The sequence below is a fragment of the Pelobates fuscus genome, chromosome 5 (genome assembly GCF_036172605.1).
Source record: "Pelobates fuscus isolate aPelFus1 chromosome 5, aPelFus1.pri, whole genome shotgun sequence".
NCBI lineage: Eukaryota > Metazoa > Chordata > Amphibia > Anura > Pelobatidae > Pelobates > Pelobates fuscus.
The window spans coordinates 17,736,139-18,024,496 of NC_086321.1; the positions used below are offsets into that span (position 1 = coordinate 17,736,139).

General features: G+C 44.6%; 1 protein-coding gene and 1 pseudogene across 7 annotated transcripts; one reads left to right on the plus strand and one right to left on the minus strand.

Annotated features, from left to right (window-relative positions):
* Positions 1-14,857: 14,857 nt before the first annotated feature.
* APC (APC regulator of WNT signaling pathway) lies at positions 14,858-150,077 on the minus strand. 7 transcript variants are annotated; one of them, XM_063453622.1, is made up of 17 exons: positions 149,997-150,077; positions 126,463-126,595; positions 72,388-72,540; positions 60,110-60,194; positions 58,591-58,786; positions 56,057-56,165; positions 55,384-55,497; positions 50,475-50,558; positions 38,414-38,515; positions 30,755-30,853; positions 27,299-27,677; positions 26,465-26,560; positions 25,780-25,919; positions 25,584-25,661; positions 25,084-25,200; positions 24,321-24,535; positions 14,858-22,282 (listed from the first exon to the last, which is right to left on the minus strand). In XM_063453622.1, exons 3-17 carry the CDS (start codon positions 72,520-72,522, stop codon positions 15,751-15,753), a joined length of 8,481 nt encoding a protein of 2,826 aa, XP_063309692.1. In that variant the 5' UTR covers positions 72,523-72,540; positions 126,463-126,595; positions 149,997-150,077; the 3' UTR covers positions 14,858-15,750. The 7 variants fall into 7 exon arrangements, with proteins under 7 accessions (XP_063309692.1, XP_063309690.1, XP_063309691.1 ...); XM_063453620.1 differs by having other exon boundaries at positions 38,402-38,515; XM_063453621.1 differs by having other exon boundaries at positions 38,414-38,518.
* A 126,840-nt stretch (positions 150,078-276,917) lies between these two features.
* On the plus strand, positions 276,918-280,269 carry LOC134611991 (homeodomain-interacting protein kinase 2-like; annotated as a pseudogene).
* The last annotated feature ends 8,089 nt before the right edge of the window (positions 280,270-288,358 follow it).

Here is a 288,358-nt window from a genome sequence, read left to right on the forward strand (position 1 = left end):
ACCCCAAACCCCTTTTCACTGTTATAGATTGAATAGCAGTTAGTTGTCTTCAAGCGGGTGTGTCAGGCCTACAGCGTGTACTCTGCCAACCTCTGCCAGTGCACAGTGCCACTCATATCTGGTGTCACAATAGCGTGCATTTAAAAACCCAAAAACCTTTTTCACTGTTATAGATTGAATAGCAGTTAGTTGTCTTCAAGCGGGTGTGTCAGGCCTACAGCGTGTACTCTGCCAACCTCTGCCACTGCACAGTGCCACTCATATCTGGTCTCACAGTAGCTTGCACGCATAGTACCACTAATCAAAAAAAAAATGACAGGCAGAGGCAGGCCACCCCGTAGGGGCCATCGTGGTCGTGGTGCTGTGATTCCCTTTTGCCCTAGAATAATGCCCAGTTTTCAGAGGCCACGTACCCTGAACTTGAAAAGTTCTGAGGACATAGTTGACTGGCTAACCCAGGACACCCAATCTTCGACAGCTTCCGCTCGGAACCTTGACGCACCATCCTCCTCGAGCTTAGCTTCGGGCACCTCTCAAGATACCACTCACCCGCCTGCCGCCACCACCAACACTAGCACCACAGCCGCTTCACTTTATCTGGCAGAGGAGTTATTTACACATCCGTTTGAAGAAATGAGTGATGCGCAACCATTATTGCCAGAGGATGTAGATAACAGGGATAGATCTCAGTCAGCCAGCATTACACACATGGACGTACGGTGTGATGATGATGATGATGATGTTGTACCTGCAGTGGAAGGTACCCGGACGAAATTTCTTTTCACAAAAGGCAATCCCCAACCTGTGCTCGATTGTGCAAAAGGAAGTCATGGCATGTCTGGCACACAGTGTTGGGGCAAGGGTCCATCTGACCACTGATACCTGGTCTGCAAGCATGGTCAGGGCAGGTATATCACCTACACTGCGCATTGGGTAAACCTGCTGACGGCTGCCAAGCATGGAATGCGTGGCTCTGCAGAGGAGTTAGTGACACCGCCACGACTTGCATGCAGGCCTGCTGCCACCTCCTCTACTCCTCCTACTCCATCCTCTTCCATAATCTCCTCGGCTGAGTCCTCTTCTGCTGCTGCGTCTTGCTCCACATCAACGGCACCCCCCCAGCTACTATTCCACATCCCGGATACGGCAGTGTCATGCCGTCTTGGGTTTGACTTGCTTGAAAGCAGAGAGTCACACCGGACAAGCACTCCTGTCCGCCCTGAACGCGCAGGTAGAAAAGTGTCTGACTCCGCAGCAACTGGATATCGGCAAAGTGGTTTGTGACAACGGAACAAATTTGTTGGCGGCATTGAAGTTGGGCAAGTTGACACATGTGCCGTGCATGGCACATGTGTGTAATCTGATCGTACAACGCTTTGTGCATAAGTACACAGGCTTACAGGATGTCCTGAAGAAGGCCAGGAAGGTGTGTGGCCATTTCAGGCATTCTTACACGGCCATGGCGCACTTTGCAGATATCCAGCGGCGAAACATGCCAGCGAAGCGCTTGATTTGCGACAGCCCGACACGTTGGAATTCAACACTCCTAATGTTCGACCACCTGCTCCAACAAGAAAAAGCCGTTAATGAATATTTGTATGACCGGTGTGCTAGGACAGCCTCTGGGGAGCTGGGAATTTTTTTGCCACATTACTGGACGCTCATGCGCAATGATCATGCGTCCTTTTGAGGAGGTGACAAACCTAGTCAGTCGCACCGAAGGCACCATCAGCGACATCATACCATTTGTTTTCTTCCTGGAGCGTGCCCTGCGAAGAGTGCTGGATCAGGCCGTAGATGAGCGTGAAGAGGAAGAGTTGTGGTCACCATCACCACCAGAAACAGCCTTATCAGCATTGCTTGCTGGACCTGCGGCAACGCTGGAAGAGGATTGTGAGGAAGAGGAGTCAGAGGAGGAATGTGGCTTTGAGGAGGAGGAGGAAGACCAACCACAACAGGCATCCCAGGGTGCTCGTTGTCACCTATCTGGTACCCGTGGTGTTGTACGTGGCTTCATTGAGATCACAGAGGAGGAACGGGAAATGAGTAGCTCGGCATCCAACCTTGTGTAAATGGGGTCTTGCATGCTGTCGTGCCTCTTGAGGGACCCTCGTATAAAAAGGCTGAAGGAGAACGACCTGTACTGGGTGTCCACGCTACTAGACCCCCGGTATAAGCAGAAAGTGGCTGAAATTTTACCAAATTACAACAAGTCGGAAAGGATGCAGCATTTGCAAAATAAATTAAAAAGTATACTTTACACAGCGTATAAGGGTGATGTCACAGCACAACGAGAATCTAACAGGGGAAGAGGTGAAAGTAATCCTCCTCCTCCCACGACCACGCCGGCAAGGACAGGACGCTTTAAAGATGTGTTGTTGATGGAGGACATGCGGAACTTTTTAAGTCCTACGCATCGCCACAGCCCTTCGGGATCCACCCTCAGAGAACGACTCGACCGACAGGTAGCAGACTACCTCGCCTTAAATGCAGATATCAACACTCTGAGGAGCGATGAACCCCTTGACTACTGGGTGTGCAGGCTTGACCTGTGGCCTGAGCTATCCCAGTTTGCGATAGAACTTCTGGCCTGCCCCGCTTCAAGTGTCCTGTCAGAAAGGACCTTCAGTGCAGCAGGAGGTATTGTCACTGAGAAGAGAAGTCGCCTAGGTCAAAAAAGTCTAGATTACCTCACCTTTATTAAGATGAATGAGGGATGGATCCCGAAGGGACTGACAGTGGTCGATACATTCGACTAAAAAAGGCCTGATGAGATGAGCTGCCTTGGGCTAAAAATGGTGACCCTATGCAGGAGGAACAGTCCCTATTCTGCTCTGTGTCAGTGTGTATCAGGGTCCCTGAGGACAGGTGTCAATCCATATCTGCCAAGTGACCCTATGTAGGGGGAACAGTCCCTATTCTGCTCTGTGTCAGTGTGTATCAGGGTCTCTCGCCTGCCCATTCAAGTCTATGGCGGTTCGTCCGGTTCACGAACGTTTGCGTTCGCGAACCGAAAATTTTATGTTCGTGACATCACTAGTGCTGACCAGGTACCACATAATTAACCCTTGTTTGCAGCGCTAGTAGCCAACGGGCATATAGAACTTAATATTATTCTTCTCTTAACCCCTTAAGGACCAAACTTCTGGAATAAAAGGGAATCATGACATGTCACACATGTCACACATGTCGTGTCCTTAAGGGGTTAAAAGCAAGTGAACGATAATTTTCGAATGTCCATCCTACTGGATGCATTCGGGTCTGAATGTTTTTAAAATCGGTGCTTTGTGATTCTTTCATATGCTACACTTTGTATAGTATTTCAATGTGGCAGCACTGATTTTTAATCCGATTTTTTTTCTGCAGATTTGCTCGGGCCAACTGAATTGCAGCCATTTTTGGCTTTAGTAAATAAGAGAATTGCCATTGCAGTCATTTTCACTTTGTTTTGTCAGTCCAGACAAAGTCCAGTGCTTAGTTAATATCCCTGTAAAGTGTGATTTTAAATTTAATTTGGAATTGGATTTTTCGTTGTAATTTTGGCTATATTGGACCAATAATTTTAAAATTAATTATAATTCTCACTTTACTGAATACTTGTGTATGTGTAAGTTATTTGTTTTAAAGTCAGGCTGACTGAATAGGCAGCCTCCCAGGTGTTTCGCGATAAAACTCCAGTACTGGCAAAGTATCATGGGAGATGTAGTACGGCTGGGGCAGGGCTACCTTTTGACTGCCCGTGTTCTAACATTTACCTTTTACATTCCCAAATACTTAAAGGGACACTATAAACACTTTTACCACTTCATCTCAGTGTCCCTGTCCCCCTTAGTAGTGCAATGTAAATCAGTGCAGGTTTAGAGTAACTGTAATGTTTAAATTGCAGAATTAAGACGGTCTCTAGAGGCGATTCCTGCACTTTCAATGAGTTTGACTCAGTGAAACCACTCTGGATATCCTCACACTCTGCAGCCAGCATCAGGGCATCCATCAGCAATCCTTTCCTACCGGGAATGCCTAATACACTCTCCACTTGCGCATTATGTCTCCCCAATCGGACAACATCCGAGGAGGACTGTGACCCAGTACTGAGGGATCTCGGCGCTGTAATAAGTGAATAAACATTTATTTAATTCTTTCATCGCTGGGATGGGGCAGAGGAACATTGTTAGTGTTAACAGTGTTCCTCTAACGTTGGGAATACTACTCCACTAACCCACAAACGTAAAGGATATAAATGAGTGTTGTTGTTTTTTTTTTTTGTTAAATCAGAAATTCTTACTGTTCTTTACAGACTTAATTATGCAGAAAAGGAAGATAAGTTGGAGCACTTGAGAAAAGTAGGATTCACTTACTAAACCAACAAAATGTAGGGAATTTATCATAGAATTGCAAAATTGACAGTGAACAAGACAACGCTGTTACTAGAATAAGACCTGGCTTTAATATCATGGAGCCCACATTTTGCAGTTTGGGGTTTAGTGAATATACCCCTAACCTCACTGACTTACATCAAGGCTTGCATTTCCAAAAAAAGTTGTTTTCAGTTTAGGGGTCCAACAGTGAAATGTGAGTGTGAAGCTTAAGATAGCACTCACCAGAAAATGTCTGCTAGGACAGATTTGAAACAAATATCACAATACCAACCTAATTTTATAACATGACAGGAGGCTTCCTATTTTGCATTAATTCTCTTTACTAAACTCCACAGCAGTAAAGAAAAACGTAAAGAGTAATATTAAATCACTGAGAAGCATAGTATATAAGGGTCATGCTGCCTGTACACTTCCTCTTTCTTTACTGCTCCATCGCAGACAGGTCAGACTATTTGGCTCCTCCAGAGCCCTCTTTTCATTCATTATTATTAGTCTGTTTAGTTTTATTTCTACCATTATTTAAATACATTTATATATATCCATGTATTGTTTCTAGTTGTATTCTTGTACTACTATTTCTATTTCTCGGCTGTGGGAAAGGGTTAGCCCTTTGGGGTTCTTTCCTCCCCTTCCTTGCCCCTCTACCGGCCCTGGGACTCCCTGGGACTCCCTGGGCTTCCCCTTGGGCTCCCCTCAGGTCCCCCCTGGTCTTTCTACCTTGGAGTGCCCTCCTGGGCTTCCTCCTCGCGACCGGAATCGATCGCAATCATTTCCGCGCCGGCCTGCTCCCGCCCGCGGCCGGCCTCAAATTTAGTCCCCGCCTTGCGGCCTACACTCGCAGCCGCCGTGAGATTCACGCGGCCATCTTGTTTTACCGCGTGGATCTCTCTGGGGACTCAGTGCTTGCAGTCTTAGCTGCCTACCACCTGCTTTGTGCTGGATTTATGCCCTAGTGTGAATTTCATCTCTGTGAGTGACAAGGATTATCTACACTGCATTCCTGTACTCCTATACTCCTATACTCTGTGGCTGGGTCAGTCAGGTCAGTGCTGCTGCCTGTTTAATATTGTGACCTGCACTTAAGGGTACCAACCCTGTGCAACCGGGGTGAGCCCCCACTATAAGTACTTTTGTACCACGCTGCTTATTGGGAGACTAGCTGTTGCAGTTCTCTCTAACTGGGTGAGCCCCAGTTTTATAAGGTCACCAACTATACCCTGCTGGGGTTTAAAACTGGGTGGTGTTGTTACCCACCGCAAATACCACATCAACTGACCCTACGCCTATATTTAAGACCTGAGTGCCCCCATTTATACTGTGCCTATTAGTGACGTATATCACAGCCTACCCTTGTCATGGAAGACTCATAGAACGTCCCTGTGGACTTCCAAGCCATGATCAATGCAGCTGCCGCTGCTTCTGTGGAGAAGGCACTCTCCAAGGTACGGACTACAGCTTCGGATGTACCCAAGCCTACCCGCAGGCGACCACGCCACGAGTCGGATTCGGATATGTTCGACTATCAGACCAGGGATGACTCCCGCCCTAAGAAACACCACGAGAAAGGCGAAAATCATGCACCCAAGCAGAAACAGGATGAGTGCCCTGCGTTATTAATACGTAACCTTTAATGATATATATTAAAAAGATAGGTGAAAAACCACCAAAAAATGTGAACCAATAAAATCTGTTATAATTCCGATAGAATACAGTATCCCACACTAAAAATGAGTACTAAATATATGGGTCTTAACGGATAATATAACAGATTTTCCAACGTGTGAGGGGTTAAAACCCAATTCTGTAGACCCCCACCATGTTGGAAATACAAACTGCTTCAAAATTCAGAAAAGAGAGGACATGGACAAAGGTAACCATTTCCCCACGGATATGCCACTGCACGCTAGGGTGAAAGTGGTGTTAGCACTGATAACAGGTACACTGAGTCGTTTGTATTTCCAACATGGTGGGGGTCTACAGAATTGGGTTTTAACCCCTCACACGTTGGAAAATCTGTTATATTATCCGTTAAGACCCATATATTTAGTACTCATTTTTAGTGTGGGATACTGTATTCTATCGGAATTATAACAGATTTTATTGGTTCACATTTTTTGGTGGTTTTTCACCTATCTTTGTACCTATCTTTTTTGTCCATGTCCTCTCTTTTCTGAATTTTGAAGCAGTTTGTATTTCCAACATGGTGGGGGTCTACAGAATTGGGTTTTAACCCCTCACACGTTGGAAAATCTGTTATATTATCCGTTAAGACCCATATATTTAGTACTCATTTTTAGTGTGGGATACTGTATTCTATCGGAATTATAACAGATTTTATTGGTTCACATTTTTTGGTGGTTTTTCACCTATCTTTTTAATATATATCATTAAAGGTTACGTATTAATAACGCAGGGCACTCATCCTGTTTCTGCTTTTTTTGCCACTACCCTGGTAGGTTTTGAGGATTACCCCCTGCCCATTGAGTGCTCGTTCAAGTCTTCCTTTTCCTCTTTTTGTCATGCACCCAAGCCACTCAAGGGTAAGGCACCTGCCAAGCACAAATCTGCCAAAGCGAGTACCCCGGCCCCGCGTCAGGATTACTCTTCGGATGAAGAGCAAGGTCCTTCCCATTCCATGTCAGTGCTAGACGAATGGCAAGCTGACGTTTCTGACTCAGACTATGACGCTTGGGGTTCGGACGAGAAATCTGTCTCCGCTCTCATGCGGGAGATTCTTCTGGGTGCGGCCCAGACAGGGAGTACTGAGGACACTGCGGATGCAGAGCCTCCTCTTGATTCGGACACCATTTTAGACCCTTCGGGCCAGGCAATGTTTGATCCCCGCAACATACGGCACCCCAGATCGGGAGACTGCTCACCCCCAGAACACCTCTCCAGGTTCATGCACCTCTGGCTCCGCAAGCCCCTAGAGAAAGAGGTACGCAACCGGCTCAGATCAGAATGCCCACGCCCTTCCCTGCCGGATAAAGTGGCTCACACTCCCGAGTTTGACAAGGTTATGACAACCTTCATGATGCGCAGTGGGAGAGACCCTCGACGAGGGGTAGAGAAAGGCCTATTTGGGGCTCAGGATAACCTGCTGGACTCCATTGGCCCCCCTGGCTCGTATTATGTACTTGGCAGATGACGCCTTTGCCAAAGCCGATTCCTTCTCTGCCAAAGACATCAGGGAATGGGCACACGATGTTCGCGAGTGGGCACAACGGTGCTTTTCATTGGAAACACTAATGTTACGCTCTCTTCGGAGAGACGGAAAGCAGCGTTATACCGTATTAACGGTAAATTGGCAGAGCTTGGCACAAAGGAGATTGTGCCCCAGGCACAAGGAAAATTATTTGGTGAACCGTTCCTCAAGGAACTTAAACACGTGAACGTGTTCACTTCACTTAAAGCACAGTCCTCTATGCGCAAGGTCTTCCGGAGCAATCCCACCAGAGGAGTTTTTGGAAGGGCTGGCCGGCAACGGGGCCGTGCCGCCAGACGATTCTGGCCTTCAGGCCCCCGCACCCAACCAACACTATCTTTTACCCAACAAGAGATTACAGGCAACAGCCTTTCTCCAGAGGCTCGGACAGAGGCCGTGGACCACGCGGACGTTCCCGCTTTGCTACAGGTAAGCACCCGTATTCCTCCATTGTTACCTTGCACCCGCCCTGCGGGCTGTATTTCCCATTCTTTCCAGAATTGGGCCGCTCTGTACTCAGACAAGTGGATCCTACAAACGGTACATGGTTATATCATAGACCTAGTGGGGACCCCCATTCAGACACAACCTCCTCGCCCCATCCACGTCATCTTCCGACCAGTAACTCGTCAACGCGGAACTACACAAACTTGGGGACAAAGGGGCTATCCAACCAACCCACGACTGGGGAGGTTACTTCAGCAATATTTTCCTGGTCCGGAAAAAGACGGGATAATACCGTCCTGTACCGCCACTTCAAGATGGAGGGCATCCACCTTCTGCGAGACCTCCTGCGAAACAACGACTGGTTCACCAGGCTCGATCGAAAAGATGCGTACCTGTTGGTCCCAGTGCATCCGGACTGTCGAACCCTCCTACGTTTTCTCTGGCACGACCGTCCTTGGCAATTCACCTGCCTCCCTTTCGGGCTCAGCTTGGCCCCTTGGTGTTTCACCAAACTCCTGAAACCGATAGTGGCCCACCTGAGATCCAGGGGCATCCGATGCATCATCTACCTGGACGACCTGCTTCTCTTTTGCTCCGACGAACGCAGACTGCGTCAACACACTCATCGCGCAGTGACACTGCTGGAATCTCTGGGCTTCGTGGTGAACCACCAGAAATCGGAATTGACCCCGTCCCAGACGATACAATTCCTGGGCTTCGAGATCGACTCGACAACATGCACTCTGAGGCTACCAGCCTCGAAGATCTCGTCTATTCGCAAGGAGATTCGCAGAGTTCTCCATCGCGACTCCATCCCTCTCCGCAACCTGGCCAGGATCGTAGGACTCCTCTCCGCCTCCATTCAAGCCATATTTCTGGGCCCCCTCCACAACAGAGCCATGCAACGCCTCAAGGCAAAATACCTATGCCACAGGCCCACGTACGATCAACCCGTCCCGGTGACGACGGAAGTTCGCGAGGAACTATCATGGTGGCTGGACAGCATGCAAGCCTGGAACGGCAGGGACATATTCGGAGACACCCCAGACTTCATACTGGAGTCAGACGCCAGCTTGTGGGACTGGGATGCCACCAACGGAACCATCTCCACGGGGGGGAACATGGTCAGCACAGGAGCTCTCCATGCACATAAATTGCCTAGAACTCCTGGCGGGGTCTTTTGCGATCCACAGCCTGGCCCGGGACAGATCCATTTGCTGCATCCTCCTACGCATGGACAATGTCTCCGCGGTCCGGTATATCAATCGCCTGGGGGACGCACGCTCACGCCTGCTGTCGGACATCACGAGAGACCTTTTCGACTATTGCCTACCCTGCAATATAGCACTTCAGGCCAAATACCTACCTGGAGAGGTCAACCTCACGGCTGGAGGGACGTCAGCGACTGGAGGCTGAACACGAGGATCTTCAAGGCCCTGGAGACCCGGAGGGGTCCCTTTCACCTGGATCTTTTCGCGTCCCGCACCAGTGACCAGACCCCGGAGTTCTTCAGCTGGCTCCTGGACCCGGAGAGCAAGCTGACGGACGCATTTCTCAAACAATGGCCGACAACCGGAGCTCACGCTTTTCCCCCCATTCGCCATGATTGCGAAAACATTACACCAGATACTGACGCAACAGGTCACACTGGTTCTCATAACGCCCTTGTGGCAGAGCCAACCATGGTTCCTGGCCACCTCTTGCGAGGACCCTCTACTCCTACCATCCTTTCCGGAACTGACACGGATCCCAAAGGGAATCTTCACCCACTTCTCTTGGAAGACCGCCTACCCCTGGTGGCTTGGACTCTTTCCGGGGTTCCTGGCAAGTCAGCGGACTATCGCAGGCTACTAGGGACTTCTTATGGGATTCCTGGGCACCAGAAACTAGACGCTGCTACCTTTCAGCTTGGGCCTCCTGGTCTACTTGGTGAGTGGAACGGGACTCCGATCCATTTACAGCACCTATTCCCATTATTCTCAATTTCCTTTCATCCTTGTTTTCGTCGGGTCGCTCCTACCGTTCAGTTAACGTCGTTCGCTCCGCGATTTCGGCGGCCCACACCCCCGTCAGGGACCTCCCGGTCGCCAAAGACCCTCTCGTCTGCCGCCTGCTCTGTGGTATGCGGCCCCCAGGTACTCTCACCTATGGGATGTTGGACTGGTTCTCAGTTTTTTTCAGGGATTGGCTCCCTAACGACCGTCTCTCCCTACGCCAATTGTCAGCTAAGTGCGCTTTTCTGCTTTGTCTCGTGTCCTTTCGACGGGTAACCGACGTTCGAGCGTGCAACGAGATTGCCTCTGAGGGGGTCACATTCCACATTTCCCGTCGGGTTCGACTTCGGTGTTCTACCCTTTTTTCCCCGACGACCCGCAGCTCTGTGTCGTGTCCACCCTTCGCAGATACGTATCGGTTACCTCCTCACTCTGTAACTCGGCGTCGGGCCAACTCTTAGTCTCCTATGTTCGCCCCCACGCGCCGGTCTCGGCCACCACACTGGCCCGATGGATTCGCTGGATCCTCTCGCTCGCCGGTATAGACCCCACTTTCGGCACCCACTCCATTCGCGGGGCGGCGGCTTCCTCAGCCTTCCTAGCAGGGGCGTCCCTGTCAGACATTCTCCGTGCGGCGGACTGGTCTAGGGAAACTGGTCTTTTATTTTCGCACTCCCCTTCTGCTGGGACCTTCAGCGTTAAAATTGCAAAATAGGAAGCCTCCTGTCATGTTATAAAATTGAAGATTATGCTAGCTTTAGTGTACTAATAATCTTAATAAGGACAGAAGGGGGAGTATTTTCCCTCCCTTTTGTCCCTCTGGGGAGTGGATCTCAAGGTGACGGATGTTTTCGTTTTGCTGGTTAGTGGTTTCTCCTTTCTTTGGGGTGTATGCCGTTTCTTCCCGTCTCTCATTCCAGAAACTATGTCTTATGTAGTCAGGTTACGTTGCATCACTTACTTACACGTTTTGTTGTTTTTTCTGGTCGTTTCGAGCTCAGTCTAGACTTGGATGTCGCTTCTAGAAAGAGGAAGTGTACAGGCAGCATGACCCTGTTATATACTATGCTGCTCAGTGATTTAATATTACTCTTTACGTTTTTCTTTACTGTTGTGGAGTTTAGTAAAGAGAGTTAATGCAAAATACTCGCCTCCTGTCCTTAATACAATTAAGATTATTAGTACCCTAAAGCTAGCATAATCTTCAATTTTCTGCTGGCAAGTCACTGACAGATGCCCCCATATGCACAATCCATTGTCTACAGTTCATGCAGCATACTGTGAATCAATGAATTGTTCACCGTTCTAACAGTCCGGCCATGTGTTAAATCATTTTACTTCACAAAAGGGAGAGAAAGGCAGCAGGCAGAGTGACATTCAGGGGATGAGAGTCCAAGGGAGACCATAGCAGATGGGGCCAGTGGGGAAGGTTGAAGAAGAAAAGGGGGTAGATTTAAGAAAAATTTACAGACCATGTATGCACATTAAAATGATGAACAAGAGCCGCTATTCCATAATGATGATGAAGTGATACATTTGCAATGCTAAAGAGGGTAGCTGCAAGATTTTTACTCTTTGAAGTTGTGCAGTAGACAGAGACACAGGAAAATCCATGGCAGAAGGGCACAGCGTGATTTACTTGCCTTATCCTTTTGGCAAGTAGTTTACACTGCACGCTACTGTGTACAGGTTTTGTGTAACTGTTCATATAGTTAGGCTCCAGTTTCCTCATGGACGATGCTGGCAAGAGGGTTATTAAACAAAGTAAGGAAATAGGACAGATAGCAGTGATCGTTCAAGCACAAAAATCAGTACTTAATTTTGCTTATATTAATATTTTTTGTAAACTGGGCTGTTATGTCACATGGTACGGGAGCTAAGGGGTTATTCATATCACATGGTGTATAAGTCACATGAAGATTCAGATAATCACATGGATGATAAAATATTTAGTTTTAAATAAATTTAGAAAGAAGCCTTGGGGTGTAATACTAGAGGTCTAAACTTGGTGGGTCAATGTGTTGAATTCAATGGATGTTCCATTAATATGTCTCTAAAGTACAAGCTTGACAAATACATTGTTTTACTGGACAAATATTTTATATATTGCAGTAAAGCCCTACAGTGTGTACAATTCATTAATTGGTATAGGAAATTCGTTACGGCTATTCCCTTTCAGATGCAGGCATAACTGTAATAGTCTCAGCGAATACTACAATCTGAGAGGCAGCTTGTGTACTGGCCTATTGTTTGATGTCTCACAAAGTCCTGACATAACCACAAATCGACTTACTGGCGTTGTAAATGGCATGGAACAAATCACGACGATTTAACACAGCCAAGACAAAGTTGCAGGCTTGGCATAGAGTTCGTAAAATGTTAGGGTTAGAATTGGGGCTTAGACTTCGAATTAGAGGGAGAAAAATATTTAAAATCAGATTTTATTTTAGTTTGATCACATTTAGGGAAAATTGGCTTGTAGGTATTGGAGATTTAAAAGTTATATTACATAATTTGTTTTCTTCACGGATATATATTAGAATTTAATGTTGGTCAGCACGTTATGATTGAAAAAAAAAAATATTAGCATAACATTTAATTTAAGCAAGGTATCCATAACTAGAATATAAACACAACTGCAATTTAGTGTATAGATTAATTTGCAGACAAACGTTTAAGTACATTCATACCATTTTTATTTTTCACTTATTTGTTCATCCTTAATCAAAAAATATTTGGGAAATTAACAGTTTTAGACAATACACAGTCTACTTTTATCTTGCAAAATGTCACATGTCTGAAATGTAGATGTTACAAAAAAAATATATAAAAAAAAATAGTGAAATACCTCAGTTATACGTATTTGTAAGGACCCTGAAGTCATCACTATCACTACAGCTTGCTATATATAAATGGCAACAGAACGTAAAAATGTCTTTCTGCTTTTGAACATAAGGCCCACATACAATTATATCATAAATATCTTAAATAAAGGTTTTTGAATGTGCTATACCATCTGCCATATCAATTTCTAAACTGCTAATGTAATGCTAGCAGTGAAATGGTAGAGTCCATTCCCTCGGTTCTCTCCATGAAAGTAGAAATGATATGACCTAATTAAACTTCTTGCACTGTTTGGAAGCAGGGACTGAGCATTTTCAGCATGTTTGCATTCATTACATCAGTAACTAGTGGCTTCTTGCAGAGAAATTTGTTCTTCTACAGGCTGGTAATCAGAACTACAGTACAAATGAGGGTGAGCAAGGCTTTATGAACAAGATTTTATACTGCAAAATACACAAAAAGAAAAATGACTATAATCTGATAACTATGAGTTATGTCAAAATTACAGCCTGTCTAATTCAGAGAAAGCCTGTTTTAAGTGAACAAGGAGGAGATATAGCTGGGAGTTTAAGTAGTTTTAGAGGTTAGCAGTAATAAAATATACCATGGTTAGGGTAATTTGATTCTAGGTCCGGATATTATGCTCGATATAAAATATTGGCTCAGTTAACCAGTCTGTCAAAATGACGAGTTTAATTTCACAAATAGGCATGTCTCTAAACTGTTCTGTGCAATGATACAATGTGTTTTTTTGTGGGGAGGGCTACTTGCTAAATGCGACAAAGAATGGTAATAAAAAGTACCAAAAAAAAAGTTTTACATTTTTTTAAACAGCCCAGGTGGAAGGTACGTGAGATGTAGAGGAACCTACAAGTGTGTGTGTGTGTGTGTGTGTGTGTGTTTCACAGTGGAAATCCAAAAGTCTGCACTTATAAGTGAAAGTCCTCAAAGAATTTTACTAGAAGCTTTAGCAGAATTTGGTTAAACTTTTTTTTTTTTTAATGAATATATATTTTTGCATTGCAGTTTTAGATTTGGTGACTATTAAACTCACAGTCCTAACATACCCTATTTTGCTGGCTTTTAGCTTTCAAAACATTTTCCTAGTTGACCTATAACTAGGCATGTCAAACAAGAGAAAAGAAATTATGATTTTTAGTTTTAGCCCCACTACGTATTTTCGTGTGTGTACACACATATACACACAAACAAAAAAAGCATGAAATGACAGTGTATTCAATGGTGCAGAAACTGGGGAAACTTTAATCGCTAAGGGGTTTAAAGGGTAACAGAAAAACACACCACAAAACACAATATGAATTATTTGACATTTTTATTGCAAAACTCGTAAAATTATTCTTGCCAGTCTCAGGTAAAACTGCACTGTCAGAAAAAAAAAAGTTAGTATTTAAATTAAATATGTCCAAAACCATTCATTTGTATGGATAATAGTAATTGTTTTCTTTGAATCCCATTTTGCTTTTACAAATTCTTGATACTTTTACCCTTGTTGTTAATACTACACATGACTTCGTATTATTGTAACCCATTGTTTAATATCAGAAATAGTTGTTTTACAGGACTGGGTTACTGTGGCCGGAAACTAGAATCACACACGTATGTCAAGTCTCAGAGTTCTAGCAATTTCAGACGGAAACAAATACATTGACTTGTGTTGACCACACAGTGAAATATTGGGACTGCCTTGTAATTGCAGCACAATAATATCACCACCAGAGGCTCTGCTACAGCACAAAAGAAAGCTATAATATTGTACAAAGGATGAGTAATTCTGTTTTAAAAGTGCTCTCCCAGCTAGGTCACAGGAAAATATTTCCCAATTTTAAGATCTACACTTTGTTGAAGTGGATTGCAAGTTACAGTGTCAGACGCATCCTGCCAAAAGAAAAAAACAAAAAACATTCAAATAAATAAAATCCAACTCTCCTAATCCCACGTTTATCCCTCTGACCAACCCACAGGGGAAAAAAAAAATTAAAAGAATAAAAAAAAAAAAAAAATGCATGCCATATTAAATTTTTACAATTCACAATAAAAACACATGAATTTACATACAGTAATAATTTACTAAGAAATGTTCATTTCGGTCATGTTCAGACGTGGTCTAATTCATAAAAGAGCAGCCATCTTACCTCAAATACCAGAATATACAACAACAAACAGCATAGCCGGAAAATAAAATAAAAGAATCTCCCATTTCCTGATGAAACCAAGCCCAGAGTAATGAATATTGGACAGGGTATAACCGTTATACTGATTTCCATTTCTTTTAGAACACAATATTGTGTGAACACAACTGCCACCATAACTATGCACATCATGGGATCAACATCACTTCAGAAAATGAACTGTCCTTTGTCATGCAGAGAGGTAGACCAGGGTTAGGGGACGGTACTGGTTTCAGTAGGTGCCACATTGCTGTGAATTTCACAGCTACGTGATTACTTACACAGCTAAATGATTCTACAATGATTGAAACAATACGGTTTTCTGTATAAATACAAGTTTTTTTCCCTGATATGACTAGGTCATTGTTTCCTAAACCATATCAGAGAAACTGAATTAAAATAGGGAGAGATCTTTGTATCTCCAGTAACGGTATAGGAGATATAATCTGGGAGTGGGAACAAGATCAGATATTCCCCATCACTGTCAAACAGGATTCCCATTGCTGTGTTTCATAATGCTGGGTGTGTATCTTACAGTAAATCAGTGACAAACTGTTTTTTGAATTATGGCTTCCTGAAAAACCTTCAGAGAAATCAGCTATTTACATACTTTTTTATATTTATGTCTTTAACAATGTACATCACAATTAAAAATAATACATCCGATAAATTTATTTTAAATTCATCAATTCCTTTCAAACTGACGTCACCAGGTAAGATCCAGAATGTCTTTTAGGGCTTTGCGAACCGCTAGAGTCTGGAGAGTCAGCTTTGGAGTCTTTTTTCTTTGAGCCTGCAGAGACTGGTGTTGGGATTTGGGATGGTCGCGACGTGCTGCCCTCTGCATTACTCTTCCTAGGGCTAGGGTTATAATTAAAGGGAGTGACTCGTGCTGCTACAGTCCCACTTGGTGAGCTGTGTTTGCTTGAACTGCTCGAGCTAAATGGTGTTCGTTCAGCAATACAGTTTTCATTTGTCTCAGTCTCTGCAGGCTTATTTATAATTACAGGCTTTTGGTCAGCTCCCTTCAAATCTAAGCCTTCTACTTTAATGAAAGATTTTTGTCGGTTTTCCAGTGTAGGAGCATTGCCATTGCCTGAATTATGCCTTCCATGGCACTCTCTGACTGGTTCATCCTTCTCCCCTTGCTCCATGACATGGTCTATAACTGGGGGAGAATTTCCAGTTGGAGATCTTCCCGACCTTGGGTTATTGATTGGACAGTCCTCAATCCTTACCCATACATCTTCTGTCTTAGACACAGCAGGTGCCATCTGGAATATTAAGCTTTTAGATTCTACACTGCTGTTGGATTCTGCTATTGTGTTCGAGGATCCATTACTTACTGTTTCAGGAATTTCGCTCTCCCTTATTTTTCTCCATGTTCCTTTTGTAAATGGTTGACTGTCTGTGTGGGATTTTGCTCCTGAGGATGAACAAGGCTGTGGTTTTTCATCTTCACTTTTTGCTTTTTCACTGGATTCAGATGACGCAGACAAAATGGATGATGAGCTCCCAGTTCTTCTCCACGTACTAACACGAGGAAGTGATGAAGAATGCTTACTGTGCTCGCGTTTCCACGTACCAGATCTTGTGATTGGAAGTCTAGATGGAGACTCTGAGTGGGATCGAGTTATGTCATGGCGCTTTTTTCCATCACTGTGTTCTACGGGTGCATTCAGATTAGGAGGCGTTTTTCGCCAGCCACCAGCTTGGAGAGAATGAGTTGATAAAGACATATCAGGAAGAGAAGGGCTTAAAACGGGTGTTCGGGTTTGTGACTGTGTGGGGGAATCTGCTCTAGAAGAGGAAGACAATGACTCAAATGATGCAGATTCTTCCAATTTCCTTCTCAGCGTAGGACTAGGTGCTTCCTTGATAAAGGTAGACTGGCGTACTAAAGCAGGTCTCTCTGATTTGTCAGATTCACTTCCACTGGATTTTGTTGAAGACATTCTTGAGAGCTCTGCTTTTTTGCTTGCTGTATTACTGTTCCCATTTTGGTTTAAACCCTTTGATGCAGATTCACTTCTTGGAATACTACTTGGTGTTTTGGGAAGGCCACTTTGCTTGTTCAGGTTTTGCTGGCTCATCTGTCGCCCTGGAGAGGTATAGGACATTCTACTTGAACCAGATGACTTTGTAGATGTTGTGCTAGGGGATGATGTTCTTGGTAACTGAGAAAATTTGCTTGGAGGGCTTATACCATTTCTGCCGGGTGAAATTGAGTTCCGACCTGGAGATTGCATAGGTCTACTTAAAGGTTGTGATGACGGTCTTGAAGGAGTGGAGTCCCTTGAACCTGATCTGGAAGGCACTTTGGAGCCTCCTTGGGTAGATACTTGTCTATTACTGTAAAGTGGTTCAGATTTTATGGGCTTTGGTCCTCTAGGTGAGCTGGCAGATGTCTGGTTTTCATTAAGACTTTTTGAAGGTGTACCTTTCAGAACAGGCCCTTTTTTGGAAACTGGACTTGTGCTTGGGGAACTAGCACGCACTCCAGGAATATGTATCATTGTTCTGCCACGAGAAATTGATGGCATATTATTTGTTTGCAATGATTGCTTAGATTGACTAGAAAAGTCTGAGCTGGAACGAGATTTCCCTGTAATCATACTTTTGTATAATTTCTTCCCTCCTTTGATGCCTTTAGTTTCTTCATCATTCTTCTTACTTTCCAGTGAACTTTTCTCTCCGGGCTTCAAAATTTTAGGACCTTTGTTAGTCGCTACAGGTTTTTCTTCTTTGTCTGGATTAAGATGGAATGGAGATCCTAGTGATATTCCTGATTTTAGTGAGAGAATAGAGTCTGAATCAGATGATCCCTGTCGAGACAGAGATACAGCAGCAGCTGCTTGATGTAAACGACTAACAATTGAATTGGCTCCTTCTTGAATTGCTTTCCAATCAAAGTTTTCAGAGTCAGGGGAAAAGGCATTTTCAGAGTCAGGGCTCTGCAGTTCTCTTATATCCAAAGACAGATCCGGCTCTTCAGCAAGAATGCCACCAATGCTGTTTGAACGGCTCTTTTCACTTCCACTCTTATTTTTTGAAGGCTTTTTCTTTTTTGGCATTGCAGAACTTATACACTCCTGCAACAGATCATCCTCGGAGTCAATGCTCAAAGAACTTAGAGAGCTGTTCCGAGAAAAACACACTGGAGTATCTTCAACGTGGAAAGACTTGGGTGCATACCCTGAAGTCTGGGGTCTCCTTAATGACATTTGCGGCTCAGAAGATTCGGATTCTTTTGTAGACTTTGTTTCTTTATTATTATTTTCTTGATCAATGTCACTTAGCGAACTCAAAGATGAGTTGCGAGAAAAACAAACAGGCGTGTTTTCAATTGCAAAGTTCTGCATCTTCTCATCCTGAGCTCCTCCTCTCTCTTGAACCTCTTTTGAAGCAGTTGGAAAGGAAGTTTGTTTCTGCAACATGGGTTTATTAGAACCCATGCCTGCTACATTATTTTTGCCAGGCAGAGCTTGAGCAGCAGTTTGCTTTGATGAGGCTTGCTCGCTATTCTTATGGCCAATTCTTGTATTTGTGTTCTTGTTTTCTTTTTCTTTTCTCAACTCTGCCTTCTCTTTTGAAAGGTCAACATCGTCATCCTCCTCAAAATCTAGTGAACTTAGTGAATCATTCCTTGAAAAACAGTATGGAGTTCCCTCAATGGGTGTGTAATGGTGAGGGGAATCAAATGCAAAGCTTCCTTTAGCACGTTCCTCATTATTAGGAAGTTTATCACTGCCAGGTTGGTTTTTCACATTTTGTTTTCTTGGATCGCAGACTGGTTTCTCATTGCTGTGACTGAGTTTTGCCTCTCCATTTTTCTTTGAACGCCCTTTGTATTCAATGGCTTGTGGCATAGGTTTAACAGGAGACGTTGGCTTCTTATCGGATTCCTGTGGACCTCTGTTAATTGCAGTGGATGAGCTAGATGTATGATGGATCTGATCCATAATCTTTTTGACTCTGTATGGTTTGTGGCTTTTACCTTTGGGCATTGCAGAATGTATGCACTCTGCGAGAATATCGCCTTCCTCGGTTTTATCTTCATCCAGTCTGGCTGCTGCTGGGGCACTTAAGGTTTTACCTGCTCCCGAATCATCGGTACTCCTACCCTCTGTAGGAATGGTGTCTCTTTTTTCAAAGTCAGCAGAAATGTTAGCATTAGTTGGTTGATCATTATTTTCTAGTTCATTAGGTGGGGATTCAATTGTTAGGTCACTTAGAGATGTAGCTGTAGAAAAATTTATTGGTGTGCCTTCAACACAGTAGATTCTAGGCATATCATCAGAATGTGTAAAATTGGCATGTTTCGGGGCCTGAAGTCTGTTTTGTGGGGGAAGAAGTTTGTAAACAGGAAGCTGGCTGGGTTTCCGTGCTACAGGTGGGGCAGGCTTGGAAGCACTTGGTTGGGCAGCCTTTTTGTTTTTTCTTGATGATTTTGTAGGCATGGCAGATATGATACATTCCTCTAATATATCAATATCGTCATCAGTATCGTCGAGAATATCTTTTTCTGGCTCTGTGTTTTTCGCTTCCTTATTCTCCTGATGCTCAGCAGAGTCCCTTGACTTATCAGATTCTGCTTCATTTCCTTGGTCATTTTCAAACACAGGTGGCATAATTTTCAGTTCAACATCTTTCTGAATATATGGTTCATCCAAGCTTAGGGCACTGAGACTCGAGGCACAGGAGAAACCATCTGGAGTACTCTCTGTAGCAAAATGCAAAAAACTATCAGCTTCCTGTAGTACTTGGACTCTCTGAACTGCTGAATGCACCGCTGTTTTCTTAGTAGCTGAATCCGGTTCCTCGACATTACCAGATGCCTTTGGCGTATTCATTTCTCTCTTATTTTGCACAGTTTGAGGAGGTGGAGGTGTTTTATTTCTGCTTGGTGGCATTGTTTGCCCTGGGCTGTCCGGAAGTTCACTTGGACTGATTATACCACTTACTAGACCACTGCATGGTTCACTCTGCACAGAGCTAGCTATTGAACGACTCTCAAAACTATCTAATGAGCTGACGGACGTACATCTGCTGAACATTAAAGGTGTTTCTTGAAGATAATGTTCTGGAGGACTTTTAGGGGTTTGGGCGCCACTCTTGGATGGTGATTTAGCACCTGAAGAAAATTCAACAGACTTATGTCTTGCCGAATCTGAAGGAGACAAATTAGAAGCTTGAAGTCTACTTGGTTTTGTTCGCATATGCTGTGAAGCTGCCCTTGTTTCAGTGGATGTGCATTCTTTAGATGCGACATTTCTGCTGTCTTTTAGCTCAGTTATCTGAAGAGTATTATTAGCATCTGTAACTCGAGTGCCTCTTTCACGTCCTTCTATTTCATCTTCAGCAGATGACAACGATGACAAAGAACTACATCTTGAAAAGCATATTGGTGTGTCTTCAACGCAATAGGTCTGTATAGTTTCCTGATTAATAGATGGGGTCTTGCTTGATGATTTTTGCCTATTCTGTCCACTTCTATTTTCGGCAGAACTAGGATGGAGCTGATTTTGTCTGTTTGTGTTTGGTGAAGGAGTAGGCGTGTTGCTGCTGGATGAGGCATGGTCTTTTTTAGCTCGTGCTTTGGAAAGATTTTTTGAAAAAGAAAGAGGCTGTTTCTGTTTTGTTGGAGCAACATCTGCAGGGTACTTCCTGCTATAATCAATTGGCTGCTCTGCATGGTGCTCCTCTTGGTTGTAAGTTGTAATATTGAAGTCAGTTTGCCTTTCATCTTCATCGTGCTCCTCTTCAGAATATCTCTCACTGAAATTAGTTGTTTTATCATCATCATAGTCATCGACCTGACAATGAGGTTTGACAGCTTTTTGACTGGAGCTTGTTCTGGACTGGTCTTCTTTATTGTTTGATGGGCGTGATCTATAAGGAGACGTATTTTCTGGCTGCGTATAATGAGGTGAGAATTTTTTATGCTTCTCATCTTTGTTTTCAGCAAACTGGGCAAATTGCATTTTAGAATTTCGAGTCTGCCTCTGCTCATTTTGTTTAATATCACTTTCTATCAGGTGCTTGGGTCGTGCCCATCTTTCATTCTGCGATGGGCTTTGTCTGCCCGAGTTGAGCTGTTCATCTGAATATTTTAGACTATAGTTTATTGGGGTGTCAAACTCTGTATCATTGTCATCCATGTGGTTAGCACTGTGGATTTTGTGTGCTAACCCCGCAGGATACTGTCCATAACTGCACACTTTACTTTCATCTTCCGAGTAGGACTCCACAGATGGTTTGACCTGTCCACGTTTTCCATAACCATCGGTGCTACCCACACTGTTTAAACTGTCGTTGGAAGCTATTTTGTAATCAATTTTCATAAAAGACATGGGGCAACCCCTGCTGGAATTATCGCTTTTAGAGAAATTGTAAGATGAATGTGGATGGTTAGTAGAAGCCTTTCTCTGAGAAGTTCTTTCATCAGAACCACAATGCATTTCTGGAGCTGATGCTGTATTTCTCTCTTCTTGGGACTGGTGATTATTTGATACCTCATCCATAACTTTAGCTATCTGGGCAGAAGTGCTTAACTGTAATCCAATACGTTTTGAGGAGTTTCCAGTAGTATCCGATGTACAGTGGTAACTGTTTAGTCCTGTTGACCGCTCTCTGTCCTTTTCAGGTTTGTTGCCATCTGCAGTGGATCTAGCCGAGGACCCAGGCAACACAGTTGTGTTCATATATGGGGAAAGAACAGTTAAATTTCCAGGGTTAAAATTGTCTGATCGGCATACAGATTCATCGTGCCTAGTGGAGTCCAACATATAGTCACCGTACAGGTTTTGCTTATGTCTTTGCTTATTGCGGTGGGAAGTTTTAGGGCTCAAATTATCAATGTTGTCAAAAGTCTCAGATAAATGTTGTGCATCTAGCTCGGCTTCCAGTGCCTTCTGCTTTCGGACATGAAGCGACGGGACGCTCGAGCCAGGAGACATGATATTGGCGTCTTTATACTTAGCAGGTCTATTTGCCATTAAATTTCTTAAAGCTGCCGCACTACCCATTGCTATCATTTTGTGTTTCGAATGGATCAGATTCTTCAGCATGCTGACAGCTCCCATGTCCCACAGAGCCTCCTGATCTTTCGCATTCCGTGCAGACAGATTCCACAGCGTCCCGCAGGCATTGCTGACGATGGTCAAGCTGTGTGATTTCAAGTGTTGTAACAATGTCTGCAAGCAGTTGTTTTCCCTCAAGATTTGCCTGTAAGTAAAAACATAAAATAATTAGACAAATTCTAAAAGCAGTGCAATATGTTAAACATAACTACATACACGCTGTTATTATGTGATAATCTCTGCACTAAAACATTGGAATATATAAATTATTTACATATAGCCATACAATAAAAAATATTAAACACAAACGTGTCATTTTTATTAAAAAAAAAACTTACAAAAATTGCTCTGCTCTCCTTATGTTTAAAATATTGCCAAAACATTCTAATATACTTGGTGATGTGTAAAATGAATTGTTTTGGGTCAAATTATCTTCAGCTTATCAACAGCTTATCAACAGCTTATCAACAGCTTATCAACAGCTTATCAACAGCTTGACAAAAATACGGATGCACGCACAAACTTTTTTTTTTGTCCATGATACTCTATTTTCTTTTCACTTTATAAATTAAACATAATATTAAAAATCTTGAGTTATGATTTAAGCAAAGTCAAGACTCTTGACATCTGTATTACTCTAATTGCTTTACAGTAATTCAGAAATGGCACATTTTTTAAATAAGATTGTATTACATGGTAATGTTCTTTTAAGGAAATATTTTACCAAATTATATATTTGTTTCAAGATGAACAGATTATTTGGGGTTTGGCAGCAGTTAGAAGGAAACATACTGGTAAGAATGATGAATATGTATCATGCATATTTGCAGAATGTTAAATTACCATATTTACCGTTTAAACAAAATATTACTGTGGCCAGCATTTTAGCGTTTTCCACTAGTAAGCTCTGTCCAGTAAATTAATTAGGTTCCCTAAGAAGTGGTTGTTTTGGGAGCCCCTGGGAAAAAGATTTACTTTTAAAAGGTGTTCAGTTAAAGTGATACTCCAGACTCCTTAGGCACTTTAGCAGAAATTGACACTTTAATTATATTGGTTACACCAATAATTTAATGATTCGGCATTAAATAAGGCTTTCAAGTAGACAACTGTTCCTGTTACTATCTGGTTGTTTAGCATAGTGGAGCTAAACTCAAGACATAGCTATTGCTGAGAGCACCTGCCTTGCAAAGACTTCTCATCAAGCTACACTGGAAAGTCTGTGATTGGACAGTCTGAGAAAGTCTGGGCAGGACTTGCAAAGGCAGCAGATGAGATCTGCAGATTGTGCAAGCTGTTTTTAGATATTACTCTAATGAAAAAAATGCATTATGAAAGGGACACTGTAGGCACCCAGACCACTTCAGCTCATTGAAGTGGTCTGGGTGTAATGTCCCATATCACTTAGCCCTACAGTGGTAATTATTGCAGTTTCTGAGAAAATTACCTTGCAGGGTTAAGTCCTCCTTTAGTGGCTGTCTTGTAGAGAGGAACTTCCAGGGGCTTGGACAACTTTTGGTCGTCTAAACGACGCCGGACGTCCTCACGCTCCGCATCCAGTGTCACCGGAATCCCCATAGGAAAGCAATGAATAATACTTTCCTATGAGGAAATCCTAATACGAGCGAGGCCATTGAAGGAGTCTGACCCAGCGCCCAGGGACATCAGCGCTGGATTCAGGTGAGTGAATGAATGGGTTTTAACCCCTTCAGGGCTGTGGGGCGGGAGGGAGATGGGCACCACAGGATTCTACAGTGCCAAGAAAACGGGTTTGTTTTCCTGGTACTAGAGAATTCCTTGAAATTCCTGCATTTTGTCATTGGGGGTATATCTACTAAACCGTGATTTTTAATTTCTGTATTTGGGCAGTGGATTGTCCCTTTACCAGGACAATATTGTACTGATAAAGTCTTGAACTGGGCACATGCAGATATGCCAATGTCATGTGGGGCCCAATTTTACTGTTACTATAACGTTCTTTACCATTTTGTTTTAAACACGGGGTAATCTTTAACTTTTTTTTTTTTTTTTTTTTTTACAAGTAAACTAGACAGGGGACAGGGTTTGTAGTCCTTACACTGTCGTTTTTCTTTAATGTTTAACTATACAAATACAAATTGACTTTGTTTTTCTTATTAAACCCAAACCATTACACATTCTCTCTCTATATTGAAATATATACAAACCTGTGATCTTCATTAGTGGCAATTAAACTGGACACATTGCGCAGTATTCCACCACCGCTCTCAATGATGGCCAGGGTATTGGTTTGACTTCGGTAAGTTAAAGTGCCAACTAAGAATGCCAATGCCCCGTCCACAGAACATATATCAGCTTTGTTTTCTGTGCAGTGAGCGGATAGGTTCCACAATGCACTTAGAACACTCTTCAACGTCGATTCCTAGCAGGATAAGAAAGAAGACACAATGCCGTCAGTCCCACAAATGTTGCGCACCTGGATAACATTCTGCAAGATATCATTACTCAGAGATAGATCTGGTGCATGTCAGACAGACAGATATATAACTTTACCTTCAAATAAAGAAGGATTACAATTTATTACATTATTGAATTAAACTGGAATGGGCCTTTTTAACAATTTCAGGATGAATCAATGGCCTGAATAATTTCACCTTTAGCTCTAATTACAGATAAAATGAATTTCTTTCACCGGGTGAGGTTTTATGCGAATGCTATTATGAAGTAGAAAGTGCTCAATCTCAGTTAGTATAGTTGTGCAGAGATGTGCAAGATAAACAATATTTAACTCTGCAGCAGCACTTAGGGCCCGAATGGGCAAACAATGGTGGTGTGCACTCTGTTACTGGTTTACACCTGGAGTGGTTGTCTGTTTCAATACCCAGGTCCACAATTAAGTTACAATGCCTTCTAACCAGCCCTATATAGATCCTGTAATGTCCAGACTGGCCAAACCGTGGACGCACTTACCTTCTTCACTTCTAGTGCACATTCCATCAACGCTTTCACGCTACCAACTTCACGCAGAGTTTTTTTGCTATTTACATCTGCTCGCCAAGACAAATTTCGAAGTACGCTTGCAATAACCTGCAAGAACAAAATGCATATCAATATTATAGTGGAGTACTGTACACAGCTTCAGTGATTGCAAGCTAAAAAATTGATATTTAAAACTGCAATGAAAAAAAAAACAATAACTGAAGAATTCGCTTTTTAAAAAAGTGATTCGGCATTAAATACTTGGTCACTACGTACAGAGAGGTAGGGGGTAACCAAAAATTTTTGTGTAAAGAGAAATTAAAACCTGTTAGGATAATCAACAGCTCAAAAACAATTGTATTCCATGTAAAACAGAAACGAATAGACTGTATGATATCAAAGGGCTGACATAGCCTAGACAGAAAGCTATCTGAGGCACTTTTAATGAACATGTTTTAATATAAGAAGATGTAAGAATGGCAATTAATTACCTGTTGTAAGTCTTCGCTTTCTGATTTCAGCTGGGCTACAAGGGCCCGCATACAACTCTTCATTGAGCACAAAGTGGCCTGAAACAAAAACGAAACCAAGAAAACAGTCATTATTTGTTCACACAAGACTGTTACCGGTTTGTACATGTCTGCAGAGCGTGCAGGAAATAATTAAATGAGTAAACGCTGCCTCTACCTTGTTGGCTACGTCCCCAAAGGTCAGGTTTGTCAGAGCCATGCCTGCATAGCGGCGTAGTGTAACGCTGTAGTGGTCATTAATAAGTCCGTACATCTCACAATCTACTTGTAGAAGCTCAGCAATAGCCTGCAATCCACCTGTGGGTTAGAAACCACAATGCAATGTACGATCATTCGTTCACAGAATCCAATACCTCATATAATAAACTGGTCACATTTAGGACATTTCTACAAATACAACGTGTGAAAGAAGATGGTGAGCCGTAGAGTTTATAAAAGTAAAGATCCTCAGACAGACACAATTATGTATTGCCTTGTACAGTAACTCTGGCTGCCTCATTATGGAGGAGTGATGATCAGTGTTGTCACACAAATCTAGATTTTTAATGATCATTAAAATTTGTAGACAACCGGGAAAGATACAGTCAACATGTCCAATAAGCAAAATCATTTAGGAATCAATTCATGTTGCAACAAATAATCTGTAGCATTTCTTGCATATTTACTTCTTATTCTCTGTATTGACATATCTTTAGTATAATGATCGACTTGCTATGTACCACACACTCCCCAACGTGTTTTCACATTGCTCTGGATTCAGTAAAACCTGAATAATAATTATTTATGATAATTTCTCTTTGTCCAATGCTGGCAGCAAAAAGTGGTGACCGCTTCTCACTTACCAAGTTCATTCATTGCGTGTCTGTGTTCTTCGTCAAATGACAGTTTCATCAGGACACACACGGCGGGGCAGATCTGATGATCCACTGGAGCCGGCACTGCAGCAATAAACACACATTAGGAGATATTTCAATGATCGGAATATGTCCTGCAAAAGTTATTCACGGGAATACAAGAAACACATTGCAGAAGTCTCTGCAGTATCGCTCCATGAAAAAAAAAACACAAACAAAAAAAAAAACATGCTTTCTGCAACATATATTGTAGCCTTTGTTACTTTCTGGAGGAATATTCCTGTGTGGAACAAGAAGAATCATAGAAGTGCCTATATATATATATATATATATATATATATATATATATATATATATTTCCTGCTTAAAGAAGATAACCATTGATATAAAACACAGATTTTGACATGTGGAGCAGGAAAATTTAATCATTCTGTTTTTTTTGTTTTTTTTTTTACAATAAAATGTTATGATACAACAAGGGTGGCTTCATGACTGGACTTCTTCCATCAGAAAGGCAATGGTCAAGGACACTCATAATTGTTTAATTGACACTCTAAACTTTTATAAAGCATGGGATACTTGGCTGGAGTTTACTTCTAGTTGATTTTAGCCTGCTCACTACGATGGCTCTCCTATTTATCCCTTTGCTGCAGGTAGATATTCATTTTTCTCCCTTATCGCTTCTTTTTTATTTATCTTTCTCACTTTTTCTCTATTTGCTATTCTTGAAATTGTGAAAACAGAGTCAGATTCTCCTGCTCTCGCTTAAAAAAAAAATCCAACTAGTTCTGATTATTTAACTTTCTTCTGATTCTCACATACTTGGATTTTTGTCTCTGTCCATTCCTTGCTCATGTGCCTCCTGCCATTCCCAGCAAGTTTCGCAGTAGGCACGGATCTGTTCCAGGAGGTGCAGGACGCGGATCTCTCTCCTCCCACGTTTGTCGTCTGGCTGAGAGTGGATGATGTTGTGCAGGGCTGCGCTGGCTCTGGCGCGTGCCTCTTTACTTCCTCTAGAGTTTCCAAGAAGCACAGAATCTTTATCATTGCCATGCAAGAGCTGGATGAGCAGGGGAAGACACCCAGACTGGCGCATGGCAATGCAACTATCTTGAGAGCTGGACATGGCTAGTAAGGTTCGGGACATGTCGTCCTTGTCATGAGTGCCAAGCATGGACAGAAGTGAATATACCATTTCCACCTGTTGATTAAAAAAAACAAAGAGGACAATAAAAAACACTTATAAGCATCTTCTCTAGTCAAATCCCCCCTAGACTGAGATACATACAATACATTCCAGAAATGGAGAACATTAAAGAGACACTTGCAATTCTATCCAATATGTCACATAAAAAAATACACTGGTAGACAGAGGATCCAGGCACTCCAAATATCTTTAAATGTGTTAAAATGTCACGCGTCGGCTGGGGCGTGGCTAGCTGGGAAGTTAACAAGACGTGCGGGTGAGGAGCTCCGGCTGAACACACCGTTTAAAAAGACAAATTGCCACGAAGTTGCAGCAAAAAGAGCAGAAAACCGGCTTAATATTGACCCGGACACCCTCAGCTAAGTGATGGGACGAAAACACAAGAAACTAACCGGCCAGGAGGGCTCATATACGTCAGACATCAGGCGGTCCTTCAATATGCCGCAAAAGCCGATACAGACCAAGATGGCGCAGGACAGTAACCAAAGCTCCAGCGAATCAGAGGCATTGACCCACGAAGGGGACCCCTCGTCCACACAGACCGCCAAAGCAGTCTACCGGAGAGAAGAGTCCGACTCTGAGGACTCGCCATCTACAAAAGGTGATATTAAAAAGCTACTGCTCGACTTACGAAAATTATGGAAGTCGGATCTGGACGAGGTACGGTATGAGATAACTGGAGTTACAACGCGACTGGGAGCAGTATAGAATAGAGAAGGGGACAGAGACGCTCTCATCGCAGAGACCCAGACCAAAGTGACCTCCCTGGCCCAACAACTTTCACGTCTTACCCGCACGGTGACCGCGATAGAGACCAGGTATCGCAAGATAAATATCTGCATCTGCGGAGCACCAGAAACCATAGGCCCTGAGGCCTTGCTGGAGTTTACAAACAAACTGGCGATCACGATGGGTGCAAAGAAAAACGGCAAAACATGGCCCATAGTGGCGGCATTCAGGATGCGGAAGGCCGCGACCGCCCCCGCAGACGCACCCAGGGACATTATCGCAATCACCCGAGACACCTTGGTAAAAGCAGCAATCATGGCCCACGCAAGGAAGATGCCCACCATCACGGTGGATAACCTCCACATCAAGGTATTTGACGACCTACCATTTGCAACTCTGCTGGAGAGGAGAAGGTTCATGCCAATTACCCGGCAGCTGAGAGACCTGGGCATCAGATACAGATGGGGAGCATCCGGCACGCTGGTGGTGCCACGCGGGGACAAAATCTTTCCGTTGTCAGCAGAGGAAGACCCCACAAACTTTATAATGGAGCTCCAACTCCCCAAGCATGTACCCCCAGAACAGGGGAGAAGCGAGACCCCAAACACCACCGGCGACAACGCAGCATGGGAAAGAGGCCCTGAGGGGTCAGGGGTGCAAAGAAGGCCACGTCTACCTGACCACACACCTGCCTCCCTGGCTGGCTGGAGACACTTGGGTGAACTAGGCACTTTACAGCCTCTCAAATACCTATCTTGTCAATTATTGTTGTATTTAGTTTGTTTTTGGTATACATCCCCTTTCGTTTGTTACTTCCCTCTTAACTCCTCTACTCAGAGACGCACCCCCTGACATCGTATAGACAGCCCCACGGACCCGGACTCCTCAAGTCCAACACTTTAACCACATAGCCCCCGCCAGAAATATGAGGGGTGACAAGGAGGTACGAGTGACCCAGCGAGAGGGGAAGGAGGAGGGACACAACTCGTGCGGGGAGGAGAAGCAGTAGACACCATACTGTAAGGTACACTACACAGCAAGTCGGGTTACAAGACACCCCCTAAGCAGCTTAAAATACATCCCAGATGAGTATATAAATGAGGTAGAGCTGGAACAAGGAGAGCAAAGCGAGACATATAATACGAACAGACGTGACATACCTACAGACGGCTAGGCGACAACTAGGATTACAACAGTAGTGTTCATCTACGCGCAAATACCAGAATAGCCACTAGCAGCGACAGAATATAAGGTACCGAAAACTGACAGCCTAAAGCAGCCACACTATGACTAAAGAAAAAGCTGACAGTTTTACCCGCTCACCCGCAAACATGTGTCAACTCCCAAACCGACCTTAAGACGCTCACACCTAAGAAATTATTGTTATTATTTTCGCATGTTTAAACTATTACTTTAATATTCTGACCTATTATTTACAAACGCAGCAGCCTGCACAACAAAGACAACTGTTAACAAAACCATGAGTAACCGTTTCTTATTACTAACCAATATCTGTAATACAGTATGAGTTGTATCGACTAGTTAACATACTAAAATGTGCAACTTAAGCCTATGACATGATATTGTATGCCTTGAATAGCCAGCAGCTGCTGTTGCGGCACTGCGGGCATGTATGTTAACCTTATTGCACTTTCAAAACAAAGAATAAAAAAAAAATTAAAAAGTCACGCGTCATGTTACATGTTGACGCCACTCCCACATTCATGCGTCATGACGTCACGCGCCCGACGGGAGGGGTGTGTTTTTGAAGTCCTACCTTATCTGGGAAGTAATTGTTTAGACTTATATTATCAGGCGCTTCTGTGGTGCTTTATTAGTTCACTTCTTTCCCTCTGATGATTTAAATTAGCTTTTGAGTCGACCAAGGTGGGAACTTTATGTGGAGCAAATGTGAGAACCAACTTATACCTAATTGATTATATCAAGGTTTAATTACAAATTGATAATTGATCACTTAATGAGTTTGTTTTACACTCTTTCACTATGCTATTGCAAAGTGAAAGTGTGCTGTGATGTGGCACATTTGAAGAAACTTGGGAGTGCCTGGATCCTCTGTCTACCATTGATATCTACTTCTTTGGTCTGGTGCTGGCCATGGTCCAGTTTAGGACCTGCTTCTTCATGTGATTGGAGTGTGGTTTGTATATATATATATATATATATAAAAGAAATACACAGCCGACCCCTGCCACAAAACACAGATGCACACACAATTTATTTTCCTATAAAATATATTGTGAGTTCTGTATGTAAATAATGGAGAGAGAATATCTGATTTTACTCGTAATATGAGTAAAGAGCAAGATGCAGCCTTCATTTACCTTGGCACCCAGGTGACTTGTTAGCCTTCGCGGAACGGAGTAGGTGGTGTTGGAGCTCATAACACCGGCTGTGTCATGGTCCACTCGAGTGGATGAACCCTGCGAAAATAAAAAAAATAGTGGACATAAATATCAGCTGCACATGGATTGCTTTCTAATAAGTGGGTATGTTAAACAGTGATGCAATAACAAAACTAGTATGCAATGGACATTGACATAAATTCCCAATTATGGCTGAAACCTCCTACAGCGTGCTGGTCACACTGGGATCTGGGCACCATCCTTGACTGCAGATTATTTATAAACTGAAATCTAAAATACGGTTTATACTGCTGGCACACACAATCAGGGGAAATCAGCCATTCCATGTATAGCTCACAGTTCTGGTGAACATTTAAGGAGATTTGTTTATTAGTTTTCTTGGGCAGAGATTTTTGGATGGCAGTGAGGATAGATGGTGATACAAAGTGGGTGATCTGTGACAGGGGAGATGGAAGAATTGCAAGACATTCAGTATAAATCTGAGTACTGGTCACTCCTTTAACCTAACAGGCAGTAGAAGAAAGCATGAACCTGAAGAGATTTTAGTCAACTGCTGTAGTTTAAAGCATGTATGTGCATGGAATCAAGGACTATAACCTCTGCAGGTAGCATAAGGAGCCATGGTGCCCGGAGTGTCCCTCTAAAGCCACTCAGCTTTCAAGACAACCATTTCCACGAATAATGATGAGAATAGTTGTAGTGAAACAGAGTAGATGTTCAGTTAAAATTCAGCATTGAGAAACCTCATGTGACCTAGAGAAATCAATTGTACACGGACAGCAGTAAGGTACAAATTGGAAGAATTTGCCATATGGCTTTTCCCGGTGGTGCTAGACCTATTGACTGAAAGCGGACCTTACAGCTAATACAATGGCCCAAAACACACAGCTAGAATAATGACAATGCATGTCAAATGGGGAAACATGGGGTAATCCACAAAGCTACGGTCCTGAGATCACTGCAGGGTTTATTGGGTTAACTGGCAATGTCGTATATGTATCCATGCAGACTTTATATAGCAAAAAAAACAAACAGACAGAAGCTCTTGTCAGACATCAAGAAGTGCTGCTTTAAAGCAAACAAATTATCTTGGGGGGAGGGGGATACTTATAAATGGCTACAGATTATAATAGACTGCCAATACTGCAAAGTACCCTGTTTTTGGAAGGTACATTACGGGACCCAGAGAGGACCATGCAAGATAATTTCCAACCAAAGGCAATGATTTACGTTTTGGCCATCCACGAGTCTGGGAAGAATCATTAGTGCAGATACTCTATTTCTTCATCCGGGTCATACATCCATACAGCCACCCATCAAAGCCTGGCGCACGGAATGCTACGCACGACCTTTATTGAAATTGAATATTTCTGCCATCATATGATGGGAGCTACACAAACTTTACTTTCCATAACCCGCACTTTCAAAACATGTATTCACTGATGGCTGAATACATTCTTCAGACTTAGCCCCATAGAACTCCTTGTTGCACGGAATATTCTATAGCAAGCAGAAGCTCGGTAGGTGTGCTACAGTAAAGCAGCAACAAACAAAACAGACTATGGAATAGGAATCTGCTCAACTGGCAATGCTGCTTGTCACGGCACCATAAAATATTCACTACTCTAGAATAAACGAGCATACGGGTTTAGTCTCTCGGGTAGGAAAGGATTACAGCTTGATCCATTAACTCAGCCACTGATTAACCTTCTCTACCCCTGCCGCATACACAGAATAAGATACTCCCCAGATGTCCCATGAAAGACCCCAGGGACCATCCAGAAGCCATCTGGCTCAAAAAGCATTTTTTTTGTAAAATGACAAAGAACTTGCTTTGCACATTAGTTTCACAGAACCAAACAAACTGCGGACAAGATGGGACAGTATGAAAAAATGGAAAGGAAATACAGTAATACACAACATTATTTCTTTAAGAAAGAAGTGAAATAATTATTGTTGTGATTACTACGCTAAACGAAAAAAATAAAACAATGAATAATTTTGAGAATGTTTAAAGATACATGAAGTAAATAAGCCACATATATAGTTGCATTTTTACACTAACCCATCAAATCATTATGATTTAGCCAATTTCATGGTGGGTAGAATAGACTTAGTACAGAGGTATGTAAGAATATAGATACAAAGTCCCAAATCAGACGCTAAGACTGTTAATACATTAAAAATATACTACTTTATTGGGGAACAGAGCCAGTGCCCACTCAATACAGCCGCACTGCTTTGATTCGAGCCTTAGATTGCATTTGCCAGTTCTGTTTGTAGCATACAACTAGCCGCTGACTATGTAGCAATGTTAAAAAAAAAAAACCACAAAAACAAACAGTGTGGAACCCACTACTTCGGAGGCTGACAGTTTACAGGAGGAGGACCTCTCATGCAGGTATCACTGCTTTGAGGCATGGAGGATAATGCTCCCTCAACCATTTTATTTGCCCTGCTACAGGACATTAATGTAATGCTTCAGGCTCGCAGTGCTGTGTGAGGGAGGAGGTTGCTGTGATGACAGGCCGCATAATAGCTATGGAAGAAGGTAGATCCCTCTGTCTGAAACTGTCCGAACTTACTTTTGTTTTACCTTATATAATGGTTTTTTCCTTTTTACATGCATCTTCCATCTTTTGATTCCTCTGGCCCGGTAAGCTAAATTATATAGCACCTGTTCTTCTGTCCACTATCTACTTATTAGTGTGTTTCCCTGTAAATGTTATAACTCTACTTGGGACAGCCCATTGTACATGTTCACAACTTGGGTCCTCACATTCTTGTCTGTTAAAAAAAAATTGCTGTTAAGGTATTGAGACCCGCGTAGGTTATAGACACTAAAATAACTATAGCTTAATGAAGCAGTTTTGGTGTATAGATCCTCCTGCAGACTCACTGCTCAATCTCTGCCATTTAGGAGTTAAAGCACTTTTGTTTCTGTCCAAGCCTCCATTGGCTGTGACTGACACAGCTTGCATTGAGAGGGGAAAAAAAAGAAAAAAAAAAAGGTTTCATTTTAAATCTGAAGTTAACTTGCTTTAGATGTTTTTATCTGTAACGAACTTTAATAACAGACATGAGGCTCCTGGAAAGTTTTGCAAGCTATTTACAGGGCAGAAGATACATTCTAATTAATTCTAAATAGACTGTGCAATAAAAGGGGTTTAAGCATTAGATCTCTTTAGAGGAAGTGTTTAGGAAGGCTCTGGAAGTCACATGCAGGAAGGTGTTCTAGGGCTGTATAAACAAAGTGATTTAACTCCTAAATGGCAGAGAACTGAAACTAGTTTTATACACCAAAACTGCTTCATTAAGCTAAAGTATTTTGGTGCCTATAGTATCCATTTAAGACAGAGGGCCTCAATACCATAACAGCAATTATTTTAACAGACAACAATGTCAAGACCCCTAAGTCTTAAGTTTCCACATTTTTCAGCTTGCATGTCATTATAGCTAAGCTAGCAATTATGCACCATTTTATTTCAGTTTTGGCTCAAAGTAAAAATTTTAAATTCTTTGCTGCAAAGCACTATATTGGCACATAGGCTACACACACAATTATGAAGGAATCTGTACACTGCAAATCAATGGAAAGCCCCTCTCCCCAGCAGTGGAAAGGTTAATAAACCCTTACTGTATTTAGATGATTGACAACCCCTAGGGACAGTCTTAGTCCCGCAATGTAATTATTGCAATTTCTCAGAAACTACAATAACACTGCAGGGTTAAGGGGACAGGGACACTGCATCCAGAACACTTCAATGTGCTGAAGCGGTCTGCGTGCTTATGGTATCCCTTTAAGTCCTGCAGGAGGATGAAGATGTGTTATATATAGTCCGGTAGTAGTTGTGACATTCATTGGAAATACACAAAAGAAAACTATAGGGTCAGGAACACAAACATGTATTCCTCACCCTATAGTGTTAAAAACACTATCTAACCCCCCCCCCCCCCCCCTTAGTACCCTAAATATAGTAAAATCTTACCTTTATTCCAGTCTGCTGGTGCTGGCTCTGCCCCTGATTTGCCTCCTTGGCTGACATAATCAGAAGTGATGATCTTAGCCAAACACAATGCTTTCCCATAGGAAAGCTTTGGATTGGCTGAGATGGTCAATTCGTATGATCCCAGCCAAGGAGGCGGGCCGGGATGGTGAGGAATATGCCACCCTGGCCAATCAGCATTTCCTAGAGATTAATTGAATCAATGCATCTCTAAGAGGAAAGTTCAGTGTCTCCATGCAGAGGGTGGAGACACTGAATGTCAGTCACATTGTAGAGCACTGCCCCAGGAAGCACCTCTTTTCTCTGAAAAGACAGTGTTTACTGCAAAAGGCCTGCAGGGACTGACTATACGCATCAGAACAAATGCAACTACCTGAAGATGTTCTGGTGATTATAGTGTCCCTTTAATTTCAAATAATACAGGTTTGATTTTCCTTCCACATTAGTATATTTTTGCTTTTGGCATAACTTTGAAAAGGAGTAGGCAAACATCGGCATTACAGATGCTGTGCGGCTACATCTCTCCTGATACTTTGTCAGCATTATGACTGTAAGTATAGATGTAGTCTACAACATTTGGAGTGCACAAGGTTGCCAATCCTGCCTTAGAACTTACCATTATAAAGTCGAACACTGTAAATAACCCTCCCCAAATATCTACAAATTAGTGTAACCAATACATGAACCAATAACAACGTCATAAAATACAGGAAATGTAGAAGGCTGTTTCTATTCAGTACACAATCTGAGAAGATAAAGCAACGGGTCTGCTGAGACATGCTTTATTAAAGGGACAATTGAAGCTCCATAAATACTTGTAGTGGTTATGGTGTAAGGAGTCTCTGTGTGCCTTCCGCTATTTTCTCTTTAACATTTCAGCAATTTGATAAAACCAGGGGTTCGGTCTGCATCCAAGCCCTGGTTCTTCTGTTAATAGTCAGATAATGAAGACTTTTGAAAACAATGGGTGATGGGGGAGCAGGTCAGAGTTTGCATCCCACCATCGCCGCACGAGGTAGGACAGTTTTGGATGAATAACGCAGAAGAAGTTAAACTCCCAAATTTTGACGGGCAAGCAATAGTCTGTGCTGTTTGAGCTGTTTTATGTTTGGCATGTCCCTGTCACAGTTTGACAGAAAATGGTGGGAATGGCGAATAAAGACTCCCGTCACCATGACTGCTACACGATTTTTGGGTCTTTCATGGTTTCCTGTCCACCTGGCACAGTTAATATATATATATATATATATATATATATATATATTTTTTTTTTTACTGCCAAGGAAACGGAGAGACAGTCACAATCACTGCTGTCCACATTTAGGAGAGGGGGAGGGAGAGGGAGAGTGTGTGTGTGTGTGTGTGTGTGTGAAAAACCAGTGTAAGATAAAATGTAAACAACCTTGTACATTGCGTAGAAACATAATGTCAGTCAGTGTATTGGTGTGTGTACAATGGTGAATATCTATGGTAATCTGAATATGCAGCTAGAAGGGTGGGTAACCAGTGGAAGATTGTAAGCACAGTGAATGCAAAAACATGGAAATCAGCCTTTACTATAATGACTAGTAACCATTAAATATCTTAATAAATACACAACTGTTTATTTGCTGTGTTGAACATGTCATTTCAAATGAGTTTGGGACACAGTAAAACAAAAAACACAACTCTCTTCCCCTCCCCAAATCCAAAACAACAAAAAACAACCCCAAACAACCCCTCAAAACAACCTGACGTTTATTTTCTTTTTGAAAAATACATGAAAAACCAATCGATTTTTACTGGTGTCAATGACCGTGACATTTATTTCAACATTAACTAAATCTGCTCCAATAAACACAAGCTCTGCAATCAATTTGGTAATATAAGAATCTTTCTGTACATTCTCATGCACTAAACTAGGTTGTGACGAGCAGATTTAAATGCTATTCATAAAAACATTATTAGAGGATTGCAGAGACTGTTGGACAGACTAGTTCTTTTACACTCCAGCAGAGTTTACTGCATTATGAACTACAGACAATAAGTGCATTTTCTAGAGATACTGCCAAAATGTGTGGCATGTCAGGAAGCAAGACTATCACACAATGCATTTTCAGGCATTTATCAAAGAATAATGCACCTTGTTTTAGTCTTTTAAATAAAAAACAGTTTCACACATCTTTTTTAAACATCTCCTTTAAAGGGACACTATAGTCACCAAAACAACTTTATCCTAATGAAGCAGTTTTGGTGTATAGATCATGCCCCTGCAGTCTCACTGCTTAATTTATTGCACTTTGTTTATGCAGTCCTAGTCACACCCCCCTGAATGTGATTTGCACAGCCTTCCTAAACACTTCCTGTACAGAAAGATCTGTTAATACTTCCTTAATTGCACAGTCTGTTTAAGTTAGAATGTCTTATCTCCTGCTGTTCGTAGCCTTCTAGACCCGGCAGGAGCCTGAGTGTGATTAAAGTTTAATTTACAGAGCAGGAGATATAAACTTTTTATACAATAAAGACTGTCAGAAATACCAACTCTCCATTTATGCCGATTAAATTAATCTTCACAATCAATGGGTTAAAAATGGCTATAAACCTGTAGGCAATGCGGTCATTTTTAGTAACCGGCATTTAAAGCAGTTGCAGATGCTTTGTTAAAGGGACAGTGTAGGCAGTGGTTGTGGTGCCCTGACACTGTCCTTCCATTCATCAAACTATTTGCACAGTTTAACACTAAATAACTGTTTCTGGCCACCACTGGATGTATGGATAAGACCGGGATTACACACGCTCTTCTAGTCCTACCAAGTCATACCGGTAATGGGCATTGTCACAGACTCAAAGTTTTCTTTAACCCAGTTTGTTTCAATGTAGCTGTTGACTTTAAGTGAAAATACCATAAAGGGGTTAACAACCCATGACTGCCCTGTTACATCAATGCTTGCTAGGGCACTGTGCAATCAGAACCCTTCAAATCACACTTAATACCGCATGCAAGATTATATTAACCATTTGCATGCCAGGGAAGTGCCCAACAGATTGCTTTGAGGAGGTGATAGAACATCATTAACTAGTGTCAAATCATGAAAGGGAAAGTATGTACCCTTGGAATAAACTCACAGCTGTAATCCAGCAATTATATCTCAGCAGGTAAAAAAAACTGTCATGCTAATCACCTATAGCATTTACAAATCAAAGCTGCTTCCAAAAAAAAAAAAAAAAAAAAGATAATTTCTGCAGCCACCAAAACAAAGAAAATAAACGCCAACAATCCTGCGCCAGCCATTTAAAGAAAGCCCACCTAACTGGCACTGCAGCATTTTACTACAGGCACAACCAGCTCACATGCCACGCTGTCCTATTATGTAAGTTACATTCAATCATTAAATCCCACTTTATTTCTGCTGCAATTAACATTTTCAACCCAATTATTATAGTTAGTGAGCATATTTCAACCTTTACCAGTCCATTAACAAAAACAGAATACAAGACAACACTAATGACCTTCAAATCAAAGTAAAAACAAAATACCCTCCCACCTCCCCCCCCAAAAAATTAAATATTTAAAATGCCCCTTTACACTCTCAAATAAACAAAGAAAATTATACTGTACATTTTCTTTCACCTGTCCGCCTCCAACGGTGCTGCCCTGGGAGATTTCCGAAGTGCTGACAGCCTGCTTCTCTGCATCCTTACTGCCAGAATCACGCTTGCTCTGCGGAGTCCTCTGCTAGTGACAAAGCAGAGAACGAAAATAAGACAAAGCACGTTCAAGGCTCGACGAGATCTCACAGGCAGCTCAACGTGTTTTATAAAGCCACTGGGCTGTGTAACCTGCTGTAGGTCTATCAGGAATTAGCAGCACTGGCTGCGAGATGGGGAGAGATGTGGGATAAAAAGGAAGTGTTTCAGCTGGGGATTAGGGCCCTGGCAAACAAAGGATGTGCTGCGAGACATGGGAAAACCTCCCTCCACCAGCTGAGCTCCGTTAAGACAGCACCAAAGATATTGAGCTAGCAGTGAGGAGCTGCCTTGCCTGCAGTCACATGACCTCATGCATCTTTCAAGCCCCGGGCAATGGCTGTCTTAATTCACCATCAGGACTGCAGTAAATAAAATGACTTCTGTCATTTCATTTTAACCCAGTTAGTTTATACTTGGAATAGAGGTTTTAACAATGTAACATCATGTAATCCATTCTGTTTTGGCTGTACTTGCCCCTCCTCTACATATCTTAATTTAGATACACTGTGATAAGACAATAAGAAGCAGTCATGGTGGCAATTTAATTTGCACTTATGATAATGACTTGTTCTATTGATCTATGACAGAAAATAGCATTAAGAACAGATAGAAATGTGCCCATTTGCCCCACATGGTGTGTGTTTAGGAAATTGAGTCACAAACAACTTTTACAGCCATGAAACGGGGCCCCTACTTATTGTTTTTAAATTAAATGAATTACACAGACATGAATAACTGCTATATTCATGGATTGCAATGCAATAGCACACATTTAAAATGCGCATACACATTTTTATATTTATTAACCATTATAACAACGGAAACGTTTATTTAATAAAACACACTTGATCAATTAATTGGGGAGCTCTAGCGTTAGACATATCAGCATTATTATGTAAATCATGATATCTATTATGAGAACAGATAGTTATGAATGCATGCATGTGTGACTGCCTGGCTAGTTATGTGTGGCTGACTAGCCATGAATGCATGCATGACAGATTGGCTAGTTATAATTATAGTTGTGTATGTGTTTTTTTTTGTTTTCTACATGTGTGATAATAATTGGAGATCACTAACTGCCCTAAATTCAGTCAATGCTACAGAAAATCACAATATTGTAAATCCATTTGTATAAGTAGGTTGGGCTGAACAGTGACTTGAGAACCATCACATTTTCAAGAGAAATTGCAAAATATAATGCAGCGCTTCAGAACATAGCATAATCAATTAAAACCAAACAAAACCCATACATTTTATTACACATGTCATTGTGATCAAAACAGTATTTACATGAAATTTATGCCATGGACTCTTAGGAGAGGGGGGCAGAGAACCAAGATAAAAGTTGAGCATACTATCATTCATACAATTTATAAACTGAGCAATAAAACAGTATATTCTAGTTAGTATATTAGTAAAGATCACATCCTCTGCTGGCCAGCAGAAAACCACTGTGTAACATGTTGACAATAAATATTTGACTAACCGGTTTTATTTTAGGAACAAATGTAGTCTATTCCTAAACATCTACAGTGATTGAAGGAAGAATTAACAGGGCTAATTTTCACAAACTAAATGAGAATGGCAAAACGGAGGTCTCCAACTAAGCTATAGTCTCAGTTTGGCTATTTTTGCCTCAGCTTTGCCATTCGGAGAAAAAAAAAAAAATCATGAAAAATTAACAAATCAAGCATTATTAAAAAAAACACAAACAAACAATATTGCTGGAATTGTTGATGCCCCATGAAAACAGTTTAAAAAAAGCAAAGCATCCACTTGGCACAAGCCATTTAATTCCACACAGCTGGTAGCATTCAGGGTTTTCAGAAATATACATATGTTCCCGTCCGGCTGCCTGATTTGGTGCGTGATTTAATAAAGCACTCATTAAAGATCTTAATTTAGAAACACAATTACTATCATTCAGATAGTCAGGGGCACTCAGCAGATACAATCGAAGCACTTAAATTGTACAGCACCAGGAAGACATCAGCTCTCTAATCTAGAATTTATTCGACCATAAAAAAACACCACCAGAAACCGCTCTCTGAATCCCAGCCTGGATTCCTTACAGGATCTGCTAATCTGACAGGCAAACCAGGATAAAAGAACTGATCTGATTGGTTAGATTATAGGGAAGAGACAAATATTGTAAAAATATGCATTAGGACAGGTAGAGGCAACTTAGTCTGCTCCAGGGTAATTCGTTATAACATTTAAATACTGTATTGTATTCACACACTACTACTGATAGTTTCCAAATATCTGTAGTGGCGGCTGGTGAAGTTTAAATATAGTGGGTTGCTGCCCACCTTGCTTTTTGGGCTTTACCAATTTAACCCAATGTAATCGACCCCTGAACCAATGAGACATCGTGCACGGTTCAAAACCATACAAATATAGATTCACATATTAGGGACACAACAACCCCTTTACAAAGGTTTCCAGATTGGAATGTAATTCAAAACAGGGCTCGACAAAATTGCTTGAAATCTAGGAGCCAGCAAAACAAGTAAGGAGACAGATATTTCAACGTCAAAAATACTATTCTTAAAGGGACACTATAGCCTATATACTGTCCCTGCACGTTTTTCAATGTAAACACTGACTTTTCAGACTAAAGGTAATTGCTCTGGTAACTCCTTTAGTGACAGTCACTCAGACGGCCTCCAGTGTACAGCACCTACGTTAATGCTCCCCATAGGGATGCATTGTTTGAATACATCTCTATGAGGAGAAGTTGATTGCGTAGCATGACGTTTTGCCGCGCTTGCACAATAGTCTCCCAATATTTTTCTATGGGGAAGCATTGGATTGGCGGAGATTGTCAAGACTGATGATCTCAGTCATGCAGGTGGGGCCAGCCGCGGGATCACCAGCACGGCGTGGGAAAAAGGCGAGTAAAAACACCTTTCCCTGTGATTGGAGGGGGGCAGGTCACCTAAACATACACACTCACAGACACACAGACAGACACTAACTCACAGACACACAATTTAACTGATTTCACACACAAACACTGCAACACTCACTCAGAAATCCTTACTTTTTATTTTAAATCAGCTTTCCCTGGGGTCCAGTCGGGCTGCTGAAATCTTCCTGCTCTGCTCCCTAGAGCGCTGTTAAGTGATGCAGGGCCAGAATGACGTCATATTCTGGCTCTCGGCATCACGGAAAGGTGCACGAGGGCGCTCATTCAGCTGCCTGCCTTTCCTACACAGCCGCCCGCCTCAATCCAACAGTACTCAATGAGCTGGATATCCGCTTGCCTGCCCGCCTCAGCCCTGCGTGAGCTGACTGCCCACCTACAATCTCAGGCAGCCGGTCACCTCAAAGGCTGAACAGTGTCACAAATACTAGGCGCCGCGCCATGTCGACAAGGAAATTTGTCCTGGCGCCTGGGATTAGTTGAGACCTGATTCAAAACACTGCATTAGAGGAGAGAATAAAAAAATACAAGCAATATTACATAACAGAGGGAAGATCTCTGAATAGTAATATATTATCCCACAGAGAACAACTAAGAACAATAAAATAATAAACATACAAATATCACGCTATTAGATATTAAACTCACCAAGGTGTACATCTAATATCTGCAATGTTTTTATTAGAGCAGAGTTAGCGATGGTCACAGAACTTCTATTACTATAATAATAACCTGACCGCTGTGAGAAGACTACATTGGATGGAGGGGCATTTCTTTCAAATAAGTGGCATTTTGATTGGTTTATAAGGTAAGTGGGTGATTGGGCCTCCGTAGGGTTTCTAGTCCACCATATACCCCATCTACCAGCTGGGTAGATATAAGTCAACTCATGTGAAAGATGAGAATCACCACCACCTCCCCCCCAAGTACAGGATTTCATGCAGCAAACAGCATAACTCCTAAAAATAAATTTAGATCTAAATGTCTCTCACCAAGTTGAAACTGAACGATGGTACAGCCTGAACCAAACTCTTTCCTACAATCGCACTCATTTAGTAACTACAGCCTAACTTATGGACGTAAGGGCAAAGGCAAGTGATTGCTGTGGGCTTTGCCAGTTCAAGGTGACCTTGTCATTTTAATTCTTACTCTGGGCAATGAATTCGGAGACATGCATGGAGTAGTATTCCAATAATGTATGAACAAAACGCAGTTGTATTCCTTAATAGCAATGCTGTTATTCGATACAAGAAACTATTAGAATGGCTCCAGTTAAACAATTCAATAACTGACAATATCCCAAACATGCTGCGTCTGCGGGGACAGAGAGGGAGAACTGCTAGTCAGGTTTAACCTTTCATTACATTGCAATAATAAAATTGCTGGTTTGCAAAGTGTGAATGCATCATCTCATTGCAGGCAGGTGGGTTCCGAAGATAGGACAAATAACAGTAACCCATGTGGAATAAAAAGCATTGCTCAGCAAAGATATTTAAAACTAGGTTCTACTAGGCTGAATAGTAGACAATCTAGATCAAATGAAAAACAAAAATGTTTACTTACCGTAAATTTCTTTTTCCAGAAGATTAGAGGCAGTGCTTTACAACTGGGATTTTATCTGGAGGGATAAAACAGGCAGGCAATCTCAAAATTTTTCAAGGACCTCCCCCAATTAACCTTTGGCCTTATAAATTGCTTCCTATCCAAGACATCCCCAGAAATTACAAAAGCCGAATAACCGTAACACTCAGACTATGAACAAATTTGGGGGGGGGGGGGGAGGGGGGAGGGGGAAGTAAGCTCTGCCTCTAATCTTCTGGAAAAAGAAATTTACGGTAAGTAAACATTTGTGTTTTTCCCTTCAGATTAGAGGCAGTGCTTTACGACTGGGATCTCCAAAAGCAATCCCTTAGGGCGGGACTCAAGTCTCACTGCAAAAAATCTTCCAAGATCAACAGACCAAAGTGAGTGAAGAGATCACCTCGTGGCTGTTATGAAATCAAGAGAATGTATAGCAGAAGCCCTCAAGCAACCGATCGAAGGAGCTTCAATGGAGATAGGTGTTAGATGAGAAAACTCTAACGAATGCAGACCTTTAAGGTAATGTAGACGAAAACTAAATGCCCAGGCAGTGGAATTAGAATTCCAAGACCCTAGAACGCTGTTGGGAAAAGTTAGAAAAATAGTGTTAGATGGATGATTGAGAATAATTAAAGAATCCAACTTAACTCCACTTTCTCCTGCTGAAAACAGAAACTTGAAGTCCTTTCCAAAAATATTTTGGGCGACTACACCCAAAGACCTGGACTGAAGACTCAAATCAGCAGAGTAAAAAACCCCAAAAAGAAGATCCCCTGCGGAAAAGATTCCGTGAAGATAGGAACTAACCACGAAAGAGCCTAGCAGATACTGGTGATTTGGAGACCAACCTCTGAAAATCAACTGATAACCGAAATTTGACCTTGAGGATCTCTGGCTTTAAACCATCCGCAAAGCCCATCCGAAGAAAAAAAGAAGAGGTTAAAACTTTGAAGCGGATGCCTGTTTTTCTAAGAACCAATATCTTAAAAAACAACACCTTCCATACTTGGAATAAATCTTGGAACAAGATCCATTTATAGTAAAATAAATTGTCAATAATTTCCTGAGACAAAACCTTATCCTTCAGTATCTGATATACATAAACCAGGTCTTCAGCTTGAATTACAACAATTTTGAGAAGCGGTACCCTTGAGAATTCCAGGATGCCTATTTACAGTTAAGGCCCCCAAAGATTCCTGCGGAACATTTTTGATGAATGGTGAAACAGCTACTTGCCACCAAGGGAGGAAGACTATCATTCTCACCTTTCCCATCCTATAGGATCTTGGGGTACAGGGAACCAGGAGGAAACTATAGGTTAGAATGGAATTCCCAAGAAAGAAAAGGAAACCAAAGCTTACGGCTCTGTCCAAGCTTGTCCAATGAAACACTTCATGCGGTTTGATCTAGAAGTCCCAGTTCCATAACTGGAAAATCAAATTCTTACTATCGTTTGAGTGAAGATCAAGGAGCATGAAACAATCTGCTTTGTATTAAATGTTGACTACTCAATGCTACAGCTACACAGAGGAATATTAAGTTCTATGCATAAGTGAAAAAATCTAAGAAAAACTAACCCAAGCAAATCCTGGAACAAGATTTTTCAAACAAGATGACCTTGTTTGTACATAATTGCTACCGATGTAGAACTATCTGACCAGATCTGGATAAGCTAATACCTGGTCTTTATCTGAAAGGCAAAGAGCTATCCAGATAGCCTTCGGTCCTATGTAGTCGGATAAGTTTTTACAAATTATCTCAGCTAATTTCCCATCATCCCTATGAGAACCTAGCTGAGACCTGAAGCATCAGTCGTATAATTCTGAACGATCGATTTGAGAACTAGAACAAAAGTAAGAACCGTCTGGCATCCTTTATTTCTGCCTGGTTCAGAAAGGAATGACCCAAGTATAGGATTTTACTGCAAACTCTTATTAGTAACTGTATCTGGCCACTGAAGGACCTGTAAACAGTGCTATACCTAAAGAAGCTGAAGAGAACAAGCAGGTTCTTACAAGACGGGAACCAATATTATTTCCCAAGTATCTGTCTACTGAAGTAGCAGAGAGATTTCAGGTGATAATGACAGAGAGAACCACAATTTTTTTCTTCAGGGAATTACCATTCTCTGAGAGTCAAAAACCCTTGTCAAAATATTTACACCTGAACTGTTCCTTGACAAACACCATAACTGCACACTTCCTGAAAAGGGAATTATTTATCAGAAGATTGATTAGCATCCACCTGTATGCTGTAGAAACACCCTAACCTTTAGGGGCTGGTGTACAAAAATTAATTAGATGCCCCTGAGGAAGCAGAATTGTAGAGATTCAACAAATTTATGGATGGCAATATTTTGCATAGTGAGAGAATCTCAAGCGGCAATTGCCATAAGCATTTTCTTAAAAGAAAATTGCAGACAAACCTTGGCAGAAAACCATCTCAGTCATATTGTATCTATTTGCAGGGAACAAATTGAACCTGGTGGAACTACACCATGATCCATAGGTTTGCAGCTGTACTAGAATTTGCTTCAAGCCCAGTAACATGAGAAAGAAATAATTTTCCATGAAGACTAGTTCATACAGGTTACCATCTTTATTGGCGGAAGCGAGACTGATTACATAGATATACAGTCAGAATAAGACAATACCCATGATCCAGGCTTTCCTTAGCCGTAATTGGGAAGCAGAGGCTAGAGCCGAAAGAATATCTGCAAACTGTACTTCAAAACCTGTTTGATGCAGGCTCTGCAGGAATCAATAGCAGAAGTAATTCCTTAAAATTGGAATACCAAACAACAGCCTTACCTGCTATAGGCTTTCATTAGCCGTATTTGGGAAGCAGAGGCTAGAGCAGACAGAATATCTGCAACTGCATTACAAAACCTGTTTGATGCAGACTCCGCTGGAATCAATAGCAGAAGTAATTCTTAAAATTGCAATTCCAACCAACAGCCTTACCTGATAGAGGCTTTCCTTAGCCGTAATTGGGAAACAGAGGCTAGAGCAGACAGAATAGCTGCAACTGCATTTAAGACCGGTTTGATGCAAACCCTGCAGTAACCAAAATTAGGAAGCATTTTCTTGAATTTTCCATTCCAACAGTCAGTTAGCTGAAACCTATCTGACTTGGAATTTAAGATAAAACATAAAATGTGCAACCATGGAGTGAATGAAGCACAGGAAAGTTCTGCCTCAGCTGAAAAACAGACTGCCTTTTTAGAAACTGATATCAGGTGAAACTAGTTGAGGTGGTGAGAATGCTAATTGCAACAAAGCTTTGTCTACAGCAATTGCTAAAAGCCTACTGCATGTTTTAGCAAATAAACACTGCAGCTAGGATCCTGGCATTTAACCCCTTAAGGACCGGACTGTTTTTGCGATGTTGTACATTTGCGACCAGGCATCTTTTTACACTTTTGTGGTGTTTGTGTTTAGCTGTAATTTTCCGCTCTCTCATTTACTGTTCCTATACAAATTATATATTGTTTTTTTCAGGACAAAAGGGTCTTTCTTTACATAACATTATTTATATAATCTCATGTAATTTAATTTTTAAAAAAATGAAAAAATATGATGAAAAATTGAAAGAAATACATGTTTTTTGACTTTTATGTGAAAAATCTTTTACTCATCTACAAAAGCGAATAAAAAAAAACTGCTAAATAGATTCAAAATGTTGTCCTGAGTTTAAAAATACCCAGTGTTTACATGCTTTTTGCTATTTTTTTGCATGTTATAGGGCTATAAGTACAAGTAGGATATTGCGGTTTCAAAACATAAATTTTTAAAATGTATCAATAGTGACATTGTAACACTATTATCTGTCATAAATCTCGGAATAACACCCCACATGTACACATTTTTTTAAAAGTAGACAACCCAGGGTATTCAATATGGAGTATGTCCAGACTTTTTTAGTAGCCACTTAGTCGCAAACACTGGCCAAAGTTAGCGTTCATATTTGTTTGTGTGTGAAAAAAGTAAAAAACTAAATTGAACGCTAATTTTGGCCAGTGTTTGTGACTAAGTGGTTACTAAAAAAAGACTGGACATACCCCATTTGCAATACCTTGGGTTGTCTTTTGCAAATGGTATGCCATCATAGGGGTAATTCTCATTCCTGGGCTACCATACGCTCTCAAAGGCAACGTAACCATCCTGGCCATTTTCAATGTAAAAATATTTGACCCATATATTTGACCCTGTAACTTTCAAAAACGCTATAAAACCTGTACATGGGGGGTACTGTTATACTCGGGAGACTTTGCTGAACACAAATATTAGTGTTTCAAAACTGGAAAATGTATCACAACAATTATATCATCAGTAAAAGTGCTGTTTGTGTGTGAAAAATGCAAAAAAAAGTCACTTTCACTGACAATATCATCGCTGTGATATGTTTTACTGTTTTGAATCACTAATATTTGTATTCAGCAAAGTCTCCCGAGTAAAACAGTACCCCCAATGAACAGGTTTTAGGGTGTCGTAGAACGTTACCAGGTAAAATACAGTGCTAGCAAATTAAATTCTCTGGACTTTCGACCTGGGTTTGCAGGCAGGTACCTCAAATTGCAATCAATAAAATTACTTAATTATGTAAAAATATTACATAAATATGCACATAGAATTTAAATATATATGCATATTTATATATTTGAAGTCTACGTATATATTTATATAATTATTTATGTAATTTTGTATATGGACATATATATATATTTAGTATTCTTTTTATTTATTTATATATACATAGATATATATACAATTTCATTCTAATTGTATTTTGATATAAATATATATATATTAATATCAAAATACAGTTAGAATAAAATTTCATATAGATATATAATTTTTTTTACATTTTTATTATTTTTACATTTTTTAATTTAATTTAAATTACTTATTATTTGTATTTTATAATAATATATATATATACAATATATATAGTTATTATATATATATATGATATATATACGTGTGTAATTTAATTATAAGTGTATTTTTATATTAATATATGTACATATTTATATAAAAATACACTTAGCATGACTTTATATACATGATATATAGACATATTATATAGGTATAATATATGTCTATATATATATATATATATATATATATATATATATACACACACATATAAATTTTTTCTTTTTATTATTAACTTTATTTTTTTAATGATTTTACACTAGCAGGGAGACTGCCTGTCAGCACAGACAGTCCCCCTGCAGGCAGACACATGGACACCTATTGTGGCCCCAGGGGTCCAAATCCGCCATGGGGAGACTGTCTGGGCTGCAGGCAGTCTCCCCACACCGGGAGCACCGCCGATCGCCGCCGGGGGAACGAAGGCGATCGGGTAAGTAACTAAGACCGTTAGCGGTCGGCAATGCAAAAATGCCGATGACAGTCCTGAACTGTCTTCGGTCCTTAAGGGGTTAAAGAATCCATCTGCTACAACAGTATATTAACTTAACCAAAACCAGATTTTAAATATCCGCCTCCTAAGCATAACCTAGCGAGGATAATCCTCCAATAGTCATACGGGTCCTGCTCTTGTGAATATATACCACTTCACTTTAATTGCTGACCCTGTTGCAGCAATTAGTGATTATTGAAACCCATATTAACTAATCACCGAGCAGCAGCTAATTTGAGCCAGAAAGGAAACTTAAAGTTTCCCAATAGAATTATGTAAAAGTATATGCTAATACCCTTTATAGGCTTTACTCAAAGAATAATCTATTTTGGACACGATCTACTAAGTGCTTACCCCTGCAAAGCGCTATATGATTGAAGACTTTAGTAATAATCCTTAACGACAAAATCGTGAACTTTAACCTGTTCACCACCAGAACGAAGTCATGCACAATCTTGGAGCAGCGTGCGCCCATGACACTGGTTTGAAAATAATATTATTAAACAAGTGCAAAAGCAAACAGACCCACCATACAGGTAATCAACCTCTAAACACTAGACTTTAAGATTGGGTTCAGACTGTCTTGTAATTTGGATAAATGTCGGCTGATTTGTTTCCCTTCTGAAATTCCAAAACAAATCTCAACCTAACAGCACGACAATTCATTTCAGTTGATTTGGAGTTGCTGTGCCTCCTGCAAGTGGCCACTGTCTCTTAACACCAACTCTGTATTACTAAATTACAGTTTGATACTTGTTCTTTTGTAAAAGTGACACTACAGGGAACCTTTCGTTCTTTAGGGTTTTCCTTCCTTATATCTGGAACAGTCTGGAATTTTTCAAACAAACAGAATTTGTTTAAAGGGACACTATAGTTACCAGAACAACTACAGCTTATTGGATTTGTTCTGGTGAATAGAATAATTACCTTCAGGCTTTTTGCTGTAAACACAGTATTTTCAGAGAAAATGCAGTGTTTACATTACAGCCTAGGGATAACTTCACTGGCCACTCCTCAGATGGCTGTTAGAGCTCCTTCCTGGGTCATGGCTGCCTAAAATGCAACCAAACATTCAGTGTCTCCTCCCTCTGCATGCAGACACTGAACTTTATTCATAGAGATTCATTGATTCAATTCATCTCTATGAGGAGATGCTGATTGGCCAGGGCTGTGTTTGAATTGTGCTGGCTCTGCCCCTGATCTGCTTCCTTGTCAGTCTCAGCAAATCCTATGGGGAAGCATTGTGATTGGATTAGGCCACCACTAATGATTATGTCAGCAGACTGCTTGTTTTTCTGAGGCAAATAGCATGCAGAGTTACAGCTTCAGGCTTGAATACAAGTACGATTTTGCTATATTTAGGGAGCCATGAGGGGCCCAGGGGGGCTAGATGGTGGTGTTAACACTATAGGGTCAGGAATAGATGTTTGTGTTCCTGACCCTATAGTGATGCTTTAAGTTTCTTCTGGATACATTTTTGGAAATCCGAACAAATTCAGAAGAATCAAGATGTTTCATATTGCACAAGTCTACTAAACACCAAGACATGGAGAGATGACCATCGACTTAAGCATAAGCTACAACAGTATAAGTAGTAAACTTATTTCCAACCCTGATATATTCTGGTTTTGACCTTACAAACTAGATATCAACTAATCCCAATTCACCAATCAATCAAAAGCAATTTATAACATCTGGGGCAAAAAAGGATGGCATTTAAAACACAGATTACAAATACAATGTTCTGCTGCAGCAAACAGATATTTGTGGGTCAAAATTCACGCTAAAATAGCCCAGCTGGAGCATTTTTCTACAAAAGCTATTTTATTGTGAATTCTGCCTTTTGCTTTTCAATCTGCTACAATATGGAGTTAAGGTAACAAATCCCAATGAGAAGTTGTTAACATAAGTATAAAAATCACCCCAGTCGCACTGTGGTAGCAGACCAATAAATTTCACGGTATCAAACAAGCAGACGAATTAATGATTAAGATGAACTAACCTCTGTTTCTGCAGCTTGGGACTGTAAAAGCTGCCGAATGCGGAAGATATCCTTTTCGATCTGCTGAATTTTAGACACCCGTGCCTGCAAGAAGCATTAAGAAAATTGTTGGTGATTGGCAGAGAGATTTTCAGAGTTCACAGCAACTCGTGGTGTTAAGGGTAAATGGGATGCATTTTAATTGCACTGTAAAGGTTTATCCTATAAGATTTATGATATCTAGCCAGTGAAAATATGTCCTGCCAAAGAGCCGCAAGGAAAAAGATTGTAAATGAAAGTACCCTAACTATTCTGCATCATGCTTATATTCCACTAGATTACCATCTGTACATCCTATTAAGTGGCAGAGGTTTCCGAGGTCATTCCATAGAGTGAGAATGGTAGGAAATTCTAAGAGAATTTAAAATTTAAAGGACCACTATAGGCACCCAGACCACTTCAGCTGAATGTGAGGACATCCAGCGTCAAAAAAGTGCGATTTACTCAGTGTCCCTAGGGGACGGCAGTGTCTCCGGGAGACAGCACCCAGAGGCTGGATTAACCCTGCAGCTGAAAACATCGTTTCAGAGAAACTGCTATGTTTACACTGCAGGGTTAATCCAGCCTCTGGATTCTGTCTCCCGGAGACACTGCCGTCCCCTAGGGACACTGAGTCCTCCAGCATCAAAAAAGATTCCCACACGAAAGCATTGAGTAATGCTTTAAAATGGGCGTTTTTTAATTCGCACGCGCCTCTGACAGCTCATGCGCATTCGGCTCCACTAGGAAGCGGACGTCGGCGGGGGAGGAGAGGTCACCAGCGCCGAGGGAGCCCGGCACTGGATTAAGGCAAGCAAATAAATGGTTAACCATTTATTCGCTGCGAAATGGGGATTTAGTAACCGTTTGGGTGACTAGGCATAGCATTAGGAATACATATTTGTTTTCCTAATGCTATAGTGTTCCTTTAAGGCACAGAATTTCCAAACTGGCTTGGAAAATGTTTACAGTTTGGATATTTTGGCAGTAAAGTGGCTCTATCATCTATAGCTTTTCATAAAGATGCAATCTTTCTAAAAGTTTCGTAGAGATGGTGTTGAAATTTAACTAAAATTCCAACTCAGTCAAAAGATATAAGACAAATCTGGGAACATTTATGAAAAATCCTCTGCTTAACAAAACCTGACAAATAGTGGAGCTACCGCCTTCAAGTTTTGTCACTTTCCAGAGCAGTCGCTAGGGACGGCTGTGAGAATCAGGCCTTTTGCTCCTCTATGGAAGTACTCACGGGATCTTTCAAAGACAGATTTGTACTCTTGTGCATGCGCGAGAGTACAGCACTGACGTGGATTCCTGATAGATAAAGTGCAAGGGGCTAGAGAAATAAGATGTCAACATCCAGAGGGGACAGCATCAGGTAAGCATAACTCACCCGCACTGCACCCCTGGCCACCGCACATAAAAAAAAAAAAAAACATTATATGCAAAGATCCCAGAAGGTGACAGAGCACTTTAAAATTCTGATAATTCTCACTTTAATGAATAATCCTGAGAGATTCTTCTATTTGATAAGACGTACATTTTCCATGACGGCAATCCAGTGGAATATGAGCTTGATCGGAGGTGTAACAAAACAACGTTTCCCCCCAGAATACACAATACATGCTTTTCTTTAGATCATCTTAAAGTGAATCAGCAGTCTAAAAACAGTAATGACAAAGTATCATGTAACCTTAACATGTAATTTAAATTGAAACACGATCTCATTCAAGATGCATGCTAAACAAATGGCGCTCCACAGAAAGCAGATGTACAGGTTACACTACCACCCCTTTTTAGGTAAAGGTAAATCAAAGTACTTTTCATAGAAAGCTGGCGAACAAACTGTATTGAAATGAATATTTAATTTTACTCCCAAGTCTATCAATTGATAGATGGATGGAAATAAACAGATTTAAAGATATTATATATGGTAAAAGGGTAGCCTCCAAACTAGAGCTATCCACCTTTCATGTATTATGGAGATAATGCACTAAAAACTGCAAATGAAAACATTTAACAATAAAATTTGAAAACCTTTGAAACCAGGATGTGATTAGAAATTCTCAGGTAATTTCAGGTTTTCCCTTTGTTCTCAACAGGAATGGGTGAGCAAATCTCAAATTCCTGCCCAGGTTATGAATTTTAGTAGGTTTAATTAATGAAAAAACAAAAAATCATTGTGAAAGCTAACAGAAGGCCACTATAGGTTCCAATAGTAGAGAATGTGCTCTGCACAGCTGTCCCTCTTCCTTCATAAAAACATGACGGGTAACGAACAAACAACCAACAAATCCAAGAGACTTGGAAGTAGATTATCAGACGCTACCCTTACCCAACTTGATGGAATTCGTTTTATTTGGCATTGGCAACTTGGTGTGTTTTACAGTTTGGTGCATTAATCAACATAGCTTCAAGCATTATGCAGTATCTTATGGATATTATTCTGCGTTAAACTATCTAACCATTCCCTGGTTACAAACTTGTGTCGAATAGAAACCACCAAATTATTTGATCTCTCCCTAACCTACACCAATATTTGCTGTTCTGCTAGCACAATCTATAAACTGTTGAAGGGACACTATAGACATACAGACCACTTCATCTCATTGAGTGGTCTGGGTGCAATGTCTCCTGTTTTAGAGAAACTGCAATGATTAACTTGCAGGACTAATACAGTCAATCCTACACGACTTTTGGTCACCTGACGCGGGAAGTCCTCACGCTCCGCATGAGTACATCTAGCGTCAGAGAAAACCCCATAGGTAAGCATTGCAGCAATGCTTTCTTGTGGGGTGGCCTAATGCACTCACCGCGAATGCGCATTAAGCCCCCCTCAAGTGATGTCGGAGAAGGTAAAGCGCCGACGCAGATAATGCTGAAATTGGGGGCGAGAGGGCGCAAGAGGAATACAGCATTTTATTCCTTACATTATAGTATCCTTTAAAAAAATGTATACTTTATCTTCTGCAAATATATAATTTGTAATTTTTGCTAGGATAATTATTGTACGTCAGTGCAATGGTAGAATTTAAAAAAACCTGTCACAAGGTTTGCTATAAAAACTGATCTCCTGCTGTTTTTAAAAGGACACTTTAAAATTCCTGAAAAAATTACATGTAGATTAAAATTTCAAGAGGAATTGTCCCTTTCCTGTATTTTTTTATGTTTATTCATCTCCTATATTTAAAGTGTCTCTCTAACACCCAAAACGGAGTATCATGAATATAAAATTTTCCCTTTGACTGGCATTTCCTCCATAGACAGTGTGCATAGCAGTGCTGTGGGCTCCTAGCAGAAGAAGCGCAAAGAACTGGACTGGGTCCCCTGGATGCAGATGGCGACTACTGCGAGGGACAGCTTCAGGTAATTAAAACCTACCTTCCCCTGCACCTCCAGGCCACCACACACCAAGCAGCAATGTCCTTATTGGAGGTCTTTGCTAAATATGCCAAGACCCTAGAAGGTGGCAGAGTTCATTTAACAATAATGTGTTTATGAATTCTGAAAATTACACAACTCTTTTAACACTACCGTGGAACTGGGGGCCTTTATTTTGGCTTATGTCAATCATTGTTACAAGCTCTGTTCTTTGCACCTGTCAGTCACCATGAGAGAGCATGGAGAGAGGATGAGAAACAGATACAATGTGACAGATTCTACTCCTCCAATGCAAAGTGTGCCAGGACTGGACGTGATGTTAAATGATAAATCTTTAAAATACATAAAATTAAATAAAAACAGAGCATCACAACTGGTAATCTTAATACCGGTTATAGGAAAATTGCAGGATTTTATTTGGTAGTGTCATTTCCAGAGAAGAGAAGTTTCCCAGTTAAGGTAAGGCAGCTTGCTTTGAATATTATAAAAATTGAACGATGACCAGTTTCTGAAAAACAACCCCCCCCCCCCCCCAAAAAAAATAAATCTGTACACAAAACCTGCCAAATTTAAATACATAATCCCTAAAAATGTACAGCTCTCACTCCAGATTATGGCACCCCTCACACAATTGTATGAGAGAAAATGGATTGTCTGATTATTGTTCAGATACTTCTTTCTGGGTGATGAGTAAAATGGAAGAAAGTCTTAAAATTGTATATTTTTTGGGGGGTGATCTCTCCTCACCACACTGCGTCATATACCTTACCTTAAGTAGAATTTTATTCATTAACACCGATAAAGAAGTTAATAATAATTTAAAGAAACAGAGAAACGGCACCACACAGGATATGATAAGGGATACCAGCGTAGAAATGCGTATTGTTCATATTTGTAACCCCCCCTCCCCATTTTTTCTAGTTCTCGTGCCCTCCATACCCCATACGTGACACTTATTGGTGCAAGCATACTATGATCTTTTTGTTCAAAAGTGATGTTAGAAACGTTAAACAAGTATAAACCAATGAACAGTACATTATTGCAAATATAAATACAATGTTTAAATCTCATTGCTGCATACGACTGTCAATGATAGTGCTTTTTGCGTCTCAAACCATGTAATGTCCCTTGTATGTTAACTTTTTTGAAAAAACAATTTACATTTTTACATTTTCTTTACTGCATTTTCGACATAACTCATTAACAGGGTGTTGATTTCAGTCTTGACAGTCTCTTTAAACGTTAAAAAGATATAAAGAGTCTTCTTTTACGACTGTGTGATCATCACTTATCTTAAGCAGGAAATTGTTTAATGCGACTTAACACTATTACGAGGTTGTAGGTTTAGAAGACTCGATAGTAATTACTGTTTGAGAAATTACCGGTTTTCAGATGTTACAATTTGATGCCCTTCAGTTTAACCCGTTAAGCACTGCAATGGCTTCACACTGACCCAGAGAGAATAAAAGAGAACCCACTATTTTCTCATGTTCTTAACACTATGGTATACCTGTGCTCGCTTCTCCATGTCCTGACATGTTCCCAGTTGCTCTTCCATTGCAGCTCTAATTTGCCTGGCCTCAAACTCTAACTGTCTTCTGGTCATGTCAGTCTGGAGGGAAAACTAAAAACCACAAAAAAGAACTCTACTTGTAGGCTTATCTTAGAGAAAGAGCTCTTTTCACGAAGATGACAGAGAGTGATGTGTGGATAAAGAGGGACTGGACCAGAACATTTCCGAGTGAAGACAATACAGCATGGATAATGGGTAACATTTACATGATCGATGATTAAGGATGGATGAGGGTTGAGAGCAGAGTGACAGTGAAAGATACAGCAGGATGGAAAGCAGAGATACAGATGCATGAATGAAATCACAAGACCCGGCCAGGTGAAGTTGGAGCATTGTGAGTGGAATGTTAGTGTAGCTTTATGGATATTTAAAGCACCAGAGGAGCAGAAAACACACTGCGGTACTGAACAAGGAATTGTCATAAACTAACAAAGCAAATGATAGGCCAAAAAAAGCCTATCTGGAAAAATAACTGCCGGAAATGGTCTCATTTTCTTTCCCAACAGCACTTTGGGTCTAACATGTGCAAGTCCCGTGTTAGTTTCTCACAATTCCCCATTAGTTTTGCAATGCTCAGCAGTCTCATCTGGGACCCACAGGGGTTACTTACATTTTCAGTAAGAGGCAGGCTATCGATCCTCTTGGTAAGATTCTGCAACTGGGCATAGTACCAGTCCTTTTGTTTTTCTTCTTTCTCAAGCTCAGCAATAAGTAAAGCTCTAAAACAGAACAGATGTAAATAATTAATGACACAGACTTAAATGTAAAATATAAGAAGGAAATAAAAATCTATCCTGGGCAACAAGGAAATTAATTCTGTCAGTGTGCGGCTGGATATCAGTGGGATTCTGTCAGTGTGCGGCTGGATATCAGTGGGATTCTGTCAGTGTGCGGCTGGATATCAGTGGGATTCTGTCAGTGTGCGGCTGGATATCAGTGGGATTCTGTCAGTGTGCGGCTGGATATCAGTGGGATTCTGTCAGTGTGCGGCTGGATATCAGTGGGATTCGGTCAGTGTGCGGCTGGATATCAGGGGGATTCTGTCAGTGTGCAGCTGGATATCAGTGGGATTCTGTCAATGTGCGGCTGGATATCAGTGGAATTCTGTCAGTGTGCGGCTGGATATCAGTGGGATTCTGTCAGTGTGCGGCTGGATATCAGTGGGATTCTGTCAGTGTGCGGCTGGATATCAGTGGGATTCTGTCAGTGTGCGGCTGGATATCGGTGGGATTCTGTCAGTGTGCGGCTGGATATCAGTGGGATTCTGTCAGTGTGCGGCTGGATATCAGTGGGATTCTGTCAGTGTGCGGCTGGATATCAGTGGGATTCGGTCAGTGTGCGGCTGGATATCAGGGGGATTCTGTCAGTGTGCAGCTGGATATCAGTGGGATTCTGTCAATGTGCGGCTGGATATCAGTGGAATTCTGTCAGTGTGCGGCTGGATATCAGTGGGATTCTGTCAGTGTGCGGCTGGATATCAGTGGGATTCTGTCAGTGTGCGGCTGGATATCAGTGGGATTCTGTCAGTGTGCGGCTGGATATCGGTGGGATTCTGTCAGTGTGCGGCTGGATATCGGTGGGATTCTGTCCGTGTGCGGCTGGATATCAGTGGGATTCTGTCAGTGTGCGGCTGGATATCAGTGGGATTCTGTCAGTGTGCGGCTGGATATCAGTGGGATTCTGTCAGTGTGCGGCTGGATATCAGTGGGATTCTGTCAGTGTGCGGCTGGATATCAGTGGGATTCTGTCAGTGTGCGGCTGGATATCAGTGGGATTCTGTCAGTGTGCGGCTGGATATCAGTGGGATTCTGTCAGTGTGCGGCTGGATATCAGTGGGATTCTGTCAGTGTGCGGCTGGATATCAGTGGGATTCTGTCAGTGTGCGGCTGGATATCAGTGGGATTCTGTCAGTGTGCGGCTGGATATCAGTGGGATTCTGTCAGTGTGCGGCTGGATATCAGTGGGATTCTGTCAGTGTGCGGCTGGATATCAGTGGGATTCTGTCAGTGTGCGGCTGGATATCAGTGGGATTCTGTCAGTGTGCGGCTGGATATCAGTGGGATTCTGTCAGTGTGCGGCTGGATATCAGTGGGATTCTGTCAGTGTGCGGCTGGATATCAGTGGGATTCTGTCAGTGTGCGGCTGGATATCAGTGGAATTCTGTCAGTGTGGGGCTGGATATCAGTGGAATTCTGTCAGTGTGGGGCTGGATATCAGTGGGATTCTGTCAGTGTGCGGCTGGATATCAGTGGGATTCTGTCAGTGTGCGGCTGGATATCAGTGGGATTCTGTCAGTGTGCGGCTGGATATCAGTGGGATTCTGTCAGTGTGCGGCTGGATATCAGTGGGATTCTGTCAGTGTGCGGCTGGATATCAGTGGGATTCTGTCAGTGTGCGGCTGGATATCAGTGGGATTCTGTCAGTGTGCGGCTGGATATCAGTGGGATTCTGTCAGTGTGCGGCTGGATATCAGTGGGATTCTGTCAGTGTGCGGCTGGATATCAGTGGGATTCTGTCAGTGTGCGGCTGGATATCAGTGGGATTCTGTCAGTGTGCGGCTGGATATCAGTGGGATTCTGTCAGTGTGCGGCTGGATATCAGTGGGATTCTGTCAGTGTGCGGCTGGATATCAGTGGGATTCTGTCAGTGTGCGGCTGGATATCAGTGGGATTCTGTCAGTGTGCGGCTTTATAGGACTATCAGTAAGATTTTATTGTTCGAACACAGTCAGAAATAGGCAATAGATAAAAATAGAATATTTACTACTTTTCACGGACACTACTATAGAAGCAAATGTTAAGTTATGCTGTCACACATCAAACCTATATCTTTGACCCTGAACACACTATGCCAAGATAGAACGTTCCACCTCCAGTTCTGGCACCTCTTTTCAGTAAATACTCAATGGGTAATTCCATTTTGGAATAGGATCCTTAACGACATATTGATGGTCACTGCTGACAGAGATGACTGTCATTCAGTCTTAGAGGGTTAATGTGGGTGGTACACAAAAGAGTAATTTAAAAGTTATAAAAGCACTTTAAAGTAATATAGAATATACCTAAAGTGTATTGGAATTAAGATTTCCAGGAAAATGCTGTTTAGGAAACATTTATTGCAATTTAAGCACTTAGATTTATTTACCGCTCTTTTTCCAATTCTTCCATGTAACCTGCACTCTCTCTGCTCCCATTGACGAAGCCTCGTCTTTGAAATGACCCCATGGGGCTGCATTCTCCTGAATGACCAGAGAGGGAGCCATCTCTGCTTCCATAGGATCGTAAGGACATCTTTGGCCTTATTTTGACTCCAGGAAAAGTATTGCCATCTAAATTTAATTCTGTAAAGACAGGGGGTGGTTTATCAAACATCTGACCGGTGAAATTAAGCTCTAATGCACATTAAGAAAGAAAAAAAAAAATCAGAACAACAATCATAACACACAAAAATACAGCAGTCACAAAAAGGTACAGTTTCATTAATTTCCATTATAGGCAGATAACCATAGCAAATAGTCTTTGATTGAGGAATTGCTATTCACAGAGCAAAGCCACCCATGGCTAGGCCCCCTGTTCCCCACCATAGTACAGTTTAAAAGGGTCACTAAGAACCAAAACATTTTAACTTAATTAGGCATTTTTAGGCATTTTTAGCTCATTCCCCTGACGTCTTACCGATCAGTTCTATGCAGTTGTGTTGGTATTTTAAAGTGCTTCTTGGAACGGAAATTATATTGTCAAATTACCCCCTATTTTTTTCTTCTTCTTCAACGTTTAAGGAAAGGTAACATGAGGAAGTGAAAGATGCAGCTGAGAGAATGATCCCATATATTTAATGCATTATATCAGTAAAGAATTAAATCACAAGCAAAGATACTTACCAACTTACCATAAAAGGAGAGACCCTCCAATCAGAAGCATCTGATTCTGATCCATGGGGTCTGAGCTTATACCATACACTCCTGTCCAGCAGAGGTTCATGTGATAAGCAGTAACTCATATCACATACAGCGAGTGGAATAATTCTACATACGGTTCTATAAAACGGATAGCAGCCATACTGTGACTGCAATGAGTTTAGACACATCACAGCTCTCATTATTTTGTAAGATAATGATCTGTGCCAGGTAAGACTGTCTCAGAGTGCTGTTCAGACAGCCTTACCATATCGTGTGTTAACATCTGTCAGGATGGCAGATTTGATTCTTGGCAGGGGAGATGCATACTTCCAAGGTCAATAAAGGGAGAACCATTGACTTGTGTAACCATAGCCACATGCCAGGACTTATTTGCAAATGAGAGACAATGACAAATATTATGATTACAAACTGAGCTTTCTAAGATAAAATAGGATTTAAAATAAATCCTCCGTTACGTACGAAGCAGTAGTGCTGAAAACACATCTAGAATTTAAAACCCATTCCATAGCTTTTTGTTTCAGCAGATAGAATGTTTATACACTGTGCTAGGAATTGTGGGTAATCATGCAGGGAATGCACATTTTAGGTCACAGCAGCTCAGCTGTGTTTGCAGTTTCCTTCTAATTCTCCACAATTCCAGGTTTAGGGGGAACAAAAAATATCCAAAAATTCTAATGCTTTCACTACAAGTCCCTTGATCAGATAAAATGCTGTAACATCAGTAATTGTCTCTAGCGAGGTTACCTTTTAGCCGTTCCAGCAGATCAATCTGGCTGGAGGACGCCATCGCCTCATCCTCGATGCTTCCTTGCAGCTGCTTTAGAACTTCCTGCAATAGGTAGTGAAGCACAATAAGTTTACCGACCACCACCATACTGTACACCTCAGAAAGAATGAGCTGGAGCGCCGGCGCAGGATACCAGGCTGCCATAGTACAGTAAATGTCATAATGTACTAAAAGACTGGCACTCAGCCACCAATCATTTTACCGGAGCAGTGGGGATGGGATTTATACTGCAGTACTAAATGCAACCCTTACTCGAAGAGGCTTAAGATATATAGTATTGAACGAGTATCTCCATTTAAAAAAAATATATATATCTTGAGTGCTGAAATATCTTTCCTCTTTTAAACTGAATTTTTTAATAAATGCAGTGTTGTAGCAACAGATCGTTTGGCATTAAATTATACGTTCACAGTCATCGCTCTCCATTTCTCCACAAGCAATTTTATATATACACACACACACTAAACCGTTTATATATACACACACACACTAAACCGTTTTATAACTCCCTTACCTGTACCAGTTCTTCAACAGTTGGAACATTCAACCAAGGAAATCCATCTTACCCTCTCTCACACTACAATGACTTCACTATTCATAATATGGGATAATAGAGGGCATCTCCACAACTAGCCTTTTATGAATCTCACAGATCTATTATTATTTATATAGCGCTAACAAATTCAGCAGCTCTGTATAATTGATCCAAATATTAAAGCACCAACCACCACCCCTCACTTATTTCCAAAGTAGGCAATATACTCTGATTTTTATTATTTATCTAATTTGTATTGCTTAATGTGTCAAGTTACAGACCCTGCTAAGGGGCAAAATTATATGGTCCACACATCTCTCCCACCTTGAGATAGCGACACTCCTAGATGCACGTTGCACCTTATAGGGATATTCCAAGCATTCAAAAACAAACTTTAGCTTAATGAAGCAGTTGTAGTGTATAGCTCTTGCCTCTGCAGTCTCACTGCTCAATTCTCTCCAATTAACCCCTTAAGGACACATGCCATGTGTGACATGTCATGATTCCCTTTTATTCCAGATGTTTGGTCCTTAAGGGGTTAATATATAAAATCCCTTTGATTGTGAAGCCCCAAGTTACAACTCCCGTGGCTGTGACTCACACAGACAACATGATTTAATTTTTAATCAGATCTTACAGCACAGTGTGTTTATTTTACAAGTTCGTACCTTGTGCTCTGTTAATTGATTTTTAAATCACATAGAAGAGGCTGTTGCAAGCTCTGTAAGGCTACTAACAGAAAAATAGATAACTTCTAAATTAAACACATGCAGAGAGGGAGAAAAAGTAGTCATGGAGGTGTAACTAGGGCTGCACGAACAAAGTGTTTTAACTCCTAAATGGCAAAGAATTGAGCAGCGTCACTGCAGGGGCATGATCTGTACACCAAAACTACTTCATTCAGAAAGTTGTTTCAATGTTTTTAGAGAGTACCTTCAATGAAAACTTCACCAACAGCCATCTACCAAGACAGTCAAAAGTATTACATTGCACATATTTCTCTCCCCGAAAACTATTCCTCATGGGTAAAGTAACCTCTAATTTCTGTTTTAAATGTAACCAACCCTCTGTAGACTTATTTCATTGTTTATGGTCATGGCTCCGAAATCAAGGTATCTGCTTGAGCTCTTACCTTATCACTTCCATATTAAACAAAGATAAAAAACTACTCATACCTTGCAAGCATTATTTCACTCTTAACAGGCATAGGCAACCTTTGGCACTCCAGATGTTTTGGACTACACCTCCCATAATGCTTTGCCAGCATTATGAGTGTAAGAGCATTATGGGAGATGTAGTCCACAACATCTGCAGTGCCGAAGGTTGCCTACCCCATCTCTAACATATACTGAAAATCCAAATGGCGGGAGCACCTAAAACAATCCTAAACATACTACCTCTTTGTTAACTACTGGAAACCATACATGCTCTCAATCAAACAAACAAACAAAAAACAATGGCATATAATTAAGATTCTTCTTCTAAAACCTTCTATGCCACAAAATATCCTTCTACTGAATTAGTGGCTCCCTGGGCTCTGATATCTATTACACTGCCCCCCAGTGGTATGCAGCAATAACATTTTTCCACGGTCTGCACATTCCCCCTTATTATTGTATTTATATTCACATTTTTAAATACCACATGTGTCAAATTCACCGTTAAACTGTACTCTGATGCAAATATTCAGCATTGTAATACAATATATATTTAATATTTCTGTCTTTGCTATAAAAATAACTGGACTTAATGATTACTATTAAACAGCATGGTAAATTGAAGGAATATTTTTATAGCAAAGAAGAACTGAGTGCATTCAGCAATCTCCACACACATACTTCAAAGAATTCTATATCAAATAAATTAGATTGTTCAATATCTATCTATCTATATATTCATTCTCATGATTCATACTGGATATGAAAAGTATTTCCTTTCTAATGGACTGCCAACGTACATACTTAGAGAGTGCTTGTTAAAATAGTCCATACTGATGAATAATATTTGTATATCTTACATAAGACACTATTTGAGTTCATGAGGGAACTTGCAAGACAGTAAGTTATTTACAAGCTCCCAATCTGTTTTATGCACATTTTGGATTTCTTAAAGCAAAGCATTTTTTTTTTATTTAGGTATGTCCAGAGGAAGACACATACAGCATTGAAAGGAGTACCACTGTGTGTACAGAATATAAAACATAAAATGTCTAGAGACTAACCTTTCCAGAAATAGTGAGGGCCTAAAAATGACAGAAGCTTTTCTGTGTTCAATTCCCACTAGTGCACGTTTTTCCAGTGCAAGGAATCACGTGACGCTAGGAGCACAGTATGTGATGTCTCAGTCGGGAGCTGAGACACAGCTTATATATGCCTGCTGCCCTGTGTTTATCTGGGCTGTATGGATCCCCAAACACAAGCAAAGCTCCGAAGATGACCACACCTTGCCAGGACTGAATGCATCTAACCAAAGAATGGTTTTATATTCGGACAATGTGATGCCAGTCACCAAATCTACCACCAGCCTCTCTACAGCTCAAAACAGAAAGCACCTGTAATCATGGCTCATTACAATTCGTACCTGTTCTGTGTTAAATTTATATATGTGTATTTTAATATTATTGTAACCTATTGTAACGATGCAGGGTTAGTGGGCCCAGGACATGTTTGAAAACAATGCATTCTTCCTGGTAAAATATTAAATTCAGCAAATTAAAATTCACATTATATTATGACTATGCAATGTCACATACTCTCACAGAAAGATGGAAAACAGGGACCAGAAAAACGAATAATAATAAAAAAAAAAGCTTCTTGCCCCCTAACCTATACAAGGAGCCCTGATAGTTCATGGGGTGTGGAGTAAATAAACACAGCGATCCCTTTAACCCCTTAAGGACACATGACATGTGTGACATGTCATGATTCCCTTTTATTCCAGAAGTTTGGTCCTTAAGGGGTTAAAGCATGTCCTTCCTAAATTCCTACATGTTGTGGCTAGCAGGAAGTGTTGGGGATTTTTAATCTATTATTCTTAACTTTGGCAATCACCTCCATTTGATACATTAATATTTATGTATTTTTCTCAACCAGCACTTCATTTAAAAAAAAAAAAAAAGGAAATATAACCTGCCACCGAGCACAAATTTTCAATATTGAATACAGCAAATGTAAGCTTAGCAGGGAGATCAATAACCTATTACACAATGCTGAACACGGGAGAGACCGGCCTGGCCAGCAATAAAAGTCAATTCTTCTCATAGATTTTGAAATGTTTCATTTTAAAACACACACACAAAAAAAAACCATTGAAAAGCAGTGTAATATTGTCCGCTAAAACTCCAATCCTTTTGAGGTTTTAGCCTCGTCAACATGCTGCATTTTTTGCATGCTCAATTACGGATAGCTTTCGCAAAAATAAAGTCAAAGTTGTGTTGTTTTCTGCATTATGAAAACCTGCCTAGCCCCACTCACCCATCATACAAATATATGTCCTGCCATAGCTCCGCACGTAAGCAGTCCACACATCCATAGCTCCGCACATACGCAGTCCACACATCCTTAACATCCGCTCGTACGCAGTCCACACATCCTTAACATCCGCTCGTACGCAGTCCACACATCCTTAACATGCACTCGTACGCAGTCCACACATCCTTAACATGCACTCGTACGCAGTCCACACATCCTTAGCTCCGCACGTCCGCAGTCCACACATCCTTAGCTCCGCACGTCCGCAGTCCACACATCCTTAGCTCCGCACGTCCGCAGTCCACACATCCTTAGCTCCGCACGTCCGCAGTCCACACATCCTTAGCTCCGCACGTCCGCAGTCCACACATCCTTAGCTCCGCACGTCCGCAGTCCACACATCCTTAGCTCCGCACGTCCGCAGTCCACACATCCTTAGCTCCGCACGTCCGCAGTCCACACATCCTTAGCTCCGCACGTCCGCAGTCCACACATCCTTAGCTCCGCACGTCCGCAGTCCACACATCCTTAGCTCCGCACGTCCGCAGTCCACACATCCTTAGCTCCGCACGTCCGCAGTCCACACATCCTTAGCTCCGCACGTCCGCAGTCCACACATCCTTAGCTCCGCACGTCCGCAGTCCACACATCCTTAGCTCCGCACGTCCGCAGTCCACACATCCTTAGCTCCGCACGTCCGCAGTCCACACATCCTTAGCTCCGCACGTCCGCAGTCCACACATCCTTAGATCCGCACGTACACAGTCCACACATCCTTAGATCCGCACGTACACAGTCCACACATCCTTAGATCCGCACGTACACAGTCCACACATCCTTAGATCCGCACGTACGCAGTCCACACATCCTTAGATCCGCACGTACGCAGTCCACACATCCTTAGATCCGCACGTACGCAGTCCACACATCCTTAGATCCGCACGTACGCAGTCCACACATCCTTAGATCCGCACGTACGCAGTCCACACATCCTTAGCTCCGCACATACACAGTTCATACATCCTTAGTGCTGTACATACGCAGCCCATACATCCTTGGAGCTGTACAAACGCAGTCCATACATCCATAGTGCTGTACATACGCAGTCCATACATCCATAGTGCTGTACATACGCAGTCCATACATCCTTAGTGCTGTACATATGCAGTCCATACACCCATAGCTTTTATCTTCGCTCTGCAAGTACGGCAAAACGACTGCAATATTTATTGATGGGCAGACTTACTTTGGCATTTACTAATGGGCAAAATTACTGTTTTTTTTATTTTTTTTTAAATGTGTACCTGGCTTGGCATATATTTAATGGGCAAACTGACTGTGGGGGAGACCTAATGGCCGCGCGCACTTTAGACCTCCCCATAGGAAAGCATTATTCAATTCCAGCAACGCTGAAGGTACTCATACATAGCATGAGGATGTCCAGCGTCGTTTAGACGACCAAAAGAACCCGGAAGTCCCTCTAGTGGCTGTCTGGTAGAGTTTATAAAAACTGCAATAATTACACTTGCTGGGTTAAGGGTGATGGGAGTTGGCACCCTGACCACTTCAATGGGCTGAAGTGGTCTGGGGGCCTACAGTGTCCCTTTAAATCAGGGGTGGGGAATGTCCGGCCCGTAGTCTGTTAAAATCATTTGGAGCTGCCTGTGGACAGCCGGCCCTGCTATCTGCCTTTTTTGGGCCGGTGGAGAGATCAATGATCTCCGGGCTGTTTGTTAACCCCTTAAGGACCAAACTTCTGGAATAATAAAAGGGAATCATGACATGTCACACATGTAATGTGTCCTTAGGGAGTTAAAGGGACACTATAGTCACCCAGAAGTCACCTCAGCTCAATGAAGTGGTCTGGGTGCCAGGTCCCTCAGGTTTTAACCCTTCACATGTAAACATAGCAGTTTCAGAGAAACTGCTACATTTACATAGCAGGGTTAATCCAACCTCTAGTGGCCGTCTTCCGAACAGCCGCTAGAGGCGCTTCTTCGACACTGGAAGCAAAATTCGCATCCAGTGTGCAGAACGTCCATAGGAATGCGTGCGCGGGTCTTGAATGCGTGCGCGGCTCGGGAGCGGATGTCGGCGGGGGAGGAGAGGTCACCAGCGCGGAGGGAGCCCGGCGCTGGATTAAGGTAAGCTGCTGAAGGGGTTTTAAACCCTTCAGCGCCACGGGAGGGGGTTGGTGAAGGTCCCCCCCAAGGATGACAGTGTGGTTTGTTTTCCTGACACTGTAGTGATCCTTTAAAGGAGAGTGAGGGATGGAGGGAACTAGGACCCGGAGGAGCTGCAGGCTAAGGTGCACTTGAAAGCACTGGACCACCAGGGATTGCAGTGATGTGTCCTCACCCCCACACACACACACACACACACTACACTCCCTCATCAACACAGAACCCCTCACACAAATACACAGAACCCCCCGCGCACAGCACCCCTCACACAAACTGCACCCATCACACACAGACAGCACCCCTTGCACAAACACACTGCACCCATCACACACAGAACTCACACAAACACACTGCACCCTCTCACACACTGTACCCTTCACCCTTCCCTCCCACACACACACTGTACCCTTCACCCTACCCTCCCACACACACACTGTACCCTTCACCCTACCCTCCCACACACACACTGTACCCTTCACCCTACCCTCCCACACACACACTGTACCCTTCACCCTACCCTCCCACACACACACTGCACCCTTCACACACACACACACACACACACACACACTGCACCCTTCACACACACACACACACACTGCACCCTTCACACACACACACTGCACACTGCACCCTTCACGCACACTGCACCCTTCACACACACTGCACCCTTCACACACACTGCACCCTTCACACACACTGCACCCTTCACACACACTGCACCCTTCACACACACTGCACTCTTCACACACACTGCACCCTTCACACACACTGCACCCTTCACACACACACTGCACCCTTCACACACACACTGCACCCTTCACACACACACACAGCGCACCCTTCACACACACACACAGCGCACCCTTCACACACACAGCGCACCCTTCACACACACACACACACTTCACACACAGCGCACCTGCAGTCCACACACACACTGCAGTCCACACACACACACACACACACACTGCAGTCCACACACACACACACACTGCAGTCCACACACTGCAGTCCACACACACTGCAGTCCACACACACACACTGCAGTCCACACACACACACTGCAGTCCACACACACACACTGCAGTCCACACACACACACTGCAGTCCACACACACACACACTGCAGTCCCCCCACACACACACACACTGCAGTCCCCCCACACACACACACTGCAGTCCCCCCCACACACACACTGCAGTCCCCCCCACACACACACTGCAGTTCCCCCCCACACACACACTGCAGTCCCCCCCCACACACACACTGCAGTCCACACACACTGCAGTGTCCACACACACACACTGCAGTGTCCACACACACACACTGCAGTGTCCACACACACACACTGCAGTGTCCACACACACACACTGCAGTGTCCACACACACACACTGCAGTGTCCACACACACTGCAGTGTCCACACACACTGCAGTGTCCACACACACACTGCAGTGTCCACACACACACTGCAGTGTCCACACACACACTGCAGTGTCCACACACACACACTGCAGTCCACACACACTGCAGTCCACACACAATGCAGTCCACACACAATGCAGTCCACACACAATGCAGTCCACACACACACACACGCAGTCCACACACACACACTGCAGTCCACACACACACACACTGCAGTCCACACACACACACACACTGCAGTCCACACACACACACACACTGCAGTCCACACACACACACACACTGCAGTCCACACACACACACACACTGCAGTCCACACACACACACACACTGCAGTCCACACACACACACACTGCAGTCCACACACACACACTGCAGTCCACACACACACACTGCAGTCCACACACACACACACTGCAGTCCACACACACACACACTGCAGTCCACACACACACACACACTGCAGTCCACACACACACACACACACTGCAGTCCACACACACACACACACACTGCAGTCCACACACACACACACTGCAGTCCACACACACACACACACTGCAGTCCACACACACACACACTGCAGTCCACACACACACACACTGCAGTCCACACACACACACACTGCAGTCCACACACACTGCAGTCCACACACACACACACTGCAGTCCACACACATACACTGCAGTCCACACACATACACTGCAGTCCACACACATACACTGCAGTCCACACACATACACTGCAGTCCACACACACACACACACACACACACACACACACATACATACACTGCAGTCCACACACACACACTGCAGTCCCCACACACACACACACACTGCAGTCCCCACACACACACACTGCGAGTAGCAACATCATCAATACCAGCTAACATCACACCAAAGAGAATCAGTTCCAGCCTTCACATTAGTCCAATGAGACAGAATCTCTGTTCTCAGATTGAAAAACTTCCTCTTTAGAACTATGTATTTAGAGGCTGACATTTCAGTTTGTAATGGAATGCTGCTAACGTATTCACTGAAATGTTGGTTAGCATTAATAAACATGTTTGGATGTGCCGGTACCTCTAATAAAAGGGACTATCAGGCGGTACACTCAACACCAGGCCATTGAAGGGCTATTTAGTAGAGATGCTGTGTGCAAAGGCAAACAATTTCTAAAACCAATCAAAATTTAGTTTGCCGTTAATACCAGAGCACTGCAAACTGAAATGCCAGTTAAAATGTAGTTGCGGGGAGATGTACTGTCATTTTAGCCACAAATCTTTTTGTCAGAAAGAGAAAAAAAAAACTGTGATTATGGTGGTTATGGTGCTTGGATTGATACTTTCAGAATACAAGAAGGAAACAAAATAATAGATTTTAATATGATGAACTAAAATGTGCTACAAAGCCATGTAAAACAATCCTTATCGTCTAACTGTGCCTTCTTTGAATGGGTTCACGCATGCTCAGGCATCTGCTGAGCAATTATGCTTATGCCAACAGCATGGTATGCTCTGTCCTAAGCCAAAATAGCCAGGCACGCACTAAACTATGACACAATATGCAAATGTTGATTTAAAGGAACAGTATAGTGTTAGGGATTCAAAACGGTTTTCCTAACACCAGAATGTCCCTCTATCTCTGTGCCTCCCCCAGCCATGAAACACTTTAAACACTTATCGGATCCAGCGAAGTCCCCAACATAAGCCCGATCTGGGATCTTAATGCACATGCTTTCCTATGGGGTATTGCAATGTCCAGTGTTGTTTCATTGAGATAAACTCTGTGAAACTGAAGGAAACGCCTTGAGTGGTTGTCTGAACCCTTCAATTTAAACTGCATTTTCTCTAAAACTACAATGTTATTTTACTTGCAGGGTTAAGGGAACAGGGATATTAATGAGATGAAGTGGTCTGGGTGCCTATAGTGTCCTTGTAAAGAAGCAAGTACCATCCGTAGCTACACGCTCACAAGCAATAAACTTTCTAAGCTTTTCAATCTAGTGTTTTTTGTGTATTTGTCTTAGTCTTGTATATAGAAATGATGAGTCATTATATCACCACTCTGCATTGCAGTTTGTAGCACAAGCTGACAGTGGATTATAGCAGCAGCCTTATTCAGGTTGCCTTATATCACATTTGGCCAGGAAGCATGTGCACAACAGGGAAGGCTCTGTCTCTTCCAAACTCTGAATCGAGCTGTGAATAAACTGCTAGCAGTTGCTATTAATTACAAAGCAGTTCCAATCATTCGATGTGATGAGTGGAAATGCAATTAGGGGATAAACGACTTATTCCATATATTTCTACTGGACATAGGTTTATAGGATAAGATGAGTACCCACAGACTAGAATGAAATGCTAATGGCTGTCTCCTAAACATCTCGTTCTGTAAGTTAGTGGTGTGATAGTAACTGCGTTCTGTGCATCTTTCAAGGGGAGTTGTTTCATCTCAATTCATGTATTATCTTGTCATAATAATAATGATTTAAACATATGGGCTATTTTAACATAATACATTCAACAATATGTAACATAACAGCAACAAGCACCAATTAACATATCTGGAGGTCAGAAATTTCTGCAGTGCAAATAAACACAAACCAGGGTGGATGGAAATTGATAATTAAAAAAAAATTAAAGTAATTTACATTTTATTTTTTTATAAAATGCTTTTGAATGATAAATCTATCTAAAGATAGCCTTCTATTTAGGGTATATTATAGTTCAAAGGTTATTTAGAATGAAATATGGATTTGTTGTGTAGCATGAGGGTATATGATCATTCAATATTTACATTATTGATACATTAATTCAGTTAATCTATTAAAGGACCACTCTAGGCACCCAGACCACTTCAGCTTAATGAAGTGGTCTGGGTGCCAGGTCCCTCTAGGATTAACCCTTTTTTTAATAAACATAGCAGTTTCAGCCTCCAAATCCTCTAGTGGCTGTCTCACTGACAGCCGCTAGAGGCGCTTGCGTGATTCTCACTGTGAAAATCACAGTGAGAGCACGCAAGCGTCCATAGGAAAGCATTGTAAATTCATTGTAAATGCTTTCCTATGAGACCGGCTGAATGCGCGCGCAGCTCTTGCCGCGCATGCGCATTCAGCCAAAAGGGAGGATTGGAGGCGGAGAGGAGGAGGAGAGCTCCCCGCCCGGCGCTGGAATAAAGGTAAGTTTTAACCCTTTACTCTCCCCAGAGTCCGGCGGGAGGGGGTCCCTGAGGGTGGGGGCACCCTCAGGGCACTATAGTGCCAGGAAAACGAGTATGTTTTCCTGGCACTATAGTGGTCCTTTAAGTTAAATGAATATGTGTCTGCAGAGATATTTTTCTCCTGTGTTTTGAGGGTTATTACTTTTTTTTAACTATACCCATTAAATGTAACATTTTATATTTGTCCTTATTATACTAGTGATAATATTAAGACAGATCACGCTTTCCCGTTTTCTTATTTGCAGAGATAACATTCACGTTTCACAGTGAAATGTTATATAATAAACATACAAAGTTCTGAAAACCCCCCACTAATGAACACCGTTCCTTAAAGGGTTACTGCAAAATTCAAGACCACCTCAGTGATTAGAAGTGATCATGGTGCTTGGAGTCTGTATGCACAGCTTTTCAAAATGAAACTCTTTATATATGGAGATATTTTATATTGCCGTCAGAGGTATAACTCCACCTCCAGCAGAGTCATTAGAACATCAACAGCAAGACCGGAAACTACAGTTCCAGGCTGGCTAATTTCAATGCTGTGTGTATTCGTTGCAGAAGACGGTGCCCGAGGGGGACCTGGCTAGAAGGGAATACCATTGTAGTTGAAGTTTTTTTTTTTTTTTTAGATAATTTGTTTAACAACTTCATTTAAAACAAACATTGATGTTTAACAAAAGTCAAGAATATGTATGCTGTATAATATTATTTTAATTAAATAAAACCGTTTAAATTGTTCTAGAAATGTGGGTGATTAAAGGGAAACTCCAGTGCCAGGAAAACGATCCGTTTTCCTGGCACTGGAGGGTCCCTCTCCCTCCCACCCCCCCACCAGGTCCCCCAGGTTTTAACCCTTCACATGTAAACAGAGAAACTGCTATGTTTACATTTGGGGTTAATCCAGCTTCTAGTGGCTGTCTTCCGGACAGCCACTAGAGGCGCATCTGCGACGCTGGAGGCGAATTTTGCCTCCATCGCGCAGAGCGTCCATAGGAAAGCATTGAGAAATGCGCATTCGGCTCCAGTGACGTCGGACAGGGGAGCAGACGTCAGACGGGGAGGAGAGGTCACCAGTGCCGAGGGAGCCCGGCGGTGGAATAAAGTAAGTAACTGAAGGCCACGGGGTGGGGGCACTATAGTGTCAGGAAAACCGCTTTGTTTTCCTGACACTATAGTGATCCTTTAAAAATCATGAGTTCCAACTGTGTCTCGGTATATGTTTTGACTGTGTTGGAATTTCATTAAAATCCCAACACAGTCAATATGATAAAGATTTTTTTATGAAAAACTAATTTTGCAGGGAGTGAGAGAGGGGAAGACCAGGGCACTTTAAATCAAACCCACTGTGCCATAATCGAATGCTCGTATTAAATATGCAGCACAGAAACACACCTTCATGTTTGATGCTTCAGACTCCAGTTTTGTAAGATGATTTGAATTATCCTCTAGTTCTTGCCGAAGATTAGTATTCTCCATTTTCAGTGCCTCCACTTGCTTTAACAACTGGTCATATGAAGCTGCAGCCATGCTGGGCTAACCCCAGGCCTGAAACAAAAGACAACTTGATATTACATATTGATCTTCCCAGAGCATAGTTTTACAGTAACACATTTCAGTACTAGCAGTTCCAAGGCTGAAGATGGCATGGGTTGAATTGAAGAAACAAACATAACTTTAAACAAATAGGTATCAGCAATAATATGTGCATGTACAGGACTTATACATGTTCATCAGTAAAACAAAGGAGGAAAATAAATAAATTGAAGATTACGCTAGCTTTAGGGTATTTATAATCTTAATCTAACACCTTAAGTACCTCCTCTTTCTTGATGCGAAACGAGAACAGTGCAGAGTAAAATTACAGTGCGCAAAAACAATATAACATTCTGCAAAATGAAAAGGGCAATGCAGAACAGGCAAGTTCATCAGACTATTGGTTTTCAGGAACATGAAGTACTGTAAACCGCAGTAAATCAAACTGAAAAGAGAGAAAATCCGTGAAAGAAGACGGAATTGATGGCAGGTTACACTAACATTGTCATAATAAGTATCAATGAATTAAATATATAATACTACATGGATCTATGCAATATACCGTATTTTTCGCTCCATAAGACGCACTTTTTTTCCCCTCAAAAGTGAGGGGAAATGTCTGTGCGTCTTATGGAGCGAATATGAAGCTTTACTTACCTGTCTTGCAGCGTTGGCCGCAGCACAGGGCGCACCGCGGTAGTGGAACTTGAATTTCATGTTCCGGTTTCCGGCGGGACTGAAAGGAAGTGTGCACAAGCTGAGTGCGCACTTCCTTTCAGTCCTGCCGGAAACCGGAACATGAAATTCAAGTTCCACTACCGCGGTGCGCCCTGTGCTGCCGGCCAACGCTGCAAGACAGGTAAGTAATTAATTATGGGACAAGGGGAGGGGGACAGTATGGGAGATAAGTCTATGGGGAGGGGGGGGAGGAGATGAAGTCTATGGGGAGGGGGGGAGGAGGAGATGAAGTCTATGGGGAGGGGGGGGAGGAGGAGATGAAGTCTATGGGGAGGGGGGGAGGAGGAGATGAAGTCTATGGGGAGGGGGGGGAGGAGGAGATGAAGTCTATGGGGAGGGGGGGGAGGAGGAGATGAAGTCTATGGGGAGGGGGGGGAGGAGGAGATGAAGTCTATGGGGAGGGGGGGAGGAGGAGATGAAGTCTATGGGGAGGGGGGGAGGAGGAGATGAAGTCTATGGGGAGGGGGGGAGGAGGAGATGAAGTCTATGGGGAGGGGGGGAGGAGGAGATGAAGTCTATGGGGAGGGGGGGAGGAGGAGATGAAGTCTATGGGGAGGGGGGGAGGAGGAGATGAAGTCTATGGGGAGGGGGGGAGGAGGAGATGAAGTCTATGGGGAGGGGGGAGGAGGAGATGAAGTCTATGGGGAGGGGGGAGGAGGAGATGAAGTCTATGGGGAGGGGGGGGAGGAGGAGATGAAGTCTATGGGGAGGGGGGGAGGAGGAGATGAAGTCTATGGGGAGGGGGGAGGAGATGAAGTCTATGGGGAGGGGGGAGGAGATGAAGTCTATGGGGAGGGGGGAGGAGATGAAGTCTATGGGGAGGGGGGAGGAGATGAAGTCTATGGGGAGGGGGGGGAGATGAAGTCTATGGGGAGGGGGGGAGATGAAGTCTATGGGGAGGGGGTGGATGAAGTCTATGGGGAGGGGGTGGATGAAGTCTATGGGGAGGGGGTGGATGAAGACAATGGGAGAGAGGAGAGGAGAGGGAGGGGGGGACACTATGGGACAGGGGAGAAAAAAAATATTCTGTACAAATTGTCCCATAGTAAGAAACACTATGGGACAGTTTGTTCAGAATATTTTTTTTCTGGGTTTCTTCCTCTAAAAACTAGGTGCGTCTTATGGTGAGGTGCGTCTTATGGAGCGAAAAATACGGTAAATATAAAAGGGTATCAGAACTACTAATTAAATAAGTAATAAACAATTACCATAATCATAAATGACATCAAACAGACCACTAGTAGAAGGCAAAATAACAAAGAGAACCTGAAAATGAGCGAGGAAGGGTGGGAAATATTCACCTCCTGTCATAATTAAAATTCAGATTATCAAAACATCAAAGCTAGAATCTTTATTACATGACAGGAGGCTTCATATTCGCTATTTTCATGCTACGATAGAAAGAAAGAAGCGTGAGAAGAGGGATGAAAGTAGAAAGCCCGAAACGTATCTTCTCTGGACCAAACCACGGAACGCATGATATCCACGAGAGAAGCACCCAAAGAGAAAGGTGAAGTAGCCGCCGCACCCATAACAGAATGAGCCCTTAATGCAGGATCAATGCCCTCTAAAGAAAGAAGCCAACAGGCTATCTGGCTAGTGTGGTGAGCGACACCAGTCGAAGGGGTTGTAAATCAAGAGAAGAAAAGGCAGTGTTTTCATTGAAAGGTCTGCAGGTGCAGGCTATAGACACCAGAACAACTACATTAAGCTGTAGTGGTTCTGATGTCTATAGTGTCTCTTAAGAATTGCATTTTTCTCGTTGGAAATTAAACTTAAAATTTGTTTTAATAGCTGGCTCCTAACTTTTTTTAGCTGGCTCCTAGATTCTAAACAAATTTGTCAAGTCCTGATAAAATCCCAATGAACGATACATAAAGTTTATACGCTGATCAGCCACATTAAAACCAGCAAATAACATTGATTATATTGTTACAATGTCACCTGTCAAGGGATAGGATAGGCAGCAAGTGAACAGTCAGTTCTTAAATTTCTTGAGTTGTAAGCAGAAAAATGGGCACAAAAAAAGTTCTGAGTGACTCTGACCAGGGCCAAACAGTGATAGCTAGACGAATGGGTCAGAGCATCTCCAAAATGGCAAGTCTTGAGCGGTGTTCCCAGTATGTAGTGGTCAGTACCTACCAAACGTGGTGCAAGGAAGGAAAACCAGTGTCATAGTCATGGGTACCCAATGCTCATTGATGCATGTGGGGAGCAAAGGCTACCCTGCCTGGTCCGATCACAAAGAAGAGATACCGTAAAAGGACACAAGTCACCAGAAACACTTAATGTAGTGGTTCTGGTGTCTATGGTCTGTTCCTGCAGGCTTCTGAATGCATAGGCTGCCTTTTCAGAGACACTGTTGTCTAGTTACATATCTAGTTGGAATCATTCAGATGGCCACTAGAGGTGCTTCCATTGTCAGCGTGCAGAACCTCAGCTAAACATTCCCCATGGGGATGCACAGATTCAATACATCTCTAAGAGGAGATGCTAATTGGTACAGCGTTTTGACACGCATGCGCAACAGCCTCCTAATGCTTTCCCATGGGAAAGCATAAGATTGACTGAGATCACCAAAATTGAGAGGCAGTGTTAAGCTCTGGGCAATGTTTGACCTACAACCTATCTACAGATTGTTACAGACTACGTACACTCCTTAATGGCAATGGTGTTTCCTGATAGCAGTGGTCCCTTTGCCACACTGCAAAACTTGTTCAGGAATGGTTTGAGGGACATGACCGAGTTCATTGTGTTGTCATAGCCTCTAAATTCTACAGAAATCAATATGGTTGAGCATCTGTGGGATGTGCTGGAACAAATCCAATCGATGGAGGCCCCTTTCGCAACTTGCAGGACTTAAAGGATCTGCTGCTAATGTCTTGGTGCCAGATACCACAGGACACGTTCAGAGGTCTTGTGGAGACCATGCCTCGATGCATCAGAGCTGTTTTTGGTAGCATGAAGGGACCTACACGATATAAGTTGTGGCTGATCAGTGTACTGTGCAATTTGATAACAATTTTCATAAAACTTGTACAGCATTTGTATAACCTGAAGGTGCTCTACCACATATGCAGTAGGTAGTGCACTGTCTAGGTACATTTCAGTTTTTACTCAAATTTTATTTTTAAATGGACACTGTAGGCATCAGAGCCACTACAACTTAATGTATTGGTTCTGGGGGAAAAGACTATCCTTGCAGACTAAGCAGACCCCTACTTTCATTTTTCCTTTCCTTATGCCCTTTGTACTTTAATACTTACACTCCCCCATTGCCAGTTCCCATAATTTATATCTATTATATTTTATTTCATGTACCAGATGTCAATAGTTGGGTGCCTCCATTTTGTTACCTCTGTCCTTGATGACTCTGGTATGCCTTCAATGGGACAATCTTGACTGATGGATTGAGGGTAAAATAGCACTTTGCTTACACTTGGTTTGAACGGTTTGACTTCTTAACAGAGGTCCACCGGGAGACCCTTCCTCCACTACCATCACAAGAGGGCTAACTCAAGTTCCATCTCTCATGATGTGGTAGTGGAGGCTGGCAGAATCAAACCCAGATGACAACATTATAAATACTTACAATTGGGTGAGGGGGCAATCCTGACACCATAACTACTACAGTGTGCTTACAGTGTTTCTTTGAAACTGAAATAAATGAAAAATAATTTGAGGCAGGTATTTTTTTTTTTTTAAATAGAAGGCAGGATATTAGGTAGAGGTTTTGTAATCCGCTATTAATGTGGTTACAGAAACCTTAAATCTTGGGCAACAAAAAGGCTTTATATTTCAATACCTGTTATATTGTTGGAGTTAAACATGTGCACTGTGACCTTTCAATTTTCCACAAGTAGGGCAGCACTGACACATCATGCAAATTACCTGCTTCAGAGCGCAGATTAAATAGTATAATTTGAAAGGCACAGTGCAAAATAATCCTCAAATCCTAGCTTTATCTGCGACAGACAATCCTCTCAAATTTAGGGCAGAGTGAAGTACAAGATTGCTGGGGATTTAGCAAATTATATTTAGTATTTCAGCGGTGGTATAACCATTCTCGCTATATCTGTCGGCTCTTACCAGAAACGTTCCAAGCTTACAAAGGCACATCAGACATTCATTGCCGTATCTCACCAACATCAAAAGACGGCGCTGACAACATAATGTCACACACTTCGAGGGTAGAACAGCTCACTGCAGCTTTCTACAAAGCAACATCTTGCTCATAAAACGGGTATACACTAAATGGAATTTAAACAGACACTACCACTGTTTTATTTTTTATAACATACCATACTTTTATCAGTAGATGGCATTTTAATAGAAGACACGTTTTTAAAGAAACGCAGACTACTGAAGATGCTCAACTGTATGAGCCACCAATTTCTATGTGGTCCAGTTAAAATATGCCTGATAGTTTGTTTTGGTTTTTTTTAACCACAGAATTGGCTGGTCCAGCTATTTTTTATAATAAAAAACATTTTAGATTTAAAGTGAAACTGTCATGTCTGTGGAAATAAGGAAACAAAAATCACGTCCCTCAACTGCACTCCTGTATTCTCGTTGGTGATTAACAGTTTGGTATTATTAATGTATATTTCATCCTACCATAACACACTAGGCCAAATCCACTGGAGAAAATGAGTACTGATAGTGCGGAAGTGTATTGACCAATTATTAAGTTAGATATAGAGGGGGGAGTCTTTATGTGCTAATGAGAGCCCTATTTTTTTTTTTTTTTAGCAAACTGCACTCAAATGGTTTGCCAAAAATTGACAGAGTGCTCATAGACTCCAGAGCTGCAAATTGTATTTTGCTTAGCCAACCCCATCAGTCAGAAATGTCCTCCATGCTTAGTGTCATGAATGAAGTTATAGACTGCACCAAAACAAATGGGGCTACTGGCAAAGGAGAGACTTGCACGGTATGAGCTTGCTTAACTATCGTAAGTTACATATATACACAATGATCAGCTACAATATTAAAAACACATGGCAAGTATTGTGTAGGCCCCCTCATGCTGCCAAGGTTTCCCAGCAAAACAATGTCCAGAGCATAACACTGTTTCCGCCGACATGTCTTCTTCCCATAGTGCACCCAGCTGCCATCTCTTCCACAGGTAAACGACGCACACGAACCAGTCATCCAAAAGAAAATGTGATTCAGACAAGGCAACCTTCTCCATGGTCAAGTTCTGACACTCATGTCATTGAAGGCGCTTTCGCCGGTGGACTGGGGTCATCATGGGCACTCAGACCGGTCTGCGTACACATCCCCATATGCAGCAAACTGTGATGCACTATGTGTTCTGACACCTTTCTATTATGGCCAGCATCACATTCTTCAACAATTAGGTAACATCCCCAGGACGTACTTGAAAACCAGAGTAATTTGAATGTGCCCTTTCTGGTTAAATACTTTGTTAGCGTTATTATTAATTTGAGCTGCAGTAGCTCTTGTGTGTGATTGGAGCAGATGGGCTTGTCTTTGCTCCCGACGTGCATCAATGAGCCTTGGGTGACTGTTCACTTGCTGTCTAATATATCCCACCCATTGACAGGAGTCACTGTAACGATATAATCAAGATTATTCACTTCACCTGTCAGTGGTTTTAATGTTGTGGCGGATCAGTGTATACCTGTATAGGAGCTGGGGTAGGCTTATTGCGGCAGTGATTTTTGCAAAAGGCAAGTCATAAACAACTAGGAAAAGGAGGACAGTGACGGAGGACCTCAGTGCACCATAACCTATGCAAGGAGCACAATCTTATGATACTCGGAGATTCCCTTTAAATAAATAATTAGCGTTTTCTGCCACAATTTATATCACTGTCCACAGCAATAAAACCTCAATAAAACGGATCAGCTTATTGATACAATACATTTCTGGTCATAAACAAAGTGAATGAATAATTTAACATCAGACATTATAAAGTTGATCATTGCCAAATACTTTGTTAATCTTATTTTATTATGTCTGATGTTAAATTATTCACTTTGTTTATGACCAGAAATGTATTGTATCAATAAGCTGATCCGGTTTACGGAGGTTATATTGCTGTGTACAGTCATAACAATGGTGGCAGAAATGACTAATTATTTCTGAAATCAGCACTTTAGATATTTTCTTTAGATTTTAAAACAGTTTTACCCCCGCCAACTTCCAGTCTGTGCACCAGGGTAGGTACTGCTTTGCTGCAAAACCTGGTGCATACAATGCTATAGTGACTGTGAGAAACATTCTATTTCTATGCTGTAATACCCATTAACAACACTGCGCCCTGCGTCCAGTATTTGACACTCATGCTTTGGGTAATTCTTGATCACTAGTCAACCAACTGCCAGGGGAATGAGTCACACCAGAAATAAAGCAGGCTGAACACATGAATAATCAGAAAGCAATGGCCATCTGATTCACGCTCATTCTTACACTTCCAGACTGTATCAATTACAGCTTTAGTTATACTCACTGCAACTGGCATTTAAAACACAATGCCCAAAAAATAATCACATTTAACCCCTTAAGGACCAAACTTCTGGAATAAAAGGGAATCAAGACATATCACACATGCCATGTGTCCTTAAGGGGTTAAAGAGACTACAAGTCCTAATAAGTGTACTTTTTCATTGGCTATAGTGGTAGGAGGTTCCCTTCACGTGTCTCCCAGCACACAGTCGCTTGTAACCAATTAGAACATTTCCTTTCACCAAGCACACAGTTACCCTTTCCTTTCCAGAATACTCCTAGTGTAAGCGAACATGCAATTCAAATGCCAACCAGCTCTGAGAGAGAGAGCCTAAACCTATAAAATGAGTAGAAGTGGTATCGCAACATATCCCATAAACACCTGCTACACAACATCTTAGGGGACAAGACAAGAGTGGATTATTTAAAAAATGCTGTTGCTTGTTTGTAATACATTACCTAAATAGTGCAATGAAAAAGTGGGATCACATTTAATCTGATGTTCATTTAAAACCCAACTATCTAGCTATCATTGTTCTAATTTTGATTAATACAAAACTACTTTTATTTTTACCTTCAATGAAAGATATAATGGGGAATTACGTGCTACTGAAAGAAAAACTAAGAGAAAAACATGTCCCAACTCCCAAATGATGCTTCCAATATCCCACTATACCGAATGGCTTCACACAGACAATATGACATTATCATCATTAGCACCTTTCTACAACATTTATACGGTGTCACCCAGGCCACTTTCTCATGACAGTATTATATGGAAACTAATGATAAGGCTTGCATTCATCGCTTACAATACAGTTCTGCTGTCAGTACCTGAGTTGAAGGCATGTGGTCTCACAGCAAATGTGGCATGTACCGCTTAATACCAGCCCACGTTCCAGCTGTTTGGCAAAATGCGTTGGCATGTGGACTGACCGCATTGGCATAAGGCTCTCGCTCATAAGTGCTGTGGATGCTAGAACTGCCAGTATGTGAGTATCTTTCTCTGTGACAGAAGTTCAGTTTTTACATTTAAAACAGCAGAGGATAGCAGGTTAGGGCTCTCTCTAATCCAATGTTAAAGGATCACTATAGTGTCAGAAAAACAAAGCGGTTTTCCTGACACTATAGTGCCCTGAGGGTGCTCCCACCCTCAGTGTCCCCCTCCCGTGGCGCTAAAGGGGTTAAAACCCCTTCGGCCACTTACCTTAATCCAGCGCTGGGCTCCCTTGGCGCTGGTGACCTCTCCTCCCCGTCCGACGTCACTGGAGCCGAATGCGCATGCGCGGCAAGTGCCGTGCACGCATTCAAAGTGTCTCAATGCTTTCCTATGGACACTTTGCGCGATGGAGGCGTAATTCGCTTCCAGCGTCGCAGATGCGCCTCTAGTGGCTGTTTGGAAGACAGCCCCTAGAGGCAGAGAAAGCAGTTTCTCTGTTTACATGTGAAGGGTTAAAACCTGAGGGACCTGACACCCAGACTACTTCATTGAGCTGAAGTGGTCTGGGTGACTATAGTGTCCCTTTAAAGCACACTGGACTATGGGTCTCCTAGTATTCTTTGTATGGAGTTCTGTAGACCCACTGCACAGAATAAATATCAAATTTAAAGTTCATACATCCTTACTGCAGGTGTACTATTAAAATAATGATTGCTTCCATTCATCATCTGAGAAGAAAAAAAAAACTGTGCCCAATTGCCATGGGTAATCAAAGGGTTAACATGTGTGAAATGCTTTGAGATAGTTACTGCATGGCAATAAATAAGATGCTTTCCGAACCACAGACGAATATAATTTGAAACATTTTAAGTATTTTAAAACAAGCTAAAAGACATTATCCATGCACATGCCAAAATCAGAATTGATGCTCTTCATGTATTTGAAGCTCTCCAACAATGCCAGCTCGACGTGGACAATGTGGTATGACGTGGTGACAAGGGAGTGCTGTGCATAATCCAGAACCCTTAAATTCTATTTCTTTTTTTCACTATTTAATAGTGCGAGTATCCTGTCCAGCTGAGCAGCACAGCTATGACTGACAGACAGCTCCCGGTACCTTGGGGCTAAAATAGAATGCATGACTGCCAGAAATCATTACTCATGTCTTTACGCAAGGCTTCCTCTGCCTGATTTATTTCTTGGATGTACATTTTCCCCAGACTGGGAGTACAGTCAGCAAAGTGCTATAACTCATCCTTGTAGATTCATACGAGGGTCTCCTATTCGCATACAAAACAAAGCACGGTTTAGTGGTTAAAAGCATGTGTCATGTAGGTTTAAAAATAAAAACAAAAAGAATAAGAGAGGCATGTGGACAGATGCTGATCAGGAAACTTGAGTTCCTCAAACTAAATGAGTCATGTAATGTTTTTCTTGGAAAAGACTGAAAGATTGATAGGCTTGTGCTCTAAAGACAAAACAGCATTTTAAAGAAACCTAAAGGCCACTGTTCGGTACAGTAACCTAGCGGCAGAGTGTTGCCGATAAATAAGGCAGAGCAGGTAAAAAAATAAATTAAAAAAAAAGAGCAAGCTGTAATGTCTGAAGTAAAGCGTCCCCCAAAAGGATGAGGACAATTGAAGAGGGATAGAAACAGGGGGGGTGCAGACTTTGCGCAAGCCGGTGGAGGCTTTGACATTGAACAAGCCAGGGGAACGCCAGTGGGATGCAGACATTGCGCACGGCAGTGCAGTTGGAGGAGGAGACCTACAGTGAGGAGAAAATGGGCGCAAGCGGACATGGGTGGTGGAAGACATCAAGTGAGGTAGAAGGGGAGAGGGTCAAGTAAAGACCAATAAAAAAAGCAAGTGAGCTGGGGTGGAAGAGTGAGAAAGCACACAAGGAGATAGTTTGAAAGGCTGGCATTGAGCTTTGATAAAAGCAATTTGACATTGTCTGAATAACATTTTTCATTTTTACATCAGATTAATTCACTTTACACAGCCCGCATCCGCCCCTTTCTTACGCAAGATGCTACCAAGGAGCTTGTCCATGCTCTAGTAATTTCCCGCATGGATTACTGTAACCCTCTCCTGATTGGTCTCCCCAAAAGCCGTACTGCCCCGCTACAGTCTGTAATGAATGCTGCAGCTAGACTGATTTTCCTATCCAGTCGGTCCTCTCACACCTCGCCCCTCTGCCAGTCCTTACATTGGCTCCCTGTATCCTATAGGAGTCAATTCAAAGTGCTAACCCATACATTTAAAGCACTGAACAATTCCAGCCCCTCTTATATCTCTTCACTGATCCAGAGGTATGCCCCTCCTCGTACCCTCCGCTCTGCCCGCGACCTCCTGACCGCTGCTCGCACCCGTACGGCCAACTCACGCTTGCAGGACCTCTCACGGGTGGCTCCTCTCCTATGGAATAACTTGCCTACTGCCATCAGACTCTCCCCTAGTCTTCAATCATTTAAGAAGGGCCTTAAAACCCATCTCTTCAGGAAAGCGTATGGCCTCCCAGAGTAATCTCTCCCTTACATACCTGTCTCTTGCTCTCCTATGGGATAGTGCTTTGCTCTCTCCTCCAGCTCTGCTTCACTCCTACTTGATATTTCCTATCCTAATGTTTCTAATACCCCACCTCCTATAGACTGTAAGCTCATTTGAGCAGGGTCCTCTTCAACCTATTATTCCTGTAAGTTTTCTTGTAATTGTCTTATTTATTGTTACATCCCCCCCTCTCAAAATATTGTAAAGCGCTACGGAATCTGTTGGCGCTATATAAATGGCAATAATAATAATAATAATAACACGGAGGCCCATTTAAATACTAGCAGCAAACCATTTCAATGATGCCATAGAAGATGAAAATCAGCACAGGGCAAGTATTTATGACCCCCTAATGAAATTTGAAATACAGATGTGTGCTCATAAGCCAAACAGCGGAGAGAAATCTGCTACATTAATGGCATGCTATGTTGTACAGCATAATACTGGCATTTTAGCAGAGGAGCCAAGGGAATTTGTTTCCCCAAACAGAAAAAGTCTTAAGATGGAAAGGTCACAGTTTTATTATATCCCAAAGCCCACTAAATGACAAAGCATACTGCTGCCCACATTTACTCAAACAGCGCTGGCACTGTGTCCCTGTAATCTGCTCGGCTATTTTTGTAGTGATTGGAACAAGCGCTTTTTCCTGTGTCTGACATCCCAAGCGTCTTCTGTGTCACTTACAAGCTGTGTACGTTAACAGGAAATTCCTGTGTTACAGTGTGAAAAACAAGGAAAAGGGGAAACCATTCGTTACAAGCAACCGTGTGACTCATGAATTAAAACAAATACAATAAAAAATGGGCTCTATTATTGGATCACAGGGGCAAGTAGTTATCCTACATTATCCTAAATATGGGATTAAGGTAATTCACTACTGGAAGATTTATACAACCTGCAATCTAAACTTGAGGTTTGGTAAACTGCTAAGAGCTAGTTATAAAAAGGCCAAAAACCATATTCCAAGAACAACACAGTTTGGCAAGTAACTCATGCACCTAAGCCAACATAAACAAAATAAATGCAAACAAAGTTACTGCAATTACCCAAATACCAGACACATCCCTTGTTCAATCTTTCACCTGGTGCCTTTCCTGCTACCTAAAGACATGCCACCATAACTCCAATCCTAAAAAAGCCCAACCTCAACTCAAAAGTCAAACCTCCCCATCCAACTTCCGTTTGCGTCGATGGATTGTTGAGTGAAGAGTGACTGAGCGACGAGTGACTTCCTAGAATCTAACTTGACTTCACCCACTTTACTCTGGTTTCTGCATGCTAAATGATGTTTAAACAGCTTTTACCAAAGCAACCAATTACTTAATTGCTGCAAAATCCAAGAGTCACTACCCCCTTCTAATTCTTCGTGACCTCAGTACGTGTTTCTGCTCTCGCCGAGTTCTCCTCCTGCCTTTCCCAGAACTCTTTTACTGCCTACTTTTCTGAGGCTACTTCCCTTCCAAAACCCCTCTCAAGGGTTTCCTCACAGTACTGTTCTCAATCTATACTGCCTCTCTTCATAAACGAATCTCTTCCATTGGTTTCCAATATAACTTTACTGCCGATGACAATCTCATTGACCTATTTTCTCTTGCTCTTTCTCCATACCTCTTGAATAAGGTCTTCAGCTGCCTCACAGTCATTTCAGAATGTATGACCACTTACTCATGCAATCTCTCCAACACAGAATTTTTCATTCAATTACTACTCCCACTTTGCCTCCCTCCATACCCCACTACAGAACAAGATTACTATCAACTCAACCACACAGACTTGCTGCCTTGACATTCTCTTTAATTCCAAACTCTTTCTCCTCTCACATCCAGTCAAACTCCATGCATTTAATCTTATCTCCACCCATTCAACAAAATTCACCAAAACACATTACTCATAAAAGGCATATTAAGTGGTAGTTATGTTCAGTATCACTGGATCAAGCACATAACCCTCAGTGTCAATGTATAGGGCACTTTATATTATTATACTTCACTTATAAAGTGCCAACACAATCCATAGTGCTGTACATGGGTATAATTAGTAAAAATACAAAGGTATAATATACAATCTGAGACAATGCAAAAGTATTCCTGTGGGAACTTACATTCTGTGTAGGTGGAAGATTCCCTTAAAGACACATTGGACTATGATCTACCATGTCCCACCAAATGTTTTGGTGGTAAAATGCTGTTGGACAAGTGGCATCTAGTGCCTTCAAGGTGTGTAACAGGAATTATAGGCATCAAGAAAATCAAACTAAAAGAATGGTTGTTGCATAAGAGTGTATATATACACGGGACATGAAACATAAGAAATTAAAGAACTATTTAAGAACCCCATTCCCTCTAGCATGTAAGCTAATTGAGCAGGGGCCTCAACCATTCTGTTCCTGTGCATTCATTGGTCTGGTTACAAATACGTGTCTGTTAGTCTACCCATTGTACAGCGCTATGGAATTTGCTGGCGCTATATAAATAATAATAATCAAGCTCAAATCCCTTAGCATAGACATCGCCATTTCGAATTGGAAGGGATCCATCTCTTAAGAGATCGGATCCAAAAGGGGGTCTGGCTTGCCTGACTGGACCTCAACGACGCATACTTGTCCTTGCTATTAGATTCAGTCAGACGTCTATTCCTAAGGTTCCTGAGGCAAGAATGTTTATGGAAAATCACGTCTCTTATTGAGACTGAGCTCAATTCCTTGGTGTTTTACCAGAATACTCAAATTTGCCATGACACATATCCAAGTTCAAGAAACATAAAGTATAATTTACATGGACGACAGTCTGCTGTTTTCCATGACAGCCCCTGGATTATGCTCCAAAATGATATGTGGTGCACTTACTGAAATCCATGGGCTTTGTGGTAAATCAAGACAAGTAGGCATTAATGCCTTCTCGACAAATACTAAGGTTTTGAGATAGACTAAATACACCCAAAGTCAAGATCGCAAAGATTCTAAAAGAAATTAGCAGAATCCTGTGATAAGACACTGTCACTATGACTTCTGTCTCCTTTCATCATGCTCCTTTCCTCATCTTTACAGGCAATTTTTCCAGGACCACTCCATTACAGAGTCACAGTGTCCTCAGATGATTCCATTGACATACAATGTACTCATAGAACTAGAATCTGGCCTTCTGGGTTGGGGTGCTATATGCGAGATTGGGTCGACATGAGTACTGTGGTCGACTAAAGAATCATAATTACAGATTAACTGTTTGGAGTGGATTACGTAATTTTGTCAAATTTGTCGAATTGCTGCATCCTCTTTTTTTCAATCAATTGTCAAGTAGGAACACACTTACACGTGTTGGCTGGCTCGAATCATTCATTACCTATAGGTATATTGAGCATTGGATGCATTAATAGCCCCACTCTGGCAAGGACAACCATGGTTTCTAGACTTTCTGAAGATGTGTGCGGGTCCCTTGCTCCTAGCAGGATTTTCTCTTCCTCTCACGGACCCTGTTGGGAAAACTTATACACTAGTTCTACAAGGCCATCTTCCACTAGTGGCTTGGACACTTTCAGGGGTTCCTGGAACATCCGAGGCTTATCGCAGACTGCTCTCTCCTATGGGACTCTTGGACCACGGGACACCAGCTCTCCATATGAAAGGCTTGGTGTGGCTGGTGTGTGGAATAGGGTTACAATCCTTTTACAGCATCTGTTTTTGTTTTCTTTAATTACACTTCTGGCATTTTGAAAAAAAAAGCCAGATCATTTTGTTCTATAGACACCTTCCAGTTGGCCATTTCGGCTGGTTATTTCCAGTACAGTGCATCCCTATCGGCAAGTACCATCTGGTATGTTGGCTACTGTGTGGTATCCTTCTCACCATACCTTCAGGTACTAAATACTGTACACTCAGGGACGTTTACTTAATGATTTGGTTTTTATATGATTGGCCTGATAATGTGAATCGTTCACTCCGTCAGCTTTCGGTGAAATTGTGCATTTTATCTACTCAGGTGGTCTTGGATGCCGATGCTTGTGGCATGAACGCTTTACTTTTTCTAGCACGGTCGTCACTTTTAACATGTCTTGGCATACTAAATCTGATTCCTCAACAGAATCTATGCGTCATCAATTGACTACCTCGGTATAAAAAGGCAACTTATGATTTTCTAAGTTAAACTTCATGCCATTGACTGTTACAAAGTTGGCGCGCTTGGCCGGATGAATCCTTTTTCCAGCAGGGGTAGAAGCCTCAAAACACTTGATGATGAGCGCCATCTTACACGTTGTCTGCAGTTGATTCTCTGATAAATATTTTACGCTAGGTGGATTGGTCATGTGAATCAACATTTCGTACCTTCTATTTTCATCCTTCTTAGAGGAGTCTTTTTCACTGTTGACTTAGCATTAAGTAGCAAATATGAAGCCTCCTGTTCATGTTGTAGCAGCATTTCCTAGCTTTAGTGCAGACATAATTAACATAATGGCAGGAGGCGAATATTTCCCTCCCTTCCTCAACGGTTCTTGTTCTTCCATCTTTTATAGGGTTTATTTATGTGTTTCAACAATTATGGAATTCTGCTTATATGTTGGCATATTTATGCATAATAGTATTATGATTATATTCTATACTACTGGTTATGTGTATGATGCAGTTTGTTTTGATTGTTTACGATAGATGAGAGTTTATTTTTCTTTCAAGTTCGCTCTCTTTTCCAGTTTAACATTTTCTCAAGGCGCTATTACCAATTCTTGCTTGCTGCATTGAAGACACTTTTTGCACTTCAACAACTAAATGGTTCCAGTTTTTTTTTTTTGTCTGACATTGTTATTGTTATATTCATCACAGTAAAGGATATCCTTCCTGTGACAAGGCATTTTCTCGTTTCTGATTGGTTAAGACGGTTTGCTGCTATGGAGATGCAGAAAGGGAGTAAAGCAAATATTCGCCTCCTGTCATTAAAATTAAGATTTTTCTCTTCACTAAAGCTAGGATAATCTGCAATTATTATTTTGTACGCTGCTTCCTTCCATCAGGGAACTTGCTGGTCTCCTAGGAGTTACCTACTTGCACGCTAGGTCTGTGTTGCTGCAAATACCGTATTTTTCGCTCCATAAGACGCACTTTTTTCCCCTCAAAAGTGAGGGGAAATGTCTGTGCGTCTTATGGAGCGAATATGAAGTTTTACTTACCTGTCTTGTAGCGTTTCTCGGCAGCACAGGGCACACCGCGGTACTGGAACTTGAATTTCATGTTCCGGTTTCCGGCGGGACTGAAAGGAAGTGCGCACTCAGCTCAGTGTGCGCACTTCCTTTCAGTCCCGCCGGAAACCGGAACATGAAATTCAAGTTCCAGTACCGCGGTGCGCCCTGTGCTGCCGAGAAACGCTACAAGACAGGTAAGTAATTATGGGACAAGGGGAGGGGACAGTATGGGAGAGAAGAGAAGACTATGGGGAGGGGAGGGGAGGGGGGATGAAGACTATGGGGAGGGGAGGGGAGGGGGGATGAAGACTATGGGGAGGGGAGGGGAGGGGGGATGAAGACTATGGGGAGGGGAGGGGGGATGAAGACTATGGGGAGGGGAGGGGGGATGAAGACTATGGGGAGGGGAGGGGGGATGAAGACTATGGGGAGGGGAGGGGGGATGAAGACTATGGGGAGGGGAGAGGGGAAGAAGACTATGGGGAGGGGAGGGGAGATGAAGACTATGGGATGGGGAGGGGAGGGGGGATGAAGACTATGGGGAGGGGAGGGGGGATGAAGACTATGGGGAGGGGAGGGGGGATGAAGACTATGGGGAGGGGAGGAGAGGGGGGATGAAGACTATGGGGAGGGGAGGGGGGATGAAGACTATGGGGAGGGGAGGGGGGATGAAGACTATGGGGAGGGGAGGGGAGGGGGGATGAAGACTATGGGGAGGGGAGGGGGGATGAAGACTATGGGGAGGGGTGATGAAGACTATGGGGAGGGGAGGGGGGATGAAGACTATGGGGAGGGGAGGGGAGGAGGGATGAAGACTATGGGGAGGGGAGGGGGGATGAAGACTATGGGGAGGGGAGGGGGGATGAAGACTATGGGGAGGGGAGGGGGCATGAAGACTATGGGGAGGGGAGGGGGCATGAAGACTATGGGGAGGGGAGGGGGGATGAAGACTATGGGGGGGGGATGAAGACTATGGGGAGGGGAGGGGAGGAGAGGAGAGGGGGGATGAAGACTATGGGGAGGGGAGGGGGGATGAAGACTATGGGGAGGGGAGGAGAGGGGGGATGAAGACTATGGGGAGGGGAGGGGAGGGGGGATGAAGACTATGGGGAGGAGAGGAGAGGGGGGATGAAGACTATGGGGAGGGGAGGGGGGATGAAGACTATGGGGAGGGGAGGGGGGATGAAGACTATGGGGAGGGGAGGGGGGATGAAGACTATGGGGAGGGGAGGAGAGGGGAGGGGGGATGAAGACTATGGGGAGGGGAGGAGAGGGGAGGGGGGATGAAGACTATGGGGAGGGGAGGGGAGGGGGATGAAGACTATGGGAGGGGGGACACTATGGGACAGGGGAGAAAAAAAATATTCTGAACAAACTGTCCCATAGTAAGAAACACTATGGGACAGTTTGTTCAGAATATATTGTTTTCTGGGTTTCTTCCTCTAAAAACTAGGTGCGTCTTATGGTGAGGTGCGTCTTATGGAGCAAAAAATACAGTACATCAGCTTTAAAGTTTGCCTGCCTGCACAGATTGTTATTGTTAGTGTTTATACAGCGCCAACATATTCCGCAGCAATGTACAATTACAAATGACTCCTACATAACCAAATATACAAATCACATTTAATTTTCTCTTTCGTTTATTGTTTGAGGTAAAAGCTACGACTGACTGCAAAACAAATGCTCGTTCTGTTCTATTTCCATGATCCCACAAGGTATGCCATGCTGCCACATGTGGGACATTGGCCAAAATTCCTGAAATACACACTTTGGTGAATAACCCTGTATAATTAATGGTAATATTGTCATTGATTAACTGCCTGCGCACTGGCACAAGTCATTCTGTTAATATGATCCTCCAGGAGGCCTTGCCACATTCAGTATAGAGAGGAGGAAGTTCACTTACAGGGAGACTGTTTGATGGTTCTTTGGCACTAAAATGCTTTCATAAATCTCTATGCCGAAAACGAATTTACAGGTGAGAGAAGGGACCATACTAATATATGATACATATTATTTATTATTTTAAACACAGTGTAGAGATTAAATACTATGTACTTTTCATTTAAAAGAATGTGTATCAAGACATGCACACTTTATTTATTAAGTTACTTTAATAATATGTTTTTAGCCAATTCTAAGTACATTTTCTCCCCTAATCTAATGATACCATGGTCAGGGTTATGTGAGGAGTGAGCAGCAGAGAAATCTATACAAAGGACAAGTTGAAGGGTAAAATGTCTATCAATATCCAATAACACCCACTATACAAAATGAATCATCAATTCCCAATGACCGAGTCACAATTTAGGGACACACCAGCTGTAAATAAAACTCTCAGACCCAGAAGAATACAGTGACTACTATTAAGGTGACTGCTACACTAGAAAGTCATTTTAAATTGGTGGATAAAGAGCATTATCCAAAGTGACTTCTTAGAAGATCTTAAGCTTGTTCCCAGTGTCTTTGTAGTCTACAAAGACACACTAATTTCATGTGTAACCAAAACACATTGAACTTCAAAGTGTACAGAGAAGAAACAAGATTTAAAATACTTTGTTGGGTAAAAAACAATGCATCTAGATTTCAAAACAAAATCAATGTTAAAAGAATGGAAAAGTCCTTTTTACAGAAAGAGATGAAAAACAATCGGCATTGTATAAGCAAAGATTAAAGGCAAATGACCTGTGTGGTTACAAAGGGGGGCAATTAAAATATCCGGGCATGTTTTAAGAGATAAAGGGGTTACCAAGATAGATAGACCATTTCCTTATGTTAAATTCAACATATCGTGACCAGCTTGAACTTTACATTTTGCAGATTTGTACACTATTTACAGAGCTTTAAGCAGTATGTACCCAGCTCTATGATATAAAGCATCTCTTGCTGGTGCAGTTAACAGCCATTCACATAGCATTGAGGTACCCACTGCTATATAGCCACTCGCCAATGGCAACCGAGTGGATGAAAAGTCTAAGCCCACTATATTTCATACATAACAATGATGCACATATGGAAAAATAATGTCATTCAAATAGCACAAAAAAAAAATTTGAATTTTTTTTCTTGTATTACGTCTGCAAATCTGCAATATATAGCTTTGGGGAGGACACGCAATTTATTAAATTTCTGATGTGCATTTTCAGTTCAGTGAGCAGACGTTAAACATAGCTGTATTACAACTTACCCAAAAGCCAAGGAAAATGTAGTTTTAAAATAAGTCAGACCTTCTGTCTTAATGCTCCTACATTTCTAACTGCTTTCTTAACATGCAATGAACCTTCCCACAGGCAAATCTCAAAAATGTTTTTTTAATTCAGATGTAAAAATTCTGGCCCTCTAGCTGCTAGTAAGCACTCCAAATGGATGCTTCAATGTTTCTGCCAAGATGAGTACAGAGCAGATATGAAGTATGGAAAAGGAAAGATGGGAAACTCCACACTGTGTCAGCCATAACATTCAAACTTCAGGGACAATTAAATGTAGGAACAGAAGCATTGACTGTCATCATTACAATCTGATGATATAAAAGCACAAATACAGAAAATCAAAGAATCTGAAGACAGTAAAGCTATGGTTTTGAGATTACATTTAAAGTCATGTATCACTATCTGAATATGTTGTAACAAAGCCATCTTGGTTTTCTACACATCAGAGCACATTTTGGGAAGAGTCATTTGGAGACAAAAATGGAACTCTTTCACACAAATGATACAAAGAACACAGTCACACTACAAACTGGTACCCACATGCATGATCTTACATTAGGATTGCATACAATGAGGATTCCTTTACACGGTTTTCGGAGATATGGAGGGAGCAGAGCCTGTCAGTCCAAAAAAATTCTGCCACTATAATCTACAGAGATACTCCAAGCACCATAACAACCCATGCTCCTTGACTAGTTTAAGTTGCAAGGGGAGCTAGAAACATTTTTCAAAAAATTGCAGCTGCTATAGGCCCATGCTTCCCTCTGCTGCCCAAGTGCATGTGTGCCTGCTTTTTGGGCAAACATCTAGGAAAGAAGGAACTAGACTTGGAGATCGGGTCCAGAATATGAAATCATGAATGCAGCTATCACAAACCAGAAAGTAACAAGACTGACTGCCAGTCACTTGGGAAGCTGGTTTGGTAACATTTTGTAATGAACAAATGTGCTGCCAAGTGCTGAAATATCACAAACACCTTCTCACCAGTGATTTATGTCTTATGTCCAGCACTTCCATTGAAAACAATGGGAGTTAGAGGACTGGCTAACATTTAGACAGAAGATGGAATGCCTCGTACCCCCCGCTCTATTTATAGCAAAAGCAAAGACTTGGACAAGAGAAATACCCATATCATTTTTTTTTTTTTTTTTACCTATTTTACTCTTTTTAGATGTTATCAATTTGGGTGGGATCCATAAAATAAAATGGGGGTCAGCCGAGCCCATTTCTACATGGGAAGGACACAAAATTTCACGTCAACATAGGAATAATAACTTGCAAGCACACAAATCAAGTCTATACCACCGCTGACTGAATGAATGGGGCCACTGAAACTGCAAGGAGGCAACGTGTAGCATTCAGTGACTCTGCCAGTCTTACTTTCACCGTACAAGCCTGGCACAATGTATTCAAGGCATTCAGTATTCCCTGGCAGGGAGCTCACTGGCTGCAGACTGAGAGGACAGTAAGGATGATTGTGACTCTTAAAGGCTTTTAATCCTTGAGTGTTTAACTGGACACATGTGGCCATTAACCACAGCTTACTTGATCGACTAAGGACACAATTCCACAAGTAAATAATAAACTATCATTAACTGTGCTAAACGGTTAAATATATATTTTTTAAAATGATAACAAAGCTACAAATATCTGTTTAATGTCTTCCAATCTCACTGCGTAGGAATTGCCCTAGTAACCTTGATGTACATGGCTCGATGCTGCACAGAGCCCCACTGCAGGTACAACTAATGCATGTAGTTGCAATATATTAAACATCTACAAATCCAGATACAGAATACACCAATTACTGGGACACAACATTTTTGTTCCTTTAAAATGAAAACCATTTACTGTCTTGACACATTTACATTGTAAACAAAATATTCCATAAACACTTCCACCCATAGAATGCTTTACACAGCCATTACAGAATGCTGACAGAAACATGCTGCAATTTATACACTGCACACCATTAAGGCAGCAGAGCTAACAGAATTAATTCCAGCTTTATCTTTGAATATATACAGCGATCTTAGCCACAATATTCTACTGAGATCACGCTCAGCCAGACATGGCATCAACTGATATGTGGTTCACAATAGTCACAGAGCCGAAATGCTAGCCCTCATTGGACTAGACACAGGGGTAGGCAAACTTCAGCACTCAAGATGTGGACTACATCTCCCATAATGCTTTGACAGCCATAATGCTGGCAAAGCATCAAGGGAGATGTAATCCAAAACATCTGGAGTGTGAAGGTTGCCTATCCCTGGTAGAGATAACCTTAGCTTGCATTCCATTGCAGAGAATGGATTCTGCAGGCGCAATGCTCTGCTATCCTGGGTGTTCCCACTGCCGTCATCAATTCTATACACAATGTATCAGCAAGGTGGAAAAATCTAACAGCTCTGTCCTCCACCATGACAAACAAAGAGGAACATCACAGACAGGCTGTTATGTGCACAAATAAGCCATTATTAACAGGGCTATGTTATCTTTTAGCAATCACCAGAGTCTGATTCACATGACAGAAACATAATGGATCCCTCTGCAGTGAATGGAGGCTGACACACAGCAATTTCATGCTCAATCCAAGACATGTCAGATTGCTTGTTTTCAAGGTTTACTGTGAACAGCCTTTAAAGCATAGAAGCCTGTAAAATGGGTTACACTGCACAATCTGCAGGGGGCACGCCTCGAGCTGAAAGGGTTAATGAAGGAGTCAATGGACAGCATGGATTTATTTTAATGGTATCTTCTGTCCTTCTATCCCTCATATACAACCAATCTCCCCTTTTGTTCTGACAGCAGCATTAAAGCTAGAGCTACATTGCCCTCTCTGCTGCCTATATCAGGATTTCATTCTATCCATCCCCCACCCTGACCCCTTCCACTCCCAGTATTGGGGAGCCCAGTGACCCCTTCCACTCCCAGTATTGGGGAGCCCAGTGACCCCTTCCACTCCCAGTATTGGGGAGCCCAGTGACCCCTTCCACTCCCAGTAGTGGGGAGTCCAGTGACGCCTTCACTCCCAGTAGTGGGGAGTCCAGTAACGCCTTCACTCCCAGTAGTGGGGAGCCCATTGATCCCCTGAATCCCCCATTACAACGAGCCCCTGTCAGTGTCATGGCAATCTCCTCCATCCCAGCTGCACTCCGACTGGGGCAGCGCTATTTAAAGGGCCCCTGTGTGGCAGTGAGTGACTGCACCTACCCCATCCTCACCCCCATGTTCTGCGGGATCTCCATCCTCCAGCTCTCAGACTGCTGCACAGCATGCGCGCTCCCGCGGCTGGCTGCCTGTCACATGACCGCTCACACACCCAGCTGCTCCGGCACGGGGGGAAGAAAGGAGGGAGAGGCGCGGGGACGCGTGCGCGTCCATAAACAAAGTTACACGGTGACTGCAACTCTCCTTAGGGCTGCGCTAGGGCGACACCAACGTTTAGACAGGGGTACTACAGGTAGGTTACAGCAATGTTGGTTATTGATGGCAAAGGAGAGCCAGGGGATATAAATGGAATAGCAAATCCCCACCTAACTGGGCACACAGAGCTTCCTACCCTAAAAAAGTCGTAACATAACTCCCTATCTGTGCAGTGTGTATTGAGGGCTGTACTGATTAGATAAGCATGGCTAGATTATTTAATACTCTGCTTCCAGACAGAGATCTATATTTATTTGGTAATTAAACACCTGCAAATTAAGGCAATTGTCTAATGGAATAACCAAAAAACTAAAAATTAGAATTTCGATAGCTGTTTGCCCAACTGCACATTTCCCCTTTCATTTTAAATGCATCCACATGTATCATACATACTTATTATTCTTTATCATCAGACAGTGAATGATTTCAGCTTATAACATTAACAAACATAGAATGTGACGGCAGAAAAGAACCATTCGGCCCATCTAGTCTGACCAGGTGTTCACATCTGTACACTCCCATCTGACATTTTCTGTTATGATAGAAAGACCCAAAAAGATAAGAAAATCGCAGAGGAAAGAAATTCCTGACACAACAAGTGTGAAATGTCTTTGATGAAGTGCCCCTTGATATCCCAACTGTATGGTTGTTTTATTTAATTAAAGGTGACTTTATCCTTTCCCCATAGATTATTTTCTTCCTGACGGGAGGCGACTTGGCAACACTGCAGTATCCGCCCAATATTTCTTCATGCCAATGGATTATTTTACTTGTAAATCAATTAACTACCTATATTAGTTCCGATTAACAAACCTTCACACCTTACTGTATCCCTAAGGTTCACATCACTGCAAAGTGTTCACAATACATTACACAAACTCAAAAGTAGAGTGTTATTCAAATATATATATATATATATATATATATATACACACACACGTCTCCATAAACCTCCATAAAGTGCTTACACACTAAACACTAGTGTTATCAATGTGGTACACAAACAAAAAGTTTTTTATGTCGTGCACTCTTTAGTAGATAATCACAATAATAGACCTGCCTCTACCTCTTACAAAGTGGGCTGTTCCCTGCAGCTCGATACAAAAAATAAAATAGAATAAAAAGTATAATACTGTTTATTGCAAATAAAATACAACACAAGGTATAAAAAGGCTTACACTAGAGAGTGAGACCCTATTAAAATTTTAAACCCACTAATGCGCTTGATAAATGTCACCCACTGAGCCGTTGATCGCCTCCTATGGAATATGCAGAAACAAGACCGGATCTGTATTGCCTGCATTCGGTTCCGACTTAGGACCACCTCTGTGTCAAGTCCCAGAGGAAGGGCGAAACACATTAGTGTACCCTGTCATTGGTTAGTCACCACAATGTGGATATGCCCCACTCGATAGGGGAAGTCTTTGGAGACACTGAGTTATTTCCAAACCATCTGGAACGATATTGAGGCGGCGATTGGTGGCTCTAATTCGGAAACAATGCAGGTGATACAGATCCAGTCTTGCATTGTTCCTACATATTTCTTAAGAGGTGATCAGCGGCTCAGTGGGTGACATATCAAGCGCATTAGTGAGTTTAAAATCTTAAAAGGGTCCCACATAGTCTAGTGTAAGACTTTTTTTTATACTTCATGATGCATTTTATCTGTAATAAACGTTATTACACTATGGTATTTTTGTTGTTGTGGTATGGAGCTGCAAGGAACAACCCATTTTATAAAAAGCAGCTCTTTTTTGTGACTATTTACTAAACTGTGTATTATATAAAAATGTGTATCACATTGATTACACTAGTATTTATTGATAGGTTTGAGAGGCTATTTAATTTCTATTGGTTGTATTAATAACTTTTATGATTTCTTTCACTGGTGTTGGATGTATATTTATATCCTCACGTACAGAATGTCAAATCTGCAGGAGCACTCTGTGTCCCTCATCACACATAGGTCACGTGTTCTATCCAGTCATCTTGAGGCCACTAATACTGGCTTCTTCTAACACAAGGGAGTACCAGTTATCAGTTGATACCTGGATTTCCCCACCGTGAGCAGAGCTTTGATCCTGCTTGCAACAAAATTACAGAATATACCATGCTGACTTAAGGGTGTTAAAGCCCACTACTTCCGGAAAGAGATGGAATGACCTAAAGATGGTAAGCCACACATAAGTCTATATTTATTTCTTGGACTGTATAGACTACTGGCCCAGTACTATTGGAAGTTTCATCCAAGTCCAAAGGATGTTTGTTGCAGTATAGAACAGTTTCAGTAGCATTTTTCTGTTTCTGCTAAGCATCATGGGAATGTAGTTCACAGACATTTGGAGTGCCAAAACACCAATTTTTGCCAACTATAGATAACTTCTATTACCTACCTCAGCAGCGAGGCTACTTCCTAAAATAAGTTATTCCCAAATCCTACAGATGGGAATCCATCCACTAACATGTCAACATCCCAGCTGTCACTGCTTCCTTCGTAACAGAGGCGCATATAACTATAAGTAGATAATACGGTCATCACTATGGAGTCACATTTTACCACATAATAGACATTTTCTATTGTTCACTGTGAATCGAAATAATCAGATCTTCATGTTTATATTAACTGTGCCATCAGAAAACTAATTTGGGAGATATAACTCACTGATGTATTAAGACAGCTAATGTTGCATTACCGCAAAATGAATGCAAGTTACCACCTTTAATCGTCATCAGAAAAATACCCTTGAGGACCGGTGACTGTCCTGAAAAGTCATAACCGAAAACGAGGGGCGCCGATATCCCACGGTTACTATCCGCCAGGTATACCAGGCAGATAGTAACAGCCAATTACGCAGTGTGAGCGACACGCGATCGCTCACAATTGGCTGCTGTCAAAGTGGGTGTTACAAACACTAACTTTGACAGTGATCTCTGCCCCCCTCTCCTCTTTAGCGTTTGGTGAGGGAGAGAGACAGAGATCATGATAGGTTGTTGCCAGAAGTGTCCCGGAGACTTTAAAATGTATCAAAACTTAATAAAAATTCCCTTTAAACCCCTTCCCTGCCAAATCTTTTACAGCAGTGCATTTAGTCTGTTTTAATCGTTTTTGTCTATTTTAGTATAAAAAATTTTTTTTGAAAAATTGTGTGTTAGTAATTAGTTCGTTTAGTCAGTTAGTGTGTTAGTGAAACATGCAACGCATGTACAGCTTGGAGGAGGCATATGCCTTCTTGGCGTGACACTCTGACGTCACTGACACTGCGTCCGATTTTGACCCAAGTCAGTTTTGTGACATGTCATCTGTGTGTGAGCCGACAAAAAGAAGCTGTGCTTTACATGGTACGCCGAATGTTGAGGAGGACTGGGTACCTCCACAGTTAGCTAAGCCCAACATCCCCCCTTTTAGTGCCAACGCAGGCATTAATGTCAATGTGGATGACTTCTCCCCTATGCAATATATGGAGCGATTTTTAAGGAATACCATCTGGGAGGAGATTGCGTCCCAGACTAATTTATATACTACCCAATTTATTGATACCAATCCAGGTAGCTATGTGGTAAGGGAGCATGCTTGGCATCCCACAGATGTCGCTGAACTTAAACAATTCTGGGCTCTTACAATGCTCATGGGGATAATAAAGAAGCCATCAATTTGCTCTTACTGGAGCACCAACCCTATCTGTTCTAGTCCAGTGTACGCCCAAACCATGTCTAGAGCAAGATATGAGTTGCTGCTGAGATTTTTATATTTTAATGACAATACCCTCTATCACCCCCAATATGATAGGCTTCAAAAAAATACACCCACTTGTAGACCATTTTCAGCACAAATTTTCAGAAGTTTATAATCCCCAACCAAATTTATCTATTGATGAATTCTTAATGAAATATAAAGGGAGATTAGGATTCAAACAATATATCACCGTAAAGCGCTCTAGGTATGGCGTAAAATTCTACAAACTGTGCGAGAGCGAAAGTGGCTATACATTTGCCTTTCGTGTATTTGAGGGGAAAGATGGAAACTTGTTTGGGACCTACTGATCCCCTTGTTCAATAAAGGTTACCACCTATTTTTTATTGCAGATACTGGACTGCAGCACTGTGAGACAAAATGCCAAGGTTTTCCACAGACCTCTCATAGAGGCCAAATTAAAAAAAGGTGAATGTAAAGCTATGCGCAAATCTGAAGTGCTTGCAATAAAATTTAAGGACAGGAAGGATGTTAATATACTAACCACCATCCATGACGAAAGCATGTCAGACATCACTGTCCGAGACAGAGTACAGACCAAACCTGTTTTCATCAAGGCTTATAACAGGCACATGAGGGGTGTTGTTTTGGCTGATCAGCTGATGCAGCCATATCTTATCTTAAGAAAGACAGAATCCTGGTATAAAAAGGTGGCTATCTGATGCAAGTAGCAACCCACAATTCGTTTTTTCTTTTTTTAAAAAAATGAATCCAGGAAAAACCACCTTTCTCCAATTTCAGCTCAAGCTGATTTCCACAATCATTTATAGAGATGGTCAAGTTCCAACAACGGTGCCAGGCAGGGCCGGATTAAGAGCCCAGTGGGCCTGGTGCTGATAATTATGATGGGCCTAATTACAAAATCTTATTGACCAAAAACACTAAAACAGTCCTACCTCCTAAGCGTCATGTATCTGATGGAGATGATGCTGTAGGGAAACTCATAGGATGCAACTATGAGAAAACACATACCCTTTGCTAATCTCATGCTTTCATCTTTCAAGTAAACCCATACCCCCTAACAGCAGTGTCCAGTAAAGCAGGAAGTCTATGGATGCGGTAAAAGGGTGGGCTACTGACACAAATCACATAACCAGAACGTCCGAGAGGGCGAACATACACAAAAAGGGGGAATGTCTGTGTCCCTATGTCTCCCAGTCCCTTAGTGTTTGTGTCCTCATGTCTCCCAGTGTCCCCATGTCACTAGGGGACATTGAGAGACATTGGGACACTGGGAGACATGGGGACACAGATACTAGGGAACACTGGGAGACCTGGGAAATCTGAGACTCTTGGGGACACTGGGTGACAGACACGAGGGGACACAGGGAGACATGGGGCACTGAAATACTGTGATATATAGGGGACACTGGAGACTTGATAAAAACCTGGGTACAGGTCAAAATGTTGTGGTGTCCAATAAACCTGCTTAAAGCTATCACAGTGAGTGCCTGAGATTTTTTTCTTTTATACTAGGGGACACTGAGACACTACGGGCACAGAGACACTACGGGCACAGAGACACTACGGGCACAGAGACACTACGGGCACAGAGACACTACGGGCACAGAGACACTACGGGCACAGAGACACTACGGGCACAGAGACACTACGGGCACAGAGACACTACGGGCACAGAGACACTACGGGCACAGAGACACTACGGGCACAGAGACACTACGGGCACAGAGACACTACGGGCACAGAGACACTACGGGCACAGAGACACTACGGGCACAGAGACACTACGGGCACAGAGACACTACGGGCACAGAGACACTACGGGCACAGAGACACTACGGGCACAGAGACACTACGGGCACAGAGACACTACGGGCACAGAGACACTACGGGCACAGAGACACTACGGGCACAGAGACACTACGGGCACAGAGACACTACGGGCACAGAGACACTACGGGCACAGAGACACTACGGGCACAGAGACACTACGGGCACAGAGACATGGGGCACTGAGACACTGATACATAGGGGACACTGATACATAGGGGACATTGGAGACTTGATAAAGACCTGGGTACAGGTCGAAACGTTGCGGTGTCCAATAAACCTGCCTAAATCTATCACATTGAGTGCCTGAGATTTTTTCTTTTATACTAGGGGACACTGAGACACTAGGAGACATGGGGACACAGAGACATTGGGAGACTAGGGGACTTTGGGAGTCTAGGGAACACAGACACTAGGGACACTGGCACACTACAGACACTGAGAGACACCAGGGACACATGGCGATACTGAGATACTAGGGACACTGGCTGGGAGACATGGGAACACTGCCATGTCTCCTATGTCTCAGTCGCCCAGTGTCCCCATGTCTCCCTGTGTCTCCATGCCTCTCAGTGTCCCCATGTCGCCCAGTGTCCCCTAGTGTTTGTATCCCCATGTCTCCCAGTGTCCCTTAGAGTCTGTGTCCTCATGTCTCCATGTGTCCTGATGTCACTAGGACACTAGGGGACACTTAGAGACATGGGGACACTGGGAGACATAGGGACACTGAGACACTAGGGACAGTGGCTGGGAGACATGGGGACACAGACTAGGGGCCACTGGGAGACATGGTGCCACTGTGTCCCTAGTGTCTCAGGGTCATGGGCATCCGAATGGGGGGGTAAAGGGGGTACTTGGCCCCCCCGGATTTTTCAGCTTGTGCTGCTATTTTTCGTTTTAGTGTGAGAATACAGTGCAATACCAGCGCTGGCCAGTAGGTGGCGCTGTGAATGGAGAAAGGCAGGAAGCTACAGCTTATCCCTGCCTCTCTCTCATGACTGAAACCGCAGGTGAGCAGCACAGAGGCAGCCTACAGAGCAGGTAAGTGAGGGATGGGGGGTGGGGGAGACCGCATAGAGGAAGGTAAAGTAGAAGGAGCAGAAAGGTTCTGCAAGGGGCAGGAGGGGCCAGCAAGGAATAGAAAGGGGCAGCAAGAAGCAGGAAGGGGTCGAAAGGTTTTAAAGGAACAGGAGGGTAATGTAGAAGGAGCAGCAAGGAGCAGGAGGGGTCAGCAAGGAGCAGAAAGGGTCTGCAAGAGGCAGGAGGGGTCAGCAAGGAATAGGAAGGGGCAGCAGGAAGGGGTAGGAAGAGGCAGCAAGGAGCAGGAAGGGGCAGCAAGGAGCAGGAAGGGGCAGCAAGGAGCAGGAAGGGGCAGCAAGGAGCAGGAAGGGGCAGCAAGGAGCAGGAAGGGGCAGCAAGGAGTAGGAAGGGGCAGGAAGAATCAGAAAGGATCAGCAAGGGGCTGCAAGAAGCTGGAAGGGGCAGAAAGAAGCAGGAAGGGCAGTAAGAAGCAGGAAGGGTATGCAAGAAGCAGGAAGGGCCATCAAGAAGCAGGAAGGGCCATCAAGAAGCAGGAAGGGCCATCAAGGAGCAGAAAGGGATCAGAAAGAGAGCAGAAGGGCGCAAAATAAGCAGAAAGTAGCAGAAAGGTAAAGGAGCAGAAGGAGCCTCAGAAGGCAAAGAAGACTGTGTCAAATGAAGGAGAAGAAAATGAGATTGGAGCACTTCATTCTGGACACCACATCATTAGGCGTTGGTACCTGGGCCTGGCAGGGAAACTTTGGATCTTCTCATCTCCCCAGGTAAAAACAAACAATATCAGTGTTAATGTGTTCACTTTTATTTACTGAGTGTCAGGAAACACAGAGGGCCGCTGGGTAGGGGTGCCGCTGATTGGCTAGATGGGTCAGCTAGCACTCTACGCCAATCAGTAGCTCCCCATTCATAAAAACGTATCGGGAATCGGGAACTAGCGATTGGCTTAGAGGGTCAGCTGACCACTCTAGCCAATCTGCAGCACCCATGCCTGACGTCAATCTGCACTTCCTGACACTCTGTTTCAGAAGTTGAATACCACTGAGCGACCTGGAGATCTGGAGCTGAAGGAAGCCTTTGGGGGTAAACCATTTGAGAGCGGTTTAACCCCTTCAAAGAAAGAGCACCCAGGGGCCTCCTTGCATCACATCATTTTCATTTAGATAAAGTTGTTATGGTGACCAGAATGTTCCTGTAATTTGATGAAAGGAACACTATAGTGTAAGGAATACAAACATATATTCCTGACACCATAGTTGTGAAAACGCTATTCACCCTGGCTTTATGTGAAAATGACTATGCTCCTTCCCTTTCATGACACTGTCAAAAAGGGGCCAAGCATGGATGTCATTACAATTATGTCCCCCCTCCCCCCCGGAAAAATTCCTGCGGACGTCCATGCTCAGGGTCCCCATGTTACCCAGTGTCCCAATGTCTCAGCGTCCCCATGCCTCGGAGCTGCTGTCTGGACTCTCTGTGCAGAACTGGTCCCCGCGGATCAGTGAGTAGAGAGATGCAGGGAGGGAGATGCCGTAACTTCTTATCACTGCCTCTCTCCACACAAACAGCGACCCCTACTGGCCGGCGCTGGTATTGCAGAATAAACTATGTTTATACTGAGACAGACATTTGTATTGCCGGTATTACTGCAATACCGGCACCGGCTAGGCAGCCTCAAATACCTGAGAAATACTTCTGAGAAATACCTGGCAACCCTAAGAAATACATGAGAAATACCTGGCAACCCTAAGAGTAGTGTGTAAACCAATGGGCCTATTCCATGGGCCTGGGCCTGGAGCTGCAGCTCCATCAGCCCCTATGTTAATCCGGCCCTGGTGCCAGGAGTCTTATTTTTCAGACACCGCCAACTGCAAAAAATACAAATACCCAGAAAGGTTGCCGGGTCTGTTAAAAAAAAAAAAAAGGAAAGGACAAACACCCCTTTTCACTGCCCAGACTTCTCTTCAAAATCTGGACTGTGTATTGGAACATGTTTTAAGTTCTACCACACAGAACATACCTTTTTATAATATTTGTTCCTGAAGGTTTTTTTTTTTTGTTTCTTATGAAAGCGGCACATTTTTGCTAGTCAGTTTCCTTCCCCCAAATCTCCAGTTCGATTCTTTTTGCAGGAGTTAGTTTAGGGATTGCTGCTAACGGTGCATTTGATACCTGCATATTTGGTTAAAAAAGTTTTCTGGCAGTAACATAACCGGCTGGCCAAAACCAGATGACGTGTGCATAAAAAAAAAAAACTGAATTAAAAAATTACCACTACACACTTTCTCTGAATTGTTCAATAACATTGGATGTCTAGTTTATAAAAACATATACTTTTAAACCATAAAAGTTAACTTGGGGGATGTAAAAATACACCACACTCAACATGTGCCTAGGAAAGCAAGCAAACTATATTCAGCCAAAGTGGGCAATTAAAAAATTTGTTGCTGTAAAATCGTGGCAAACCAATGCATGGGGGCATTGGTGTACTCAGGGGACTTTGCAAAAAACAAACTGGGGTGTTTTCTGGCAGTAACATATAACCAGCTGGCTAAAATCAAGTTAGCGTTAATATTTGTTTTTGTGTGAAAAATGCAAAAAAACTCATTTGAACGCCAATTTTGGCCAGTGTTTGTGACTAAGTGGCTACTAAAAAAGACTGAAAACACCCCATTTGCAATACCTTGGGTTATCTACTTTTGAAAATGGTATGCCATCATGGTATGCCTTATATTTGACTAACTTTTGAAAACACCATAAAACCTGTACATCATGGGTACTGTTATTCTCAGGAGACTTCGCTGAACACAAATATTAGTGTTTCAAAACCGTAAAACGTATCAAAAGAATTATATCATCAGTGTAAGTGCCGTTTGTGTGTGAAAAATGCAAAAAACTTCACTTTCACTGATGATAGCATTGTTGCAATACATTTTACGGTTTTGAAACACTAATATTTGTGTTCTGCAAAGTCAGATTAAGTTAAATATAGTGCTAGCAAATTAAAATCTCTGGACTTTCTGCCTGGGTTGTCAGGCCCCGCAAATTGTAATTAATAAAATGACTTAATTATGTAAAATTATTACATAAATATATATGTAGAACAAAAGAAATAAAAAAAAATATATATATATATATTATATATACGCACCCCTCTAATTTTTTTAATTATTTTTATTTATATATAGTGATATATACATATAGATTTATGTATATATATATATATATATATATATATATATTTTATTTAGTTCTACGTGTATTTTGATATCAATATATTAATATCAAAACAAAGTTAGAACGAAATTACACATTTTTAATTTATTTTTAAATTTTCAACGGATTTATATATTTATTTTATATTAAATTGTGTATATATATATATATATATATATATATATATTTAATATAAAATAAATATATAAATCCGTTGAAAATTAAAAAATAAATTAAAAATATGTGTAATTTCGTTCTAACTTTGTTTTGATATTAATATATTGATATCAAAATACACGTAGAACGAAATAAAATATATATATATATATTATATAGACGCACCCCTCTAATTTTTTAAATTATTTTTATTTATATATAGTGATATATACATATAGATTTATGTATATATATATATATATATATTTTATTTCGTTCTACGTGTATTTTGATATCAATATATTAATATCAAAACAAAGTTAGAACGAAATTACACATATTTTTAATTTATTTTTTAATTTTCAACGGATTTATATATTTATTTTATATTAAATATATATATATATATATATATATATATATATATACACACACATACATAATTATAAATGTAATTATCATTCCACATGTATTTTGATTATATATATATATATTAATATTAAAATACACTTAGTCCTTAAAGGAACACTATAGTCACCTAAATTACTTTAGCTAAATAAAGCAGTTTTAGTGTATAGATCATTCCCCTGCAATTACACTGCTCAATTCACTGTAATTTAGGAGTTAAATCACTTTGTTTCTGTTTATGCAGCCCTAGCAACATCTCCCCTGGCTATGATCGACAGAGCCTGCATGAAAAAAAAAAAACAGATGTAATTTACCTTAAGCAACTGTATCTCAATCTCTAAATTGAACTTTAATCACATACAGGAGGCTCTTGCAGGGTCTAGCAAGCTATTAACATAGCAGGGGATAAGAAAATCTTAATTAAACAGAACTTGCAATAAAGAAAGCCTAAATAGGGCTCTCTTTACAGGAAGTGTTTATGGAAGGTTGTGCAAGTTACATGCAGGGAGGTTTGACTAGGGTTCATAAACAAAGAGATTTAACTCCTAAATGGCAGAGGGTTGAGCAGTGAGGCTGCAGGGGCATGTTCTATACACCAAAACTGCTTCATTAAGCTAAAGTTGTTCAGGTGACTGTAGTGTCCCTTTAAGGGGGTTAAAGACACGCCCCCTCCCCACCTTCTGTCATTATCACACACATAATAGCAACCAAATAAGGCTGTACCAGCATCCACCACAGCATAGGGAAGGTCTGGTGTCAAGGTTTGGCCTGGGGTAGCATTTACAATTACACGGTCCCAACTGACTTTCATTTCAAATGTATAAATTATCTAGTGGGTCAAATAAACAACATAAAATGTACAAAGAATACAAATATAAAAACCTGGAGGGAGCAGCGAGGACAATAAATATATTCATGATGAAAAATAAATACATAAAGAGATAAAGCATTCACCAATAGCAGTGCTTCTAGCACAAAGTGTTCTATTGTCCATGTCGTAATAGATTTATAGTGAGCGAGTTATCTTGCGTGTTTGCGTGTGAACGCCAAGTTTCTAATTTCGGCATTGTAACACTTGCAGTGCTGGGTCAAGCAGATGGCACCCAGCTTCCATTAACCACAATGAGACGTGATTTGGCAAAGCTACTTCATAGTGATGGTAAAACCCAAGGTGGATGATAGAACAAGAGATTAGCATGGAAGAAAATAACTAAGAGCATTTTTAAATATTTTATTATTTTTGGATTACTTTCGTTTGCATTTTTTTTTCTACATTATCCATACAATGCAGTAAAGTGAATCAGTCATGACATGTTAACTAAAATCATTCCCATAGGCACTGTATGCATTATTTATCACGGAGACTGTCCATACATTATTTACCATCAGTCGAATGCTATCCTGTCTGGAGCGCAGTGGGTGTTACATTATTATTGTAACACCCACTTCTGGGTTCTCCTTCATCCTGCCTGCTGTGTAAAGCAATAGGACCTACTTGGGAGGATTACACAGGCAGTGCAATTCTCAAAGCCCGACACAATGGCTTCATTGCCAGCACATCTTATACACTTCCAGCCAACGCTATAAGAGCTGGGTAAGGAGTAATCATAGCAACTACAGCTCACGAGCTGTAGTTGTCATTCTGTATAACAGGAGAACTACGTGTAGAAGGTCTCTCCTGCTCTCCCTACCAGTCAAATCTTCGGCATAGGAGAAAAGTTAAAAACCTGGGGGAACTGGTCACTGAGTGCCCTATTAAATAATAATCTTAGTTCTTCTCAACTGGAAAAGCAAAAACACACACAAAACTTTGCTTATTTACTTGGCAAGCTACCTAGTGTTAACCACCATTTCACCCTTACCTCACACACATCCCCAGTTAAATATGCAGACAATTAGAGGTAAATATGCAATAAGTAAGGCATATAACGTAATGAATAGGCAGCACTGCCCTAAAAAAAAAAAAAAATCAGAGAATCGTGGGTCAAGACCTTTGTAAGTATAAATCTTATTTTTATTTCTCGAGATGCTTCATCATCAAGTTCTTTACTCAAGATCAAGAAGAAAACCACAAAGCATCTGGCCTGGTTAAGAATTTGGCAGTCAGATTAACATGTGAGAGTCTGCACCAAAACAAATCCACAAGCTGTAGAAGCAGTTGTTTTTTTTTAATGTTTTTTTTTAAGCGTAGAACAGGACTCGACAAATGGCAGGCGCCAGGTCGCTGTGGCGACTAGAAATTTCGTCCTGGCAAACGCCAGCTCTGCGACCATCTGACAGAAGTAGAGTTTACTGTGCTATTTCCTCAGAAGTGCCTCTAGTGTCTAAGTGGCAGCAGGAGGAATTCATTTTACAGGTATCCGATAGGGTTACAAAGCAAAGTCTATATACATGTAACAATTCCTACGGGTTGAGCGGGGGGAAAAAAACACCATGTTTTGTTGGGCAATATTTCTCAGAGAAATACTCAAATTTGATTTGAATTTAAAAAAGGGGGGGGGGGGGGGGGAAATGCTTCACATATTTATGATTTTCAAATGCGAAGCAGACAGTTAATAATCCTCATGGGTTGTTAAAAGGGTGATTCAGGTAATCTACTGTAAATGTTATGTAATAATTCTTTATTTACATAAAAGCATATTCAAAGGTCTGTGTGGCGAACAGAACCTTGCCACGGGTTCCTGGAGGAGCCTGCTGCCTCAGGACTATGGGCCCTGCAATATACCTTGCCCAATGCACTTTAAAAGGCTCCATTCATGTGATTTACCGTATTTTTTCGCTCCATGAGACGCACTTTTCCCCCCCTCAAAAGTGAGGGGAAATGTCTGTGTGTCTTATGGAGCGAATAGGAAGCTTTACTTACCTGTCTTTTAGCGTTGGCCGGCAGCACAGGGCGCACCGCGGTACTGGAACTTCAATTTCATGTTCCGGTTTCCGGCGGGACTGAAAGGAAGTGCGCCCTCAGCTCAGTGTGCACACTTCCTTTCAGTCCCGCCAGAAACCGGAACCTGAAATTTAAGTTCCAGTACCGCGGTGCGCCCTGTGCTGCCGAGAAACGCTACAAGACAGGTAAGTAATTATGGGACAAGGGGAGGGGGGCAGTATGGGAGAGGAGAATATGGGAGAGAAGAGAAGACTATGGGGAAGGGAGGGGGGATGAAGACTATGGGGAAGGGAGGGGGGATGAAGACTATGGGGAGGGGAGAGGAGGGAGGATGAAGACTACGGGGAGTGGAGGGAGGATGAAGACTATGGGGAGGGGAGGGAGGATGAAGACTATGGGATGGGGAGGGGAGGGGAGGGGAGGGAGGATGAAGACTATGGGGAGGGGAGGGGAGGGGGGATGAAGACTATGGGGAGGGGGGATTAAGACTATTTTGTATCTTTGCTAAAAAATCTTTTAACTTATATGAATATATGATGACTTTTTTTTTTTCACCAGTCTCAATGAAGGAAAAAAAAAAAGTATAGAGGTGAGTTGCCGAGCTAATAATGTTCCTTGTGATGGAAGGCTAAGAATACTGCATTCGTTTACCTTAGAAAATTAGTTCTCAGATGAGATATGATAACACTATATATATATATATATATATATATATATATAGGGTCTGTTCAAATAGCTCTCTGGCAGTCTGTACTTTAATATGATGTAGACTATAGGGATGGGGGGATGAAGACTATGGGGAGGGGGGGGTGAAGACTATGGGGAGGGGGGGGATGAAGACTATGGGGAGGGGAGGGGTGGATGAAGACTATGGGGAGCGGGGCGTGGCCTGGACACTGATGAAGTAGGTCGCACTAAATCCTAGCTCCTAGGCCTCAACCTGCCAAGCCTCTAAAAAACAGCGTTTAAACCACACGATTGCTCGATAAATGGGGAAAACGAAGCGCCAAGTGAGCATTGGCCAACCGGGCGCTGCTGCAGCAAGACACCCTCCCGGTCCGATGGATGGGTACCTCTCGACACCGCATGGCCTCCGTGGCACCGACGACACGAGCATGCCCGGGCCGGCCTCTCCGGGCTCAAGTATCGCAGACCCGATCAGGGACACACCCGAAGCGACCTCCCTGTCCCAAATGGCTGCGGAACTAGCTGCAATCTCGGCAAGCATGCTCACCCGGCAAGACAAAACGGACATGGTATCCGAGCTGCGGTCCGCTATAAAAGAAGAGATCGCAGCGGTGCGGAGTGACCTCACCTCCCTGGAGCAACGGGTGGACGGGCTGGAAGCCGACCGGCTGCAAACTGACCAACGCCAACAAGCCACGGACCTGGCGACCACGAGGCAAGGTAACATCCTCCTTGACCTGCGACGGCAGATTGAAGACCTTGATAACCGAGGCCGTCGCAATAATATCAGGGTCAGGGGCCTACCAGAAGCGGAGGGAGAATCGCCACAGGAAATACTCACAGGCCTGTTCACCCACCTCCTAAGAGATAATGCACCGGGTGACTTCGGGCTGGAAAGAGCGCACAGGGCACTGAGAGCCCCCAGGAGAGATGGCCTGCCAAGAGACATGATCTGTGCACTTGCCTCCTTCCAACTAAAGGAAACCATAATGCAAGAGGCCAGAGCTCAACAATACATAACTTTTATGGGTGCCCAGATATCCCTATATCAAGATCTATCCACAATCACTCTTGATGCACGCAGAGCTCTGAGGCCCCTCACACGAATGCTGCAGGAAAGACGGATCCCTTATAAGTGGGGATTTCCCTTTAGCCTTCAGGCCAGAGTGAACAACATCTGGCATATCATTAGATGGCCGAACGATATACCCCGCTTCCTCCGGGCTGCCAACCTACCTACAGTGCCGGTGCCGAATTGGATCCTAGAAGGCCCGCCAGCCCGAGCAACGGGCCCGACCGAGGCTGCTCATAACCTCCACGTGCCACCTGGTTCGCAACGTCGCAGAGGAGGCCCAGAGGGCCCAGAAGAATAACTGACTAAGGGATGGCGCCCCCGCGCTAGGCACCGCTCCCGGACACACATCCGCACCTTTACTGATCGGTTCATCGACCTTGAACCTGCCATCCCTAAAGATTCTGCTCCTAGACCTGGAATGTCGAACCACTGAGATGCGGTATGTACATTGGCAGACAATTTGGGGGGTCACGTAGGTAGTGGGGCTCCCGCAGGGTATTAACAGGTTGGTGGGGGGGAAGGGGGGCCCTATTGCAGTTACACTAGTCCCGGAGTATTGTGCTAAGGAAGGGAAATTACACCGGGATCCAGAGAGGTTGGGAGGCGGGTAATTGCGCTGGTTTCAGGCATTGGGATGCCATGGTTCTCTGCGGGAGACTACGTGTTGGGAGCCCCCAAACACTGCCCCTAACGAACGCTCTGCAGTACTGGGCATACTGGACTGGGATCAGAACTCTATAACCGCTCATGCAGGAGGGGGGTGATGGGGGATGTAGGGTGTGGGGGACGGAATATGCTGGGCGGGAGGAGGGGATTAATGTACACAGTTTATGGCTCTGTCGCGGCATCACAGCTCCTAACGAACGCACCGCGGAGTGGGTTATGCCAGACCGAGGTTGGAAATCTAAAGCTATACCTGCTGGGGGGGTGGTGGGGGGTGGTGGGTGAGGGTGCCGGGATATATCAGGCGGGAGGCGGTGGGTAATGTACGTAGTTCATGGCTTCTCTTAGTTCCTGGTTCCATAACTCTTAATAAACACGGAACAGGGTGCGCAGGGTGGGGGATGGCACTTTTAAACGCTATGCCTAGCGGTAGTGATAGTGGGCAAGAGAGAAGGGGAATGCCAGGCGAGTAGGCACTGTTCATAGTTTATATCCTTATTGTGGTCGCACAAACATAGAGCACCCAACGACCAACACTAGCTATATGTACCCCAAGACACCCACACTCATGACACCATAGGCAATAGAGACCCCACAATGATTACAAGTAGGGCGTAGGAGCTAGTACACACGGCCGCGTCACTGACCGCACCCAGGGACTCCTACGGGACCGACGCCTGGCCTGGGATGGCCGTTACCCCTGTAGAAGCCCACCCCCCCTCCGGTGTCGGTAGCCGCACCGCTAATGGACAGGGCCCCGGGCGGAGGGGAGGACCCACACACATGCTAGGGGATACTTGGCCGCTTAAGTGGGACACACAACGACCACCTCACAGAGACTCGAATACCGCCGGCAGCGGTTAGGCATACCCCTTTCTGTGGAAACTACTGGGAGAACGCACCGAGGCACATGTAGCTAAGAAAGGAGTAACTCTGGGATAAGAATGAGACAGATACAACTACGATATTCATAGGGACCCCCAGAAGAGTAGAGCAGGAACAACACGGTCACGGGGGCTGGGCACGGAGGCGGGAGACGGGAGACGGGCCACCACGGACTGTGTTGGGGCAGCGGTGACCGGGGGACTACAGGTGACTCGCTAACTACACTCTCCCAAGAACATTATCCCCCGAAAAAGACTAGATCAAGACTTCAAACGCCCACTGCAGGTTGAGTGCTGACGGAAGGGACAGGTTACACACCACAAACCAACCAAACGATTGCACTCACACGGTGACGTCACGTACCTCACTGTAACAGACCCACATTGTAGATAATACCGGGGTTCACAGGGACGGACAGGAGACGCAACCCTTGAACGACAAAACTCGGTACAGGGTCAGAGTTACACCACTAACTGACGCTACTTAATACCCGTATTACTAGCTTGACGGATACATTATACGTGACTTTTACCTACCCAAACTTACCTCTCCCCCCCACCTACTTTTCTCTTACTATCTCATCCAGCGCCTGGGTCATGACGAGCCGGGACCCCCCCCACCCGGGACGAAGGAGCTTTGCCCCGGCACGGCTAACATACTGGTCCAACAATGTCCGAGGCCTTAACATTCCAGAACGGCGAACACAACTAATGAAGAGGCTCTGGACAGTGAGAGCATCCGTGGCTTTTCTACAAGAGACGCACTTCAGGAATAGAGACGCACCGAAACTAGAAAACCGCCGCTTCCCGGTAGGGTACTACGCCAACCACCCAGAAGCCAAACGAGCAGGGGTGGCGATCCCGTTTGCTCAAACAACGCAGTTCCAATGCACGGCGACACAAGCAGACCCGAATGGACGGTACCTGTTCCTTAAGGGCGTCATCGCGGACCGCACCTATACCTTCGCTTGCTTGTACGGCCCAAACAGAAAGCAGCATATCTTTCTTAACCGAACACTGGCCAAATTGGAGCGCTTCAGAGAGGGCCTTTTAGTGGTCGCAGGTGACCTAAACTTACCGCTCGATCCCCGCACAGATACCTCCAGGGGCCACAGCACGGTTCCCTCACACTGCCTGCGGGCGGCGTCACGAGCCATACACAAGTTGGGATTGGTGTACTGTTGGAGAGCGAGCCATCCAGAGGGGCGAGACTACACTTACTACTCTGCAGTACATGCACATTATAGCCGAATAGATTACATATTCCTTGCACAGGAATATCTGACACTGCTGCATGGCGCAGAGATAGGCATGATGGAACAATCAGACCACGCACCGATGCTGGCACACACGAGCTCCCCACTTTTCAAACCCATAGAACGACAATGGAAGCATAATGAGACCCTTCTGGATGACCCCGAACTCACTACCACAGCAGCCCAAACACTGACCCAATATTTCACGAATATTGATTGATTGATATTTCCCGAACGAATGCCACCCCAGATATCACACCACTCACGCTCTGGGAGGCACATAAATGCGTCATTCGGGGACACCTCATAGCAGTTAGTACTCAATGCAAGAAAGACCGGACTGCACGCACACTCCAACTAACCACACGGGTCGCCGATCTGGAACAGGATCACAAACGCACCCTAGATGACGGAACTTATATTCTCCTCACTGAAGCCCGTAGAGAACTGCGAACCATACTATCCCAGGGCCTACTGAACACCGCGCGAAAATCTGCTAGGTTCTTCTATGAACACTCCAATAAATGTGGCAAATTACTCGCAAAGATGCTGCAAGAAAAACGGAAGATGCAGCACATACATAAGATCTGCCCGAAGGGACAAAAAAAAATCACACATCTCCCTGAAGGTATTCTGAACGCATTTCACTCCTACTATGCGGCACTTTATGACCAGACGCAATCCCGGACGGATGAGGCGGCGCGGCACCACCAGGAACGCATTACCACCTACCTGAGCGACCACATCTCCCGTAAGCTTACCCAAGAACAGGAAACTGACCTGGACCAACCCCTGACAATCAAAGAGCTAGCTAGCGCACTTAAAACAGCTAAGTCACACAGAGCCCCCGGACCAGACGGGCTACCCGTTTCGTATCTGCGCACTTTCAAAGAGGTCCTGCTACCGAGACTTCTGGAAGGATTCAACTCGATTAGGGAGGGGGGTCAGTTCCCAGCTGACACACTGAGGGCAACGGTCACAATCATCCCGAAAGAAGGAAAAGACCCCACAAACTGTGCCAGCTACAGACCAATTTCGCTACTGAATGCTGACCTGAAGATCTTCGCCAAGGCGCTGGCGCTTAGGGTCGCCCAGGTGTTACCGGAACTCATACACCCGGACCAGGTTGGGTTTATACCCGTGAGAGAGGTGCGAGACAACACAATCCGGGCCCTCAATGTGATCCATGCGGCCACAGTCAACAAACGCGAATTAGTGCTTTTATCCACTGACGCCGAGAAGGCGTTCGACCGCGTTGACTGGACGTTCCTCGCTGAATCCCTACGGCACATGGGCTTTGGACCACATCTACGCACCTGGGTGGCAGCACTGTACACAATACCAACAGCGCGTATACGGGTCAATGGCGCACTCACTAGACCATTTAACATCCGCAATGGCACACGGCAAGGATGCCCCCTGTCCCCCCTCACCCTAGAACCCTTTCTGGAGGCGGTCAGACGGGACGGGGGCATCACGGGTTCCATGTGGGCCGGGGATAACACCGAGTAGCGGCCTACGCGGATGATATGCTTTTCTTCTTAGACCAACCTAGGATCTCACTCCCGAACCTGCTGAAAGCTTTCGACGAATACAAGGCAGTCTCCAACCTCACATTCAACCTAGATGCATTTGATACAGTTCCACACAAAAGATTAGTGTTCAAACTCAAGGAAATCGGTCTCGATGAAAATGCTTGTTCTTGGGTAGAACATTGGCTTAAAAACAGAATACAAAGAGTTGTCGTTAATGGTAAATTTTCAAGCTGGACAGAGGTGGCAAGTGGTGTCCCTCAGGGGTCTGTTCTGGGACCCCTTCTATTTAACATTTTTATAAATGATCTTGAAAACAGCATTGAAAGTCATGTTTCAGTGTTTGCAGATGACACAAAACTTTGTAAAATAATACAATGTGAGCAAGATATTACTTTGCTGCAGAAGGATTTAGATAGACTGGAGGACTGGGCACTCAAATGGCAGATGAAATTTAATGTTGAAAAATGCAAAGTTATGCACTTCGGCGTAAAGAATACACAAGCAACGTATACCCTTAATGGAAGCGAATTAGGGATAACAACACACGAAAAGGACTTGGGAATTGTTATAGACAACAAACTATGCAACAATGTGCAATGTCAATCAGCAGTGGCCAAGGCCAGTAAGGTATTGTCATGCATGAAAAAGGGCATTCATTCTCGGGACGAGAATATCATTTTGCCGCTCTATAAATCACTGGTAAGACCACATATTGAATATGCTGTGCAATTTTGGGCACCTGTTCTAAAGAAGGATATCATGGCACTAGAAAAAGTGCAGAGGCGGGCTACAAAATTAATAAAAGGAGAGGGGATATGATAACATTATACAAATATATTCGGGGCCAATACAAACCATTGTGTGGAAATCTATTCACAAACCGGACTTTACATAGGACACGAGGCCATGCGTTTAGACTGGAAGAAAGAAGATTTCGTCTAAGGCAAAGGAAAGGTTTTTTTACTGTAAGAACAATCAGGATGTGGAATTCTCTGCCTGAAGAAGTGGTTTTATCAGAGTCCATACAGATGTTCAAACAGCTACTAGATGCATACTTGCAAAGACAGAATATTCAAGGATATAATCTTTCAATGTAGGGTAATATGTGCTTGATTCAAGGATAAATCTGACTGCCATTCTGGGGTCAAGAAGGAATTTTTTGTCCTAGCTTGTTGCAAAATTGTGCTTCAAACTGGGTTTTTTTTGTTTTTTTTTTCTTTTGGATCAACAGCAAAAAACAGGTGTGAGGAAGGCTGAACTTGATGGACGCAAGTCTCTTTTCAGCTATCTAACTATGTAACTATAAATCGGAAGCCATGCCACTGACACGGGATACCACCCTAGCACAACACCTCCGAACGCATTTCCCGTTCAGGATCTGCACAACGAAACTCGGGTACCTAGGCATCTGGCTACCGACAGACCTGAAGCTTATATACCAATTAAACTTTACACCTCTCCTCACGACCCTGCAGCGGGACCTTAAAAAATGGACTGCCTTGTACATCTCGTGGTTCGGACGGATCAACGCGATAAAGATGAACGTTATGCCCCGGATCTTATACCTGTTCCAGACACTGCCCACGACCATCCCGCGACTATTCTTCCAGAACCTAACAACCATCATACGACAGTTCGTCTGGAACCAGCAACCCACGCGCGTCCGCAGAACGATACTGGAAAGACCAAAGAGAGCAGGAGGTGCGGGACTACCATCGGTACTCGCCTACTACCAGGCGACCCACCTACACCGACTGGTTGAATGGCACGCTAACCCGTCCGCCAAGTAATGGGTCGGAATGGAGACGCAGCAAGCGCGGGGTAAGATCCCCTCCCTACTGTGGCTAGGAGGAGCCACCCTGGGAGACATGAGCACTGGCAACCCAATGATCGACTCCACATTGAGGGTCTGGTGCAGGATAAGGTATACCAAACGACTCACCACATCACCTAACCCCCTCACCCCAATCACCAACAACCCAAGACTGGCGGATGGACTCAACCCTGCAGCCCTTAAGAACTTCCAGGCGTCGGACTGGACTTATCTACGCCAATGGTGCTCTAACTCGCACCTTAAAACCCTGGTAGAACTAATCCCAGAGCGCAGGCCGACGGGTTTGGACGAATACCATTACCACCTGACGAGAACCTACTACTCGAGTCTGACAGGAAAAGATCATATCCACCGATCATTACTACCACTGGAACAACTATGTACAGAACGACGACATCTCACGCAAGGGGTATCAACGCTATACGCCCTACTACAGCAAGGCGGAGATGGGAAACCATTGGGCTTCACCGGACGCTGGGAGAGGGAGCCCGGAACGACACTCACGGACCCTGAATGGGACAAGATCTTCCAGCTGACTCATAGAGGTAGTATCAGTTCTAAATACCAGGAGTGTAATTACAAAATACTGACACACTGGTATAGGACCCCAGACGTACTCCAGCACATACACGAAACCATACCTGGGGAATGCTGGAGATGCGGCACTGAGACGGGCACGAGTCTACACATATGGTGGTCATGTTCACTCATCACACCATACTGGCAGATGATCCACCAAACAATCAAAGAAATTACCGACACAGACCTCCCACTGCAACCCTTACCGATGCTGCTCAATCACACGCAAATACCACTGACAAAGTACAAAAGGGGACTCGTCATACACTTGCTTACAGTGGCAAAAACGCTCATCCGACACACTGGAAAAGTACAACGGTACCCTCTTTCCAACAATGGATCGACAGGGTGGAACACATCTATGGGATGAAAAGGATGACTGCATCCCTACAGGGCCGTTCGGATAAATGTGCTACGACATGGTTCCCGTGGATGGACTACATGGCCAAGAGGACGGCTCGAGCCGACACCCGGGGCGGGGAGGCCGGGCTCGACGGGGGGCACGCCGCACCAATCGATGCCCACAGCTACGACGGCCCAGGCGAATCCTCCACCTCTTCCCCTAACCCTCCTGCCCTATCCCCCTCTATGTAAGACAGTAGACTACCTCGGTCCGCTCTATTGACGGGCGAGCCAACCCCACTATGGGGACATTTCCTTCTGAACTCTCAAGACACCGACAGTAAGATGGGACTGGGGAGAAACATGGAATACACACGATAACGATGATACAAGTCATCCACAACACACACACCCCAACTCAAAACAACGAGACAGACAGACATAACTGACAGACGATACAATGACGATGCGAATACCCTTTCAGAATCGACAGAGACATCAAACCCCGGGTACAGACTAGACCATACGACGTGAGAAATAGACAGGGGAACACGGGACAAGAGGCTGTCCCCTGGGCAGCCACGGTAAGCATGTTGTACCCCCAAAGGAGACTGAACCCGCAGCAGTGGTGAACACAGAACAGGACAAGGTCTGACAGCGAAAGCCAACAGCTCCCCCGGTGACATCCCCATCTTGATAATTCTGACAACTAAAACACGGACGCTGCTATCAGGGAATACATAGGCCACCCGACCGCGCTTCAACGGGTACTGGGGGACGGAAATGTACTCCGTGACGACTCACCACACTTCAGTTGGATAACGGCCCAGCGCAGCCTAGAGCATACACCACGTAGCAATACACTTCTACACCCCGCAGAATCTGACACCACAACCAAGGGCGCAACTAAGCTCACCATACTGCGAATACATCATGGAGAGCCAAGCCGGCCTCCTTGCTAATTGACGACACAACAACTGAGGGGAGCAGTAAGAAATTATAGTTGACACAGGTCAGTAACCTGATGAAACGCCTCCCACATGCAGGGCATGTCATAAGATATAAAACGACAAAACTGCAACGCAACACTCCAACATACACACACCCAGACACTCACACTTACCAACCTGAAGTTCTCTACGTATGATTGGTCTGTTCTTCTAAACTGAAACCGTCATGTATAGCCAAGTTCTTGGGTACTTGATAGATACATGTCTAAATCTATAACGTATCCTAACACTGCCCGAGATAGTAAACAACATCGATTAGCATGAATCTTGTATCAAATAATATAGAAATGCCAGTTGTATTACTGCTATACGTACTTTACCACTGTTATCACATGTAATATGCCTAACGCTTCAATAATATATGATTGATAAAAAAAGAGAATTATAAAGAAAGGATAAGGTCGTAGGTTAACGAGCGATCGGCCGTACTCATCGTTAAGACAGGATATTGCGTTTTAGTTCCAAGTGTTTATTGCGTTAAATGATCTAGAAGAGACTGGGGTTGATATGCAATGTACTAGACTACACCTGCTATGTAAAATCTGTACTGTACCCCAATTTTCTTTCTGTACCCCATACGATTCTGTACTTCAATAAAAAGTGATTGACAAAAAAAAAAAAAAAAGACTATGGGGAGGGGGTGGACGAAGACCATGGGGAGGGGGTGGACGAAGACCATGGGGAGGGGGTGGACGAAGACCATGGGGAGGGGGTGGACGAAGACCATGGGGAGGGGGTGGACGAAGACCATGGGGAGGGGGTGGACGAAGACCATGGGGAGGGGGTGGACGAAGACCATGGGGAGGGGGTGGACGAAGACCATGGGGAGGGGGTGGACGAAGACCATGGGGAGGGGGTGGACGAAGACCATGGGGAGGGGGTGGACGAAGACCATGGGGAGGGGGTGGACGAAGACCATGGGGAGGGGGTGGACGAAGACCATGGGGAGGGGGTGGACGAAGACCATGGGGAGGGGGTGGACGAAGACCATGGGGAGGGGGTGGACGAAGACCATGGGGAGGGGGTGGACGAAGACCATGGGGAGGGGGTGGACGAAGACCATGGGGAGGGGGTGGACGAAGACCATGGGGAGGGGGTGGACGAAGACCATGGGGAGGGGGTGGACGAAGACCATGGGGAGGGGGTGGACGAAGACCATGGGGAGGGGGTGGACGAAGACCATGGGGAGGGGGTGGACGAAGACCATGGGGAGGGGGTGGACGAAGACCATGGGGAGGGGGTGGACGAAGACCATGGGGAGGGGGTGGACGAAGACCATGGGGAGGGGGTGGACGAAGACCATGGGGAGGGGGTGGACGAAGACCATGGGGAGGGGGTGGACGAAGACCATGGGGAGGGGGTGGACGAAGACCATGGGGAGGGGGTGGACGAAGACCATGGGGAGGGGGTGGACGAAGACTATGGGGAGGGGGTGGACGAAGACTATGGGGAGGGGGTGGACGAAGACTATGGGGAGGGGGTGGACGAAGACTATGGGGAGGGGGTGGACGAAGACTATGGGGAGGGGGTGGACGAAGACTATGGGGAGGGGGTGGACGAAGACTATGGGGAGGGGGTGGACGAAGACTATGGGGAGGGGGTGGACGAAGACTATGGGGAGGGGGTGGACGAAGACTATGGGGAGGGGGTGGACGAAGACTATGGGGAGGGGGTGGACGAAGACTATGGGGAGGGGGTGGACGAAGACTATGGGGAGGCGGTGGACGAAGACTATGGGGAGGCGGTGGACGAAGACTATGGGGAGGCGGTGGATGAAGACTATGGGGAGGCGGTGGATGAAGACTATGGGGAGGCGGGGATGAAGACTATGGGGAGGGGGTGGACGAAGACTATGGGGAGGGGGTGGACGAAGACTATGGGGAGGGGGTGGACGAAGACTATGGGGAGGCGGTGGATGAAGACTATGGGGAGGCGGTGGATGAAGACTATGGGGAGGCGGTGGATGAAGACTATGGGGAGGCGGGGATGAAGACTATGGGGAGGGGGATGAAGACTATGGGGAGGGGGGGATGAAGACTATGGGGAGGGGGGGATGAAGACTATGGGGGGGGATGAAGACTATGGGGAGGGGGGGATGAAGACTATGGGGAGGGGGGGATGAAGACTATGGGGAGGGGGTGGATGAAGACTATGGGGAGGAGGGGTGGATGAAGACTATGGGGAGGAGGGGTGGATGAAGACTATGGGGAGGGAGGGTGGATGAAGACTATGGGGAGGGAGGGTGGATGAAGACTATGGGGAGGGAGGGTGGATGAAGACTATGGGGAGGGAGGGTGGATGAAGACTATGGGGAGGGGGGGAGACACTATGGGACAGGGGAGAAAAAAAAATATTCTGAACAAACTGTCCCATAGTAAGAAACACTATGGGACAGTTTGTTCAGAATATATTGTTTTCTGGGTTTCTTCCTCTAAAAACTAGGTGCGTCTTATGGTGAGGTGCGTCTTATGGAGCTAAAAATACGGTATGTACTTTTGTACTCCAGAAAGAGAGACCGACCGTTAGCCCTGATGGCATGGAACTGTTTTGGGCATAGGACCATGTGCATGATCGATCAAATAATTGACTTCCGTGAAAATCCTGAACTGATCTGGGTGATTTTTGGATATGTTGGTCACCTAGATCGGGGCTATCAGGGGATGTGACTTTTGTGGGTTTTGTTGTATTCCATGTTTCTGTACTGGGAGATAATTCAATTATGTTTGTGTGCTCGGGTAATTCTCTCTCATGCACAGAGGAGGAATATGTTAAATGTTTGCTTATAACCAGTCTCCTCTCAAATCCAGTGGGGAATGCCCCTGGAATATGTATCAGGAAACTCCCTGCATGGGGACTCACATAAAAGGCTGTGTGTATCTCCAATTAACTCAGTTATCCTTCACATTCAACATAGAGCCTGGTCTCATGCTCGGAGGGAACAGCTATATTCACTACCCTGGGGATTGCTATAATCACTATACTCCCTTGGATTATAATCACTTGCTCTTTTTTTTTTTTTTAGTGCATAAGCTTTGAACAGATGCATGTGAGGTACCCCAAAGGCAATCCTCCAGCTGATAATTAAGAGTTGAAAATAGAGGTACATGGTAGATCTAGCACATTTTTTTTTATATAGGGATAGGATGGGTGCTAAACAATATATGTTTTCGTCGCTTAGGTAATCTAATAGCACAATGCAACAGCGCTTTACTATCTAGTTATGATATTATGCTGTGTCAAGAGCTAATATGTGCATATAAGCTAAGTGTAGAATTAAGGATGAGTTTACAACATTTTCAGGTACATGCATATAGACTATGTGCTGCAGGATTGAGACAAGTAGTGCTGTATGCTTGCTAATTCCATGCTAATGGCAGGTAAGTGCCAATATCCAATTATACATTGCAGCTTTATAGTTTTTACCGAGCTTACTATTTGCCACACTATGCTTAAAGGACCATGCTTACATAGCTTGAGTTGCGAATGTATTATAAGCCTGCAAAGTTAAGGCAAAGACAGGGAAAAACATAGTGAAGCAGGAACACATCGCTAGCTATATTAACAGGCTAGTGCTTTGAAATTATAACGCTATATTCAGGCTGTGTCTAGGTCACTTTAGTGGGATTTCACCATGGTTAATCGGCCCAGTGGAGAGGGCTGCCATCATGGTGGTCCCGAGACCTCACAGACAGGGGGAGTCCCGCCACTACCAGATACCTGCTCTGCTGTTTCTGAGTAGCTGGGAGTGAGTGTCCATCCGAGCAGGCATCAGGGCACAGTCCCTCCATGTTGTGCATTGGGTTGCTTGCTGGGTTCTCCTGGGTTTCCGCTGTAGCTTGTTGCGCTTGCCTCTCTTGTTCATCCGGGAGCTGGTGACCGCCATTGTAGATGGTTTGGTGACGGCTGTTCGGGTATGCTGGTTTCTGTGTCGCCTCAGTGCAAGCTGGTTGGGAGTAAGAGGTCGGGTGGTGTGCTGGGGTTTCTCGCTTGGCGGTAGGCTCAGTCCTTCCAGGCGAGAATGTTGATGTTCGGTGTAGTAGCGCCATCCCCTCGGTGCAGCCGCTGTCGCCGCTGGTTTGGATGGCTGCGGGGGTAGGCGAGACCATACGACGTGAGAAATAGACAGGGGAACACGGGACAAGAGGGGACAGAGGGCAGCCACGGTAAGCATGTTGTACCCCCAAAGGAGACTGAACCCGCAGCAGTGGTGAACACAGAACAGGACAAGGTCTGACAGCGAAAGCCAACAGCTCCCCCGGTGACATCCCCATCTTGATAATTCTGACAACTAAAACACGGACGCTGCTATCAGGTAAGTGCCAATATCCAATTATACATTGCAGCTTTATAGTTTTTACCGAGCTTACTATTTGCCACACTATGCTTAAAGGACCATGCTTACATAGCTTGAGTTGCGAATGTATGATAAGCCTGCAAAGTTAAGGCAAAGACAGGGAAAAACATAGTGAAGCAGGAACACATCGCTAGCTATATTAACAGGCTAGTGCTTTGAAATTATAACGCTATATTCAGGCTCAGTCCTTCCAGGCGAGAATGTTGATGTTCGGTGTAGTAGCGCCATCCCCTCGGTGCAGCCGCTGTCGCCGCTGGTTTGGATGGCTGCGGGGGTAGGCGAGAGTTGTCCCGCCTCCCTGTATGGCAGGGTCGGAAGGCAGGAGCTGCGATGGTAATTGTGAGCGCGGGGAGAGAGCTGATCTTCCCCTTGCCTCCCACGCACATGATGCCCGCCATCTTGGGCGCAGCTTTCGGGCTCTCCGACAGTCTGCGGCAGCTCGGTCAGGGCCACAGGGTCCAAAGGGGGGGGGGGGGGGGGGGGGGGGAACAGGGCCGGGTCCGCTCAGGTTCATGCCTCTGGCTGGGTGCTGTGTTGCCGGATAGTGGGGCTGCGTCCGTCAGCCCCACTCACTGCCGGAGAAGGCCTCTGTTGGGGTAACAAAAATGTCTCCTCCAGGGGACTGAAGCTCGGTGAGCCAGCCTCTCCCTGGATCCAGTATTCCCCTTGCTTTGGGCACCATTGCGGTTGGTCTGCTTTGAAGTTAGAAGGCATGGTGGATTAGCGTTTTGTGGCTATGTGTTGCAGGAGCTTCCCTAGCTTGCGACCGTCCAGCTCGGCGGTCCGGCCCCGCCCCCCACCACTTGCTCTTTTGAAAGCATACTGCTACACTCTCTTGGAGGAGGGGTCGTCTCACTGGAAGCTGGATCCCTGATTTGGATCCAGGGTGGGCGGAGGACAGCGAGAGCCCAGCCAAGCTGTACCGCTGGCCATGGGGACTGCAGTGGTTATGGTTTTGGATGGAGTGTTTGGAAGTACTAAGAAGCAGTGATTGGTGGAGGCACCCAGTCGGGGTGCCAGGCACTCCACCACAGTCTGCAAATAGAATTACAAAGGATTGGATGAAAAAAATATACAGAAGTACCTCTAAAAAGTATACCAGAAGTAGGTATTTATATTTATTTTCAAAACAAAGTACACAAAGAATAACTTTGTCAAAACAAAAGAGAAGGGAAAATTAAAACCAAAAATGACCCTCACGTGGAGTGTAAATTAAAGGAATACTCCAAGCTCCTTAACCACGACCGTGCTCAGTGGTGGTTATGGTGCCTGCTGCCTACCTATTGTAAGTAGTCAAATTGTTAAAAGAAGGTTTTGATTTCTTACCTGTGGTCCGAAGGGCGCTGCTCCCCAATCCCATACAGATTTCAGAGAGACAGAAGCTCTTTGTACGAGCTAAGCCACGTGGTGCATCTCATTGGCAGAGAGCAATAAGCTGACACTCTTAGCCAATGAGCTAGCCCTGCACTACAGAGTGAACGAAAGCTACTAGCCAGGAACTTCCAGCTCTCTGAAAGTTGTAGTGGAGGCGGGGAGCAGCGCTTTTAGGACCAAAAGGTAAGAAGTCAAATTGTTCTAAAGAAGAAGAAAAAAAAGAAGAGGGGAAGAAATCCAAAAGAGATGTGATTGCAAGCTTGTAATGTTTCAAATGTAACTAGATGGTGATTCATTTTTCCACTATGCCCAACTCACTGTCTTTTTGCCTTAAGTTTTGTCTTCGGCAAGTGAAATGCATGCTCGAGGGGGTTGAGATCTGGTGATTGACTCAGGCCATTGCAGATTATTCTACTTCTTTGCCTTAAAACACTCCTGGGTTGCTTTTGCAGTATTTTTTTGGCTCATTGTCCAACTATAAAGTGATGCGCCGTCCAATCAACTTGTCCGAATTTTAGCAAACAATATATCCCTAAACACTTCAGAATTAATCCGACTGCTTCTGACACATCACCAATAAACACTAGTGACTCCGAACCATTGGAAGCCATGCATTTCCATGCCATCACACTGCCCCCTCCGTGTTTTACAGATGATGTGGTATGCTTTGGATCATGAGTGGTTACAAGACTTCTCCATACTTTTCTTCCCATCAATCTCATACAGGTTGATCTTCGTGTCATCTATCCAAATAATGCTGTTCCAGAACTGGGCTGGCTTTTTTTCGATTTTTTTTGGCAAAGTCCAATCTGGCCTTTCTATTCGAGGCATACGAATGGATTGCTCCTTGTGGTGAACACTCCATATTTGCTCATGTGAAGTCTTCTTTTTATGGTAGACTTGGATAATGACATTCCTACCTCCTGAAGAGTGTTCAATTGGCTGGGTATTGTGAAGGTGTTTTCTTGACCATGGAAAGGGAGGGTAGTGGATGCCTGGAATAGCCTTCCAGCTGAAGTGGTAGAGGTTAACACAGTAAAGGAGTTTAAGCATGCGTGGGATAGGCATAAGGCTATCCTAACTACAAGATAAGGCCAGGGACTAATGAAAGTATTTAGAAAATTGGGCAGACTAGATGGGCAGAATGGTTCTTATCTGCCGTCACATTCTATGTTTCTATGATTCTAAGATCATACACCACTGTTGTTTTTCGTGGACTTACAAAACTTTTTGTGTTGCAGAGCTCACCAGCGCATTTTGTTCTCTTCTCAGAATGTACCAAACTGTTGATTTGACCACTCCTAATGTTTCTGCTCTCTCTCTGATGGAACTTTTTTTTGCAGCCTAAGTCTGGCCTGGTTCACTTACACTGAGAGCTTTTTTTGACTGCATTTGGTGGGTTCACAGTAACAGCTTCTAAATGCAAATGCCACGCCTGGAATCAACTCCAGACCTTTTACCTTCTTAATTGATGAAGAAATAACGAATTAACAACCCACACCTGTCCACGAAATAGCTTTTGAGTCAATTGTCCAATTACTTTTAATCCTTTGGAAAAGAGGGGGCTACATATGAAAGCTATATTATTTAACTATTTAACTGTAACTTGAATTTACTTTGCTAAACAGCTGGGGAAAAAAACGCCCCCAGTGCCCCTGGCGGCAAACGCCAGAAATTTCCAGAAACCGCCAAATTTGGAGTGATGTAAAAGTGAGAAGCAAAACAGAACACTTCTGTGTATGTATAATTATTGAAGCAGATGCACTGCTGAACAAAAGCTGTAAAAAAAAAATGACTGGGTGCAGAAGAAATAACAGACATGACAATAAACATTTAATAAATTGCTTGTGTTCTCTAATGCGGTTTGCTAGGGTGCATTACATTGCTGATGACATGTTTTATGGCAGTGATTGGCTGGCAGCTTTATGGTGAATTTAAGACCTAAATTTAGGAGAGTAAAGATTAGAGAGTCTAAGCAATGACACCCACAGAAAAATAAGCTTTTTTTAAAAAATATTCAAGGTTTCTATCTTTATTCCTTCAAGAGTCCTTAGAACAGATGGAAAGGAGCTGCTTGTACTTTGAGGATTCATGTGTGGATTCTGCATCAGATGAAGGAATCTTTAATATGCGCTAACATTTGAATCGCTCGCAATACGAATGTCCTAAATGTAATATTTGCTGAAGCACTGGGTTTGGAAATAGGGAGAGCACGCCAGGCAAGCTCACTGACAGTATTGAAGAGAATAAAATTAATCAAAACATTGTTCTGGCCAAATGCCTGGAACATTTATATCTTCTCAGTCTTTACTACTACATTGTCAGCTGAGGTGTGCATCTTCACACGCATAGCGTGTACAGCTAGGAATTGTAGGATGGGAGCTCAGTTACCCCATCCACTCCGGGAACCAGTGCTGTGTGCAGAGAGAGCGAGTTGCATGTATATCTTGCTGATGATTTTACCAGCACGGTGCATTACCCCAAATCCAGAATATAACTGTCATCAGGACGATTGAGTGGCCCTCTTTAAAAATGTGGCTTCTGACAGCTTTACAACAGAAAATAATTCAATATCCTTTAAAAACATGTACTCACTGGAAATGTCCCCCTCTGACTCTCTCTACACAAATCCCGAGCAAGGTGTTCATCACACCGTGGACCGGCACTGTTCCACACACGGCAACTTGCAATAGTTAGAGCGGGATCACCATAGTATTAGCTCAGAGATCTAAATAAAACAGAAACAAGGCAATACAAAAGGTTATACTTCGTTTTAGGTTTTTATTATTCTACATTTTAGTGGACACAGCTACACCACACCAGTCACATAACAATAGTGCTTTCAAACGTTATGTGTCATTTAATCCCATTGTTTTACTTTGGTATTTGTTTACTTGGGATTATGCAGACTTTGTTAAATGCTCAGAAAACAGACATCTTTTCTCTTTTTAGAGATGGTTACATACAGTTACCATGGTTCGCAAACCAACATAAGATTATTCTGGCTGTGCCCAATTTGAAATTATTATTAATAATTCATGGGAGTTCATGGGAGTTACTTCATGTTACAAACAATATTGTGCAATGTAAAACCAAACTCAGAGAGCCAAAACCAGTTAAAATTGTATGTGATGTCTTCTTTTGCCAATTAAATGCTTTTTCCCCCCTCCATAATAAATTAGAAAATATAGGATACATTAGCATGACCATTATTTGGTTCTAACTGAAAAAGCACAGCAGCATTTTAACAGCCATTGGACTTTGTTAACCCCTTTAGGACCGGCCTGTTTTTGCGATGTTGTGTTTAGCTGTAATTTCCCGCTCTCTCATTTACTGTTCCCATACAAATTATATATTGTTTTTTTCAGGACAAAAATGGCTTTCTTTACATACCATTATTTGTATCATGTCATATAATTTACTTCAAAAAAAAAAAAAAATATGTTTTTCTACTTTTGCATGAAAAATATTTTACTTACCTATGAAAGCTAATGAAAAAAAAACTGATAAATAGAATCAAAATGTTGTCCTGAGTTTAAAAACACCCAGTGTTTACGTGCTTTTTTTCAAGTTGTAGGGCTCTAAGTACAAATAGGAAATTGCTGTTTCAAAATATATATTTTTTTAAATGTATCAATAGTGACATTGTAACACTATTATCTGTCATAAATCTCTGAATCACACCCCATTGTACATATTTTTTTTAATGTAGACAACCCAGGCTATTCAATATGGGGTATGTCCAGTCTTTTTTAGTAGCCACTTAGTCACAAACACTGGCCAAAGTTAGCGTTCATATTTGTTTGTGTGGGAAAAAAGTAAAAAACTAAACTGAACGCTAAGTTTGGCCAGTGTTTGTGACTAAATAGCTACTAAAAAAAGACTGGACATGCCCCATTTGCAATACCTTGGGTTGTCTTCTTTTGCAAATGGTATGCCATCATGGGGCTAATTCTCATTCCTGGGCTACCATACGCTCTCAAAGGCAACATAACCAACCTGGCAATTTTCAGTGTAAAAATATTTGACCCTGTAACTTTCAAAAATGCTATAAAACCTGTACATGTACTCCTGTTATACTCAGGAGACTTTGCAGAACACAAAAATTAGTGTTTCAAAACAGTAAAACGTATCAGCACTTTTACTGATGATATAATTGTTGTGATACGGTTTACTGTTTTGAAACACTAATATTTGTGTTCAGCGAAGTCTCTTGGGTAAAACAGTACAGGTTTTAGGGTGTCATAGAAAGTTACAGGGTAAAATACAGTGCTAGCCAAATAAATTCTCCAGGCTTTCAGCCTGGGTTGTCAGGCAGTCCCTCAAATTGCAATCAATAAAATTACTTATGTAAAAATATTACATAACTACGCACGTAGAATTTAAAGGGACTCTATAGTCACCATATAAAAGCAAGAAAGACAGGTCCCCCAGCCTTCCTTCTTGCTTTTATATGAACTTTCATTCATTAAAAAAAAAAAAATCGGTGGTTTTATATTAAAAACTTACCTCCGTTCCAGCGCCGAGCTCCCCGCTAGGCCGCGCCCCCTTTTTCGTCAAAATGACGAAATCGCGGGGCCCAATGGGACGGCTTCGCGCTGGACCAATCGCGTTCTTCATAGAGCGGCATTGAATGCCGCCCTATGAAGAACCTGAGCGCTTTACCGCGCATGTGCGCGGAATGCGCGTTCGCGAGCTGAGCTGTCTGACTGACAGCTCAGCTCGCTTTCTAAAATTATCAATAATAATTTAGGGCCCCCACCCGCCCTGTGCGGCGGGTGGGGGCCCTAAAATTATCAATGAGGGGGGGGGACCTACTGTCCCCCCCCCCTGTGCGGCGGGTGGGGGCCCTAAAATTATCAATGAGGGGGGGACCTACTGTCCCCCCCCGGCCCCCACCCCTGTGCGGCGGGTGGGGGCCCTAAAATTATCATTGAGGGGGGGGACCTACTGTCCCCCCCCCGGCCCCCACCCCTGTGCGGCGGGTGGGGGCCCTAAAATGATCAGTAAGGGGGGGGGACCTACTGTCCCCCCCCCCCGGCCCCCACCCCTGAGCGGCGGGTGGGGGCCCTAAAATTATCAATGAGGGGGGGGACCTACTGTCCCCCCCCCCGGCCCCCACCCCTGAGCGGCGGGTGGGGGCCCTACAATTATCAATAAGGGGGGGGACCTACTGTCCCCCCCCCGGCCCCCACCCCTGAGCGGCGGGTGGGGGCCCTACAATTATCAATAAGGGGGGGGACCTACTGTCCCCCCCCGGCCCCCACCCCTGTGCGGCGGGTGGGGGCCCTAAAATTATCAATGAGGGGGGGACCTACTGCCCCCCCCGGCCCCCACCCCTGAGCGGCGGGTGGGGGCCCTAAAATGATCAGTAAGGGGGGGGGGACCTACTGTCCCCCCCCGGCCCCCACCCCTGTGCGGCGGGTGGGGGCCCTAAAATGATCAATAAGGGGGGGGACCTACTGTCCCCCCCCCCCCGGCCCCCACCCCTGAGCGGCGGGTGGGGGCCCTAAAATGATCAATAAGGGGGGGGACCTACTGTCCCCCCCCCGGCCCCCACCCCTGAGCGGCGGGTGGGGGCCCTAAAATTATCAATAAGGGGGGGGACCTATTGTCCCCCCCCGCCCCCACCCCTGAGCGGTGGGTGGGGGCCCTAAATACAAAGGGGGGGGGACCCTAGTTAACCCTCCCCCCCCCAAAAAAAAATATCTCCCTACCTACCCCCCTCACCCTAAAAATAATGAGGGGGGACCATTAACTAAAAACCTGTAAAAAAATGAGATAAAATCAACTTACCATTCGATGTTTTCTTTCTTCTAAAATCTTCTTTCTTCAGCCCCAAAAAAGGCCAAATAAAAATCCATAATAACCGACGCAATTAAAAAAAAAAAAAAAAAAACCGAGCGCAAAAAAAAATAATCCATCTTCACCCATGGAGGGCTCCGCGCAGACTGAGCTCCGCAGGGCGGGGGAAGGCTTATAAAGCCTTGCCCCGCCCTGCAATTAGGCTAAGAACACTCTGATTGGTGGGTTTAAGCCAATCAGAGTGCTCTTTGTCATTTTACAAGCGTGGGAAAGTTCTTTGGAATTTTCCCACGCTTGTAAAATGACACAGAGCACTGTGATTGGATGGATTTCAAGCCATCCAATCACAGTGCTCTGTGTCATTTTACAAGCGTGGGAAAGTTCTTTGGAATTTTCACACGCTTGTAAAATGACAAAGAGCACTGTGATTGGATGGATTTCAAGCCATCCAATCACAGTGCTCTTTGTCATTTTACAAGCGTGGGAAAGTTCTTTGGAATTTTCCCACGCTTGTAAAATGACACAGAGCAATGTGATTGGATGGCTTGAAATCCATCCAATCACAGTGCTCTGTGTCATTTTACAAGCGTGGGAAAATTCCAAAGAACTTTCCCACGCTTGCAAAATGACAAAGAGCACTGTGATTGGATGGATTTCAAGCCATCCAATCACATTGCTCTGTGTCATTTTACAAGCGTGGGAAAATTCCAAAGAACTTTCCCACGCTTGTAAAATGACAAAGAGCACTCTGATTGGCTTAAACCCACCAATCAGAGTGTTCTTAGCCTAATTGCAGGGCGGGGCAAGGCTTTATAAGCCTTCCCCCGCCCTGCGGAGCTCAGTCTGCGCGGAGCCCTCCATGGGTGAAGATGGATTATTTTTTTTGCGCTCGGGTTTTTTTTTTTTTTTTTTTTATTGCGTCGGTTATTATGGATTTTTATTTGGCCTTTTTTGGGGCTGAAGAAAGAAGATTTTAGAAGAAAGAAAACATCGAATGGTAAGTTGTTTTTATCTTATTTTTTTTTTCTTTACAGGTTTTTAGTTAAAGGGTCCCCCCTCATTATTTTTAGGGTGAGGGGGGTAGGTAGGGAGATAAGTTTTTTTTTTTTTGGGGGGGGGGGGGGGGGGGGAGAGGGTTAACTAGGGTCCCCACCCCCTTTGTATTTAGGGCCCCCACCCACCGCTCAGGGGTGGGGGCCGGGGGGGGACAATAGGTCCCCCCCTATTGATAATTTTAGGGCCCCCACCCACCGCTCAGGGGTAGGGGCCGGGGGGGGGCAGTAGGTCCCCCCCCTTATTGTGAATTTTAGGGCCCCCACCCGCCGCACAGGGGTGGGGGCCGGGGGGGGACAGTAGGTCCCCCCCCTATTGTGAATTATAGGGCCCCCACCCACCGCTCAGGGGTGGGGGCCGGGGGGGGCAGTAGGTCCCCCCCCTTATTGTGAATTTTAGGGCCCCCACCCGCCGCACAGGGGTGGGGGCCGGGGGGGGGACAGTAGGTCCCCCCCCTATTGTGAATTTTAGGGCCCCCACCCACCGCTCAGGGGTGGGGGCCGGGGGGGGGGCAGTAGGTCCCCCCCCCTTATTGTGAATTTTAGGGCCCCCACCCACCGCTCAGGGGTGGGGGCCGGGGGGGGGGCAGTAGGTCCCCCCCCTATTGTGAATTTTAGGGCCCCCACCCACCGCTCAGGGGTAGGGGCCGGGGGGGGGCAGTAGGCCCCCCCCCCCTTATTGTGAATTTTAGGGCCCCCACCCGCCGCACAGGGGTGGGGGCCGGGGGGGACAGTAGGTCCCCCCCCTATTGTGAATTTTAGGGCCCCCACCCACCGCTCAGGGGTGGGGGCCGGGGGGGGCAGTAGGCCCCCCCCCCCCCTTATTGTGAATTTTAGGGCCCCCACCCGCCGCACAGGGGTGGGGGCCGGGGGGGGGCAGTATGTCCCCCCCTTATTTTTTATTTTAAGGCCCCCACCCACCGCACAGGGGTGGGGGCCGGGGGGGGACAATAGGTCCCCCCTTATTGATAATTTTAGTGCCCCCACCCGCCGCACAGGGGTGGGGGCCGGGGGGGCAGTATGTGCCACCCTTATTTTTAGGGCCCCCACTCACCGCTCAGGGGTGGGGGCCGGGGGGGGGGGGGGGGGGAGGAGAGTAGGTCCGTGTCCCCCCCCCCCCCCCCCCCGTTCAACCACTATTGTGGCCGGACAGCATCCCTGTGGGTTCGGGCTTCAGCTATCAGCTGAAGCCACGCCCACAGCAGTGCTGACAGGCTGTCAGCACACAAAGCGCGTTCACAGTGCTTTGTGTGCTGATAGCCCGTCTGATGCATTCACCCAGAATGCATCGGACGAGAGGCCTTTTTAGGGCCTCTGAACTCGGAAGTCCCTCTGGTGGCCGTCTGATTGACTGCAACAAGAGGTGTTCCAAGCTTCCAATGTAAACACTGCATTTTCTCAGAAAATACAGTGCTTACAAGAAAAAGGCTCCGGGTAGCTGTAGCACTCACCTAAACAACCTCATTAAGCTGAAGTTGTTCAGGTGACTATAGTGTCCCTTTAAATATATATACATATTTATAAATTTGAAGTCTATGTGTATATTTCTGAAATTATTTATGTAATTTTGTATATGGACATATGTATATTTTGCATTATTTTTATTTATATATACATAGATATATATACAATTTCGTTCTAAGTGTATTGTGATATATATATATATATATATGTATATATATATATATATATATATATATATATAAATATATTATTATCAAAATACAGTTAGAATAAAATTCCATATAGATATAATTTTTTTACATTTTTATTATTTGTTTTAAAAAAAATATTTAATTTAATTTACTTATTATTTGTATTTTATAATATATACAATATATATATAATTATATATATTATAAGTGTGTATTTTTATATTAATATATGTATTTATTAATATAAAAATACACTTAGTATGACATTATATATAGACATATATTATATAGACACGCACACACATATATATATATCATTTTATTTTTTATTAACATTAACATGTATTTTTTTTATTTTATTTTACACTTGCAGGGAGACTGCCTGTCAGCACAGTCTCTCCCTGCAGGCAGACACTAGGACACCTATTGTGACCGCTCTGTTGAGTGATACATGGCCCCGGGGTCCTAATTCGCCGCGGGGAGACTGTCTGGGCTGTAGGCAGTCTCCCCACACCGGGAGCACCGCCGAGGGAACGACGGCAACCGGGTGAGTAGCGGTTACCGTTATGACGGTTCAGGAGCGGTTTTCCTGACACTATAGTGCCCTGAGGGTGCCCCCACCCTCAGGGTCCCCCTCCTGTGGGGCTGAAAACCCCTTCAGCAGCTTACCTTATTTCAGAGCCGGGCTCCCTCGGCGCTGGTGACCTCTCCTCCCCCGCCGACCTCAGCGGAGCCGAATGCGCATGCGCGGCAAGTGCCACGCGCCTTCAAACTGCCAATAGGAAAGCATTTTTCAATGCTTTCCTATGGACGCACTGCGCAATGGAGGCATAATATGCCTCCAGCGTCGCAGATGCGCTTCTAGTGGCTGTCCAGAAGACAGCCACTGGAGGCTGGCTTAACCCCAAATGTAAACATAGCAGTTGCATCTGAAGGGCTAAAACCTGAGGGACATTGCACCCAGACCACTTCATTGAGTCCCTATAGTGTCCCTTTAAGCCTAATTTTTTTGATTGGGTAACTAAAATTATAGATCAGGGTGGTGCTGTAGACATTATAGATCAGGGTGGTGCAGTAGACATTGCTTACCTAGATTTCAGTAAGGCTTTTGACACTGTTGCACATAGAAGGCTTATCAATAAACTACAATCTTTGAGTTTGGATTCCAATATTGTTGAATGGGTAAGGCAGTGGCTGAGTGACAGGCAACAGAGGGTTGTAGTCAATGGAGTATATTCGAAGCTTGGGCTTGTCACCAGTGGGGTACCTCAGGGATCTGTACTTGGACCCATTCTCTTTAATAATTTTATTAGTGATATTGCAGAAGGTCTTGATGGTAAGGCGTGTCTTTTTGCGGATGATACTAAGATATGTAACAGGGTTGATGTTCCAGGAGGGATAAGCCAAATGGAAAATGATTTAGGTAAACTAGAAAAATGGTCAGAGTTGTGGCAACTGACATTTAATGTGGATAAGTGCAAGATAATGCATCTTGGACGTAAAAACCCAAGGACAGAGTACAGAATATTTGATAGAGTCCTAACCTCAACATCTGAGGAAAGGGATTTAGGGGTGATTATTTCTGATGACTTAAAGGTAGGCAGACAATGTAATAGAGCAGCAGGAAATGCTAGCAGAATGCTTGGTTGTATAGGGAGAGGTATTAGCAGTAGAAAGAGGGAAGTGCTCATGCCATTGTACAGAACACTGGTGAGACCTCACTTGGAGTACTGTACACAGTACTGGAGACCCTATCTTCAGAAGGATATTGATACCTTAGAGAGAGTTCAAAGAAGGGCTACTAAACTGGTTCATGGATTGCAGGATAAAACTTACCAGGAAAGGTTAAAGGATCTTAACATGTATAGCTTGGAGGAAAGACGAGACAGGGGGGATATGATAGAAACATTTAAATACATAAAGGGAATCAACACAGTAAAGGAGGAGACTATATTTAAAAGAAGAAAAACTACCACAACAAGAGGACATAGTCTTAAATTAGAGGGACAAAGGTTTAAAAATAATATCAGGAAGTATTACTTTACTGAGAGGGTAGTGGATGCATGGAATAGCCTTCCAGCTGAAGTGGTAGAGGTTAACACAGTAAAGGAGTTTAAGCATGCGTGGGATAGGCATAAGGCTATCCTAACTATAAGATAAGGCCAGGGACTAATGAAAGTATTTAGAAAACTGGGCAGACTAGATGGGCCGAATGGTTCCTATCTGCCGTCACATTCTATGTTTCTATGTTTCTAATCTCACAGCTTAAAATGTCAAGTCCTACTCCACTAGCAGGCCTTAAATGTTTCTTCTCATTGCAAACTTAAAGGGTCCAGGAAATACTCACTAGGGGTGAATTTCTACTCGCCAAGGCTATTTTTTTCACTTGACAATAGCTAGTGTTATTGAGGCATATATTGCTTCAAATAAAAAGCCCTATCAGTCTGTGGCAACCTCGCCACTGGCTTTTGGAGGAGCCCTTTTGCCAGCTTTCTGCCCTGTGACTATGGCCCCTGTAATAGACTTTGGTTAAAGACACTGTTGGTGCAATTTATGGTTACACTTTGAACTCCCGAAGCGGTTCGAAGTAGTCTTCGAACACGTGGCGGCAGCCATCTTAAGTCGCGAGCACAATGAGCGGTGTTTGGTCGTTGAGTACATGAGCTCAAATCGGACACTCAGCTAACACCGCTAACTACTTACCTTCCACGGATGTTCGGCTACTCGAATGGGAATTGAACAGCGTTCGACAAGAATAAACTCCCGAACGAGAGACATAAACGGAGACTACTCCCGAAGCTATACGTTCGGTATTTTATATTTTACTTTGAATCCTCAAATTAGACCGACTGCACAGCCTGATTCTCTGGAACTGGTTTGGGCATGGGATCATGCGTGCGGTCGGTCAAAAAGTGACTTCCAGGAAATTCCTGAACCCCTGGACTGACATGGGTGATTTTTGGACATGTTGGTCACCCAGATCAAGGGATGTAACATTTGTGGGTACTTTTGGGGTTTTATAAAAATTTTTGTTTTTTTCTGCCTGGAGATAATTGGGTTAATACAGTATCTGACTCAATTATCTCCCAGGCCAAGGGGAGGGATTGTATGCTATGTGTGGGAGTGTCATGCATTGTAACACCGTTACTGTCATTGGTCTGTGACTTTGTACCGCAGTTCCCCACAAGGTCCATGAGGGAGTGCTCCTTGCATGGGGATTGTCATAAAAGGCCAAGTGTGGCACCATTAAAGTCGGTTCACTTCACCCTCAACACGCAGCCTTGTCTCATGATTGTAGAGAACAGCTATACAGGCTATAACCACTAGCTCTTATAAGAGCTTCACAGCTATACTCTCTTGGAGGAGAGGCTTTCCCACTGGGAGCTGGATCCAAGAGGTTGGTCCAGGGTGGGAAGGGACGGCGAGACCCCAGCCAAGCTACGGCAGCTAAGAGGCTTGCTGTGTCCGGTGCGGTGCTTATGATCCTCAGCGTCCGCTAGGAAGCATCAATTGGTGGAGGTACCCAGTCGGGGGGCCAGGCAGTCCGTCACACAGTCGTTTGAAAAACAATATATAACATGAATGGATGCAGATGAGAAAGAAACACAAAGCAAAAATGCTACAATAAACACATATCAACAATGAAAAGCTATGAACCTCAAGAGATTAAAGATAGTGCAATCACATCCCTTTAACACAGAAGCATATAGACCAACCTATCATTCGGCTTGGATTTAATAACTTTAGTTCAATCTCAGATATCCATTCCATACATCAAATGTTTCAAAAGTTAAGATTCAATTTTTTTGTAGTAGGGCGAAGTTAACAAAACTAAACTCACATCTTTCCAAAAAAAGAGTCCAGCACTCGCCAAGTCAAAATTTATTTATAAAATATTTTACCAGGAAAGATACATTGAGATTTCTCTCGTTTTCAAGTATGTCCTGGGAACAAATGAGTATGGCCACCAACATAAGTGATGACATTTCAATCAGGTAGCGATAATCCACATTGCAGCACACACAGGCATGACAAACCCATCAGACCAAGTGTGTGTGTACATATACACGGTAGATAAATACACACATTCACGTTCAGTTTAATGACCCCAGCTCAATAAAAATAATGTATTATTATGGCACACAAACCATCAATTTATTTTTTTAGATGTTTTAGTAATGATCCCCAATAGGTTTCTGATCCAAGCTCTTGCTATCTGGAAGCTACCTGAAGATTTGAAAATAGCATCTTAGCTAAGATACCCCGAGGGTTCATTATGCGTGACCTTGTAACATAACTCAAACTTCACTGCCTCAGTTACATGTAACATTCAAACAGCACCCAGAAACACCGAAATTATCATGGTTTGCACTACTCTTTTTAGATGCTGCAAATATGCAAGTAGCCTTACAGAATTGTACACATAAATACATAATTCCCATCTTTAATAAAAATTACATAATATTAATCGCCCATGTTAGAACACCTATATGTGCAAGCCGGACAGAGCCTATATAAAATCCAGTATGCAGGCAGGTAAACGTCCACGTTATCTGGGCAGCAATTGAGGGGATGGGATTTGGTTGCTGTGAGAATATGTTTTTTAGTCAAAATACTTGAAAATGGTTTGACAGAAAACACTAAGAGTCCAATACATTGAGCTTTAGTGGTTATGGTGCTTTGAATGACCCTGTAAGGGTGAATCTTTTGGTTTTAGTTCTGCTTTATCTGTTGAATAAAGTCTGAGAGTTACACCATTATCACTTTGCTCCTTTTAGCTGAATACAGGTCACCTGAAAATCCTTCAGGGAATCAGTGGTGTCCTAACTACTAATGAATTATTTAGAATCAAAATCAAAGCGTTTGTCTGACTCCTAAGAACACCGGCTTCAGAGATTGAATGCTATGCGTTACTTTTCTTATAAATGTGATACTCAGTCCGAAGAAAATGTCACAAAGAAACAGGAAAGTGAAGGATATACATCGGGGAAAAAAAGCTTAGTAAGCGATTCTGTTTAAGTTGTTTTAGATTGCAGTAGGCATTTTTACCAATAATTTGCCTCTTTCAGGTCTCTGAAATGCCGCTAATCTATTCAGATGAACTCAACTTCCTTTATTCTCACAGAAAAACATTCAATGATCTCAGCTAATCAGAGTCTTTCCTGACAAGGAGATGCTAAAATTCTCTAACAGGAAAAAACAACTATGCAACTATGATCGATCTTCAAACATTTAAACAAAAGTAAACAAATAAAAGTGGATAAAACTCACCTGACATGAACAAAAACGAATTTCACTGACTGCAGTGAATCAAAAACGTGATTTAAAAATTTCAGCAAAAGTGGATTTGGAAACAAAAAATAAAATCATCTCCACTCCTCTCAAGCTTGCCTATTTTAGTCTAAATTTGGAAATGTAGTATTCAATTCACTGCAGTTTGTTATTTTTTTAGTAAATAAACCTGAATCTGTGTTTTGTTTTTAATTTGAATGTGAGAATAAGCCCCCCCCCCTTTTTTTTTTTAGCTCCGATCATACATCAGATATTGCACTAGACTGATTGGCAAGCTGTAACTCTGTGGCGCAATTCACAGTTGCATAAAATTCTAATCATCCTGCCGTATTATATATATATATATAACCCTGCAGAGATTGATTGAGTCTGGTGTAAAACACAGCCAAGTACAGGAATACTTTTTAATGCAAATAACCGAGAACACAAGCTTGTTACTTCAAGGAGAACACAAGAGGCCCTTTTCTCCTCTTTCAGGTCTTTTCATTTTCTGGCTCTTGTAATATATTTAGAAGGCTTCGTGAACCCAGTCCAGTTCTCAAGGTCTAACAATGCAGTTTGGACATGTAATTAGTAAACTGTCACTTGAGCTATTTTCAAAAGCATTTCCTAAAGTGGCTAGCTGGATGCTAATCCAGAAAAAAAAAGTAACAAAATGCCTATAAGCAAAGGATGTGGCTTCAAAACGAACAGTTACAGTTTAAACCAGTCACACGAATGGTGCCAGTATATCTCAGTCTGTATATTGGTAATGACACTTAACTATGCATTAGTTCACCGTTGTCTTCTATAGCAATACTGCATCTTTCCTACAGGGCCACAGACAGCAGGGCTTGACAAATGTGCTTTGAATATGGGAGCCAGGCTTTTTTTTTTTTTTTAAACTAACAAAGCTTTGTTTTTAGCAACAAAAACTAAAATTCTTAAACAGACACTACAGTCGCCATCGCGACCTGGCATTTGTCGAGCCCTGACTTAATGTAGTGGTGGTTCTGGTGTCTATAGAATCTCCTTGCAGGCATTTCAATGTAAACACTACTATTTGCAGAGAAAAGGCAGTGTTTCACATTACTGCCTAGTAACACCTCCAGTGGCAGTCACTCAGACGGTGTGCAGCACCTACATTCAGCATCTCCACACTCTGCATGGAGGCACTGAATGTTCCCATAGAGAAGCACTGATTCAATGCATCTCTTCAACGAGACACTGATCAACTCCATAATCCTGCAACATGCTCCATAAGAATTGCAACACACAGGGATGCCACAAAAGCTGCCTTTTCCAGTTATACTTAGCAAGTGCTACCTGGGGAACGAAACACCAATGCATGCAATGTGAGCCTAAAATGTACTATTTAAGGTACATGTCATTTCACCCCAGCTATGGCACTTTTACTGTATTGTGCAATGTACACATATCTACGTGTCGATTTACAAATTTGCACGGGAAGAGTATAACAGATTACATTTTATTCCACCCACCAATGCAAATTTAATCTGGAAACCCTATAATTTCCTTGGCTTTTCTAGGACACAGATGCAGTTTCTCAGTTTTATCTGGGTCACTAGGAATGTGTAAATGTGTGATGTGTACTTGTGGTACATCACACTACACTATAATCATAAATGTACAATGCACCAGTTCAGTTTTATTAGGGTTATGTTTTACAATGATAGCGATTTAAATGGCACTGCTGCTCTTCTGAGTATTTTCTTTGATGATTACCAACCATCCAATACAATCAAAATTATTTAATACAAAAAACAGTCTTAAAGTTGACCCATTTCCTGCAAATCTGCAAAATCGGCAGAAATGTAAGGCTCAAAGGCATGTCGCCTGGCTGTAATACAACTGTCAGTATTGGTTGCACCAGCGCCACATAGAGCATCCCACAATTGTAAACGCAAGGCACTGTGGGATACTACTGTGTGTATGCCATTATCTGTGACCTTCACTGCTACAGCAAAAAGATAAGAATATCATAAAAACAGCAATAACAATCAAACTATAAACGTGCTGGCAATCTGACATCATGGTGTATATCGCCTACAAAGTCTCCACATCGTGTTACAATGACTTGTGCAGGTCTTTTTACAATTCTGGGTGTGTAAAGTAGGGGAAATAAAATATCAGAATGAAATGCAAATACAATAAGTTAGCAAAAGCACAGTGATGCCAGTTTGGAGCTGTATTGTCATTGTATGTGAGTAAGGGACTGGTTTGTGTATCTAAATAGTTCTATGTTAGTAGCATGCTGTGCTAACAGATATGCCAATTATGCATGAACGTGTGCCTTATTAGGTGTTATCTGGTACAACTGAAAGTGGTTAATTAGTAATGTGTGAGAGAGGAAAAGGTGTGTTAATGTATGCATAAATGTGTGTCATTTCATACAAGTAATTATTTAATGTATGCATAAATGTGTGTCATTTCATACAAGTAATTATTTATCTTATTCTTCCCTAATTAAAGTTTTTACTACAACCGCCTCCTGCTACTTTAAATGTAATGTCTTTCTTTTCCACAGGCATGTCTAGTAGAACACAAATTCTACCCAAACAATTTCCTATTTTAAAGGAACACTTTAGTATTAGGAATACAAAACTGTATTCCTAACACTGGTGTCCCTCAACCCAACCCCAGGCAATTAAAGGGTTAAAAAATAAATTAAAAAAAAATATAAAAAAAAACACATTTTACACTTACCTGATTACAGGGCCTCCTCTGACACCAGTCGATTTTGTGGGTAACCTATTGTGCATGCAGGGCAAGCTTGAGACCTTCTCCATAGGAAAGCATTGAATCAATTATTTTCTATGGGGATTTAGAGGACGCTGGACGTCCTCAAGCAAAGCACACTCTGTGAAAGGCCAGGGAGCACCTCTAGCAGGCTTAACCCTGCAATGTAAACATTGCAGTTTCTCTAGTTTAGGGAACAGTGACACTGCACCCAGATCACTTCAATGAGACGAAGTGGTCTGAGTTCTTATAGCATCCCTTTATTTAGAAAGTTAATCCGTGCACCATGACCATTTCAGTGAATTGCAGTAGTCATGGTGACTAGAGTCTGTGCAGCATTTCTGCTTCCAATAGCAGCATGCTCCCTCTCCATGCCCCTCAACCTGCCCTCCCTGACACCCATCACACTCCAGGAAAGAGAAGTGATGTCAGCCGAGGAGAATTGGACCACAGGGAGAACTTAGGCTTGGTGCTGCAATGAAAGTATTAGCTTTATTATTATTATTATTATTATTTTTTTTTTCAAGGAGAAGGGGGTGAACTAGCACATCAACAGTCACTCTAATCAAAAACACTTTTTTGATTGGAGTAACCCTTTAAGCAGACACTATTTTATACCTCCTGTTTCAGCCTCAAAACAGCAAGAGTTATTGCACATATGCATTGCTATATCGCACTCAATCTGGCATGAAACAAAGTCTAAAACAAGCAGCAAACATCTGCTGCACTGGAAAAAAATGGCTGTTTGAAAAGATGTAGACATTTTTATTGCACATCGAGACTAACAATTCCAAATCCCGAGCTACTAGCCAGAGCCAAGTTACATGTGCATAGGTTTTGACTGTATGGAGTGCCCCGTTCTATGAACGCAGGGTAGGTTAAATGCAGAAGATATATTCTCACCCTTCCCACGTTAGGATTTTTATTTGATGGTTTTACACAGGTAGTTAGCAGTCGTGCTCTGAAAACAAATGTACCCCTTTAACTCCAGCCTATTGGGGGCCCCATACACCGCCTAAATACCAATACACACAAACGCACCATGGTTCAAGGCACCGGACAGATTAGAAAAGTACACTGAGAAATGTTATTAACACACTACACACACATGTTTTTACAGGTGTTCGAAACCAGAATAAAATATCACAGTATTTAAGCACACTGCCCAATTCTAGCAAGTTTCTAAGTCTGTGTTCCCCAGAGAATGAAGCAAGCTGCAGCAATTCCAACAATGTACTGATCACAGGTGACTTAAGAAGGCTTTCCATTTGTGGCTTCCTTATATAAATAAATACAATTCTTGTACATACAAACTAGGAGAAATGTGTAGGTGTGTATCTAATAACCTGATCGTTTAGAATTAGAAATATGAATAGTATATATTCATCACAAGCCTATTGCTGTATTATTCACTATGCCAACATGTCCTGGAATGTAAATACATTGCCCGTCACTGATCATCATGATATGATCGTGGCCAACAGTTGAATCCAGATACAGATTACACGTTTCTTGCCCTTTTCATATAAGCCCTCGCATACCTTAGTAACACGCTTAGCCCTGCTGCCACCAGCGCCTATAACCCAATGGTGCCTATAGTTCAATATCTTAGTATCACTCCCTGTTTTCAGACAGTGGTTTTGGAGCGTCCTCATACAGGGCTCGGCAATGGCGGAATAGCCTCCCAGAAGATATTAGATCTTCTTCAAGCCATACAAACTAAAAATAAATGCAAATCAGTCACTTGACTACAGTGTTGCCACAAATACTTCCATTTGTGTCTGTGGACACCTTCATGATATGAAGAATAAATAACGGTTTAGGCACTCCGGGATAACAAAAAGAGCAGCTTTATTGGGGCAAAAGCAGCAACGTTTCGACCCTACCGGATCTCAATCAAGGGTCGAAACATTGCTGCTTTTGCCCCATTTAAGCCGCTATTTTTGTTATCCTAGAGTACCTGAACTATTATTTATTATGCATATCTTGGAAGGGAGGCCTGGCCGGCCCTGGCTTCGGAGCACCTGGGTTATTCGGTGAGTGCGGTATCCAGTACGTCTCTACTGTAGATGTCTTCATGTCCACATGCAACCAGCTCCCAATCATTCATATGTGGTAGATTTTGCACACAAACAAACATATTTATAAGGACACTAAAGTCACCAGAACAACTACAGCTTAATGCAGTTGTTCTGGTGAATATAATAGCTCCCTTCAGGCATTTTCATGTAAACACGGTCTCTTCAGAGAAAAGGCAGTGTTTACATTGCCCCTATGGACACCTCCAAGTGGCCACAGTGCACAGTAAGCAGCCCTGCATGGAGACGTTGAATTTTTCTCAGGAAGGTTGTCCATGGTATCTTCTTAAAATAAAATAGCCATGATAAATGTTATTTACTAAAACTTATTTCCATCACATTTCAAGGAACACGAAGTACCAAAACAACTTAATTAAGATAAAGTACTTAAAGGGCAACGATAGTGCCAGGAAAACAAAGTTGTTTTCCTGGCACTATAACTTCCTATAATGCCCCCCGCTGCACCTCTCTCCCCCCAGTGGTGCACTTATTCAATTCCAGCTCCGAATTCCCTCGGCACTGGTTCAGGCTCTGCCTCCACTCCTCCCCTGCTGCTGTCAGCCGCATGGGAAACACCAATGGCCTCACTCGTATTAAGACTTCTCCCATAGGAAAGCATTATACCATGCATTCCTATGGGGGTTCAGGTGATGCAGGATGTCCTCATGTATAGCGTGAGGACGTCTGGCGTCAGTTAGGTGACCAAAAGTCCCCTAACAATCCAAAAGTCCCTCTAGTGGCTGTCTGGTAGAACGCCACAAGAGGTGGAGTTAATCTTTAAAGATAATTATTGCATTTTATTATTACAGGGTTAAGTGAGTGAATCCTATTTGTCTCAAGTGCTCCAACTTCTCTCCATGTTCTGCATAATTGGGTCTGTACAAATATTTTCTGGATTAACAATAAAACACCCTAGTTTATATTCTTTACATTTGTGGGTTAGTGGAGTAGTAACCTTTGATTACATAGTATTCACAAAGTTAGAGGAACACTGTTAACACCAACAATGTTCCTCTGCCCGCTCCCAGAGTTGAAAGGATTAAATAACCGTTTATTCAATTATTACACCGCCGAGATCCCTCAGCACTGGGAAATAGGAAAGGATGCGGACATCCAGCATGGTTTCAGAGTCAACCCTGTGAAACTGCAGGAAGTACCTCTAGAGACCGTCTTAGTACTGCAATTTAAACATTACAGTAACTATAAACCTGCACTGATTTACATTGCAGGACTAAGGGAGACAGGGACACTGCACCCAGACCACTTGAATGAGCTGAAGTGGTTTGGGTTCCTGTGGCGAAAGTAACCTCGCCACGGGCTCTTCGAGGGGCCTGCTGGCACGCCTCTTGCCAAAAGACTATGGCCGCCTGCAATAAACCTGAATAAAATACTTTAAAAAGGCTCCGTTTGTGCAATTGGGATTATGTGGTTCGGTTCCCGAACAGACGCACAACCAGAGATCACCCGGGAGCATGCTAAACCCTATTAACACTGAGTAAAGATTCTAACCGCAGTGTTCTAATTGTCTATTTGGGTGGCTGTTGTTCGCATGAACGACCACGAGATGGCAGCCATCTTGTTCGCATGAACGCAGTCTGCGGTGTTTGGTCGTCGAGATCATGGAACTAAAATTGGACACACAAACTCCCGAACACCGCTGGATTTCTATCATCGCCTTCTCAATTTAGAAGGACACTGTTCGGTGGAATTGTTCGTCTGGATGAGGGGAACAAGCTCCAGGGTAAGAATATTGACTATGTTTGGTAGTTTGTTCGTTTTTTAACCCCTTAAGGACCAAACTTCTGGAACAAAAGGGAATCATGACATGTCACACATCATGTGTCCTTAAGGGGTTAAACTACCAAACTAGACCGACCGCAAGCCTTGATTCTCTGGAATTGTTTTGGGCATGGGACGGTCGGTCAAATTATGACTTCCATGAAATCCTTAACTACTAAACCAATCTGAATGATTTTTGGATATGTTTGTCACCCAGATCTGGGCTATCAGGGGATATAACTTTCTGTGGGGGTTTTGTGTGTTTAAAGGTATTTATGGGGGTTTGTAAAAATTGATGTTTTCTGTGGCTGGAGATAATGGCGTTTAATACAGTGGCTGACTCAATTATCTCCCAGGCACAGATTATGTTGTTTTATGTGGGAGTGTCCTGGACCTGAGAGCCAATGTAATCGTGTGTATGTTTTTACTGTAGTCTACTCTCAGGTCCAGTGGGGAAGTGCCCCTTGCATGGGGACCTGCATATAAGGCCATTTGTGGCTACCAATAAAAGAGTTCCTACTTACCCTCAACATAGAGTCATCTCATGTGTGGGGGAAACAGCTGTATCTACTCTGGGGATTGCTATATCACTATACTACCCTGGGATTACAATCACTTGCTCTTTTAAGAGCATATTGCTACACTCTCTTGGAGGAGAGGTCGTCTCACTGGAAGCTGGATCCTGGTCTTGGGTCCATGGTGGGTGGAGGACAGCGAGACCCGAACCAAGCTGTACTGCTGGAAGTGGGGACTACAGTGCTGATGGTGTCTGGTACAGTGCATGTGGTACTCGGTAAGCACTAGGAAGCGATTGGTGGAAGCACCCAGTCAGGGTGCTAGGCGGTCCACCACAGTGCCTATAGTGTCCCTTTAATGTGTGAAAAGTAGGTTTTCTTTTGTTTAAATATCTGCAGCTCTTGCAAGCTGTTTTTAGATGCACCCTAATGAAAAAAAATGCATTAATAAAGGCATGCATGTTTTCATTGGGGTGTATCTACTACACATCGTTTTTTTCTTTCTTTTGGATTTGGGCAGTGGAGTGTTCTGTTAATGAATAGCCTATCCCAGGGCTCGACAAATCCCAGGCGCCAGATCGCCATGGCAACTAGGGATTCTCTACTGGAATTTGTCAGCCCGTTCCCTCAGAGGCAGGCAGCTAAGGGAGAATGCAGGCAGCCAGCTCGGCGAGTGTGGAGGAGTGCAACGAGGAAGCTGTAATCTTCTTGCTCTGCTCCCATACAGGTCCTGCAGTGATGCCGGGAGCCTGAATATGATGCCACTCCAGCCCCTGGCATCAATAAACAGTGTATGAGGGAGCAAAGCAGCCACAAGGAACCCAACGGAAAGGATCCACTCCAGCTCTCCCAAAGTTACGGAGGCTGGATTGACATAAATTAAAACATTTGTGAGTGTATGAGGAAATGTATGTGAGTGTGTCTGTTACCAGTCTCTCCGCGGCTGAGATAATCTTGATGATTTCAGCCAATTTAATGCTTTCCCATGAAAAAACATTGGGAGGCGTATTGCGCATGCGTGGCAAATCAACATCTCTATGGGAAACATTCACGCCTCCAAGCATAGTATAAATATTTACAATGCGTGTCACCACACATGGCTTTAGCATATTTATTTTAGTACTATGGATAAAATATTTTTTAATGATACTTTCACTTTTTTTTTTTTTTTTTTTTTTTTAAATAAAGCTATCGCTATGTACTGTTCTATTTTGCTGTGTTCGGTTTCCCTTTAAGTGTATTTATTTTATACCTCATATAAATTATTGGACTTTATTTAATGTACAGATTTATGTTCTTATTTCACATTTCAAAGTATCATAACTACTTTTTATCTGTGCTTAATATTATATTTCCGGACGCATTGTTTTACTTTTTGCTCTTTATCATTTGAATTTTTGAGGGACTCTCCTATTTTCAGGTGTGCTGCCTCCCCACTTTTTTGTTTGGTTATTAAGCGTTCCTCCATGGTCTCTTTTTTTGTGCTTTAACCCCTTAAGGACACATGACATGTGTGACATGTCATGATTCCCTTTTATTCCAGAAGTTTGGTCCTTAAGGGGTTAAAGACACCAGAACCACTACATTATGCTGCAGTGGTTCTCGTGACTACAGTGTCTCTTTAAAAATGCAATTTTTTTTGTTGCTGAAAACAAAGCCTTGTTAGTTTAAATTATTTAAAAAATAAAAAAAATTAACTTTGTATATTTAGAAATGCAGAAATTAAAAAAATAAAAACCAAAAAAAACACACACACACACACACACACACACACAACTTGAGAAATTGTATTGAAAGCACTCTCGAAAATTTAAAAACATATTACAAAAAAAATATAGAAAAATGTACACAAAATATACCCTAATTAGCTTTATGGCAGTCAATGTGGTCATTCAGTTCATATATACTCATTGATATATGGTTGGTTCACAAGCTCGTATTTAGCATGCATATTGAAAACCTATCCTCCAAACTTTAATGTAAACTTTGAACCCACTATTTAGAAAGAAATCCTGTTGAGAACCCCTAACATAAAGGGATATGCGAACAAGGGATGGTCTATTTCAGATAAGTAGTTATTACCACAAAAATTAAACAGAACATTCCCTGGGGGTGCACAGAAGTCTGGTCTCACCCAAACACCAGTCCAATAGTAAAATCAATAAATATTCTAGCAATTTGTCAGTGTCCCCTTTAAAGCCCATAACAGAGGCAGATCAATGTTTCAAGCCTTGACAAAGACCGGTAACAGTTGAACTAGGTTTGTCATTTACCTGACAGTCGGACAAAAGTAGAGTATTACATTTTAGCATAAGTAATATAAATTTGACATTATTCAATGGCTGCGTCAATACCATTTTCTAATACAATGCTAGAGTTAGTGAAACATTTAATGGCTAATCCAGCAAGCAATGCTTATTGAGGATTGTCAGGCAATGCTACTTTAACATTGTCAGCCCACTTGTCAGATAAAGTACAGTTACAGTCTGGAGGCTTGCTCATCAAATGCACCGAAGTGTTAGCTGCATAGTATAGCCACTACTTCAACCATGGAGCAAAATCTATGGCATTCCTGCCGATGAGCAATATTGCTGCCTATCAGCCTCTAATACTCTCAATTGTGTCTCAGCTTTTGGTATTTCTTCAACACAAGTCTGGCGAAGCCAACCCTGCTTACCAGCCTTTGGCACCACTCCTTTCTCACCAGCCAGCAGCACCCACCGACACACTGCTTGGTAGCCTGCAGTGCTCAATACTGACTGTATCATTATTCCCTGGTTTCTAGTCTGAGGTCCCATGCCCTGTGTCTGTGGTGATACCACCTTCATGAAAGCCTGCGGTACCAAGCTCAGCTTGACAGTTTGTAGCAATGCCATCTGGCTTTCAGTCTGCTGCATTACCCCTGATTACCCATTACACCAAGTTCTGCCAGCCAATCTGCGGTATCAAACTCTGCCACTCTGTGATACCTAGCCAGGCCAGCCAGTGTGCGGCAATTAGCCATGCAAGCCAGTCTGGGGCACCTAGCTCCGTCAGTCTGTGTATCTGGGCACCTGATACACAGCCCTGCCAGTCTGTGGCACCAATGTCTGCCAGCCTGTGGTTCCAATGTCTGCCAGCCTGTGGTTCCAATGTCTGCCAGCCTGTGGCTCCTAGCCCTGCCAGTCTGTGTATCTGGGCTCCTGGTACAGTCTGTGATACCAAGCACTGCCAGTCTGTTTATACGTGCTCCTGGTACAGTGTGTGATACCAAGCACAGCCAGTCTGTGTATCTGGGCTCCTGGTACAGTGCGTGATACCAAGCACTGCCAATCTGTCTGTGGGCTCCTGGTACAGTCTGTGTATCTGTCCGTGGGCTCCTGGTACAGTCTGTGTATCTGTCTGTGGGCTCCTGGTACAGTCTGTGTATCTGTCTGTGGGCTCCTGGTACAGTCTGTGTATCTGTCTGTGGGCTCCTGGTACAGTCTGTGTATCTGTCTGTGGGCTCCTGGTACAGTCTGTATATCTGTATGTGGGCTCCTGGTACAGTCTGTATATCTGTATGTGGGCTCCTGGTACAGTCTGTATATCTGTATGTGGGCTCCTGGTACAGTCTGTGTATCTGTATGTGGGCTCCTGGTACAGTCTGTGTATCTGTGTATGTGGGCTCCTGGTACAGTCTGTGGGCTCCTGGTACAGTCTGTGTATCTGTGTATGTGGGCTCCTGGTACAGTCTGTGTATCTGTGTATGTGGGCTCCTGGTACAGTCTGTGTATCTGTGTATGTGGGCTCCTGGTACAGTCTGTGTATCTGTGTATGTGGGCTCCTGGTACAGTCTGTGTATCTGTCTGTGGGCTCCTGGTACAGTCTGTGTATCTGTCTGTGGGCTCCTGGTACAGTCTGTGTATCTGTGTATGTGGGCTCCTGGTACAGTCTGTGTGTCTGTATGTGGGCTCCTGGTACAGTCTGTGTGTCTGTATGTGGGCTCCTGGTACAGTCTGTGTGTCTGTCTGTGGGCTCCTGGTACAGTCTGTGTGTCTGTCTGTGGGCTCCTGGTACAGTCTGTGTATCTGTATGTGGGCTCCTGGTACAGTCTGTGTATCTGTGTATGTGGGCTCCTGGTACAGTCTGTGTATCTGTCTGTGGGCTCCTGGTACAGTCTGTGTATCTGTGTATGTGGGCTCCTGGTACAGTCTGTGTGTCTGTATGTGGGCTCCTGGTACAGTCTGTGTGTCTGTATGTGGGCTCCTGGTACAGTCTGTGTGTCTGTATGTGGGCTCCTGGTACAGTCTGTGTGTCTGTATGTGGGCTCCTGGTACAGTCTGTGTATCTGTCTGTGGGCTCCTGGTACAGTCTGTGTATCTGTCTGTGGGCTCCTGGTACAGTCTGTGTATCTGTCTGTGGGCTCCTGGTACAGTCTGTGTGTCTGTATGTGGGCTCCTGGTACAGTCTGTGTATCTGTATGTGGGCTTCTGGTACAGTCTGTGTATCTGTCTGTGGGCTCCTGGTACAGTCTGTGTATCTGTATGTGGGCTCCTGGTACAGTCTGTGTATCTGTATGTGGGCTCCTGGTACAGTCTGTGTATCTGTCTGTGGGCTCCTGGTACAGTCTGTGTATCTGTCTGTGGGCTCCTGGTACAGTCTGTGTATCTGTCTGTGGGCTCCTGGTACAGTCTGTGTGTCTGTATGTGGGCTCCTGGTACAGTCTGTGTGTCTGTATGTGGGCTCCTGGTACAGTCTGTGTATCTGTGTATGTGGGCTCCTGGTACAGTCTGTGTATCTGTCTGTGGGCTCCTGGTACAGTCTGTGTATCTGTCTGTGGGCTCCTGGTACAGTCTGTGTGTCTGTATGTGGGCTCCTGGTACAGTCTGTGTATCTGTATGTGGGCTCCTGGTACAGTCTGTGTATCTGTATGTGGGCTCCTGGTACAGTCTGTGTATCTGTCTGTGGGCTCCTGGTACAGTCTGTGTGTCTGTATGTGGGCTCCTGGTACAGTCTGTGTGTCTGTATGTGGGCTCCTGGTACAGTCTGTGTATCTGTATGTGGGCTCCTGGTACAGTGTGTGGCCCCGGCTATACCTGGTGTATAATAATAGGTTAATAATAACACTCCATGTTGTGCCAGTAATGAGCTGGCTGGAGTCCCTGGAAGTAAAGCCCTCTCCCCTCCCCTGGAGTTCAGTCACACAGACGGCGGACAGTACAGGTTATGTCCCACCATGTAAAGATCACTTACCGTCTCCGAGCTGGTTATCAGGACTGCACCGCAACCGCCATCTTGTCTGGACGGCACAACGGCGCCCATTGCGCATGCGCAAAGCTCAGCCGCCCTCCAGAGCCCGCCCCCCGGCGTGACGTCATCCCAGGCAACCCGCAGACGGGACTGTCACCGCCCCCAGCAGGCAGACACTATGTCTACAGTGAGCTACACCGGGGATAGGACACGCCCACTCAGCACAGTAGTGCCAGTCAGTGAGGATAGGACATGCCCACTCACCGACAGATGATAGGACACGCCCACTCAGCATGGCAGTGCCAATCAGTGAGGATAGGACATGCCCAATCAGCACAGCAGTGCCAGTCAATGAGGATAGGATACGCCCACTCAGCATGGCAGTGCCAGTCAGTGAGGATAGGACATGCCCACTCACCGACAGATGATAGGACATGCCCACTCAGCATTTCAGTGCCAGTCAGTGAGGATAGGACATGCCCACTCACCGACAGCTGATAGGACATGCCCACTCAGCATTGCAGTGCCAGTCAGTGAGGATAGGACATGCCCACTCACCGACAGATGATAGGACATGCCCACTCAGCATTGCAGTGCCAGTCAATGAGGATAGGACACGCCCAATCAGCATAGCAGTGCCAGTCAATGAGGATAGGACACGCCCACTCAGCATGGCAGTGCCAGTCAGTGAGGATAGGACATGCCCACTCACCGACAGATAATAGGACATGCCCACTCAGCATTGCAGTGCCAGTCAATGAGGATAGGATACGCCCACTCAGCATGGCAGTGCCAGTCAGTGAGGATAGGACATGCCCACTCACCGACAGATGATAGGACATGCCCACTCAGCATTTCAGTGCCAGTCAGTGAGGATAGGACATGCCCACTCACCGACAGATGATAGGACATGCCCACTCAGCATTGCAGTGCCAGTCAGTGAGGATAGGACATGCCCACTCACCGACAGATGATAGGACATGCCCACTCAGCATTGCAGTGCCAGTCAATGAGGATAGGACACGCCCAATCAGCATAGCAGTGCCAGTCAATGAGGATAGGACACGCCCACTCAGCATGGCAGTGCCAGTCAGTGAGGATAGGACATGCCCACTCACCGACAGATAATAGGACATACTCACTCAGCATACAGTGCCAGTCAATGAGGATAAGCCATGCCCACTCAGCATGGCAGTGCCAGTCAATGAGGATAGGACACGCCCACTCACCATGGCAGTGCCAGTCAGTGAGGATAGGACATGCCCACTCACCGACAGATGATAGGACATGCCCACTCAGCATTGCAGTGCCAGTCAGTGAGGATAGGACATGCCCACTCACCGACATATGATAGGACATGCCCAATCAGCACAGCAGTGCCAGTCAATGAGGATAGGACACGCCCACTCAGCATGGCAGTGCCAGTCAGTGAGGATAGGACATGCCCAATCAGCATTGTAGTGCCAGTCAATGAGGATAGAACATGCCATCTCAGCACAGCAGTGCCAGTCAATGAGGATAGGACATGCCCACTCAGCATGGCAGTGCCAGTCAGTGAGTATAGACATGCCCACTCAGCATTGCAGTGCCAGTCAATGAGGATAGGACATGCCCACTCAGCATGGCAGTGCCAGTCAGTGAGGATAGGACATGCCCACTCACCGACAGATGATAGGACATGCCCACTCAGCATTGCAGTGCCAGTCAATGAGGATAGGACATGCCCAATCAGCACAGCAGTGCCAGTCAATAAGGATAGGACACGCCCACTCAGCATGGCAGTGCCAGTCAGTGAGGATAGGACATGCCCACTCACCGACAGAAAATAGGACATGCCCACTCAGCATACAGTGCCAGTCAATGAGGATAGGCCATGCCCACCCAGCATGGCAGTGCCAGTCAGTGAGGATAGGACATGCCCACTCAGCATGGCAGTGCCAGTCAGTGAGTATAGACATGCCCACTCAGCATTGCAGTGCCAGTCAATGAGGATAGGACATGCCCACTCAGCATGGCAGTGCCAGTCAGTGATGATAGGACATGCCCACTCACCGACAGATGATAGGACATGCCCACTCAGCATTGCAGTGCCAGTCAATGAGGATAGGACATGCCCAATCAGCACAGCAGTGCCAGTCAATGAGGATAGGACACGCCCACTCAGCATGGCAGTGCCAGTCAGTGAGGATAGGACATGCCCACTCACCGACAGAAAATAGGACATGCCCACTCAGCATACAGTGCCAGTCAATGAGGATAGGCCATGTCCACTCAGCATGGCAGTGCCAGTCAGTGATGATAGGACATGCCCAATCAGCATTGTAGTGCCAGTCAATGAGGATAGAACATGCCATCTCAGCACAGCAGTGCCAGTCAATGAGGATAGGATATGCTCACTCACCGTCAGATGATAGGACATGCCCACTCAGCATGGCAGTGCCAGTCAGTGAGGATAGACATGCCCACTCAGCATTGCAGTGCCAGTCAATGAGGATAGGATATGCCCACTCAGCATTGCAGTACCAGTAAATGAGGATATGACATGCCCACTCAGCATGGCAGTGCCAGTCAATGAGGATAGGACATGACCACTCAGCATTGCAGTGCCAGTCAATGAGGATAGAACATGCCCAATCAGCACAGCAGTGCCAGTCAATGATGATAGGACATGCCCACTCAGCATGGCAGTGCCATTCAATGAGGATAGGACATGCCCATTCAGCATTGCAGTGCCAGTCAATGAGGATAGGACATGCCCAATCAGCACAGCAGTGCCAGTCAATGAGGATAGGACATGCCCACTCAGCATGGCAGTGCCAGTCAGTAAGGATAGGACATGCCCACTCACCGACAGATGATAGGACATGCCCCCTCAGCATTGCAGTGCCAGTCAGTGAGGATAGGACATGCCCACTCACCAACAGATGATAGGACATGCCCACTCAGCATTGCAGTGCCAGTCAGTGAGGATAGAACATGCCCACTCACCGACAGATGATAGGACATGCCCACTCAGCATTACAGTGCCAGTCAATGAGGATAGGACATGCCCAATCAGCACAGCAGTGCCAGTCAATGAGGATAGGACACGCCCACTCAGCATGGCAGTGCCAGTCAGTGAGGATAGGACATGCCCACTCACCGACAGATAATAGGACATGCCCACTCAGCATTGCAGTGCCAGTCAATGAGGATAGGCAGGGCCGTCTATAATATGATTAGGACCCTGGGCAATGCATTTTCTTGGGCCCCCTGGGCCCTGCCCCTCCTATCCCTCCCCCCAATTACGCCCAATGCGCAATCACACTGACAGACGTACTGGCACATACAGACACAGACAGACATTAAAAATTCACAGATACACACTGACACACAAATATATACTGGCAGACATACTGACACACACACACAGACATACATACACACACAGACACATACACTGGCAGACATACTGACAGATATACTGACACACACATACACTGACAGACGTATTGACACACACACAGGCATACTGACACACACACACAGACATACTGACACACACACACAGGCATACTGACATACACATGGACAGACGTACTGGCACATACACACAGACAGACATTAAAACATTCACAGATACATACTGACACACACATACACTGACACACAAATATATACTGGCAGACATACTGACACACACACAGACATACATACATACACACACAGGCACATACACTGACAGATATACTGACACACACAGACACATACACTGACAGACGTATTGACACACACACACACACAGACACATACAGTGACAGATATACTGACGGACACAGACACATACACAGACATACATACACACACACAGACACGTACACTGACACACAGACACATACACTGACAGACGTATTGACACACACAGACATACATACACACACAGACACATACACTGACAGATATACTGACACACACAGACACATACACTGACAGAAGTATTGACACACACACACAGGCATACTGACATACACATAGACAGACATACTGACACACACAGGCCTACTGACATAAACACACACATACATACACAGACAGACATACTGACACACACAGACATACTTACACACAAGAATACATTTAGCCACCCTCCAGGTTCTTACCTTTTCCTGGAGGGTGGTTTCCCTGGGGTACAGTGGCAGGCTGAGGCAGATGGGAGTTCTCCTCTGGAACTCCCCTCCCTGCCATTCTCCTCCCGCGCGGCTGTGCTCTCCGTCGGAGGACGTCACTTCCTCCCAGCCGGTACAGGAAGGGGCCCGGTCGCGCTGTTTAAGCGTCACAGCGCCAGACCGGGCCCCTGCTCACACATGCTCCCCGGGTGCCCTTAGTGCATGAGCCACCCGGGGAGCCTCCTCAGCGTGTGGGCCGGTGCGGCTCTGTGCAGCCGCACGGCCGGGTCCAAGGGGGGCTGCGCAAATCGCGGGGCCCACGGGGCAGCTGCTCTGGCCCCCCCAGGAGCAACTGGGCCCGGGGCAGCTGCCCCGTTTGCCCCGCGTTAAAGACGGCCCTGAGGATAGGCCATGCCCACTCAGCATGGCAGTGCCAGTCCATGAGGATAGGACATGCCCACTCACCATCAGATGATAGGACATGCCCACTCAGCATGGCAGTGCCAGTCAGTGAGGATAGACATGCCCACTCAGCATTGCAGTGCCAGTCAATGAGGATAGGACATGCCCACTCAGCATTGCAGTACCAGTCAATGAGGATAGGACATGCCCACTCAGCATGGCAGTGCCAGTCAAGGAGGATAGGACATGCCCACTCAGCATTGCAGTGCCAGTCAATGAGGATAGAACATGCCATCTCAGCACAGCAGTGCCAGTCAATGAGGATAGGCCATGCCCACTCAGCATGGCAGTGCCAGTCCATGAGGATAGGACATGCCCACTCACCATCAGATGATAGGACATGCCCACTCAGCATGGCAGTGCCAGTCAGTGAGGATAGAAATGCCCACTCAGCATTGCAGTGCCAGTCAATGAGGATAGGACATGCCCACTCAGCATTGCAGTACCAGTCAATGAGGATAGGACATGCCCACTCAGCATGGCAGTGTCAGTCAATGAGGATAGGGCATGCCCACTCAGCATTGCAGTGCCAGTCAATGAGGATAGAACATGCCATCTCAGCACAGCAGTGCCAGTCAATGAGGATAGGACATGCTCACTCAGCATTGCAGTGCTAGTCAGAGTATAAGACTCGCCAACTCAGCATTTCCAAAGGTAAGGAGGCTGGGAGGGGTTACATAAAGAAAAAAAAAGGGAGTGTGTTAATGTGAGTGAGTGTCTGTGTGTGTCTGTTAGTGTGTGTGTCTGTTAGTGTGTGTGTTAGTGAGTGAGTGTGTGTGTGTCTGTTAGTGTGTGTATATGTAACTTTTATGGAAATTGTATGTATAGTTTTGAAGTTATGAATATTGGGTAAAATTGTATATTTTCCTGCCTGTGATAATTAAGTTAGGCCATTGTGTTTAGTAATTATATCACAGGCAGAGGGGAGGGTTTGTGTGCCTTGGCTAGGAGTGTCTGACTGTACTGTAATGTGTTTGATTGGTTGCTGTAACCTTGTGGGAAAATGTGTATATAAGAAACAATAAAGCCTCAGTTCATTCTGTTCCTGTTTGACCCTCAACACGTAGTCTTGTCTCCTGATTGGAGGGGAACTGCTATAAGCTATGGCAGTTAAGCTACGGCGGTTGTGGAGTCTATGGCGGTTGTGTAATCTGTAGTGGTTGTGGTGTCCGGTGCGGTGCTTGTGGTCCTCGGCGCAAGCTAGGAAGCGTCCATCAACGGAAGGTACTCGGTCGGAGTACAGAGGATCCGTTACATATACCTTCTATTATAAAATTTGAGTGTTGGAAATTCTCCCTGCCTTAATTAAAATGTCTTTAATAGCTCTACACCCTATTTCGTGAGGTATGATGGTGTAGAGTGACTGGACGTTGTGACGAAGTGCCCTTCGCCACTTGGGCCTGGAGAGGACTAATTGCCAGCCTCCTGCCATGTGACTATGGCCCCTGTTCTGATAGCTGTATTTTACCCTGCAGAAAGGTTTAGTCGTGTATTTCTGCCGGGGCATTCAGGACTTTCAGTATGTGAGTAGTGCTACCCCAGATAGCTATACCATGGAGCCTATTTGTGTAACGAAAGACTATGGGAAAGAATTTGGCTCCATGGCGATTGAACTGTATGTATGTGATCTGAGCACCATTCGGTAATAATGTATGCTCAGATCTGAGCTATCTGGTGATATTGTTATGGTACTTTTTAAAAGTAAACCAAAATGTTTAAATGTCTATCTGTTCCTGTCCAAATCAATAAAACTGAATTGCGTATATACGCTGAAGTAATTAAGTCTGACACACAAGGTTCAGGTTAAAATAACTTCGAGAAAGTTTATTGGCAAGTGAAGTAAAAGCGGGCGCGCAGGCCCTTTTAAGAGGCATTTTGCGTCATCATTGATTATTAGAATATCAGCAAATAAACATCATCAATTGGATTAATTGTTAGGTGTCGGGGTTAGTGTCTTACCTATTGGTTCGAAAAATTAAGAGGTTAGTCCCGTGCCCACCCACCAGAGGTGGGATTATTCTGGACACGGGTGGGGATAAGGGGGTCTTGAGCGTCATTTTACACGGTCAATGGTATCAGGCTTCATGTCCAGGTGCAAGGTCTCTTATGAATAGAACATTTCATTACTACTGTGTTCTCGTGGCCTTCAAACTATACTATCTTACAAGTTTTAAGGAGTAGCCAGCAAGTTTTAAGGAGTAGCCAGCAACTCCTGGTGCTTGTCCTTGCAGGGAACACAGTCTTTGTCTACTATACTAATTGGGTTGAGAAGTTCAGTCACGTAAGGTAGTTTTAAAATGAACAAGTTAAGTCATGAGGACAAAGTGGAGGATTGAAGAAGTCAGGTTAGGAGGACAAAATGGAGGATCATCACAGTATAAGGTTAAAATGGAGTTAGTACAATAATTCAATACAAGTACAATAAAGATTTTTAATAATCCCACATCAGTCCCCCCTATGAAATGTTAGATTCTAAGAGATAAAACTTTATTTGTTAGTATCAGAAGACGTGTTAACCCAAAGGCACAGAAACCCCGTGGCCGCTAGCTAGGTGTTAATGCAAAGTGCAAGTCTGTCCCTAGAGCTGACCCTAATAGGCTAACTCATCCGTCAGTATGGCTCTCGAACACTTCACACCCATGGGTGTCCCATGGCAGCTAACCCACCACTTCTCCACACGGGGCCTTTACCATTCACTGACAGATGCTGTCCCTAAGCTAGTCCCTTCCTAGAATTCCTGCACTTTATCAACAAAAGGGATTGTTTGCAGCGGCAGACAGGGTGAGTTGACGTCTTGGAAATCTTGGTCATCAACTTCGAGATGGGTGAAAGTGGGTGCCGCTTGGTCAACAGTCTTCACGAGGGATTTTCTCAGACATGGGAGGATACAACAAAAGAGAAGAGCAAAAATAAAAAGGAAAATTAGTATAGCCATACCAATCTGCATTAAAGCCTTTTGCCATCCTGTCATCCAACCAAACCATCTTTCCCAGGGATCTTTTATCCCAGAATTCCTTTTTAACTCTTCAGACAGGTCATTTAATTTCTCTATGGCTAATGTAACTTTACCATTAGGGCCTGTGTTTTCTGGGATATAGGTACAACATGTCATGGTGTCGGGCAAAATTTTACAAACCCCTCCTTTTTCGGCTAAGATCATATCTAGGGCCATTCTATTCTGGAAAGCCATTTGGGATGTGGCCTGCAGCTGTTCGGCCAACCCCTGGAGGGCGTCTCTGGTGTAATTAACAAAACGCTGTTGATTATAATAAATGTAATTTATCCAATTAAAATTCTTGTTTGCGGTAACTATGGTAAAAATTGATTCGAATCCTGCAGCAACTTCATCCCTTGCTTTAAACTCATTGGGCACCCCCCTAGGCACTCCAATGGCATCAATATACACATGAGGATCAAAACTTCCTTTCACTGGGGCGTCACGCTTAACCTTAGTGTGTTTGGACCCATGGGTGACGAGGTGCGTGTCAGAGATGAAATGTATAGGCATAATAGCTTTAGCCAGAGTACACTCCCCCCACCACTGCTTGTCCATTCTGGATCTTAGCTGTAAATCCCCACACAACCAGTAAATATCCCCTAATGACCTGGTGTGGAACTGCAACAAGTCCATAGAGACATTTCTGTAGGTAGCACAATACCCCTTAGAGAAGTTACCCAAGAATTTACCTATTCCATCGTAATTAGCATAACAAGTGTAATTACCTTTATACACGGTAATACCATCTGGGGGTTTGACATCCTGGGTTAGGAGAGGATACTCTTTTGTCCATGCAATACATATGGACCTGTTAAAATTATATTGATAGGCAAAAAGGCTTAAAACACATTCTTCTATATCTACTGGTAGGATTAAAGGCACGGTACCCAGGTGAGGCCGGGCACCGCCACACACATAGCATGCAGTTCTATTATGCTTATTAGCATTATATTTCATCCATTCTAACCATAGATTTACATCATTAAAACCTGTTTCAGCGGCCATGGTATCTTCAAAGGTGGGGTTAGCAATGGCCATCATGTCTTGAAAGGTCTGGATATGAGGTTTTAATGGGTTAGGGACCATATGGGTGGCCCCTTGCCACCAGAAGAGTTGCACATATCTTTGAGGTAGAAATGCCCTAATTTTCGGTAGGAACCCTTTTTCCAATACATTCCCATCACATACTGGTCTGCATCTGTTGGGCTTGGATGCTCAATGTTAAGGATTAATTTCATTGGTGTACTCCCCCCAGGCTTTCTCAAAGTCATTCTCTGGAGAAGAGATCTACCATGATCATCTACTTTAGCTACGGCACTTTTTGGTTTGTAACCCCAGGCAGGCCCGGCATTCCATCCCGCCGCCCCCCAATGGTCACAATTGTGCCCCCATTGCTTGTCAACTACACAAACATATGGGTCTTTCGAATGAGGGATATCTCTATAGATGCTCTGGATTTGTGGTGTGGGAAATGGGCATTCTACAATATCACAGTAGTCAAAGGTATAAGTAGCCACCTGGGTGCACGATGAATTATACCAGAAGGTGTACCCACTAATATCTTTGGTAATGGCTACTTGCTGGGCCTTTATAAGGCTAATTAGGGAGAAGGTGTACCAGAGATACATGTTTGTGCGGTATTCGCTTCCTCTGGGGCAGGAGATTTCTTGCAGTGGGAAGCGTGGATCCAATTTGGCCTACCGGCCAGTTTGACGGAGACGGAAATCTTGGTTCCAGGGTATTTTTCCGCACAAACTTCTTGACCAGGACCCAATCTCCGGGAAGCAGGTTATGGGAACCTGTATCCAATTCGGGATCTGGAATTGAAGAGAAAACTTGGGCATGTATCTTGTTTAAAACACTTGCAAGTTCAGTTACATAGTCTACTAAAACATCTGATTGGAGCTGCAACTGCTGTGGATAATAACAACCTAGTCTGGGTGCTGTCCCGAATAGAACCTCATATGGGGACAGTGAATGCTTCCCTCTAGGTGTGTGCCTAACACTAAATAGAGCTATTGGCAGGCTTTCTGGCCAGGGCATCTTTGTTTCTTGTGACATTTTTAACATTCTGGTTTTTAGAGTGCCATTCATACGCTCCACTTTACCACTACTTTGTGGGTGGTAAGGGGTGTGGAAGGCTAGAGTCACCCCTAGAGCAGTCCAAATTTCTTTAGTCACTGTTGCTGTAAAGGCTGGGCCTTGATCACTCTCAATGACTTCTGGGAGTCCAAATCTACATACAATATCTGTAAGTAGGCGCTTTGCGGTTGTTTTTGCAGTGATATTGGCCACTGGGTAGGCTTCTGGCCAGCCTGAGAACATGTCCACTATGACTAGTGCATATTCATGGGGCCCACTCTTGGGCATTTGAATGTGGTCAATTTGAATTCGCTGGAAGGGGTACATGGGCTTCGCCAGGTGTTTTGCAGGCACCTTGATTGGTTTTCCTGGATTACATTTTGCACAAATGACACAGGCCTTGCAGAAGCTATTGATCAATGTTGTGATTCCAGGTGCTTCATAATACTTCTGTATGAGGGCGGCCATCAATTCTTTTGACAGGTGTGCAGGCCCATGTGCCCATTGGACAACTGCTGGATACAAATTTCTGGGAAGACAAAATTTGAAGTTGTTGTAATATATTCCGTCCTTTTGGACAGCTCCTTTCTTTTTCCATTTCTGGATTTCTTCAGGAGTGACTGCAGCTTGCTGTTCTCGCAAAATTCGCAAATCAGTAGGAAGAGTTTGCAGAGCAAAAATAGGAACTTCTTCTTCTTCTTGTCCGGACACTTCTTCGTCCACTTCCTGCAGATCCCTGGCCGCTAGCTTAGCAGCCTGATCAGCGAAGTGGTTGCCCTTTGCTTCATCTGTATCCAATTTCCCATGGGCCTTGACTTTCAAAACGGCCACTTCTTTGGGGAGTAGGAGGGCATCCATTAGCTCCTTGATTGCAGTGCTGTGTTTGACTGGTGTACCGGCGGTGGTAAGGAATCCTCTTGTCTTCCAAATTAGGCCGAAGTCATGTGCCACACCCAGAGCATATCTTGAATCTGTATAGATGTTGGCACGTTTTCCTTCGGAGATTTTGCATGCTGAAGTCAGAGCCTGTAATTCAGCTTCTTGCGCAGACATTGCTGGCGGTAAGGATGATGATTTGATAACTTCATCTGTTGTGGTTACGGCATATCCTGTATGGTATCTTCCTTCTTCATCAGCATATCTTGAACCGTCCACAAACAGGGTAAAATCCGGATCTGATATTGGATTCTCATGTACAGTTGGTAAGTGCACTGTTTCCATTTTCATCTGTTCGAAACAGTCATGAGGTGTTTCTGGGTCATAATCATTCTTTATGACCAGATCTTGAAATTCCTTTTCTAGGAAATGGCGTGGCCATGCTTCTAGAAGGTCAGTTGTTGGGTATTTGGCAATACCATTTTCCTGTAGCTGTTCTTCATTCATGGTGGCCCATAGTTTTGCCATGGGCCCAAGATCATTCCATGACCTTGTCTTTAACTTGGTAACAGGAATATGTGGGATAGCAGTATCCCAATGGCGGTAGAGGTAGTTGAGTTGTTGAGGTAGCTGGACCAAGACCATGCTATTGCCTTCAGAATCACAATAGAAGTCTTGAGCAGTGAGCTTCACATCAGTCCAGTGGTAAAGCTCATCTTCATAGCAAGGTTCGGGAGAAATGTTTGGTTTGTACCACATGGTACAGAAGGCGTAATCTGGGCCTTCACAGAGAGGATTCCCATTTTCTTGAAATGTCAAATGTGGGTGCATGATCTTCTTGATACACCCGCAGAGCAGGTAAATGTAGGTCTCATCCGTGATGAATCCATAGTAGATACCCCCCTCAGGGAGTGGAAGAAGAGTGGATGGATTAAGCACTTGACATCTCTGGATGGAAATGTTGTCAGGCAAAAGAAGATGACACTGTAGGCGCAGGTGTCTTGCTGGAGACACGTGCTTGAGCTGGACTTGGTTGATGATGGCAGAAATGTCATGAGGGGCCAAAACAACCAGAGGGTGGCCAAGGACCAGGTCTGAGGTTTTTTCTATGAGCTCTCTTGCAGCAAAAACGAGGCAGGAAGGGGTCCCTCTGGCCACAATGTCCAGTTGACATGAGAAATATCCAATAGGCCTCTGGCGGCCTCTTAAGTCGTTAGTTTGGGTGAGAACTCCTGTTGCATGGCCTTGTCTTTCAGAGACAAATAACTTGAAAGGTTTGGTGTAGTCAGGTAGGCCCAAAGCAGGAGCAGAAGCAATGGCACGTTTGAGAGCATTGAAATTGTCCAGAGCTTCATTGGTCAGACAGAATGGGTCAGACTTAAGTGCATCATAGAGAGGTTGCATAAGCAGAGAGGCTTCTGGGATCCATGCTCTGCAGTAGGAAATGAGGCCTAGGAAGGCATGAAGAGACTTTGAAGTCCTTGGAGGTGGAATGTCCAGAACAGCTCTTACCCGGTCCCGAGTAAGATGTCTGGTACCTTGAGATAGGCAATGTCCAAGGGAAATCACTGAAGATTGGCAGAATTGCAGCTTGGTGAGTGAAGCTTTGCATCCCTGTTCTGCCAAATAGGAAAGAAGACTAATTGAACACCTTTCAGTAGTGGGTATATCATCTCCACAGAGCAGTAGATCATCCACATACTGAAGTAAGACAACTTCTGGGTGCTCAGCTTGCCATGGGTCAAGGATGGTACCCATGGCCTTTGCAAATTGACTTGGAGAATTTTGTGCCCCTTGGGGCATGACAGTCCAGGTATACTGTTGCATCTCATGAGTGAAAGCAAACAGGTATTGACAGGATGGGTCCAGTGGGACACTGAAAAAGGCATTGGCTAGGTCAATGACTGTGAAGAATTTTGCAGATGGTGGGACTCCAGAGAGCAGAGTATGGGGATTTGGTACAAGAGGGGTGTCCAGGATGGTAGCTTCATTGACAGCACGGAGATCCTGGACCATCCTGTACTTCTCTGGCTCACCTTTTGGAGTTTTCTTTTTCACAGGAAATAATGGGGTGTTGCATTCAGATTTACATTTCACCAGGGCACCCTTCTCTAAGAGTGCCTTGATGTGGATAGAAATGGCAGCAGACTGTGCTGGTTTTAATGGATATTGTGGCTTTCTTGGTAACTTAGCTCCTGGGATAAGCTTTACCACCACAGGGGGAACATTTAGGTGACCTATGTCCTCTGGGCCTGAGGACCATAACTTGGTGGGCACCTGTGTTTTTAATTCCTCTGGGAAATTGGACTTTAATTCTGCTGCTTCCTCACGGGGCTTTTCTAAATGCAGCATCAGAGGCAAGGAGCACAGGGCTGAGGTGTCTGATACAGATAGAGGTGTGAACATTTCTACCTGCCCGTCTGGGGTGAAGGTGATGGATGCTTGCAGGCGTGAGAGGACATCAGCACCTAACAGGTTAATTGGGCATGTGGAGGATACCACAAAGCGAGCAAGCAGGCTAGAGCCAACTCGTAGTGGAGTTGTTAAAGGGCTATGTCTTGGTTGGCCATCCACTCCAACACAAGAGACATCAATATTGGACAGGAAGGATGGATCTGGCAGGTCTTGTTCTCGTAGAACACTACGGGCTGCACCTGTGTCAACTAGAAATGTGGTAGGGTGGCCTTCAATGGGTAAAGTCACTGTGGCAAGTGGCCCCCCCTTATCCCCTGTAGACACTGCCATGACAGGGGTTACGGACACAGGCTTGCCAATCTCCTAGTCATCGGGTTCCTCAACTATTGGAACCTGTTTGGTGGCTTTGGGAGCCGGGGCAGGCTTGGGTGGTTTTCTGGATTCCCTCTGCTCCCTTTTTGGTTCTGGACAGTCATTTCTAAAGTGCCCCTTTGCTCCACAATTAAAGCAATGTCCCCCCTCCTCCGGTCTGGGACCTCTTGGGACTGGAGTGGAGCGGGATACCATGAGAGGAGCTGAAGTGGGTCTTCTTGGGGTCTGAACAGATTCCAAACCTCTAGCAACTAAAATCAGGGTATCCAGGGGAACAACCTTATATTCAGGGCGTGCAGCAATGATTCCCTTACGTATAGAGTCTTTAACACCTTGGACAAACGCACCTGACAGCATTTGTGAATGAATTTTGTCAGTAAGATCAAATCCCAAATCTGTAAACATTTGATACAGTCTTGCATGGAACCTTTCCACTGATTCTCCTTTATCTTGAATAACATCAGTAAGGCCAGCAGCCTGATCTGCAAGTTTGTCTTTAGCCCATTCTCTTAATTGGGTGCAAAAGGTTACCCCAGAGGGGTAATCAACATCACTGGAAAGCAGATCTGTACTGAGGTGACGGGCCATGCTCGGCCAATATGCATCCCCTGCTTTAATAGCACAAATGCTCAGTAAATCACGCCATGCGGCGGAATAGGTCTTTTGAATTTGAACTATCCCTCGGTAAAAAGGCATAGGCTGTTTTTCTGGGTCAGGGAGCGATTTCATTAATGCACTAGCTTGAGTGGGGTTAAAAGCAACATATTTAGGAGGGGTCCGTTCTCCCCGACCCTTGTGTCCAAAGGGATCATCGATAGAACGATGAGTTGAGGCTCCTGCAGCGGCTCCTGCAGCCTCCAACGAGTCCTGGGATAACCTATCCTCTTCTCCCTCATCTAATTCTATGATCTGAGCTCTCTTACGTGCAGGGCCCGAGTAAGGTGACAGGACCGGAGGATGAGCGGGGGTCCCAGATGCGGGGGTGGCTAGCGAGTCATAACCTGGGGATAGGTAGTCACCGGGAATTACCGGCATCAGGGCTGTACTGGGGGCCGCCATATTGGTGGCCGGAAAAGGTACTGTATTAGGGTTAAGGGAAGAAGTGGCGGCCATGTTGGATGTGGGCACATCCGAAGCGGACTGTGCCGGACTGGGCATAACCGGAACCTGGGGAGTGGCTTGGGGAAGGGGTAGTGGATACCCGGGATAGGGCAGGGCCATGGGATATGGGAAGGGGTAGGGCCAGGTTGGGGAGGGGAAGGAGGTGGGGTATTGGACTGGGGTGGAGATGGGAGGGGACGGAGAGGGATTGGTAGAGGTGGGTGTAGAGGGAGGAGCCGGGGCAAGGGTGGAAGAGGTGGTTAGCTGGGCGGATGACGAGGGGAGGGGATCATTAACGGAGAGAGAGTGTAGGGAAGGAATGGCAGATGAAATGTTAGGGGGAGGTATAGCAGGTAGCGTAGGGATGGATGAGGATGATGGGAATGTTAGAGACGGGGAAGGGGAAAAGAAAGATCCATCAGAATTCAGGACCGGGCAGACAGGGGAGGTGACGGGATGGGTGTTAGGAGGATTGGGAGTGGGGAACATAGTCAGCTGGCTATCACCTACGGCTGACTGAACCTTGGGGATAGATATCCCCTGGGCGCCATTTTGGGGCGCTGGCTGAGGATAAACCCCAGCAACACAGTTATTATGATACACAAACAATTTCACACCTTTGTGATTTATCTCTTCCTCAACCCAACCTTCTAGCTGAATAGCCTTCGCTACTCTGTACCATGCTTCAGCAGTTTTTAATAAACCATTATCTGTAAGCTTGCCTTTCATTTCTGCCAGTAACTTGCGCCAACTTTCTGGTTGCAATCTTCCACATGTCGGTACAGCAATTTTACATACTTTTGCAATCTTTTCAACACCTTTAACCATCTCCTCACCCTCTCTGTTTTCTACCAAATCACATGCTAACCAGCCCTTACTGGGCTTGCTTAAATCCTGCCCCATAATCCCTTTCCCCCTATACCAGCGTCCTAGATATAGGGAGAGAGAAGGAAAACTGAACAAGAACGTCTACAATGCTCGACTGCCACCCGAGAACCGTGGGACTTTCTCTGGTGCGTCTTCCCAAAACGTAGACTAGTCACTGAATCCGCCTACCCGGGGTGGTAGACACGGATTGGAGCGAGGTGAGAAGTGTGTGACCAATCACTTCTCTTATCAGAGAAATAGGAGTGGATAGTATAATAATATAGGAAGTGTAGAAAAGATGAAAGGCAAGGAAAATCCTTAGAGACAGACACAGGAGTTCATGAGACTCCTAATTAGACAAACAAGACAACAATACAATTGAAATACAGTGCATGCATCACAGTTCAAATGAAATCAACAATAATCCCTTTCCTTTACTCGTGTGCTTACTCCAAAGTCACCTCCCTCAACCCCGTAGTGTCTCCGCTCGGAGAACGACTTTCGTAAGTCTCACTACCAGCGGCCACGGAAAACAACTGACACCGGTCCGAGTTCCGTCAGCCTCCCTCTACACAGCAGTCCACAAGAATGTGGCCACCTCTATCCTCACTCCCGTAGTGCCCCTATAAAACCCACTTATAAGTCTCACTACCTCGTGATGCGGAAAACAAGCAATGCCTACTTGAATCCCCCCAGGAAACAGAGTCCCCTGCCACAAGACTAAGTCCCCTACCACAAATAAACAGAAAACTGGAATTCCACCAGCCCCAGCGCTCGGGGTTGTGGTTACCAAAAGAAAATTGGAATTCCCTCAGCCTCCACACTTGAAGCTGCGGGTTACCACGTGCACAAAGAAGCTAGCTAGGCTCTCAAAGTGACACCAGAAGGATCACAGGAAATTATGAGTCTACACAAAATCCACAGTTCCAACAATCCTCTTTTTCCTTACAGCTACAGCCACGAGGCTCCTAAAAGAGGTAAACAGGCAAAGAAGACCCCCAGGAACGCGTCCGCAGGTCAACCCCCCTTTTTCCTTACAACCACAGCACCGTGGTTCCTAAAAGAGGTAAACAAGCAACAGAAGACCCCCAGGAACGCATCCGCAGGTCAACCCCCCTTTTTCCTTACAACCACAGGACCGTGGTTCCTAAAAGAGGTAAACAGGCAACAGAAGACCCCCAGGAACGCATCCGCAGGTCCACCCCCCTTTATCCCAAAAGGGGTAAAATACAAACAGATAGACAGACACACTGAAGACCCAGGCAAATCCCCTGCAGGTCCACCCCCCTTTATCTCAAAATGGGGAAACAGGCAAACAATTCAAACACACCCAGGCAACAGATAGACTAAAATGCAGGTAAACAAGTGAGTAACGAGACACCGGGCAAGATATTACCTGTCTTTGATGTCCTCCCGGGAAGCAGTCACAGACACGTGGACGGGTCAATCAAAGGGGCCGGAACATACCGGTGGCTCTGCAGAAGTCTCTACAGTGTACCTGGAGGTGATCAATCTCCTTTCCTTCCCCCCGGATTCCTCCGTCCACCCTTGTCTTCCTTAGGACGGCTCACCGGCCGGACATAGCCCGATGCCCCACGTTGGGCGCCAAGTTGTTATGGTACTTTTTAAAAGTAAACCAAAATGTTTAAATGTCTATCTGTTCCTGTCCAAATCAATAAAACTGAATTGCGTATATACGCTGAAGTAATTAAGTCTGACACACAAGGTTCAGGATAAAATAACTTCGAGAAAGTTTATTGGCAAGTGAAGTAAAAGCGGGCGCGCAGGCCCTTTTAAGAGGCATTTTGCGTCATCATTGATTATTAGAATATCAGCAAATAAACATCATCAATTGGATTAATTGTTAGGTGTCGGGGTTAGTGTCTTACCTATTGGTTCGAAAAATTAAGAGGTTAGTCCCTGTAATGCCTTAACTATGGTATCCTCTTACTTCTGGTTCCACGGAGCCTAGCCACACCCCTGTATGACACGGTCTGCCTATTTAATCTGACTGCACCAGCTGATGAAGGCTGGATTATTGAACTACGTTCCTTACTCACAACCCGGCTACAACTTCGTTGTGAAAGCCTCTGCTACCAGACCGGACTGAAAGACTCTGCAAAGTTCCCTTCACCTCTCCTCATCCACGACTAAAGATTAAACACTCTTCATACGCCTCTGAGGAGATCTCGGGAACCAGTGTTCTATATGCCGGAAGCTAAGTAAAACCAATGTGATAAGAGTTGCATCTAAAAGCTGTTATTACCTGTCTCCAAAAGTCCTTCGGTAAAAACAATCCCGTTACAGCTAACTTCAACTCATACTTCATATCAGTTATCTGCATCTGTCTTGCTTCAGTTAAAGTATGGAACAGCTATTGTAATTACTTATCACCTAAACCGTTAACTCTACTAAGAGACTCCTTATTGATACAGTGCCTGTAACTGTGGACTTCAGTTATCATTTACTACTTAAAGCTACAGTGCCTGTAATTGTGGACTTCAGTTATCGTTTACTACTTAAAGCTACAGTGCCTGTAACTGTGGACTTCAGTTATCATTTACTACTTAAAGCTACAGTGCCTGTAATTGTGGACTTCAGTTATCGTTTACTACTTAAAGCTACAGTACCTGTAAATTGGAATTAAAGTCTTTACCTTTTACTTTCTTTAATAAATAGTCAAACTATACGAAATCTGCAGTTGTGTTCCTTCATAACAAATGTTTAGACGTGACAGTCCCGTGCCCACCCACCAGAGGTGGGATTATTCTGGACACGGGTGGGGATAAGGGGGTCTTGAGCGTCATTTTACACGGTCAATGGTATCAGGCTTCATGTGCAAGGTCTCTTATGAATAGAACATTTCATTACTACTGTGTTCTCGTGGCCTTCAAACTATACTATCTTACAAGTTTTAAGGAGTAGCCAGCAAGTTTTAAGGAGTAGCCAGCAACTCCTGGTGCTTGTCCTTGCAGGGAACACAGTCTTTGTCTACTATACTAATTGGGTTGAGAAGTTCAGTCACGTAAGGTAGTTTTAAAATGAACAAGTTAAGTCATGAGGACAAAATGGAGGATTGAAGAAGTCAGGTTAGGAGGACAAAATGGAGGATCATCACAGTATAAGGTTAAAATGGAGTTAGTACAATAATTCAATACAAGTACAATAAAGATTTTTAATAATCCCACATCAATATGTTGCATGTATATGTTTTATGTAGTAATTGTAACATTGTGTAATTTTATGTCTTTTTGTAACCATGTGGTTAATGGAGTCTTGCCTCTGTCCTGGGAGATAATTTGATTACTTCCCAATTATCTCCAGGAGAGAGAGGAGGGATTGTGATGTCTATGTAACCTATTGTATGTAAATGAGGCTGTTGGTGGGTTTAAATGTTTGTATAAATTGCTGACTTGCATTAAACAGTTCTGCTTGACCTCAAAACGAAGTGTCGTCTCGTTATTGGGTGAATTGGATTGTTTGCTGATTGCCAGGAGTGTAAGCTGATTGTATGCTTTTCCTGTTCAGCTGTTTACAGCATTCATATGCTTTAGAGCATTCGTATGCTTCTCTGGTTCGGTGGTTGTGGTGTCTGCTGCTGTGCTTGGAGTCCTCAGGAAGCGCTAGGAGCATCCTTCAACGGAGGTACCCAGTCGGGGTGCCCGTCGATCCGTTACATTGGTGGCAGCGGTGGGATGGCGTCCTAGTGCGAGGTAAGGAAGCTCAGAGACACCGTTCGTGGAGTTACAAATTGATGGCAATGCTAGCACTCGTGCAGCGCCCCTAGGAGCAGAGGTATCCAGCAACTTGGAGCAGACAGGTATGGAAGGCTCTGGCTCTGAAGATGATTGGCTGGCCGAGGTGAGGCAGCAAGTGGCCCAGTATGGGGATGTACCCATGAAGATACGCCGGGTGATCTGGAACCAGGTCACGGCCGAGCGAAACATAAGGCTGGACCGAGAATTCCAGCTGGCGAAAGAGAGAGAGTATGCTCAGCGGAAGGAGTGTCACAGCAGCCGAGTAGAGGCTACATCCGAGGAGGTTAGCCGTCTTCCCCTGAGGCAGCCGGAGGAACCCGAAGTAGGGGTCCTCATAGACTGGTCCTGTGAGGAACCACAACAGGCAGGTGGAGATGGGACCAAGGTCTGTCCACAGGGCCCACCGGGATGCTGGGCAGCCGGCCCAGATCCCCAGCAGCAGCCAGAGTTGTGAGGTGCGGATGCAGGTGGTCCTTACTCGCAAATCTTGAGAGACCTCACAGACTGGTCCTGGGAAGACCCACAGATGGCAGGTGGAGATGGGACGGCGGTCTCTCTACTGGCCCTACAGGGATGCTGGGCAGTCGGCTCAGACCTCCAGCGGCAGTGTGAAGTGCAGGGAGTGGAGAGCATCGTCTCCCCTCCCCAGCGGCAGTGTACCTTGCAGGGAGAGGAGAGTAGCGTCCTTCCTCCCCAGCGGCAGGGTGAGCTACAGGGATGCTGGGCGGTCAGCCCAGATCCCCAGCGGCAGATTGATTTGCAGGAAATAGAGAGCTGTGTCTCCTTTCCCCAGCGGCAGTGTGAAGTGCAGGGAGTGGAGAGCATCGTCTCCCCTCCCCAGCGGCAGTGTATCTTGCAGGGAGAAGAGAGCAGCGTCCTCCCTCCCCAGCGGCAGGGTGAGCTACAGGGATGCTGGGCGGTTGGCTCAGATCCCCAGCGGCAGTATACTTTACAGGGAGAGGAGATAACCGGTCTCCCTCCCCAACGGCGGCCTGAGTTCCAGGAGGAGGTGATGCCCGATCCCTCCATCTTACAGCAACCAGCGTCCTGGGGAGTGGAGGCAACCGGCCTCCCGCTCCAACAGCAGCCGGAGATACCGGGAGAGGGGGAAAACAACCTTAACCACACTGGCGCAGATGGGACCGCGGTCTCTGTGCCAGTCCTACAGGGATGCTGGACGGTCCAGATCCCCAACCTTCCCCGCAGGAGGAGGAGGTAAGCGAGCCTTCCCCTCCCCAGCTACATCCCGACCGGGCCCTGGGGGCAGTGGATGAGCCTTCGATACCCACTGACCCCCTTCCAGCAGAAGAGCTGGCATCCGGGCAGACTGCTGGTATCCTCTGCCCTCCCTTTTCCCCTTGTCCAGAGCCTGATTTACCGCAGGCTGCCCCAGCGGAAGAGCTGGCAGCAGGGCAGAGCGCCACTGGCCTCTGCCCCCCAAGTAACCCCAGCTGTCTGTCTAGCTGCGCCAGGGAGACCGAGGAGGCTGAACTGTCCCGCTTCAACCTGGGACCTACAGGCCAGTACCGTTTATTGTGGGGGGGTTACTCTGTGAACTGTTTACTGTGGGTGGGATGCCCGACTAACCTAGGTATTGACCGGCAGAAGGTCAGGTACCTGTTTAGTCTTCCCCCAAAGGGAAGATGTGTGACAAAGTGCCCTTCGCCACTTGGGCCTGGAGAGGACTAATTGCCAGCCTCCTGCCATGTGACTATGGCCCCTGTGCTGATAGCTGTATTTTACCCTGCAGAAAGGTTTAGTCGTGTATTTCTGCCGGGGCATTCGGGACTTTTAGTATGTGAGTAGTGCTACCCCAGATAGCTATGCCATGGAGCCTATTTGTGTAACGAAAGACTATGGGAAAGAATTTGGCTCCATGGCGATTGAACTGTATGTATGTGATCTGAGCACCATTCAGTAATAATGTATGCTCAGATCTGAGCTATCTGGGGATATGTTGCATGTATATGTTTTATGTAGTAATTGTAACATTGTGTAATTTTATGTCTTTTTGTAACCATGTGGTTAATGGAGTCTTGCCTCTGTCCTGGGAGATAATTTGATTACTTCCCAATTATCTCCAGGAGAGAGAGGAGGGATTGTGATGTCACTGTGGGAGTGTTTTGTTTGTATTGTCTGACCCCACCCTTCCTTGTACTATAGTAATCTATGTAACCTATTGTATGTAAATGAGGCTGTTGGTGGGTTTTAAATGTTTGTATAATATGTAAGTGCTGACTTGCATTAAACAGTTCTGCTTGACCTCAAAACGAAGTGTCGTCTCGTTATTGGGGGAAATAGATTGTATGCTGATTGCCAGGAGTGTAAGCTGATTGTATGCTTTTCCTGTTCAGCTGTTTGCAGCATTCATATGCTTGAGAGCATTCGTATGCTTCTCTGGTTCGGTGGTTGTGGTGTCTGCTGCAGTGCTTGGAGTCCTCAGGAAGCGCTAGGAGCATCCTTCAACGGAGATACCCAGTCGGGGTGCCCGTCGATCAGTTACAGACGTCACGGTGACCAGTATAAAATTAGGATTCCATTTAAAATTGTTTAAGAATTTTAAAAGTGACATTGAATCTTGCAGATAGTATTTCATTTGTTTGACAGCAGGTTGAAGGAGGGTAACTATGTATTGGGAAAGATTACAGAGGAGGGAGCCTATACCTGACACTATTGGTCTCCCAGGGGGTTTGTTTTAATTTCTATGTATTTTGGGAGGAAATAAATTACAGGGATGATGGGGAATTTCTTTTAAAAAAATTAAATTCATGTTTGTTTAAAATTCCTAAATCAGAACCTTTTTTAAAAAACAAACAAACATAATAAAGTAGCTTGTATGTTGGTGGTGGGGTCTGATAAAAAGTTTTTCATAAACGTCAGTGTCATTGAGTTGTCTGTGGGCTTCCTCTATATACATTGTGCTAGATAAAATGACCAACCCTCCCCCTTTATCAGCTGGTTTTATCAATATGTCAGTATAGTCTTGAAGTTCTTTAAGTGTGTGAGATTATGTGGATCATATCTGTTAGTTTGTATTTTTTCTAGATCTTTCCTGACTAATTTTTCAAACATTGTAAGTGGAGCTGATTTCATGTAGGAGGGATAAAACTTAAATTTTTCTTTCAAGTGTGTGTTAATAACATCATGGTTGTCTGGAGTCGAGAGGGGGTAAGGTGGGAGTTCCTTCATTTTTTTTCCATAAAAAATCGTTTAAGAGTGGCCTTACGCACACATTTGTTAATATCTATAAAAGCTTTAAAAGGGTTAAAAGGATTGGTTGGTGCAAATTTAAGACCTTTCTTTAAAACTGATAATTGTGCAATTGTTAATGTTTTCTGTAAAAGGTTAAAAATGCCGCTACGTTGGTCATTTTGGGTGGCTATTTTCTTTCTAGTCTTTCTATCTTGTTTACGTCTGCCACTTCTTCTTACTCTAAACTTAAAATTTGTTATTGTGATCATGACGGTGGTGGTGTTTGGACTAGTGTGTTTTGGTGAGTGCGAATCTGTGAATTCGGAATCAATTGATAATAATTGGTATTGTGGTGGAAGCTCGGTAGAAATTAAATTTAGTAGGCCGAGATTTCCACGTGGCATATGTGTAAATGTTGGTGTATCAGTTAGTCAGTTACACGTAGCTAAGATAGAATCAACACTGTACTGAGCAAGTGCAGGAATGCAGAAACTGAAAACACTTCCCCTCCTCCATTGTTCTGGGTGAGCCATGTGGTCTAACAGGTAAGGGAAGTTAGGCTTTGTTCAGCTGATTGGGTAAAGAGTATATGTGGGTAGAGTTAACTATAGGAGGAGCTATAGGTCTATATCATGCATTTACACAGTCAGTTCTGGGCTCAGATCTTGTTGTATTTTGGTGACATTAGTCCCTCTGAGCCCCGGTCGGTGAATCGAATAAAGAATCTCTTCCTTCCTGAAGAAACCTGTGTCCACTTCTCTGTGTTTGGCTTCCGTCAGTTTCTCCGGTATCAGTATCTATTTTGGTGATGGGGAATAGTGGGTGATTATGGGTATTCTTTACGATCGTTGATATAGCGAGATCTTTGGGGTTTAGGTTTAAATGTCTTTTGTTGGAACCAAATGTGTTGTGGTATTTAGCAGGCTGTGGGGAATATGATGTGTATATCTGCGGTAGTTGTGTGGTGGTGCATGGTATTGATGTGTGTTGGATGAATGGGACTTGAGTGGGAAATCATGATATGAATTGGCCTGGGCCCTATGTGGTCGTATGGTTGGGGGTGAGTGATAACAAGCTATATATATATATATATATATATATATATATATAAAAAAATTTATTAAAGAGGCTTTAATTTAAATGAATTAGAATAAAAACAGGCTATATACAGACCCTCAGTCTGTAAACCTGGTATTCTTTGCTTTTTACCTGGGACATTTTGATGCATTAGTCTTTTATATACAGTTGCAAGAAAAAGTATGTGAACCCTTTGGAATGATATGGATTTCTTCACAAATTGGTCATAAAATGTGATCTGATCATCATCTAAGTCACAACAACAGACAATCACAGTCTGCTTAAACTAATAACACACAAAGAATGAAATGTTGCCATGTTTTTATTGAACACACTGTAACGGACCGTTTCAGCAGACAAGGGGTTAAAATCCGTTTAGGCGATATGCCCCTTTCTGAGAGACAGGCACAGCTACTGCAGAACACCAAACTCCCGAACTGGATACAAAATAGAACTCCAAACTGGAACCTCACGAATAGCTGCTAAAAGACGAACCGGAAAAGCATACATCAGCTTACACTCCTGGCAATCAGTCTCCAACAGCATACAGTGAATCCCCCCAATAACGAGACAAGGCTATGTGTTGAGGGTTAAGCAGTGGTCCTGCTGGCGTGTGACCACGGGGTGAGACTCCCCAACTGCTGGCGTTTGAGGCTCATATGCTGAAGTCAGTTTCCCCAAATCATTCCCCAACAAAACTTCCACTGGGAGTTGTGGCATTAATCCTACTTCCACGTTCCCATGCCCCGCTCCCCAATTTAAATGCACCCGAGCTGTGGGTAGCCGGTACACTGCCCCCTCGGCTACCCGGACAGCTACAGTCCTGCTGGTTCTTGCTCCGGTGGGTATTAGATGGCTTTTCACCAACGTGATGGTGGCTCCCGAATCTCGGAGCCCTTGTACAGCTTTTCCCTCTAGGTAAACCGTCTACCGATGGTGTTGGCGGTTGTCTGCGTTTGCCTGTATGGGGTCTGCCTCATGGAGTACTTCCCACGGTTCCACTGTGGTTGTGGGGACTCCGGCGTCGTAGGGCATTGCAGCCTCTGCTTGATAATAATGTGCTGCTGCTCTGGGGGGTGGTGGTGGACCCGGCCGGATCCATGTGGAGCGATCTCTTGCTTGAGGGCAGTCCTTTTTATAGTGTCCTCATCGCTGGCATTGATGGCACTTAACGTTGTTAGGTTGTGGGAACCGTGGCGGACCAGTGGTAGGTGCTGGAAACTGTCTTGGTGGAACTGTTGTGCTGGTAGGGTAAGTGGTAGCGACATTTGAGCATGTGATGATTTTACCTGGTGCCGGTTTCTGTTGTCTCCGGGCATCCAGGTAGTCATCTGCCTTTCGTGCTGCTTCGGTGAGGTTTACAGGATTGCGGTCTCTCACCCACTCCTGTATCTCTGGTGTCAGTCCGTCAAAGAATTGCTCTAAAAGTACCAGCTGTAATAAGTCCTCCATGGATTGTGCTTTACTGGCTTGTATCCAGTTTAGTGCCGCTCTTTGCAATCGACATGCCCACTCCGCATGTGAATCCTTCCCAGTCTTTTTAAGGTCCCTGAACCGTCTCCGGTAAGACTCTGGTGTCATGGCATACCTGGCTAGGATTACTTCTTTGACCCAGTGGTAATCCCTTAGCTCCTCATTTGGTACCGTGCGGTACGCTTCTGCTGCCCTTCCTGTTAGCCGCTGTAGCGTTGCTTACCTTATCCGAGGGCCGGCCGCAGTCCTCTCTTCAAGCCGCCAGCGGTCCTGCGGCTGCACGAGCCGCACGCGGCTCATCCGACTCTCCTAACAGGAAGGCGGGCAGTGACCGCGAGATGCGGTCACGTGTCCCGCCTGAATCTAAGAGCGCGCCGCGAGTCTCGGGCGCGCTCTTAAAGAGACAGTGGGAGCCTAAATTGCAAAAAGGCTCCATTGGCTCCTGTCATGCCACTCACCCCATACACTTACCTTTTGGGGGTGTGGAAGTGACAGGAGCCAATCTCATTAGTTTGGAAGCTACTTATACTTACCCTTTTCCCTTAGTTCCTTGCCATATCGTGGTTTCTGTTTCAGTTCCCTTTAGCGCTTGTTGTGTTCAGTTGTGTTCCTCCGTATTTGACCTTGGCTTTGTATTCTGACTTTGTTTTCGCTTTATCCTTGTCTGTTCTGTTTGCCGGCTTGCTGATTCCTGTGTACCAGACCCCGGCTAGTTCTCGTTTACGCTGTCTGTTTGTGCCCTTGACCTCGAATCGTTCCTGACTCTGTACTTCTCCTATATACGTCGAGTCCGGCCACTCTAAGGTCCGGTAGACGTATCTCTCCTCTGTGCTGTCTTCTGTTTAGCTGGATCCTGCGTGTAGGGGTATATTCTCGTTACATTACGATAGGGCCATGGACCCCGCAGATTTAGCTCAACAGATGGCGTCCCATGAGGCTAGATTTGTAGAGCAGGATCACCGAATGGATCAGATAGCCCAGGCTCTCCAGACGCTCTTAGCTAGAACCATTCCAGCAACCACACCTAACCCTCCTACACCCCTTCTTCCTGAAGTATCTACTTTGCCTAATACTTCGGCCCATTTAACACCTCCTCCTAGGTATGGAGGGGACTCTAAGACATGCAGAGGGTTCATTAACCAAATAGAATTCCACTTTGAGATGTATCCACGTTCATTTCCCACAGAGAGGAAGTTGGGTTCTTTATGCACCAACTTACCGATAAAGCACTTGAGTGGGCAAACCCTATTTGGGAAGCTAATGGACCTATGGTACATGATTTTCACAGTTTTCTTACAGCTTTTCGCAGAACTTTTGATACAATGAAAAGGTCTAAGAATGCCGCAAGAGCATTAATGAGAGTTAAACAGGGTTCTAGGTCTGTGGCCGATTACGCTATTCAGTTTTGTACCCTTGCCTCACAGGTAGATTGGACCAACAATGGGTTAACTACGGCCTTCATGGAAGGTTTATCAGACTCTATATTGGATGAGGTAGCAGCTAAGGAGCTTCCTATTGCCTTAGAGGACCTTATTGACTACCTCATCGATATAGATAATAGGATTCGTGACAGGCTCTATACTAAGAACAGGAATAGACGTTTTGTTACACCTATTCACCCCAGAGTTAATATACCGGAGAGTGTTAAAGTATCTGAAGAGGAACCTATGCAATTAGGGGTTGCCAAGCTCTCAGATACTGAAAAATTACATAGGAGAAGGGAGGGACTCTGCCTATATTGTGGTAAAAGAGACCATATGGTAAAGGAATGTCCTTTGCTCCCGGAAAACTCTCGCACCTAAGACCTTATAGGGGACTGGCCTTGGGTGTGATTTCTAAGTCTCCTACATTGCCTCCTAACCGACTGCTTCTCCCTGTTTCTTTACATATGGGAGAGAGTTGTATAGTTGAAAACATATACGCTCTGGTTGACTCCGGGGCAGCTGAAAATTTTATAGACTCTGGTTTTGTAAAGAAAAACAACATTCCCATCAGAGAGAAGGAGATACCCTTGGCCGTTGAGGCCATAGATGGTAGACCATTAATTTCTCCAGTTGTTACCCATGAGACTGCACCGTTACACATGTACACAGGGGTTTTACACTATGAAACCATTCGGTTCCAGGTCATCACCTCTCCCTCTTCACAATTAGTGTTAGGGTATCCATGGTTACGTGCCCACAATCCCATTTTTGACTGGGAGACAGGGCAGATAAAATCATGGAGTGAAGCCTGCCACGAGTCTTGTACTACTGAAGTCACGCCTGTGAATACTATTAATGTTCCTACCATTCCTCCTTTGTCTACGGTTATACCCTCAGAGTATTTATCTCTAAAGACTGTCTTTGATAAAAGAGAGGCTGACAAATTACCGCCTCACAGACCCTACGATTGTTCTATTGACTTGTTGCCTGGCACTATACCTCCTAAGGTCAGGGTGTACCCTCTATCAGTTCAAGAAAACCGTGTCATGGAGGAATACATTAAAGAATCATTAGACAAGGGATTTATTAGGAGATCCTCTTCTCCGGCTGGAGCGGGGTTCTTCTTTGTATCAAAAAAAGAAGGTGATTTAAGACAGTGTATCGATTATAGAGGTCTAAATAAAATCACCATCAAAAATGCATACCCTATACCGTTAATCACAGAATTATTTGACAGGCTCAAACATGCCACGGTATTCACCAAACTGGATCTTAGAGGAGCATACAATTTAATACGTATAAAGAAGGACCACGAATGGAAGACAGCATTCAACACTAGATCAGGCCATTATGAGTATACTGTTATTCCATTTGGGCTTTGCAATGCCCCATCAGTATTTCAAGAATTTATTAATGATGTCTTAAGAGACTTTATTCACGGGGGCGGGGCCTGACTGCCGACTGAACAGGACGCAGGGTGAGGGAGCTCCTCAACCCTAATGTCTTCTAACGCCAAAACAGGGACAATCCGCCTCAAAATTTTGACTACCACGGGCGTACCTCAAAGTGAAAGCACACAGACAACAAAGCGGAGTGAAAATCCGATGGCGGAATGCACACGTGGTGAAGAGGGCTCCTTGCGGCCTGTAAATAGCTACCAGGCGGGAGACGCGGCCGGTCTCCCGTCCACTACTCGACTCGCAAGCAGCCTGGGTCTTGCTTTCCCCCCCTCTGGGCCGGTGGGGGTTATCCCGGTCCCCACTGGGCTGAACGCTAAGGTCCTCCCGGATCGATGTGAGCTGCCCGTGCAACAAAATGAGCGCCAAGCGGTGGCACCCAAGATGGCGGACGCGCCTGCACCTCAAGAAACGGTGCAACATCAAGCCGCCCTCTCTGACCCGCTCGGAAACTTCGAAGCACGACTGGACGCAGCCTTCAATACCTTTTGGGCCAATCTAACGGAACTGATGAAACGGGCGCCCCCTGCACTCGGTGAAAAGAGGCACAGGAGACCCCCCAAAGGCAACATGGTCGCATCAATGGCACAAAACACCACTTTAAGCCCTCCTGGGCCTAGAGCCACCCGGGGATCACCCCCAAAGCACATACCGCATAAGCAGAAGAGAACTACAAGCCGCAACCACCGCAGCAAAGTTCCCTGCAATTTCCCAGCTGGGAAGAACATGGACACAAAAAGGGCCCAAGTTCGTGGTAACAAGGTGCTGGCTCTAAAACAGGCCTGGGGCATGGGGAGTACTTTGCCCTTGACAAGCAACATGGCTCACCACCTGGACAGAGACTACCAAACGAGACCCACTACAGGCATCGGCTGACTGCTTGGCCCTCTGAGACCGGTGCTACTCAACGGTTACTGAATCCGTTACCACAACCGACCACCCATACCGCTCACACGGAGGCTCGACGGACACACAAGCCAGAGACTCAGACTATTATTGAGACTATCGCTCACCAAGGGGATCAGGCACCTAGGCAGGGGACAGGATAACACTCCTATAAAGCATTATCTGGGCATCTCAGTCGCTGCCATGCCTTTAGACCCATGACTGATTCACACCAACCGTGGCCTGGACTCAGTTAACTACCCTTGTGGCATCCCGTGGAGCATGTTGATATTCTTACTGTTAATTTTGTTGTCTGTCAATGTACCTTCATATCTATATACAGCGATTTAGCATGCAACACAAAAGTATAACATCAACTGAATAAGCATTGCAGGTGATATTAGCACTGTGTTTGATAGAAGTATTGCTTTAGATGCGAGCATTGTAGTTTGAAGTAAGCTTTGAGGGTGTTATAGGCACGGTGCTGATACATACAATGCGTCTGATATAAACACTGCGTCCGATAAAAGCATTGTAACAGATATGAGCATCGTGTTTTGTAATAAGCATTATGTTAGATATAAGCACTGCGTTTGATATAAGCATAACATTTGATATAGGCAAAGCGATTGATATATACGTAGCGTTTGAAACCAGCATTGTGATTGATATAAGCATATAAGCAATGAGTATGACGGAAGCACGGAATCGTTGTTATTTATATTTGAATGTTCAGGCTAACCCATACTACCTTTATGTTCCTACACCTGTAATCTTCATGTTATATAAAAAAAAATGTGCTGGCTACACTGCAATATGGTATAAAAAGCGTGCAGAAGCTGTCGTGGCTCTGCATGCCTGTTGTAAATCTGTGCACATGAAAAAGAAAGAATTTAACCCCTTAAGGACACATGACATGTGTGACATGTCATGATTCCCTTTTATTCCAGAAGTTTGGTCCTTAAGGGGTTAAAAAAAAAAGAGACTTTATTCACACGTTTGTTATTGTATACTTGGATGACATTTTAATATATTCTACAGATTTACACACTCATCACAGACATGTTACGACAGCTCTGAAGACCCTTCTTGCTAATGGTCTTGTAAACTAGAAAAATGTCTATTCGACCAATCCGAAGTCCAGTTTTTGGGGTATTTGATTTCCGCTAAGGGTTTTCGTATGGATCCCCGGAAGCTCGCTGCTGTCATAGAATGGCCTCTACCGCAAGGTCTGAAAGCCATCCAGCGTTTTCTTGTTTTCTCCAATTATTATAGACGTTTTATCAAAGGTTTTTCGTCTATTGTAGCACCAATTACCCGTATGACAAAAAAGGATGGCAATACTCGTGTCTGGTCTACCGAGGCACTTCAGGCTTTTGAATTTCTTAAGACTACGTTCGCCTCTGCACCTATTTTACAGCATCCTGTCCCCTCATTGCCCTATATACTTGAAGTTGATGCTTCCGATATCGGGGTAGGTGCTGTCTTATCTCAAAGAGAGTCGCCTGAAAAGCCATTGCATCCTTGTGGCTTCTTTTCTAAACAAATGTCCAAAGCAGAAAAAAATTATGATGTGGGTAATCGCGAACTCCTTGCTATCATTTTAGCACTCAAAGAATGGAGACATTTGTTAGAAGGCACTAAGGATCCCATCCTCATATTTACAGATCATAAGAACCTATCCTACCTTAGCGAGGCCAAAAGATTGTCTTCCAGGCAGGCTAGGTGGTCACTGTTCTTGTCTCATTTCAATTATATAATCACCTATAGGCCAGGTGATCGGAACACTAAAGCGGACGCTCTGTCCAGACAGTTTGAAACTATTGACAAACAGGAGATTGATGTTACTCCTGTCATTCCCCCAGACAGGATAATAGTGATGTAGAATTATTTAAAAATCTTTATTGCACCTGCATTGAATTATTGTACTAACTCCATTTTAATCTCACATAACCTCACATTATGACAGACCCTCCATTTTGTCTACATTACATGACAGAATTTCCTACCAGCATTTAGTATAATGAATAGAGACTGTATTTTCTAAAAAGACATAGCTGACTCCGGAATTATTGAATCTCCTGTAACATGCAAGAAAGTATAACCAAGGCCAGAGCCAAGGCCATGAGAAGCAGGCCGAATGAAATGTTCTATTCATAAAAGAACCCTGCACCTGACCACGAGTCTGACATCACTAACTACCCAAAATGGCTAGCCGCCAGATTCCCCCTCCCATCGAGTAAAGACGACATCCCATGATGGGAGGGTGCCCCACTAGTCACTCAAATCCCTGAGCCAATTAATAATATTGATGGGTGGACACTGACATAAGCCACTTAACATTTAATCCAATTAATGATGTTTATTTGTTATTATCTGATATTCAATGATGATGTCATTTTGCCTTTAAAAGGGTCTGCATACCCGTTTTCTAACCAGATGCCATTAAATTTTCTGAAGTGCTTTAAACCTGAACTCCATGTGTCAGTGTGAACTTACTTCTGCGTATACGCAATTTAATCATCTCAGATTTGGACAGGAACAGATAGACATTTAAACATATTTGTTTATTTCTAAATTAATCTACATCAATTGCAACTACTATATTGTCTATTTCCTCGTCCCTCTTGCAGGCCATACAAGCGAAACAAAGCATGGCACCTAGCGAGAGGCCTAATGATAAATTGTTCGTTGACGTTCCCGAGAGGCGGGATATTCTGTCACTATATCATGATACTAAGACTGCTGGACATCCTGGTATTTTCAGCTGTTTCTCGGTATTTTTGATTCCTTACGAAAGGATGTCACTGATTATATAAGTGCTTGTACTACTTGTGCCTGTATGAAATCCTCTCATAGAGTTCCTTGTGGGTTGTTGCATCCGTTACCCATTCCCGAGAGACCTTGGTCTAATATAGCAATGGATTTTATTGTTGAATTACCCCCTTCAAATGGTAACACAGTCATCCTGTTGATAGTAGATCAGTTTTCCAAAATGGCTCACTTTGTGTCTCTTCGCAAGTTGCCCACTTCCAAGGAACTGGCTCTTATCTTCGCTAGAGAAATGTTTCGGTTACATGGTATTCCCTTATCTATTGTGTCCGATAGGGGTAGCCAATTTATTTCCAGGTTCTGGAAAGCCTTTTGTTCGGAAATGGGTATTTCTCTCTCATTTTCTTCCGCTTACCATCCCCAGTCTAATGGAGCTGCTGAACGTGCCAACCAGTCTCTGGAGCAGTACCTCCGTTGTTTTGTGTCTCACCATCAGGACAATTGGTCTGACCTGCTTCCTTGGGCTGAATTTGCTCGGAATAACGCCACTCATGATTCTTCCGGCAAAAGCCCTTTTTACGTTGTCTATTGCCAGCATCCCGTTGTTCTTCCGGCTGCATTCTCCTCACAGGGCATGCCAGTTCTGGATGAGCATTTGGCTGGTTTGCGTAATACTTGGGAGCAGGTTCAGCGTTCTTTGGTGGACTCTGCTGCTCGCCAGAAGGCTCAGGCTGACAAGCATCGCAGAGCGGCTCCTTCCTATGTTGTGGGGGACAGGGTTTTGCTTTCCACACGGAATATTCGCCTCCGGGTGCCTTCTATGAAGTTGGCCCCCCGATTCATTGGTCCTTATCGTATTATACATAAGGTTAATCCTGTTTCTTATGCCTTAGGTCTGCCTAAGAATCTGCGTATACCTAATGTCTTTCACACCTCGTTGTTGAAGCCTTACGTACGCAACCGCTATACCCGGCATGCTCCTCCTCCCCCTCCTGTCTCTGTGGAGGGTCATGAGGAGTTTGAAGTGTCTGCTGTTCTTGACTCTCGTTTCCTTAGGGGTCGGCTTCAGTACTTGGTACATTGGAAGGGTTATGGGCCTGAGGAGCGCAGTTGGATTTCTGCTGATGCTGTTCATGCTCCCCGCCTTGTGCGTGCTTTCCATTCGCGTTTTCCTGCCAGGCCTGGTCCTGCCCGCCCGGAGGGCGTGTCCTCAGGGGGGGTACTGTAGCGTTACTTACCTTATCCGGGGGGCGGCCGCGGTCCTCTCTTCAAGCCGCGCGCGGTCCTGCGGCTGCACGAGCCGCGCGCGGCTCATCCGACTCTCCTAACAGGAAGGCGGGCAGTGACCGCGAGATGCGGTCACGTGTCCCGCCTGAATCTAAGAGCGCGCCGCGAGTCTCGGGCGCGCTCTTAAAGAGACAGTGGGAGCCTAAATTGCAAAAAGGCTCCTATTGGCTCCTGTCATGCCACTCACCCCATACACTTACCTTTTGGGGGTGTGGAAGTGACAGGAGCCAATCACATTAGTTTGGAAGCTACTTATGATGTAGATTAATTCTCCGTCCAACAGCGTCTTCCTTAGGACGGCTTACCGGCCAGAGGCCATAGCCCGATGCCCCACGTTGGGCGCCAAATTGATGTAGATTAATTTAGAAATAAACAAATATGTTTAAATGTCTATCTGTTCCTGTCCAAATCTGAGATGATTAAATTGCGTATACGCAGAAGTAAGTTCACACTGACACATGGAGTTCAGGTTAAAAGCACTTCAGAAAATTTAATGGCATCTGGTTAGAAAACGGGTATGCAGACCCTTTTAAAGGCAAAATGACATCATCATTGAATATCAGATAATAACAAATAAACATCATTAATTGGATTAAATGTTAAGTGGCTTATGTCAGTGTCCACCCATCAATATTATTAATTGGCTCAGGGATTTGAGTGACTAGTGGGGCACCCTCCCATCATGGGATGTCGTCTTTACTCGATGGGAGGGGGAATCTGGCGGCTAGCCATTTTGGGTAGTTAGTGATGTCAGACTCGTGATCAGGCTCAGGGTTCTTTTTATGAATAGAACATTTCATTAGTACAGTGTTCTCATGGCCTTCAGATTATACTATGTTGCAAATTACAGGAGATTCAGCAATTCCGGGGTTAGTCATGTCTTTATAGAAAATACAGTCTCTATTCATTATACTAAATGCTGTTAGGAAATTCTGTCATGTAATGTAGACAAAATGGAGTTAGTACAATAATTCAATACAGGTGCAATAAAGATTTTTAAATAATTCTACATCACTTATACTTACCCTTTTCCCTTAGTTCCTTGCCCTATCGTGGTTTCTGTTTCAGTTCCCTTTAGTGCTTGTTGTGTTCAGTTGTGTTCCTCCGTATTTGACCTTGGCTTTGTATTCTGACTTCGTTTTCGCTTTATCCTTGTCTGTTCTGTTTGCCGGCTTGCTGATTCCTGTGTACCAGACCCCGGCTAGTTCTCGTTTACGCTGTCTCTTTGTGCCCTTGACCTCGGATCGTTCCTGACTCTGTACTTCTCCTATATACGTCGAGTCCGGCCACTCTAAGGTCCGGTAGACGTATCTCTCCTCTGTGCTGTCTTCTGTTTAGCTGGATCCTGCGTGTAGGGGTATATTCTCGTTACAGCCGCCCTGCTAAAATAGGAACCCAATCCTCGACATTTATTTTATGCAGGTGGCACAGCCTTTCAAAATCTTCTAAGAAAGCATCAATTTCTTCTTCTGCCTCCACATAAGACTTAAATGCTTGGTACGGTACCTTTGGTTTACTTTCTTGTATCATGGGTGCAGTCTGGATATTCTCTGGAGCTGGTTGGCCCCTTGGTCATAGTACAAACTCCTGTACTTCTGTTATGGTTCTGGACATAATGCCGAGGTCAAGGGAACAGAGAGACAGTGAAAACAAGAACTAGCCAAGGTCTGGTACAGAGGAATCAGGAAGCTGGCAAACAAGACAAAGCAGGGATAAAGAGAAAAACGGAGTCAAATACAAAGCCAAGGTCAAGCACGAAAAAACCACAACTGAACGATACAAGCGCTAAAGGGAACTGAATCAGAAACCACGATAAGGAAGGGAGTTAAGGGAAAGGTAAGTATAAATACCCTAGTATTCAATTTGATTGGCCCCTGTCATATCCACGCCCCCAAAATGTGAGTGTATGGGGAATGTGGATTGACAGGGGCCAATGAGAGACCGTTTCACATTTCGGCTCCCACTGTCCCTTTAAGAGCGCGCCCGAGACGTGTGGCGCGCTCTTAGAGCTAGGCGGGAGACGTGACCGCGTCTCGCGGTCAGTGCCCGCCTTCCTGTGAACTCCGTCGGACGAGCTGCGCGCAGCTCGTGCAGAAGCAGGACCGCGCGCGGCGGGAACAGAGGACCTCGAAGGCGGATATTGTGAGTGGAAAGCCACACCCCTTCACCCACAACATAGGATGGAGCCACCCTGCGATGTTTGTCAGCTTGGACCTTTTGGCAAGCAGCAGAGTCCACCAAAGAACGCTGAACCTGCTCCCAGGTAGAACGTAAACCAGCCAAATGTTCATCCAGAACAGGCATGCCCTGTAAGGAGAATGCAGCCGGAAGAACAACAGGATGCTGGCCATAAACAACGTCGAAAGGGCTATTACCGGAAGATAAATGAGCAGCGTTATTACGAGCAAACTCAGCCCAAGGAAGCAGGTCAGCCCAATCGTTCTGATGGTGGCATACGAAACAACGAAGATACTGCTCTAGGGATTGGTTGGCAAGTTCAGCAGCTCCATTAGACTGAGGGTGGTAAGCGGAGGAAAACAAAAGAGAAATGCCCATCTCCAAACAAAAGGCTTTCCAGAAGAAATAAACTGGCTACCCCTATCGGACACAATAGACTCTGGAATACCGTGTAACCAAAACACCTCCCTGGCGAAGATAGAAGCAAGTTCCTTGGATGAGGGAAATTTGACAAGAGACACAAAATGAGCCATCTTAGAAAATCTATCCACTATCATCAGGATGACTGTTTTACCATTCGAAGGAGGCAATTCAACAATAAAATCCATGGATAGATTGGACCAAGGCCTCTCGGGTATGGGTAACGGGTGCAACAAGCCACAAGGAACTCTATGAGAAGACTTCCTACTGGCACAAGTAACACATGCCCGTACGTAATCGGTGACGTCCTTGCGTAAGGAAGCCCGTCAGAAATATCTAGAAACTGCTGTTAAGGTTTTAGTGATACCAGGATGTCCAGAAGTTTTGGTGTCATGATAGAGTGACATAATTTCCTGTCTTTCAGGAACATCAACGAACAGTTTATCAGCAGGTCTCTCTCTAGGTGCTTTGTTTTGTTTAGCCTGTATGACTTGCAAGAGGGATGAAGAAATAGAGAGAACAGTAGTAGCTATTATTCTGTCCGGGGGAATGACTGGGGTATCATCAAACTCTTGTTTTTCGGTAGTTTCGAATTGTCTGGACAGAGCGTCAGCTTTACTGTTACGATCAACTGGTCTGTAGGTGATGATATAATTGAAACGAGATAAAAACGAGATTAAAAACAGTGACCACCTGGCCTGCCTAGAAGACAATCTTTTGGCCTCACTAAGGTAGGAAAGGTTTTTATGATCCGTAAGTATAAGGATAGTACCCTCCAAAAGATGTCTCCACTCCTTAAGTGCTAAAACAATTGCAAGGAGTTCTCGATTGCCTATGTCATAATTATTTTCGGCCTTGGACATCTGCTTGGAAAAGGAAACCACAAGGATGTAATGTCTTTTCAGGTGATTCCCTTTGAGACAAGACAGCACCCACCCCAATATTTGAAGCATCAACTTCAAGAATAAAAGGCAAAGAAGGGACAGGATGCTGTAAAATAGGAACAGAGGCGAACGCAGTCTTAAGGAATTCAAAAGCCTCAAGCGCCTCCGGGGTCCGGACACAAGTATTACCATCCTTTTTAGTCATTCGGGTTATAGGTGCTACAATTGAAGAAAAACCTTTAATAAAGCGTCTATAATAGTTAGAGAAACCAAGAAAACGCTGAATGGCTTTCAAACCCTGAGGTAGAGGCCATTCTATGACAGCAGAAAGCTTCTTGGGATCCATACGAAAACCCTTAGCAGAAATTAGATACCCCAAGAACTGGACTTCGGATTGATCAAACAAACATTTTTCTACTTTACAATAGAGACCATTAACAAGAAGGGTTTTCAAAACTAATTTAACATGCATGTGATGAGTATGTATATCGGTTGAATATATTAATATGTCGTCCAAGTACACTATTACAAATGTGTGAATGTACTCTCGTAGGACATCATTAATAAATTCTTGAAACACTGATGGGGCGTTACAAAGACCAAAGGGCATCACAGTGTACTAGTAATGACCACTCCTAGTATTGAATGCAGTTTTCCATTCATGGTCCTTTTTATACGTATAAGATTGTATGCACCTCTAAGGTCCAGTTTAGTAAACACAGTAGCTTGTTTAACCCCTTAAGGACCAAACTTTTGGAATAAAAGGGAATCATGACATGTCACACATGTCATGTGTCCTTAAGGGGTTAAGCATTTTTTATGGTAATTTTATTAAGGCCCCTATAATCAATACAAGGTCGCAAATCGCCCTCCTTCTTCGACACAAAGAAGAAACCACCCCTGCCAGAGAAGAGGATCTCCTTATTAACCCCTTTTGCAAAGATTCTCTGATATATTCTTCCATGACAAGGTTTTCTTGAGGAGACAAAGGATACACCCTCCCTTTGGGAGGTATAGCGCCAGGTAACAAATCAAAAGCACAATCGTAGGGTCTGTGAGGCGGTAACTTTTCAGCCTCCCTTTTATCGAATACAGACTTAAAAGACATGTACTGAGGAGGTATAACAGTAGACAAAGGAGGAGGAGTAGGAACATTAATAGAATTTAAAGGGGTGATTTTAACGATACAAGACTCTTGACAGGCATCACTCCAATATACTATTTGTCCTGACTCCCAGTCAAAAATGGGATTGTGAGAACGCAACCATGGGTACCCTAACACGATGTGAGAGGAAGAAGAAGTGATGATCTGAAACCGAATGGTTTCTGAGTGTAACAACCCTGTAGACATTTGCAACGGTTGAGTTTCATGTGTGATAACTGGGGAGCATAATGGTCTACCAAGGGTGTCTTCTTCTCTCTAATGGGTATGTTGTGTTTTTTAACAAAGCCAGAATCTATGAAGTTCTCGGCCGCACCGGAATCAACCAGGGCTAGTATGTTCCCTGCTATGCTATTCTTTTCAAGATGCAGAGAGAAGTAATCTGTTAAGAGGCAAATGTGGGGACTCAGATGTCACACCCAAGGCCAGTCCCCTATACGGTCTTAGGTGCGATAGTTTTCCGGACGCACGGGACATTCTTGTCGCATATGGCTCTTCCTACCACAGTACAGGCAAGGTCCCTCCTTTCTCCTATACAATTGTTCAGCATCAGAGAGCTTAGCAACCCCTAATTGCATGGGTTCCTCCTCTGATACCTTGGAACTCTCAGGATTAGCAACTCTAGAAGTATTGAGTGTAACAAGGCGTCTATTCCTAGTCTTGGTATAGAGTCTGTCACAAATCCTATTGTCTATATCAATGATATAGTCGATGAGATCTTCTAATGGTATAGGAAGATCCCTGGCCGCTACCTCATCCAATATAGTTTCAGATAGTCCTTCCATGAACGCAGTAGTCAGCACATTGTTGGTCCAATCTACCTGTGAAGCAAGGGTACAGAATTGAATAGCAGACTTAGATCCCTGTTTAATTCTCTTTAATGCCCTGGACGCAATCTTAGACCTTTTAGTTGTGTCAAAGGTTCTACGAAAAGCCGTAAGGAAACCATTGTAATCATGCACCATAGGTCCATTAACCTCCCAAATAGGATTTGCCCACTCAAGTGCTTTATCTGTAAGTTGGTGCATAAGGAAACCAACCTTAGACCTATCAGTGGGAAATGAACGTGGATACATTTCAAAGTGGAATTCCACTTGATTAAGGAATCCCCTGCATGTCTTAGCATCCCCTCCATACCTAGGAGGAGGAGTTAGATGTGCAGAAGCATTAGGATCCTGAAGAAAGTCCCATACAGAGGACTGAAACGTTGATTTTTTTTTTTTTGGGGTGAAGAAATCATTTGTAATTCTTTATTTTTGTGGGTATGCGAGAAATAAACACTTAGTACAGTATGTGCGAATCAAAAGGGAAATAACATGCATAGAATACATTGTATAAAATACATTTGAGTCAGTCATCATATAGCATCTGAAATTGCACAAAAACTTTGCCACCCGATTTTTAATAGATAAAGCCCTGCAATTCACCCTCGTGCTAGTGACCGGTAGGGCACATGTCTTCTCTGAGGGGCTAGTAGTTAGCTTTATGTGCTCTGCTTCGGGGATTTGGGCTGTAGGCTCAGCTTGGGCACTGGTACTTTTGGGTAAGGGAATGTGGTTGTTATGGCTGTTGGCCAATGAGAGGGGTGATGCAGGCCCTTGCATGTCATTCATTATGGAGCATGTACAGGGCCGGCGCGTCCATAAGGCGGCACAGGCGTCCGCCTTAGGGCGCACCGGCTCCGGGGGCGCAAGATTTCAGTGACCGGCAGGAGGGAAGCTCTCCCTCCTGCCGGCCACCATCTCCGCCCCAGTGCGGCAGGGCTGCGATCAGGCGCTGCGAGGGAGCTCTAACCTCTCTGCTCTGCTCCCTCGCGCGCTGTCTAGTGATTCCCCGGGAGCTGGAATATGACGTCATATTCCGGCTCCCGCGGCATCAGCAGACAGCCCGCGAGGGAGCAGAGCAGAGAGGTTAGAGCTCCCTCGCAGCGCCTGATCGCAGCACTGCCGCACGCCGCCCAGCAGCCCCACTGGACCCCAGGGAATGATCCACACCAGCTCTCCAGGTAGGGAGGCTGGGTGGATATTATTTATTTATTAAAATAATTTGTGAATGTATGTGATGTGTCTGTGAGATTGTCTGTGTTAGAGTGTGTGTGTGAGAGTGTCTGTGAGTGAGTGTGTGTGTGTCTGTGTGAGTGTCTGTGTGAGTGTCTATGTGAGTGTCTGTGTGAGTGTGTGAGTGAGTGTCTGTGTGTGTGTCTGTGTGTGTGTCTGTGTGAGTGTCTGTGTGAGTGTGTGAGTGAGTGTCTGTGTGTGTGTCTGTGAGTGAGTATGTGTCTCTGTGTGAGTGCCTGTGAGTCTGTGAGTGTCTGTGTGTGAGTGAGTGAGTGTCTGTGAGTGTGTATGTGTCTCTGAGTGTGTGAGTGAGTGTCTGTGTGAGTGAGTGTGTATGTGTCTCTGTGTGAGTGAGTGTCTGTGTGTGTGTCAGTGTGTGTGAGTGAGTGTCTGTGAGTATGTGTCTCTGTGTGTGTGCGTGAGTGAGTGTATGTGTTACTGTGAGTGACTGTGTGTCTGTGAGTGTGTGAGTGAGTGTATGTGTGTCTGTGAGTGTGTGCGTGAGTGTATGTGTGTGTGCGTGAGTGAGTGTATGTGTGTCTGTGAGTGTGTGCGTGAGTGTATGTGTGTCTGTGAGTGACTGAGTGTGTGCGTGAGTGAGTGTATGTGTGTCTGTGAGTGTGTGCGTGAGTGAGTGTATGTGTGTCTGTGAGTGACTGTGAGTGTGTGCGTGAGTGACTGAGTGTATGTGTGTCTGTGAGTGATTGTATGAGTGTTACATGTGAGTGTGTCAGTGTATGTGTGTGTCTGTCAGTGTGTGTTTGTGAGTGTCTGTCAAATCAGTGAGAGTATCTTTGTCATTGAGTCTGTGTGTGACTATCAGTGTGTCTGTCAATGAGTGTCAATCAGTGTGTGTGTGTGTCAGATCAGTGAGTCTCTGTGTTTGTCATTGAGTGTGTGTGACTGTCAGAAGAACACTAAGGGACAGGGAAGGGAGGGGACCAATAATTGACGGGGAGAGGGGCTGGTTAAGAGGCACATAGGTGAAGATGTTATTTTTGAATGGGGGCGGGGGGGGCGGAAAAATACCTATGTACCCAAAAATCCTTGCACCGGCCCTGAGCATGTAAGTATAATTTGGGCTTCTACATTTGCTTTGTGTTAGGGGAGGGGGAAGTCTACTTTACCAGTAGCGGTGGGAGTCTGCTTACGGAGCCAGTGATTGAGAGATATCTGTTGTACTGTAACTGACATAAACTTTCAAAGATAAAACAAAGACCTATAAGGACTTTAGTAAACGCAATAAACTTAGAGAAAAGAAAAGAAACCAAGAACCAGAAAAGCCTCTGCTTCTAAGGTGAGCAGAAAGACCAGGCAACTTTAGCGTAGGAGAGGTGTCCAATATATAGCCTTCAATAAGGGACCAATCAGACAGTGCTCAGGTACGTTTGCAAGTAAAGTCGCGGTTCTCAAGTTAAAGGGCTCGTCGGCTTCGGCACAGTTCCTCTGGGCACAAAGGGAGTTATTTCATCAATGTTCCATGATGAGCCGGCCCTTGTTGCTGCTGCAGGAAGCGAAAGTCCCAGTGATTGAAGAAACTTTGGTGCTTCATATATGTGTGTCATGTGTGCCGTCTTGCCGGCGTGCTCTGTGGTTAGGCGTTGAGGGCCCCATTTATAAGGGATAGAGTTCTCGCTCAGTAGCAAGGTGATGTGGCGGAGAGACCTGCGCCAGGTGAGTGTTTTTTCTTGAGAAGTCTCTGTATAGGGTCAGACTTGCTCCCTCAAACATAATGGTGGGAGAGCCTCTCGCGGCTCCCATGAGGGCCCCCCGGTCTGAGTCCCGTACAAATTTGACCAGCACATCTCTTGGGGCTTCCTGGGGTGCTTTGAGTGCCTTGGGGAGGCGAAAGCAGGTGTCGATCCCTACCTGCTTCGCTTGTTTGGGAGTTAGTAAGGTTGCCACTAACCTCCTGCAATAGTGCGGTAGTTCCAGGTTTCCCGCCGATTCCGGCACTCCCCGGATTCGCAGATTTCGGGCTCTAGTTTTGTCCTCCATGCCCGCTATTTGAGCGGTTAATGCTGCACACTGTTTTTGTAGTTGACCCAGGGCAGCGTCCGTCGCCACTTGTGCCACTTTCGCGCTACCGAGAGACTCCTCAGCGGATACCATCCGGCTTGTAAGCGTGGAGAGTTCCCCTCGGACCAGCGCCATATCGGCGTCAAACATCTCCTTAATGTTTACCATCAGTGTCTTAATGTCTGCTTTCGTGGCGGGTGCTGCATCTCCTAGTTCCTTAGGCTGCTGGGGTGTGACATGTACCTTGCTGGATGTGTGGAAGGAATCCAGTACACTGTAATCGTCGGATGACTTTGTGTCGTAGGCCTCTATCGGCGCCATCTTGCTAGGCACTTGCTGCTGCGTTGGGCGCAGAAAAGCGCCGATATCTTTGGATCCCGAACCCGGATCCGCTCTACTCCTCTTCGTTTTCTTCCCCATAGTATAGGGTGTCTTGGGGATCAGTTTGTCGGGTCCCAGGGGTGATTTTTGGCGCTTGTGTAGCCCTTTTTGGGGTCTCACGCTCGGAGCTGTGGTGAGTTGCGACTTGCTCGTTTAGGCGCTGGCTCCGCCCCCCACGTTGATTATTTTTTTAAATATGTACAAATAAAGATTAGAACTTTTTAATTCCGTGAGTGCTGCCACCTTTTTGGATTTCTGGATGACTAAGCCCTGGCTTAGCACCCGGCAAACAAGGGACTACTGTAGCGTGAGTGCAAGAGATTTTCCTTTTTTTATCTCTCTCTCTCTCTATATATATATATATATATATATATAAATTTAAAAAACAAAACATTTATAACAAAAACAAATAAAAGCGCTAAATTTGGCCAGTGTTTGTGACTAAGTGGCTACTACAAAAGACTGGACATACCCCATTTTGAATACCCTGGGTTGTCTACATTTGAAAAGGGTATACCATGATGGGGTTATTTCACATTCCTGGGCTACCATATGGTCTCAAAAGGAAACAAAGGTCCAGCAAACCAATCTGGCAAACTAGATCGGGCAAGCCCTATATTGACCCTGTAACTTTCCAAAACACCATAAAACCTGTACATGGGGGGTATTGTTATACTCGGGAGACTTCGTTGAACACAAATATGAGTGTTCTAAACAGGGGCGGACTGACCGGTCGGGCACTTCGGACATGGTCCGAGGGCCCGGCCAGGAGGGGGGCCCGGCCGCCCCTTTAAATGCTGCAGCTGCCTGAGCGCTCTCTTAAGAGCGCTCAGGCGGCTGCAGCTTCTCACCTCCCCTCCCCGTAGCGTGGCCGAGCTGCTGTGCGGTCCGCGGTGCCGGCCAGAGTGATAGGAAGGTGCACACTGAGTGTGCACCTTCCTGTCAGTCCGGCCGGGTACAGGAAACAGAAACTCCTGTTCTCCTTCCTATCACTCCGGCCGGCCGGGTACAGGAAACAGAAACTCCTGTTCTCCTTCCTATCACTCCGGACAGCACCGCGGACGCAGAGCAGCTCGGCCACGCTACGGGGAGGGGGTAAAAAGAGAGAGGGAGGGGGGAGTTAAAAGAGAGAGGGGGGGTGTAACGGACCGTTTCAGCATATGAGGGGTTAAAATCCGTTTAGGCGATAATCCCCTTTTCTCAGAAAGGCACAGCTACTGCAGAACATCAAAACTCACGAACTAGATACAGGCGAATGCATCAAACTCCCGGACTGCATACCAGGGAATAAGATAGCACTCTAAGATGGAACCTCACGAATAGCTGCTAGCAGATGAATAGGAAAAGCAGACATCAGCTTACACTCCTAGCAGTCAATCTCCAACAGCATACAGTGAATCCCCCCAAGAACGAGACAAGGCTCCGTGTTGAAGGTCAAGCAGTGGTCTGAGGTGCTGGGGCACCCAGCCTGGTTTTTATTACATGAGTACACATACAGGCCACACCCAGGGGGAGGCATAAAATAACCAATGACATAGATGTTACATCCCACACATCCCCATCCCTTAGTGTGACACATAATCCCATTATGCATACAGTTTAAAATATACTTTTACACAACTTTCATAACTTTAAAACCATACATCACATTCACATAAAAATCACATATTCAGACTCAGCATACTTTAAACATAAACACTTCCAAAATTCAGGCAAATCCCTCCAGTGGATCAAAAGTTACACGGAAGTCCTTTTATGACCGACCGCAAGCACATTTTCTTGCCCAAAACAGTTCCATAGATTCGGGCTGTGCGGTCGGTCAATTCCTGGCATAAAAATGGCTAAGTCCCATTCGAAGTGTGCCTGTACTTCGACTTTGGTCGAAGTGTCGAAGTGGAGTTGATGTTAAGGGTCGGCGGTGTTCGAAGTTAAAATGGCCGCCGCCACGTGGTCCTTTGTCCGATACGGGCCACTTCGACGACTTCGACAACTTCGACAACTTCGGTAACTTCGACAGCTTCGACAGCTTCGACAGCTTCGACTGTGTCCGAAGTGCCATATACAAAAGTACCAATCTGTCCCCAAAGTATGTAAAGGGCTAGGGACAGTATTATACCCTCCACATGCCCAAAAGTAGTTCTTAAAGGGTCAGTACATTATGGTAGCAGTCCATAAGCCCCAATTCATTCCCTTAAAGGGCAATATCTCCCAGGGACCATAATCACTGGGCAGGAGGCTAGCAACCAGGCTTCTCCAGTTCTCAGTGGCGAGGTTGGTTTCGTCACAGGGGGTTAAAAGAGAGAGGGAGGGGGGTTAAAAGAGAGAGGGAGGGGGGTTAAAAGAGAGAGGGAGGGGGGTTAAAAGAGAGAGGGGGGTTAAAAGAGAGAGGGAGGGGGGGTTAAGAGGGAGGGGGGGTTAAAAGGGAGGGGGGTTAAAAGAGAGAGGGGGGGTTGTTAAAAGAGATGGGTTAAAAGAGAGAGGGAGGGGGGTTTAAAAGAGGGAGGGGGTTAAAAGAGAGGGGGGGGTTAAAAGAGGGAGGGGGGGTTAAAAGAGAGAGGGGGGTTAAAAGAGAGAGGGGGGTTGTTAAAAGAGAGGGAGGGGAGGTTAAAAGAGAGAGGGGGGGTTAAAAGAGAGAGGGAGGGGGGGTAAAAAGAGAGAGGGGGTAAAAAGAGAGAGGGAGGGGGGTAAAAAGAGGGGAGTAGGGGGGTAAAAAGAGAGAGGGAGGGGGGTAAGAAGAGAGAGGGAGGGGGGTAAGAAGAGAGGGGGGTAAGAAGAGGGAGGGGGGGTAAGAAGAGAGAGAGGGGGTAAGAAGGGAGGGGGGAGTAAGAAGGGGGTAAGAAGAGGGGGAGGGGTGAGTAAAAGAGGAAGGGGGGAGTAAGAAGAGGGGGGAGGGGGGTAAGAAGAGCGGGGAGGGGGTAAGAAGAGGGGGGAGGGGTTAAGAAGAGGGGGGAGTAAGAAGAGGGAGGAGTAAGAAGAGGTGGGAGTAAGAAGAGGGGGAGGGGGGAGTAAGAAGAGGGGGAGAGTAAGAAGGGGGAGTAAGGAGAGGGGGAGGGGGGGAGTAAGAAGAGGGGGAGAGTAAGAAGGGGGGTAAGAAGAGAGGGAGGGGGGGTAAGAAGAGGGGGAGGGGGGAGTAAGAGGAGGGCAATTGCCCCCTCCCCTGTCCGCAGGCACCGTGCGGGCAGCCGGCAGGGGAGGGAGGAAGAGAGGACCCGGGAGCTCAGCCTGCAGCTCCTCTGGGTCCTTCTTGCACGAGCACAGATCGTTGCCGCGGTTACCACGGCAACGTTACGGCTCTTGCGAGAGTAAACTCTAGCCCTGGAGCTACGGGCTAGAGTTCACTCTCAACACTGTGACCACCAGGTATTCCTGGTGGTCGCAGTGGTGAGAGTGAACTTTAGCCCCATAAACACACTGCCCCCACACACCATACACATTCACACACTGCCCCCCATACACACACACTGCCCCCACACACACCATACACATTTACACACATTGCCTCACACACACACACATACACTGCCCACCCATACACACACAGCCCCCCATACTAACATTGCCACACACATACACAGCCCCCTCGTACACACATTGCCCCACACACCCTACACATTCACACACTACACCCCCTCACACACACTGAACCTTTCACACACACTGCACCCCTTACACATTGCACCACTGCTCCTATACCCTACTACAGCCTCATATCCCAGCAGACCCCAGGTAAGTTGTCAAACTGTTCTTAAACGGTTTGACTACTTACTCTGGGAGGGGGGCCCGGCCCTCCTGGCACCATAACGACTACACAGAGTAGTAGTGGTTATTGAGCATGGATTATTTCTTTAAATAATCTACGAGTGCCCCAGTAGTCAGCAAGCCAGCCAGCCCACAGGCTGGCCAGTAGACAGCCAGCCAGCCTACAGGCCACCAGTTAGGCTTAAAGCCAGCAAACCCACAGCCTGCCAACCGCAGCCAGCAAGCCACAGCCTGCCAGCCAGCAAGCCGCAGCCAGCAATCCCACAGCCTGCCAGCCGCAGCCAGCAAGCCCACAGCCTGCCAGCCGCAGCCAGCAAGCCCACAGCCTGCCGGCAGTAGCAAGCAAGCCCACAGCCTGCCAGCAAGCCCACAGCCTGCCAGCCGCAGCCAGTAAGCCCACAGCCTTCCAGCAAGCCCACAGCCTGCCAGCCGCAGCCAGCAAGCCCACAGCCTGCCGGCAGTAGCCAGCAAGCCCACAGCCTGCCAGAAAGCCCACAGCCTGCCAGCCGCAGCTAGTAAGCCCACAGCCTTCCAGCAAGCCCACAGACTGCCAGCCAGCAACAGTAATTAAGGTAAGAGGAGCCAACTTGGCCTAGGTATCAGCTATGTTGTGTTGCTATATTGTGAATAGGAACCAGAGTGTTGGAGAGACCCCCCTCCAGGCCCCATTAGACTTCATTGTAGTCTCTAATGGGACCTGGAGGAAATTCTTTCTAACACACTCTCTAAAGGACACTGAGATAGCCTCTGCTAGAATGCTCCCCCCTCCATGGCCCATTAGCCCTCAATTGTAATCTCTACTGGGGCCTTGAAGGGACTTTTGTTCCTTGTGTCTAAAGATTGTGTAGGGTGTGGCTGGAGGCGGTGCAAGGAGGCGGGACATGGGTGGCGCTTGCTGCGGAGTATGGGTGGGGCCTGTAAGGGGGCCCTTGATTTATTTTGCCCGGGGGCCCTGAGGGTTCTCAGTCCGCCCCTGGTTCTAAATCAGTAAAGTGTATTCCGACGATGAAATCACCAGTAAAAGTGCAGTTTTTGTGTAAAAAAAATGCAAAAAACAAAGGCACAAACTCTGCCCAATGTTAGCATTTTTCTAAGTGGCTACTACAAAAGACTGGACATACCCCATTTTGAATACCCTGGGTTGTCTACATTTGAAAAGAGTATGCCATGATGGGGTTATTTCACATTCCTGGGCTACCATATGGTCTCAAAAGGCAACAAAGGTCCAGCAAACCAATCTGGCAATCTAGATCGGGCAAGCCCTATATTGACCCTGTAACTTTACAAAACACAATAAAACCTGTACACGGGGGGTATTGTTCTACTCAGGAGACTTTGTTGAACACAAATATGAGTGTTCTAAATCAGTAAAACGTATTCCGACGATGAAATCACCAGTAAAAGTGCAGTTTTTGTGTAAAAAAAATGCAAAAAACAAAGAAAAATGCTAACTTTGGCCAGCGTTTGTGACCAAGTGGCTACTACAAAAGACTGGACATACCCCATTTTGAATACCCTGGGTTGTCTTATTTTACAAATGGTATGCCATGATGAGGTTCATTTTAATTCCTGGACTGCTATATTGTCTCAAAGGCAACATAGGCCCAGAAAACCAATCTGGCAAATTTCTTTTTTGTAATTTAAAGTTTATTTACTTTTTTCAGAGGCAATTAACATTGGGGAGGGTTGTGGTACAGAAAAAAAGGGGTGGATGGGTAGGGGTAAAGACAGGTTACAGATAATCAGTTATACATATGCAGCTAGGTACCCTAATCATTTGTATACACGGTTTACTGCTGACAAGGGGTCTTCAGTACCCGGTACCCCTTTTTCTACAGCCTTTTACAGAATTTCACATAAGCACATTGTACCTGGTTACATTAGGTATTTGTTTATGGATGTGTGGTATTAGTGGTTTCCCTAGCTTTTATCTAGGAGCATGGAGTACACATTTCTGTTCCCATACCTCACTCTATGGTATATTTCATGCTAATTGGGGTGTGTGCCTCCACACCTGGTGGTTTCTGTCGATACTACTCGCAGTAGTACTTGTCTGGTGATGTACCCTCTATCCGGCTTCGTATTAGTGGCTACCGGTTCTGTAACCTTGGGCTTGACATACGTATGTATTTGCGTCATCAGGTTTGGCAGGGATATCAGGGGTTGTGTTAATGTGACCAGAATATCATCGGCAAAGAGGTTAATCTTATACTCTATGTCGCCTAGGGTGATGCCATGAATGGATGGTTCTGCTCGGATGGATGCATCCAGCGGTTCTAATGCTAAAATGTACAGTAGCGGGGATAAGGGGCATCCCTGCCTAGATCCATTTGTTATCGTGATCTGTTTGGATACAAACCCCGCGTTAAGGACCTTCGCTGTGGGACGTGAATATAATACTCTCACTGCGTTTATGAATTGCCTAGGGAATTTGTATTTCTGGAGCACTGCCTCCAAAAAAGGCCAGTTGAGGCGATCAAAAGCCTTTTCTGTGTCCAGTGAGAGCAGAACACCCTCTACCTGACCCTTGCGTAGGCTATGCATGAGGTCTAACACTTTCCTCGTATTGTCCGATCCCTGCCTACCAGTGGTAAAGCCCACCTGGTCATCATGTATCAATGTGGGAATGATGTGTTTTAGTCTAATCGCCTGAATTTTAGCGTATAATTTCGTGTCTGTGTTGAGTAGCGAAATTGGCCTGAAATTTTGGCTACATGTGGGTGGTTTCCCTGGTTTGGGAAGCGTTATTATGTGAGCCCCTAACATATCTGCCGGTGCTTCTGCTTTGTGGGTGGTGGAGTTAAATAGATTAGCTAGGTGCGGTGCAAGTATAGCTGCAAATTTTTTATAGTATGTATTGGTGAGCCCGTCGGGTCCCGGCGCTTTCACGTTTGGGAGGTGTGCAATGGCTTGTAGGACTTCTTCCTCCGTAATAGAAGCTTGTAGGCTCCCTATCTGTGCCTCGTCTAGACAAGGCAAAGTTACTCCCTCTAGGTATTGTTCTATGGCCGTTTGTGACGGTTGGGGGGTAGTTGGGTCTTTACCCAGATTGTACAGTGTCTCGTAATATTCAGCAAAGACATCACTGATGTCCTTGGGCGTAACCCTTTTTTCCCCTTTCGAATTCACAATATATGGGATTTTTGATTGTGCGTTTCTGTGAGATAATCTCCTTGCCAGCAGTTTGCTCGCTCTGTTTCCCTGGGCGTATTGTGTTGCCTTAAGCTTCCGCATAGCAAATCCCACCTTCGCTAAATTGTGCATTTTAATTTCTTCCATTGCTACTCTAATTTGTTCTTTAAGTTGTGGGGTCGGTTTCAATTGGTTCGGTCTATTTAGGTTGTAAAGGGTTGATAGGCAACCTTTCCCCTTAGTTTGGGTTGCCCTTTTTAGTGCACTAGCTTTCCCTATAAGTACTCCCCTGACTACCGGTTTGTGGGCCTGATATAGTGTTTCTGGAGAGTTGTCAGCTGTTTGGTTTGTGGCGAAATAGTAGCCCATGTCGTCTTTTAGTTTGTTGCAGAATTGGGGGTCTGATAGAAGTGACTCATTAAGTCTCCACGGGCTGCGGTGTTTGAAATCGTTTGCATCCCATAGTTCTAGTGTGGTCGGTGCGTGATCCGACCACGTTATGGTACCTATGGAGCATGCTGTGAGTTGGTTTAGGAATGAGCCTTTTAAATAAAACCTGTCTATCCGCGAGTATGAGTTGTGCACCCGAGAGAAGAAGGTATAATCCCTCTCTCCAGGGTGCAGCACTCTCCATACGTCGTAGAAGTCGTGTTCCCTAAGCAGTCGTGTTAGGGGTTTGTATTCTCTCTTTAGGGTAGCTGATCTGGGGGTGTTTGGCTGTACCGTGGTGTCTCATTGTGAGTCAAGTATGTGGTTTAGATCCCCGCACATGATTGTAACACCCCTCTGGACTTGTTGAAGCAGTGTGATTATTTTGTGTATGAAATTCCTCTGGTTCGTGTTTGGTGCGTATAGGTTGACTATCGTGTGTTCCAAATTATTGATTTCACATACCAGTATAATGTATCCTCCCTCTATGTCTACAGATTCGTATATCAGTTTGAAGGACACATCCATGCTAATGAGAATGGAGACCCCTTTAGTTTTGGATGTAGAGGTGCTATGGAACTGCGCTGTGTATTGTGCCTGTGCTAGGGTGATCGACTTTTTGAGGTTTCCTGCAAACACACCACATCAGGGTGTTCTCTGCGTAGGTCTCTTGTGAGACAGTACCTCTTCACCGTTGTGTTCAGTCCTTTTACATTATGACAATATATTTTCATATTCTATAGTTTTATTTTGGAGATTTGTGTTCGAGAAGACTAATACGTCTATCTCCCAATCTTTGAGTCTCGGTTTGCTGCTCGCTTGCCCTGTCTTAGCGTGCCTCTCGTCACCTGGACTCTCCTGGTGTTGTGCTATTCTGTCCTGATACTCAGAATCCTCACCTGTGGGGTTTACGTCGTGAATTTGTACCTGCCTAGTGCGGTGGGGTGGGGTAAGAGGGTGTACGGGTAAGAAAACAGTAGTACATTCATGATGCATAACATTAGGAGCCAACATCATAACGTATATGACAAACATTAAATCAACAACAAATTTGAACATTTCCCACTGAAGGGTGGGGCACCTATTATACGGTGCCGATGGGTGCGTGGTAAACTCTAAAATTGATATATATAACGTAACTAAGTGAGCACGCTATGCCCATGTCTCGCTGACATAGGACTTGTGCATGACCAAATGCCGAAGTTGAAAGGCTGAGGTAAGTGGTGATGCGGGCTCGTGTAATTTCGTCGGGGTTGCGTCCCTTTTTTTTTTTCATTGTGTGTGTGTGTTTGAGTCAGAGGTGCAAGGCATTGTCATATGCCATTTTGTCAGTGTGACTATGTGGATTGTTGTCCGATTGTGTGACTGCTTGTAGATGCAGTGTTTGTGTCTGGTATACTTGCAGCTCAAGATTTGTTCCGCTCCGTTGAGAACTCTGTCATTTCGCATCATATACACTAAGTCCTCATTTCCGTTCATTTCTTGGTTCTTTTCCACTTCGGAGACAGTCTGTTTTGGGCCGCCGCCGTCTTCCCTTCCTGTGTTGTTTGGATGCCCCAGCTGTGCAGTAGTTTGCAGCCTTCCTCCGGGGTGTTGGCTATTGTCAGCGTGCCGTTTCTCCTGGTCAGCAGGCGGATCGGGTATCCCCAACGGTACTGTATGTTGTTATTACGTAGGGTTTCTGTAGTGTCTTTAAATTCCTTCCTTTTTTGTAGTGTGGCTGCTGACAGGTCAGTGAATATTTTTATGTGCCGGAATTTCTGAGGTAAGTCTCTGCCCGCCCTTGTGGCCTGGAGGATCGCCTCCTTCACATGAAAATAGTGTAGGTGGGTGAGTATGTCCCTTGGTGTGTCCTGTGGCAGGAACGACGGTTTTTGGACCCTGTGGTACCTGTCCAGGATCAGAACCTCCGCCGGGAGATCTGGAGCCAGCGCCTTGAAGTACTCTATTAAGTAAGCGTGTATGTCAGGTTGTTTCACCTCCTCCAGAATACCCTGGAGTCTCAAGTTTTGTCTCCTTGAGCGGTCTTCTAAATCCATAATTTTGCGTTGTGTCTGGTCCAGCTGATGCTGCAGGTTCTGCATTTAATCCACCATTTCATTATGTGCAGATGCTTGCTCCTCCATGCGCTGTTCTACCCGCGCGGTCCGGTCTCCCAGCTCCTGCATGTCTTTCTGGATCTCCCTTAGGGTGCCATGGATGGATGCCAGGATTTTGCTGGACATATCCTCCAGGCAATTTTGAAGGAAGTCTTGTGTAACCGGCAGGTTATGGGACCCTGGGGAGATCTGCAGCGGTAGCGTGTCGTTCCCGCTGTCGCCATCTTGGTCCTGGTCTGTCAGGCCTGCAACCTTTGGCGTCGAGGTTCGGGTCGCAAAAAACCCTGATCTGTCGTTTTTATTCCGCCTGTTTCTTCTGCTTGGGGTGTGACATGTTCTTACTTGTCGAGGGTATCGGCGATGTCCCGCTGTAAATGCTTTTTTTCTTTGCTTTCTGGGCTAGCGTTGAGCGGAGCACAGATCAGTGCGGCCATCCTCGTTGCTCGCTAAGCCACGCCCCACCAATCTGGCAAATTTCAATGTGCAAATATGGAAAAAGAGAAAGCCCTACATTTGACCCCTGTAAGTTTGCAAAAGCCCATAAAACCTGTACATTAGGGGTACTGTTGTACTCGGGAGATGTTGCTTAACAAATATTGTGGGTTTCTTTGTCAGTAATACATAAACAGAACTAAAAGTCCATGCCTAAAGTACAATGTGAGAGAAAAATAACACACAAAAAAACGACTAAGTTTGACAAAGGCTGGTGGTAGAATTAGTGCATGGAAAGTGTTAAAATACCACCATTTGAAATACCATAGGGTGTCAACTTTTCAAAAATATATGGTTTGATGCGGGTAAAATATATTATCCAGCTTCAAAAATTTCCCATATGGGACATTGGTGCATGATGACTGTGAAAATTCCAAGTTGGAAAACTGGAATGCGCACCCTCCAAATAAGGTCTTTTAGCCCCCAGAGAACCTGACCCTATTGTCACGTCCTGCTCTGCTCTGATGTCTGGACTTGGCTTCTGGTATCCAGTACACTTTTTGCTATTCTTGCTTGGTTTTCTAGTCTATGTCTAGTTTTCTTCATGCTGGGATTCCTGGGTTCATTCTTATAGTTGGTCCCTGGGATTCCCAGTCTCCAGGTTTCCTTTAAATGTTTGTTTTATTTGCCACACCCGTGTGTTTCCATCTTTCATTATGTTTCAGTGTTCCTGCAGGCAGCTGCTCACTGCTTCTGTCCTTTCTTGCAGGTAAGTGCTATATATGTGTTCTGAATCTGTGGTTATTTTAGCATGCATTAGGCAGTGTAGGACCTGCCAGATATGGGGTACATTGGCGTTGTTGGCAGGCTTATGCAATGTATGATCATATAGTGTGACTAAATCCCCATGATTTCCATATGTAGTACTTAGTTAATTCTCCTCTTGTTTTGCCTGTTATCTTGTCTTGTTTTAGTTTATATACCCAGCCCATGTACAGTCTTGTCCAGTCTTGCCCATGTTATGTTCATGTTTTCCTCATGTCTTGTGTATATATTCTGGGTTTAGCTTACTATCCTTCTCTGGTTCTGGGTTCTACTAGTTCTGTCTTGTTTTCATGTTTGGTGCCTATCTCTAGTCTTGCCTTGTTTCTAGTACTGGATACAATCTTGCTGCAGAGCCTCCCTATTCAGTTCCTGGGAGGTCTGCTAATTTCCATGCTCCTAGTTCCTGGTATCCTGTATAAGCTGATACAGGGTCTTGGTATGTGGCTGCACAAACGCTGGTGCTCAACACCAGGGGGCGTGCGGTTACCCTGCACCAGACCCTGCTAATCCACCTCCACGCTGTGACTCCTACTCTGAACATCAGGCATACTGGGTCCCGGTCCTGCTCCGCCGCCTGGACACTGTGTCTGGGTTCCGGACACGGACCGCCACCCTGACACCTATACATGGGTGGTACCGCTATACTCAGGAGCTGATGCTGAACACATATTGGGGTGTTCTTTGGCAGTAACCCTTAAAGTTCACAGTACATACATTTTTCAATTGCTATGTGTCTCAAAAAAATCACCTATTATTTATTTTTTTAATTTGTCATAGATTGGAGGTAAAATGGCTGCATTAAAAGATTTAAAATACCCCAGGTTTAAAGGACCACTCTAGGCACCCAGACCACTTCAGCTTAATGAAGTGGTCTGGGTGCCAGGTCCAGCTAGCTTTTACCCTTTTTTTTATAAACATAGCAGTTTCAGAGAAACTGCTATGTTTATACTGAGGGTTAAGCCAGCCTCCAGAGCCTCTAGTGGCTGTCTCATTGACAGCCGCTAGAGGCGCTTGCGTGCTTCTCACTGTGAAAATCACAGTGAGAGCACGCAAGCGTCCATAGGAAAGCATTATGAATGCTTTCCTATGCGACCGGCTGAATGGGAGCGCGGCTCCTGCTGCGCATGCGCATTCAGCCGATGACGTCGCGAGGAAGAAGAGGAGGAGGAGGAAAGTTCCCCGCCCGGCGCTGGAGAAAGAGGTAAGTTTAACCCCTTCCTCCCCTCAGAGCCCGGCGGGAGTGGGTCCCTGAGGGTGGGGGCACCCTCAAGGCACTCTAGTGCCAGGAAAACGAGTATGTTTTCCTGGCACTAGAGTGGTCCTTTAATACCTTAGGTTGTCTTCTTTTAAAAAATATATACTGTATATACTCGAGTATAAGCAGAGTTTTTCAGCACATTTTTTGTGCTGAAAAACCCCAACTCGGCTTATATTCGAGTCAGTGTCTGTATTATGGCAATTTGCATTGCCATAATACAGACAGAGGGCTGTGGGGGCTGCAGAGCGTTTACTTACCTCTCCTGCAGCTCCTGTAAGCTCCCTTCTCCTCCGCGCCGGTCCGTGCAGCACCTCGGTCAGCTCCCAGTGTAAGTCTCGCGAGAGCCGCGGGGTCGTAGTGCGGCTCTCGCGAGACTTACACTGTGAGCTGACAGAAGAGCTGCACGGACCGGCGCGGAGGAGAAGGGAGCTTACAGGAGCTGCAGGAGAGGTAAGTAAACTCTCTGCCAGCCTCCCCCCCCCCCACTGAAATGCCAATGACCACCAGGGAAGGAGAGCCCCCCTCCCTGCCATGTATCAAGCAAGGAGGGGGGACGAAAAAAAATTAACAAAAATTAAATTTAAAAAAATAATAATAATAAAAAATTAAAATAATTACAAAAAAATTATAATAAAATTGCCCACCCCCCACCAAGGCTCAGCTACACACACACACACACACACTGCACTCATACACACACACTGCACTCATACACACACACTGCACTCATACACACACACATTGCACTCACACACACACACTGCACTCACACACACACACTGCACTCACACACACACACTGCACTCACACACACACTGCACTCACACACACACACTGCACTCACACACACACACTGCACTCACACACACACACTGCACTCATACACACACACTGCACTCATACACACACACTGCACTCATACACACACACTGCACGCATACACACACACTGCACGCATACACACACACTGCACGCATACACACACACTGCACGCATACACACACACTGCACGCATACACACACACTGCACGCATACACACACACTGCACTCATACATACACACACACTGCACTCATACATACACACACACTGCACTCATACACACACTGCACTCATACACACACTGCACTCATACACACACTGCACTCATACACACACTGCACTCATACACACACACACACACGCTGCACTCATACACATACACACACACGCTGCACTCATACATACACACACACGCTGCACTCATACATACACACACACGCTGCACTCATACATACACATACACACGCTGCACTCATACACACACACTGTAAATAAATATTCAATTAATATAAATTTTTTAGGATCTAATTTTATTTAGAAATTTACCAGTAGCTACTGCATTTCCCACCCTAGTCTTATACTCGAGTCAATAAGTTTTCCCAGTTTTTTGGGGTAAAATTAGGGGCCTCGGCTTATATTCGGGTCGGCTTATACTCGAGTATATACGGTACATGTGAAGGGTTATTCAGGGATTCCTGACAGATATCAGTGTTACAATGTAAATTTTGAAAAAAATTGGTTTGGAAATAGCAAAGTGCTACTTGTGCTTCTAGCCCTATAACTTTCCAAAAAAAAGCTAAGAACAGGCATTTCTAAACTCAGGACAAAATTTAGAAACTATTTAGCATGGGTGTTTTTTGGCAGTTGTAGATGCGTAACAGATTTTGGGGGTCAAAGTTCAAAAAAGTGTTTTTTAAATTTTTTCATCATATTTTTTTTTTTTATAGTAAATTATATGATATGATGAAAATAATGGTATCTTTAGAAAGACCATTTAATGGCGAGAAAATCAGTATATAATATGTGTGGGTACAGTAAATGAGTAAGAGGAAAATTACAGCTTAACACAAACACCGCAGAAATGTAAAAAGAGCCCTGGTCCCAACGGTAAGAAAATTGAAAAGCGGCCTGGTCACTAAGGGGTTAAGATCATTCAACAATTCAACATGTATTTTGATATTAATATAAATATAATATATATATATATATATATATATATATATATACTAAAAACCAAAAAGCCTTGCACTCCTACCAAAACAGGATTATAACCCGGTGCTTGATTGCACAATAAACATAACACCAAAAAATAATCAGCACTCCCAGGATTTACAAATAAGCAAAAAAAATACTTTACTCCATAGTCAACGTTTCAGCACCTCTTGTGTGCTTTCATCAGGACAGCATACAAAATACAAATGAACATTACATTGCTTAAATAAGAACATCAATCAAATTAAAACTTACATTTCAGGTGTGTTGCTAGCTAATTTTAAATTTTTTCCAGCCTCTGATCAAAAAACGCCGGGGAACATCTCCTTCCGGCTTGCGCTCGCGCTATCACGTGATTTGAGTGTCATCATCACGTTTTTCGTCACTATGGAGATCGAGACGCCATTCGCGTCTAACGATCTGCTCTTCAGTTACTTCCTGATTGACCGCGTTTCCCATCACTATGGGAACGCTCAGCACGTGCGCACTTAGCTCACTGTCCTGATCTCTGAGTACACACTCGTAACGATAGTACGAGCAGACTTTTGCTGATAAAAAAATTGAAAAAATACCTATACATGAGTCCACTTCCTCTACTCTACCAAGTGATATATATATATATATATATATATATATATATATATATATATATATATATATATATCTCAATAAAGAATAATAAAAAGGGATATAATCAATCTGGAGGTTGCTATTACTAAGCAAGCCAAAGAAAACTACTTGGTGCAATTACTGTATAATGAAACATCCCAATGTGAAGATCCATAATCTCCTATTAAATTCAATCTATAAAGTAGCTCACTACTAAAGTGCTAAAAAGTGCCTTGCAAATAATCATCACTGAAGTGAAGTGACCAGCAGGTAAAGAGCAAACCTGCTCTGCATATGACTATAATAATGTGCATACTAGGCATCCTTACGGATGTCTCCTAAATATTGTCAAATTCAAAATATTAATGATCAGGGTACAGAAAAGAAGGGAGTGGGGAAAGTTTGCAGTTCTTACATCTTTAGTACATTGCGAGTAGGGTGGGGTACAGAAAATAAAAAGGGGTGGGGAAACCTATTTTGGTAACGGCATTGTCTGTTTACACAATGTCTTGAATGGTCATATTTTCTCAGTGAGTCGTGTATTTGAGGTTTGGTTTAGCATTGTGTTTTGAGTGTAGCGTTGGTTTCATGTAGCAAGACGTTTATGTCACCTGGCTGCGTGATTAGCTGGATGAGGTGCTGTTTGGGATTTTGGTGCGTGTGCGGTGGTCAGTGTGAGTGGCCTTAATTGGTCTGGGTAAGGCGGGAGGGAAGGAAGGGGGGAACAGATAGTTTCAGTGGGAAGGCAGATGTCATTGTTGTTGAGTTCTGGGTTTGATTCTGCCTGATTCGGCAGAGGTGGGTATAGGTATTGTTGCCTCCAGTCAGGAGGTCGTAGGTGCGTGTCTATAATGTTTGCCTAATTGTCGCTTTGAATAGGCTTGTGTTTGTCCCAGATTTCCCATGCTATGGACCAGTATGAGGTTTTTTGTTGTGTGCCTCTTGCCATATTTTCGTAAGTTTTGTTTGTGTCTACGACATTAACACAATTGGAGAAGTGTGTCTATTTCGCATTTGGTGGGTTGGTGGACCATGGGGTCGTTTTTTAAGTTTTAAAGAGTTTGGTAGTATTCAGCCATCTCATCATTGATATCTTGTGGGTTATGGATTTTCTCCCCTGACCTTGTGAGCAGATATGGGATTTTAGAGTTTGCTTGTTTTTGTTTGAGCATTGTTGCCAAATGTTTTCCGACCTTGTTACCTTGGGTATATGTTTTCATTTTTAGTTTTGTTAGCACATAGGCCGTTTTGTGGAGGGTCATGTTATTGATTTGGTTAATGATATCTACAATGGATTTGGCTTGTGTATCAAATGGGTTGAGGAGATGGGCGTTCGTTGTGTCTCGGAGTTGTCTCAGGAGATCCATGTAGTCTTTTTCCCGTTTTCGTTTCAAGTAAGATGCTCGGCTTATCAACGGTCCCCTCATGACCGTTTTGTGAGCTTGCCAGTGGAGAATAGATACTCCCCTACATTTAGAGGTGTGGGTTGCGTGGAATTGGTGGGGGTATTCCCTTGTGGCAAATGTGGGGGTGCGATCGTGGACAAAGTGTGTTTCTTGTATGCAGACTATGTCTGCGTTGTTGTGTTTTAAGTCGTCCAGTAGTACGCGTCTTTTGAGGGGTGTGTTTAGCCCTTTGACATTGTGCGAGTATATTTTCATGGTGGTGATTGTGGATTGTAGCGTAAGATACTATGGCAATCTGGGATTTAGATGCAGTGATTAGGCCTTGTGCACACTAAGGGTTAGGCTATGGGATGTCGGGGTCGGGTTAAAGGGGTGAGTTCTTGACCTTGGTAGGTCTGGTGTGTCGGTCACACTTTGGGGGGATAGGAGTCTAGACTACCAGTCGGGTGGCTGTCTGGGCTCCATTATGGATCATTGAGATATGCAGAAACATTCATAACATAAACAGTGCAACATCAGAGCAAAATTATGAACATCAAACATTTAACATTTATAGCGTCTAGTGCCTCGTTAGGTAAAGTTGAGTGCTGACTGCAGGGTTTTTATTTAACTTGTAGGTGGCATAGATGTGAGGCCTGAGCACGGCTGGGTGCAGAAATGTTTCGGGGTTAGTTGCTAAGAGGACATCGGCATTTCCCCACCCCGGATAGGCAGCTCCCGTAAGGGGGGACTTTTGCTTGCACGTGAAGAGGGTGTGTGTGGGCTGCCGCCTCAGGGTTTAATCTCCTTGGAGATGTCTTTGTTGCCTGGGTTCTATGAGGTTTGTGTCGCCCCATAAGGGATGGAGGGTCCCCCTTTGAAGATGTGTGCCCTCCACCTCTGTGTTGCAGGGCCAGCGCCCTCTGTCCTGTCTGTGTGTAGAGGCCTTGCTGCAAGTTTCAATCATATCAATAATAAAACAATACAAATTAAACTGTGGTCGTAGTGTGCACTCAGGGTGTGGGGCTCGATCGAGAGCTTGCCACCGTGTATCATGCCTACTCAGTTATTCCTACATTGCCAGCTTATAAGTGAGCTCTGCGGTATATCTGAGGACTTTTGTCAGCGTAAGAGTTAACAATAACAATAACAAACATGAGATAATCATTAGTAAAGGATAGCTACTAGTCATGAGCTAAATACATTATACTTACAATGTCTCATTGTTGAGAGTTTTTGGTGCTTGGTGATTAGTCCACCTGTGGCCTGCGGCCCTGTTTAGGGGAACGGTGAGTGTCTTTAGGTACGGAGCTGAGTGGGCCCCACTCCTCTAGCGTTTTTACGCCCTCCTCAGGATTGGATATGATTTTTGTGTCGCCATTCCGTGTGACAATTAATTTAGTGGGAAATCCCCATCTGTACCTGAGCCCTCGGTTTCTCAAGTCCGTTGTGACTTGCTGGAATTCTCTTCTTTTCCTGATGGTTGCCGCGGAAAGGTCCACCATGATGCGCACCTTGGGGTATTCCTCGTGTGGGTTTGGTTTACTGCGATGCGTCTTGAGAATAATTTCCTTAATATGGTAAAAGTGTACCCTGATGAGGACATCGCGGGGCGTGGAGTCAGGTAGGTACCTGGGCTTCGGGACTCTGTGTGCTCTGTCAACTAGGAGCATGTCCGCCGGGATATCGGGTGCATAAGCATGTAAAAGGCCTTTCACGAAAAGCGGCAGGCCTTCTCGAAGTGGCTTCTCGTGAGGCAGTCTTGTATGCGAGATCCATCTGTGTTCGTGCAGGTGAGGTCTGTGTCTTGGTCTTCGGCGCCATCTTGGAGCGCGGTCCGCGCGGCCTCAGTAGATGCTGATTTTTGGCCGAAAAAGGTCATTTTGTCCGCCTTCGTGGTGGATTACTTTGTTTTAGCTTGTGCCATAATGTTTGGTGTTCTGTGTTATGGTTTCTGCTTGGAAATGGAGGTAAATGTGGAGCCCATGTGCCAGAGCAAATTCTTACGCGCCCATCTTGCTCGGCGGTCAGCCACGCCCCCTTGTTTGCATTTTTTTAATGCTTCTTCTGTATAATATATTTAAATACAAAGAGGTTATTTCCTCTTTGTGTGTTGCTTCAAAAACCTCCAAATACCCACTATTTTATTTATGAAAAAATAATACTTTCTTCATCTTCTATTATTATTATTATTATAAAGGAATTGTTAAAATATTTTATTTATAAAAAATAATATTTTTTTCTTGAAAATTGGATACATAGTTGGCACATGAAATGTTAAAAAAAAACATGTGTTGTATAAATTGCTTTTCAGAAAAATCTAAAAATTTATATGATCTTTAATTTAGTTTTGTTGTCTTTTTTCCATTTATTCCTTTGTTCGTTGGAGATGTTTTGTGGCGATTTGTGACATTACTCTTCTTCCATTTCTTTCCATACAACCAAAAAAATGGCAAATATAATAAAAATGCCCAAGTACCCTATATTTAATGTACTTTTTAGAAGTCTGCATTTATTTGTTAGACCCCAAACTCCATTAGAATGTAAAACCAATGTATGCTCTTATACAGTATAGCTGCCTGCCTAAAATCAGAAATATGCATTTCATAGAGCCTTAGTGGCTGCTTTGTCAGGATCCAAAAATCTAAATTCTGAACTTTATTCATTTTTCCTAAATTCGTTCCTGCAGTGACTAATATTTGCCTCTAGCAGCCTTCCTAACTACCAGCACTGAGATTTCCATCTCTACCATACCTGCCTGGGTTGATTACTTCAGCTACAAAAAGCCACACCTGTCAGGGTACCTGTAGTCTCTACCCCTGAGACGGGTAGAGACTTAGACGTTTTTCCATCCAGACGGCATGATTCTCCCGTTCCTCGCGGTCCCCTCGCGCATGTAAACGCCGGCCGCGAGAGAACTATGCCTTTTTGTAACGTGATGCTCAATAGTCGACGTCATGACGCTATTCTAGCCCGACCTGTCAGTCAAATCCCGGACACGAATCAGGTCTCGGCGGAGGCGTGATTAGTCTCTAGAACCAGGGTATTTAAGGGAGCTCTCAGCATTTGCTCATTGCCCTGTCGTGGTTCTAGCCAGCCTAGTCACACAGTGCTCTTGTATTCTCCTGTCTTTTGGTTCTGACCCGGCTTTGTTATTACTTACCTGTCTTCTCTGTTATCCTTGACCCGGCTTGTCCCTCGCTTACCTGTCTTCTCGTTCCCTCGACCTCGGCTTGTCCCTGACCATTCTATACGTAGTATTACGTTAAGTTCGGCCATTCTAAGGTCCGGTATACGTATCTGCTACTCTTTGTACTCTGCGTGTTGGATCCCTGTCCCGATCCTGACATTACGACAGGGCCAATGGATCCTGCAGGTACAAACTGTCAGCTTGGTTCCCCTGATCCTAGGTTTGACGCCATGGATCATAGAATGCATCAGATGGCACTAGCACTACAGGCGTTACTATCACGTCCTAATAATTCACCTGAGGAGATGCGTAACACTTCTATTCCTCCTGTGAGTTCAGGGCTAGAGGAAGCCACTGTAGGTGCTTCTTCCCGAGTTACCCCACCTGTACGTTATGCTGGTTCTCCTGAAAGGTGTCGTGGCTTTTTGAACCAGATCAGTATCCATTTCGAGCTACAACCCCGTTCCTACCCTACTGATAGGGCAAAGGTGGGATTTATTATCACCTTACTCATTGAGAAGGCTCTGAGATGGGCTAATCCGTTGTGGGAGAATGATAATCCATTAGTCTATAACTATAATGCCTTTGTAGCTGCTTTTAGAAGAACTTTTGACCCTCCTGGCAGAAAGGTCAATGCAGCTAGATTACTGTTGCGCCTTAGACAAGAGAACTCAACACTTGTGGATTACGCACTAGAGTTCAGGTCTTTGGCGGCAGAGGTTAAGTGGAATGAACAGGCTTATATAGACGTATTTTTAAACGCATTATCCGATGTAATACTTGACGAGGTAGCGACGAGAGAGCTTCCCGAGAATTTGGAGGACTTAATTTCCTTTATCTCTCGCATTGACGAACGTCTAAGAGAGAGGCAGAACACTCGAGATAGAACCGGTAGACCTTCCTTTAGACTAGCTCCTTCATTTCAAAGTCCTGAAACCAAAACTCCACAGTTTCCAGAACCTATGCAGATAGGCCTTACTCGCCTCTCAGAAGAGGAGAGACAGTACAGGAGAAGGGAGGGACTGTGTATGTATTGTGGAGTCACAATTACGTTTGAATTGTCCCAATCGCCCGGGAAACGCTCGCACCTAAGTTTCTCTAGAGGACAGGCCTTGGGTGTTTCTATTTTGTCCTCTACTCATAACTACAAAGAACACAGGCTTCTATTACCCGTCTCTTTAACTTGGGAGAAGGGAACTTTAGAGACTGTGGCATTGATAGACTCCGGAGCTGCTGAGAGCTTTATCGACCAAGTTTTTCTCACCAAACATGCTATCCCATCCCAGTTAAGGAAGACACCTTTGGCTGTTGAGGCCATAGATGGTAGACCTTTAGTTGAGCCTGTGATTTTCCGGGAAACCACACCTCTTAACTTAACTACTGGTATTCTACACAAGGAGGAGATATCTCTACTACTCATTTCATCTCCTTCTGTTCCCATAGTCCTGGGATACTCCTGGCTGAAGAGACATAACCCCATTATAGATTGGAAATCAGGGGAAATAGTCTCGTGGGGTCAGGGTTGTCAAGAGAGATGTTTAAAGAGAGTGTCACCCCTTTGTATTGTTAACACACTTAATAACTCTACCGACTCTACTAAAGTACAGATACCGTCCTTGTATCTAGATTTAAAGGCGGTATTTGACCTTACCACCACACAGGCCTTTTGATTGCAAAATTAATTTACTTCCTGGTACTATGCCTCCCAGGGGCCATGTATACCCTTTGTCTACGAATGAGAACTTAGTCTTAGAGGAGTATATTCGTGAAAACCTAGACAAAGGGTTCATTAGGAGATCCTCCTCCCCTGCTGGGGCTGGATTTTTTTTTGTTAAAAAGAAGGATGGTTCTTTAAGACCTTGCATTGACTACCGAGGTTTGAACAAGATAACCATTAGAAATGCCTATCCGATCCCCTTGATCACCGAGCTTTTTGATCGATTAAAGGGTTCCAAGATTTTCACTAAGTTAGACCTCAGAGGTGCTTATAACTTGGTGAGAATTCAGCAGGGACACGAGTGGAAGACTGCGTTCAATACTCGTTATGGGCACTATGAGTATACTGTAATGCCTTTTGGTCTCTGTAATGCCCCGGCGGTATCAGGATCTTATTAATGAAGTTCTTAGGGAGTTTCAGCAGGACTGTGTTATTGTATACCTCAATGATATACTTATACATTCCAGGGATATTGAGACTCACCACGGACAGGTCAGAAGGGTTTTGCACAAACTTCTTCAACATGGCTTGTACTGCAAATTAGAGAAATGTAGCTTTGACCAATCCCAGACTACCTTTCTTGGTTACGTGATTTCTGGAGAGGGGTTTGAAATGGATCCGGAGAAACTCCAATCCATTTTAGATTGGCCTTTACCTAAGGGTCTCAAGGCCATTCAGAGATTTATTGGTTTCTCTAATTATTACAGACGTTTCATTAAGGGTTACTCCTCTATTATTGCTCCTATCACCAATATGACCAGACAAGGGGCTGACACTAAGAATTGGTCTACTGAAGCACTTCTGGCTTTTAAGACTCTCAAGGAGCTGTTTGCTTCCGCACCAATTTTAGTTCACCCTGATACTACTCTACCTTTCCTACTCGAAGTTGACGCTTCTGAGACTGGTATAGGTGCCATCCTGTCCCAAAGGTTGGGTGTGGATAAACCATTACATCCATGTGGGTATTTTTCCAAAAAATTATCGGGTACTGAGAGCAGATATGACATTGGTGACAGGGAACTCCTAGCGGTTATCATGGCTTTAAAGGAGTGGAGACATCTATTGGAGGGGACTTTGCATCCTGTTACCATTTTGACGGATCATAAAAACTTATCCTATATTGGGGAGGCTAAACGATTATCATCGAGACAGGCCCGTTGGTCTATATTCCTCACTCACTTCAATTACATACTCACATATAGGCCTGGTTCTAAGAATTCTAAAGCTGATGCCTTGTCTCGCCAACATGAACCTTCTGCCATATCTGAGCCGGTTTTATCCTCTATAGTACCTAAGTGTAATATCATCGCTAACACAACTCTCAAAATCCATTCTCCGCTTCTGGATCAGATCAGGAGCTTGCAGCATCTGGCACCTAGACTGACTCCTGCGTCTAGACACTTCGTTCCTCCTGAACTCCAACTGGAGCTCTTACAGTGTCTTCACGCATGTAAGGTGGCTAGCCATCCGGGCGTTCGCAAAACATATTCCTTGATCTCTAAGGACTTCTGGTGGCCTTCTTTACAGAGGGATATTAAGGATTTTATCGGAGCCTGTGAGGTCTGTACCAAGACTAAACTTCCTCATTCGCTTCCTTGTGGTCTCTTACATCCCCTGGAAGTTCCAGAAAAACCTTGGTCCTGTTTGGCGATGGATTTTATTGTGGATTTGCCTGTTTCGAAAAAGCACACTGTTATTCTCACAGTGGTGAATAGGTTTACCAAGATGGCTCATTTCGTGCCTTTACCTAAACTTCCGACTTCACCTGAATTAGCAGAGATTTTTGCTAAAGAGATCTTTCGCTTACATGGGATACCTTCCGAGATTACCTCTGATAGAGGTTCCCAGTTTGTTTCACGTTTCTGGAGATCATTCTGTTCTCAACTAGGCATTAAATTGAATTTTTCTTCTGCTTATCACCCTCAGTCTAACGGAGCCGCTGAACGTACCAATCAAAAGATTGAACAATATCTGCGTTGTTTTGTTTCTGAACACCAGGACGATTGGGTCGGTCTGATTCCTTGGGCAGAGTTCGCACACAATAATCTTGTTTGCGATTCAACTCGCTCTAGCCCCTTTTTCATGAATTATGGTTTTCATCCTTCCATTCTTCCGTCAGTTCCTTCTTCCCAGGGGGTACCGTCGGTTGATACTCATGTTGCCAATCTGAAGAAGTTGTGGGATCAGACTCGACAAATTCTCCTACATAATTCTATACTGTATAAAAAACACGCTGACAAACGCAGAAGGCCGGCTCCTAGTTTTGTTCCTGGTGATAGGGTATGGTTGAGTACTAGAAACATTAGTTTGAAAAGTACCGTCTATGAAATTCGCTCCTCGCTACATTGGACCCTATAGGATCCTGAATCGAATTAATCCTGTTGCGTATCGCCTAGCGCTCCCCTCTGCCTTACATATTCCTAATTCCTTTCATGTTTCCTTGCTAAAACCCCTGATCTGTAACAGATTCTCCTCCAAGGTCTCCTCTCCTCACTCTGTTCAGGTTGAGGGTCAGGAGGAGTACGAAATCAACTCCATCATCGATTCTTGAATCTCCCGGGGGAAAATTCAATACCTGGTTTACTGGAAGGGATATGGTCCAGAAGAGAGGACCTGGGTACCACAGGAGGATGTCCATGCTCCTCGTCTTCGCAGGGCTTTTCATTCCTGCTTTCCATCTCGTCCCGGTTCCTTCCGCCCGGTGGGCGTTTCTGAGAGGGGGGGTACTGTCAGGGTACCTGTAGTCTCTACCCCTGAGACGGGTAGAGACTTAGACGTTTTTCCATCCAGACGGCATGATTCTCCCGTTCCTCGCGGTCCCCTCGCGCATGTAAACGCCGGCCGCGAGAGAACTATGCCTTTTTGTAACGTGACGCTCAATAGTCGACGTCATGACGCTATTCTAGCCCGACCTGTCAGTCAAATCCCGGACACGAATCAGGTCTCGGCGGAGGCGTGATTAGTCTCTAGAACCAGGGTATTTAAGGGAGCTCTCAGCATTTGCTCATTGCCCTGTCGTGGTTCTAGCCAGCCTAGTCACACAGTGCTCTTGTATTCTCCTGTCTTTTGGTTCTGACCCGGCTTTATTACTTACCTGTCTTCTCTGTTATCCTTGACCCGGCTTGTCTCTCGCTTACCTGTCTTCTCGTTCCCTCGACCTCGGCTTGTCCCTGACCATTCTATACGTAGTATTACGTTAAGTCCGGCCATTCTAAGGTCCGGTATACGTATCTGCTACTCTTTGTACTCTGCGTGTTGGATCCCTGTCCCGATCCTGACAACACCTAGCTCAATACTGAGCCTTTGCATTGAAGTTTTTGATTTGCCTTAAACACTTCAGATCCTGGCTCCTGTGAACCAACCTATGGACTTACCTTTTTTGCTACAATCCTGCTTACTACCAAACCTGCTCAATACCAGCCTGAACTACTCCTCAATCCTGCTTACTTCCAAACCGGCTCAATACCAGCCTGAACTACTCCTCAGTCCTGCTTACTTCCAACCTTGCTCAATACCAGCCTGAACTACTCCTCAATCCTGCTTACTTCCAACCCTGCTCAACACCAGCCTGAACTACTCCTCAATCCTGCTTACTTCCAACCTTGCTCAATACCAGCCTGAACTACTCCTCAATCCTGCTTACTTCCAACCCTGCTCAACACCAGCCTGAACTACTCCTCAATCCTAACCCTGCTCAATACCAGCCTGAACTACTCCTCAATCCTGCTTACTCGCAACCCTGTTCAATACCAGCCTGAACTACTCCTCAATCCTGCTTACTACCAAACCTGCTCAATACCGGGCTGAACTACTCATCAATCCTGCTCAATACCAGCCTGAACTACTCCACAATCCTGCTTACTACCAAACCTGCTCAATACCAGTCTGAACTACTCCTCAATCCTGCTTCTTCCAAACCTGCTCAATACCAGCCTGAACTATTCCACAATCCTGCTCTGCTTACTTCCAACTCTGCTCAATACCAGCCTGAACTACTACTAAATCCTGCTTACTTCCAAACCTGCACAATACCAGCCTGAATTACTCCTCAATCCTGTTTACTTCCAACCCTGCACAATACCAGCCTGAACTACTCCTCGATCCTGCTTACTACCAAACCTGCTCAATACCAGCCTGAACTACTCCACAATCTTGCTTACTACCAAACCTGTTCAATACCAGGCTGAACTACTCCTCAATCCTGCTTATTTCCAAACCTGCTCAATACCAGCGTGAACTACTCAACAATCCTGCTCTGCTTACTTCCAACTCTGCTCAATACCAGCCTGAACTACTACTAAATCCTGCTTACTTCCAAACCTGCACAATACCAGCCTGAATTACTCCTCAATCCTGCTTACTTCCAACCATGCTCAATACCAGCCTGAACTACTCCTCAATCCTGCTTACTACCAAACCTGCTCAATACCAGCCTGAACTACTACGCAATCCTGCTTACTACCAAACCTGCTCAACACCAGCCTGAACTACTCCTCAATCCTGCTTACTTCCAACCCTGCACAATACCAGCCTGAACTACGGTTTATCTTACCCACCTGATTTCTACCAGCCTGATCCATACAGTTTATCTGCTCCATACCTACCTGCATAACACCAATCTGGACTCTGCCTCAAAGTAATATTACATGGTGTTATTTTCCTGCTTGATCAATACTCCTAATAGGATGCTTATTAACTGAAGCTCTCCTCTTTTTGTAATCTTGAAACCTTGTTTAGTTGTAATTTGTTTACCAGTAACCTATTATTTCAATAATTTTTCCTTCTCTTGCTTTACCTATCTCTCTCATAGGTTTCCCTGTCTCTTTATATCCTGTTCTGGGGCATATTGCCTAGCTCCTGTTTACCCTCAATATACTCACCTATAATTTGTCTTATAGGTTCTTCTTCAATCTCCTACCTAAAATGTATTTTATAGTTTTACCTATTACTTTATATCCACGGTTGTTGGGCTTTTTGTCTAAACCCTTTATTACATAGCCTAGTTTCTACCTGTAATTTCAGTTATAGGAGATCCTTTTTTTCCCCTTTTCTTTCTATAATGTCCAAATCCAGCAATAAAGATCCTAGGGTTAACCCTGGCAATCGTCTCATACCTGACCTGATCACGATCATGACATGCTGTCCTTCCCTTCTGGCCTCTTTTCTTTTCTCTCTCATAAATTCAATTATTTTATGATGTTTAAAATAAATTGGAATATTGATTCATGTTATCAGAATTTGTTTATTTTTTCTTTAGATTTTCCACATTTCTTAACACTTCAGGCATTTTCCCATCTCACGTGCTATTGTTAATGTTCTCCTATTGTTCCCCCTTGTGCTACAATATTGCATTAGCCGCCTAATGGTGAGATGTTTTGTGTGATGGAGCTCCAGTACTCTGTAAAAGTTCCCCCTCACTGGAAATGAAAGCATTTAAGTGACTATAGCCCTTGCCCCAAACACCATACCACACTAGGTGAAGGGTGAAACACTTTATTGGGCCAACAGGCACATTTTTATAGGGACAGTCACAATGGGGGAGTCATCAACAGTGACAATAGGTTTCCCCTGGCTCTTGGTGCGCTATGACGGTCCTTCATTTTCCCCATTTCCCCTCCAATTGTGGGACTGTGGAACTGAGCATCAATAAGTGTAAATTGCACTGAGCAGTTGCCTCCTACTTGTTAGAGTTCCAGATGATTAAAGACTGATCACAGTGGATAAGGTGCATAGGGCAGACCAATGGATGGAAAATATCTCTCTCCACTGCATTGGGGGGGGGGGGGGGGAGGGAGGAGGGAGGGAGGGGGGGTGTCACATGTCACATTGTGTCATGCAGATATGTGTATTATCTATTTTGCTTGTTCTCCTTTAAAGCATTTGCTGTCCATATGTTTTATGTACGGCATACTTTAGCGCTTTGTATATTTATGGAATCGGGTAAAAAAAATGTTCTGTAAATGTTATGATTGAAGGAGGAACTGCCACTTCCAGACATGAGACAGTTACTCATTCCCTGCCCCAATACGATTATTGCGATGGTTACTGAGATGGATAATGCTGTATACTTAATTGAGAACTTTACTTACCTCTGTTGCACTTCCGTGTTTCCGTTGCATAGCTTACTTTAAGTTCACTATGTTGTTGTGCTAAAATCAGGGTAGTGGGAGTTCGTCTTTTGTTTTTCTGTGTTTTCTTTCTCGTTTAAATGGATATGCCTATCTGAAAATCCAACAAAGAAAACCTAAAACATTTACACTATACATTATGTTACATCACATCATGTCCTAATTTTGTTTACTTTATAAAATGGATGTTTAGTAGTAGAGTAAAATGAGTAAGCATAGGTGATCAAATCCTACCCACAAACCTCTATAATTCCATGTCTCTCCATCAGTAAATCACAAAGCTCCTGTAGCCCCATGGAGCAAAAGCACAGCTTAGCGGAAAAGGGCCTTGACAAGGGTTAGGAGGCGGGCTTAGGAGGAAGGAAGCAGGGATTGGAGTTATGGGTAAGTGGGCTGGATATTTAGATAGGCAGCCATTTTAGAGCAATCACTTTTAATTCCTACATGGCTGAGTTTGTGTGCACTCCTGTGCTCATAGATTTGGCCTGGTGGGGTTTTCTCTTCTTGTCATTGCTGCAGGGCCATGGATGAAGTGGGGAGGCTGCTTGCAGGGATCCGGTCCGCGGCCCAGAATCAAGGAGTGGACTGGCTGCGGGCCCAACTCGGACCGGCCCTGGCGTTGGCGGCGGATCCGGGGAGTGGACGTCCAGTGAGGGCCAGGAGGCCACTGAGGAGGCTGAGCCCGGGCGCTGGGCCCGGTGAAGATACCCCTGGGGTCGGCAGGCCGGCGGGAGTGGGCCGCGGCAGGCCCGGCGGCCGCATGGTTGAGGCACCGCCTCCCAGCGCGCCGTCGGGGCCTAGGAGGACCGTCGCCCCGAGCCGGGGCTCTGGATCTGGCGCGGACGGCCCCGGTGATGTCGTGGCGGCTGGAGCGGGCCGCAGCAGGTCCGGCAGCCACGTGGTCGAGGCCCGGCCTCCCGGCGTACCGCCGGGACCTCGGATGCTCGCCACGCGGCGGGCGGCTGCCCGGACTGGTGATGCTGCGGCTCCCAGGTCGGGAGGGGCCGCGCCGGGAACGGGGACCGCTGCTGAGGTTGGGCGGTCCCCTGGAGTGCCCGGAGAAACAGAATCACGGGCCGGGAGGGTGCCCCCTCCAGTGGAGGCCCAGGATGTCGGGACCGGAGCAGGGCGGACGCATACCAGGCCCCTGGAACAGCAGGCGAGTACGGGGGGCTCTGGCAGGGGCCCCCTGGGCGGACAGGACAAAGGGGGAGCCCGGAGGGGGAGCCATAGGCGGACGGAAGGGAGGGGGAGCAGTCAGGCACCTACTGGGGCTCTGGGTGACGGGGGGGAGAGTGAAGGGGGGCTCAGTTGAGCCTGAGGGGCAAGGTATCTGAGCCTGCCTCTGTTAAGTCTGGGGTAGGGATCCGTGGGGGGTCTCCTGGGATGGGGGTGTCCTCCTTGGGCACTGGGACTGGGTCCGTACACCACGGGCAGTTAGGCTTACGTAGGGGGAGAAGGTCAGCTGAACGGTCTGTGGCTGGACGGGAGGTGCCGGTCCAGGGTAGTTCTGCTAGCCAGGGTGCACCCTTGGGCGGCGGGTGGGGTTCATACTGGAACAGTGGGCAGTTGGGGGGGCGTAGTCCAAGGGGGGGCTCTGGGTTCAGCAGTGTCAGCATTTCACCAGTTAGGGACAGGAGGGCTGGGGGGGCTAGGGGTGGGTCACAGTGCGACCAGTCCACTTCAGATAACTCTGCGGAGGAAAGGGGTAGAGCCCCCAGGCATGGTAGATGGGGGTGGTCCTCGGGTAGGGATGGTAGGAGTCGTAGTCCCAGGGGGGGCTGCCCGGGCATCTAAGGCACACGGCAAAAGGGCCACACGGCGGGAGGCTTTGGTGGCTGGCAGGTGCTCCCTGGGACACGACGGGAGGGTGACAAGGGAACGGTTCACCCTACCCAGGACTTCTTCTCCTCGTTGCAGGTCACAGAGCCGCTCCTCTTCAGTGATGGTGAGGCACCGGGTTGGCTCCCCAGTCAGCGGATGTCGCTTATTCTGGACAAGTGGCGGTGGACACTGCAGCCTCGGACACTCCTGGGATGAGGGGCTTGGCCGGTGAGTCCTGTGAATCATTACATTCCAGCATGCTAGTTAACACACTACAGACACTACTCCACTCACTGGGAGCGGGGGGTGGCGCGAGGGGTAGCGTAGGACGGGTGTGGGCGCAAGGGGCTGCAGTCGTGGGTTCCAACGACGGGGTGGCCGCGGGGCCCGGTTTGAGTACGGTCGTCGGGGAGGCGGCAGCGGCGGACGCGGTGAGTGAGCGGGCTGAGTTGACCGGAGGGGGGTCCCCGGGGCGGCCCGGCAACACATATGTGTCGTTTGCGGGTCCGCTGGGGGTGCACCTCAAGCTGGAGGCGAAGGAAAAGATCTGGAAAGGTGAATTCTGTGAGATCTTTTCCCTTCTCCCTTTGGAAGAATTTATCGACCTCAAAGAGGAAGATAAAAAAGATGAGAAAAAGGAGGAGGAAGAGAAAAGGAAGCGGTATCGGAAGATATCGAAATCCTTCGGGAACTGGTTACGGGCGTTTTGCAGGCTGGCCAGTGTATTGGGCGAGAAGTCACCCGATTTGTGCTCCTCCCTGTTCTGCTATTTGGATGGAATTTGGGAAGCGTACCGCACCTATGGCGGATTGGCATGGTGGCGGTATGATGAGCAGTTTCGGCAACGGCTGGCGGCCAACCCAGTTATGAGGTGGGACCAAATGGACCTACCTCTTTGGATGAAACTAATGATGGCACAAAAAGCGAAGCCCTTTCAGCACACGGCCGGCGCAAAGGGGCAGTCCGCCTAGTCGGCCGCCTTGCAAAAGGGCTTCTGCTGGCTCTTCAACGAGGGCCAATGCAAATGGGGTGCCACCTGCCGCTTTAAACATGAGTGTTCAGGCTGTGGCGGCTCCCACGGGCTCAACCGATGTTTTTAAGAGAGGGAAGTCGGGGACCGCCGGAGTTTCTACCGCGGCCGGGGGAGGTGGGGCTTCACCTGCCTCGGGGCTTCACACCGGTGAGGCTCGAAGCGATGGAGCCGTGGCTAAGCCGCTACGGTAACAGGGCAGATGCCGCAGTGCTCAAGGAGGGCTTTGAGCGCGGGTTCTTTATCCCCTTCCGGGACAGGGTTAGGACGGGGGGACTGCGCAACCTAAGGTCGGTGGCGGAGTTCCCGGGAGTAGTACGGGACAAACTGGGTAAAGAGGTGCAGCTAGGTAGGATGGCGGGACCGTTCCCGGTACCGCCGTTGGTGGGTTTCAGGGTTTCCCCTCTGGGGGTGGTTCCCAAGAAGGAGCCGGGGAAGTTTAGGCTCATTCACCACCTCTCCTATCCGAAAGGAGCGTCGGTGAACGACGATATCGTCAGGGATCTGTGCTCGGTCTCTTATGCATCATTCGACCGGGCGGTCGAGCTGGTAAGAAGGGCCGGGCGCGGGGCGCTGATGGCTAAGGTGGACATTGAGGCCGCATTTAGGCTGCTCCCGGTCCACCCGGCTTGTCATCACTTGTTGGGGTGCTTCTTTGATGAGGGATACTACGTGGACTTATGCCTCCCGATGGGATGTTCCATCTCTTGCGCTTACTTTGAGAAATTCAGTTCTTTTCTTGAATGGGTGGTGCGGGTTGAATCGGGAAGCGGTGCGGTGGTGCACTACCTGGATGACTTTCTCTGCGTGGGGCCTGCAGAGTCCCGGCGTGCCTACACGTGCTGAGAACTGTCGAATGGGTGGCGGGCCACTTCGGGGTACCGCTGGCAACGGAAAAAACAGAGGGCCCGGTGGCCTGCCTTAGTTTCCTAGGACTAGAGATAGATTCGAGGCTAGGGGAGTGTCGGTTGCCGGAGGCGAAATTGGTGGGGCTGCGGGGTACGGTGGCAGCGGTGGCGCAAGCTCGCAAAGTTACCCTGCGTCAACTGCAATCGCTGGTTGGGATGCTCAACTTTGCATGCCGGGTGATCCCGATGGGTAGGGTGTTTAGCCGCAGCCTATCGGCCGAGACGGCGGGGGTGCACTCCCCACACCATTTCATTCGAGTGTCGACGTCTATGCGGGCCGACCTGGCGGTGTGGGATACTTTCCTGCGGGACTTTAATGGGACGTGTTTTTTCGGCAGGAGGGTGTATCGGCGGCGGAATTGGAACTGTTCACAGACGCGTCGGGTAGCGTTGGTTTTGGGGCCTACTTCGGGGGAAAATGGTGTGCGGAGAGATGCCCAGAGGCTTGGGGGCTGAGCCCCCTCATGTGTAACCTGGCTTTCTTGGAACTGTTCCCGCTGGTCGTTGCAATGGCTCTGTGGGGAGAAGGGCTGAGGGATCGGAAGGTGATCTTCTTCTCGGACAACATGTCCGTAGTGCACGCGGTCAATAACCAGTCCGCAGCGTCGAAACCGGTGGTTCGGCTGTTGCGGCATCTTGTTTTGCTGTGTATGTCACTTAACGTGGTCTTTCGCGAGCGCCATGTGCCCGGGTATGTGAATGAGGTGGCTGACGCTTTATCTCGTTTTCAGTGGTCCCAATTCCGGAAGGCAGCCCCGGATGCACTGGAAACGGGCCAGAAGTGCCCGGACAAGATATGGCAACTAGGAGCGTCTTGCTTGGGGGATTGGTGAAGGCTCCGCTGGCGCCGGCCACTTGGGCCGCCTACAATAAGCTTTGGAGTTCTTGGGAACATTCACTACGAGGGTTGGATCAAGTGTTAGTGGGGGAATCACTCCTAGACGCCTTCTTGTGGTTTGCCTTTCGGCTACTGGCGGGGGAGGCGTCCCCCGCGGTGGTTAACAGGTCCATGGCGGCAATGGCTTTCTGGTTTAAGCTGCGCGGGACGGAGGATCTGACTAAGACCTTCGTCATTAGGCAAGCGCTCAAGGGGTACCGGAAGGGACGTAGATTTCCCGACACTAGGCACCCGGTGTCAGTTCGGGTGCTGGCGGACCTAATACGAGTCTTGCCGGAGATTTGTTTAGATGGATTTGAGGTGTCGCTGTTCCGGGCTGCTTCCCTCCTGGCCTTTTTCGGGGCCTTCCGAGTTGGGGAATTGGTGAGTGCTACCCGAGCGGCTTCAGGGGGGCTGCAGTTTTCAGGTGTTAGGGTTCTGGAAAGTAGGTTGGTGGTTCACCTGGCCAAGTCCAAGACGGACGTCACAGGGGTGGGCCGGGACGTGCCGCTGGGGGCCCTGCCGGGTTCTGCTCTGTGCCCGGTGGCGGGGTACGTGGCCAAGAGGCCGGCAGGTGGGGGATCGCTATTGGTACACGCGGACGGGTCCTCCCTGTCCCGCTTCCAATTCACCAAAGTCTTTCGGTCGGGCCTGGGTAAACTGGGTTTATGCGCGGATAGGTTTGGGACACATTCCTTCCGCATCGGGGCGGCCACGGAGGCCACACCCCTGGGGTTAGGGGATGATTTAGTGAAACGGATTGGAAGGTGGGAGTCCGTAAGGTTCCGTTCATATGTTCGTTTGGGCTTATTGGATTGATATGGTGGGCCAGTGGAGATCCCGACGGGGATGGGGGTGTCTTACAGTTTGTTTGTTTCTTCCCCAGGCCGCGTTGCATGGATCGTGGGACATTCTTTTGTTGTCGGGGCTGAGAGGAGGGCCGCAGCTCGAGCTCAAGGCCAGCAGCTGGGCTTTCCGAGGGAACACCTGACGGTGCAATGGTTTGGGTACAGGGGAGGTTGCTGGGGGGATGTCTGCGGGGCGGTGTTTTGGTTGGTGGCCAGCGGGCAGAGGCCAGATCTGCTGGTCCTCCATGCCGGGGGCAACGACCTGGGCTTGACACCTCAGCATCGACTGGTAAAGTGGATGAAGCAGGACCTCAACAAGTTGAGGGACCTACTTCCTGGAGTGATGCTGGTTTGGTCGGAGATGGTCCCGAGGCGGCGTTGGCGCCACGCACGGGACCCAGGGGCCATAGATGGGTGCAGGAAGAAGGTGAACAGCTTGATGGCAAGTTTTGTTAGGAAATTGGGGGGGGTAGTAGTGCGGCACGGTGAGTTGGAAGGTGGGCTGCAGGGGTACTACCACCCGGACGGTGTTCATCTCTCAGCAGTGGGATGGGACCTACTGAACTTGGGTTGGCAGGAAGGGATGCAGAAGGCACTTTTTCTTCGGGGTGGCGGAGCTCAAACGGCTTAAGGGGTCAATGTCTGAGCTAGTGGTGGGATGGGGAGCTGAAGGAGAAGAAATAGGCTCCCCATGAGGAACCGGATGGAAATGGAAAATCGTGGTCATTGGTGGTTGGTAGGTTTCGAGTCCTGTCGGTGGCTCAGAACCTGGTGGGGTAGGGGTATCCGGGTATACCCCTGCCGTGGCTAATTGATGTTTGGGCACTTTAAATTGGTTCATGTTGGAATAATGTTGGTATATGTTATGTATATTTATATATGTGTTATTTATATTGGGGTCATTGCCTTTTATATTGACAGAAGGATACGGGTGCAAGGGCAGAGTATGGGGGGCAATGACCCATGTTAAGTTATTTGGTTATATTATATTATGATAATTATTCTGTTATTATTTGAGATTGTTTAATAAAGCTGTGGACAATTTTTCCCAAATACCCTAGTGTCAGCGCATTATTGGGTTAGGTATGTGGGGGGGTTGTCCTGGATTTCGACTGCCCATATGGCGACTATACACCGGTCATGACTCTGTTTAAAAAATTGCTTGTATCTTCTGCCTGTGATAAATAATTAATAACTTTGAGAGTTAAAACCAGCCATCCTGGTTTCAAGTTCACAGAATATATCCCACAGTCAGATTGTTATTTCTGTGAATGCAATTGAATCAAAACATAGATCAATCATCCATTCCTTTCACCAAGTGGATTTTACCTGTGCATTCTGTCTGTGTGTGATCATCTATAGTGTTGTGTGATGCAGGTGCTTTTTTCCCCTCATTCTCGTGATTTCCCCATTGCTTTATTAAATATGTCTATAATAATTCTAATTAAGGATGCATACATTGTGGGAATGGTTCCAACATTCCAGCTCCTAAAGCCGTTAATGAATGAGCTTGTTATAGAATGATTGCTCCGCAGGAAGCAATTTATTAGAAATTAAATGTGGCACAGAGCCAGATGACCGTGACTTGACTGGTCCTAAAAGCAAGAGGAATATTTAACTAGTAAATAGATGTTGTTTATTACTAGTTTTACAATAACTACAAAGAGTAACTACAAATAACTACGTAAAAATATAATGTGTATTTGGTCATTCTGACTTTTTATTCTAATTTTTAAAACTTAAAAAAAAAAAAAGTAATTTAATGATATGGGGGAAGTATATTTGCACATTGAAGAGTATCTTAAGTACATTGTTCTCAGTAAGTGTTAGATACACACATTCAGACTTTTATCTTTGCTGTAACAAGCCCAAGTATATTAGAGTGACCATTTTAAAAGTTTATCCAAAAATATAAAATTATTTGAAAAGCTTACCCCAAAATCTTAAATTGAGGCCAATATTCTTGAATCTTGACAAAGGCTTTGGTTTTTGTTCGAATAATGTCCCCTCCCTAAAAAATAATGAGAAAAAGTTTTAGGATAAGCTTAATCCAAGGCTGGGTTAAGCTCCAGGTGCTGCTCGGCACGTCACAGGAGCCGCGCGGAGGTCCAATTATGAGAAGCCTTTGCTTGGACCATTAAACCTGCAGAGTTTTGGGCTGCCTAAGTCTTGTGTCGGGGGTGTAACCAGCCCTCTTCACACAATTGCAAATAACACAGGTTGTGCAGGGTTTCATGCAGAAACCTTGTGCATCCAGACTCCTACCAACATGACCACTTCTAAAAGCAACACTGGTCATGGTGGTTGGAGTAACCCTTTAAGAATTTAATTTGGACAAGACCAGTATGTTGTCACAGAAGGCAAGCACACCCAACCCATGGAGTTTAAGTTCTAGAATATTGTAAAGATGTCATATAGACAAACACAGGATCACTTGTATTACTTGTTGTAGAAAAATAATAAAAAAAATAATTCTTATAATATATATTGCACTTCTTTCTTCTTGTTGGGTGACTCGTTGTGATGTGAATATACATAAACTATAATTCTTCTGTGTGTCAGTTAATTGAAGAGATTCATACATTGCTTACCTGGGCATTGGTTAATCCAAGAATCTGTCAAAAATACATGTAGACAAGATAGATAAAAAATGGCCTGATATTAAAAAGGATATGGATAGGTGGTGTAGCGTGGAAATTTTGTGGCTGAGTAGACTAAATTCTTTAAAAATGTAAATTCTCCCTAAAATTCTTTATTATTTTAGAACAATTCCTGTCTAGTTATCTTTTCAGAATAAAAGGAGGGATTGATAGGGTGGTTAATTTCTGTTGTGCTGAATCATAAGACTAGCAGCCTTGTACATTGCAATGACGTCACATACATAGTTTTGCACCTGATCTTTGCTCTGCACTATTCTAAGAATCACGGATCAGTTTCGATCCGGGGCCACATGGATTATACAAGGAGCTGGGATGTTGGAACCATTCCCACAACCTTGGCTTTCTTACCGTGTATCCTGACTTCTGGCATCCTTTGACTTTGGCTTACCCTTGACGATTCTCCTGCTTGTGTCCTTACCTGTACAGCGACTTGGAGCAATATCCTGCACAGCCCCCGTGCACAGACTCACAGGCTAGGTGAATTCTAACCTGACCACCTTGGCCTATGTTTAATTGCAAGGGTGAGCATAAATCTCTGCCTACTGGACTCCCAACTAAGGTAAGCCGTGACACTACCCCAAGTGGGTTTAAATGATTAGAAAATCATGTAATATAAAGCTGTTATTCTGCAAGGTTCCTTAACATATGAAGGGTTATTAAACTTACCAGGTGGGTTGAGAATGGGAAATACAAATAAATAAATAAATACATTTATTTAACCCCTTAACGACGCAGGACGGTTCAGGACCGTCATCGGCATTTTTGCGTTGCCGACCGACGACGGTCCTGAACCGTCCTAAATTTAAGAGGTACTTACCCGATCGCCGTCGTTCCCCCGGCGGCGATCGGCGTTGATCCCGTTGTGGGGAGACCGCCTGCAGCCCAGACAGTCTCCCCATAGCGGATTAGGACCCCTGTGGCCATGTGATCGCCCAACAGGGCGACCACATGGTCACAATAGGTGTCCATGTGTCTGCCTGCAGGGGGACTGTCTGTGCTGACAGGCAATCTCCCTGCATGTGTAAAATCATTAAAAAAAATGAAGTTAAAGTGAATAAAAAAAAATATTATTATATATGTGTATATATATATATATATATATGATATATAGACATATATTATACCTATATAATATACATCTATATATCATATATATAATGTCATACTAAGTGTATTTTTATATTAATATGTACATATATTAATATAAAAATACACTTATAATTAAATTACACACGTGTGTGTATATATATATATATATATATATATATATAATATATATAATAACTATATATTGTATATATATATATTATAAAATACAAATAAAAAGTAATTTAAATTAAATTAAACATGTAAAAATAATAATAAAAATGTAAAAAAATATATATATATTATATATACGAAATTTTATTCTAACTGTATTTTGATATTAATATACCGTATATACTCGAGTATAAGCCGACCCGAATATAAGCCGAGGCCCCTAATTTTACCCCAAAAAACTGGGAAAACTTATTGACTCGAGTATAAGACTAGGGTGGGAAATGCAGCAGCTACTGGTAAATTTCTAAATAAAATTAGATCCTAAAAAAAATATATCAATTGAATATTTATTTACAGTGTGTGTGTATGAATGCAGTGTGTGTGTATGAATGCAGTGTGTGTGTATGAATGCAGTGTGTGTGTATGAGTGCAGTGTGTGTGTATGAATGCAGCGTGTGTGTATGAATGCCGTGTGTGTATGAATGCAGTGTGTGTGTATGAGTGCAGTGTGTGTATGAGTGCAGTGTGTGTGTGTATGAATGCAGTGTGTGTGTGTGTGTATGAATGCTGTGTGTATGAGTGCAGTGTGTGTATGAGTGCAGTGTGTGTATGAGTGCAGTGTGTGTGTATGAGTGCAGTGTGTGTGTGTGTGTGTGTGTGTGTGTGTGTGTTGCAGAGCCTTGGTGGGGGGTGGGCAATTTTATTTATTTTTGTAATTATTTTAATTTTTTTTATATTATTATTTCTAATTATTTTTTTTATTTAATTTCATTATTTTTTATGTTATTATTATTATTATAGTTTGTTTTTTTCGTCCCCCCTCCCTGCTTGATATATGGCAGGGAGAGGGGCTCTCCTTCCCTGGTGGTCAAGCATTGGCAGTTCAGTGGGGGCTGTGGGGGCTGTGAGAGAGCGTTACTTACCTCTCCTGCAGCTCCTGTCAGCTCTCTCCTCCTCCGCGCCGTCTGGTCAGCTCTTCTGTCAGCTCACACTGTAAGTCTCGCGAGAGCCGCGGCTCTCGCGAGACTTACACTGGGAGCTGACCGAGGTGCTGAACGGACCGCCGCGGAGAAGGAGAGAGCTGACAGGAGCTGCAGGAGAGGTAAGTAACGCTCTCTCACAGCCCCCACAGCCCCCACAGCCCCAGTCTGTATTATGGCAATGCAAATTGCCATAATACAGACTATTGACTCGAGTATAAGCCGAGTTGGGGTTTTTCAGCACAAAAAATGTGCTGAAAAACTCGGCTTATACTCGAGTATATACGGTATATATATTTATATCAAAAATACACTTAGAATGAAATTGTATATATAAATAAATAAAAGAATACGAACTATTCATATGTCCATATACAAAATTACATAAATAATTATATAAATATACACGTAGACTTCAAATATATAAATATGCATATATATTTAAATTCTACGTGCGTATTTATGTAATATTTTTACATAATTAAGTTATTTTATTGATTGCCATTTAAGGGACCTGCCTGCCAACCCAGGCCGAAAGTCCAGAGAATTTAATTTGCTGTCACTGTATTTTACCCTGTAACGTTCTACGACACCCTAAAACCTGTACATGGGGGGTACTGTTTTACTCGGGAGACTTTGCTGAACACAAATATTAGTGATTCAAAACAATAAAACATATCACAGCGATGATATTGTCAGTGAAAGTGACTTTTTTTGCATTTTTCACACACAAACAGCACTTTTACTGATGATATAATTGTTGTGATACATTTTCCAGTTTTGAAACACTAATATTTGTGTTCAGCAAAGTCTCCTGAGTATAAAAGTACCCCCATGTACAGGTTTTATAGCGTTTTTGAAAGTTACAGGGTCAAATATATGGGTCAAATATTTTTACATTGAAAATGGCCAGGTTGGTTACGTTGCCTTTGAGAGCGTATGGTAGCCCAGGAATGAGAATTACCCCCATGATGGCATACCATTTGCAAAAGAAGACAACCCAAGGTATTGCAAATGGGGTATGTCCAGTCTTTTTTAGTAACCACTTAGTCACAAACACTGGCCAAAATTAGCGTTCAATTTAGTTTTTTACTTTTTTCACACACAAACAAATATGAACGCTAACTTTGGCCAGTGTTTGCGACTAAGTGGCTACTAAAAAAGTCTGGACATACCCCATATTGAATACCCTGGGTTGTCTACTTTAAAGGGACACTATAGTCACCTGAACAACTTCAGCTTAATGAGGTTGTTTAGGTGAGTGCTACAGCTACCCGGAGCCTTTTTCTTGTAAGCACTGTATTTTCTGAGAAAATGCAGTGTTTACATTGGAAGCTTGGAACACCTCTTGTTGCAGTCAATCAGACGGCCACCAGAGGGACTTCCTAAAAAGGCCTCTCGTCCGATGCATTCTGGGTGAATGCATCAGACGGGCTATCAGCACACAAAGCACTGTGAACGCGCTTTGTGTGCTGACAGCCTGTCAGCACTGCTGTGGGCGTGGCTTCAGCTGACAGCTGAAGCCCGAACCCACAGGGATGCTGTCTGGCCACAATAGTGGTTGAAGGGGGGGGGGGGACCTACTCTCCTCCCCCCCCCCGGCCCCCACCCCTGAGCGGTGGGTGGGGGCCCTAAAAATAAGGGGGGCACATACTGCCCCCCCGGCCCCCACCCCTGTGCGGCGGGTGGGGGCCCTAAAATTATCAATAAGGGGGGACCTATTGTCCCCCCCCCGGCCCCCACCCCTAAAATTATCAATAAGGGGGGACCTATTGTCCCCCCCGGCCCCCACCCCTGAGCGGCGGGTGGGGGCCCTAAAATTATCAATAAGGGGGGGACCTATTGTCCCCCCCGGCCCCCACCCCTGAGCGGTGGGTGGGGGGACCCTAGTTAACCCACCCCCCCCCAAAAAAAAACTTATCTCCCTACCTACCCCCCTCACCCTAAAAATAATGAGGGGGGACCCTTTAACTAAAAACCTGTAAAGAAAAAAAAATAAGATAAAAACAACTTACCATTCGATGTTTTCTTTCTTCTAAAATCTTCTTTCTTCAGCCCCAAAAAAGGCCAAATAAAAAGCCATAATAACCGACGCAATAAAAAAAAAAAAAAAAAAAAACCCGAGCGCAAAAAAAATAATCCATCTTCACCCATGGAGGGCTCCGCGCAGACTGAGCTCCGCAGGGCGGGGGAAGGCTTATAAAGCCTTGCCCCGCCCTGCAATTAGGCTAAGAACACTCTGATTGGTGGGTTTAAGCGAATCAGAGTGCTCTTTGTCATTTTACAAGCGTGGGAAAGTTCTTTGGAATTTCCCCACGCTTGTAAAATGACACAGAGCACTGTGATTGGATGGATTTCAAGCCATCCAATCACAGTGCTCTTTGTCATTTTACAAGCGTGGGAAAGTTCTTTGGAATTTTCCCACGCTTGTAAAATGACACAGAGCAATGTGATTGGATGGCTTGAAATCCATCCAATCACAGTGCTCTGTGTCATTTTACAAGCGTGGGGAAATTCCAAAGAACTTTCCCACGCTTGTAAAATGACAAAGAGCACTGTGATTGGATGGCTTGAAATACATATGTGTACATGTATGTACATTATTCAGCGATTTATGACAGATAATAGTGTTACAATGTCACTATTGATACATTTTAAAAATGTATGTTTTGAAACCGCAATATCCTACTTGTACTTATAGCCCTATAACATGCAAAAAAATAGCAAAAAGCATGTAAACACTGGGTATTTTTAAACTCAGGACAAAATTTTGAATCTATTTAGCAGTTTTTTTCATTCGCTTTTGTAGATGAGTAAAAGATTTTTCACATAAAAGTAAAAAAACATGTATTTTTTTCAATTTTTCATCATATTTTTTCATTTTTTAAAAATTAAATTATATGAGATTATATAAATAATGGTATGTAAAGAAAGACCCTTTTGTCCTGAAAAAAACAATATATAATTTGTATCGGAACAGTAAATGAGAGAGCGGAAAATTACAGCTAAACGCAAACACCACAAAAGTGTAAAAAGATGCCTGGTCGCAAATGTACAACATCGCAAAAACAGTCCGGTCCTTAAGGGGTTAAACTGTCATTTTTTTAACCCCTTAAGACCGGAGGGCGTACAATTACTTCCTTTTTTTAAGCGGCTCTAAACATGGCCGGGCGTAATTGTACGCCCTCCGTTTGTTTTTTTTTACTTACCCGGTCGCCGGCGATTGCGGTTGGGGGGACTCCCAGGGAGCCCCCCGCGGCAATTCCGCCCTCTTCAGCCCCCCCGGGCCATGTGAGAGTGAGATCCTTGCGAGGACCTCACAATCACATGGCCGGGATAGCTGGCTGCAGCAATGCCAGCAGGGGGACTAACTGTAATGACAGTTAGTCCCCCTGCTGGCTGAAATCAGATAAAACAAAAGTTAAATAAGTGTAAAAATCAATAAATATATACTTAGATCATATATATATATATATATATATATATATATATATATATATTAATATCAAATTACACGTAGACTGATACTGATTAAATATATATATAATTATTGTTATATATATATTTATATATAATATAAAAAAAATGTATATAGGTAAAAAAAAATAAAAAAAAAATATATAGATGTGTGTTATTTCGTTCTAACTGTATTGTGATATTTATATATATTTATATCAAAATACACGTAGAACGAAATAATATATATATCTATATACCTAAATATATACGTATATATCACTATATATATATATATATATATATATATATATACACATATGTGTGTGTATATATATATATATACATATATTAATTCTACACATATATATTTATGTAATATTTTTACATAATTAGGTATCCTAATTAATTACAATTAGCGGGACTTGCCTGACAACCCATGCCGAAAGTATTGGGAATTTAATTTGCTAGCACTATATTTAACCCTATAACTTTCCAAGACACCATAAAACCTGTACATGGGGGGGGGGGGGTACTGTTTTACTCGGGAGACTTCGCTGAACACAAATATTAGTGTTTCAAAACAGTAAAATGTATTACAATGATGATATCGCCAGTAAAAGTGAAGTTTTTTGCATTTTTCACGCACAAACAGCACTTACACGGACGATATTATTGCTGCAATACTTTTTACTGTTTTGAAACACAAATATTTGTGTTCAGCGAAGTCTCCCGAGTACAACAGTACCCCTCATGTACAGGTTTTATGGTGTTTTCAAAAGTTACAGCGTCAAATATAAGGCTTGTGTTTCATTTTTTTCACATTAAAATTCGCCAGATTGCTTACGTTGCTTTTGTGACCCTATGGTAGCCCAAGAATGAAAATTACCCCTATGATGGCATACCATTTGCAATAGTAGACAACCCAAGGTATTGCAAATGGGGTGTGTCCAGTCTTTTTTAGTAGCCACTTAGTCACAAACACTGGCCAAAATTGGCATTTTTTGCATTTTTCACACACAAACAAATACTAACGCTAACTTTGGCCATTGTTTGTGACCAAATGGCTACTAAAAAAGACTGGACATACCCCATTTGCAATACCTTGGGTTGTCTACTATTGCAAATGGTATGCCATTATGGGTGTAAATTTAATTCCTGGGCTACTATACAGTCTCAAAGGTAACGTAACCAATCTGGCGAATTTCAATTTCAAATGTAACGTGCTATATTTGACCCTGTAACTTCCCAAAGCACCATAAAACCTGTACATGGGGGTACTGTTTTACACGTGAGACTTTGCTGAATACAAATGTGTATTTTATTGCAGTAAAAGCAAACAGTATTATGACATTGACAGTTAAAATGTCATGTAGAACTAAAAAAATACCAAAATTTCTTATTTTCTCACATTTTTTTTCATATTAAATTATGTTTCATAGCTAAATATTTGATATTAAATGAAAGCCCAGTTTCCCCTGAATAAAATGATATATAATATGGGGGGGGTGCATTTAATATGAAAGAGGTGAATTACGGTTGGACAGACATATAGCGCAAATGCCAGGTTTAGTTTACGTTTTGTTTTGTTCACAACTTGTACATTTGGCTCAGTCATTAAGGGGTTCAATTGTTAGCTTGTTCTTTTAACTTTTCTTCCTCTTCTGATATGGAGGAATTGCCCTAAGACCCCTGGCCTTCAACTCAAGCCTACCCAGGGACGTTATCGTCAAATTACAGCGCTTCCCCGTTAAGGAAAAGCTCGTGCATGCGGCCTGGGACAACCCACCACTGTATCACGCCCAACCACTACACTTCTTTCAAGACTTGGCGCCCTCCACATTGAAAAAATGTCGGGAATTGAAGCTCCTTAGCTCTGCACTAACAAAGCTGGGATGGCGATATATGTCGGGACATCCCTTTAAACTCCTAGTCAAAAAAGTTGACCAAACCTACACTTTGCACCACGTTGAGGATATGAGGGACTTTTCTAAACACATCGGCATCTCTCTGCTCTACCCGCAAAAAGAAACAGCCAACACTGCACCCCAGAACGCCGGGCAAAACAACGGACACTTACCTCTACCACTTCGCCAGCACAATAAGAAACATCTACCGACTGCACCTATAGGCCCGTCTTAAGCAGCCGCCTTAACTGCCTGGATCAAAGCATGGGACTCCAGTCTAAGCTGCCCAAACCTTCAGGTTTTTGCCCTGCAATGTTGGTCTTAGACCAGTTAGCCTATTGATGTACATAGTTCAATTAATTGCACTTGTAACCCTCTAGCACTGGGGCCCTATTATTATTTTTGCCCCCTCTCCAGACCCAAACTAACCACTGGGCCGCTAACCATGTATGTATGCACATAGTTTAATAGGCTTCACCCGCTCTGGCGTTCGCACAGAGGCCCTGATCCACTCCCTTACCAGACCTACACCAACCATACAGACCTTAATCTAGGTATTTACATGCGCCAAAGTTGGATCGCATTACTGGCATGACCGCTAAAACAGGCCCTCAATGTGCCTCCCCACAACAACCGCACTGTGGTACAGTGTGCTTAACCTGTTATGTATATATTGATGTGATGTGACTGTACCAGATATTCGATATAAGTAGGGTATACAAATGTGTTCACATTGTGGGAATTAGTTCCAAAGGACTCCCTTCCCAGTTTCTCACCGGGGGCCTAGGCTCACCACACCTCATGCAGTATTACATTGCATCACAAATAGCCCAAGCCCAAAACCTACATGCCCCATGTGGGATCAAACGTTGGGTGGACCTTGAGCAGGATCTCTTTGGCAGAGATTTTCCCTTCCTATACATTTGTTTGCTGAAACAAGCCAGACCACCCCTGCCCCTTTACGAGTCCAGCCATACTCAACACCATCAAAATCTTTGAAAAACTGGCCCACAAATGCGGGCTCATTTCGGACCCATCGCCACTCACACCAATACTCCGTAACAGGCAATTCACCCGGGAATGAACCCCAAACACTTTGTAAGGTTCAAGGTCAACAACCTCACCCACCTGATACACCTCTTTACCAATCAAGAGGTAACACCATTCGCAGACCTCCCGCAAAATACCCCCTTCAGGACCCCCGCCAAAAAACTTCACGGAACACACCGTCCCTTACCTGTAAACCCCCCCCAAGTACTATCCTCGTTTTCTCAGTTATTTAACTGCTCTAAAATGTTGTTTAATGTTACACAATGCTATGTACACCACAGAGGATCCCAGGAGCTACATACTCAACAGAGGCACGCCCGATGCTCCATTGACACCATGGGCAAATGTACAAACCCGCAGCACACTGTGCTGTGGATAAATAACCAAAAGTATGTTCAAGGGAAACTAGATCGTTAAAACTAGCACTCGGAGAAGCAAAAAGACACACAATACAAAAATGTGTGTGTATGTGCAAACAGCTAAACTAGGGTAAAGTTCATCTTCACATATAAAGCGTACCATGATCCAAGTTAGCCAATTTTAAACAGACTGAACATCTGGTCATCTGTAGCTTGAGCCTTGGGTCAGAAGTGCCTTCCTTCACAATTCCTATCTTTTGACCCCAAAGTTCACCCAGGTATCTGAGGTATGTCCATATGTGCTAGTCACACCTGTGGGCCTTTTGTTATTTCTTCACCACGGTTCCCTCAGACAGGGCAAGCCAGGGGTCATCAGAGGAATGTTTCTTCATTAGTTACACAGTTCTATAGGTGTCAGAGGTAGGGTAGCTGACATAAAAGTTAAGGTTCAACCAACATGAGGTTTTGATTTACACAAGGATGATAGAAGACAGGAGAAGAACTTAAAAGTAAGAAAGATCAACATAACAACAAATACTACAATAAGCAAAACATATAATATTTTCTTGATAAGCAGGCTTAGCCATGTACCCAATCTAAAGGTCCAATCCCATTCCCCAAAGAACCCAGTATCTTGCTTAATGTCATTTACTAGGTTATGCAGGTCTTGTATGTGTTCATGGATCATGGTCCCATGATCTGAGAGGTTAAAACAACACATACCCTTGACAGCCTCACATCCTAAATCATGCTTCAGTAGTTAATGGCTGCCATGTTTTTAAGGATTGCTTTTGTTATTGGCTTGGGTATCACTTTCACTCTGTCACTTTCAATAACTTCAGGTACCCAGTATCTACATACCTGTTCCTTCAGAAGCTTACTTGCTGTGACCTTCGTTGTGGTTTTCGACACTGGGTAGGCCTAAGGCCAACCTGAAAAGAGATCAATGCACACCAACACATATTCATACACTCCTACCTTAGGCAGTTGAATATAGTCTATCTGCAGTCTCTGAAATGGGCAAAGTGGCCTTGGTATGTGTTCACCTGGTGTTTTGACTGACAACCCGGGGTTGTTTCTAGCACAAATCATGGGTGTTTACTATACAGTTCATTTTGGAAAAATGGGTTGCTCCATGGGCCATTTGGCCATCATAGGGTTTAGAACTCGTGGTATACATAGTCTTTTTAACCTTTTCTCTACATCTTGTCATCATCAGGTTCTGCATCTTGTTTCCTCCAGAGATCTTGTTCTTCTTTGCTTGCTTCTGCAGGTTCAACAATATATTGTAGTCAACAGTCTCATCTGGAAGGACAACCTGTAGGAAGGTACTACCTTAGAGTGTGGAAGGATGAAGTTGGATTACTGCTTGCTTGGCCTTCGTCTGCTTTGTGGTTTCCTCCTGTAATTTCATCTGCAATCTTCACGTGAGTTGCCACCTTGATGATGCCTACTTGAGTGGGTAGCAGAATAGCGTCCATAAGGGCACTCACGGCTTCAGAGTTCTTGATTGGAGTTCCTGCTGAGGTGGGAAAATTATGAGCCCGCCATATAGACCCAAAATCATGGGCTATATCGAAAGCATAGTGAGAGTCTGTGTAAATATTAGCTGTCTTACCAGAGGCCAGTTTGCACGCTTCAATGTGTGCCTTCAGCTCAGCCTCCTATGCAGAGCAGTGAGGGTCGAGTTGTTCAGCTTTAATTACCTTGTGTGCAGAGATAACAGCATATCCAGTATGGAAGTTACCCTTCTCATCGGCAGATCAAGAACCATCTACAAAAAACTCAAAGTCTGGATTAGACAATGGAAACTCAATTACACGAGAGAAAACTGCTGTCTCTTGTGCCATTAATGCTGCACAATCATGGGTTACCTGGGCTTCAGCTAACTTGTCTGGTCACAGGGAATTTACAAAAAGATCAGAACTACAATCACCACTCCCCTCTTTTAAATCCAGGGGAAGTAATGTAGATGGATTTAACACCATACACCTTTTCAAAGTTACGTTTGGAGGCATAAGTAGAGCACACTGCATCCTGAGATGCCTTGCCATATGTACAGGGGCGGACTGAGAACCCTCAGGGCCCCCGGGCAAAATAAATCAAGGGCCCCCTTACAGGCCCCACCCATACTCCGCAGCAAGCGCCACCCATGTCCCGCCTCCATGCACCGCCTCCAGCCCCACCCTACACAATCTTTAGACACAAGGAACAAAAGTGCAATAATCCCTTCGAGGCCCCAGTAGAGACTACAATTGAGGGCTAATGGGCCATGGAGGGGGGTCTTTCTAGCAGAGGCTATCTCAGTGTCCTTTAGAGAGTGTGTTAGAAAGAATCCCCTCCAGGCCCCATTAGAGACTACAATGGAGTCTAATAGGCTTGGAAGGGGGTCTTTCTAACAGAGGCCATCTCAGTGTCCCTGCTGGAAACAGTCGCCTCCAGGCCCCAGTAGAGACTACAATTGAGGGCTAATGGGCCATGGAGGGGGGGGGAGCATTCTAGCAGAGGCTATCTCAGTGTCCTTTAGAGAGTGTGTTAGAAAGAATTTCCTCCAGGTCCCATTAGAGACTACAATGGAGTCTAATGGGGCCTGGAGGGGGGTCTCTCCAACACTCTGGTTCCTATTCACAATATAGCAACACAACATAGCTCACTGATACCTAGGCCAAGTTAGCTACTCTTACCTTAATTACTGTTGCTGGCTGGCAGTCTGTGGGCTTACTGGCTGCGGCTGGCAGGCTGTGGGCTTGCTGGCTACTGCCGGCAGGCTGTGGGCTTGCTGGCTACTGCCGGCAGGCTGTGGGCTTGCTGGCTGCGGCTGGCAGGCTGTTGGCTTGCTGGCTGCGGCTGGCAGGCTGTTGGCTTGCTGGCTGTGGCTTGCTGGCTGCAGTTGGCAGGCTGTGGGCTTGCTGGCTGTAAGCCTAACTGGTGGCCTGTGGGCTGGCTGGCTGGCCGGCCTGTGGGCTGGCTGGCTTGCTGGCTACTGGGGCACTTGTAGATTATTTAAAGAAATAATCCATGCACAATAACCACTACTGCTCTGTGTAGTCGTTATGGTGCCAGGAGGGCCGGACCCCCTTTTCAGAGTAAGTAGTCAAACCGTTTAAGATCAGTTTGACAACTTACCTGGGGTCTGCTGGGATATGAGGCTGTAGTAGGGTATAGGAGCAGTGGTGCAATGTGTAAGGGGTGCCGTGTGTGTGAAAGGTTCAGTGTGTGTGAGGGGGTGTAGTGTGTGAATGTGTAGGGTGTGTGGGGCAATGTGTGTATGAGGGGGCTGTGTATGTGTGTGGCAATGTTAGTATGGGGGGCTGTGTGTGTATGGGTGGGCAGTGTATGTGTGTGTGAGGCAATGTGTGTAAATGTGTATGGTGTGTGTGGGTGTATGGGGGGCAGTGTGTGAATGTGTATGGTGTGGGGGGGCAGTGTGTTTATGGGGCTAGAGTTCACTCTCACCACTGCGACCACCAGGAATCCCTGGTGGTCACAGTGTTGAGAGTGAACTCTAGCCTGTAGCTCCAGGGCTAGTTTACTCTCGCAAGAGCCGTAACGTTGCCGTGGTAACCGCGGCAACGATCTGTGCTCGCGCAAGGACCCAGAGGAGCTGCAGGCTCTTCCTCCCTCCCCTGCCGGCTGCCCGCACGGTGCCTGCGGACAGGGGAGGGAGCAATTGCCCTCCTCTTACTCCCCCCTCCCCCTCCTCTTACTCCCCCCTCCCCCTCCTCTTACCCCCCTCCCCCTCCTCTTACCCCCCTCCCCCTCTTCTTACCCCCTCCCTTTCTCTTCTTACCCCCTCCCTTTCTCTTCTGCCCCCCTCCCTGTCTCTTCTTACCCCCCCTCCCTTTCTCTTCTTACCCCCCCTCCCTCTCTCTTCTTACCCCCTCCCTTTCTCTTCTTACCCCCCTCCCTTTCTCTTCTTACCCCCCTCCCTTTCTCTTCTTATCCCCCCTCCCTCTTTCTTCTTACCCCTCCTCACCCTCTGTTCATTCCCCCCCTCTGTTCATTCCCCCCCCTCTCTGTTCGTTCATTCCCCCCCCCTCTGTTCATTCTGATCCCCAACCCCCCCTCCCTCTGTTCATTCTGATCCCCAACCCCCCCTCCCTCTGTTCATTCTGATCCCCACCCCCCCTCCCTCTGTTCATTCCCCCCCTCCCTCTATTCATTCTGATCCCCAACCCCCCCTCCCTCTGTTCATTCCCCCCTCTCTCTTTGTTCCCCCCCCCCCCTGTACTACCCCCCCTCCCCCCCTCTCTGTTTCCCCCCCTCTCTGAAGTTTCTGTTTCCTGTACCCGACCGGACTGACAGGAAGGTGCACACTGAGCACCTTCCTATCACTCCGGCCGGGCACCGCGGACCACGCAGAAGCTACAGGGGAGGGGAGGTGAGAAGCTGCAGCCGCCTGAGGCTCTTAAGAGAGCGCTCAGGCGGCTGCAGCATTTAAAGGGGCGGCCGGGCCCCCTGATGGCGGGCCCCCCTCCCGGCCGGGCCCTCGGACCATGTCCGAAGTGCCCGACCGGTCAGTCCGCCCCTGCATATGTATGTGTTTTGGCTGAACTTGTGACTCATGCGGGGTGTGAAACCAGAGATGTCAGGGGGACCCAAAGTGCAGGGTCCTGAGGCTACTGAGAACTATCGTGAAAAGTGGATTTGGTGGTACTTCACTCTGTGGGGCATGAGTAAGGTGGTGAACTGGTGGTCTTGGGAACCCACAGCTTCTACATTTTTCTTCCCACCAAGGGTTAGTACATTCACATCTGGGACAAATCCAGTAAGATTTTTGAGTAACTGGATTAGTAGTGGAGACAGGGACTTGAAGGGTCTGTTTGAGACACGACTTAGGGTCACCCTCATCCTTACCCGGGTAAAGTGGTGGGTTGTATGAGGTACTAGGGGCTATAGCAGTAGAGCTGGATCCTAAGGCACCAAAACATTGGTAGTAGGGTACCTCATTCCTAGTGGTTACTCTACAACCACATTTAGTCAAATCTACTGCAGTATCAAGCCATTTCTGGGCGACTTCAACTAAATTGTTATCCACTAACCATCCTTTATAGTTAGCCATACATTCTTTCCAAATCTGTGGGTCCAGGGAGCCTTCAGAAGGCATCCTAGCTTTCTTACGAAGCTTCTCTACATCTTTAACTGCCTCTTTTCCCTTATGATGTTTAACTATGGTAAGGGCAGGGAATTCCTCCTGAGTACTCTGTGAATTCCCCATTAAAAATACCTAAATGCAGCTGCTCACATTAAGTCAAAACAAGAACGTACTTAATCAGTGTAAAACACTTAGGAACACTAGTTGTATTTATTTACAGGACTTGTCTTCAAGTTAAACACAGGTCGTACTGGGGAATGCTGACTCTGATCAGGAAATAAACTACTAGGCAGATAATATAAGAATAACTTGGACCCCAAAGACGTATTCTACAGTTACTAAACTGCGTTCACAAGACATTCCACCAGAACACAGTATGTCCCTTTAAATGTGTTCTTGGGAAATGACAATTTTTAAGTTGCTAAATATATATATATATATACATTTTTTTTAGATATATATATATTTATTTATTTTTTGCAGTGCATGAAAATAATACAGGCATATATAAAAAGAAAATAGAAAACAGTGTAAATGGCAACAAAATATACATTTATTTTTGAGAAAAATAGATCACTCGCGTGTAAAATAGTCTATATTTATATTGGTTATGTAAGTAAGGCTTGTATGCTTTTAGAGCAGCATCACACCACTTCTCCACTCTAATATTTACTCCGGTTAAGATAAAAGAGAGAGACATTGTGGTGGAACCAACCTCGCCACTGTGAACTGGAGAAGCCTGGTTGCTAGCCTCCTGCCCTGCGACTATGGCCCTTGGGAGATATTGCCCTTTAAAGGACTGAGTTGGGACTCATTATACTGTGCTGACCCTTTAAGAACTGCATTTGGGCTTATGGACTTTTATTGTACAGTGCTGGCCCTTTTAAAAAACAGTGTACGGACACATGGAAACTTTTTGGACACTTTTTCTTCCACTTTGAATACCTGGGAAGGTGAGGCTCTTCCCCTCCCCCAGCTCCATTGTTCTCCAGCAGGGCGTTGTCCCAGGGACACTGCCAGACCAGGTAAAGCCATGCTGGCAAGGGATAATAAAGGGACCTCACCTAACTTTTTAACCCCTGTACGGATTCATGTGATTTTTACATATGTTGCTCCCCAAGTTATGCTGATCACAGAAATATAGTTTTATCCATATGTGATGTAAGATCAGGGAGTTATTTTTATGTCTAAAAAGTGTAACTTTTCAGCTTGGAGATAATTGTAGATTATGCTAGCTTTAGTGTACCTATAATCTTAATTTTATTAATGACAGGAGGCGAGTATTTGCTTAAGTCTCTCTTTACTAGAACTCCACAGCAGCACAGAAAACAACCAATCAGAAAAAAGTTAGGTACTATAAAACTCCCCTCCCCATGCATCATTTCCTCTTTCAAGCTGCGACAAAACAGAATAAAAGGCAAAGAAACATCATGGGGAAGAAACAAAGTCCTAGATACGATGAAAATAACGATGTCCATCATCCGAGAGTAACAGTCCTACTAGATAGTGTTGATAGACTGTAAACTGAAACGAGAGAAAAACAGAATCGAACAGGTTGATTATCCAATGAAGTGTACTCTGAATAAACATGTAGGTACCCAATGTAGCAACCAAAACTAACCTTAATATGTAGATATCCCAACCCTACTTATGAAAAAACACATACATAAGGAATAAACGACAGGTAGCAGAGACAACAAACAGAGTTGCATACATACCTGATAATCTAAACTATAACATCAAACAAGGGAGGGACAAGAATGGGTGGGAAATACTCGCCTCCTGTCATTAATAAAATTAAGATTATAGGTACACTAAAGCTAGCATAATCTACAATTTTATAACATGACAGGAGGCTTCGTATTTGCTGTTTCAACGCTCAGTTCACCAATCCAACGCTGTTTGTGTCGCTGGTATCTATTCCAGGAAATTTCAGAGTAATCCTAATCGGACATTCCAAAAACGATAAACGCAAGCAGGCGGATCAAAGAAGATGCCAGCCGACGAAGCATCTCAAATACAGAAAAAAGCACCATCCGCTGGTAAATCCATTGTACGTGGTGTAGCGACCTGTTCCCTAGCAGTTGGACCATGAGCTGGCAAGCTGACTTATTAGCCATATTCCTGTAGTTGTATAATACTGAAGGTCAATCTCGGACTTAGGGTCGCGAGGAGAAACTGCCGCCATGTCTCAACTCCGATCCGTAAGACGGCTCCTCCAATCGTGCCAGGGTCCTTCGGCGATGCGGCCTTGCAGGTAGATCTCCAATCTCAAGGAATGCACCTAAGTCCCCCACCAAAATTGCAATAGAAAAACCGAGGAAGATCTTCCGTACCTTCCTGTCCTACCCGGTGAGATGTCTCATCCGAGGATAAATACATAATGCAGGCAAGAGTGTGGCCAAACCAGCCCTACTCTAAGTGATACCAATATTCCAAATGGACTGCGTAATCCTCGGACGCAGTAGAGAAAAGACTCCAAAGGACGTCCATGCAGGGTTCCGAACTGAACTTGTGTGGAGGAAACGGCGGTCGACTACTCTGGGAATAGTGAATCCCAGAAATCTGCAAAGGAATGGGAAAAGCAAACTGGAGCGCAGATTTCCATCCAGAAATGCTCTCGTCCAAGAGTGAAAGATGTCTGTGTAGGAATTGGGGCACACCAGGTACCTCCATGAAGTCTCGTAGGTCTCCTCGACGGTAGTTGAAAAGTAGGTTAGCACGAATCCAACAAAATGGCTCTCGTGAGGGATAAATAGAATATCCCTCCTCCGAGAATAGGGTCCTCCTCCGAGGAGACGGGGCAGTCCAGCCGCCTTATCCCAAGATCATAAAGACCGGGGAAGTCAAGACAACCGGGGTTTCCAGTCTTACCCTGTGATCCATACGTACGGTTTTACCTTCAGACCGGGAAATAGGCCTTCCATAATCTTGTTACCCGAGCAAGGCAGTGCCCGTTTGCTCCATGAAGGTCTCTATATCTCCTGACATCTTGACATGGGAGAAACTGTCTGCGCAGTTTGTTCGGAATGGTCTGGATATCCAAAACAGAAAGCAATCTCTGTATTACATGGTGCAGAATCTGCCAAAAAAACCTGCACACTCCTAGTACCGGAGGGTCACCTGTTAGCCGTACCATCTCCAGGAGTGTGTTTCCAATAAGTGTGAGACTCCCCCCGTTATACCTCTGAGTATTTCTTGCGCGTTTTACAGCGGTCCGGATCCAGGGATCTAGACTAAACATGTAATTCTTGCATGACCAGGCAGACCTCTAGAACGAAGTCAGTAGCGTGGATGTCAGTTCTAATTGAATGCAGGAGGGACGCCCCTCTATGTAGTCATCGATGTTTTGCACAGGTACAAGCCTGTGTGATGAACAAATGGCCGGTACAGTAGAGCGTCGAGTGTATGAGAGAGCCGCGCTCTCTACTACTGTGATCGCATACCGTGAGAGCGTCCGGCTGCTAGCCTGAGCGGGCCGCACCCATTAGTAACCAACAGCAGAGTCTACATCCGTGACCGGATGCGAGTGGGTCCTCCCAACCTGTCCTCTGAATCCAGCCCAGTATCAGGTTGAGGACGAGTGAGGGGTTGCGCCCTCTAATAACAAATCAGTATCCGGTTCTGTATGAGAGGGGTCGCCCTCTGTTCCTGAAAGAAAATATACTCGGATCGAGGTGATGGAGGGCCGCACCCTCCCGTGGTGCAAATTAAGAGTCCCTAGAGATTCAGGGGGACCAAACTGTAGAGTGCACCAATTATTAATGTCAGCATAAGGCTGAGGGCAATCTTCGGAAACAACGATGGAAAACTATCAACCGACTATCCGGATCCCGTGCGTGCGCGCGGGGTCCAGGTAGACCGTTGGTAGTCTGAGGAAAGCTGGAGACGTTCTCCTGCGATCCACGAGTGCCGGGGAGGTCGGAGGAGGTCAAGTCTGGCCTCACGACGACCCGAGCGAAAAGGAAAAGGAAGTCAAGAAAAAAACAAAAGGCAACAATTAACGTAGATAAGAAATATCTACATACAATACACATAACCTACATAAGCAGGAAGCAGTAAATATATATCACAAATATAACTAAACACAAAAAAATATATAACATAAATATATAGAAGAAGAAAACATATGAAGCCAAATATTAACTAAGAACAGCATAACAAATAAGTAAATATATTAAGATACAAAAACTAAATCCCAAAAAATCAAACTAAAATCCAAAGCCACCCACTATAAGCAGGAGGCAGTGGTACTCTGACCTGTACTGATGCGGAGCAGCAAAGAAAGAGGGAATGATGCATGGGGAGGGGAGTTTTATAGTACCTAACTTTTTTCTGATTGGTTGTTTTCTGTGCTGCTGTGGAGTTCTAGTAAAGAGAGACTTAAGCAAATACGAAGCCTCCTGTCATGTTATAAAATTGAGTAGATACAGTAATTGACTCAATTATCTCCTAAGCAGAGGGGAGGAATATGGTGTGTTTCTATTGTCCCATTGTGTCTGATTGGCCGCTGTACTTGCATTGTATGAGTTGTAATGTGTTTATTGGTTGTTCTGCAAAACCCTGTGGGCTGTAATGTGTTTGGGGATTGGGAATAAAAGAGGCTGTATGGGCCAGTACAGGGAGTTCCTGTTTTAACCCTCAAAGTGAAGTGTTGTCTCATTCTTGGGGTAGGATTTATTGTATGCTGTTCCAGTTTAACTGCTAGGAGTGTAAACCTATTTGTATGGTTTCCTATTCAACTGTCTACAGCATTCATATGCTTGAGAGGATTTATATGCTTCTTTGGTTCGGTGATTGTGGTGTCTGCCAGAGTGCTTGGAGTCCTCAGGAAAAGCTAGGAGCATCCTTTAACGGAGGTACCCAGTCGGGGTGCCAGGCGATCCGTTACAGACGTATTTCACACAAGTGTATAGAACTGCAGGTTTCTTTTATAATACAGACACTCCACACTTACCGACCTGGTTCCGTTCCTACGACCCGGTCGTAGAACAAATTGGTCGGTAGGTGAGGAGTTAAGGTGGTGCTATTCCATTGTGATTTTCTCTCAGTGTCAACATTGCATACCAACCACTGAATGTTTTCACAACGCCTCAATAAAAAATTGATTGACAAAAGAAACAGCAACAAAAAAACAAAAACAAATTAAGGGGGCTTGGCTGCAAGAAAAATGTTTTTGAATAGCCAAATTAATAAACGTCTATAGAGATTCAACTGAATTTAACTGCTAACTGAATAACATCTAACTAGTATGTTAATATGCCTGAAAAACAATTGAGCTCAAAAACCCTTTTTTAGAAGTTTCAAACATACAAAGAGTTTTGATCAAACAGACTCTCCCCATGAATGTTTGAGATTTACATTTGCTAACTCTCCAAGCACTTCTTTAATAACAGGCTAAATATAGGTTGGTAAAGTAATTTAAAAAAAACAAACAACTTTGTATAAAATGTTGTTTTAAAATTTTGTTTTTAAAAACATTTCTACTGTCACATCCTACTATGGGAACAGCTGTTGTCTCATACGATGTGCAGTCAGGGATGTATCTTCCGCAAGGCATACAAGGCATCTACCTTGGGCGGCATTTTGCAGGGGGTGCCAAAAAAAGCCACCCCCAAACGCCCAGGCAGATCCCTTGTTTGCCTCGTGTCCTGGGGGGGCTCAAGAGCTGGCCGGCTGGCGGGCAGCGAGGGCGCATGCTCACCTGAGCTCTTCCTGCTCAGCTCCCTTGCGCTCCGCTTAATGAAGCCGGGAGCCGGAATATGACGTCACTCCGGCTCCCGGCTTCACTAAGCGGTGCGCGAGGGACCTGAGCAGGGAGATTAAAGCTCCCTCGCCGCCTACTCAGCCTGCCACCCCCTACCTGCCCGACCAGCAGCCCCACTGGAACGCAGGTAAGTAATCTACTCCAGCTCTCCCAGGGAGGCTGGGTGGATTTAAATTAAAATTTAAAAAATAATAATTTGTGAGTGTTGGTGGAAATGTGTGTGTGTCTGTGAGTGTTTGTGTGTATGTGTCTAAGTGTGTGTGTGTGTGTCTGTGAGTGAATGTGTTTGTCTAATTGAATGTGTGTGTATGTGTCGGTCAGTGAGTGCGTCTGGCGTCTGTCAGTGAGTGCGCGTCTATCAGTAAGTGTGTGTCGGTCAGTGAATGTGTGTCAGTCAGTGAATGTGTGTCAGTCAGTGAATGTGTGTCAGTCAGTGAGTGTGTATGTGTGGGTCAGTGGGTGTGTGCATCTGTCAGTGAGAGTGTGAGTCTGTCAGTGTGTGTCCAAGTAATAGTGTGTGAATGTTATTGTTTGTCAGTGTATATGAGAGTGTGTGTCTGACAATGAGTGTATGCATCTATCAGTAAGTGTGCGTCTGTCAGTGAGTGAGCGTCTGTCAGTCAAAGTGCAACACTAATTAGGGGGGCAGCACAAATCCTAAATACACCACTGTGTGCAGTAGATGCCATTTTATTGCACATGTGCAAGTAGAACTATGGACAATGTGCAATATAGAAGGATCAATCTTAGACCCACATTTTGTACTGTTATACAGACACAAGAGTACAGAACTGATGTGGCCCCTGGCAGGTAAAAGCCAAGGTATAAAACAGCATTAGGTAAGTATTTCTCGTTAGCTATTCCTAACCTCTCCCCTCTCCCCCACCCCACCCCAGGTATTTCTATATAAGCCACATTCAGGATAGGGGGGAGGGGAGTGGGGCAGGTGGTCTTTGCAAAAAATGATGGTACTGCTTTAGGTGTCATAAAACTACTCGCTGTAGAACTGTCCATCTGTCTCATCTTATTGAGTTTAATGGGGTTCTAATACAATATAATCTAATGTTCTAAGTAATGCAATAACATATAAGCCATGTTTATTCTAGGGTACATCACTATATGATGCATTAATCTTTGTGTCCTGTAAGTCATCCCACAGGAATCCCTGGAGTTGTATGTAATGTTTATCCTCCCATGCCATTAAAAGCAACATTTAACATATTAAGCAATACTTTTGGTTTATGTCAGTTTAAATCAACAACATAGGTCTACGGTCTCCACCATGGGTCGTCAACCTGGTCCGTACCGCCACTAGTGGGCGTTTCAGGATTCCAGTTGGGCGGTAGGGATTTCGGCGGCTAAATCCTCTTTTTGAGAGGATTTCTCCTTTTTAGAGTGGGCGGGTGCGAGCGGCTTGGGGGCGCAAGATTTCAGTGACCGGCAGGAGGGAAGCGCTCCCTCCTGCCAGGCCACCTTCTGGACCCCCTGGCGTGGCAGAGTTCCAATCCGGTTGACTACCACTGGTCTACACAAACCTTATGAAACTGGGACTGCTGAAAACATGAACAGATTTTTATATAATTCTGTTGTTTTTTGTTTTTATGGAAGCTCAAAATAAATTAGACTTTAATAATGTACATAGAATGCTGTGTCTACATACTATACATAATCAATTAAACTACACAAATGCATGTAGAATAATAAAAAAAAAATCAAATATACAAACCTCCACTGCTCACTCACCAATATACATATCTTAGTACACAGTAACAAAGGATGAAAAATGATTCCTACATCAAGTTCAACATTTTACACATAGCAGAGAAAATACTCATTTCGACTGGTGAGCAGACAGATATCAGATATTAAAAATGCAGTGTTTGTAAGGTATAAATTCAGAAGCAATTGATAAATAAAGATTATATTTCACAGTACGATATTAGAAGAAGATAAAAACACAATGATTTTTCCACAATGTATAACGCATAAACAAAGATTTCAATAAATTGTTTCTTAGCCTGGCTCTCATAACAAATCTGTTTGTTTCAGCAATCTGGTGAAGAGGGTAGAATGCCAGGAATCTCTAAACAATGACAAGCAGGTGTTGATCCACAAGAATGGTTCTTCACGAAACAGAAACTGTGGAGACCAACAAGGAATTACAAATCCTAGGCTAAAACTCCTATAACTGGTACACTGACCATTTTAATCAGGAACATTTTTCCATACTCAATAAAAGTATAAAATGCAATGCAACTTATATCGAAATGTCCCGTCCAAGCCCTAATGCTCTGCTAAAGACCTGCGTCTCTCCCTGTTAGACCCAGTTCCTTCAAAACATCATTAAAAACACACTTCTTAAGGGAAGCATACCAATTAAACTGTTAATAGCTTTTCCTCCCCACACCTTGGTAAGCCATTCTTCTTACTTTCCTGCAACTGTGTTATCCAATAATATAGCCTTTCACTGTAAACTATTCTAGTAACCTACTTTTTCCCATACACGAAAAACATCTTACCCTGAGCTCTTGTGTCCTTTACCCCACTCCCTCTAGAATGTAGCTTGTTTTAGCAGGGCTCTCAACACCCTCTGTACCTGTGCGTCCAACTCATCTTGTTGCAAATACATGTCTGTTAGTCCACCCATTGTACAGCTCTACGGAATTTCTTGGCGCTTTATAAATAATAATATGTAGCATTCCATATTTTTTTCTGATTATTGTACCTGCGAGTACAAACACGTTACATTTTGGCACTACTGTTTCTTGGTAGTTAACCTACACACATTTTTCTACTACAAATGCCAACCTCAATAGAAGGTATATTTACTACAAGTTCTAGGTAAAAACAGCACAAATGTAAAAATCATATACTGGATTTTTATCTAACTTGGCAAATCGCCACACACAGTCACAAGTACTACAGATAGTTTTAAATTGTGCTAGCTGAGTTGCAGTAGTTACGAACACTCAAAGTCTCCATGTGAGGTAGACTCTATCTGGGGTGCCAAGATATCCCCCCTGCCTCGTCTTTCCTCCAAGCTATACATGTTAAGATTCTTTAACCTTTCCTGGTAAAATTAATCCTGTAATCCAGGGGTGGGCAATCTTCGGCCCTCCAGATGTTTTGGACTACATCTCCCATAACGCTCTTAGGGCCATAATGCTAGCAAAGCACCAAGGGAGATGTAGTCCATAACATCTAGAGGGCCAAAGATTGCCCACCCCTGCTGTAATCCATGAACCAGTTTAGTAGCCCTTCTCTGATTTCTCTCCAAAGTCTCAATATCCTTCTGGAGATACGGTCTCCAGTACTGCGTACAATACTTCAAGTGAGGTCTCACCAGTGTTCTGTACAATGGCATGAGCACTTCCCTCTTTCTGCTGCTGATACCTCTCCCTATACAACCAAGCATTACATGGTCTGCCTACCTTTAAGACATCTGAAATAATTACCCCTAAATCCCTTTCATCAAATGTTGAGGTTAGGACAGTATCAAATATTCTATACTCTGTGTTTTTACGCCCAAGATGCATGTATTCCTGACCTTATATTCTTAAAAACACCATCCAGCCCCCCTGACACCCTTTGCTCCCCTAAATATAGTAACATCTTACCTTTATTCCAGTCTGGTGCTAGCTCTGTCCCTGATCTACCTCCTTGGCTGACATTATCAGAAGTGGTGATCTCAGCCAATCACAATGCTTTCCCATAGAAAAACATTGGATTGGCTGATATTGCCAAGGAGGAAGATTAGGGGCAGAGCCAGCACAGCCGTGACCAATCAGCATTTCATCATAAAGATGCATTGAATCAATGCATCTCTATGGGGAAAGTTCAGTGTTTCCATGTAGAGGGTGGAGACACTTAATGTCAGTGCTGCACACTATGCAGCACTGCCCCAGAAAGAACCTCTAGTAGCCATCTGAGGAGTGGCCACTGGAGGTGTCTCTAGGCTGTAATGTAAACACTGCCTTTTCTTTGAAAGGACAGTGTTTACTGCAAAAAGCCTGAAGGACTGATTATACCAAGTTGTAGTTGTTCTGGTGACTATAGTGCCCTTTTAAATGTCAGTTGCCACAGCTCAAAATGGGTCCAAGTACAGATCCCTGAGGTACCCCACTGGTGACAAGCCCATGCTTTGAATATACTCCATTGACTACTTATTGATAAGTAGAGATGTCCCGAACAGTTCGCCGGGAACTGTTCGCCGTCAAACATAGCTTGTTCGCGGTCGCCGCGGCGGGCGAACATGTGCGATGTTCGGTCCGCCCCCTATTCGTCATCATTGAGTAAACTTTGACCCTGTACCTCACAGTCAGCAGACACATTCCAGCCAATCAGCAGCAGACCCTCCCTCCCAGACCCTCCCACCTCCATGACGAATAGGGGGCGGACCGAACATCGCATATGTTCACCCGCCGCGGCGACCGCGAACAAGCTATGTTCGCCGGCGAACAGTTCCCGGCAAACTGTTCGGGACATCTCTATTGATAAGCCTTCTATGTGCAACAGTGTCAAAAGCCTTACTGAAATCTAGGTAAGCAACGTCTACTGCACCACCCTGATCTATTATTTTAGATTAGATTAGATTAGTTTGGCATGATCTGCCTGATATAAACCCATGTTGTCTCTGATCTTGAAATCCATGTGATTTTAGATGCTTAACAATCCTATCCTTTAACATAGTTTCCATCACTTTTCCCACTACTGAAGGCTTACTGGCCTATAGTTGCCCAACTCCTCTCTACTACCTTTCTTGTGAATGGGCACAACATTCGCTAACTTCCAATTTTATTAAAGGACACGGAGGCTCCTATTATGCTTTTCTCTTTCTTTTATTCCTCAGCAGCAAAAGAAATATTATACATATATTCCATGAAAAAGAAAAACAATTCAAGAACGTCACATCAGAACTTCTAAGGGTTAATCAAATACCACATATGAACCAATTAGAGTGTCCCCATTACAACAAAGTTCCATGTGACCCTAAGCCACTCCTCTTTCTTTTGCTGCTGCAACCTCAGATAAGTACAAAAAATTTCCTTCCTCTGTTGCTGACAGTTATAGATTTGTTTTCAGTCAGTTTTACCTTTAAATCGTTTTCCTTCCCTCAGGTTTTTCATTTGATTGTACTCCTTTTGGTTTTTCTGGTTCTTTTTGGGTCTTTGCTCTCCCTGTATTTATTTTTTCTTTCCCTCTCTGCCTTCCTCGCTCCCCCTCCCTCCTCCGGTCGGTTTGTTTATTTCCCGACAGTTTTCTTCCGGTTTTCCCACTCCCCTCTTGGTCTCTCCCCTCATCGGGTACCGCTGCCGGTCGCGGTCCCGGCGGTCCGCAGTAACCGCGGCCGCCCGCGCATGCGCACAACGCAAGTGCCTACCGCGGCGGCCATCTTGGGACTGGCAGTTTTGCCGCGCTAGCGCGCCCAATACTGCTCGTTTGGGGGCGGGAGTTACTCTCTGTTGCTGGGTAAACTCTCCCTGTGTTCCCCAGGAGCTTATTCCTGAGGGAACACTCGGTGAGCTTGCTGCATTTGTCTATTTCCAGTGTATTTTATATTGTGCTTTGCCCCACATTAGTGTCTGGTGCCTGTATTTACTACCCGTCCATCCCAACCATGCAGGCTGAGCACAGTGCTTATAGTGCCACTACATCTAGGGCCACCATACCCACCCCCCCCTTACAGGGCCCCAAAATGCCCACAGCTTTGGAAACAGCGCAGGAGCATATGGATTCAGAGGAATTGCATTCCCTTTTAGACGCGGCATATATATAAGTCTGTGACACAGGCCATATTTACCGCCATGGGTGCCATGTCAGATAATTTATCCCATTCCATAACCACTGCGATGAGAGCCACGCAACTACCAACTAACCCCGTGGCTAACCCCCCAGAGAATAAGCCGGCGGCCCCTAGTGGGCGTAAGGCCGCTAAAAAGTCTCGTCATTTGGACGATTTAGCCTCCCAAACCCTAAAGACGGACAGGGTACGTCCTGTCACAGAACCTGTGGTTGGACCACAACGAAGAGCCCCCCACCGGGCAAAATCGGTGAGGAAATGGAAGAGGGCTAAGGCCCTACTGGAATCCTCCGACTCTGAATCGGAGCTAGAGGAGGCTCAGAGCGAGTCCGAGGAGGAGGACTCTGATGAATATAGTGAGGACTCTAATGATAATCACTTGCGGGACCATAGCTCCGTCGCAGGCACGGACATGGACCGTAAGAACGGAGCTGACGACTCCGCCTTAGTTAACCCTCAGGGCGAACCTTTGTTCGACCCGGATACCCAACAGCACCCGAGGTCCTCCGAATGGTACCCCCTGGACCATGTGGCAAAATATATAGCTGCCCGCATCAGAAAGCCACTGGATAAGGTGGTGCGAAACAAACTGCGGGCAGAGTGCCCACGCCCCACGGTCCCGGATATGGCATGTGCCACCCCGGATGTGGACCCAAAAATCGCCCAATTTCTGGGTAAATCAGGCTGGAAGGCCAAGAAAGGCCTGGATTTTGCCTGGCGGAACTGCCAGGATAAGGTATTGGACATCCTTGGATCGATCGCAAGGATGTTCGATATGGTCGAAATCGCGTTGGCAGGGGGTGCACCGCTGGACCTGGAAGCCCTCAGGGGGTGGATCCAGCGTGCCGTGTGTCTCCTGGGCAACACAAATACGGCGGTGGCCACGGAAAGGCACAAGGCGATTTTAATTAAAATTGAGCCTAAACTAGTTAACCTGACTATCTCAGAACCGGGTCCCCAGGCTAAAGCCCTCCTGTTCGGGGATAATTTTGTAAAAGAACTAGGCACATATGTGGGCACCTTTACAGCACTGGATAAGGCTCAGGCCAGTATGAAGCGAGTGTTCCATCAGAGGGTCTTTGGCGGGGCCGGCAGATATCGGGGCCGGCTTCCCGGCCGCTCGCCCCGGGGCTCATACCGGGGCTCTCGTGGCTTTGTGCAACCTAGATTCACACCCCCGGAACCCAAACACGCCTCACCATTCTTCCCGGTTCGAGGCAGACCGTGGCAGACCCGAGGACCCAGAGGCTCTTCATATGGCCGACGACCTTATGGTAAGTGCACTACCTCATCATATGTCTGCATTAACTATGGTGGGGGGCAGACTGAGCCATTTTGTCAAAGCATGGCACATGATCACTGCAGATGCCTGGGTGCTTCACACGGTCCGGGGTTATTCTATAGACTTCGTGCAATACCCGGTCCAACTGGCACCCCCCGGCCGAATGGTGTTCCCCATGCAGGACCGAGAGTTGATAACACAAGAGGTCCAGGCCTTAGCCTCCAAGGGGGCAATCTATACTGTTCCCCCTGGCACACCGGTTTTCTTAAGCAATCTATTCTTGGTACCCAAAAAAGGCGGAGGTGTGCACCCAGTCATAAACTTGAGACCTTTAAACATGTTTGTCACGTACCACCACTTCAAGATGGAGGGTATACACTCACTCCGGGACCTCCTCCTCACTGGGGACTGGATGGTCAAACTCGATTTGAAGGACGCATACCTCACGGTTCCAATGGCCGACAACTGCCATCACTTCCTACAATTCCGCTGGGAAGAGGCCATGTGGCGATTCTAATGCCTGCCGTTTGGCCTCTCGTCGGCCCCCTGGTGCTTCACAAAGCTCATGAAACCAGTGGTCGCTCTCTTACGCAGCAGGGGCGTACGTCTCATAATATATCTGGACGATATCCTCATCATGGCTCAGGACCCGCTTCTGTTGCAAGAACATTTCTCTTGGACGAGAAATCTGTTAGAAAACCTGGGCTTTCTGATCAACTGGGAGAAGTCGGTCATCGAACCCTCGCAAGCTATAGAGTTCCTGGGATTCACCATAGACGCGGTGATCGGGACGCTCCTACTCCCAACGACCAAGGTCAAGGCCATCAAAAAGGAGCTCAGGCGGACGCTCACACGTCCTGTCCTTACTTTGAGACAGTTGGCCAGGATTGTAGGCCTCCTCTCGGCATCAATTCAGGCCATTTTCCCCGGACCCCTACATTACAGAGCACTTCAATGGTTAAAGGCAAAATACCTTCGTTTGGGGCACTCATACTCAGACTCTGTTCCTCTCGACTGTGCCGCCAAAGGCGAAATCAAATGGTGGCTACAACACATGGAAGTCTGGAATGGCCACGCGATCTTCGGAACAGCACCGGACCTCGTAGTGGAATCCGATGCAAGTTTGATCGGTTGGGGTGCACGCTGCGGACCTTTCTCCACCGGAGGAAGATGGTCCAGGGAGGAACAGGGACTTCATATCAATTGCCTCGAACTGTTGGCAGGGTCGTTTGCTTTACGGAGTCTTTTGAATGTGTCGACCAACTGTTCCATCCTGTTACGCATGGACAACGTTTCAGCGGTTCGATATATCAATCACCTCGGAGGCACGAGGTCAGCAATACTTGCGGAATTGGCAAAGGATTTCTGGCAGTTCTGCCTGGACCGCAACATATCAGTGCAAGCGGAACACATCCTGGGGATGAGCAATGTAGTAGCAGATTGGAACTCCAGACATCTACGGGATGCCAGCGACTGGCGGCTGAACCCGGCCATCTTCAGCCATTTGCAATCACTGTGGGGGCCACTGGACATCAACCTGTTCGTGTCATGGCTGAACGCGCAATTACAGAGGTTTTTCAGTTGGAGGCCGGATCCGGAGGCTCTAGCGACGGACGCTTTCCGACAACAGTGGCCGAACACCAGACATTACGCGTTTCCCCCTTTTTCTCTCATTGCACGGACCTTGCTGCACCTCAGACGACACCGGACATCTCTAATCCTCGTATCTCCCTTCTGGACGTCTCAACCCTGGTTCCCTACACTCCTGGAACTGTCCATAGACCTGCCGAGGTTACTGCCGGTACAAGACAACATCCTCCTGGATCTCTATGGCAATCCACACCCTCTCATACTGCAGGGACATCTCAAGCTTTTGGCATGGCTCCTTTCAGGGGACTCGACGACACCCCAAATGTTCCACAAACTACTCTGGACCTCCTGGCAGGAGCTTGGGCCCCGGGTACAAGGAAATCATATTTACATGCCTGGAACGCATGGTATGGTTGGTGTGTGGAACAACACGTGGATCCCATATCTGCAACTGTGAGTCACGTCCTGGCTTTCCTTACTTCACTTTTCGACCACGGCCTGGCATATCGTACAATTAATCTATATAGATCAGCTATCTCGGCAGGCCACGTAGGTTGGAATGGAATTCAAACAGGGAAACATCCGATGGTGTGTCGACTCCTACGAGACATAAAATTTGCACGACCACCACGACCTCGGTATTCAGAGGTATGGGATGTGAACCTCGTTCTCCGACTTTTTGAAAGTTGGCCGAAGAACGAAGATTTGTCGATCAAGCAACTCACCACAAAATTGGTCACGTTGTTTTGCCTCATCTCCTGTAAACGGGTCTCAGATGTACGAGCATTGGACATTCAGGCACGCTCATATACACCGGAAGGGGTGACCTTTGATATATCGAGATGTACAAAAACGGCCATCACAAAGGTTTTTTACCCCGCTTTTCCACATAACTGTAATTTATGCCCAGTTGCCTGCCTCAAAGAGTATGAAGCACGGACGGCGGCGGTCCGAGATCATCAACGTGCGGATCTATTCCGTCCGGTTTCTACAGTCACCCTATCTCGCTGGGTCAAATGGATCATGACGTCAGCAGGCATTGATACTTCCACATACGGAGCACATTCAGTGAGGGGTGCGATGGCATCAAAAGCGTTTTCATTAGGCTGTAAATTGGAAGACGTTCTCCGAGCAGCCGATTGGTCGAGAGAATCTACATTCCGTGAATTTTATTTCCGTCCGGTTTCTCATTTTTCCACGTCAGTGATCACACAGCTTTGAACTAGCATAATAGGAGCCTCCGTGTCCTTTAATAAAATTACCAGATTTTACTAATTTCATGACGTAAAGTCATGATTTTATAAAGGACACGGAGGCGAGTATTATCCCACCCACGAGAGGTAAGTTGCCCGCCTCTGGGAATATTATGTATGTTATGGGACTGGAACCGTGTGATAATGTGCTATCTTATTGCCATCTGAGTAACTAACTTGAGAAAGATTTAGTGTTAGATAGTTTTGGAATATGAACGTGGAAAGAATATTATTCAAGAACATATTTTACCATCTCGTTTCTCTGTCTTACAGCTTCCTAATTGGAGTGCCATAATGGTTCAGGCATGCCCACAAGTGTGCCGATGGAGGATGGCCAGTTTTTTCTTCAAGATTGGTTGGAATTTTGTTTGACGTCATCTTCTATTGGATTCAATGTTTTCTCTACACGACTACGGGTTGTTTTCATTACCGAGTTTTGGGAGTGTCCATCAGCAACACCAAAAGAAAGAGGAGTGGCTTAGGGTCACATGGAACTTTGTTGTAATGGGGACACTCTAATTGGTTCATATGTGGTAATTGATTAACCCTTAGAAGTTATGATGTGACGTTATTGAATTGTTTTTCTTTTTTCATGGAATATATGTATAATATTTATTTTGCTGCTGAGGAATAAAAGAAAGAGAAAAGCATAATACTCGCCTCCGTGTCCTTTATAAAATCATGACTTTACGTCATGAAATTAGTAAAATCTGGTAATTTTATGGGACTACTCCTGTTAACAATGATTGGATAAATAAATCAGTTAACGGTTTTGCTAGTACACCACTAACTTCTTTTAATAGCTATTGGTGTATCCCATTACACCCCATCGACTTATTTGTCTTTACTTTAGACACCTGAAATATAACCTCTTCCTCTGTAAACTCACATGTAACAAATGACTCAGTCTTGTTTCCTAATTGAGGTCCTCACTGCAGAGTACCACAGTGGTTTCTTAATTTGTTTGCTCTTACTGACAATCCTAATGCAATTTTCTGTTGCCTTCAGTAATGCAACTTTTAAATAATTCAATTTCTCCTGGACTCCATTTAAAACACTCCATTCTGATAATGACTCTTTTACACATATTCTAATTTTAGAAAAGTCTGTTTTTCCAAAATCTAAAACTTTTGCTTTTGTGTGGTGTGACTCAGTCACTGTTTTTATATTAAACCACACCTGCTGATGATTACCAGATCCTAAACTTTCACCTACAGTTATATAATTTGTTAAAGCGGCACTGTCATGCCGAACTTACCTTTCCTCAATCTCTTCCTCTTCTCCCCCTCTCTCAGGATCTGTTATTCTTTTCTTCCTGTCTTCTTTAGTTTTCTTTAAAATCATAAGACAAAGTAGGGACTCTTTGTCTTATGGAGGATTCTTCCGCTCGACCAGCTCTGACTGATGTAGAATTATTAAAAACCTTTATTGATCATGTATTGAATTTTTGTACTAACTCCATTTTAACTACATTACATGACAGAATTTCCTAACAGCATTTAGAATAATGAATAGAGACTGTATTTTCTAGAAGAACATGACTAACACCGGAATTATCAAGTTCCTGTAACATGAAACAAAGTATACTATAGCTAGGCCATGAGAAACCGCTTGTATGAAATGTTCTTTCATAAAAAAGACACTGAACCTGACCACGAGTCTGACATCACTAACTACCCAAAATGACGCCCAAGCCCCCCTTCCCACCGAGTAAGCCTCGTGCTGGCTACGATGGCGTTTGAGCCATCTGTCCACACCCGTGTCCAGAATAACGCCACCTCCCGGTGGGAGGACACTTAGCTAACCACTTAGTTCTTGAGCCAATTAATAATATTGATGGGTGGACATTGACATAACCACTTAACACCTAATGCAATTAATGATGTTTATTTGTTGTTATCTTGATATTCAATGATGATGCAATTTCGCTCTTATAAGGGTCTGCGAGCCCACTTTTTAACAGATGCCATTAAATTTTCTCGAAGTGCTTTTAACCTGAACTCCGTGTGTCAGTGTGAACTTACTTCTGCGTATACGCAATTTAATCATCTCAGATTTGGACAGGAACAGATAGACATTTAAACATATTTGTTTATTTCTAAATTAATCTACATCATGACCAGCGGAGGAGCAAAGTGTGCTTCATTTCCGCTGGTCAGAGCAATTTTCCCATGATCCCTAGCTTTCCTCCCTGTTCCCACAATGCTTCCTGTCAGTATTGCCGAGTGTCCTGTCACTTAGACAGAACGCCGGCAAAACTGCCGAATTGCATCCTAACAGAATGAGAAGAGTTTCTCCATTGGTGTTAGGATGCAATTCGGTACTTTGTTCGGATCGGAATTTCATTCTAATGAATGGAACTCCGATCCTATTCATTGATGTGGCTGCATCTTGCAGCTGCTTAGTAGATAACTCCTTAATCCCCACGGTATCAGGGAGCTATCTACTAAAAGGCTGAAAGACCTGAATTGGTCTTTCAGCCAAATTTACTAACACTAAGTAAAAATGACTTGGTATTAGTAAATAATATGCCCCTACTCGCTATACCGCGAGTAGGGGCATGTCTAGTAAGCAGTGAGCAGCCATAAAAAAAAAAAAAAATATTGCCCCCCACCCCTAAACGACGGGTGGGGGCCGTAAAGTAAAATAAGGGAGGGAGACTTATTGTCCCCCCCCCCGGCCCCCACCCCTGAGCGGTGGGTGGGGGCCATAAAGATAATGAGGGGGGGGGACCTACTGTCCTCCCCCCCGGCCCCCACCCCTGGGTGGCGGGTGGGGGCCATAATGGTAATAAAGGGGGGGGGACCTACTGTCCTCCCCCCCCGGCCCCCACCCCTGGGCTCCGGGTGGGGGCCATAATAGTAGTAGGGGGGGGGACCTACTGTCCTCCCCCACCCCCGGCCCCCACCCCTGGGCGGCGGGTGGGGGCACTAAGTAAATTCCCCCCCCCCCATCAAGGTGACTAGGGGTCCCCAAGCCCCTAGTCACCCACCCCCCACCCAAATAAAAAATGCCCCTACCTACCCCCCTCACCCTAAAAAATAGTGAGGGGGGAATAAAATTGCTAACCTGTAAAGTAAAATTAAACTTACCATTCGACGTCTTCTTTTTTCTAAAATCTTCCGTTTTCAGCCCCAAAAAAGGCCAAATAAAAAACCATCATAGCCAAAGAACTTTCCCACGCTTGTAAAATGACACACAGCACTGTGATTGGATGGATTTCAAGCCATCCAATCACAGTGCTCTGTGTCATTTTACAAGCGTGGGAAAATTCCAAAGAACTTTCCCACGCTTGTAAAATGACACAGAGCACTGTGATTGGATGGCTTGAAATCCATCCAATTACAGTGCTCTGTGTCATTTTACAAGCGTGGGAAAGTTCTTTGGAATTTTCCCACGCTTGTAAAATGACACAGAGCACTGTGATTGGATGGATTTTAAGCCATCCAATCACAGTGCTCTGTGTCATTTTACAAGCGTGGAAAAATTCCAAAGAACTTTCCCACGCTTGTAAAATGACAAAGAGCACTCTGATTGGCTTAAACCCACCAATCAGAGTGTTCTTAGCCTAATTGCAGGGCGGGGCAAGGCTTTATAAGCCTTGCCCCGCCCTGCGGAGCTCAGTCTGCGCGGAGCCCTCCATGGGTGAAGATGGATTATTTTTTTGTGCGCTCGGGTTTTTTCTTTTTCGTCGGGTTTTTTTTTGCGCTCGGGTTTTTTATTTTATTTTTAGTTCGACGGCTATGATGGTTTTTTATTTGGCCTTTTTTTGGGGCTGAAAACTGAAGATTTTAGAAAAAAGAAGACGTCGAATGGTAAGTTTAATTTTACTTTACAGGTTAGCAATTTTATTCCCCACTATTTTTTAGGGTGAGGGGGTAGGTAGGCGCATTTTTTATTTGGGTGGGGGGTGGGTGACTAGGGGCTTGGGCACCCCTAGTCACCTTGATGGGGGGGGGGGAATTTACTTAGTGCCCCCACCCGCCGCCCAGGGGTGGGGGCCGGGGGCTGGAGGACAGTAGGTCCCCCCCCTTATTACTATTATGGCCCCCACCCGCCGCCCAGGGGTGGGGGCCGGGGGGTGGAGGACAGTAGGTCCCCCCCTTATTACTATTATGGCCCCCACCCGCCGCCCAGGGGTGGGGGCCGGGGGGGGAGGACAGTAGGTGTCCCCCCCCCTATTACTATTATGGCCCCCACCCGCCGCCCAGGGGTGGGGGTGGGGGGGGAGGACAGTAGATCCCCCCCTTATTACTATTATGGCCCCCACCTGCCGCCCAGGGGTGGGGGCCGGGGGGGAGGACAGTAGGTCCCCCCCCCTTTTACCATTATGGCCCCCACCCGCCGCCCAGGGGTGGGGGCCGGGGGCTGGAGGACAGTAGGTCCCCCCCCCCCTTATTACTATTATGGCCCCCACCAGCCGCCCAGGGGTGGGGGCCGGAGGGTGGAGGACAGTAGGTCCCCCCCCCTTATTACTATTATGGCCCCCACCCGCCGCCCAGGGGTGGTGGCCGGGGGGGAGGACAGTAGGTGTCCCCCCCCTATTACTATTATGGCCCCCACCCGCCGCCCAGGGGTGGGGGCCGGGGGGTGGAGGACAGTAGGTCCCCCCTTATTACTTTTATGGCCCCCACCCGCCGCCCAGGGGTGGGGGCCGGGGGGGAGGACAGTAGGTGTCCCCCCCCTATTACTATTATGGCCCCCACCCGCCGCCCAGGGGTGGGGGCGGGGGGGAGGACAGTAGATCCCCCCCTTATTACTATTATGGCCCCCACCTGCCGCCCAGGGGTGGGGGCCGGGGGGGAGGACAGTAGGTCCCCCCCCCCTTTTACCATTATGGCCCCCACCCGCCGCCCAGGGGTGGGGGCCAGGGGCTGGAGGACAGTAGGTCCCCCCCCTTATTACTATTATGGCCCCCACCCGCCACCCAGGGGTGGGGGCCGGGGGGTGGAGGACAGTAGGTCCCCCCCCCATTATTACTATTATGGCCCCCACCCGCCGCCCAGGGGTGGGGGCCGGGGGGAGGACAGTAGGTGTCCCCCCCCCTATTACTATTATGGCCCCCACCCGCTGCCCAGGGGTGGGGGCCGGGGGGTGGAGGACAGTAGGTCCCCCCCCCCTTATTACTATTATGGCCCCCACCCGCCGCCCAGGGGTGGGGGCCTGGGGGGAGGACAGTAGGTCCCCCCTCATTCCCATTATGGCCCCCACCCGCCGTCCAGGGGTGGGGGCCGGCAGGGGAGGACAGTAGGTCCCCCGTCCCCCCCCCCCCTTATTACCCCTTTTTGTTTTTTTTACAGTGAGCAGCCACAGGCTGCTCACTGTTTAGTGGACATGCCCCTACTCGCGATATAGCGAGTAGGGGCATTGGGGAGATTTGAATCTCCCTTGTGCTATTATGGGGGTCATATTGACCCCCATAGAGTGAGGAGGGGACCTGGGGGGCTTATGAAGTGGTGGGGAGCTCTGCTCCCTGCCGCTTCTGTCTTTACATATTACAAGGAGGGAGCTGCACGCCGGTAGCTCCCTCCTTGTAATAAACCGAACAAACAAACGAACACTGATACACAGTGTTAGTTTGTTCGTCTGATTTTTTCTATTCATTCATTCGTCTGTCTGATGAATGAATGAATAGGTGAAATTCCCGTTCGCATGTCCAGATGTTTCACTGGGCATGTGCGGGAATCTCACAGTCTATCTAGTGTGGGTAGATGACGTGTCCCACAGGGACTTCATCTACCCACACAAAGATGGCGGCGCCCTGAATAAAGATCGGGGCAGAAAATAAAGAATAAAAAATAGGTAATGTGGGGGGCTTAGGGGCATTTGGGGGTAACTAGGGGGTCGATTGGATGTAGTTGAGGCGAGGGGGGTTAAAAAAAAAACGGAATTCAGCATGACAGTGCCGCTTTAAGACTAAATCTAATATGGCCTCCTTGCGAGTTTGCTCCTCAACGACTTGTTTTAGAGATAATCACAGTAGGTAGTTTAGTAATCCATTTGTCATTTCTAAGAAGCCTCTGCGGCAGTGGCTTTGCAACAGTTTGTTTAACAGATCATTTACAAATATCAGACTTCAATACAATACAATCTTCTGGCACAATATAGAGAACTGTCTACCGATTACACAGCATCCAAACCTCCAAAAACTATTACACTGAACTAAGTCTGCCATTTTAATGAGATGGAAAACAGAAAATCTACAATACAATAATAACAGAGAAAAACATAGTGCAATAATGTTGCAACAATTATAAAGTGGAGAGTAAATGCAATAATCACACTCACAAACCAAAATTGATTGTAGGCGTATCAATAAACCTCAGGACTTGTGGAGCATCATGGCCAATATAGAGGAAAATAAAAAATAATAATAGTGCAGAGTATCTTAGTCAAAATAGACACTTTAATATAAAGACACACTTACAAGATTGAAGTGAAAAACAGGCACATCATATAAAATAGGTTCAATCACAGGATCCCAGCAAACAGGAACACCGGAGAAAACAGTATCCAAAATGATAAATGAATAAATAAATAAAAACAAAAACAAGTAAATAAAATAAAAAACTCTGCACTAAGTTAAATAGCCCTACGCTATGTAGCCCCACATGTATATCGTTCTCCTCTGTACAGTGTGATTGCAGCATGAGATGGAGAACTCCTTTTCATGCTGCAGCACACAGATCAGTACTGAGCAGTTGTCAGAGCCTTGCACTGATCCTGCTGCAGTGGGCAAGCAGGGAGACCTCCCCAGGGTATGAAGAGACACCAGTGGTCTTTCTTACATGGGGGGAGGAGGGGGCAATGCTAGGCTAGAGAGTGACATTATCATTTTACATGTACTGCGGAAGCATGATCAGACTTCTGCATTTAAATCCGTTTAAAGGGCTATGAGCAGCGCTTACTTAGAGCGCTGCTCTTAGCTCTAGTGTCAGTCTGGGGCCCCTAACTATTGCCCCAACTGACAGAGGGGACCCACAGTTATTGTAAGATTCTTTGGGTTCCCCTTTTTCTAAGTGGCAGTGAAAGCAATATCACAGCTGAGCAGGATCACACAGCTGAGATATTTAAAGTCCTATAAGAAGCACTCACTTTGAACGCTGCTCATATCTCCTCTGTCAGTCTGTGGCCCCAGTTGACAGAGGAGACACACAGGTATCTAAAGATACTGGGATGTTCTTGATACCAGCAGAGATTTTTTTTTATGCATGGTGCTCTATGCTGTCACTGGGCATTACAGCCCTGCATTTGGTCCTTAAGTGGTCCTTTGTCCTATGCACAAATGGGTTCCAGCTGTGCTGAAAGAGTCAATGCCTACCAAGATATGGAATATATTCAGAGTTGCCAAACAAATCAATCAAATAGGTGTTCAGATAGGGTTCCAGTCCACCAGTAAAAGGAACTTCAGAGGATAAAAGTCAAACTTTATCATTTGCCATAAAACCATTGTATGCAATGATTGACATATTCATCAAAATCTAGATTTATATTAGAACATGCGTCTAAAAAGATACAAAAGTGTAGTTTGCTATGGACATCAAAAAGTGTATATAAAGATATTATTGTACATTCAAATATTATTGTATACTCCTCCCCTATTTTATTCCCTAATTTTACTTTGTTTTGAAAAATGTTTAAGGAAAATAATATGAAAAGAATATTGTACCATACTGCGCAATTTGTACGCACTTTATAAATAATAACAATATAAGAAAAAAGTATCTAGTCTAATCGTACTAATAGCCTGCTTCCTCTAACAAGAATAGCAATTGCAAACTTAACTTTCGCCAGAAGGTGGAGTCGTGGTACAATCAAATTAACCCTTTAAGACCGGAGGGCGTACTATTACGCCCTATTTTAAGCTGCTCTAAACGCTGCCGGGCGTAATAGTATGCCCTCCGTTTTTTTATTACTAACCTGGTCGCCGGCGATCCCATGCCGGTGATCGCGGTTGGGGGGACTCCCAGGGAGCCCCCTGCGGCACGTCCTTCCTCCTGAGGGCCCCCCCCGGCCATGTGAGAGTGAGGTCCTTGCGAGGACCTCACAATCACATGGCCGGGTTAGCTGGCTCAGGCATTGCCAGCAGGGGGACTAACTGTAATGACAGTTAGTCCCCCTGCTGGCTGGAAATCAAATAAAATAATGTTAAAACAGTGTAAAAAAAAAATATCGCCCTCTTCTTTCTCAGGCCTACCTCATCGTCGGTTCCGGCACACCACAACCGACTTGCTCTTTTTATTATCCTACATTTATTTATGGTATTTCACACTGTACTATCATAAGCACCTAACACAAATATATATTATATATATATATATGATCTAAGTATATATATACACATATACACACACACACATACACTGTCTAGGTGTATTTTACTATTAATATATATATAATTATTAATATAAATTAATATCAAATTACACGTAGACTGACACTGATTAAATATATATATAATTATTGTTATATATATTTATATATAATATAAAAAAATATGTAAATACGTTAAAAAATAAAATGTAAAAAATAATTAAAAATAAATAATTACAAAATATATAGATGTGTATTATTTCGTTCTAACTGTATTGTGATATTAATATATATATATATTTATATCAAAATACACGTAGAACAAAATAATACATATATCTATATACATAAATATATACGTATATACCACTATATATATACCTATATATAAATACAAATATTTAAAAAAAAATGTGTATATATATATATATACACATATATATACACATACGTATATATATATATATATATATATATATATATATATATACATATATATATATATACACATATATTAATTCTACACATATATTTATGTAATATTTTTACATAATTAGGTATCTTAATTAATTACAATTAGCGGTACCTGCCTGACAACCCCTGCCGAAAGTATATGGAATTTAATTTGCTAGCACTATATTTAACCCTATAACTTTCCAAGACACTATAAAACCTGTACATGGGGGGTACTGTTTTACTCGGGAGACTTCGCTGAACACAAATATTAGTGTTTCTAAACAGTAAAATGTATTACAACGATGATATCGCCAGTAAAAGTGACGTTTTTTGCATTTTTCACACACAAACAGTACTTACACGGACGATATTATTGCTGTGATACTTTTTACTGTTTTGAAACACCAATATTTGTGTTCAGCGAAGTCTCCCGAGTACAACAGTACCCCTCATGTACAGGTTTTATGGTGTTTTCAAAAGTTACAGCGTCAAATATAAGGCTTGTGTTTCATTTTTTTCACATTAAAATTCGCCAGATTGCTTACATTGCCTTTGTGACCCTATGGTAGCCCAAGAATAAAAATTACCCCTATGATGGCATACCATTTGCAATAGTAGACAACCCAAGGTATTGCAAATGGGGTATGTCCAGTCTTTTTTAGTAGCCACTTAGTCACAAACACTGGCCAAAATTGGCGTTTTTTGCATTTTTCACACACAAACAAATACTAACGCTAACTTTGGCCAGTGTTTGTGACCAAATGGCTACTAAAAAAGACTGGATATACCCCATTTGCAATACCTTGGGTTGTCTACTATTGCAAATGGTATGCCATTATGGGTGTAAATTTAATTCCTGTGCTACTATACAGTCTCAAAGGCAACGTAACCAATCTGGCGAATTTCAATTTCAAATGTAACGTGCTATATTTGACCCTGTAACTTCCTAAAACACCATAAAACCTGTACATAGGGGTTACTGTTTTACACGTGAGACTTTGCTGTATACAAATATGTTGTTTTTTTTTGCAGTAAAAGCAAACAGTATTATGACATTGACAGTTAAAATGTCATGTAGACGGGGGCGGGGCCTGACCTGCAAACGGAGCGGCCGCATGGTGGAGGAGCTCCCGCTATGAAGGCTGCGTCTAAGGACCCACTAGCGAACCTGATGCCTCAAATGTTACCGGGGCATGCTGCCCAGGATGGGGGCACCCCGGAGAAGCACCAGACACCAAAATCGAACGGATCCCGCACTCATGAAAACAAGGCGGTGGGTCTCGGCCTGTGGTGGACGGGGCTGGGGGGAGACGGTCGCTCTCCTCACCCCTACGCCGGAGGTACCGAGACACTGAATACCCGCCTCCCCCCCCTTGGGACCGGTGGGGGTGATACCGGTCCAACCCACCCAGATACCAGGGCCACGACAAGCACGGGCAGCGGAGCCCGACAGGCAACCTCTGGCTACTCAGGCCTACAGATTGACGAAGGCCACGTGTGACCACAACTACCAGACGTTGTCAAAGCTGGAAGCTATATTCAAGGCCTTCTGGGCGAAAATAGCAAGCAGAAAGCAGCAGCCTGAAGCACCGGGGCACTCACCTAGTGAACTACCCGCATGGGCCTGCCACAGCCACAATGATTCCCGCCCGACTAAAACGACAAGATGGCGCCGACGGCGGAGAACTCTCCCACAAGCACACAAACATACAAGACAACGCCGCACAGCGATGCCTAACCGAATAAACCTGCGGGCTCCCCTCAGAACCAGCATGACACCAAGAACAGCAACACAAACAAAGGCGGGCAAGTTCACCTCACAGCACCGAGCCCAGACACTAATACAGAGAGCCCCAAAGCCACAGTCAGGGACACTTAATACCTGTAAGATCAATGTAAGCCTGCACAGCAACAGCCAGCAGAGACAGCGACTGAATCCAACAAAGCTGCATCTTGCGATACCCCAAGATTGCTTTTACCTGGCCGCTGCTACCATCATACGCCATTGTCCTTGGCCCACAAGACAGGCCTCCAGAGCCGGCGTCGGCTGAACAGGGCGGACAGCACCCGAGACGGACAGGGCTCCTGCAGACCCACATGCGGAGAAGCAGCATGAGCTCGCCATACAGGCTAGAACTAATGTTCTGTTATTATTAACCCTTGCCCCTCTCTGCACCGAAATTGTTTAACGCTCCCAACAGACGCAAGGGGCATCGGATAAAATGGCACATCCCCTGCAGAGACATTAAGCTGTTACTATATGTGTCACCTGTTTTATGCTCACACATATCCAGCTAGATCACAGAATGATCTGTTGTACCACAGGGCAACCACGCCTAGAGAGAATAGTGATGTTACTCAACAATATAGGCAAGTTTTAGCAATGCTATACACAATACGATGCCTCCTAGCTTTAACACTCACAGCATAACGTTTCTATGCATTAGCTTATAACTAGATACTGCTCTGCTTCAAAATGTGTTCATACTATACCTTCTCTAGGATAGGTGATCTAGCAATGTTAAGCAACTAACACCTTTATTTTATTTTATTATATTTAATCCTACTCTGCCAACCTCCTGTTTAATTAAGCGTGTAAAACATAAAAATTGTGCGAATTACTATGCCACTGTCTAACTTTTATGAAACCTGAAATACGCTGTTGTGGCGTCTGTTGATATATTGTGTTCATCTGCACAACAAAAATAAAGAATTAAAAAAAAAAATGTCAGGTAGAACTAAAAAAATAAAAAAAAATCTTATTTTCTCCCATTTTTTTTCATATTAAATTATGTTTCATAGCTAAATATTTGATATTAAATGAAAACCCTGTTTTCCCTGAATAAAATTATATATAATAAGGGGGGTGCATTTAATATGAAAGAGTTAACGTTACGTTAATATGTTTTGAATTACGGTTGGACAGACATATAGCGCAAATGCCAGGTTTTGTTAACGTTTTGTTTTGTTCACAACATGTACATTTGGCTCAGTCCTTAAGGGGTTAATAATCACAGAAAAAAAATTAGACAAACGAAAACAAACCAGCCATTTTGTTCAGTGAGATTATTAAGACTTTTCCCTAACTGTTTGTCAGCTGGTTGCCTTACAGACAGAATGGTAAGAATGGGGCTGGCACCCGACATGCGTTTGTGCTCTGCATGTCCGTTGTGTTCGTCAGGAGTAAACTGTATATAAATTGGCCATAACATTTTACACCCTGCTTCTCCAATTTTGATTGGTGGAATATATTACGTGATCAATTCTGTGTAGCAAACGTAATGATTTGCGTCTCTGACATAGTTATATAGTTGTTTAGGTTAAAAAAAAAGACTAATGTCCAGCGCTCATTCTTTTATGCTGTTGATCCAAAAGGCGGAACTCCCCCCCCCCCCCCCCACAGCTGTAGCAATTTCCAATTATGCCACAAAAAAAGGGGGGGGGGGACGACTTAAAGGGAAACTATAGTCACCTGAACAACTTTAGCTTAATGAAGCAGTTTTGGTGTATAGAACATGCCCCTGCAGCCTCACTGCTCAATCATCTGCCATTTGTTTATGAACCCTAGTCACACCTCCCTGCATGTGACTTGCACAGCCTTCCATAAACACTTCCTGTAGAGAGAGCCCTATTTAGGCTTTCTTTATTGCAAGTTCTGTTTAATTAAGATTTTCTTATCCCCTGCTATGTTAATAGCTTGCTAGACCCTGCAAGAGCCTCCTGTATGTGATTAAAGTTCACTTTAGAGATTGAGATACAATTATTTAAGGTAAATTACATCTGTTTAAAAGTGAAACCAGTTTTGTTTTTCATGCAGGCTCTGTCAATCATAGCCAGGGGAGGTGTGGCTAGGGCTGCATAAACAGAAACAAAGTGATTTAACCCCTTAAGGACGAGTGACGGACGAGGTCCGTCACTCAAGGGATTGCCTTAATGACGAGTGACGGACCACGCGCTAAAATTAACCCCAGATCGCCGCAATCACAGCGATCGTGGGGTTAATGGTGCTCCGGTCTGCCTCTGTATTAGAGGCAGACCGGGAGCACCGGATCCGGCTGCCCCAGCACATGCGCCCGCTCTGACAGCATGTCAGAGCGAGCACATGTGCTTTGTATACTCACCTCCGCCTCCCTGCACTTCCGGGTTCAGTGTGAAGTGCAGGGAGACGGATCAGTAAAATTAAAATCCCACCCCCCTTTACCCATTTTAATAAAAAATTAACCCCTTCCCTGCCAATTGATCACTGACTACAGTGATCAATTGGCAGGGATTACATTTTACTATGATCTGATTTATTTTTTTAACCCCTGAGGGTTAATTCTTTTTTTTTTTTTACCCTCAGGGGTTAAATTTATTTTATTAATTAATTTAAATATTTGAAAATTATAAATTTAGCTAGCTGGGGAGGGTGGAAGATAGTGGGGAATTGGGGGATTTAGTGTTAGGCTAACTAGGGGTTAACGTTAAAAAAAGTTTTAAAATAAGCTTTAAAAAGTTAAAAAATTAAGTTAAAAAAAGTTTTAATAACGTTTAAGTAAAAAATTTACAAAAATAAACCCTTTACCCAGTCCAAATAAAAATTAACCCCTTCCCTGCCAGTCGATCACTGCCTACAGTGATCAAAATACAGATCACAGTATTATACTGTGATCTAATTTTTTTTAACCCCTGACAATGAACTTTTATTTATTTTTTAACCCTCAGGGGTTAAATGTATTTAATTAACTAATTTAAATATTGTATAATTAATACTAACTGCTAGTTAGGGTTAACGGTAAAAAAAAAAGCTTAGAAAAATGTTAAATCTGTAAAAAAAAAGTTTTACGAAAGTTTAGGAAACTTTAAAAAAATTAATAAGCGAAACAAAAGTTAAAAAAATAGTTTTAAAAAGTAAAAAAATACGTTTAACCCCTTAAGGACTGGACTGTTTTTGCGATGTTGTACATTTGCGACCAGGCCTCTTTTTACACTTTTGTGGTGTTTGTGTTTAGCTGTAATTTTCCGCTCTCTCATTTACTGTTCCTATACAAATTATATGTTGTTTTTTTCAGGACAAAAAAAGGCTTTCTTTACATACCATTATTTATATAATCTCATGTAATTTAATTTTAAAAAAACAAACAAATATGATGAAAAATTTAAAAAAAATACATGTTTTTTTTACTTTTACTTGAAAAATCTTTTACTCATCTACAAAAGCGAATAAAAAAAACTGCTAAATAGATTAAAAATATTGTCCTGAGTTTTAAAATACCCAGTGTTTACATGCTTTTTTGCTTTTTTTTGCAAGTTATAGGGTTATAGGTACAAGTAGGATATTGCGATTTCAAAACATATATTCTTTCAAATTTATCAATAGTGACATTGTAACACTATTATCTGCCAAAAGTCTCTGAATAACACCCCACATGTACATATTTTTTTTTAAGTAGACAAACCAGGGTATTCAGTATAGGGTATGTCCAGTCTTTTGTAGTAGCCACCTAGTCGCAAACACTGGCCAAAGTTAGCGTTCATATTTGTTTTCTGTGTGAAAAAACAAAAAAACTAAATTGAACGCTAATTTTGGCCAGTGTTTGTGACTAAGTGGCTACTAAAAAAGACTGGACATACCCCATTTGCAATACCTTTTGTTGTCTTCTTTTGCAAATGGTATGCCATCATGGGGGTAATTCTCATTCCTGGGCTACCATATGCTCTCAAAGGCAACATAACCAACCTGGCCATTTTCAATGTAAAAATATTTGACCCATATATTTGACCCTGTAACTTTCAAAAACGCTATAAAATCTGTACATGGGGGGTACTGTTATACTCGGGAGACTTTCTTGAACACAATTATTAGTGTTTCAAAACAGGAAAACATATCACAACAATTATAAAAAGTGCTGTTTGTGTGTGAAAAATGCAAAACAAAGTCACTTTCACTGACAATATCATCGCTGTGATAGGTTTTGCTGTTTTGAATCACTAATATTTGTGTTCAGTGAAGTCTCCCAAGTAAAACGGTACCCCCTATGTACAGGTTTTAGGGTGTCATAGAAAGTTACAGGGTAAAATACAGTGCTAGCAAATTAAATTCTCTGGAATTTCGGCCTGGGTTGGCAGGCAGGTCCCTCAAATTGCAATTAATAAAATTACTTAATTATGTAAAAATATTACATAAATATGCACGTAGAATTTAAATATATATGCATATTTATATATTTGAAGTCTACGTGTATATTTATATAATTATTTATGTAATTTTGTATATGGACATATGTATATTTCGTATTATATTTATTTATTTATATATACATAGATATAAATACAATTTCATTCTAAGTGTATTTTGATATAAATATATATATTTTAATATCAAAATACAGTTAGAATAAAATTGCATATAGATATGTAATTTTTTTTTTTATTATTATTTTTTTTTATTTAATTTACTTATTATTTGTATTTTATAATAATATATATATACAATATATATAGTTATTATATATATTATATATATACGTGTGTAATTTAATTATAAGTGTATTTTTTTATTAATATATGTACATATTAATATAAAAATACACTTAGCATGACATTATATATATGATATATAGACGTATATTATATAGGTATAATATATGTCTATATATCATATATATATACACATATATAATGATTATTATTTTTTATTAACTTTAACTTAATTTTTTTTTGATTTTACACTAGCAGGGAGACTGCCTGTCAGCACAGACAGTCCTCCTGCAGGCAGACACATGGACACCTATTGTGACCATGTGGTCGCCCTGTTGAGCGATCACATGGCCACAGGGGTCCTAATCCACCATGGGGAGACTGTCTGGGCTGCAGGCAGTCTCCCCACAACGGGAGCACCGCCGATCGCTGCCGGGGGAACGACGGCGATCAGGTAAGTACATCTGACCGTTAGGACGGTTCAGGACCGTCATCGGTTGGCAACGCAAAAATGCCGATGACGGTCCTGAACCGTCCTCAGTCGTTAAGGGGTTAATAACGCTTATTACAACTACACCTGGTACAAGCTAGCGGAAAAATGATCCCCCGCTAAGGTTCAAAATATGCCTTTTGAAATACCCTGGGATGTCTTCTTTAAGAAATGGTATGGCTTTATGGGGTATTTAGATTATATAGCCTGGTAAAATACTTTAAAATGGGACATGGGCACAGTGTAAAAATGTAAAGTTTGAAAAAAAAATGGAATGGCTGTGTCCCAAATGTGCCCGTCCGATGTCCACATATACCTGGCAAAGGTACATACGGGGGTATTTTTGTACTCAGCAGACATAGCTGAGCAACATATGAAGTATTATACAGTGGTAGTACACATAAGGTTTGCAAAATATACTGTGCAAACTCACTTTGTGTGTCAAAAAGGCAGAAAAAACGCTTATTACCACTACACCTGGTACAAGCTAGCGGAAAAATTATCCCACGCTAAGGTTCAAAATATGCCTTTTGAAATACCCTGGGATGTCTTCTTTAAGAAATGGTAGGCCTTTGTGGGGTAGTTTGAATTTAAAACCTGCGAAGATGCTTGGAAATTGCACATAGGCCCAGCGTCAAAATTCAAAGTTCTGTAAAAACTGATATGGCTTGGTCTCCTATATGGCACTGTAGCTTCACAAAATAGTGCCAAAGACATTCATTGGGGATGTCTTTTTACTCAGAAGACTTAGCTGAGCATAATTTGGGGGGTTTGAACTTAGTGGCACATATGAAATATACAAAATGCCCAGCAAAAATGCAATCCGTATGTAAAAAATGCACAAAATAATTTTTTACCACATACTTTGGCATGTAATGGTAAATAAATGTGGGCATGTTAAGGCACAATATGCACCTTGTGAGATACCCTGGAGTGTCTACTTTTACAAATGGTAGGCCTTTGTGGGGGGGTTTTGAACAGTCAAACTGTTATAATACCCCAAATGGAAGCATAGGCTCATTAAATCCGTCTCTCAAAATTCTACTGTGAATACTGAAAAGGACAGGTCTCCTATATGGCACTGTAGCTTCACGAAATAGTGCCAAAGACATACAATGGGGATACCGTTGTACTCAGCAGAAGTAACTGAACACATAATAAAACTTTGTACAGGAATAGCACACACCAACTTTACAAAATACACATGAGAAGTTCTTTGTTATAAGTTTGTGTGCGAAAACCCCCAAAAAACACAATTTTACTCCAATATTTAGCAGAGGTTGGCGGTAAAATGGCTACGTAGAAAGTGTGAAAACAACCTTAGGTAAATAGCCTGTGGTGTCTACTTTATATAAATATATACTTTTGTGTGGCAATTTTGTTTTCTTTTATGGCTATTAAGCTTACAAGACAAACATACCAAATTCTAAAATCGCTCCACATTAAAAGTTTATTTTACTCATTCTGCTTTGTGACCTGTAACTACCAAAAAAAAATTAAAATCCCAGACACATTATATATTCTGTAAATCAGAACAACTAAATGAATTTATTTTTAATTACTTTCCTTAACCTGCACTAATTGTGCACACATTATTATTGCAAAAACTGTAAAAAAAACATTTTACATTTATTTTGCATTTTTCTGTATTTTTTTATAATAAATAAGCATGTATATATATATATATATATATATATATATATATATATATATATGTTACATCAAATTAAAGCCCTTTCTGTCCTTTAAAAAACGGTATATAATATGTGTCGGTGCAATAAATTAGTCAAATGCAAATTGCAGTTGAACGCAAACAGCAAAAAATGCAAAAATGCAGTTGTCATAAAGTGAAAGACAAGCTTCCGAAGCTCTGTCCTTAAGGGGTTAACTCCTAAATGACAGTGAATTGAGCAGTGAAATTGCAAGGGAATGATATACACTAAAACTGCTTTATTTAGCTAAAGTAATTTAGGTGACTATAGTGTTCCTTTAATATGACTGTATCAAGGTATTACTGGCTCATCAGAACACCTGGATGCTTTCAGTCACCTGACCATGCATAAACATTGTACTCCAGGGGTGCCCAAAATGTAAATCCTAGAGGTTTTAAGCCTACAACTTCCACGATGCTTTGCCATTCTAAAGGTATTCTAAAGGCATGCAAAGCATCATGGGAGTTGTAGTCTTAAAACATCTGGGGATCTACCTATTGGGCACCCCTGTTTTACTCTCACAGCTGGTGTTGCCTAGCAACCAGGGATGCACCTAAATGAAAATTCTGTGCCAAAACCGAAAACCTTTTTTTCCTATAATTTTATTAATATTAGACTTTTTAATGAATGCATTAATCTAATATGAAAAACTTCCCTTCTCTTTTAGTGGTCCCCCCCGCTTAATGTTCCTCTTTCTCCCCTCTAGTGTTCCTCTCCCCTCCGTCTTTTCTAGTGATCTTTCCTCCCTCCTCCCCAGTCCCATAGTGTTCTTTCCTCCCTCCTCCCCATTCCCATAGTGTCCCCCCCCACTGTCCCATAATGTTCTTTTCTCCCCTCCCCTGTGCAAGTGTTCTTTCCCCCATCCCGTCCCATAGTGTTTATCCTCCCTCCCTGTCCCATAGTGTTTTTTTCTCCCCCTCACCTGTGCCATAGTGTTCTTTCCCCCCTCCCCTGTCCCACAGTGTTCTTTCCCCCTTCCCCTGTCCCATCATGTTATTTCCCACCTCCCCTGTCCCATAGTGTTCTTTCCCCCCTTTCCTTGTCCCATCGTGTTCTTTCCCACCTCCCCTGTCCAATAGTGTTCTTTCCCCCTTTCCCTGCCCCATCGTGTTTTCCCACCTCCCCTGTCCCATCGTGTTCTTTCCCACCTCCCCTGTCCCATAGTGTTCTTTCCCCCTTTCCTTGTCCCATCGTGTTCTTTCCCACCTCCCCTGTCCCATCGTGTTCTTTCCCACCTCTCCTGTCCCATAGTGTTCTTTTCTCCCCCCCTCCCCTGTGCCATAGTGTTCTTTCCCCTCTCCCCTGTCCCATAGTGTTCTTCCCCCCTTCCCCTGTCCCATAGTGTTCTTTCCCCCTTCCCCTGTCCCATAGTGTTCTTTCCCCTCTCCCCTGTCCCATAGTGTTCTTCCCCCCTTCCCCTGTCCCATAGTGTTCTTTCCCCCTTCCCCTGTCCCATCATGTTATTTCCCCCCTCCCCTGTCCAATAGTGTTCTTTCCCCCCTTTCCTTGTCCCATCGTGTTCTTTCCCACCTCCCCTGTCCCATCGTGTTCTTTCCCACCTCCCCTGTCCCATCGTGTTCTTTCCCACCTCCCCTGTCCCATAGTGTTCTTTCCCCCTTTCCCTGTCCCATCGTGTTCTTTCCCACCTCCCCTGTCCCATCGTGTTCTTTCCCACCTCCCCTGTCCCATAGTGTTCTTTCCCACCTCCCCTGTCCCATCGTGTTCTTTCCCACCTCCCCTGTCCCATCGTGTTCTTTCCCTCCTCCCCTGTCCCATAGTGTTCTTTCCCACCTCCCCTGTCCCATCGTGTTCTTTCCCACCTCCCCTGTCCCATAGTGTTCTTTCCCACCTCCCCTGTCCCATAGTGTTCTTTCCCACCTCCCCTGTCCCATCGTGTTCTTTCCCACCTCCCCTGTCCCATAGTGTTCTTTCCCACCTCCCCTGTCCCATCGTGTTCTTTCCCACCTCCCCTGTCCCATAGTGTTCTTTTCTCCCCCCCTCCCCTGTGCCATAGTGTTCTTTCCCCTCTCCGCTGTGCCATAGTGTTCTTCCCCCCCTCCCCTGTCCCATCGTGTTCTTTCCCACCTCCCCTATCCCATAGTGTTCTTTCCCACCTCCCCTGTGCCATAGTGTTCTTTCCCCCCTTTCCCTGTCCCATAGTGTTCTTTCCCCCTTCCCCTGTCCCATCGTGTTCTTTCCCACCTCCCCTGTCCCATAGTGTTCTTTCCCACCTCCCCTGTCCCATAGTGTTCTTTCCCACCTCCCCTGTCCCATAGTGTTCTTTCCCCCTTTCCCTGTCCCATCGTGTTCATTCCCACCTCCCCTGTCCCATAGTGTTCTTTCCCCCCTCCCCCGTCCCAATAACAATTATCCAATGTTTACAACAAACAGTGTAAGAGGTCTATTCTGTAAAGTCTAGAATGTTTGCCTATTTGAGGAAAACTATTAAAATAATAATAATAAGTGTAGAATTCAGCAGGAATAGTTTTCAGAGCCATCCCCACTGGGTAATAACAGGGTTTGAGGGAATTTATAGTTGGAATATCGATTATAGTAGTAATTGCTCATTTATTCCAAAATACATGATGGTAGCTAGCTGACCATGCTTGTACATTGCGCTCTACCTACAGCTGGCGTGTCTGAGCAACCGACAAAAAAACAAAACTGATGCAAAGTGTAATTATCATACAAAATACGATGTATCTTGGTTTATTATCTGGTATATCCAGTGCTGAATACTCAGAGATTAAATGTCATTCCAGTGATAACCAGATTTGATCAATTTGAAAGAAAGGCAGTGTAAAAAAATGGAGGAAATCTCTGAATTATGTGAACCTGGGGTGCAACAAAATGATTTACTGTAGGTTTTATATAAAATATTTTATTTTCTATATCACTAATGTAATAGGGTTGATAGAACTTAAATCCCCTTTAAACTAGACACAATTAATCTAAAGAAACAACTAAACTACTGCGCAGGCATGCACCCAATTCTATAGGTTCAGATTCCTGGGTGATAATTTGTAAGGTTGATTTTCTTTTAATGAAAACTGTGGACTTGTGGGACACTATTAGAGCTTTGTTTATTATGTTAAAACTAATCCCATTAACTGAAAACTCCTCTCCAATCAGTTATATCAGTACGGTTATATCAGTAAGCTAGAAATGTCCTTTATACCATGGATATCTCATGGTTTTGTTTTAATATTATGCTAAAAGGTAAGAAGATAAAAGAACCACTATGTACTGAGCGTTTATTGAAGTTAGCAGACAAAACAAATTAAACTTCACAAATGCCAGATTTTGTACAAATTTAGACATTATGTCATCAGTACATGTTATTGCATTATTAATCTTCTGATTAAATAGTCAAACAACCCTGATTTAGATCCTTTTGATATTGTGACTGAAATCTAGAGTTGTTAGATTGTTAAAATTAAACTATTTCCTTTTTTTCCTGACAGCGAATTGGAGCAACATAACATCCTGTGGTCTAAGACCAACGTTTACATAGTGCAGGAATTATTGGGCATTGGCACCTTTGGGAACGTTATAAAGGGTTTTATAAAAGGAACCAATAAGAAAGTGGCTATCAAAATCCTGAAGAACACCCCATGTGCTGTTAAAGATGCTGAAGAAGAGGTGGAAATTCTGTCCCAGCTCAGTAAGGAAAAACCAGACGAATTCAATGTTGCCAAGCAGTACGAGTATTTCCAGCACAACAATAACAACTGCATTATGTTTGAAATGTTAGATATTAGTCTATATGACTTTATAAAGAAACGCATGTTTGGCCCGCTTCCTGTGAAACACATCCGTCCTGTTGTGCAGCAGGTGTGCAGTGCACTGGCAAAGCTAAAGAGTCTGGAAATAATTCACACATACTTGAAACCAGAGAACATCATGATGGTGGACACTTCTAGGCACCCATTGAAGGTCAAGCTCATAGACTTTGGGTGTGCAATATATGCATCCAATGCTCAATATGTTCAGGCTATATACAAACAAGATTTATAGATAAGGGAAATGTATTACTCATAATTCACATTTCAAATAAAGTACATACATATCCTTTACATTTATGAAATAAGTATAAAGACTAACGTTAACCAGGTCTAGAGATGTGAAAGCCCGAAAAAAAAACAGAAACATTTTTTTGTTTCCGTTTTTTTCCTGAAGGCTTTTTTGTTTTTTTCCAAAAAATTGAAAAAATGTAAAAATCAAAAAAAAAAAATTGTGGAATATTTTATTTTAACATGATGACTAAAATATTTTAAGACAGGGTGTTCAAATATTTTCCAAATCATTTCTAAAAAAAATGTATGATATCAGATTATTCTAATTTTTGTGCACTGAGTGAGGACAAGCAAGTCCTAGGTAACAAACTGAACCCTCCAATGCAAGAACAGTATGCATTTCTTCCTTTAGGAGGTGCCGTGCTGCTATTGTAACAAGAAAAAGGTTTCAGTTTTGCTTTTGCATGACCGGTGTATAGTCGCCATATGGGCAGTCGGAATCTAGGACAAACCCCCCCCCCCACATACCTACTCCCAATAACACTCTGACACTAAAGTATATGGGTTAAATTGTCCACAGCTTTATTAAACAATCTCAAATAATAACAATTAGAATAATTATAATAATATAATATAACCATAATAACTTAACATGTAAACATGGGTCATTGCCCCCCATGCTCTGCCCTCACATCCGTATCCTTCTTTTAATATAAAAGGCAACGACCCCACATAAATAACACACACACATATATATATATATATATATATATAAAACATTTTCAACTTTACTCCAACATAAATGACTTAAAGTGCCCAACATAATTAACCATGGCAGGGGTATACCCGGATACCCCTACCCCACCAGGTTCTGAGCCACCTCCAGGACTCGAAACCTGCTGTGCCACAACGCCCCCCAATTTTCTCACGAAGCTCGCCATCAAGCTGTTAACCTTTCCCCTGCACCTGTCAAAGGCCACCGGGTCCCTGGCATGTCGCCAACGCCAACTTGGAACCATCTCTGACCACACTATCATAACAGTTTATTGAGGTCCTGCTTCATCCATTTTACCAATCTTCGCTGCGGTATGAGGCCCAGATCATTGCCACCTGCATGAAGGACCAGTAGGTCTGGACCCCCCACCCGCTATCATTCCGAACATTGCCCTGCATACGTCCCCCCAACAAAATCCCCTATACCCGAACCATCTCACAGTCAACTGGTCCTTCAGAAAGCCCAGCTGCTGGCCCCGAGCTCGAGCTGCAGCCCTCCTTGCGGCCCAGAAGACAAAGGAATGGCCCACGATCCATGCGACTCGGCCTGGGGAAGAAGGAAACAAAAGTGTCAATACCCAGTCTCCCCACCATAGTCCCCCCGGCCCGCCTTATAAATCCAATAAACCCAAACGAACATAGGATCTGAACCGCGTTGATTCCCACCTACCGATCCGTTTCACCAGATCGTCCCCTAGCCCCAGGCACGTTGCCTCCGTGGCCACCCCGATGCGGAAGGAGTGTGTCCCGAAGGTAGTAGCCCGCAGCCCCAACCTGCCCAGGCCCAAGCGGAAGACCTTAGTGAACTGAAAACGAGAGAGGGAGGAGCCGTCCGCGTGCACCAACAACGGCCCACCAACAACGGTCTCAGAGCCAAATACCGCGTCACCGCGGCCACCGGGCACAATGCCGAGCCCGGTAGGGCACCCAAAGGCACGTCGCGGCCCACACCCTTAACATCTGTCTTTGACTTGGCCAGGTGTACCACCAGCCTCCCCTCCAGTATGCGAACTCCCGACACCTGTAGGCCACCCGGATCCGCCCGCGTAGCACTCACCAGTTCCCCTATGCGGAAAGCCCCTAAGAACGCCAACAGGAACGCTGCCTGAAACAAGGCCACCTCGTAAACATCAAAACAGATGTCGGGCAGCACCGTTATTAGGTCGCCCAACACCCGCACCGACACGGGGCGCCTGCTATCAGGCATCATACGACCCTTCCTGTACCCCTTAAGCGCTTGCCTAATGACAAAAGCCTTAGTAAAATCCTCTTTCCCGCGCAGCTTGAACCAAAAGGCCATCGCCGCCATGGTCCTGTCAACAACCGCCGGGGACGCACCTCCCGCCAGAAGTTGAAAGGTGAACCATAGGAAAGCGTCCATGGGCGGTTCGCCCGACGACCCAAGGGTCAACCCTCCCCAAGAACGTTCCCATGCACTCCAGACCTTATTGTAGGCAGCCCAAGTGGCCGGTGCCAGCGAAGCCTTCACCACTCCTCCAAGCAGGACGCTCCCAGTTGCCATATCTCTTCCGGGCACGCCTGGCCCACGTCCTGTGCCTCCGGAGCCACCATCCAAAATCGGGACCACTGAAAACGAGAGAGAGCGTCAGCCACTTCGTTCAAGTACCCGGGCACATGGCGCATGCGAAATATTACGAGACATGCACAGCAGGATGAAGCGCCGTAGGAGCCTCACCACCAGTTTAGATGCCGCCGACTGAATGTTGACGGCATGCACCACTGCCATATTGTCAGAGAAAAAGACCACCTTGCGGTCCCGGAGCCCTTCACCCCACAGGGCCAACGCTACCACCAACGGGAACAATTCCAGGAAGGCCAGGTTACGCATGAGGGGGCTCTGCCCCCACCCTTCCGGCCACCTTTCCGCGCACCACCTCCCTCCGAAGTATGCCCCAAAACCCACGCTACCCGACGCGTCGATGAACAGCTCCAGTTCCGTTACTGACACGCCCCCTTTACGGAAGAACACCGTCCCGTTGAAGTCCCGTAGAAAGGTGTCCCATATCCCCAAATCAGCCCGCATGTTTGACGACACCCGTATGAAGTGGTGCGGGGAATGCACCCCTGCCGTAGCCGCTGCCAGGCTGCGGTTGAACACTCTGCCCATAGGTATGACCCTGCAGGCAAAATTAAGCATCCCAATTAGCGACTGTAACTGCCGTAGCGTCACCTTGTGCGCCCGAGCCACCGTGGCCACTGCGCCCCTCAGCCCCTCCAACTTAGCCAGCGGAAGCCGACACTCCCCGAGCACCGAGTCTATTTCCAAACCCAGGAAGCTAAGACATTCGGTCGGGCCCTCGGTCTTGTCCGCTGCAAGCCGCACCCCAAAGTGGCTCGCCACCCATTCCATGGTCCGCAACAAGTGCAAGCACTCGGGGGAGTCCGCCGGTCCCCCACAGAGGAAGTCGTCCAGGTAGTGCACTACTGCGTTGGACCCCGCCTCAACCCGGACCACCCATTCGAGAAACGAACTAAATTTCTCAAAGTAGGAGCACGAAATGGAACAGCCCAACAGGAGACACAGGTCCACGAAATATCGACCCTCAAAGTAACAACCCAGTAAATGGTGACCCGCTGGGTGCACCAGGAGCAGCCGAAAGGCAGCCTCGATGTCCAACTTAGCCATCAGCGCCCCATGCCCCGCCCGTCTCACCAGTTCGACTGCCTGGTCGAAAGATGCATAGGAGACCGAGCACAAGTCTTTGTCGATGTCGTCATTCACCGATGTTCCCTTGGGGTAGGAGAGGTGGTGAATAAGCCAAAACTTCCCCGGTTCCTTCTTAGGTACTACCCCGAGTGGCGAAACCCGAAGGCCCTCCAGCGGAGGTGCCTGGAATGGTCCCGCCATCCTGCCCAGCATCACTTCTTTAGCCAGCTTGTCCCGTACCACCCCTGAGAATTCCGCCACCGATTTCAGATTGTACAAGTCCCGTGTGACGCCCCTGTCCCGAAAGGAAATGAAGAACCCTCGCCCAAACCCATACCGGAGTAACTCGGCATCCGCCCTATTACCGTAGAGGCTTAGCCAAGGTTCCATCGCGTCTAATTTCACCGGGGTTAGACCCCGGGGCAGGAGAAGCTCCCCCACCCCCGCTCGTGGAAGGGGCCGTGGCTCCCTCCGACTTACCCTTTTTGAAACAGCGCTGCAGTCCATGGGCACCTCCGCAACCCGAGCACTCATGCTTGAAGCGGCAGGACGCACCCCACTTGCACTGGCCTTCATTGAAAAGCCAGCATAAGCCCTTTTGCGAGGCGGCCGACGAGGCGGACTGACCCTTGAATGAATATAAATATAAATATTGGATGCAAATGTCAATACAATTTTCAAAAATTCGAAATTACTTAAGATATCCAGGAAACAACCAATAAGCGGTTTCTTAGTCTTTTAGATCAGACATGCATAAAAGTCCAAATAAAAGACAATGCAGCATTTATTTAATACTGTGGAGAGGAAATGTGAAAAATTGTTACTTTTGGTTTTGATAATTGTTTTGTGGAGGCTTTTTGGCTGTTCCACATAAACTAGTAAGCAGTTCAGGAGATTGTTGCTGTCACGATTCCGGGAACCCAACACGCTAACAGACACACACACACACAGAAAAGGTGCCGTACCGGACCTTAGAGTGGCCGGGCTAAGCACACACAGAATAGTCAGGAGACAAGCCGAGTCAGGGGAACCAGAAGACAGGAAAACGAGAAACAAGCCGAGGTCAAAGGGTAGGAGAAAGTCACAAAGTCAGTATAACAAGCCAGAGAGTACGTAACCAGAAATCACAAGTTCAGTATCAATACTATAAAGCAAAGACCACAACAGGGCAGGGAGGAACAGGAAAGGTAAGTATAAATACCCTAGGTTTAATTCTGATTGGATAACTTCCAATCAGAATTAACAATCACACGTGGGAGATATCTAAACCTCCCACTGTGATTGTGGTACTGTTGCTTTAACGCCCTTCCAGCGTGCAGCGTTATTAACGACCTTCCAGCGTGCAGCGTTATACATGCTGCCGCTGGGAGGCGTGAAGGATGCGAGCGGCGAGCGGCGGCGATGGACTGAGGGTGAGTGCTGACCCCTGACATAACCCCCTCTCCTCGAGGACCGCCCAACGGGCGGGAAGCCGAAGGCTTCAAAGGAAACCGCACATGAAAGGAGCGGACCAAAGAGTCAAAGGCAGAAACCCAGGACCGCTCCTCAGGGCCGTATCCCTTCCAGTCAACCAGATACTGCAAGCGACCCCGAGAAAAACGAGAATCAAGCAGGGCAGCCACTTCGTACATGTCACTAGAGATAGCGCGGAGGGAATCCGGACGCCTGAGAGGACCAGAGAATCGATTACAGAGCAGGGGCTTGAAAAGGGAGGTGTGAAAAGTGTTAGGGCGCGAATTTCATCGAGGGGACCCTGAGGCGGAGATTCTTAGAGGACAACCAAACCCTATCACCCGGAACATAAGAAGGAGCAGCACCTCTACGACGATCAGCAAATCTCTTCTGAGTAACAGCCACTCGAGAAAGAGTAGCATGGACCTGATCCCACATCTTCCGTAAGGAGGTTAGGTGCTCGTCCAAAGCAGGTATTCCCTTGTCGGAGAATACGCCGGGAAGGACAGAGGGTTGGAACCCATAAGCAACCAAAAAAGGACTTAAGCCAGTGGACGAATGAGTCACAGTGTTCCTGGCGAATTCAGCCCAGGGAAGGAGGTGAGACTAGTTGTCCTGGTGTGCATTCGTGAAGCAGCGTAAATACAACTCCACAGATTGATTCGCCCATTCGGCAGCTCCATTGGATTGTGGATGATAGGAGGAGGTAAAAGACAAGGAAATCCCCATCTCAGCACAAAAGCCCCTCCAAAACCGAGAGACAAATTGAGGACCCCTGCCGGATACGATATCCTGGGGTATACCATGCAAGCGGAAAACCTCGCTGGCAAATACCCGAGCCAACTGAACCGCAGAAGGTAGTTTTTTGAGTGGAATAAAGTGTGCCATCTTAGAGAACCTATCAGTCACAGTCAAAATTACTGTCATTCCATCGGATGAAGGAAGATCCACAATAAAGTCCATGGATAAGTGGGTCCATGGGTACGGATAGAGGCATCAGGAGGCCTGGGGATTTAACAGTAGGGGACTTACACTGTGCACAAACACGACAAGCCTGCACATAATCCACTACGTCTTGCTTAAGTGAAGGCCACCAAAATTGTTGAAGGAGACCCTTGTATGTTTTGGTAACCCCTGGGTGACCAGCCGTTTTGGCGGTGTGAAATAAAACTAACAATTTCTTTCTCGTATAATCTATCAACAGGTGTCTCAGAGGGTGCTTGGGTTTGGTATGCCTTGATACCATCCAGGAAAAGGGACGAAATAACCAAACGGGTAGCGGCTATTATCTTAGACGTGGGTACAATGGGTTCAGGAGCGGGGGCAATAGACTCCAAAGGTTCGTATTGTCGGGAGATAGCATCAGCCTTGACATTACGGTACCCAGGCCTATATGTGATAATGAACTGAAAGCGTGAAAGAAATAAGGACCATCTGGCTTGACGAGAGGACAACCTTTTAGCATCAGCTATAAAGGAGAGATTCTTATGATCAGTTATAACCAGGATTTCGTGCCTGGCTCCTTCTAATAAGTATCTCCACTCTTTAAAAGCCATCACAATAGCTAATAGTTCCCTGTTCCCGACGTCGTAATTCTTTTCCGAATCAAATCGTTTTTTAGAAAAGTAACAACAGAGATGGAGGGGTTCGTTATAGGATAGTATTTGTGATAATACAGCTCCCACACCTGATTCTGAAGCGTCCACTTCCATTACAAAGGGAAGGGAAGGATCGGGATGGTGTAGCACAGGGGCAGTGGCAAATGCCTTTTTGAGAGTCTCAAAGGCTTTAATGGCTTCAGGAGTCCAAACTCTGGGGTGCAAACCCTTTTTAGTCAGTTTAGTGATAGGAGAAATGACTGATGAAAAGTTTTTAATAAACCTGCGATAATAATTGGCAAAGCCTATAAATCGCTGTATTGCCTTAAGGCCTTGAGGAAGAGGCCAAGACAACATGGCTTCTAATTTTGAAGGATCCATGCTTAACCCCTGTTCAGAAATGATGTACCCTAGGAATTGTACTGATTTTTGGTCGAATAAACATTTCTCCAATTTACAATAAAGACCATTTTGTAGCAATCTCTTAAGTACCTTCCTCACATGGGCATGATGAGACTCCAGATCAGGAGAAAATACAAGTATATTATCGAGATAGACCACGGCACAGACGTGTAGTAAATCTCTAAGGACATCATTTATGAGGTCCTGAAAGACATCAGGAGCATTACAAAGTCCGAAAGACATAACTAGATACTCGTAATGCCCACTGCGTGTATTGAACGCTGTCTTCCATTCATCGTTTTATTTTATACGAACCAAGTTATAAGCCCCCCTGAGGTCTAGTTTGGTAAAAAAAAATCTAGAACCTTTGACACGGTCAAACAACTCAGTAATGAGAGGGATAGGATAAGCATTTTTAACTGTTATATTATTCAGGCCTCTATAGTCTATACATGGCCTTAAATCGCCCTCTTTCTTGGCAACAAAAAAGAAACCAGCACCAGCCGGAGAGGAGGACCTTCTGATAAAACCTTTACGTACACAGGAGGGACATAAACAGAAAGTGGTTTAGCTGTAGGCACATTGAGTAAACAAACGGGACGTAAACGGACCATACAGTCTTGTTGACAGGATTCCCCCCAGGAGAGTATATCCAAACAACCCCAATCAAGTACCGGGTTATGCTTAACTAACCAGGGGAAGCCCAGTATGATGGAAGCTGTAGGGGAGTCAATTATTTGGAAGGTTATCCTTTCTTTGTGTAAGGCACCCACGGCCATAACCATTTCTTGGGTCTCATGGGTCACCAGAGGTTTCTCAAGTGGTCTACCATCTATGGCTTCAACGGCCAAGGGTGTGGCCTTTTGGATCAGATTCAAGGCTGCGGTTTTAGCAAAGTTCTCATCGATAAAGTTATCTGCAGCACCTGAATCGATCAAGGCTTTAGTTGTAACCATGGTTTGATTGACCAAAAGAGTAACCGTAATGAATGGTCTGGAGATGGACACATGAGGGGAAAAAACCATAACACCCGAGGCCGACCCCTCTCTAGGCCTTAGGTGCTGTAGTTTCCCTGTAAACTAGGACAGTTACTTCGGAGATGCCCCCTCTTACCACAATAAAGGCACAAGCCCTCCCTTCTGCGGTACGTTCTTTCAGCTTCAGATAAGCCTACAGCACCTAATTGCATGGGTTCGGGAGGTGGTTGATTAGGGGGAGGTAATGCTAGTAGTGCAGTACTGGGTAAAGCAGGTAACCCCTGTGTATTCATCCTTCTTTGACTACGCCTCTTTCTTATACGGTTGTCAATTAGAATGATATAATCTATTATATCATCCAGAAGAACAGGCAATTCCCTGGATGCTATTTCGTCTAATATGTAAGCGGACAAACCCTCCTGAAAAGCTGTTACGAGAGAGTCGTTATTCCAAACCACTTCAGCTGTCAGAGTGCGGAATTCAATGGTATAATCCGCTACTGATCTACTGCCCTGTCGGATCCTAAGCAGAGCTTTGCCAGCAGAAGCAACCCGGCCGGGCTGATCAAACGTACGTTTGAAAGCTGTTAGAAAGTCTGCAAAGGACATTGGGGACGTGTTCTCCCACATGGGGTTGGCCCATGCTAGAGCTTTCCCGGACAAATGGTTGATCAGAAAAGCAATTTTGGTTCTGTCAGTGGGGTAGGAGTGCGGATTCATCACCAAATGAATATCAATTTGGTTGAGGAAACCACGGCACGATGCTGGATCACCGCTATAGCGCTGAGGTGGCGTCATGTGAACCACGTGAGCAGGAGCGGTTACTGGATCAGGACTGGGTTCTGGCCCAGCAGCAACAACTTCTTGAACGGCAGGTTGCAAGTGGGCAGTACGAGCTAGTATGGTTTGTAAAGCCTGGGCAAACTGATCCATATGATGGTCTAAACCATCCATTCTAGCCTCCTGATTAACTAGGAGCTGTGGAATGTCAGCAGGTTCCATAATGGCCCTGTTGTAATGTCACGATTCCGGGAACCCAACACACTAACAGACACACACACACACAGAAAAGGTGCCGTACCGGACCTTAGAGTGGCCGGGCTAAGCACACACAGAATAGTCAGGAGACAAGCCGAGTCAGGGGAACCAGAAGACAGGAAAACGAGAAACAAGCCGAGGTCAAAGGGTAGGAGAAAGTCACAAAGTCAGTATAACAAGCCAGAGAGTACGTAACCAGAAATCACAAGTTCAGTATCAATACTATAAAGCAAAGACCACAACAGGGCAGGGAGGAACAGGAAAGGTAAGTATAAATACCCTAGGTTTAATTCTGATTGGATAACTTCCAATCAGAATTAACAATCACACGTGGGAGATATCTAAACCTCCCACTGTGATTGTGGTACTGTTGCTTTAACGCCGGGTCACTCACGTGACCCCGGCGTTTGCATAAATTAACGACCTTCCAGCGTGCAGCGTTATACATGCTGCCGCTGGGAGGCGTGAAGAATGCGAGCGGCGGAGAGGAGACGCCGCTCGCCGACAGGTAGGAGGAGGAGAGACCGCGGGCGGCGATGGACTGAGGGTGAGTGCTGCAAGTTGCGAGCAGCCTCCCCTCCTAGCCGCCCGCGGACCCCTGACAGTTGCTCCCTTTGTTGCAAATAAATATTATAAAAAAGTAAATTCTGTTTGTGATAATTGTTTGGCTACACTATATTTTTAATATGCTAGTTGTGATAATTTTATGCCAAGTAAAATTGTCCATAGTCATATTTTATGTTCCTAAAGTAACAGAATGACTTTCAATCTTAAAAAGACAAAAAAAGTGCTAATGTGGCATTTTTTAAAAAAAAAATTCAGAAAATTTCAGTTTCCCCCCCCCCCAAAAAAACAGGGTGTTTTTTTTCGAAATGTTACATCTCTAACCAGGTCTGGTTAATTATTTTGTCCAACGGTTTTTAGTGATATTTATGGTTTCTGGTGGAGTGTATCAGTCAGCTAGCTCTACACATTCTTGAGGTGAACATGGATTGATCAGAATTTGCCCAAGTGACATGGCTGCTTGCTACAGAGCTCTCCTAGGGAGAAGGGAAGTGGACAAAATATTCCCCCTTTCTTCTTCTTCTTCTTCTTCTTCAAAGCTTTGGAGATCAATATGTCAGAAGACATGTCACTGATATATTCTTTGTAGAGAAGATTACAAAATATGGATCTATGGGATCTCTGTGAAATTCTCATATGTGCACAGAGGGATGTAACAGGCTTCTAAAACCTGTGGAAATCTGTGTAATGTGATGGATTTTCTACATTCCAAAGAAACATTTAGGAAGTTCTCCTCTATTATTCTCATTTATAAAATCTG

What these genes read in the sequence shown, in the direction of transcription:
- APC (XM_063453617.1), bottom strand. Translation starts at nt 72,522, where the DNA reads ATGGCTGCAGCTTCATATGACCAGTTGTTAAAGCAAGTGGAGGCACTG. An exon ending in TCTGCTGGAACGGCTAAAAG is followed by an intron (nt 58,787 to 60,109) that starts GTAACCTCGCTA and finishes CTGTCTTTACAG; the next exon opens with AATTAAATTTAGATGGCAAT. An exon ending in CCCAAGCTGCAGAAACAGAG is followed by an intron (nt 38,519 to 50,474) that starts GTTAGTTCATCT and finishes CTTTGTCACTAG; the next exon opens with CAGAGGACTCCGCAGAGCAA.